The sequence below is a fragment of the Natrix helvetica genome (genome assembly GCF_964273705.1).
Source record: "Natrix helvetica genome assembly, chromosome: 3".
Classification (NCBI taxonomy): Eukaryota; Metazoa; Chordata; class Lepidosauria; order Squamata; family Natricidae; genus Natrix; species Natrix helvetica.
Genome location: NC_138549.1, coordinates 52,614,274 through 52,868,898, shown reverse-complemented (window position 1 = coordinate 52,868,898; position 254,625 = coordinate 52,614,274). Strand labels below are relative to the sequence as shown.

The 254,625-nt window shown below is 42.6% G+C and overlaps 2 protein-coding genes across 5 annotated transcripts in view; one reads left to right on the top strand and one right to left on the bottom strand.

Moving 5' to 3' along the window:
- The window catches only part of POLA1 (DNA polymerase alpha 1, catalytic subunit), a 511,093-nt gene extending 440,551 nt beyond the window's left edge, over positions 1 to 70,542 (bottom strand). The window contains exons 1-12 of one of the 2 annotated variants that reach the window (XM_081949269.1): positions 70,373 to 70,542; positions 67,328 to 67,452; positions 66,615 to 66,711; positions 65,429 to 65,509; positions 54,701 to 54,816; positions 54,411 to 54,473; positions 48,545 to 48,640; positions 16,798 to 16,981; positions 13,588 to 13,714; positions 13,194 to 13,372; positions 6,185 to 6,297; positions 1,099 to 1,215 (exon numbers count right to left, since the gene is read on the bottom strand). In XM_081949269.1, coding sequence (XP_081805395.1) covers positions 1,099 to 1,215; positions 6,185 to 6,297; positions 13,194 to 13,372; positions 13,588 to 13,714; positions 16,798 to 16,981; positions 48,545 to 48,640; positions 54,411 to 54,473; positions 54,701 to 54,816; positions 65,429 to 65,509; positions 66,615 to 66,711; positions 67,328 to 67,452; positions 70,373 to 70,415 — 1,341 coding nt within the window. In that variant the 5' untranslated portion in view covers positions 70,416 to 70,542. The remainder of the gene's footprint in view (positions 1 to 1,098; positions 1,216 to 6,184; positions 6,298 to 13,193; positions 13,373 to 13,587; positions 13,715 to 16,797; positions 16,982 to 48,544; positions 48,641 to 54,410; positions 54,474 to 54,700; positions 54,817 to 65,428; positions 65,510 to 66,614; positions 66,712 to 67,327; positions 67,453 to 70,372) is intronic. The other variant, XM_081949270.1, reaches the window with a different exon arrangement.
- A 40,327-nt stretch (positions 70,543 to 110,869) lies between these two features.
- On the top strand, positions 110,870 to 233,636 carry PCYT1B (phosphate cytidylyltransferase 1B, choline). 3 transcript variants are annotated; one of them, XM_081949274.1, is made up of 8 exons: positions 110,870 to 111,190; positions 136,030 to 136,129; positions 137,663 to 137,779; positions 138,801 to 138,919; positions 141,928 to 142,006; positions 200,572 to 200,714; positions 226,155 to 226,343; positions 232,363 to 233,636. In XM_081949274.1, exons 1-8 carry the CDS (start codon positions 111,074 to 111,076, stop codon positions 232,573 to 232,575), a joined length of 1,077 nt encoding a protein of 358 aa, XP_081805400.1. In that variant the 5' UTR covers positions 110,870 to 111,073; the 3' UTR covers positions 232,576 to 233,636. The 3 variants fall into 3 exon arrangements, with proteins under 3 accessions (XP_081805400.1, XP_081805399.1, XP_081805398.1); XM_081949273.1 differs by having other exon boundaries at positions 138,768 to 138,919; positions 232,366 to 233,636; XM_081949272.1 differs by having other exon boundaries at positions 138,768 to 138,919.
- The last annotated feature ends 20,989 nt before the right edge of the window (positions 233,637 to 254,625 follow it).

The window sequence follows — 254,625 nt, the reverse complement described above, 5'->3', positions numbered from 1 at the left end:
AAAAAGGAAAAAGTGAAGGTCAACTGGGGCCAATGTGGGGATGGCAGGGATAGGCTGTGGAAACCAAGTAAAAGGGCAGACATGGCGAGGAGACATGCAGGTAATGGGAACTGAAGTACAGGCAAGCATGGCAGGGCAGGAGAACCATGAGGTTCTCAGCTAATGAGCCGTGGTTCTAATGTCCGCAACTAGGACTACCAGAGCTGCCCTCACTAAGCAGTATGGTCGTGTGATATTTCACTTAATGACTACTTTGCTTAGCAGTAGAAATTCTGGTCCCAATAACGAACATTAAATTAGGACTACTTATAATAGACCAAACTTAAAATAGGATTTATATACCAAAACAGATGTAGAAACTGGGGATGAGAGAAAAAGATCACTCATTTATTTCCAAATCTTTAAGTTATGATTTATGAAGTTGAAAATATAATCTAAATTGGTCCATTATATCTAACATTTCACTATTTTCTACTAAAAGACACAATGGTGATTTTTCCTGTAGCTATTTATTCTTATACCTAACAGTATGAAATCATCAATTTATGTTCTACTTAGATATAATTTTAAAGCAACAATATACAATATGCCTGGTAGATGTTTTTTTTAATCCTATATTTCATATAATTCCAATATAATAAAGAATAATTCAACAAGCAATGAAACTAGACTCCTACTACTTAGGCATCTTTCAACTTTCAACAAAAAGGCACACAGCATTTACTAAAAGAAAAATAATATGAAATAAAACTACAGCAATATATGTACATCAGAAACTACAGTACATTCAGTTTCTCAAGTACGACTGGACTTCATTTTTCTTTTTATATTATGTTCTTTTATTTAGAAAGAGTGGGGAGGGAATGAGATGTGCCCCAGATATTCTTGTCAATTTAAAAAAGATTCCATAAACAAAGATCCATTTCAATATCTCATGATAAACAGTATCATGTCTCTCAAATTTCTGCTTCAGTAAAATAATCATCTATTAATTCCTGTTCCTTTAAATGAATATTCCTCACCATGGAGAATGAAAAAAGAATCAGATTTCCATGCTTAGGAACATATGATTGGGAAGTGACAGAATGTTCAACAAACCTTGGATTTGAATTTCATAATCTTATATTTCTCTGCAATCTGGTCATTAAATTCTTGATAGATGTCCATCATAGTCACAGGAATCGCCATTTCTTTTTCAGAAATTAACTCAATTCGCTTTAAGAAGAATTTTTACAATCATTGCAATACCAATGTATGTTTCAAGATTACAGAAAATCAAGTATTTCTCTAAAATATAAATAAGTAGTTTTCTTCAAATAACCTCCCAGAAAACTGTTTTCTGGATTCAGTAAATCAGAATTATCATTGGAGACTCAGACCATAGCTATTTTTCCTTTAACATTTCTACTTTGCTATTTAAATCAATATGAATTATTTGGGTTGGTTGTTATATAACATAGACTTACTTAGAAACAAAAGAGCAGTTTAGCACTCAGCTATAACCAAAAAAAAGCAATGAAGGAAAAGAAAGAAAAATGAATAGCTATATTTCAGCTGGAATAGAAAAATAAGAGGTTTACCAAAGCATCCAGGCTAGGGTTGTAGGTTGTGAAAGCAGTGATATGGTACTAAAAAGTCCATGTACTATTTTAAACTGTTTAAAATAAAATATAAGAGAGCAATTTAGATTTTAATCATAATGCTTTTTGGGTTTTATGTATTATTTATTATTTATTTATTTATTTTATTGAACTTATTAGTCGCCCCCTCTCCCCACAGGGACTCGGGGCGACGTACAGAGCAATAATCAAGATAGCACCATAAAATCGTGCAGAGGAGGTAAAAATAAGTCCATAAATAAGCATACTTACAAAGTTTAAAACCCCAAAAATATTAAAAACAAAATTTCCCATTGTAAAATGACCTGGGGTGGCAAGATAGTAACGTTATGCCAGGCCGGCTTGACAAAACAGGTAGGTCTTCAGCTTCATACGGAAGGAGCGAAGATCGGTTGTTGTCCGGATGTCTGGGGGGAGGTCATTCCAAAGGGTAGGGCCCACCACAGAGAAGGCCCTACTCCTGGGCACCGTCCCCAGGCACTCTCTAGAGGACGGCACCCGGAGTAGCCCCTCCCTGTGTGAGCGAGTGGGTCGCAGGGATGTATGGGGCAGGACGCGATCCCGCAGGTAACTAGGCCCTGTGCCATGGAGCGCTTTGAAGATGGTAACCAGTACCTTAAAGCGCACCCGGTAGGCCACAGGAAGCCAGTGCAGCTCGCGCAGGATAGGTGTTATATGGGAGAATCTCGATCTCCCCATAATAACCCGCGCGGCTGCATTCTGGACCAACTGCAGTCTCCGGGTGCACCTCAAGGGGAGCCCCATGTAGAGAGCGTTACAGTAGTCCAGGCGGGACGTCACCAGCGCGTGAGTGACTGTGCGCAAGGCCTCCCGGTCCAAAAGGGGCCGCAACTGGCGCACGAGGCGAACCTGGTGGAACGCCCCCCTTGCCACGGCCGCCACGTGATCTTCTAAGGTCAGCCGATCGTCAAGAAGGACGCCCAAGTTGCGCGCCCCTTCCACCGGGGCTAATTGCTCATCCCCGATGGTCAGCGATGGAATATGCTGATTGAATCGGGAAGCCGGGAACCACAGCCACTCTGTCTTGGAGGGGTTGAGCCTGAGCCTGCTGTCATCCATCCAGACCCGTACGGCTTCCAGACATCGGGTCATCACTTTGACAGCCTCGTTGGGGTGGTTTGGGGTGGAAATGTACAACTGAGTATCATCAGCGTACAGATGGTAACTCACCCCAAAACCACGGATGATCTCGCCCAGCGGCTTCATATATATGTTGAACAAGAGAGGCGAGAGAATCGACCCCTGTGGGACCCCACAAATGAGGGGCCTTGCGGTCGACCTCTGCTCCCCCGTCAACACACATTGCGTCCGGCCAGAGAGGTAGGAGTGGAACCACCGTAGCACGGTGCCTCCAATCCCCAACCCCTCCAGCCGGCGCAGTAGGATACCATGGTCGATGGTATCGAAGGCCGCCGAGAGATCTAATAGAACAAGGATGGAGGAACAACCCTCATCCTTTGCCCTCCAGAGATCATCCACCAACGCGACCAAGGCCGTCTCCGTGCTGTGACCGAGTCGGAAGCCGGACTGGTGCGGGTCTAGATAATGTTTTATGTATTATGGTCTCATGTTATATATGTAACCTACTGATTATATTAATCTATAGTTTCACTTTCACATTTGATTCTATTTAGGTGGGTCAAATTTTTCAACTTTCTATTTCCAAACATTATGGGAGCACAAAAGCTTGGGGACTGTAAATATACTTTGGTTACTTTAATTTAGATCTGCTTGGTAAATAACTACATAAATATAACTTTTTAACATTTTTCTTTTATTTCACAGATGAAGCAGTCTTTCTCTTTTTCTTAAACATTATTTTGTCTGATAGTGTTAAATATTGCTAATTAAGAGAACAAAGTAGTGATGATGCTAGAAACTACCCAGCAGCCAGTCTTGCAAGAGACATATATCCAAAAGTGCTTGAAAAATGGGAACGAGTAAGCAGTTCTTTTGACCTCTGGTGTAAATTCACAAGTGACAATCTTGAACAAGAGCCAATAGACCTGGGATCAAGCCAAAAACACATATCTTGGTAGAGGAAAGTTAGATGTCAAAGCGATTTTTACTATGAAATTTGACAAACTGTTCGACATCCTCAACTGCATGTATCAAATTGTTCTGTGTGCCGAATTCGGCTGCCCTGCTGGCTCAAAAAAAAAAAAAGCTCACATTAACTGTATCTGCCCCAAGGAGATGGATACCACTGAAGGAACTTGCTTTCATTAAAAGTCAGAGACAAGATTGGTTCTTTTGGATCGCACCAGATTGGTTTGCCAGATGTGCCCAAACAGAAATGATTAGGCAAAAGATAAAAGCAGCAAGACAATGAGAGACAAAGACTCGCTAAATATAAGCAGAGAAGTATTCCAAACATTTTGATACTGACGAATGAATACCTCTTATGAGGAAAATGAAGGGCAGACAACTGATGAAGGTGAAGAGGAATGTGATGGAAGTTATGAAGAAGCCTTAGACCAAACACACATGCCCTCTACTTCAAAAGCAAAGACAGACTACAATAGATTAGAAATAACAAATGTCACTATGCAGAACATAACATACAGTATTGGTCTAAGTGCCACTGCTGCCATTACCACAGCCTCCTTCATAGATCCTGGCTTGATCACCAAAGAAGACAAGAGACTTGTAGTTGACCACAATAAAGTCAAGAGAGCCCAGGAAAAAATTATAAAATCCCCAGATCAAGAATTTGATGAGCTCTGTAAGAAGGACGAAATAGAATGTATCTTCTTCAAAGGCCATATAGATGCAAGTAAAGTTATGCTGAAAGCAAACAACTCAGACCAGCACTCCCCAGTACCATCAAAGATGAACATTATTCTGTGTGCAGTGAGCCGGGTGGAAGATATCTTTATCATTTCACTCCATTTCACTCACTTCCTGATCAAAAACAGGAAAACCTACTCAAGTGATTGCAGATAATCTGGTGTATTTCATGAAGAAGAAAGACATTAACAAAAGCTTGAAGGCTATTGGAGGAGATTCTACAAATGTTAATACTGGCTGTGAAGGTGACACCATGCACTGGGTAGAGGTCAAGCTTGACCGGAAGTTGATCTGGGTGGTGTGGGAACTTCACATGAATGAGTTACCCCTAAGACACTTAATCACAAAGTTGGATGGGAAGACCTTGTCTAACAACAAATGGGCAGGTAAAATTGGCAACATGTTAGACACTGCAACATAACTTGATATTGATCCTTCATTCACAAGAGTTTTAATTGGTGAGTCTCTCATTTCACTGAGTCTCAGTGTTGTAAGGGATGTCTCTACTGATCAAGCGTATGGATACAGGATCACACAGGCAATAAGGACAGGAGAACTTCCCACAGATCACGCTCTTCTGGAATTGGCCCCGTAAGCCATTCACATTGGTTAACAACTGCAAGTAGGCTTTGTCAAACAAAGGTTTTAAACATGGCTTTAAAGACAAAACTCTTCAAAACTTAAGATAGTGGTATACATCTTTGGTGTGTACTACCCTTGCTGGTTCAAAATCAAAATAAAACATTCTTAGATTGAAGATCCACATCATGTGTTATTCCAACTGCAACAAGTCAGACTGCAAAAGAAGACTGTAGTAGATGCTGTTTTGCTAACTATTAGGCGCTCAGTATGGTCCTCTTTCAGTGATACGATAATCCACACACTCTTGTGTTCAGATGACATTCAAGGGAGGAGAACTGATGTGTAAAAGATCATTGACTTGAGGGGTCCAGACAATGAAGCACTGGGAGTCTTCTGTACATGCAAGAAAAACGCCTTTAGTCAACGTGACAGCATCAACTGCTAGAGCTGATTGACTAGTCTGAAGGTGTATATGAGCCACCTTTGACGTGCAAATTGATTACAGCAGAAAAAGTTCATTAATGAACCAATGCAAGTATCACAGTGGCCATGTCATGCCCAATCAATAGAGAGATGCGTGAAACAGATCACAGAGGCAGCAAGTATGGGAAGCATGAGGGTTATATCAGAACCCAAGAAGCAAGTTGGCATCTGATGTCGAAGAATAAATTAAAAAAAAGACTTGTTGAAACTCGCTTAAACATTTTTGAATTTTAGATAATTGCTTTCTAATGTTAGCTTATGATTGCATGGATTATTTTTTTGCTTAGCTAGACAAGATTCATGCAGAAAAACTTTAATTTTTATAGTACAAGGTATAATTTTCAGAAGATAAAGTTAACAGTATTTGAGTTACAAGAGACTTTTGTGGGGTATATGATCAGATGGTATGGTGGATTTACCATACCAGGCTAAACATTGTGCAATTACAAAAATAATGGCAAATTTAAATTCTTGGTGTAAAAACCCATATTTTTAGAACCCCTCACTGAAAAAAATTGCAAAAACTTAATTTTCACCCCATTAAATGACACGCCCTATTAACATAGACATGAACAATGTCAGTCATGTTTGCCTTAATACTTTGTGCCTTCTATAAAATACTTTGTGCCTTCTATAAAACAGATGAGAAACATTATCAGATGAGAATACTGTAACATAAGAAAACGTACCGATTCACGCGGTAGTAGATAAATAGTTCTTTCTATATTTTTTACTGTTACACAACAGCTCACATAAGACTGTGCCGATTCAATCCATACTTTACCAAAGAGAAATACCACTCCTAAAATGATAGAAAACAATAGAGACAATTCACATTAATCAGAACAGTTTAGCTAAGGAAAAGCTACAATAATATTAAGAATTACTAAAGAAGCACAATAATTCACCCATAGGAACAAAATGATTTCAAATTTATAGTCTCTATTTGACAACTCCATCTTTGAAAGTCAGCAGTTATGTGAGAATGCTTCAATAATTTTGTAGTATGAAGGCACATATGAAGGCAAGCATCAGATGCCATATTTTTTTATCATGAAAGGGACTTGAAAATAGACTTTTCTAAAATTTCTATTCACTTGTTCAATCATATAGCTTTTTCTTTTAATATGCATTTAATATTGAGATATTTTTAAAAACATGAAAAATCAAAGATAGCTATCCTGATCCTAGATAGATAGATAGATAGATAGATAGATAGATAGATAGACAGACAGACAGACAGACAGATCTTTTTGCAAATTTTTATGTAGCCAAAATGCTAGCAACATGTGCAATCATTTAGATTCCTCAGAATTTTTGTTTGAAAAAGTGAAGGAGATCTAAAATATGTATCAGGTCTTATGAACCCAAGGTTCAACAATCCTGAAAGTTCAAATATTCAAATTTTATCATTCATTACAGGTAGTGCTCGACTTATAACCATTTTTCTGTGAGTATTCAAAATTATTATGATATCAATTGGGCTTATGATCCTTGCTCAAAATTCTGACTGTTGCACCACCCTCAATCATGTGATCAAACGTCAGGGGTTTGCCAATATGCCTCTCCTTATGATTGTGGGAGTGTAGCAATTCTTTCACACACCCCAGGGAGGGAAAACTAAGTTAACTGAACTAGAAGGCCTTGGCAGCCAGGTCCACTGGCACATTGAAACCTGCCATACACCAGAAGGCTTCAGTCTGCTAAATCCAGCAAGGTATGGGATTCAGTGGCAGGATTAATTTTTTTTTTACTACGGGTTCTGTGGGCATGGCTTGCTTGGTGGGCATTGTTTGGTGGTCATGTGACTAGGTGGGCATGGCTGAGTGGACATGTGACTGACTGGGTGTGGCTGGGTGATCATGTGGTTGGGTGGTCATGACTGGGTAGTCATGTGACGGGGTGGCCCTGCCCAACTTGATGTCACTCACATCAAGGTGCACCTTGCCTGGCCTCTCCTCACTTTAAAAGCTTCAACAAGATACAATTTCCCTATTTATTTACTACTACTAAACATCCAAAATATACTATTTAATCCTATGTATATAAGACATAGGTGTACATATATATTACATAGTACAGAATGTGTATAGGCACTATCTACTATATATACTGTATGTACACACACACACACCTCTCTTCTAAACCTATACACATTCAACCTCACTGCATTTGGAAAACCACACCCAGAGTTCACTTTCTGCCACACATTTAACTATAACTTCTGTACATTACAACATTACGCAAATCTTCAGGTGTTCTTCCCTAGCTTGCACATAACTGTTAGAGCCAGGAGATGTCATGGATTGAGTAAAATGTGGTGAACCTCACTTAGCAACACTCTTGCTTTAGCAACCAACATTTTGGGCTCAATTGTGGTCATAAGTCGAGGACTATCTCTGCCTTCCTCTGCATAGCAGCCTTGTCCTAGTAAACTCCTCCTCCTTTCTGGCAATTTTCTTCTCTGTTAGATGCACCAAAATAATCCAGACGATATAAGGTTTCCTGCTGGAGCATGGGGTTGGACTAGATAACCTCCGAGATCCCTTCCAGCCCTAGATTGCTGTGCTGTTTCAAAGCATCTTCTGGAGCCATGTCTAGTGCCAGTTTTGTGGTCCTTCCTTCCTCTTCTTTCTCCCTCTCTCTTCCTTTCTCTCCCCCCCCCCATTTTAGAAATCACATCTAAAAGACCTCTAGAAGTCTTGTTCAAAACTGATTGTACTCTGTGACAAAAGCTTTAGCTCAGATCTGCTAACTTGACTATAAATGATCCCATTTAGAAAATTTAGGTTGTTTTTTTTAAGAATGTGGAAATGAGCGAAATATAGTAGAGAGAAAAAAGAAAGAGAAAGAAAGAAAGAAAGAAAGAAAGAAAGAAAGAAAGAAAGAAAGAAAGAAAGAGTTCAGTTCTTAATATTTGAATGCATCTTCTTAATAAACATACTAGTAATAATGTATTAGAATATTTCCTTTCTCCTTCCCTCCCTAAAAATTATTTGGGGCCATGTGCAATTCTTCCTTCCTTCCTTCATCCTTCTTTCCTTTATCCCGTTCCTTCCTTTATCCTTTCCCCTCCCATTCCCAGCTACTTCCTTCCATCCCTTCCATCTCATTCCCACATCCCTTCCTTCCTTCATCCCCTTGCTTCCTTTATCCCCGCCCATTCCCATCTCTGTCCTTACTTCCTCCCCTCTCCTCCCCTCATTCCCCTCTCCTTCTTTCCATTCATACTTCCATCTCATTCCCAGCTTCCTTCTTCCTTACTTCCTTCATCCCCTCCCCTCTCAGCCCATTCCCATCTCCTTCCTTCCATCTCATTCCCAGCTCCTTTCTTCCTTCCTCCCCTCTCCTCATTCCCCTCTCCTTCCTTCCTTCCCTCTCCTCATTCCCATCACCTTCCTTCCTTCCATCCATCCTTCCATTTCATTCCCAGCTCCCTTCCTTCCTTCCTTCCTCCCTCCCTCCAAAATTGTTTGGGGTCACATATAATCCTTAGAGCCGAGATAGAGTTCTGCAAACTTTGTCACCAAATTATAATTTTAAAATTAATGATCATAAGGAGGCAATATTTAAATACATGACTGGAGACCATGCCTTGGACGAACTGATCCGGCGAGCTCCAGAGCAGCAGCAGTAGCGGCAGAAGGAATAAAGCAAGCAGCAGTGGCAGCAGTGCTTCTGGAGGGCAGGAGGATGTCCTGGGGGCTGCCCATGCACACAGCGTCTCCCCTAAGGGCTGCCCGCCCACCTACTGCCCGGCGCAGCCCGGAAGAAGCACACCCCCCACCATGGACTGGATGCAGGCATCTGGACGCAAGGCAGAAGGTAAGGCAAGCGGGCAGCAGTCACCAAAGGCCCCGTAGAAACCAAGCATGCAAGGCCCAAAAGGCGAGCGAGCCTCACCATGTCCCCCCGAGGCAGTTCTTTGGCCGAACACAGCGGGTCTCCCTCCACTGACGTCAATGTTGGCCTTACTGTCTAGATCTTCCACGCGCCTCCACTGGCCTGAATACCATGCCCTTCAGATCCCAACGGAGCCAGGACGTGGCTGCACATGAAGGTAAGGCTGATGGCAGGTGGCCCTCAGGGGAGATGCCGCGCTCGAGTTGAGACTGCTGCTTTGCTGCAGTGTAGCCCTGGAACATTCGCCTGCCCTCCTGGAGCATCGCTGCCGCCCCTCTTTCCCCCAGTGCAATGGCAGAAGGAAGAAAGTGAGTGGTGGCGATGCACCAGGAAGGCATGTGGAAATCCCGGGGCTGTTGCACATGCGCACCGCATGGGCAGCCCAGGGACATCCACCCTCCCACCCGAAGCGCCGCCACCACATCTCTTGGTCCCAGCACACTGGCTGCGTCTCCCCCAAGGGCTGTCCGCCCACCCGCTGGTTGGGCCGGCCCAGAAGAGGTGAGTCTCCCTTCATGCCTGGATGCGTGACCAGGCCTCGGAAGGCAAGCAGGTGTCTGGGACTGCCAGGAAGACCACGTGGAAGGTAGGCAAGCATGGCAGGGCCACAGGGAAGGGATTAGGGTGTTAGCTCCCTTCCCTGTGGCTGGGCAGCCCCAACATACTTGCCTGTCTTCCAAGAGCATTCCCAGCAATCCCCAGGGCCTGGCCTGCTTGCCTGCCTTTGCAAGCTGGTCACAGGGACACCGGGAAAGCTGCATGGAGGCAGACAAGCATGTCGGGGCAGCCCGTCTGTAAGCTGTGGGGAAGTGAGGAGGGGAGACCTTCACAAGTGGGCCTGGCCCTGGGGAGCATCGGGAAGGCCGTGTGGAAGGCAGGGAAGCATGGCAGAGCTACAGGAAAGGAAGTAGGGGAGGCAGTGTAGGGAAAGGGGCAGTTAGCTAGGCTGCGGCTTGCAGGCTTACCTGGCAGGCAGATCAGGGCTGCTCAGTTGAAGCGCAGTGCTTCAGGCAGACAAGCTGCGGAGCAGAGACAGTGTGTAAGCGAGGACCCACACAGTAGAAATGAGGAATGATGGAGTGGGGTGAGCTAAGGGCACGGGGCGAGCGAGCAGCCAGAAGTCCCTACCAATTCGGCGACCCAGGCCAAATTTCTCCTAGCAGTTCACGCAAACCAATGCGAACCCGCTGAATACCACTTCTTCTTCTTTGCTTCTTCGCTTTCCTCCAGCACTCCCAAGAGGCTTTCTCCGTACCCCAACATGCTTGGAATGTCTCAGCTGGCTAGGCCAAGCAGCACAGGAGCCTCCTCCCTTCCCATACCAGGAAGGCCTCAGAAAGCTATTGAATCATAAAATACCCAGGTATGGCTCCATTACATGGATTAATTCACCCAGTTGGAATTTATTGCTGATTTTTTTTTTAAACTACAGTGGGACCTCGGGCCACGAATGGCTCAAACCACGACCAAATCGGGTTCCGACCAAAAAATTTTTTAGACTCTGGTTACAAACACATACTCGGGTGGTGATCAAACACGTCTGCAGCTGATTTCCCCTTCCATGCCATAGAGAAAGTCCTGATTTGCTTAACAAACTTATCTGCCATTCCACATGTTAAAGTTACCCTTTAAGCTCGTTCTCGCTGGCTTCTAGCTTGTTTTGTAAGATTAACTTTCTCCCCAGCCAGGCAGCCACTCTCTCCCTCTTCTACCTCCCTGGGAAACCCATGTGAACCACAGAAGCCTCGATCACAGCTTTTTTGTTACTGTTGTTTTGTGTGCGTGGCGAGGGTTTGGAACAGAGCCAAGCAAGCTCTGCAGTTGGTAATTCCGGCAACTTGGAAGCCAGGATCTCCACCCACCTCCCCTTCTCTTAGTCCTCTGGGAGCTGCAAAGCTGCAGCTCTCTGCTTCAGCAGGCCGGCGACAGAAAGGCCCTGGTGCTTGGCTTTGGAGCATGGAAAGAGGGTGTGTGTTGGGCTGCTTCTTCTCACCGGGGCTTCCTTGCAGAGAGGAAGACAAGAAAAGCATTGCAGAAGCCAGCCAGCCAGCCCAAGCCCTCCCACCCAGGTTGTGGAAGAACCAGGCCCCTGAGACGGCCGAGAGGAAGGCTGGAGGAGCTATCAGGTTATTAAAGGATTTTACATTTTACTATTACACTGTGAGTTCTATGGCATAATTAATTATTTTTGTGCTTAAAAATCTTTTTTTTTAAATTATATATAGTTCGTAGGGGTCTGGAACGGATTGAGCGTATTTACGTATTTCAATGGGAAAATTAGATTTGGGTCATGATCAAATTGGGTTGTCGACCAAATGTTGTTGAACAAATTGTGGTCGTGACCTGAAATCCCACTGTATATAAGAAGCAAAGAGGAATGGAGAGCACAAACCTCTGCAGTTACAGAAGTTGATGCAAATATCAGTAAATCACGGTATAGCATGACATGTTAATATTACATGCGTATGAAATTCTCATTCATTTTGCAATAAGATATTTTCCACATAACTTATTTAATATCTCATTTGCTACTATATAAGGATCATCATTCTTTTAAAACAAAAGTAATGGCAATTTTTCTCTCTCCATATTACTAATTGAAATCAGGTGCAGTCTTTATTATTCATTTTTGAAAACTTATGATGATAGGTTCTCTTTTCATAATCAAGTAACAGAAGTCTTTTCATAATTATACATCATTCAGAAGCTACTATACCGAATCTCAGATAAAAGATCACACAAGGATTTTGGGGGCCACTTTTTTTCCTTTTAATATTAGTCACCAATTTCTTTAGAACTTCAGTGATTATTACCTATTATCACAAAACTTTTTTGTATACTGTAGTTGATATAGTGTGTGTGTGTGTGTGTGTGTGTGTGTGTGTGTGTGCGTGCGAGAGAGAGAGAGAGAGAGAGAGAGAGAGAGAATATAGTTATGATAAAGAGTTACATACACACTCTTATTCGAGATATACTACAAATGAATGTTAATTGATTTCTTGCTCTATGTTTTTAAAAATGAAGCACTGGTAATTAACCTTTATTCTCCAACTTCCTGAATCCATTGTGCAAATGAACAGGGTTAAATGACAGTAAAGATCTAGATTTTAAAAAAAGAAATGAAACTAGTAAAATGAAACCTTTTGCAGTCCCTTGGCTCTTACAATTCACACGTAATTATTTTTAAACACTATAAATTCAGGAAGTTTTTATTCCATGTTTGCAATGGAAAAAATGATAGGTTTCTTAAATCTTCTTTCTATTTCAATTTCTGTTTTCCTGAAGCACTCTAAAAATTGAAGACTATCGTGAATTAAATGAGTCACTTAGGGTATATCATACATGCAGATTCAAACTAGGTTCTATTTTTCTGTAGTTTTATTTAGTTTTGGAGGATTTTTGTATTTAAGTTATGCTGTATCTATTTCAAGCTACTAGCTTTTATGTGTTTCCAATCTCACAATACTGTAAAGCTACCCTATTATTTAATTACTAAATTACTCCCATTAAGAGAAAGCTTTAATTCACAAAGTAGAATTGTTATTGTTAGTTGCGAAGTCATGTATGACCTATTGCAACCCCATGGACAATGTTCCTCCAGGCCTTCCTGTCCTATACCATCCTCTGGAGTCCATTTAAGCTCACGCCTACTGCTTTGGTGACTCCATCCAGCCACCTCATTCTCTGTCGTCCCCTTCTTTTGCTCTCAATCTTTCCCAGCATTAGGCTCTTCTACAGGGAGTCCTTTCTTCTCATTAGGTGGACAAAGTAGAATTATATTGAATATAATCATACCTGGTTGGTTATATTGATCTTCATAAGCATCCAGCCAGTAGAACTTGAAAATCTTTTGCCCTTCTTCCCCCTCTATAAGTGGGAACTGACTGGAATCCACTTGAATTTCTGAAGACACAAACTCAACTTCATGTTCATCAATTCCATCCCAGCAGGATTTATCATGGAGGGAAGAACATCTGGAGTCCATGTGAAACAAGAAATAATATATTTGAAATGACTACTTAGTCAAAGAAGTCCTTTTTCTCCCACTGTAAAAATTTTGAAGAAAGATTTTATAATTTTTAAAAATCTATGTAGGTCAAGTATGTATCTTGATAATTCAGCTTTAAGAAAAAATTATTAGTGTTGACGGGGCAACAAATATGTACCTATTTTCACAATATTTACTTACGGCATTTGTTTCTCTTCCAATTTCATCTCTTCCTTGAGGAATGTGACCTCTTCTGACACAATTCCAATTTCTGGCATAGATTCATCAAAATCCCCATCATAAAAAATAATTCTATCTTGCTCATCTTCTGTAAACAATGTGTAGACACTTAGAGAGACTTACATTTAATTTGTAGAATGGAATATTATTTATTTATCAAATATTTTAACTTACTCTTCAACCTTTCAAGGCATAGAGAACCATAAGAAAAAATAAAATAAATAATCAATTATCAGAATAAAACTATTCTTTTTGGCATTTTGCAGTGTGAATTCATGAATATATAATTGTATGATGAGGCAGTGAGTAAATATCCAGTATTAAATTACAATGAAACCAAATAAAATTCCTGTCTTGGAAATAAAGTATGAAATTACTATGTCCAGCAGGTAGCCTTTGAACAGACATCTCTGTGACTAACATCTAAAAGAATGAGAAGTTAAAACTTAAGAAACATTTTTAGGATAGTAATTCAAAGTCACTCTCTTCCTACCCATGTTTCCCCGAAAATAAGACAGACTCTAGGGCTTATTTTGGGGTGTGTTTTGTTGTTTTAATGTATGGGAGGCCACGGCGGGGCAGGAGGCCATATGGTGCACCAGTGCCATTGCCACAAAGCAGAGCATGCAGCTACCTCATGCACCCTGCACTGGCTTACCTCAGAGCCCACGCAGCCAGGCCATCCACAGCCCAACACCTGCCTCACCTCGTGACTGTAGCACAAGCACTACTCAGCCTCCTGCTGCATTGTGGCTGCAAACAAGCAAAAGAAATGGGCAGGTGGCCACGTGGGCTCCTGCTGCACATGGCTGCTGGTGCTGCTGCTGCAAGGCAGGTGTCGGGTGTGGATGGCCTAGCTGGGGGGCCCTGAGGTAAGTCAGTGTGGCATGGGGCAGCTCATTTTCGGGATAGGTCTTATTTTGAGGATAACAGGGTAACGACTGCCCTCTATCTTTCTTTTGCCCTCAGAATCTTGACTAGGGGTTAAGATGTTGAATAGAACAAGTAGATAACAAATATTTAGGCTGCAGACTAGAGATTATTGTGTCAGAAAGCTCTTCAGCATTTGAGAAGCATTGTGAATATTCTGGTTCTTAAGTACCTTATTTTTCAGAGGATAAGACGCACCCTTTTCCCTCAAAAAAGAGGCTGAAAATCTGGGTGCGTCTTATACAGCGAATACAGCATTTTTTGCCTCCTGAAACCCTGCCTCCTTCACCAAAACGGCCGTGCATAGCCTTTAGGAAACTTTTAGAGAGCTCCTGGGGGCTGGGGAGGGCAGAAATGAGCAAAGAGCGGCCCGTTTTTGCCCCCCCTCGAGCACTCTGCAAGCCCCCTAAAGGCTATTCATGCCTTTGGGGGGGGGAGGAGACGGGCCCGTTTTTGCGAAAAACAGGCTGTTTTGGGGAGGTTTGCAGAGTGCAAAAAAAAACTTTTTAATTTGCCTCTTCAAAACCTTGGTGCGTCTTATATTACAAAAAATACGGTATATTATTTCTGCCATGTATTATTCACACACAAATGAAAAACAGTATCTATGCTTTCAAGAGTCTAGATCCCAGAGTCAATTGTGTAAAATGGGTTGTTTTTCGCCCTCGGGAGGCTTGAGGGAAGGCTCCTGAAGTCTACAGAGTACAAAAAACGGCCCTATGGGCAACCCGGAAGTTCAGGAACGGACCTCTGGGTTGCCTATAGGGCCGGTTTCATCCTCTGGAGGCTTCAGGCTTCCCTGAATCCTCTGGAGGGTGAAAAACGGCTGAAAATGAAGGCTGAAGTCAGCTGGCCAGCGCGCACATGTGTGCTGAAGCTGACAGGGCAACGTCTCATGTGCCCTAACAAATGGCTCAGCGTGCCACCTGTGGCATATGTGCCATAGGTTCGCCATCATGGATATAGAATGTGAAATGGTGACCACACAGCAAAACAATCACATGGAAGAAACCTACTCAACTGGCCCCTAATGCCTGGGGGTAGAGCCAAGATTTAAATAACTTTATAAATAAATAAATAAATAAATAAATAAATAAATAAATAAATAAATAAATAAATAAATAAAGAAAGAAAGAAAGAAAGAAAGAAAGAAAGAAAGAAAGAAAGAAAGAAAGTAAGTAAGTAAGTAAGTAAGTAAGTAAGTAAGTAAGTAAGTAAGTAAGTTCAAATAAACTTTGAACTGCATCTGGAAACCTACCAGGAGCCAGAACAGTTCACAAAGTAGCAGTATTACATGGGCAAAACAAGATATGTTCATAATTACCCACACTGCTGCGCAATGGACTACCGTATTTTTTTGAGTATAAGATGCACCAGAGTATAAAACGCACCAAGATTTTGAAGAGGTAAATTTTTTAAAAAAGTTTTTGCACTATGCAGACCTCCCAAACCTTCTGCACGCCTCATTTTTTGTGAAAAATGGGGCATGCAGAGAGTTTGAGAGGCCTGCAAAGTGCTCTTGGGGGCTTGGGGGGGGGGGCAATGGTCCATTAATGCACTAAGATACCGAACAATCCTTTGTACTTCATAAGATTACTTCAGCTAACTGTGTTTAAGAGGCCCAGGAATATTATACACATGTATTTCATCAATACTTTCTGCCACTGAATAAATTTATATTCACAAATATTAGGTACAAAGTTCAAGGCTGAAGGTACAGTGAGCTTTATTATTGATCAGATCAGCCTATTATTGATAGGGAAGAAAAATGCCTTAGATCCCAGTATGTCTTCCTTCTCTGTTGGGGTCCCCAACCTCAGACCCTGAGATCCAGATGGTCCCAACTTTGTTAGTTTTCCAAACAGCCTTAAAGACCTGTCTGCTTTCAAAAGTGTTGGTCCAGGATATGACGTGAACTGGTTTGTAGGATTTTAATATTTGGGCAGTTTCCTGACTCAGGCCTATAAATGTACTTGCTTGATTATCATTGTTTTATTTACCTGTGTTACTGTTAATATATTAAACTGTTGTTGCTGCTCAGAGTTACATGTGGGATAGTAATTCTTTGAAACAAACAGATTCTGCATGATATTTGGAACACACAGATCTTCAGAGGTTAAAAATAGCCACATATTGAAACTGAAAAATACTCTTGGATGGCAAAGGAGTATAATTACAAGGTAGATTTAACAATGCTAGCATATTTGAAAAGGGTAAGGTTGCCAGATGTATTACAAATACCTTTAAGAGATTCTTCTTTTATTTTTACTAGTTCTTCATTTTCCATCAGTTGTACTCCATTTTCATTATTAATACTCTCTCCTGTGACTGCCTCTGATCTAGCTAAAGAGACTGAATATTTGGACTGTAATGAAGGGATTTCTTTTTTTCCAGCAGGAATAGATTTTCTCACTATAGCAGTTACCTATAATTTCAATTAAACACAAATAATTTCAATTAAAAATGGACACCAGCATAATTGATTTTATTCAATTTAGGTCTTACCCAACTCCAGACAACTCAGAGTGGCTCACAATATAACAAGAATAAACTGTAGTATGACTGTTACAAATAATACATACATTCCTATTTTTTTTGTTAATTTTTTTTAGTGCTTTACACCAATACCCAGAACACATATGTGAAATAGAGCAGTCCCTTTGAAGACCAAATATTTGAAAGTTACGACATTAAGAACTTCAGCATTTTCAGAAAAAGACGTCAGTCATCTGCTCTAATATCACAAGTGCTAGGGATCAGCAAGGCTTTTCAAATGATATTTTTTTTACATTTTCACAAGTGTAGGGGATGCTTTAAAGTTATTATCAGAATAAAGAGATAAAGAGTTAATAAAGCTTTACCTAACAAGGTAATAAGTAAATGATGGGATACATGTAATTTGCCATAATGTAGACTAGTGTATAGCCTGTATATTATATTCTTTGTTCATTTGCTTAGTTAGTACCATGTTTTCCTGAAAATAAGCCCTCTCATGAAAATAAGCCCTCCCCAAAAGTATTTAAACACATGCAGCCGGTCACCACCATTTCCTCTGATTGCTTGCCGTGCAAACAACACGAGATGAGGAGGCGAGGCCAGGGGGGGAAAGGGAGGATGGACCATGCCCCATGCACCCTACACACCCTTACCTAACGGCTGCTCACGTAACCCTAGCCACTGCACCCCTTCTGTCACACTAATGGCCGCCACAAAAAGAGTGGCAGGCCCAGTGACGCGCCTCTTGCCTGATGCTCCACTCCTTACCTACCGCCACCTCCAGCAACCATGGCCACTTTTGCAGCTGCAAAAAGAGTGGCAGGCCCAGCGACACGCCTCACACCCTACTCCTTACCTACCGCCATTTACTCCTGCAGCTGAGCAGTGCTTTGTTTGAAAAGTGTCAAGCAGCAAAAGTTCCCGGTGTGAGATTTAAAGCTTCCCCAGAGCTCCGCTTGCTTGAGGAAGTTATCCCCACTTGTGCATGCCATCCCAGCCCTGAAATAGCCAGCCAGGGAGCTGCAGGGGCTCGTGCTCCTCCAGGCCCCGTTTGGTGAGGAGGTGGGGAGCAGCCCTGATGCCTCCACTGTGTTGAGGAGAAAGGAGAAAGGGTAGAAAGGAGTAGTGAAGAGTCACAAGGAGAGAGAAAGAGAAAGAGAGAAAGAAAAGAGAGGGAAGGAGAGGAAAAAGAGAGAAACAAATGAGAGAGAATGGGGAGAGAGAAAGAAAAGAAAGATAAAGGAAGAATAGAAAGAGAGAAAGAGAAAGAGAACTTCCAGGGTAGAGTCACGCCAGTGCGGAGCAGAACAGGGCTCTGTTCTTTCTGCCCAATTTTCCGTGCCAGGAGGCTTGCAAAGGCAGAGCTGGGTCTCAGAGGGACCAGTGACAGAGAGGGGAAGCTCGGAGGATAACAGGGAGAGGTGTGATCCCCTGTTATAGTAGGAGAAACCTCTCAAATCCGGCGCGGGAGAGACTGGCCTTTATGGGCGGATCCGGAGGCGTGACAGCCCTTTAAATGGAGAAGGAAGCAAGTAGAGGGAAACAGCTGAAGGTATCAATAGATTTTGAGGAGTTGGAATGAAGTACTATGTGACTCTCAGGAAGCATAAACCTATAGCCTAGTGGGTGAGTGAGTCTCCAAGGCGTAAAAAAAAGGGGGGCACTTTAGCAGTGGGAGCGGAACCTTGAAAAAACGGAGTTAACATTCAGAGAAGGAATGGAGGAAATGTACTGATGGCTTGAACTTGCTGGAGAATTACTACAGGCAGAAGGAACATGAGCTGAGATTGTGATTAGACTGGGACTAAACGTTGTGGATTGCAGAAAAGGAAAGAACAAGCTACAAGAAGCTTCTGCCTGGGAAGAAGACAGTGGAAATTTGATCTGGCAGGAGAAGCGAGAGAACTGTAATAGTGACTGTGCTAAATAGATAGAAGGCAATATTCTGGACTTTAAGGGAGGAGAAGCTGATGCAGCAGTAAGAACAAGGAAAAAGAACTTTCTAAGTTTCAGGAAATCTATGCAATCTAAGTAACCTGATATAAATATATAAAATCCTGTACAGATATTATTTACTGTATAGCTGTTCATTCAAGTGAGAGAACTGAGGAAAGAGCCGACACCTGCCGCCATAAGGTGTTCGGGGAGAGTCCCTTATCAAGCCCCTGTTGCAAGAATTCCAATAGTTGGGAAACCGAAGCTTTCAGAGGGTCCTCCCCTCGAGACAGGCACCAAGCCACAAAGGTCTGCCACGTAGATTCGTAGATTCTATTAGTGGCTGGGCGGCGTGAAGCTTGAATAGTTTGGATTACTGTCTCGGAAAGATTAGCTGCCTTCAAGACCTCCCGTTCAGACTCCAAGCAGTTAGGCGGAGCCAGCGCAGATCGGGATGGTGAATGGAGCCCTGATGAAGGAGGGGCGGTATCGTTGGGAGAAGCAATTAACATTAGCATTGGTAGACAGGCAAAAAGCTTTTGAGAATTTAAATTGGCAGTTTCTTATCACACAATTAGCTATTATGAAATTTGGAGAAAAATGTATTAGAATGATTAAGGCAATATATTCAAACCAGAAAGCTAAAATAATGGTAGATGGAGATCTAACAGACAAAGTGTCAAGCCGGCCTCCTTCAGCAACCAAGAAAGAAACCACTTAACTCCATTTTGCAGAATTAAGAGTACTTTTACTGGTTATGAAAAGATAGCAGCTAATTAAAGCAAGGTCTGAGGCAAAAGCACACAAAATCATACATATCAATATTTGTCCAACTTCTTCCCCCGGTAATCCCCATCCCATTGTCCAATCTGCGAATCTCTCAGGTGTCATGTGGGTTGCATCTCCAAGAAGCATCATCAGGTTGGTATGCAGGACGGTTGGCCTTGATCAACTCTAAACACCAGCCATCAGCATGCACAGTAGATGGTGAGAACAAAACTCCCTCTTAACAATCTCTCCTGTAGCAAACCTTCCCCTCCCAAATACCAGCCCCCCCCCTCCCCATTTCAATGGCAGCCGAAAGCGAATAGCAATACAGAGGCTGACACAAAGTCATATAAATAAAGGGGTCAGACAAGGATGCCCACTATCGCCTCTTCTATTTATCCTCTCATTGGAGGTTTTACTAACACAGATTAGGGAAAAAGAGGAAATAAAAGAGTTAGAAATTTAAAAAGAATACAAAACTCAGGCATTCCCGAACAATGTGGTTTTTATAATGGAAGACCCCCTTGTAACAGGGAAAATATTAATTCAAGAAGTGGAGGAATTTAGTAAAGTTGCAGGCTTAAAAATAAATAAAAATAAAACAAAGATAATTACTAAAAATCTTACACAAAGGCAAAATGAGGAATTAGAGAGAGTATTGGAAATGCAAATAGTTAAAAAGGTAAAATATCTTGGAATCCTGCTAACGGCTAAATGTTCTACCATAAAAGAAGAGAATTATTTAAAATTATTACAACAAATACAGAAGGACTTGGAAAATTGGGCTAAATTACAATTATCACTGATTGGAAGAATTATGACCATAAAAATGACTATCCTACCAAAAATTTTATTTCTATTTCAAACTGTACCAGTAAAATTAGGGGAAATTTTTTCATAGAACTAAATAAAATAATTTTAAAATTTATTTGGCGGAAAAAAGCTAGGATAAAATTAAAATTACTACAGGACTCTAGAATCAAAGGAGGATTTGATCTCCCAGATTGGGAGCTTTACTATCAGGCAGCAGCGGTAACATGGCTCAAAGAATGGATAGTACTTCAAAATAAAAGAATATTGACGATAGAGGGTCATGATTTACAGCTGGGCTGGCATGCCTTTATCTGGGAGGGAAAGAGTAAAGCCGATAAATACTTCCAGAGACATCAGGTAAGAGGAGCCTTACAAGAAATATGGATGAAAATCAAAAGAAACTTCTACACAAAAATTCCCAGATGGATATCAACCATGGAAGCAATTATCTACCCCAATGTAATAGATTTGAATAGGATATTGACATATAAGAAGTTATTGGATGGGCAAGGAAAACTTAAAACAAATCAGGAGTTAAAATTACAGGGAATTGAATTAGGCTGGTGGCCTTACCTACAAATTCAAACAAGATACAAAAAGGACTTAGAACAGTACGGATTTCAAAACGAACAAGAATTGGACAAAATAGTAACAGGAACAGAAGAAAAAATGATTACAAAAACATACAATTGTCTCTTAAAATTCAAAATGGAGAAGGAAACCGTGAAGGAAACAATGATAATTTGGGCTAAAAAATTCGGGTATAATATTGAATTGGAGCATTGGGAAAAAGTATCCCCCCGAATTATAAATTGACAATGTCGGTATCCTATAAGGAAAAAGATTACAAAATATTTTATAGGTGGCATTTACCCCTGGCGAGGTTGGCCAAAATGATCACAAATAGATCTTCAAACTGTTGGAAATGTAATCACCAACAGGAGACCTGCTATCATATGTGGTGGACATGTCTGAAAGCCAAAGAATTCTGGACCAAAATTCAAAAACGGTTAGAAGAAATAATAGAACAAAAAATTGACATGAACCCTGAGCTGTTTCTTCTAGGAATAATAAAAAAAATACTAGTAATGATATCCAATATTTAATGCTTAATATAATCACTACTGCCAGAATTTCATATGCCCAAAGTTGGAAACTAAAAACCATTCCATCAAATGCAGAAACCATAAAAAAGGTGTTAGAATGCTCATAAATGGACAAACTAACAATGGAACTAAGAGATAGAGAGGAAACAGAGAACTACAAGATATGGAACAGGTGGTATAACTGGCTTGAAAAGAGATGTAAAATCAATGCCTAAGGAACACATAACAAACACAATGAAAAGAGATAGCATATATTTAGAAAGCAATAGAGATGGAAATATTGTATATAGATGTATATATTATAAAAATGAGAACATATGAAACAAAGAAGAATATGTATAAAATAATAGAATGGAAAATGGAAAAGCCGAAATTAGAAAAAAGAAATATCGATAACAGAAAGCTGTAAAAGTGTAATTGTAATTTTAATGTTTGGAAAATGTCAAATAAAAAAATTAATAAAAAGAGAGAGTGAGAGTGAGAAAGGAGCTGACATCACAACGGTACGACAGTTGACACTTTTGCCACTGGACGGTCCATTCAGACCTAAACTGTCCCAAAGAGACGGTGACAAGGAAGAGTACGTTTTGCTGATCTCAGGGACACCGCAAAGTCCCTGATTGATCCAAGAGAATCTCTTCTTGCTGGCGACAATAAGCACAGCCTCGAGCTACTGAAGTCGGGACAGCTCCGAAACGGGAGGAAAGCGGAAAGAGAAAGTGTGTCCATCTGTTGAGGAAATCTTATTTTTATAAAAGACTGCCCAAAAAAGATTGAAGTTAAATTAAACTGGTAAAGAAAAGGAAATAAGCGGCGAAATTAAGCATTATTGGACAGTGTGCTATCTTTTTTTATTTTATTTTTTTCTATGGATGGAAGTTTTGTAAACATTTTTTTACTTTTTAAAGTGAAAGTATCGGATTTTCTTCTTCTATTTCTTTTTTTATCTATGGATTAAATCTTTTCCTTTATTTCTACAATACTGGTTGGGATGGATTTTTTCTTTTTATTTTGTTTCATTTAAGAATTTTGTTTCTTCTAAGCCTGAAACATAAAGAAGATATAAAAGGAATATAAAGAGGGTAGTAATCTTAGAGGGAAAAGAAGTTACACTGCCACTTGGAGGTTGGAGGTTGAGACCTGGAAACATTGCTTTTTCTTTTTTCCCTTTGATCATTTTGACTTTGCACTTCAAAGGCTTCAGCTTGTTTATAGAATAAATAAGGAGAAGAGCATGGGTTGTTTACACATGTTCTTTGGATGCTTGTTGGTAGCTGGAAAGAAGTGAAAACAAAGATTTGTTTTTAAACCAGAGTGGCAGTGCTTACTAATTGGAAGGATGGCACGACATCAAAAAGAAACCATAACATTACAACAGATTATGTTTGGAATTCAAAAATTATTAGAAACAACAGAGAATTGAGAAGAGATGGGAAAATATTGAAAATATAAATTGTAATGTGGTAAAACCTGATGGAAAAAATGGAAGATATCCAGCAAATGGAAAAAGTAGAGGCTAGAGTCCTAAAAACCCAAGGAAAAAATGAACAAAGAGGCAAGATAACCATGGATATTAACAGTGAACTGAGTGTGGTTGGAGATGGAAAGAGTGGAACAAGGAAAGAGAAGATAGATGGAAAGGTGCTTTACTCCAGATTTCAAAGTATAGAAGAAGAAAAAAGAGAAGAATTGGTGGACTTAAGGAGAGAAACTTTGACAAAAACACTACTGATAAACAAAGATAAGCTGATTAAAGAAACTGATGGAGGGTTTCGAGATTTTACAAGATATGTAACAAGCAACAAGTGAAGAGAAGTCCAAACAAATTTGATTAAGGAAATAACCAGAAGACTAATTCCACAAATGGCAAAAGAAACACAGTGGGGCAAAAAAGTATTTAGTCAGCCACCAATTGTACAAGTTCTCCCACTTAAAAAGATGAGAGAGGCCTGTAATTGGCATCATAGGTAGACCTGAACTATGAGACAAAATGAGAAAACAAATCCAGACAATCACATTGGCTGATTTGGAATGAATTTATATGCAAATTATGGTGGAAAATAAGTATTTGGTCAATATCAAAAGTTCATTGTTTGATAAATAAGGTTGGAGAAGTCCAAGTGGCTGCTCGACATATTTCCTCCACGGGAGCCTGAGTTGCCCAGGCGGCCGTGATGGCAGCACTTCTTGTAGAATGTGCTGTGACTCTAGGTGGTACTGCCTTGCCCTGTTGCAGGTAGGCTAATACAAGCCCTCAGCCAGCAACCTATTGTAAAAGGAGAAACCTTCCGTCCCATTGAGCCCGGCTGAAAGGAGATGAAAAGTGATTCGGAGCGATGAAACGTCTTTGTCTCTTTCTGTACTTGCAGATTGTCCGCCGGACATCCAGTTTGTGCCAGGTGTGTTCTCTGGGATGCTGTGGATGAGGGCAGAAGTTAGGTAGTATTACTTCCTGAGTCCTGTGAAACAAGGAGTTCACCTTTGGTAGAAAAGGCGGATCTAACCTGAGGATGACCCGGTCAGCATGGATAATACACAAGTCCTCACGAACCGAGAGTGCCGCCAACTCCGACACCCTCCTAGCTGATGTGATGGCTATGAGGAAGACAGTTTTCAAGGTTAGTTGCCGGAGACCGATGGTCTTGATCGGTTCAAATGGAGTCTTGGTCAGAGCTCTGAGGACAAGCGGAAGGTCCCATGTGGGAAACCTGTGAATAGCAGGGGGATGTAAGTTGGAAGCCCCTTTTAGCAAGCTTCTCACTTGGGGATACTGCCCTAAGGAGACGGAAGAATGTCTAGTTAAGATGGTGGATAAGGCAGCAACTTGGCGGCGAAGGGTGTTGGGGGCCAACCCCTTGTCTAACCCCTCCTGCAGAAACTCAAGCAGCTGCGGTACTGTGGCTGAAGCTGCAACGACATCGTAGGACCGGCACCAGGAGTCGAAAGCCACCCAAGTGGCGTCATAAATGCGAGTCATAGAAGGACGATGCAATGCCTGAATGGTATGGATGACTTTCTCAGAAAAGTTGTCTCTCCTCAGGAGCCAATTGGGATCCGGGTGTACCATGGCCCCATGGCTGAGAGACAGCATTTCCTGGGGAATCTTCCAAGGTCTGCAAATGGAGAGGCTGACCAGGTCCGCGTACCAGGACCTCCTGGGCCAATGTGGTACAATGAGAAGACCCTCCGCTCCCTCTGCCAGAATTTTTTGGATCACTTGTGGAATGAGCGGGAGCGGTGGGAAGGCGTACAAGAGGCCTCTCGGCCAACGGCAGCGTAGGGCATCGGTCCTGTCCACTTGCGGAGTGGCATACCTTGAGAAGAACCTCGGGAGTTGAGCATTGGCAGGACTGGCGAAGAGATCGATCACTGGAAGACCGAACCTGAGTGTGATCTGGTGGAAGGACTCCGGATGAAGACGCCATTCCGTGTTGTTGATGGTCGTCTGGCTCAGCCAGTCCGCCCCCACATTGTCCACTCCCGAGATGTGGTCTGCTCTTAAGGAGGCCAGATGACATTCTGCCCACCTCCCCAGAGTCTCTGCTTCTGCCTGGACTTGGTGCCCCCCCTAGCGGTTTATGTGGGCCTTCGTTGCTATGCTGTCTGTAAGTAACAACACATGGCGGCCCACAATGTCTCTCTGGAAATGGCGCAGTGCTAGTCTGGCCGCCCGTAGTTCCAAGAGGTTGATGCTCTGCGTTGACTCTCTCTGCGACCCCTTGCCTTGCGTCACTTGTTCTTGAAAGTGGGCCCCCCTTCCTTGGAGACTCGCGACGGTCGTGACCACCAGTCGTTCTGGTTCTCTGAAGAGGCAACCCTTCATCACCGCCCGCGACTCCCACCACCAAAGTGACTACTTTACCTTCAGGGGGAGCTTGACTCGCCTGGGAGAGTTGCTGGCCTTCGCCCTCTGGATGGGGAGCAGGAACCATTATAGTTCGCGGGCGTGTAAACGTGCCCATGGAACTATGTTTATACAGGAGATCCTGAGTCCCAGGAGCTGAGACAATGACACGATGGATGCCAGCTGTTTTACTCTCGCCTCACGGGCCCGGGTTGTGAGATTGCGCCTGCGATCTGGAGACAGGAACACTCTGCAACAGTCGGAGTCTATGAGGGCACCAAGATGCAGGATGCGGGTGGTCAGCTTTAGCTGGTTCTTTTCCCGGTTCACCGAGAACCCGTGATGCTGAAGAGTGGAGATGGTGAGCTGGACATCTCTGATGACTTGGTCGACGGACGTAGATTGAATCAAGATGTCGTCGAGGTAGCAGACTAGTCGTATTGGTTGGGAGCGCAGGTGTGCCGCTATCTCTGCCAGTATTTTCATGAAGGTCCTCGGTGCTGATGACAGGCCGAACGGGAGAGTCCTGTATTGGTAGTGCCTGCCGACGTAGTGGAACCTGAGGAATCTCCTGTGCGACCTGTGGATGGGAATGTGCAGGTACGCCTCTTTTAAGTCTATAGAGGTCAATCTGTCCCCTCGTCTGATGCAACCCAGGATGGTCTGTAGGGATTGCATCTTGAAACGCTTGTAGGCCAGATGCCGGTTTAGAGCTTTGAGGTCCAGAATGGCCCTCCACCCCCGGAGCTCTTGGGAACCAGGAAGAGAATTGAGTAAAACCCTCTTTTTTCCTGCTCTACAGGGACTGGCTCTATAGCGTTTATCTGTAGATGTTGAATCCCCGCCTGCATGCGTTCCCTCTTGGGAAGGGATGTGGGGACGGGACACCAGACAAAGGTCCTTGGGGGAAGGGATAGGAACTCTAGATTGAGTCCCTGCCTGACCATGTTGAGGACCCACGCGTCCATGGAGATCAACTCCCAACAGGCGGCATAGAGTTGAAGGCGGCCGCCTATGGGAGGATCCCATTGGTGGTCACTTGGACTGCGGTAGGAGCGGTTGTTGGCACCGCTGCGAAAGGAGCGATGAAAAGGCTGTTGTTGTTGTCCCTGAAATTGGGTCTGTCCTGTCCACGGTCATTTCCCTGGGGATATGACCTCTGATAAGAGGTGCCCGGGTTTGAGGAGTCAGACCCCGAAAGGGCTGCCTCCAAAAAAAGGAACCCCCCTTCTTGTCCGGTTTCTTATTGGTGACATGAAGAACCTTCCTCTTATCCTTGGTTTCAATTAAGAACTTCTCCAAGGGTTCCCCAAATAGTTGCCCGCCCTTGAAGGGGGCAGAAGCCAATTTCCATTTTGATTTCATGTCCGCCTGTCAGTGACGGAGCCACAACAGGCAGCATGAGGTCACGTTGGATGCTAGGGCCTGTGAGGCAAATTTGGCAGTGTTGAGAGAGGCATCAGCCAAATATTCAACAGCCGCAATTATTTTATTAAGGTCATGACTCCACTGGAACCCGTGGATGGTGGGTGAGCCCTCAACTGCCTTAATCACAGAAGCGAAGCTCTAGAGAAGAACGACGCTGAGGAGGAGGCCCTTATAGACCAAGCAGCCGCTTGGTGGGTCTTGTGGCAGGCTTTCTCAGCCTTATCTTCGGCCTTGAGCCCCTCGAGGTGGTCAGCGGGAAGGACCGAATTAGAGGTAAGTGAAATAATGGGGGTGTCCACTTGTGGCAGTTGCAATAAATAATCTAATTTGCTCTCAACTGAGTAAAGATTTTTGTCTACCCCGCTTGGATTGGTCAGGGAACCCGGTTGGAGCCACTGGCGCTGAATTACATTGACAAACATGTCAGGCGCTGGAACCAATTCCTGAGGCGGGGTGGTCTCATCAAAAAGACCCTCTTTTGGGTCCTGAGAGTCAGAGGTGGTAATGGATCCCTGGGCGGAGACGCCCAATTGGGTGGAAGCCTTGGCCTTATGAAGTATTGATTTAAATATGGAAGGGCAGAATAAGCCCGTGAAGGCAGGCTTTTCAGGAGGAGGATTCTCATCCTCTGAAAATTCCTGCTCCTCTGCATTGTCCTCCTCCAGAACTGATTCCCCCATGGCAATAGAGGTGCTTGGAAATGGAAGACCTGCTGCCTGATCCCGTGGGGCAGGCTGAAGGTAGTCTTGGCAGGAGTGGCTTTTGAGGCCTGGTGTTTCTTTCGAATGCCAGCCTCTATACCCCTTTCAATTGCCAGTTCAATGGCTCTTTGCATCTGTGAAGATAGATTGGGGCCCTGAACCTCAGGGGATCCAGAAGGTCCCGGTCCCTCCCTGCCAGCTTGTCCAGAAGGGATTGGATCATCCTCGAGAGCAGGACAGCCAAAAGGACATATCTCCTCCTGAATAGAGGAAGACTCTAGGTACCCTAGGGAGGCTGCAGGAGAAGAGGCCTGAGATTCCTCCTCCATAGCTGGTGGAGAATTACACAGGCCTGGAGATCCCAGTGGAAAAACCTCTTGGGCCTGTGGTAGGGGGCTAGGATCCCTGGATGGCTGCCCAAAAGAGATTGACAGCCTTCTGGCCCTCTCAAGGTTTTTTTCTAGGGCCTTGTGTCTGCGGGCCTCAGCCTTAGATAAGGCCTTGCCACCTCTGGAGTTAGGGGTCCCCTTCCCTTTAGTGCCCTTTATCCCTTTCTTCCACCTCCGGTGGATCTGGCCTACTGCGTTCACGGCTGGGTCAGGGAGCCCTCTTGCTTCTGTCTGCCATGATGACTTCGCCTGTGTCTTCAAGGCTGGAGTGCAGTAGGCCTGGCACTGGCGCAAGTGTGGTAGCTGCGCACCTCACAGATCTTTTCAGTAGGTGGGAGTATGACCCGAGGGGCAAAGCACTCCCAGGCCACACGCTGCTGCTCTTCTGGGGGGGAGAGAACCTCGCCAGCGACCCGAACTGAGGCTGAGGCTCCCCACCTCTGCACACTGAGGAAGCGCGGTGCTGTGAAACGGCCAGGAAGAAAGCGTGCCAAAACACGTTCAAAATGGCCACCACGCCTCCATCGGACTAAAAGGGAGCTGCCTGACGCACACCAGAGCCTCTGCCGAGGTCTCCAGGTGCTAATTTGCCATCTAACAGCTGGGGGGGGAAGGAAGCCTCCTACCGCCCCCATGCTTGCCAGCAGCCGCCGGACAAGCGCCCCTGCGATCCGCAGCTCCGTTGGCCAACGGAGAGCCGAGAACGCCTGAATTCCCTCAGCCAGCAATTTCAAACCTCTTTTCAAAGTGCGATCTCTTTTTCTTGCCTAACTTGGATGTTGACAAAAATAACAACTTCTAACTAATTTGGGTAAGTTCAAGCTATTCATCCAACGACTGAGGAACTCCCCAAAAACACATCCAAACTGGGCTGAACTGAGTTTTTGAACTGGTCCTCAATGAGGAGAGGAGGCGTGGCTAAGAAAGTCAACTCAGTCCTTGGGTGAACAGACTGAATTTAACCCATGCTTGGACTCTCCAAGCAGCGCACAGGAGAATCATAGGTGATGACTGTGGAAGGGATGCACGAAAGTTCTTTGTAACCAATTGACACACTTTCTACAATTTGTAATGGAAGATGATTTTAAGGTTTTTGTGTTTATTCAAAAAAATAAAAAAAAATTATATATAAAAAAAGAAAGGAAAGAAAAGGGAAAGAAAGAAAGAGGGATAGGAAAAAGAGAGAAACAAATGAGAGGGAGAATGGGGAGAGAGAAAGAAAAGAAGCGTAAGTGTGGATCGGGTTGGCAACCATTATTTCCTGAACTTGGAGACAGTATCTCTAAATGGATCACTGAAAGGAGAGCAAATGCTTTGGTTGTACACAGGGCTGATATTCAAGAATTTGCCCTTGCAATGGCACCACAGTTGGAAATTACCCAGGAACAATTCAAAGCCTCTAAACACTGGCTGGATGGCTTCTTCAGCGACATGAACTGTCTCTGAGGAGATCCACCTTGCTGTTCAAGCTGGAAGATGCAGAACTTGTGCACTTGCATTCAAGACCTTTGTTGATGGCATTGAATTTTCCAAGTACCAGCTCTCCAATATGATTGCCATGGACGAAACTGCAGTGTTCATGGGCCAAGGAGCTCAAACAATTGATCAGAGGAGTGCCACATTGATTTATATTCCCTCCACATGATATGAAAGTGCACGTGTTATGTGCATATTGGCTATTCGGCTGGATGGAAGCAAAGTCCCACCTCTGATAATCATCAAGGGAAAGAAGGAAAAAAATTTAAAGGGTTTCAGGGATTTACATCCTTGAAACTGAAAAGGCTGTTGCACCCAAGGAGCTATAAGGAAGTGGGTGGAGCTAATGTTCCCACTTGTTGTGCAAGGTGGCCAAAAAGTATGGTGGTGTAGGATTCATCCATCACTCACTGTGCCAAAGATATGAAAAAATGTCTTGCCCAATGCAGAATTGATTAAATTATGATACCTGCCAGAATGACAGGATACCTGCAGACACTGAACATCGTGATTAACAAGCCATTCGAGAACTATCTACATATTGAAATAAATGGCTATATCGAAAACAGAATGGCAAGTAACAAGAATGGGAACTTTGTGAGGCCTAGCCTGTCAGAGCTTGCGACTTGGGTCAAGAAAGCATGGGACAAATAAGTGACACCTGTGTTGCAAATGCAATACAAGCAGGCTTCATGGACAGGAGATACTCTTTTAAGGAGACTTCTATTGCTAAACATTAGCGACTGGGACCAATGGTTTTAAATGAAATGGACTCACAAGAAATTCAGGGTGTGGAGAGTTTTAACTATGTTCCAGAAGAAGATGACATGACTGTATTTGAATAAATTGTTCAATTTTAAGAAATTGTTCAATTTTAATAAATTGCTTGTTCTACCATACATGAGCATTGTGGTTTGCCTGTGTGTGGGAATTGGGCCTCTTTCCCTCCCTCGCCCCTTCTCATTTATTTTTCTCTCTTTTTCCTCTCCCTCCCTCTTTTTTTTTTCTTTCTCGTTTCTTTTTCTTCTCCCTCCATCATTTTCTCATTTCTCTCTTTCTCCCTTTTTCTATCTCTCATTTCTCTCCCTCCCTCCCTTTCATTTGTTTCTTTTTCTCCCCCCTCTCCCTCTTTCTTTCTTTCTCTTTCTTTTCTTCTCTCTCCCCATTTGTTTGTTTGTTTCTCTTTTTCCTCTTGCTCATTCTCTCCCTCCATCATTTTCTCATTTCTTTCTCCTTTTTCTATGTCTCATTTTTCTATCTCTCCCTTCCTCCCATCTGTTTTTCTTTTTCCTCTCCCTCTTTCTTTTTTTCTTTGTCTCTTTTCTTTCTCCCTCTCCATTCTCTCTCATTTGTTTTGAGTCTCCGAAAGATTCGTTTCCGGCAGCTTCCGTGACTTCACACGCGCAACCCATTGTTCTTCACGCTGCACAGCCACCTAGCAACTGGGGCAACCAAAGATCTCCCTGGCATTCTTGGCGCTCACCCGCCTCCCATCGATCCATCCATACCCCTCACCTGCAAACCCCTGCCCCACTCCTGCCTCTCCGTCGGGCGGCCTCTGGCAGCCCCAGACTCACTGCACTCAAGGAACGGCACAAACCTGCTGCCATTCCCCTCACCCCCACCCGTTTTCCTCCTAGCCATCGCTTCAGTGTGTGCCCAAAGCCTGCGACTGCCCAGCTCCCTTTTCCACAGCGCTCCCTTTGTTCCCCGCTGAACTTCTACCTCTCCCCTTCCATGCCTGCGTCTTCCTGGCCCTGCACCTGGCTCTTTATCAAGGGAGGTGGCAGGTGGAGCGGGCTGGGTGGGGGAGAAGGGAGACGCATGGAACGAGATGGGTCTCCTCTTGCTGCCTCTTCTCCCCTCCTCGCCGAGCTTGGCAGGGCTTCCTGCCCCTCGCTTAGCCACCCTCCCCTTTTTGGATGTAATTTTGAGGAGGCAGCTGGGATGGCAGGGAAGCAAGTTGTACGGTAGAAAAAACTTATCGCGAGTTCAATCAATTAATTGCAACTTCTCGAACTCGCAAGGTTTTTTTTTACCGTGCAACTTGTTTCCCTACACACAACTGCGAGAAACGCAATGGAGCTGGAAGTCAGATAAGATGGCAACAGGAGCCCCATCTTGCTCCACGTGCCAAAATGCCAACAACAGCCTGGATGCTTTCCTTCTCCGCCATCTCTTAATTGATGGGGTGGCAGGTAGGGCGGGGTAGAGCAGGGGAGAAGTGAGATGCATACAGCAAGATGGGGCTCCACTTGCCGTCTTTTCTCCCCCTCTCACCAGGCATGGCAGGGCTTCCTGCCCCTCGCAAGAAGGTGTTGCAGCAGCGCAGCGCAGCTGCAGGCATGAGGTGACCACACTCGCCAGCTCCTGCACTTCAAAAATAATAAGACCTTTCCGAAAATAAAGCCAAAAGCTAATTTGGGGGGTTAAAAAGAAAATAAAACCCGGTCTTATTTTCTGGGAAACCATGTATTTTAAAGTATAGCCACACTATTACATATGGATCGATATGCAGTGGCAGATGCTACCTTTGGATGGCGTGTCCTTCAACACATGGCACAGCCATGTTTGCCCAATATATGACCCCTGTTGAAGAATGGCATACACAGCTTCTGGCTTGAGATATGTACCAGGTACTGGGTTGTACAGAAAAACAAGGTAAGAGAATAACAAGAAGATGAGAACTGAAGGGGGCTAGGTGCTTAGCAACACAGGCCTAACTAATTTTAAAGGTAGAATAATAGATTAATAGGTGGTCAGAAAGCATGTGACTGAACCAGGCCTATCAGCTGGGCCTGGCTAGTTGACAAGCGGCCGGTGATACAACTGTATAAAATATGCTGAGATCTGTAACTGGGTGTAGACTTCTGTTGCTGTGCCAAGCCAAAAACTCACCAGCTCTTTCCAAACAGCTTTTCTAATAAATCTTATTTCTGGTTGACCCAAATATTGTGTAAATTTGTTACACATACAAATATGTAAGTTGAAATAGTGTTAAGAGAAATATGATGCTGATTACAAGCTATGAAATAAAAACCTCTTTGCCTAATTATCTTGTGAGGAATATAAAGAAACAATTTTTCCACTCAGGTATAAAAGATTCCAAGGGCCAAGGAATGCTAATGTACTGAAGAGAACATACTAAAAGACAAGCATGATTCTAGGAACTATGGATGATTTAAGATAGCCCTTAACAGTAACCTTCTAGAAAGCAACAGTGTTCACAAAATGCCCTCTTTGTTCAAGTGAACCATGCATCTATAGTTCATCCTCATTACTTCGCAGAATCCATCTCACATTTGACCCCACTAATAGATAAACCCCTGCTATACTGAAACATGTCCAAGTCATTATCTTCTTATATTGAGATTGCTTTCCTACCCCTCTGAGTTTTGCATTTTGGCGAAGTCTGATATTGCAATACTATAAACAATCTGTGCTTCAACAGAAATGTGCATTGGTTTAAAACAATCTTCAGGGAAATTAATAAAAGAAATGTCCCCTATAATAGCAAGCCAATTTAATTCTGTGGACAAAATAAAATTGTATTGGCATCCATAGATACCATATTTTCCGGAGTATAAGACGCACTGGAGTATAAGATGCACCAGGTTTTAGAGGATTTTTTTTAAGTAGTTAGGTAGATAGAGGGATAGAGAGAGAAAGAAAGAGAGAGAAATACAGTAGGTAGGTAAGGAGAGTGAGAAGTTAGGTAGTTAGGTAGATAAAGGGAGAGAGAGAGAGAGAAATACAGTAGGTAGGTAGGGAGAGAGAGTGGGGCGTTGGTTCTTACCTGATACACCCCTACTCCAGGCAGGTGGAGACAGCGGTCATGCATGGGTTAACTCAGTCAGTAACCAATAGAACTGAGTCTACCAAAGTGATGTCATCATCTCTGTGGAGCATGCTCCCGCTTTTCATGATGAAGGAGATAAGTAGACTGCTGTGCCTTGAATAATCTCTCTCTGTTCGTGACTACACAACATGCTCCCAGATCCTCCCTGCGAGGTAGGCCAGAACCCTAAGGGTGGGGATGACCGCTGTCTCCACCTGCCCGGAGAAGGGGCGTATCAGGTAAGAACCAACGCCCCATTCTCCCAAGTTGGTGGAGAAAGCGGTCATGCATGGGGCGTACCAAAGCTGGTGTGTCCCCGGGAGGGCATGAGACTGGCCTAGGAGCTGGAAGAAGGAAGAATGTGTTGAAGGACACGCCATCCAAAGGTAGCATCTGCCACTGCATATCGATCCATCTTGTAATGTCTAATGAATGAATTAGATGTGGATCAAGTAGCTGCCTTGCAGATTTCCTCCACTGAGGCCTGCCGTGCCCACGCCGCCGACGTGGCCGCGTTCTGTGTGGAGTGAGGCATAATGTTAGGCGGAGGAGTGAGCTGATGCATGATGTAGGCTTGAGCAATGGCCGACCTAATCCACCGGCCAATCATGGAAGGGGAAGCTTTCAGCCCTTTGTTGGTAGGATGGAAGGATACAAAGAGGGCTTCGGTACATTTGAAGGCCACAGTCATGGCTATATAGACTTTAAGAGCAAGCCTGATGTCCAGCGTGTGCCATTTGTGCTCCAGCCTGTGAGATGGGACAGGGCAGAAATTTGGGAGAGTGATATCTAGGGAGCGATGGAATGCTGAATTGACCTTCGGGACAAAGGGGGGATCGATGTGGAGTACCACTTGGTCTGGGTGGAACACACATAAGTCAAAACGGATGGAAAGGGGCGCCAGTTCTGAAACTCTCCATGCAGAGGTTATGGCCACCAGAAAAACTGTCTTAAGTGTGAGGTGATGTAAGGTTGCCGACCTGAGAGGTTCGAAGGGAGGGTCAGTAAGGAAGTCCAGGACTGGAGGGAAGACTGAAGAGAGAAGGTTGGTTTGGCACGACCATAGGACGGCAATTAATGGTCTGTGCTTGAAATCTCCTTCATAACCCCGGGCGTGGAAGAGGGCGACAATTAATGGCCGTTCCAAAGGGCTGACAACAGTTCAAAGCAAGCGAGGATTTATTACAGAGAAGCTGCCGGAGTTGCAAGTGATCTAACAAGATTCCTGATCTTGGTGGAAGGTATTTTTATTCCAAAACAGCTCAAGAGATTTAAGGGCTCCAACTGGAAGTGGGGGGGCTGCTTATCCCCCCCACCATTACAGCGGCGAGAGTAATATGCTGAGTGAAGGCTAGAGGCTATCTTCTTTTACTCTCTGAACTGTCTGACAAGCTGAATCTAAATCTGTTAACATAACAAAGGCCAGCTGTAAATAACTCTGACTACACAGATATCTTCAGGGGGATTGAGTTAATTATCCAAGGCTTGAAGGCTTGAAGGGAGAAGGAGGAAGAAGAAAAGGAAGGATTATAACTTTGCTACATATGCCTGTGGTTAGCCTGCAGTTGGTTAGCTTCTGGAAGAGCGGGAGAGCGACATCTACTAGCGAAATTTGGAATTTCCCCCCCTCTTAATACTTTAAGAGAAAACAGGAATTTTGGTGACTATATTCTCTGGATAACAAGAGAGTTGACTACTAGAGATTATTGAGGCTAATCTTTGGACACTACTAATAGAAACAACTGGAGAGAGAGAAAGAAGATCTATCGGAGCAGGGGAACCCAGAACATTCTCATATAATTATCCAACACAGGAGGGTCGCATCTAAGGTTGAACTTAAAAAATAGGAATTAATGTTATAATACTACCATCAAAGGAATATACTGTTATTGTTATTACTGTAAGATTAATAATCCCAACTCTTTTCGATATTATTGGCATTAGTACTAATTAATTTAGGAGATTGTTTGATCACAATATAAGTAATAACTATAAGCAATTTACTCTTAGATTTTATTAAGTTAATAAAATAGATTAATAGATTAATAGAAATTTAGGAGTATTATAAGTGTGACATACACACACACACACACACATATATATACAGTGATAAATTGATAAGTCTCTCTCACTCTCTCCCTATACTATGACAGCTATTCTCACATAACATACGAACGTATTGATATATAGAGTTTACTACCCCCTATCACTATTTAAAATTGATAATTGAGTAGAGGAAGAGGGAAGAGGAGAGGGAAAGGGAGGAGAGGGAGAGGAAGGAAGGAAGGCAGGTAGGTAGGTAGGAAGGAAGGAAGGAAGGAGGGAGGGAGGGAGGGAGGGAGGAAGATAGATAGATAGATAGATAGATAGATAGATAGATAGATAGATAGATAGATAGATGAGAGAGAGAGAGAGAGAGAGAAAGAAAGAAAGAAAGAAAGAAAGAAAGAAAGAAAGAAAGAAAGAAAGAAAGAAAGAAAGAAAGAAAGAAAGAAAGAAAGAAAGACTGGAGAAAGTTACGAGGGAGAGAAGAAAGTAGGAGTTCTGGAGAAAAACTAAAGTACGTATCCAATTCTTCCAAAAAATGACAAGTAGTACAAATTTAACGAAAATTGGCACGGGGAGGAAGCCAGCATCCCAGCCATCTCTAACGGCTGCCAGTCCTTCAAACCAAAGATCTTCGGAGGATATGCTCCAGAGAAAGATCCAATTCAACTAAGGAATTGCAGATGACATTACAGACCATGCAGGAGGTAATGGCTAAAAATCACAAAGAACTTAAAAAGGATATTAGAGAAATAAGGAATGATACTGTAGAATTAAAGGAGAGAATGCAGAAGATGGACGATAAATTTGAGAAGTTCCAGGAACAGATCAATAAACACGAACAAAGAATAAATGTAATAGAAGGAAGGTTGGAAAAGGAGGATGAAAAAATGGAGCAGCTGAGTTCTAGGCTGATCCAGGCAAACAAGGAAATTGAGTTAACGGTCCTTGCGTTAGAATCAGAGAAAGCAGCCCAATTCCTACGGTTCCAGAACGTAAAGGAAGAAAAAGGCAAGGATTTACCAGACACGATGGCAGACCTTATGGCAAAGGCTTTGGGAATAGAAAAGGATGAGATGGCAAGTGACATCGACGAGACATATAGAATACAGACAAACTACACAAAAAAGAATAATCTACCAAGAGAAGTCCATGTAAAGTTTGTAAAAAAATCAATACGTGACGAGGTGCTAAATAGAACAAGAGACGACCCGATAATTTACAATCAACGACAACTAACAGTTCTAAAACAGGTACCGAGGAAAATTAGAGAATTAAGAAGGCCCTATCAATTTTTAACGTCTGTCCTGAACAAATTTGAAATTAACTTCAGATGGCTGATGCCGGAGGGCGTACTGGTAACTTAGAGAGATAGAAGATTCAGAATAGACACGATGGAACAAGTGGAAGATTTTTACAATACTCTTGTTGGGCAGGAGGATGAGAAAGATGAAGGAGAACAGTCGGGAGCAAGGAGGCAAGGACTCAGGGCACAGATAAGAAAAGGAACCAGTGGAGACACGAAAGGAGAAAGAAGTCGTTCTAGACGAAAAAGGGGAAGAACCAAAGGAAGTGAGAGAAACAAGGGCAACAAGAAGCAGACGACCCAAATACACATAGAAGTATGTCAGGAGAAATCAAGATTCTATCACTGAATATTAATGGTCTAAACCAGTGGTGGGCAACCTTTTTTTTCAACTGAGCCAAATCTCGCCAAAACCACGATTGAAATTTATTTTGAGAGCCACATTTTTAAAACCGAAAATACATAGGATGGTACACTGTTTTTAGTTTCAATAAACTCTGGCATTTGAAGCACGCAAGTCTTAAAGCTGTCAAGTTACAAGATCCTTGCATCCCTAACCCTTTAGGGAAAAAAAACCCAGGGGTCTTCAAACCTGACAGCTTTAAGACTTGTGGAGTTCAACTCCCAGAATTCCTCTTCCAGTCATGTTGGCTCAGGAACTCTGGCATTGAAGCATGCAAGTCTTAAAGCTGTCAAGTTGCAAGACCCTTGCACCCCTAACCCTTTAGAAAAAAGAAAAAAACCCAGGGTCTTCAAACCTGACAGCTTGAAGACTTGTGGACTTCAACTCCCAGAATTCCTCCTCCAGTCATGTTGCGGCGACGTCATCTGCGTGGATCTATCTTCGGCTTTTTTCACAGGGGGCAGGGCTGCTGCTGAAGATGTCGACGAGCCCCTGCCGCCACCAGAACAACAGCTGCCTCCTCCTCCTCCTCCAAACAGCACCATTACATTTGGAGTGAAGCCGCCAAAGCTCCCGCTGGCGCCACCCTCCACTGAGCACCGTGTTACCCCTGCTGCCTTCTCCGCCGCCGCCATGCTTTTGAGAAGCCATGAGGCCTTTTTTCCCTGCTCCTGTCCCCCCGCCGCCTTCCTACTGGCTCCCGCGGCCTCATGGCTCCTCAAAAGCACAGCAGAGGAGGAGGGGGCAGGGTAACGCGGGGCCCAACTCAGGTGCTCCTAACGGTGGGGGAGGCGCCGCTGCCATAGGCGGGGGCGCCGGCGGGAGCTTTGGCGGCTTCACCTCTGCCGCAGCGTCGGGTGCTGTTAGAGGAGGAGGAGGTGGCAGCAGATATTCCGGTAGCGGCAGGGGCTTTACTTTAGCTGCAGGGCCGGGCGCAAGCAGCTAGGATTGGCCACCCACAAAGGACCTCCTCCCCGGGCTTGCTTTCCTGGCCTCAGTCGCCCCGCGCTCACCAAAACAAGTCCGGGGAGGTCCTTTGCGGGCGGCCAGTTCTAGCCGTCTGCAAAGGACCTCCCCAGCCTCCGGTGCCTGTGACAGCAGAAAGCACTGCGCGGCAGTTGGAAACTGCTGCGCGGTGTTTTTTTGCCACCTGCGCGGGCGCGCAGCCGCGCACCTTAGAGGGAACAGTGGGAGGGAGGAGAGCGGGCGCCTGGCACACAGAAGAGCCGCATTAAAATGTGTTTAACTGACCACTGGTCTAAACTTACCCCAAAAGAGGAAAACAATATTTAATAAATTAAAGCATTTGAACTACGATATAATTGCAATGCAAGAGGTCCATATGACTAAAAGACAGATCCAGATCTTAGAATGTCCTAGATTGGGTAAACTTTACACGGCACTAGCTGACCAAAAGAAAAGAGGAATAGCATTATATGTCAAAGACACGATCCAGACTAAACTAATTTATCATGATGAGGAAGGGAGAATATTAATCGTAGAAATAATATTAAACCAAAAAAAAAGGTGTCACTGGTTGTAATATATGCACCTAATGAAGGCCAGGAAAATTTCTATCATAGACTACATAGCATTATTCGAGAGATGGGAAATGAAAATGTTTGTTTACTGGGTGACTTCAATGCTATAGTTGACCCGAAACGGGACTATAAAAGTGGAAAGAAGAGAAAAGGAGCTAGGAGAACTTTGCCAAGGTCATTCTTCCAAATGGCTGAAGAACTTAATCTGTATGATGTATGGCGAGAAAGATGTCCATAGGGAAAGCAATATATCTTCTACTCGAATAGACATGAATCCTGGTCAAGGATAGATATGGTCTGGCTGCCGATGGAGTTAATTTCGGAAGTGAAGGAGATAGATATAGAACCCAATCTATGGGCTGACCACAATCCCATGAGGATTATATGGAAAAAACAAAAGGGCAGTTACCGTTGGTCACTCAATAGATCAATTCTAAAAGATCAGGAATATATTAAAAGAGTTAACCAGGAATTAAGATTCTTCTTCAAAGAAAACGGGCCAGGAGATACATCCATACAAAACTTATGGGATACAACTAAGGCATTTATAAGAGGGGTCACAATATCAGCCACAGCCAGGAAGAAAAAAACTGAGAATCTAAAAATAAGAGAGCTGAAAGAAAGGTATAGAAATCTAGAGAGTGAACTTCAAAAGAAACCGCAGAACAGAAGTATAAAAGGAAATATGGAATTGATTAAACATGAATTGGCTATATTTGAAAAAGCAAAATTGGCACAATCTATTAAAAAAGCAAAACAAAACTTCTTTGAGAATGCAAATAAACCGGGGCGGTGGCTATCCTATAGGTTGAGGAAGCAGAAGCAAGAGAATTGGATCAATAAACTACAAGATAAAAAAGGCAAGATCTGCTACCAACTAGAGGAAAAGAAAAGGATTACCCAAGAGTTCTATGAACAATTATATAGAGAAAACTGAGACCATACAAAGGAAGGAATATTACAGTACTTGGAAAAGTCAGATCTGCCAAAGGTACCAGAGGAGATTAAGGATATGCTCAATGAGGACATTAAAACATCAGAGATAATCGAGGCCATACAAAGACAAAAGAATAATAAAGCTGCAGGGCCGGATGGGCTACCAGTGGAAATATATAAAGAATTCCAGGATATACTTGTCCCAACGTTGTTGGAAGTCTATAACACTGTGTTGAAAGAGGCAAAGACACCGTTATCATGGATGGATGCTAATATTGTATTATTACCTAAGGCGGACACAGACAGAACGTTGGTCTTACCTGAACGTGTCTTTTCTGGGGGGGAGAGGGAGCGGTCACGTGTGGGTATTCTCAAAGCCTGATTGGTCCAAAGACTGAGAGCAAACTCTTAAATACTCCTGCCTTCCCATTCTTCCCCAGTTTCCTCGAAGGCAAACTCCAGAACTGAAAAACATCAAACACAAACACAACCCGGGCCCAAGAACCGCCCAGCCGTCCCCTGGTCCCACCCCACCAAAACAGGGCGGGTCGTGACCGCTCCCTCTCCCCCCCAGAAAAGACACGTTCAGGTAAGACCAATGTTCTTTTTCCAGAGGGAGCGGTCACGTGTGGGACATACCCAAGCTTAGTCCCAGGGAGGGAAAAAAATTCCAACAACTACGGCCCAGGGGGAGGATCCGCCACCACCCTCTGCAGGACCCTCCGGCCAAACGACGCCTCCGCCGAGGCAAACGAGTCCAGCCGGTAATGTCTGATAAAGGGAGTCGGGGACGCCCAAGTAGCTGCCCGGCAAATATCTTCGAAAGGGGCCCTAGTGGCCCATGCCGCGGTGGTTGCTGCACTCCTCATGGAATGGGCCGTTATGCCCGAGGGAATAGGCAGACCCGATGCCTCATAGGCCTCCACGATGGCCTGTCTCAGCCAACGGCCAATGGTCGCCGAGGACACCCTGGCCCCCAACATCCGAGGCTGGAAAGAGACAAATAACGCCTCCAACTTGCGGATCCCCGCAGTCCGACGGAGGTAGATGCGCAGAGCGCGACGCACGTCCAAACGGTGCCAAAGCCTCTCCCTATCAGTTGAAGGCCCCGGACAGAAGTCCGGCAAAATAACATCTTGCGCCCTGTGAAAGGGAGTGTTCACTTTCGGGAGGAAGGTAGGATCAAGACGAAGTACCACCCTATCTTGATGAAAATGGCAAAGGTCCTCCTTGGAGGAAAGGGCGCCCAGCTCTGAGATGCATCTGGCCAAAGTAATGGCTACCAGAAAAACAACTTTAAGAGACAGCAGTCTGAGATGAACAGAACGAAGGGGTTCGAAAGGAGAACCCGTCAGAGCACGGAGAACAAGGGGTAAATCCCAAGAGGGGAACCTATGAATAGGCTGTCACGATGTTAAAAAGTTTGCTAGGCCTGAACTGACATTCAAGAGTTAAACTAAGAAAGAGTTATTGCGCAGGTCATAAAAGTTCTTATCTGAAAGTGATTTATTGCGCATGCGTCACACATTCCAGAATCTATTCCTTTCTTCTTTGTTCGGCTGCCAACTTGGCAACCGGAGCTTTTATTATCAAAATGTAACCATTAGTTATTTCTGTTTCATTTACTTTTTTTATTTTATTATTAAAGTTTGTTTATTAATTAGAATATACTTCTTAAAGACTTTTATTTCTTTTCTTAATATCTCAAAAGATATGCGGAAGGGAATCAGCCCGGTCCATTGATCTCAGATTTCTCCAGGGCGTTTTTTCCCCTGACATAGGCGCCGGCCATAGGTTAGCCGCCCCTTTCAGAAAACGCTTGATCAGGGGAACCTGAGAAAGGGAGGAAGAACCTCCACCCCCCAACACTGAAGACAAGGCCGTGACCTGTCGACGCAGGGTGTTAACAGCCAATCCCTTCTCCAGACCCCCTTGTAGGAAGTCTAGCACTTGTGGAACGGTCGCTACCTCAGGGGCGCACCACCTGACGAAAGACGCCCAGGTGGAATTGTAAATCCTGGTAGTCGACGGGCGCCTAGCCACCTCGATGGTGTGAATGACACCGTCAGACAGGCTAGCCGCCCTTAACAGTCTCCGCTCAATAACCAGGTGGTTAGATGGAGCCACTGAGGCTCCAGGTGAAGAAGGACCCCTTGCTGCAGAACCACCTCCTCCTGTGGAATCCTCCACGGCGGGGCTACCGAGAGCTGGACGAGGTCCGCAAACCAAGGTCTCCTGGGCCAATACGGGGCCACCACGATGACCAGCGCCTTCTTCACCATCACCTTCCTGACGGTCCCCGGGACCAGGGGGATTGGAGGGAAGGCATAGAGAAGGCCAGCCGGCCATCTGCTTCGGAGGGCGTCCGTGGCCTCCGCACCCCGGGTTTGATACCTGGAGAAAAAGAGTGGCAGCTGCGCATTCGCCGGGGTGGCAAACAGATCCACCAGAGGAGTGCCGAACCTCTGGCAGACCCTCTGAAACAAGGACGTGTGAAGCTGCCACTCGCCGTTGTCCAATGTCGCTAGGCTCAACCAATCTGCCTGGTGATTTTCCAGGCCGGAAATGTGTTCCAAGACCAAGGATGCCAGGTGTCTCTCCGCCCAGGCCCCGAGCCGGAGGGCTTCCAACCAGAGCGCCTGGGAATGGGTCCCCCCCTGGCGGTTTATGTGGGTCTTGGCGGCCACATTGTCCGTCAGGAGGAGCACATGACGGCCCTCCACTGAGGACCGGAAATGCTGCAGGGCTAGACGTGCCGCCTTCAACTCCAACCAATTTATGTTGTGTCGGAGATCCGAAGCCGACCACCTGCCCTGGGCTAGGTGGGATCCCGCCAGGGCCCCCCATCCGAAGCGACTCGCATCTGTGGTCACCGACACCCTCTCCGGTTCCCAAAAGGAACAACCCCTCCGTACTGCAGGAGACATCCACCACCTGAGGGAGGCCCACACCCCCAGCCGAAGGGAGTTGCTCAGCCACCCCCTCTGGAACGGGATGAGCTCTCATTGAAGAGACCGAAGATGAAGTCTGGCCCACGGAACAATCCCTATACAAGACACCATCTTGCCGAGTAACTGTGACAAGGTGAGGACAGAAACTGACCGACTTGCATGAACCTTTCTTGCCAGCTGTTGCAGACATTTCTGCCGGTCTTGGGAAAGTTTGACCACCCCTGACTCGGAATCTATGAGAGTCCCCAGATGAAGAATGCATCTGGAGGGGGAGAGATGACTCTTGGGGAAGTTGACCGAAAACCCCAAGGTCTGAAGGCACTGGATGGTGCGTCGTAGGTTCGAGACCGCCTGAGGAAGCGAGCCCGCTTGGACCAGGACATCGTCCAGATAGCATTGGAGTCTCACCGGAACAGACCGTAGGTGAGCTGCCAACGCCGCCAGGACCTTCGTGAATGTCCGGGGAGCCGAAGCTAGCCCGAAGGGGAGTGCCCTGTACTGGTAGTGACAATTCCCGTGGGAAAACCTTAGAAACCTGCGGTGCTCTGGATCAATGGGAATATGAAGGTAGGCCTCCATCAGGTCCACTGACGCTAAGAAGTCCCCCTTCCTGATGCTCTGAAGAAGACTTGAGGGAGGACATCTTGAAACGCCTGTACACCAGATACTGGTTCAGATGCTTGAGGTCTAGAATGGCTCTCCAGCCCCCCGAACACTTCGGGACCACGAACAGATTGGAATAGTGGCCCCGGCCCCGTTCCAGTGGGGGAACGATCTCCACTGCCCGAATGTCGAGCAGGTGAAGAATCGCCTGCTCCATCAGGCAACGGCGCTCCAGGCTCCGAGACGGAGGGAACGACCTGAAGAGATTTGGAGGAATGGAGAGAAATTCTAACCTGAGACCTAGGCGAACCGTGGATCTGACCCAAGGATCTGATGTGATCGCGTCCCACTGATCCGCATAATGGGACAGGCGGCCGCCTATGGGACGACTCGGGTTCGAGTCATTTCCCTCTGCGAAAGGGACGACAGCCTCCGCCTCGAAAGGGCCGCCGGGACTGCTGCTGATACCTGTTCCGGTCCTGGAAGGACGACCTAGGGAACTGCCTGTCCGACCTGAAAGAGGAGAAACGTTGGTCACGGTCATAGTTAGAGCCTCTGTAAGACTGCCTACGATAAGGATGAGACCTAGACTCAGCCTTCTGGTCCTTGGATGGCAGGACCTGCTTCTTATCCTTATTCTCGACCAAAATTGGGTTGAGAGCCTCCCCAAACAGGTTCGGGCCCTTGAAGGGAGCCGCCGCCAAATCCCACTTGGCCTTGTTATCCATCTGCCAATTACGAAGCCACAACAGGTGGCGTGAGGTAACTGAGGTGGCCAGGGCACTAGACGCAAACTTGACCGTGTCCAAGATCGCGTCGGCGGAGAACTGCGAGGCAGCCAAGTTCTTAGTGAGATCCTGGTGAATCCGCTCGTCCTGGATCGGAATGCGATCCTGGAGTTTGTGGAGCCACATGACCGTGGTGTGGTTGAAGTAAGACGCTGCCGCAGCAAACTTAATGGCCCAGGCCGTGGCATTGAAATTTTTCCTCAAGGTAAGCTCTGCTCGCTTATCCTCCGGCTTCAACTTGTCAGCCGCATCCCCGGACACCACTGGTGAGGAAGCCACCAGGGTAGCTACAGGGGTGTCAATGGTAGGCAAATGGAGGGCCTGTGCAAAGGCCTGTTCCACATTATAAAACCTGCGATCACTGCTCCCCGGATTAGAGAAATTAGATGGCCGTGCCCACTGGTTCGTGAATACTTCCATAAACAAAGGGGGAGCAGGAATTTCCTCCTTGTTAGTGGCCGTGTTGGAGAACATGGCCATATCGAGGTTCCTAGGAGGTGGCACAGTGGGATCCCCAGTCCCAATTTTGGTAGTCTTTCTAGCCTTGTTCAGGAGCAGTTTGAACATGGCAGGAGGAAAAAGGCCCGAGGATCGAGGAGAATCAGGGGGCGCAGCATCCTCATCCTCCAAAAACCCCATGTCCTGGAGTTTCTCCTCCCCCAAGATTGACCCCTCACTGACAAGGGAGGGGGAGGGAGCCCTATAATGGGATCGGCTCACACACCCCTTAGACCTGGAGGAGTAAGTTCCCTTATCTCGCTGGGCAATGCCCCGTGATATGGCAGCAGCAATGAGCTTTTGAATCCCTACAGGCAGATTCTCTAAATCATCCATGTCCTTATCAGAATGCCTGGGACCACGTGGTGCCAGCCTACGGCCATAACGGTGGTCTCTAGAGGAACCCTCCAGGGGGTCATCAGAGCTACCCCTCCCGGAACCTGGGGAAACCGAAGGAGAAGGAGAATAATGCTCCCTTCATCTGGAACGGCTGCGTGACCTGGCCAGGGAAGCTGAAGGAGAAGAAGGGCTGAATCCTCTGAGGGAGGAATGAGTTGAAGCAGGCCTGAGTGGAGATCTGGACCTGCTGGGGGAAACAGGCCCAGCAGCCTTGGCCTGCCTCTCAGCCCTGGAAAAAGTCTTCTCCAAGGCCCTGTGCCTCCTGGCCTCCTCCCTTATAGAGGACCTTGAAGGCCGACTAGAGGCCACGGGCCTGGCTGGGGGCTCCCTGGGCTCAGAAACCAGTCCCAGGCCCCCACTCCCCTCCAAAGGGGCCTCCACGTGACCCTGGAGAATTTCCAACCCCTCCTCCATCGCCCCACTTACTTGTCCTGAAGCTTGGGCGATGAAATGAGGCCTCTGTAGGTCCCGCTGGAACCTGGGCCTGAAGAGGCTGCTGGTAGATTGGGCCCTGGAGGGTCCGTCGGTAGATCGGGGCCTGAAGGAGCTGCCAGTAGACCAGGGCCTGTATGGCAAAGCCTCCACAAAATGGCCACCCGGGCTGAGGCCTAGCCCTGCGCACGTGGCTTTCCAAAATGGCCACCAGCCAAAAACGTGCACTGGCACTGATACCGGAGCGCCGCGGAAAGGCCTCTCGCCCCTCGGAGGGCCTTGAGTCAAAGCAGCCTCCTAAAGCCTCCCGGGGCCCCGTGCAGCAAGGCGCACACCCCCGCCGAGGCCTCATGCCTCCAAGCCTTCAATTTAAACGCGGCAGCCGCCCGGAGCACAAACGGCGGCTCTGCAGGCTCCTCGCGCTCGCCTCAGCGTTTCAGCGAAGCCCGGCTCTCCCCAGACGCAGCCGGGAGGCCTGGGCTACTCACCAGCCACCCTATGGAGCTTGGCACCCCCGCAGCCCGGGAATCGGTCTAGAACTCCAGGCCCGCGGAGGGGAGGAAGATTGCCCCACGGGCCCCCCAAAAAAACCGCCCGAGGCAGAAAGGACTGTCCCTTTCGGCCGCAGCTGTTTAATTTGGAATTTAACAGAATTTAGAGTTTCCAATTAAACCGAATCAACAAGCCAATTTCCAAGAGAAATATTTTTTAAAGTACCTTTCTCTCAACAAATTATCTCAAACAGTGATTGGACCAACAGACTGAGAGAAAACTGGGCAAGAATGGGAAGGCAGGAGTATTTAAGAGTTTGCTCTCAGTCTTTGGACCAATCAGGCTTTGAGAATAGCCACACGTGACCGCTCCCTCTCCCCCACTGGAAAACAGGTGTTTATACAAAACTACAGACCAATCTCATTGCTAAATGCAGATTACAAAATCTTTGCTTCAATAATAGCAGAACGGTTGAAAAAATTTCTTACAGCATTCATCCATATCAAAGATCAAAACAGATTCCTCCCCAGAAGACAAATTTTAAACAATATGAGAATTATGTTGAACATTCTTGAATATTATGAAGTGCACAATGGAAAACAGGTTGCACTAATCTTTCTCGATGCCCAAAAGGCATTTGATAATGTCAACTGGGAATTTTTGCACCAACAATTAGAATACATGGATTGTGGGGATAAATTTATAAACATGATCAGAGCAATTTATACAAACCAAAAAGCCAAAGTAATAATCAATGGTGAATTAACACAAAGTATTGTAATCCAGAAAGGTACAAGACAAGGTTGCCCCCTATCCCCACTGCTGTTTATACTAACCCTAGAAGTATTAGCCACGAATGTACGTAAAGACGTACAGATAAAGGGACTAGAAATCAAAAAGGAGCAATTTAAGCTACAGGCCTTTCCGGACGATCTAGTGTTTGTGCTAGAAGACCCTATAAAGTCTGGTACGAAACTCATTGAGGAATTGACAGAGTATGGGAAAATAGCGGGTTTAAAGATAAATATGACAAATATCAAAATGCTGACTAAAAATATGACAGCAAAAGCAAAAGAGGAGTTAACGAAGAAATTGGGTATCCAATTTGTCAAAAAAGTTAAATATCTTGGTATACATTTATCTGCGAGGTGTGTGACCATCAAAGAAGATAATTATACTAATTGGATTAATAAAACTAAGAAAGATCTAGAAAGATGGAAAAACCTACAATTGTCCCTGATAGGCAGGATCGCAGTTATAAAAATTAATATATTACCAAAATTTCTTTTCCTATTTCAGAATATTCCCATTAAATTAGAAAAAGGTGTCTTCAAGGATTTGAATCAATTGGTTTCGAAATTTATTTGGCAGGGAAAAAAACCAAGAATAAAACTTAAGGCTATGCAAGACACTAAGGAAAAGGGAGGATTTGGCGTACCAGATTGGGAACTCTATTATACTGCGGCCATACTAACATGGCTAAGGGAATGGATAATGCTGAGAAATAAAAGATTACTCAAATTGGAAGGCCATGACCTCCAAGCAGGCTGGCATGCCTTCCTCTGGTATGAAAAAGGATCTGCACACAAATATTTTAGTAGACATTACATCAGACAATCTCTGTTACTAATATGGAACAAAATTAAACATGACTATACTAAAATACCTATTTGGCTATCTACGATGGAAGCATACATACACCCAAATTTAATCAACATGGAAAATATAGTCACATATAAAGAGTTATTGAACAGGCAGGGGGAGATCAAAACCAGATCAGAATTGACATCACAAGAAGTACAAGTAGAATGGTGGTCTTATTTACAGATACAATCAAGGTATGCACAGGATAGGAAGAACGAAGGTATTGCCAAAGACTACACAATATTAGATAAACTTTTGATACAGACAGAAAACAGACTGATCAAAGTGCTGTATAGATTCTTGTTGGAATATAAACTAGAGGAGGAACATGTCAAAGAAACCATGGTCGCCTGGGCGAAAAATTTCGGTTACAATGTGGAATTGGCTAAGTGGGAAAAACTTTGGATACTTAATCAGAAACTAACATTGGCTACGGTGTATAAAGAAAATCTTTATAAGATGTTCTACAGATGGCATCTCCCCCCAGCACGGCTTTCCAAAATGTTCAAAAATCTGGCCCCAAATTGTTGGAAGTGTAAAAAAACACCAGGCACTTTCTATCATATGTGGTGGATGTGCAATGAGGCAAAAAAATATTGGAAAATGATTCAATCATGGTTAGAACAAATGGTGGGAGAACAAATTATGTTTAAACCAGAAACTTTTCTCCTAGGCATAATACCGGAGGGGTTTAAGAAAGATACACTTTATCATACACTTCATTTAATTATACATATACTAACTGCAGCGTGCATAACCTATGCACAGTATTGGAAAAAAGAAAATACACCATCAGAGCTTGATATAATCAGAAAAGTGTTGGCCTGTGCAGAAGCAGATAGGCTCACTCTTGAACTTAAAAATAAAGGGGAATCAGAATATTTTGAAGTATGCAACAGATTTTATGATTGGTACAAGACAAGATGACAAGACTGGAACAAATGTATATATTGTGAATGGACAGAAGGATAGACAATGTATTAAGTAGATTAATTGTTAATGGTTGAAACTAGCTGTACATAATGTGAATGTATGGTCACTCCGACTCCGCGGTATTGCATTGTTTTAAATGTAAAAATAATAAAAATATATTTTAAAAAAAAATCTAGAAAGCTAAAAATTTAAAAAGCAACACTTCCCATTTAAGAGTATTACCTTGGAATCTTCGGATTGCACAGAAAAAGGATTTAATGTCGTTCCAAGAATTCTCCTTTTTTTAAGCACTGGAACTGGTGGTACTATATGAACAGGCTGTAGAGAAGATAGATGTTGATATTCCTTTAATACAATTTCCAAAATAAAGATTCTTATCTCTACACTGATACATACTCTGATACATACTCTCAGAAATATCATCTTCCTTCCTTCTCATTCTCATACACTTGCACAAAGCATCAGACAGAAATGGATGCAAAGTAATGAATAAATGCAATATTTTACTAAAACCACCTCTATTAACTTAAGCTCTCCTTTTACAGTCTGCAGGAGACAAATTCAGTTTCTAATATGCATTTTTTTACATTTTAATAAAAATAAACATATATGAAGATACCTGACTCATAATTAAATAGAATTTTAGAACTCATCAAATTTATATCTGAATTGTCTTCAAAGTATTTCTTGAAATAATAATAATAATAATAATAATAATAATAATAATAATAATAATAATAATAATAATAATAATAATAATAATAATAATAATAATAATAATAATTTTATTTGATTAGCCGCAACCCACTCCCGAAGGACTCGGGGCGGCGTACAATCAAAACAGATAAAATACAGATAAAGACATACATACATACATAAAGAACAAAGACATATACATGTGCATGGAGGAGGTAGACTCATAAGTGAAAGACAATTAAAAAACACAATTTAAAATCCCATTAAACAAAAGTACTGAATTAAAAAACCCATCAGGAGCGTTATGAAGTTATGATTGAGCCAGGCCGGCTATTTGGAATAGGTGGGTCTTGAGCTTTACACGGAAGGAGCGGAGGTCAGTAGTGGTCCTAATATCCGGGGGGAGGTCATTCCACAGGGCTGGGCCTGCCACAGAGAAGGCTCTGCTCCTAGGCGCCGCCCCATGGCACTGTCTGGTGGACGGCACCTGGAGAAGTCCCTCTCTGTGCGAGCGGATGGGTCGTAGGGATGTATGGGGCAGAATACGATCCCGCAGGTAACTAGGTCCTGAGCCATGGAGCGCTTTAAAGATCGTAATCAAGACCTTGAAACGCACCCGATAGACCACAGGAAGCCAGTGCAGCTCGCGCAGGAGAAGTGTCACATGGGAGTACTTAGTACTCCCCATAATCACCCGCGCGGCCGCATTCTGGACCAACTGCAGTCTCCGAGTGCATTTCAAGGGAAGCCCCATGTAGAGAGCGTTACAGTAGTCCAGGTGAGACGTCACCAGCGCATGGGTGACTGTGCGTAGGGCGTCCCGGTCCAATAGGGGGCGCAATTGGTGCACCAGGCGAACCTGGTGGAACGCCCCCCTGGCCACGGCTGTCACATGGTCATCCATGGATAGCCTGGCATCCAGGAGGACGCCCAAATTGTGCGCCCGCTCCACGGGGGCGAGTTGAATGCCCCCAATGGCCAGAGATGGGATTAACTGGTTGAACCGGGGGGCCGGAACCCACAGCCACTCCGTCTTGGAAGGGTTGAGCTTGAGTCGGTTGTCATCCATCCAGACCCGTACGGCTTCCACACACCGGGACATCACTTCGACGGCCTCGTTGGGGTGGTTCGGGGTGGAAATGTACAGCTGAGTATCATCAGCGTACAGATGATATCCCACCCCGAAACCACGGATGATCTCACCCAGCGGCTTCATGTATGTGTTGAACAGGAGTGGCGAGAGGACCGACCCCTGTGGCACCCCACAAGTAAGGGGGCTTAGGGTCGACCTCTGCTCCCCTGCCAACACACGTTGCGTCCGGCCAGAGAGGTAGGAGCCGAACCACCGCAAAACGGTGCCCCGGACCCCCAACCCCTCCAGTCGGTGCAACAGGATACCATGGTCGATGGTATCAAAAGCCGCCGAGAGGTCTAATAGGACCAGGATAGAGGAACAACCCCTATCTCTGGCCCTCCAGAGATCATCCACCAACGTGACCAAGGCCGTCTCTGTACTGTGCCCGGGGCGAAAGCCGGACTGGCGCAGGTCTAGATAATCATTCTCCTCCAGATGTCGTGGGAACTGAGAAGCCACCACACTCTCTACAACCTTCGCCAAAAAGGGAAGGCTGGAGACAGGACGATAATTGGCCAGCTCCGTAGGGTCCAGGGAAGGCTTCTTGAGCAAGGGTCTCACCACCGCCTCTTTCAAGGCGGCCGGAAGAGACCCCTCACCCAACGAAGCGTTCACTAGGCCCAGGAGCCAGTCGCGTGTAACCTCCCAGGATGCCAGTACAAGCCAGGAGGGACACGGGTCCAGTAAACATGTGGTAGGTCGCAGTCGTCCACGCAATCTGTCCAAATCCTCAATGACAACCAAGTCAAACTCCTCCCAAAAAGGTTTCTCAAGACTCGCCACTGGCGTCTCGACTGGGCCACTGAAGGGGACCCAATCCTTCCGGATTTGAGCGACTTTATCCTGCAGATATTTCCCAAATTCCTCTGCCCTACCCTGTAAAGGGGCCTCCCGCGGCCTCTGAAACAGAAGGGAGCAGGACACCCGAAACAGGGCGGCAGGGCGGTTCTCTGCGGATGCAATGAGAGCGGCACAATATTGACGTTTGGCCGTTCTCAATGCCACTAGGTACGTCCTTAAATGGGCTCGTACCTGTGCTCGGTCAAATTCGGATCGGGAGGATCTCCAACGACTCTCTAGGCATCTCTTGCGGCGCTTCATCACCCTTAGCTCCTCGGTAAACCAAGGAGCCAGGGTGGATCGTTGCCGCCGGAGAGGCTGCAAAGGCGCCACCCGGTTCAAGGCCCCGGTAGTCGCATTATTCCACGCGGCCACCAGGTCCTCTACCCGAGGGCGGGTCAGGGCTGCAGGAGGTGGCCCAAGCTCCGTCTGGAACCTATCTGGTTCCATCAGGCGCCTGGGGCGGTACCATCTAGTGTTTTCCGGTTCCGCCTCCCCGCAGCGAGGGGTAGCACCAGGGAAGTCAAGTCGGAGGAGTGAGTGATCTGACCATGACAGAGGAGTGATGGTTAAATTCACTCCTCCCAGATCACTCAACCACTGGCCAGAGACAAAAACAAGGTCCAAGGTGTGACCTCCCTCGTGTGTTGGGCCCTGAATCATTTGAGTCAGGTCCATGGCTATCATGGAAGCCATGAACTCCCGAACCCCCTCTGATGCTTCTCCCACCGATGGCAGGTTAAAATCCCCCATCACTAGAAGTTTGGGGGTCTCAACCGCCACCGATGCGATCAGCTCGAGGAGCTCAGGCAGGGTCGCTGATGTATGGCGGGGAGCCAGGTATACTATCAGCAGGCCCAACTGCCTCCCAGGGCCCCATTTCACAACAAGGGATTCACATCCGGACGTCTGTGGCACAGTGGACTCCCTCGGCTCTAAGTCCTCCCGGATAATCATTGTACAGAACAATATTCCCGCTTTACAACCTCTACCCCACAAATGTACGTCTCCTCCCCTTGGCTCTCCTTCTCTTCCAGGCTTCCGCTTCCACTCATTTAACTACAACTTTCCTCCTCGGCTGGCCCTCACCCACCCATTCGCCCTGGCAAATGGGCCTCCACCCCTCCATTTGCCAAAACATCATTTGTCCCAAGCCTTTGGCCCCACGGGATAGTTAGCCTCTAGCAAATCAGGTGGTGACTTACTTCCTGGCTGCCACATACTGCTGCTGTGAGACTGGCTGGGTTTGGTTGGAAGGGGGGACAGAGAGACCGAGGGAGGGAGGGAGGGAGGGAGGGAGGGAGGGAGGGAGGGAGGGAAGGGAAAGTGAATGACATATGGGTAGATGGATGGGTGGATAGATGGGCGGAGGGGGGGGAGAGAGAGAGAGAGAGAGAGAGGGAGGGAGGGAGGGACCTCTGAGGTTATCTAGTCCAACCCCTCCTCGAGCATTTTGGTTGCTAATTTTTGGTAAGTCACATGGTTGTTAAGTGAATCCGGTTTCCCAATGGACTTTGTTCATCAGGTTGCAAAATAGGATCGTTTGACTCCGGGACACTAAGACATAAATATGAGTCCATTGCCAAGCATCCAAATTTGGATCACCTGACCATGGGAATGCCGCAACAGTTACTAATTGTGAAAAACAGACATACTGTAAGTCCCATTTTCCAATGCCATTGTAACTTTGAATGATCACTAAATCAATCACAGTCGTTAAGTGAATCTGTCATCCCTGAATCTCCCTTGCTAAGCAAGACAGCTGTTCAGTGAGTTTGGATCCATTTTAAGAGCTTTCTTGCCACCACTGTTAAGTGAACCATTGTTTAAGTCAGTCAGACGATGGGAATCTGGGAATTTTCCTCTCTATTAGAGGCATCAGAATAATCCTAAATTGTGATAGCGCACATGCATGCAATTTTGGCACCCGTAAGAAAAAGATTCAGGGGGGGGGGTTGAGTGGGAGGTGGGGGTGGGTTAGGGTGGAGGGTGGGGTAATATATATGTATAAATATACTAGAAGATGGGATTAATGAAATATTATTTTAAGAGAAATTTATATTATGATTTATATATGTTAAATTAGTTTAGAAGAAGGGATTGATGGGCTATTATTATTCTAAGAGAAATTTATATTGTGATTGTTGGGAAGAGAGGGGGAACAATATGTGTATGAGTAATCTACTTTTAGACAGGGGGAGGGGAGGGGGTAAAATAATTGGTATAATATTTGAATTTCCTTTTTTTAGGGGGGGCTGGGGGGAGGGGAGGGGGTATAGTATCTGTATGGGATTTACACTGTATGGTGGGGGGGTTAAAAGGGGAAAATATGTTTGTATAAAACTTTTTCAATAAAAAAGAAAGAAAGAAAAAGATTCATTATCACTGATATAAGGTCTCCTGCTCAAGCAGAGGGTTGGACTAGATGACCTCCAAGGTCCCTTCCAGCCCTTAATTGCTTGCTGTTTCAAAGCATCTTCTGAAGCCACATCTAGTGCAAGGTTTGTGGTCCTTCCTTCCTCTTTTTCTCTCTCTCCTTTGTCAATCCATGTCACTGCATTAATTGTTTGCTAGCCGAGATGAAGATTTACTGCGCAGGTCATAGGTCTTATCAGCAAGTGATTTACAGAGCATGTTTCTTAACACGTTTCTTAATACATCACACATTCCAGAGACTTCTGATCTTCTGTTCGTCTGCCAAGAAGGTGGACGACAATTGCTCTTGCCAAAATTTAACAATTAGATAGATTTGTTTTATTTTCTTTTTATATTAAAGTTTGTTTTCATTAGAACATGTTTCTCGGGTTTTTATTTCTTATCTGAGATATGCTAACAAGGAGGGCTGGCGATCCACACCTCGATCGAGGGGGAAGGGAAACTTTCCATTCCTTCTCAATCCATCCATCTACTGTATATCTCATTCACTTTCCCTTCCCTCCCTCCCTTTTTTTCTTTCTTTCTCTTTCCCTTACTTCTCTCCCTTTCTTTCGTGTCTACCCTTTTTCTTCCTTTCTTGCCTTTCCTTTCTTTCACTTTCCCTTCCCTCCTTCTTTCTTTCTTTCTTTCTCTCTTTCTTTCTAACCAAACCCACCCGGCCTCACCACAGCAGCGGAGGTCAGGCCCGCACACATGTGACAGCCAGAAAGGAAGTCGCCATCTGATTGGCTGGCAGCTAACTGTCCCATGCGGCCAAAGGCCCAGGACAAACAGTGTTTCAGCAAATGGGCTGCACTAAAGGGAATGCAGCAGAGGGGTGGAGGCCCATTGGCCAGAGTGAAGGGGTGGGGAAAGGCCAACCGAGGAGAAAAGCTGTAGTTAAATGGGCAGAGGCAGAAGCGTGGAGAAGGAGGCATGGCCAAGGGTAGAAGACTGAAGGTCCCATTCCGCCCACAAATACATACAACATACATTTCCTACCTTAGCATTCAGATCTTGCAAAATGTCACTTAGTAAATCATCTTTAGAGAGATCAATTGCCTTCTGCAAAAGAAAATATAGGTTTTCCATAAACTTTTGAAGATTTTCAAAACCCGTTCAAGATAAATAATGATATACTTGACCTCAATTTCAGAAAACAAGAAATAATTAATAGGGAGTTGATTGTAAGATCAGTGGAGTTATAAATGTTTTAAATAAATAAAGTAGCAAAAACTTGAGAGAACAATATACAATTCTAAAATATATAATTTATGCAAATTAAAACTTACGTCAGCATTTTTCTTGACAGTGTTTGCTATGAACATGGATTTAATAGTGTTTGGCTTTGATACCAGTGTCTTTTTCAATTTGTTTTTGTCATATGTGGAAGCTGTATCTTTTCTTCCTGGTAATAATAATAAAAAAAATCAAAACATCAAAATCTATTCATCAGGCATCATTTTAAAAAAATATAAACCAATCTTGAGTGCAATGTTAAATCATAGTGTAGTGTTGCAAATAAGAACTGAGGCTTTTCTTACCTTCCATTCTATTGGTTATTAAGCACTTATGCAGCACTTGTTTCGTCACCACTGTACAAATACTGAACAATAAAATCTGTGCCCTGTACCTTCTTTATCATCTAATTGACCTTGAACAAAAGGTAAAGGGAATGAAAATGGAACCATCTGCCATTATGTTCTTTCTGACAGGCAAAGCAGCAAGGCATCTAAGGATTCATTATTCCCAGGCCAAATCATACGAAAGAATTTCCAGCACCTCAACCCTCCCTTATCAAAATGCTTGGTAGAATAATGTGAAAGGGTCTGTGGATGAGGAAAAATACATACAAGAGAATAACTGCTGCAAAAAAAGAGGAAAAGGAGTTGCAAAATATATAATCAAATAGAACTAGAGGAAAATGTAGAACAGTTTTGAAGGAAAGATAAGATGTTTTGGAAGTGAGCAAAGAAAGTTAAACAATTATTCTGCCAGAGTACATAGAAATAAAACATAATGAAATTATATGGGATGAAGCCAAAACACAGAAACATTCTAGTTATCAATGGATATAACAGCATTATATTGAGGATAGAATTGAAATAAGTATTACATTACTATACAATAGAATACTGATGTAATGAAAGCTATAAAAATGCTGCAGAATAGTATGGCCACATATTTAGATGATGTTAAAGAAATATTAAAATATGGATGCAGTTTGCTTGTGGAGTGGTTGCATGTTATAAATCTGGATGCTGCATACAGTACAAGCAATATACTGTGTGCACAATTATTAGGCAAGTTGTATTTTGGAGGATTAATTTTATTATTGAACAACTAGTGCTTTCAGTCAATCCAAAATGTTATGAAACCACAAACCTAAATATTTAAGGAACAAAAAGTGAGATTTTGGCTTTCTTAGGAGAATATCTATGTGTACACAATTAATGGGTAACTATTAGTGTGCAGGATTATTGTGCATCTAAATGAAAAATGAATTTTTTTCCCATCTCACTCGTTTATCTGTATCTGTTAAAGTGAGAATAATAAACAAACAACTCAAAATGTAGAAATAAACATTTCTGACATTTTTAAAAAATTAGTGATCAACATAGCCAGCCTATTTTTCAATAACAGTCATAATCCTTCCATTCATGGAGTCTGTCAGTTTCTTGATCTGTTGACAATCAACTTTTTGTATAGCAGCAACCACAATATCCCAGATATCCCAGACACTGTTCAGAAGTGTACTGTTTTCCTTCACTATAAATCTCCCATCTTTAAGACCTTTACTGGAGCGGAATGGAATACTTCGATGTATGCAATGAAGCATTGTCCTGCATAAAAATCATGGTTTTCTTGAAAGATGCAGACTTTTTCCTGTACCACTGCTTGAAGAAAGTGTCTTCTAAAAACTGGCAGTAGGCTTGGGAGTTGATTTTGCGTCAGTCTTCAACTCAAAAAGGTCCAACTAGCTCATTTTTTAATAATACCAGCCCATACCAGTACCCCACCTCTACTTTGCTGGAGTCTGAGTCAAAGTGGAGCTCTGTGCCTATTATTGATCCAGCCACGGGCCTATCCATTTGGTCTGTCAAGAGTCACTCTCATCTCATCAGTACGTAAAACCTTTGAAAAATCTGTCTTCAGATATTTCTTGGCCCAGTCTTACCGTTTCAACTTATGTGTCTTGTTCGGTGGTGGCTGGATAATGGGTTCCTGGTAACTTCATGTTTGATTCTTCTTAAATCTTTGACAGTTAATGTTTTTTTTTCTCAACATGTTTCTTGTGACCTTGTTAACTATTTGCAACAAAACATTTGATGGTTCTGTGATCATGCCCCAATATCTCAGCAATTTCAGGAGCTCTGCATCCCTCTGAAAGACTTTTTACAATGTTTGACTTTTCAGAGTCAGTTAAATCTTTTTTGGCACATTTTGCCTGAGGCCCTCCCTCATTACACAAATACACATCACCTGATATAAATCCACTAAGAGTTCAAATTTAGATCTTCTAATCCAACCCCTGCAGGAGATCCTGTACCATTTCAGACAAGTGATTGTCCGGTCTCTTCTTAAAAACCTCCAGTGATGAAGCACAATGTCTGACAGCAAGTTGTTCCACTGGTTAATTGCCCTCATTGTTGGAAGTTTCTCCTTAATTCCAGGTTGCTTCTCTCCTTGATTAGTTTCCCTTTATTATTTCTTATCCTTCCCTCTGATGCTTTGGTAAATTAAATGACCTCCTCCTCTTTGTGGCAGCCTCTCAAATACTGGAATATTGCTGTCATGTCCCCCCTAGTCCTTCTTTTCTCTAGAGTAGCCAAATCCTGAAACCTTCTACATGTTTTAATCTCCAGGCCTTTAATCATCTTCTCTGCACTTTTTCCAAAGTCTCAACATCTTTTTTGTAATGTCGTGATCAAAACTGGATGCAGTATTCCAGGTGTGGTCTTAACAAGGTTTTATAAAGCAGTACTAATATTTCACATGATTTTGAATCTGTGTCTCTTTATACAATCAAGGATTGTATTAGCTTTTTTGGCTGCTGGCTCATGTCTAAATGATAATGCACTAGGACCTCAAGGTCTCTGTTTGTTTTTGCTGTTTTTGAGCCAGGTTTCACCTAATCTGTACTTATAAACTTTGGGTTTTCTTGCCCAAGTGTAAAATCTTGCTTTTCTCCATACTAAATTTCATTTTGTTGGATAGGGTCCATTATTCAAGTCTGTCAAGATCTTTTTGGATCCTGAGCTTTTCTTCTGGGGTGTTGACTATTCCTTCAGCTTAGTGTCATCTGCAAATTTGATGAGTTCCCCTTCTATTCCCTCATCTAAGTCATTTATGCAGATATTGAAGAGTACTGGGACTAAGACAGAACCTTGTGGTACCCACTGCTTACTTCCCTCCATGTAGATGCAGTATCATTAAGGACTACTCATTGAGTACTGTTTGTCAGCCAGTTACAAATCAATCTGGTGATGATGCTGTCTATCCCACATTTTTCTAGTTTACCAAGTAGAAGATTGTGGTCTACTTTGTCAAATGTCTTGCGGAAGTCTAAATATACTATGTCCACAGCATTTCGCTGGTCTACTAATTAATCACTTTGTCAAAGAATGAAATAAGATTGGTTTGGCATGATCTATTTTTAACAAATCCATACTGGCTTCTAGTTATAACTTTATTTGTTTCTAGAAGTTCACAGATCCTTTTGATTGATTTTTCCAGTATATTCCCGGGTATCAATATTAGGCTGATTGGTCTATAGTTTCCTGGATCTGTTTTTTTTTTTTTAAGATGGGAACCATATCAACTCTTTTACAATCCTTTGGTAGTTCTCCACTGCTTCAAGATTTTTTAAAGATATGATGCAATGGTTTTGAGATAACATCTGCCAGCTTCTTCAGAATTCTGGGATGTAATCCATCAGGACCCGGTAATTTATATTCATCAAGGTTAGGCAAATGTTCTCTTACTATTTTCTTGCTTATTTTAATTCTTATTTGTAGTCTGTCTTTTACAGTTATGTTTTTGGTAGGTTGGGCTATAGTTTCTTTTTGTGTGAAGACTGATGCAAAGACTGAGTTAAGACATCGTCTCAGTCTGATCAAGCTCAGTGATCAATGTAGCAAAAATCAAGAGTTGAGAAATTGCAAGTTATGTATAAAAGAACTTATATTAGGGATAAATTATATAGAAATAAGACCTGGGTATATCAAATGAAATGTAAAAACAAACTGAATGAAGTGGAATTTGATAACTCAATAAACGTGAATGGTAAAAAGAGATTAATTTGCGCTTTCATTTATTTGGTTTTCTGGTTCTTATGCCTTCTGCACCTCAAAAGGTAATCGTATAATGTATATGTTACGGTGAAAGACCGAAATCTGGTGAATGTCGACATTCACCGGTGAAAGACCGAATATTTCATTACATCGTTTTACATTCGGACCTTCACCGGTGAATGTCGACATTCACATAGTCGCTTGGTGTATGTCCGAAAATACCCTTATCCTCTCGACACCCTTACCCTAATCCCCTTACCCTAATACCTCGGCTCCTCGCTTCCTTTTAAGCGTCTTCTATTCGCGGAGTTTTTTTTTTTTTAAACCTGCGATCCTTAAGAAGACGCTTAAAAGGAAGCGAGGAGCCGAGGTATTAGGGTAAGAGGATTAGGGTAAGGGTGTCGAGAGGATAAGGGTATTTTCAGACATACACCAAGCGACTATGTGAATGTCGACATTCACCGGTGAATGTAAAACGATGTAATGAAATATTCGGTCTTTCACCGGTGAATGTCGACATTCACCAGATTTCGGTCTTTCACCGTAACATATACATATCTATCTATTAAAAATTACCAACCAGAGCAGTTGTCTCACCAGTATTGTGAGTAGCAACTTTGCAACTTCATTTTTGCAGTAAGCAGATTTCCATAAAAGCAGTTCCATAGAACAATTATTGCTGTAACTGAGATTATCAAATGGGGACTTCCGGTGGTGATGTCGAGACGAGTGTGGGGAAGAAATCAGGGCTCTGACTTCTTATGCCAAACTACACATTTGGAGAATCCCTTCGGGGGTACGCCGATCTTGGAGAGAGACTCGGAGGAGTAGGGAAACCCTAGGACTAATGAGGAGGAGTCACCCGTTACGATGTGGGGATATCCTTTTAATCCGGCGCGCAAGCGTCTGCCTTGTTTCAATGGCGGACTTGAAGTCTCGACAAACTATCTAAAAGGGGAAGGAAGAATTTAATAAACTTGTTGTTGTGTCATTGAGTGGATTAGTGGAATGGCTTGCGAGTGGAAACAGCGGTGAGTGTGGGCAGAAAGGGAAGATCGTAGAGGAGAACAGGCAAAGCAGTGAGTCTTCAGAGATCGGGTGAGAGAGCCCTATAACCGAGAGGCCACTTGGAGAAGTGAAAGCGGCAGATTTTTAGAGGCAAAGACCGGCCCGAAGAACTAATTAGCATAAGTGAGCGATCGGAGGGGAGACAACAAGAAAGAGTACGAACTGACTCTAAGTCATACAGACTCAAGTAGTGAAAAGAAATCAAGTAAGAGGGAGGACTTGGAGAACTGTGGGGTGCTTGAGAGCAGCGGTTGACAGATAGTAGTTAAGAAGAGAAGAGAACAACGAAACGGAAGGGGAAGAGGCTGATGCAACAGCTGTGCTGAAATTATTTAGAACCATTTAGAACAGAAGACTGAAAAGAAAGTAACTCAACCCAGAACTTAAAGAAAAAGTGGTGAATGAAGTGACTGCATTAATAGTTTAATGAAATAAGTTACAATTATATATAATATCTATATATATTTATAATACCTATAAATAAGTACTCAAATCAATATTTATATTCATAAACAAGCAAGTGGAAAGCTTGTGGATATTCTTATATATTATATATGTCTGTTATAAATACCTGAGTTAAATTCCAGTAATCATACTAAGGATACAATGAAATAATCGTACCTTTAAGATATAGTACTGTTGATATGAATGAGCTATGAATGAGCACTGTGGCTTTCTCCCTCTCTCCTTCCCTCTCTGTTTGTTTACTTCTTTTTTACTATTTCCAGTTATTATTGAATAACTTATAGATATTATTTAAGTCGCTTATACTGCTTTAAGAGTACTGTTTGTATATTAATATAGATAGAACAAGCTAAGTTAGAATCATTTAAAGGGGGGGGAAGGGAAAGATATTGGATGCTAATTTTGGATAACATATATAAGATACTAAAAGAACAAGATAAAACTTTAAAAGAGATGGCAAATATCACAACTACACTGAGAACCGGAAAAAAGACAATTGTAAACCCAGCAAAAAATCCAGCAACAAAGGTATTGATTGCTTCTCCAGCATCCCAAAGGTCAACAGAAGAAATGACTACATTGGAAAAACCAAACTCTGGATCGAATATCGAAAATGTGCAGACAGCACTGCTAACTATCCAAGAAACTATGATTAAGTTTCAAGAGGCAGTAGCTAAAAACCACAGTGAACTGAAAACGGATATGAATGAAATGAAAATAGAGATGAGTGAAATGAAAAATGAAGTTAAAAACGACATACAGAAATTAGATGACAAAATGGGAATTATATAAGAAACACTGGGAAAAAAATGAACAGTCAATAAAAGTGATAGAAAAAAGAACAGAACAGAGAAGAAACTAAACTTAGTTGAACAGCAGATGAAAACATCAAGCAAAAACTTAGAAGACTCTCTCATCCACCTGGAAATACAATTGAAATATTACCAAATACTTGGGCAGACCACAACCCCATTAAGATAATCTGGAAAGGGGGAAATAAAAACTAGATGAAGTAGATCCTAAATTTGCAAATATTAAAAGAAAAAGAATTTATTCAAAAATGTAGAAACGAATTGGAATTATTCCTTAAGAAAACACAAAAGAATAGACATCTATACAAAATTTATGGGACACCATGAAAGCTTATTCCCATGGAATTATTATAGCGTATTCAGCAAAAAGAAACAAAGAAAAATGGGCACAACAGAAGATATTAGAGAAGGAAATTAAAAATTTAGAAATAGAATTACAAAACAAGCCACAAAGTGACAAAATTAGAAAGGATTTAATGTTAGCAAAACATAAATTAAATATATTAGACCAGGAAGAAATGGTAAAGGGCCTAAAACTAACAAAACAAAACTTCTTTGAGCAAGCAAATAAACCGGGGAGGTGGCTGTCATATAGATTGAGAAAAGAAAGAGAAAAAAGATTAGTATATCAACTGCAAGAGGAAACTGGTGAACTACAACATACAATGGAAGAGAAGAAAAAGATTGCATACAAGTACTTTGAGAATCTGTATAAAGGGGAACAAGTAGGTGAAAAACAAATAAAAAAATATCTAAATGGAGAAGAACCCCCGTCAATAACAGAAGATATGAAAGAAATGTTGTCAAAAAAAATAACAAAACTAGAATTGAAACAGGCGATTCAGAAACAGAAAAATAATAAAACGTCAGGCCCAGATGGATTCCCAGCAGAATGGTACAAAATAATGGATGAATTGAACGAATCGATAGAACCCTTGATGTTGGAGATGTAAAATGAGGCACTGATGAAAGCAAAAATACCGGATTCATGGAGGGAAGCACATATTACATTAATATTTAAAGAAGGTGCAGATAAAAAACAGATTCAAAACTATAGGCAAATCTCGTTGTTAAATGCCAACTATAAAATATTCACAACAATAATAGCGGAGAGATTGAAAAAATTATTAAATAACTATATACATCCAGACCAAAATGGATTTCTCCCAACAAGACAAATCAGGAATAACACTAGAATAATAGCAAATATTTTAGAGTACTATGAGGTGCATCCAGAGAAACAAGTGGCACTTGTCTTTCTGGATGCACAGAAGGCATTTGCCAATTTAAATTGGGAATTCATGATACAACAAATTAAGAATATGAAATTAGGGGACCAATTTGAAAGATTAATAGAAACGATATACTCCACCCAAAGGGCAAATATATTATTAAATGGGGAAAGTACAGAAACTTTTAAAATAATGAAAAGAGTAAGGCAGGGTTGCCCACTATTACTTCTGCTCTTTATCCTGACACTTGAAAGTCTTCTAATAAGAATTAGACAAAATTTGGAGATAAGAGGAACTAAAATGTAAAAAGAGGAGTATAAAATTCAGGCCTTTGCAGATGATTTGGTATTCATTATAGAAGACCCACTAGAAACAGGAAATAGCTTAATGCGAGAATTAGGAAAATATGAAGAGGTAGCAGGGTTAAAGATTAATAGAGAAAAGACTAAAATGATAACTAAAAATTTGAAGGAAGAACAAAATAAAGAATTAGAAAGAATAATAGGACTGCAAGTGACAAAGAAAGTTAAATATCTTAGAATATGGCTAACTGCAAAGTGCTCAACTATAAAAGAAAATAATTATACAAAATTATTGCAACAAATAAAAAAGGATCTAGACTTATGGGGGAAACTACAACTATCATTATTAGGGAAAACAGTAGCGATAAAAATGAATGTACTACCGAGAATATTATACTTATTTCAAACAATCCCCATAAAATTAGGAAATATTTTTTTTACTGAATTGAATAAGATTATATTAAAATTTATATGGCAAGGGAAGAAAGCCAGGATAAAGTTGAAAGCTCTACAGGATGACAGAAGCAGAGGTGGTATGGGACTCCCTGACTGGGAGCTTTATTAGAAAGCAGCAGCACTAACATGGATCAGGGATTGGATAAATTTAAAAAATAAAAGAATACTAACATTAGAGGGCCACGGGATGCAAACGGGATGGCATTTTTTCCTAAGGGAAGAGGGTAAAAAGAAACAAAAATACTTTCACAGACACTATATTAGAGATGCACTGATAGATACAGGTCTGGAATAAAATTAGAGAAAAACATTACATGAAAATACCGACATGGCTTTCCACTATGGAAGCCATGACACATCCCAATACACTAGATCTATCAAAAATGGTTAGATATAGTGAAATTTTAGACAGCCAAGGGAATTTGAAAACAAATCAAGAATTAAAGGAGCAAAATATAAATATAGATTGGTGGTCATAATCTCCAACTACAATCGAGATACAAAAAAGATGTAAAAGAATATGGAATATACACAGAATTACAACAAATAGATAAAATTTTAATTGGCCCGGAAAATAAACTCATAACGAAAATTTACAAATATTTATTAGAAGTAACATTAGAAGAAAAAGTTAAAGGTTGCATGATAGCGTGGGCCAAAAGCTAGTGGATTGGGAAAGAAATTGGAGCACAAATTATAAACTAACACGATCAGCAGCACTAAAAGAAAATATGTACAAAATGTTTTATCGTTGGCATTTACCACCAACAAAATTGGCTAAAATGTACCCAAACATGAAGCCGACCTGCTGGAAGTGTAAAAAAGTACAAGGGACTTTTTATCACATATGGTGGACCTGCCCGGAAACACAAAAATATTGGACAAAAATCTGGAAATGGGTGCAGGAAATTACAGGAGAACAGATAAAATACAAGCCTGAAATATTTCTGCTGGGAATAATCAAAGGGATACAAAAAAAGGGAGACAAAAAAAAATTAAGTACATATTAACACATCTACTAACTACAGCTAGAATAGCATTTGCCCAATGCTGGAAACAAAATAATACCCCCTCGGATGAATTAGTGATAAAAAAACTTTGGATTGTGCAGAGATGGACAAATTAACACTGAAATTAAAAGATAAAGAAGAGTCGGAATATTATGAAATTTGGAACAATTGGTATAAATGGCTGCAAAACAAGAAAATTAAGCCAAAAATATATATAAATAAATATAGAACTAAATATAGAAATAGAACTAAATATAGAAATAAATATAAAGGTGTGTAAATATAGAAGCGAAATATTATATACATGTACAGATATGATGACATAACAATGTTGATATAATGACTGTAATGTGTTGTAGAAGAGAAAAAACAATAAAAAATCTGCAAGATTATCAAATGCATGTTTCATGATTATGGTATTGTGTAGAAACATATATGATGATATATGGCAAATGATATTTCTATTACCAGTTATCTATGTCCTCAATGACAAGATGGTTTTATCAGTATGTTAAAGGATTCACCTGGGTTTGGAGGATTTGTTGTTTAGTGATTTCAAGTCAGTTTTTGATTCATAGCAACTGTCTGGACAAGTCCTGCAGTTTTCTTGGTAAGATTTTTCAAAAATGGTTTGCCAATGGCTGCTTCCCAGAATTTTGTATGTGTGACTGGCCCAAAGTCATTCAGATGACTTCATATCTAACGCAGAACTAGAACTCTTGGTTTCTGGCTTAATACCTTAACCAGTACATTAAACTGGCTCTCTCCTATTTATTTATAGGCAATATAATCACAGCATATAAACATGCCCTGTTTTCTAGGAATGGACACTACTCACTGATAAGGCTCCACCTTCCCATAGTTCAGAGCCATCATATTGCTCTCTGTCAAGCCCAACATTTTAACCTGGCCTAGGAGGCACAATCTCTCCCAATTTCAGTATAATATTGATATGAAATAAGTCACATTTTGAATTACTTATCTTAGAAATTTCATGTAGATAATAGTATTGAAGACAAAACAATATTTCATTGTGACTAGATATTCAGGACTCCTGTTGCAATCAGCTTGCAAGTAGGATTAAAATAATGTGCTCCAGTTCCAGCTTGGCAGAGAAATTAATCAGATGTCAAAAAGTACAGAGAAAATAAGCAAGAATATAGAAATACATAATCCAACATGCTACCAAAGCACTTCTGAAACCAGATATAAACAATTCTAGAAAATTGGTTTCCTTCAAGAGTGTCCAAAGACGGACTATTACTTTCTTATGTATTTTCCCCAACAAAATGACTAGGTTATGTAAGGCAGTTACCCAATACTGCTATCAATATTGCTATTGATTTATATTGGAAAAAGTTGCTGAAAAAAATGTACTCACGTTTCTCGTCAGAATTAAGAGCATTGTCTTCTAAGTCTTCATCAAAAATTTCCCTGCCATCTTCTACATAACCAACCCCATCTATGAAAAAATGTCACTCTTTACACCAAGTCACTATATTTATATTTTGCATTAAAGTTGTACTTAGGAAAGCAAATTGATCTAGATTCACTCAATTTTTCCATCATTTTGCAGTGGTAGAATAACAAACCTGTAGTTTTTCAAAATAAACTACAATTACTATTTTCTATAATGACTGGGCAGACTGGCTGTGATAGTGGTTAGATGGCTGGGACAGTTCTAGGGAGGTCCATATTCCAATTCCTTAGGTTATCTTTCACTAATCACTATCATCATCCTATCTAATAGGCTTGTTTTAAAGATAAAATTAAAAAGGAAATCTTACTCCTGCCAATTTACATCTACATCTAAGCAGTTTTTTTTATTCAAATCAATTTTATGATAATCACAATTGGGACAATTGCTTAATGTAGTCATTAAGCAAATCACATGGTCATTACATTAATACAGCTTCTCCCAATAACTTTTGTTTGTTGGAAGACCCTTGAGAAGATCGCAAATAGTGATCATGTGACCCCTGGATGCTGCAACCATCATAAATACATGCTCATTGCTAGCACTTGAATTTTGATCACATGACTGTGGGGACACTGCAACAGTTATAAGTGTAAGGACTGATTGCAAGTCACTTTTTTTCAACATCGTTGTAACTTCAAATAGTTGCTAAATGAATGGTTACAAGTTGAAGACCTATCAGTAGTTACAGTTTTTTCTATTATTATAAAAAACATTCCCTTATTCTAGATATCTAAAAAAAAATTGAATGACAAGGGAATAAACCAATTGCTCTCTCACTATGCCTGTTTTGAGAGAATTCTACCTTTGTTCTTAATATTACAGTTGAAGTATCAGAACAGTAACCAGAATAATAGACTCAGGCAGTGTTGTTATATATATCAAGTTGAACCCATTGCCAGAATAACAGCTCAGTTAATGCCACTAACTGATATTCATTAGTTTCCTTTAGATACTCACAAGAGATTCAGGCAAATTTTATAAAACTGTTATTTTTAAAAATAACAGTTTGTTTAAATCACATTGCCAGAAAATGAATGGAAAAAGTTTTAGTATCAGCCCAAAGATTTTAAAAAAACATTTTACTAACCATCATCCACAATCCAGTCATCATCCTGGCGTTCTCTGACAATCTTAGAATATTGTTCTTCGTCAATTTCATCATAAATACCTGTAAATTCCTCAACCTACAAAAAGAAAATAATTACTGTAACTTTTATAAAAACAAAGAAAATAGGATTGATATTCTGACATTATTGGGATATTTATTTAAATAAATATCTAATATTTAAATAAATAGCCTAACCAAGCTGTAGCAACGTTCTGACCTTAGCTGATCTCAGAAGCTAAATAGAATATATTTGGATATAGAACCATTTTCAGATTCCAGATTTATTGTCCAAATTAAGAAATGTGAAAAAATAACCAAAAAACCACAGCTAATTGTTTCAATTACACTGCCATGAAAAACATTAGATGCAATCATCAGGAGTCAACTTGATGCTTACAGGGCATCTTTTTATATATACAAATAAGAGACCTATACTTAGTAGTAGCTTCATTCTCCTACACTCTTCACTTATGACTCTCAACATTCAAGGCAGCATGAATCCAGCTGTAGGGGGATTGGTGCTACCATCCATCTTAAAGAATTCCTAAAACTGGGTTAATAAATAAATGTAGATAAATTCTCATACAAAAATATGTGTGGACACATTCACTCATAAAACAATATGGTAATGACATGCTTACATTGATTTAAAAAGAAAAAGAAAACTGAAATTAGAGCAACTTTTTAATTACCTCATATTTTATTTTCTCACCAGCCTTTGCCTTCCTCAGCTGCTCCAGAGCTTCTTGCCTTCCTTTTTTAGATTTTTTCTCACGACGCAAACGTGAAGATGCAAGATTTGCAGTATTTGTTGTTTCTGAAAAACAGAATTGATAAACAGTATTAAAAACAGCATGTGGGAATTAATTAACAGACACAAAGACACAAGGTGAAAACTTTGATAATAAATATCAGTGTCAATGAAAAATAAAAGATCTGTTGATTAGAATTCTACCTATTGAAACTACAAATAAACAAAATGCTGTGAATTAACATAACTTATTTTAAATCATCAAATCTTAAATTTAAAAAGGAAATGCTCTGTATAAGGAAGTATTTCAGTGTTTCAATGTATTAATAAATCAAATATATTTTGTAATTAAATGTATTAAGATACTACTTTTTGCACTTTTTCAGACTTCTTTTCCTACAAGCCTACAGAAGAGTCAAGATCTTGTGGAAGAAATATCCATCGGGTTCAGTTCCAAGGCACTGGAGTCAAAATGGATGCTGGAGGCTCATTGGAAAGAGGGTCCATTTATTGATGAACAGGACATTTGTGGTCCGGATGCAGCTGACCAAAATGAGTTGAGAGTGAGCGGTTTTTATATCTTCTCTTGGGCTTTGCACTTGAGCTTCCTGTTCTTGTGCAAGAATATGCATTCTATTGGCTGTTGTCAGATTCCATGGGGCCATGTAGGGATTATGTAGGGGTCATAGCTGGCTCTTTATAGGCAAAGTACAAATCCTAGGTGTTTGTTTGAGCTAAGATTCTGAGGGTGATGCAATATCTGAAAGGGTGTTGGGTAATTCCTATTGTGGCAAAATGGCTTTGTCCTGGTTTGTCTCTTGGGTGAGGGTATTGGCTTATGAATAGAGTTATCTAGTTGCAAAATGTTCTTATATTTCTTCAACAATATGCCTATGAGGATAAGTGATTCAGCTGCAACAATAATCATCTACTTATAGATTCACCTACTATCTTGTCATTACCTAGTTCAGTGGTGGGCAACCCGCGGCTCGTGAGCCACATGCGGCTCTTTACACCCTTTAATGCGGCTCTTCTGTGTGCCGGGTGCCCGCTCCCCTCCCTCCTCTTGGGCTTCGGAGGGAAGCTTCTGCAAAAGCCCGGGCGAGTGACAACCAATTTTGGTCCTATGACTGCAGAATGCTGCAAAATACCATAAATGCAGGCCAGTTGTTGTGATTGGAACACTCAACAAGGTGACCACAGTGTGTGTGTGTGTGTGAGAGAGAGAGAGACAGACAGACAGAGAGAGGAACAGAGAGAGGGAGTGAGGGAGGGAATCAGAGAGAGACTGACAGACAGACACACACACACACACACAGAGACAGAGGGGGAGGGAGAGAAAGATAGACAGACAGAGAGAGAGACACACACAGAGTGAGTGATTAAGTGAATGAGTGAGAGACAGACACACCCACATACACAGAGTGACAGAGAGAGAGGAAGGGAGGGGAGAGAGACAGAGGGAGAGACAGAGACAGACACACACACACACAGTGAGTGAGAGACAGACAGACACACACACACACACAGAGTGACAGAGATGGGGGAGGGAGGGAGAGAGAGACAAAGAGCCAGAGAGAGAGAGAGAGAAAGAAAAAGAAAAAAAGAAAGAAAGTGGGAGAGAGAGATGAAATTAAGAACAACAACATACAAACCTGACTTACTCAAAGTATCCAAGGAAATGCAAGGCCAATGTTCACATTAGTGGTTGTGACTTTGTCAGTCAATGTCAGGATGTAATTTTCTCTACATTGTAAGGCAAAGTTTACGGAATTTAACGTTATCAATAAATAATATCGTTCTAAAGTTTTTGTTTTATTAGTTGTGTTATTTGTATCCTCCCAACCTATGTGGATATTTGCATGCAGAATATTCTCAATAAAAACTTATTGAAACTAAAAACAGTGTACCATCCTATGTATTTTCGGTTTTAAAAATGTGGCTCTCAAAGTAAATTTCAATCGTGGTTTTGGCGAGATTTGGCTCAGTTGAAAAAAAAGGTTGCCCACCACTGACCTAGTTTCATCTCAAAAGCTTGTCTTGAAATTTTTTTTTGTTCTTTCAGCCTTATATTACAACTGCAGAAATATAGTTTTAATGCATCTGAAGAGCCTAAGAAACTATCATTCACATAAAAATGACAAATTTGAGTCTTTAGTGAGAAAAGCAGCCAAAAAACCACTAGAAGAAAAGTAGAATTAAAGACTGCACACCTTTGCACAATCACTTGACAATAAATATCTAGCTAGATGACAGTGCTTAGTCAATTTTGGCTTGAAAAGCAGAGCAGATTCAGAAGTAGTTAATATTTGGATGGAAGACAAAGAAATACCAAGATAACAGGCTAGAGTTGAAAAAAATGTCAGTCGAAATAATGGAAAATGAAAAATCACTTCCTTATTATTGTCATTAAAACTTCACAGATACATTATATAATTCCCAAAGACTGAGCTCTCAGAGGCTTTACTTTGAAAGTAAGCATCACCAATGTCAGTAAGAATTACTCTAGGCCCATATAAACATTCATGGAGCATCACTGAAAAGATTTGAGAGATTTTAGAAATTGGACTTATGTCACAGAAATTCCTAAATTCCTTTAAAAATCCTGTTTTTAAAAAAAGATTTCACTGGCACTCATTCTGAGAAGCAAACCTCCATGAAACCACTGCAGTGTATTCTTCAGTAGCACTAAATGAGATTACAACTGAGACAGTAAAATCGTTTATGCTTTCAATAGAGAGATATAAGCAATAAGGCTTGAACCAGAGCCACTATTTATCCTGAATTTGGAGTCAAAATATTTATTTTCCAGACACAGCTGCTACTGTTCCGCTGCTTTCTTCCTTTCGGAGATTCGGCTTATGCCCACCACCATCTAAATCTTCCATTCACTTCTACCAACAATCTCTCTGTCCTTTGTTAGCAATCCTCCGGTTTGAGACTTTCCTCCGCCACCACCTCACCCCACATCCCGAGGCACGCTAACCTCCATGGTAATCGTCGTTATGCAGACGCTCGCTCAGCTCCATAATGAAGGTGGGGGGGGGGGATCTGTAGAAGCGCGGGTCGCAGCTCCCTCCCAAACCAGATCTCAACTTCACGCTCTCGCGCCAAAGCACCTAAAAGTGGCGCGAGAAAAGAAACCCAAGTGCCCCGGCTGGCTGAACAGCCAATTAGAAGGCAGATGACGATATTCCTTTTTCCTATTCCGCTTCAGGGTGGGAACAGGAAGAGGCAGTGTGGGGGAGCCGGCTGTTTCTGGAGAAAGGAAAGCGGGCGCAAAATAATACGGGAAACTATCGTTGTTTTCTATATAGTTTTCTATATTCGTGATGTCTTGGAAAAATGACACGGACAGCTGAGGAGGAGGAATAAAGGAAGGAAGCTTCTGACTTGCCATAAATCAATAGAAGAAGAGCTTATCTAAAATGGGGCAGGAGCAATGAAATTGACAAATACGAATTGTTCATTTTCTGGCATGGGCTCTGAATTTAAATATGTTATTCAGAAGCAATATTGCAAATGATAAAATTGTGTCCTTACTACTATGGGTCTGCTCTTTTAAATTGTCCCACCCACTCGCGGGCTAAAATCGCAATGCTAAAGGAAGATGTGAGATTTGTAAATACATTAATTACCTACTCTTATATGTCTCTGATATTTCACTCTTTTAATCATTTGAAATGTGCATGTGAAATTTAAATTACAACATTTGACCTTTACATTGATTTGAATCTATCATGTTTTTTTATATACTGTAAACTGTTCCAAAGAATTTGATAATTAAAGGTTCCCCTCACACATATGTACTAGTTGTTCCCAACTCTAGGGGGCGGTCCTCATCTCAGTTTCAAAGCCGAAGGGCTAGCACTGGCCGAAGATGTGTCTGTGGTCATGTGGCCAACATGACTAAGCGCCAAAGGCGCACAGAATACTGTTACCTTCTCAGCAAAGGTGGTTCCTATTTTTTCTACTTGCATTTTAAACTGCTAAGTTGGGACAAGTAAGGGGAGCTCACTCTGTTACGTGGCGCTAGGGATTTGAACTGCCTACCGTTCTGATTGACAAGATCAGCGCATTAGCCACTGAGCCACCACATCCCTAAAGAAATTAGTACAGATGTATAAAATAAATAACTGTAGGAAGGAAATGGGAGGAATTTACCGCCACTAAAAGGGGGAAAAAAGGATAAAATCCTAAATTCAGAAAAAAGGCTAGAAGCTTTGTAGGAAAAACAGGAAACATTGGAATAGAAAATCATTTAAATAGAAATAAAAACAGACAACTCAAGAAGAAAGACCAGAGTAATTTACATTCCAATATAGTGGAGGGAAAAACAGGAAATTCAGATACAAGAGGAGATCCGGCCAAGGTGACAAGGCAAAAGGTGCCAAAGACAGGTTACAGAAACAAGAGGAGATGGTAAAGATGACAAAGAAGGAAGAAAAAAGGTGCCAAAGACAGGTTATAAAGATAGTATCAGTTTTGGGAAACGTACTTGGGGCAAATAAAATTAAAATTACAAACACAAACTAGCAAACACCTCCTTGCCAATCAAAGAGTAAAACAGGAATGAAACCATTAACACAGGAATCACATAAAAGCCAGAATCATTAACACAAAGCTACAAAAAAAGTATATCAGACTTCAAAGTTCCGGTTGTTTTCCGGGTGCGATTCAAGGTATTAATTATGACCTTTAAAGCACTCCATGGCTTAGGCCCAGGGTACCTGCGAGACCACCTACTGCCACCAGTAGCCTCCCACTGTCCAGTACGATCCCACAGAGTTGGCCTCCTCAGGGTGCCGTCGGCCAGGCAGTGTCGGCTGGTGACCCCCCAGGGGGAGAGCCTTCTCTGTGGGAGCGCCTTCCCTCTGGAATGAGCTGCCCCCGGAGTTTCGCATAATCCCCGACCTCCGGTCCTTCCGACGCGCCCTAAAAAGTTGGCTTTTCCAGCAAGCCGGCCTGGCCTGTTAATTTTAACTTATTTTAAATGTATTGTTTTTTTTTTAATTCGGTTTGTTTTTTTGGATATGGATTTAATTTTTTTTTAACTTTTGGGATGTGTGTTTTTTAATGTTGTACGCCACCCTGAGTCCTTTTGGAGAAGGGCGGCATATAAATACAAACAAACAAACAAAGGTATAAAATATCTAGTCAATCCCAGTTTAGTAGCTAGCCCAGGAACGGTGTCCTTGCTGCTTGTACCTCCCTCCTGAAAAATAAAATACCTGGCTTCCACACAGCTGTTCAAATTATTTTTCACTCTTCCCGGCAGGAAATTCGAACCTAGCAAAGGAAGATTTGAAACCTTCCAACATTACATAGTGTTTAAAACACACCTCATCAATCTCTTTGCTATATGGTTATTATATATATTTGCTATTAGCTTCATTTATATAATGAACATTAAGGGAAAGAATTGACACACACAAATCAGATCACTATTTAATTATACAGACTAAACTGACACTGGAACCATTTTGGCTTTCTAGTCGGTCCTTAAACTTATGAATAATGTGCATTTTCATTAATGTTTCATTTCAATCAAAATAAACGTGTATTGGGACAACATTGCTCAATTAGCTTAATTTTCTGAATTTACATAATAAATTAAGATAGAAACAACTGACACTGACTGGATTTAGCACAATATTCTAGACCCATGATGGCGAACCTATGGCACGCGTGCCACAGGTGGCACGTGGAGCCATTTGTTAGGGCACGCAAGATGTTGCCCTGTTAACTCTAGCATGTGTATGCGCGCTAGCCAGCTGACTTTGCCCTTCTTTTTCATGCAACGCGCAAAAACCGGAAGTAAGGGAACTGACTTCAGGGAAGCCTCCTGAAGCCTCCAGAGGGAGAAAAACGGCCCTACGTGCAAACCGGAAGTCACCGTTCCTGAACTTCCGGATTGCCCGTACGGCCGTTTTTTGTCGTCCTGAGCTTTCAGGGAAGCCTCCTGAAGCCTCCGGGGCGGGGGAGGCTGTTTTCGCCCTCCCCAGGCTCCTAGAAAGCCTCTGGAGGCTGGGGAGGGCAAAAAATGAGTCAATCGTGAGCCAAAAGCGGGGGGAGGGGGGCCACACGCACATGTACGCGGGGGGGTGTCGCATGCATAGTATTATGGATGTGGCACGCCTGCACATGAGATTCCTGTGCTCCCTCTGTTTTTGGCACACAATCCAAAAAAGATTAGCCATCACTGATATAGATGATATAGCTATAACTGCCTAGGTAATATACACAAAGTGCAGGGCTTATATCTAGATTGTTTTCCCCCATCTTTGACTTAGATTCCTGTTGTACTGGCTTCTGCATGGAGAAAACAGGCTGAAATTAAAGTGCAACAAAATGGAGTTGACACGAATATTATCACTGGACAAGCTTGCAATGTCTTTGAAAGAACCGATTTAGGATTTGAGGATATTTCTGAACTTATGGCTCATGCTGGAGCAGCAACTAGAAGACATGGGTAAAGGTCCAACTTCTGCTGCCACTACAACTAAAGCTGATGGTAGGAATATATAACACTAACACTGCAGGCTCTGCATTGGTTACTATTGGATTATGTTGGCTTATGTTCAATTTAAAACACTTTTTTGACCTACAAAGGCATTTAGGACTTGGTACCTGAGTACCTGCAAGACTGCCTGTTTCGACCTGAAGAATTTTGAACTACCAATTCATCTATGGAATTGTTCCTTGTAGTTCCACACTTTGGGGAAGGGAAGGAGATGAAGCCAAGAGGCACAATTTTTCAGTGGAAATTCAGGTGCTCTGGAATAGTTGCTCAACTATGAGATCAAATTAGTCCTGCAGTGATAACATTTAGAAAAATGCTTAAAATGGAATTTTTCCAGCAAGTGTTTTGCGGAGTTTATGGTTTATCCCATCTTTGATTCTTTTTATTTATTTTTTGCCTATATTTTTGTGATTATTATTGAAATGATCAATTGGTTTGTTTTAATGATGATTGCATAATTGACATTGTTATGTTTAATGTTCTGTAAATGTTTTAATTATTTTTCTTCTCCTGAAAACTTCTTTTTTTAAAAAAAAACATTTTTTTATTTGTATTATCTTACATACAGTTAAAGTACCGTATTTTTCGCCCTATAAGACGCTCCGGAATATAGGACGCACCCAATTTTAAAGGAGGAAAATATAGAAAAAAAAGATTCTGAACCAAATACTGTAGTAAAAAACCATGTAACATATTAAGAACTATCTTTACTCTCATTAACAGTTAGTAAAGTCAGTAAACAGTGAATCTAGTGGTCTCATACCCCCTCATATCTCATCTGGTGGTCTCTAACCCCCTCATATGCATCTGGTTTGAGTGAATGCTGCTGGAAAGGAGATTGTAAAAAGGAGATCGTTCCTCTTCCCTTCCTCCCCCCCCCCCCCATCTCTCCGGATTCTCAGGAAGCAAAGCCTTTGAATCAAGCTTGATCGTATCCCTTTCTAGGTTTTTAACTTCCCAATCTAGCGTTCTGAGAAAAGCTTTTGTAAAAAGGAGATCGTTCCTCTTCCCTTCCTCCCCCCACCCCAATCTCTCCGGATTCTCAGGAAGCAAAGCCTTTGAATCAAGCTTGATCGTATCCCTTTCTAGGTTTTTAACTTCCCAATCCAGCGTTCTGAGAAAAGCTTTTGTAAAAAGGAGATCGTTCCTCTTCCCTTCCTCCCCCACCCCCAATCTCTCCGGATTCTCAGGAGCCTTAAAGCAGCGCCTCCTTAAACCAAAGCCTCTGAGTAACTGGGAAAGAAAGGCGTGCTTTTCGGGCGGCAGTTTTCGGCAGGTTCCAAGCGCGGCTTTCTTTCCCAGTTACTCAGAGGCTTTGGTATACTCGGAGCTCACCCTCCTCCTCCTGCAAGCGAAAGGTGCCTCAGAGATTCGGGGGGGGGGCAGCTCAGGGGAGACAATGGCCATAACCACTCACCAGCAATGTGAGGAGCCGCTGCCCCCGCCCCCGCCTAAGCCCTCCCGGGAGCCCAGCCGAGCGGGAGCTCTGAAAGCGAAACCTCTCTCCTTTCCAGCCATCACGCTCTCTGCAACGCCCGCTTTGCCTGCCCCATTTTTAGATGACCCAGGTGGCTACATTCGGCTTACAAGACGCACTCAGATTTTTACCCTCTTTTTTGGAGTAAAAAAGTGCGTCTTATAGGGCGAAAAATACGGTATATATTCACATAGTTATAATTCTGAGCCTGGTGCCAAAGCCAGTGATGGACACTAGACATGAAGTGCAGGTTTTCTGATTGCTTTTTATTGGAGTACTCCAGGAAAAGGGTTCCTGGTCAAAAGGCCAAGAACAAAGAACAAAGAATTAAGTAAGCTTTATACATTTTCACTAAAGGAGAAGGCGGGACAAGGTGAGATAACAAGAAATATCATCTAATAAACATTTTAGCAATAATTCTACAATTTGTCCTATTGGTCTCTAGCTGTCCCTATTCCTAAGCCTTAGCTAATGAATGCCCCAGAAGTTATCTAATACACATTTCAAGTTGTGTAATTACCCATAATTGCTACAAACTTTACACATGCATATTTCCTGTTGATAAGCATTCTTTGTTCTTGCCAGAAAGACACCCCAGAAGTCTTCCTGATTTACTTTCAAGTGTGTGCCATGACCTTGCTTTATCAGCCAGCCCATCAATCACTTTTACACATTTGTTTTCCCATATAAAAAATTAAATTATACTTTCTGGTTGCTTTGTTTAACATCCCGTACACCTATTTTGTATTATCACCACCCTACTTTTCCTTTCTTTTCTCCCACCTTCCCTTCTCTACTTTCTTCCTTCCTCCTCTTCTTTCCCTTCCCTTCTTCCCTTACCTCTCCCCTACTCCTCTCTTCTTCCCCTTCCTACCCTCTCTCCTTCTCTTTCTGTCTCTTCCAACCTTCATCTCCTTTCCTTTCCTCTTTCTTCCTTCCCTTTCCTTCTTTCTCTTCTCCTCTCCTCCTCTCTTCCTTTCCTTTTCTGTTGTTGTGGTTACCTCTTTTCATCTCTCAACTGGTGTATTTTCAGGATGGTATTCCCACAAGCCCATATATAATTTTATGCTTATCATTTCCCGTTCCCTTTTCTTCCTTATCATATCCTACCTATTTTTATCTATGTCTCATTCATGAACATATACTTGTGTGTTAATTCTTTCTTTTCTATTTTCCCCCTCTTCCCCCCTTTTCATCCATTAGCGTATCGTCTGAGTTCTATATCTTTCTCTTACTTTCTTTTCTAGATCTCTTTTTCTAACCAGTCATAGAAATGTCTCTGGTCTAAACTCTATATTTTGTTGTAGTATTTTTTCTAACCATGTTCTTATTTTAATCCAATAGTTCTTTGCTTCTGCACATGCCCACTACTTGTGATAATATGAGCCTGTACATTGTTGACATTTCCAACACTTCACTGGTTTACTTTTAAACATCTCTCTGGAAATTTGTTTACTTCTTTTTTTCCCTTTATTTCTCCTGGAGGCTGGGGAGGGCAAAAACAAATGAAAACAGGGTGTTTTTGCTCTATCCAGCCCCCAGGAGCTCTCTACAAACCTCCCAAACCGTGTCCATTTTTGCAAAAAACGGGATGTGCGGGGCAGGGTTTTGGAAGGCCAAAATTGGCTGTATTCAGTGTATAAGACGCACCCAGATTTTCACCCTCTTTTGGAGGGGGGGAAATTGTATCTTATACTCCAAAAAATATGGTATATCTCAACAAATTAAACTTTAACAATGACAGTGTAGAAAGTAGGCACCCACCCCTCTCCTAGAAGAATGAAATATTTTAGGAATTTGAGGAATATTTTTAAAAGGCAGGATAAAAAATTTCCCCTAAAAGAGAAATAAAAAATCTTAAGGGAGACAGAAACTCAGAGCCCCAGCTCCCTGCTCCCAGCAGATATCTTGTGCCCATTAAGAAAGATTGAGCCAGCCTATCTGCAAAAGAAAAGACCTTCAGATCCAGGATGAAGGGATTAAGACATGACCCTTCAGGACATAATAGGATTAACCCACCAAAACACACAGCTCACAATCTCTTAAGGACATTGCATCACTCTGAGAAACTTCAACCAAACTTAACTCAGACAATCTACAGAGCCAGCTATGTCCCCTACATAACCCCTACTTGGTCCCATAGGAATCTGACAACAGCCAATAGAATACATGTTTTCAGTGGTGGGCTTCAAATAATTTAACAACCAGTTCTCTGCCCTAATGACTGGCTGGGTAGGTGGGGCTGGGTGGTCATGTGACTGAGTGGGCATGGCCAACTTTATGTAACTCATGTCAAGGGATGCTTAGTCTCTCCCAGCCTCTCATGACCATGGGGATGCTGCAACAGTCATAAGTATGAAAAACAGTCATAAGTCACTTTTTTCCCAGTGCCATTGTAAATGTCAGGCATGCCTCCTTCAAAACCCAAGAAAGAAAACCCCCAACTCCATGGTTTTAGAGAAAAGGTTCTTTTACTGGGTTTGAAATGATAGCAACAAAAGAAAAGCAAGATCTGAGACTAAAGGCGGGAAAATTATATATTGAAAGTATTCCCAAACCCCTCCCCCCAAGGACCCAGGCTGAATGCCCAATCCCCAACCCCCATGTTGTCATGTGAGCTGCATCTTCAGGTGGCTGACAACACAACATAGACAAGATAGAAACAACCCAAAATTACAGGAGTGTTTACATCAATACCATCAAGGCTTATCAGGGTATTTGGAGTGAAACAACTGTAAAAGCTTTGGGAATCTGACATCTCGTTCGTTTACCCATTCAAATTGAGAGGAAGGGAAATATTTCCAGGCAACCAAGTACTGTACTTTTCCCCTATGTTTTCTGAAATCGAGAATCTATTTGATCTCGAAATGCTGCTCTCCTTCGATGAGGAGAGGGACAGGAGGCGGGGGTTAGTCTGATCGAAGTGAGGAGGTATGTTCAGGTTTCAGTACGCTAACATAAAACACAGGATGTATCTTCCTAAGGGTTTTGGCTAGCTCTAACTGTACCATGACTGGGTTCACAATTCTCACAATGGGGAAAGGACCTACATACTTAGGTCCCAGTTTCAACTACTGGGTAGTCTGTAGATACTTAGGGGAGAGGAAAACCCTACCCACAATTTGGTAGTCCTTCAGCATAGCTCTTTTCTTGTCTTTTATATGCTTGGTGAGCCTCATCTAGCGCCTTATGAGTGATGGGTCAGATGAATTGAAGCTGCTCAATCCATTCCACTAGGGAAGGGATTTGAGGCTTCTCCTGTGGCACAAAGTCCTGATTGGAAACCACTTTAAATGGGGTAAAGTGAGTGCTACTATGTATGGAGTTATTACAAGCGACCTCTGCAAATGGCAGTAAGTCAGCCCAGTTATCTTGCTGATAGTTTACATGAGAAGGAATGGAAAGTTTCCCTTCCCCCTCAATCGAGGTGTGGATCGCCAGCCCTCCTTGAAGCATATCTCAGATAAGAAATAAAAACCCGATAACATGTTCTAATTAAAACAAACTTTAATATGAAAATAAAAATAAAACAAATCTATCTAATTGTTACATTTTGGCAAGAGCAATTGTCGCCCACCTTCTTGGCAGACGAACAGAAGATCAGAAGTCTCTGGAATGTGTGATGTATTAAGAAACGTGTTAAGAAGCATGCACAGTAAATCATTGTCAGATAAGAAAAACTTCTCTACAGTATAACTCATAATAGAAGTTCAATTGACAAACCAAAATAACGTAGTGACATTACATAACACCTCAGGTACTGTTCTAGAACCAAGTTAATGCGTTCACAGGCCCTGTTAGTCTGAGGATGAGGGTGGAGCTTAGCCTTGGATGGAGGCTAACAACTTCAGGAACTCCCTCCAGAAGTGGGAAGTGAACTGGATCCCCTGCCTGAAATTATGCATTCAGGAACACTGTGTAACCTATACACATGTTGAATAAAAACAGTTTAGCCAACATTTTTGCTGAAGGAATCTTGGAGCAGGGTACAAAATTCACCTTGGAGAACAAGTTCACGACCACCCAAATGACTATGTTTCCACTGCTCTCGAGTAAGTCAATGATGAAGTCCATGGATATCTCTTTTCAGGGAGCCTAGCAACATTCTGGAGTAATCCAGGTGGCTTTCGATGTGGCCTCTTTGCAGAAGCACACATAGGATAACTAGCAACATAGGCCTCTATGTCCTTTTTCAAAGATGGCCACCAGAACTACCGTTTAACTGAGTGTAATGTCTTCATGAACCCAAAGTGTTCAGCAGCTTTCGAATCATGGGCCTGTTGTAATACAACTCCCCTAAGATTGGCGGGAACATACAACGTAACACCCGCCCATGTGGGACCATCACGAACAGTACACTCATTTGAGTGGGACAGGAACCAGTCATCAGTTTTTAGCACTTCCTTCAGCTGCTCACTTAAATCAGTGGTTAGGACCAGGTCCACCTTTCTCTAGGTGTTGGTCACCACAGGACCAGCCAATTTCTTGGAGGGAATTACTGGGGAGTTTATTTCTGGCCATGTGCTATTATATTGGGGCAATCTAGATAGAGTATCTGCCATAAAGTTATTTTCCTCAGGAAGGTAGCATAGAGAAAAATTGAACTGATTAAAGTGTTGTGCCCAATGAACTTGCTTGGGCAACAACTTCCTGGTTTTTTTTAAGGCCTCTAGGTTCTTATGGTCTGACCACACCTCAAAAGGGTGTTTTGCCTCTTTGAGGCAATGCCTCCAGGTTACAGGGCCCATCAGACCGCAAAAGCTCCCATATTGCCCACCTCCTTTCAGTTTTGGTTAATTTTCAGGAAGTGTAGGCACAAAGTTGTAAAGTTCCAGCAGCATTAGCTTGAAGTAGTACTGCCCCCACAGCCATGACACTGGCATCAGCTTGGACAATGAAAAGGGCATCCATGTCAGGATGTTTAAGGACGGGCTTGGACGCAAACAATCATTTCAGTTTCTCAAAAGCAGCCTGGCACTCCATGGTTCACTCAAGGGGGCAGCTAGGCTTTGGCTTTGCCTCTCTGTTTGTCTTTAGGAGATTAGTAATGGGCAATGCAATTTTAGCAAATGAGGGGATGAATTGTCGATAAAAGTGGGCAAAGCCTAGGAAGTTTTGTAACTGCTTGCAGATGTGTGGGGGCACTTGCTCCATGACTACTGAGACTTTCTCTGGGTCCATTTTGATAGCCTCATGCAATATGCAGTAACCCAAATAGTCTTTTTTTCTGGTGAAATTCTCACTTTGACAATTTGGCATACAATTCAGCAGCTCTGAATTTTTTCAGGACTGAACGCATGATTTTCACATGTTCCTCCATGGTTTCAGTGTAAATAAGAATGTCATCAAGATAAACCAAAACCCCTTGTAAAGATGTTCATGCAACACCTCATTTATTGATTGCATGAACATAGCTGGGGCCCCTGTAACCCGAATGGGAGCATTCTAAACTGGAAACAACCCAAAGGGCAATTGAAGGCGCTTTTCCACTCGTCTCCTTCATTGATTCGAACTCTGCAGTAAGCTTCTCTCAAGGCCAGCTTAGTGAAAATTTTCCCTTTGGCCAGATGAGCTAACATGTCCTTTATCAGGGGAATGGGTAAACATTTTCTATGCAAATAGCATTACGGTTTTTGTAGTCAACACAGAAACAAAGAGAGCCATCTTTTTTTGCACAAAACAACACCGGGGCAGCCACCTGTGGCCTAGTTGGTTGGATGAAACCCCATTTTACGTTTTTATCAATAAAGTTTCACAATTCCTCCAACTCATGTGGGGTCATCAAGTAGATCTTTGGCTTAGGGAGTTTCACCCCTAAGAGGATTTCTATACTACAGTCGATGGGATGACGGGGTCAAAGCACATCCAAAGCCCTCTCACTGAATGCCTCCCTGAGGTCCCAATATTCCCTAGGGATTTTCTCCTCCCCAGCAATGCCTTCATTCACTACTGCTGCCAACCCCTTCACAGTTTTGGCTATATAGGGAGGTTTTCCAACCCCCTTCCCCAGCTGGGTGAACCAGATGCATAATGAACCCTTCCTCGAGTTCACATGAGGGTTCCATTTCTGGAGCCAGGGTAATCTGAGTAGGAGGTGCCATTCCATTCTGGGAGCTACAATAAAATTCAAAGTCTCTTGGTGGTCCCCCATCCACATCTCAACCGGTTCTGTCACAAAGCGGGCTGTTCCCCCACCAACTACTGACCCATCCAACTGGCAAAATGCTATGGGCACTTTCATTGTCCTCAGTCTCAGTCCCATTTTTCCCACCACCTCCGAACTAATTACACACCTGGTACAACCAGAGTCCAAACGGGCTAGCATCCTCCCTTGGAGACCAGATGAGGGCACCCTTAACTCTACTGGAATGGTCAGGGGGGCCACATGTTGACATACCAGGGGGTCATTGTTGGAGTCATTTTCACTTTCCCCTGTAGTGGTTGGAATTCCCAACTCCTCCAGGCCTGGAGGAGTGAACTCAATGACTTCCACACCTTTCAGAACCATTTTGTGGTTCTTTGCTGGCGGCTTCTCGACTCTCTTTCCTCTAGTTGAGGTTGGTTTGGAGCCAGGCTTGGTGAAGCAATCAGCAGCTTGGTGCCCCTCCATCCCACATCTGAAACATGCTGTTGACCTGGGCCTGGCTGCTAGCCTCCCTTCAGCAGCTCTAGGAGCCTCTTTCAAGGCAGAAGGGGACAGCTTGTTCCAGCTGCTGCTCCCCTAGTGCCGATTTCTGGTGAGGTCAATTTCCACATCTGCTGCCAACACATACCAGCGCTGAAGGTCTCAGGGGAGCCCTCGGGAACAACAGCTTTGGTAAACATCCTCATTGAGGCCATCCTTGTAATATTCCATCAGAGCCTCTTCGGACCACTCTTGCATGTGGCAAGCCAGCTTGTGAAACTCCTGGATGTATTCAGCCACAGATCTCCAACCCTGGTTCAGGGTTTTCATCCTGGTCCTAGCCTTATGCTAGGGGGTCTTTGAAATGCTCGGAGGGCCATCATAAACTGGTTGTAATCCCTCAGCTGTGGGAAATTCTCATTATGAAGGGCCACCATCCAATCAGCTGCAGTCCCTTTCAGGGCCGTGGTGCTACATCTCACTTTTGCTGATTCTGAAGCAACGTCCTCCCCATACTTCTGCATGTGATTCCAAACTTGGGCTAGGAAGAATCCCAGAGCTTTGGGATCACCTCCATATTTTTCTCCTAGTGGAGGAACCTTTGGAATTTGTCACCTCCTGGGGACTACCCACACACACACTGGGGGGGCTGGGCTGCCACCACCGCTTGAGCTCCGGTAGCCTGCGCTGGCCCTGGTTGAGCTCTAGGAATCACTTCTGGGTTGACAGAGGCTTCTGCTCAGCCTCCTCATTCGATAGAAAGCAAGCAAGATAGAGAATGACAGTGTCAGATCCCTAAAAGTGATACTGCCATTCAATTGGGGGGGGGGGGGGCTTGGAGTCAATTTATTGGCAGTGCCTATGACAACTGATATTTTACAACTAGTTTCCTGGTGCCAAAAGGCCTGAGATCCCATCACCTTTTGGGGAATGTTTATGATGGCCGTGTGGGATGTTTTACTTTAATGTCAAACGGAAGATAGCCATGGGAATGTATGTTTATTCGGCTCTCAGGGCAGTTGATAAAGGAAACATCTTCACACTTGTGAATTGGCTAGAATCTGCATTCTAACAAAGAGGAGGGGTCACTATTTCTTTACTTACTTTACTTTACTTTATTCGCACTTATAGACCGCCCCCTCTCCCAAAAGGGACTCAGGGTGGTGTACAGTCAATACATAAAAGATACATAACATAAATAATTAAATAATTAAATACTTAGATAGTTATGGAGGAGGTTAAAAGAAGAACTGTACATTAAAGTAAAGTATTTAAAATATAATTTTAAAAAACCCCTAAAAATACCCCGTAAGTTAAATTTAGAAATGGATCCCCTAAAATACCAGTTAAAATATATCTGCCAGGAGGTAGAAGTTATGAGTGTGCCAGGCCAGCTAATCGAAACAGGTGAGTCTTCAGTTTTTGTCGGAAGGAGCGGAAGTCGGTGGTGGTTCTAATGTCAGGGGGAAGGTCATTCCAGAGGGTTGGGCCCATCACAGAGAAGGCCCTACTCCTAGGCGTCGCCCGTTGGCATTGCCTGGTGGACGGCACCAGGAGAAGTCCCTCCCTGTGAGAGCGGATTCTACTTCATTGCCTAAAGGGATTCTGATATTGCTTTGACTTTAATGGTTTCTGTCAGGGGTAAATTGAGCCCTGTAAATTAACGAGGTATGAATCATGGCATTTCCTTGAAGCATACTTCTTAAATAAGCAAAATAAACCTGAGATATATTCTAAGAAAAACATTTTATTATAAATAAAGTAAAAACAAAATTTACTAAGCTAATGATTACATTTTTGGCAGAGTTCCTGTCTGCCTTGGCAGATGGACAAAAGAAAGTTAAAAGTAAAGTAAAGAAATGTGGAATGTGTGACATGCGTAGTGAAGCTGAGATATAAGAGTCAGTTCATTCTACCGTATAACTCAGAATGTAAGCACAGCTGGCAAACCAAATAAGAGCAGTGACACCCCTTCTTTTGCCATTTGAGCAGACATCAGGTACATCATCAAATAAAGCACATCTTCTTACGCAGATAATCGTGTTGAGCTGCTGGAAGCGGTTTGTTGAGCATGTCAGCAATTTGATCATGTGTAGATACATGTGTAGAACTCTTACTACACATGCCCAAGATGGTGTCCTATCGCGTTTGAGGAGAGCTTCGGGGAGATGATTGTCCTTCTTGGGGCTTGCAGGGGTACTCTATCCCATCGTTGGTTCCAGGTCCAGCTATGAGAACTTCCTGGGACCTCGGGGATACCCTTGAGCTGCGATGTCCTGCCTTGTAGCTGGAACATTGTGAGTGAAAATGGGGCAGTTGGCGGTGAAAGGAGAATGGAGAGCATCGGCGGCTGCCGGCGTGGACGGCGGAGAAAGGAGAATGGAGAGCATCAGCAGCTGCGGCGGGACGCCCGGCCTGGGGTCTCTGCAGCCAGCGTGTGTGTGGTTGACGGTGGCGGTGGGACGCCCGGTCTGGGGTCTCTGCAGGTGCTGCTCCCCACGCCGTGGTGTTAGCCCGGTTGCTCCCCCCCCTCCACCTTGCTTATGGACATGATAAATTGGATCAGCGGGGAGTGGCTGAGGTAGCTGGCATGGATATTAACGCCAGCGGAAGATGGCTTTGGTAGTTGACGTGGGCGTGGTTGGAGTGGGGGGATCCTTTGTTGTGCCCCCCCCGGTACCACCGCCATTGCCTGGGCCACCGTACTGTGCCATTTGGCCCCTCCTCCTGTGATATTGTGGACTGGATCAACGGAGTGCGGCCCTGGCAATGGATGTGGGTGTGGCTGGCATGGGCGGAGCTTGGCTGTTGGAGTTGGAGTTGGAGTGGCCGCCGATGCCACTGCTGTCCTCGTTGCCACCATCGCTGGCCGCTTCACCACCTCGCAGGTTGGTGTCTGCTGCAATTTTTTTTTATTGAAAAAGTTTTATACAAACAAATTTTCCCCCTTTTAACCCCCCCACCATACAGTATAAATCCCATACTGATACTATGCCCCCTCCCCTCCCCCCAAGCCCCCCCAAAAAATTCTCATTCGAATATTATACCAAATACTTTACCCCCTCCCCTCCCCCCGTCTAAAAGTAAATTACTCATTCACATATTGTACCCCCTCTCCTCCCAACAATCACAATATAAGTTTCTCTTAAAGTAATAATAGCCCATTAATCCCATCTTCTAAGCTAATTTAACATATATAAATCATAATATAAATTTCTCTTAAAATAACAATATTTCATTAATCCCTTCTTCTAGTTTATTTATACATATATATTTCCCCACCCTCCACCCTAACCCACCCCCACCTCCCACTCAACCCCCCCTGACTTCCGCTATACACCACTCTAACAATTCCAAGCATCCCATGTATTGTTTACTCTGATCAACTATCAGTCTAAACATTCTTACCTAAAGGCTACATAATACCTCCTAGTCTGGTATTTATTCTGTATATAATCAATCCATTTTACCCATTCCTGTGTATAATTCTCCTGCTTCTGATCTTTTAAAAAAGCTGAAATTTTTGCCATTTCGGCGAACCCCGCCACCTTCTGAGTCCATTGACCAATTGTCAGTAAAAAATCTTTCTTCCAATGTTGCGCAATCAACAACCTAGCTGCTGTGACCATATACAAAACCAATTTTGTTTCCCCTTTCGTAAAATCCTTAGCTATACCCAATAGAAACATTTGCGGAGTAAATTGTATTCTTTTCTTCAATACATTTTGCATAACCCACCATATTTTTATCCAAAAAGCTTTAACCTTGTTGCAGGTCCACCATACATGAAAAAAGGTAGCATCTAGGCACCCGCATCTCCAACATTTTGGTTGTATATTTGGGTACATGCATGATAATTTTTTAGGATCTAAATACCATCTGTAAAACATTTTATAAAAGTTCTCCCTTAAGTTCTGTGACTGTGTATATTTAACATTCTGAACCCATATTTTTTCCCACGTATCCAACATAACCAATTCATCAAAATTCTGAGCCCATTTGATCATGCAATCCTTGACCAGTTCACTTTCTGAGTCTCTTTCTAACAGTACATTATATATTCTTTAAACTTGTTTTGGGCCAGTCTCTTTTATTTGCTTGATCAGTTCCACTTCTTTATCCATAAAACCGACCCTACGGTCTTCTTCCCATCTCTTCTGTAGCTGTATATAATGTAACCAATTTAAAATAATTCCTTCTTCCAACAGTTGTTCCAAAGTTTTTAACTTCCATTCGTCCCCATCAGCGATAAGCACATCTTTGTATAAACAACCCCCGAGTGACTTAATATTCATAATCCCCATGGCGTCTGCAAGATCCAACCAAAGCGGTATTTTATAGTCCCAATTGGGCCGGTGCTTCTTCCATACTCTCATCAGGGCACTTTGGAGAACATGATTGTTAAACACTTTATCCACCCTATCTTCATAAAAAAGATATGCATGCCATCCCAGAACAAGATCATGGCCTTCTATATTCAGCAATTCCATTTTTGTTTTCCCAAACCAATCTGCTACATGCGTTAATACCACAGCTTCATAGTACAATCGAAGGTTTGGGAGTCTAAGGCCGCCTCTTTCGCGAGTATCTTGCATAATCTTCATCTTTACTCTCGGTTTTTTCTCCTTCCAAACAAATTTATTTAATGTTGTTTGCCAATTTAACAAAGTTTTATCTGATTTAAGCATCGGTATCATCTGGAATAAAAAGATAAATCTAGGTAGAATGTTCATTTTAATTGCTGAGATCCTTCCAAGCAAGGACAATTGTAACTTTTTCCATACTTCAAGATCTTTCTGGATCTTTTGCCACAACACTTCATAATTATTTAAAAAAAGTTTTGTGTTTGATTCTGCAATTTGTATTCCTAAATATTTGACCTTGGAGACTATTTCAAAGCCTGCTGAACTTACAAGTCTCTTTCTTTGAGTCTCTGTCATGTTTTTAACCATCATTTTCGTTTTGTTTTGATTTAGTCTAAACCCAGACACCATGCCAAATTCTACTATGATATTTTTCATCTGGATTATTGACTTCAAAGGATGTGAAAGGGTAACAACCAGATCATCGGCAAATGCTCTAGTTCTGTATTCCTTTTGCCTGATAGTTATGCCATCTAAGGATTTTGAGTCCCGAATTGCGTTCAACAAGACTTCCAAAGTTAAAATAAATAACAATGGAGATAATGGGCAACCTTGTCTTGTGCCTTTTTGTATCTCGAAAGTTGTTGACAAATTTCCATTAATAATAAGTTGTGCATTTTATTGCTGATAAATTGCTCCAATCGCCTGCCGAAGTCGTGGTCCCATATCCATCTTTTCCAAAGTCTTGGTTAGAAAGTTCCAATTCACTCAATCAAAGGCCTTCTCTGCATCCAAGAAGACCAGCACTGCAGAGATCTGCTTATTCTTATCAAGATAATCAATTAAATCTATGAGTTGCCTTACATTCTCCTTCATATGTCTGCCTTCAATAAATCCTGCTTGATCATGATGAATAATCTCTTGGATAACCGGCATCAGTCTGTTGGCTAGTACCTTAGCAAATATTTTATAATCTGTGTTCAGAAGAGATATCGGCCTGTAATCCTCTGGTTTCTTAGGGCCCTCTTTATCTTTAGGTATCAATGAGATAAAAGCCGCTTTCCATGAGGGGTGTATTTTACCTCCTTGCTGTATGTTACAAAATAGTTGTGTAAGATATTCAATCATTTCCAGTTGTAAAGTTTTATAGTACATTGCAGTCAAACCATCAGTCCCTGGAGCCTTAGCTAGTTTAAGTTGATTTATAGCTAAAGTAATCTCATCAGCAGTTATCAGACGTTCCAAATTTGCCTTTTGAAGCACAGATATTTTAGTAACCCTTTTTCCTTCCAAAAAATCATCTACTGACTTATTCTGTATATTATCCTGTACATATAGCTTAGCATAATAGTCCACAAATGATTTTTAATCAAATCTTGTTGATATACCGTCTTTCCTCCATACTCAATTCTATCAATAATTCTGTCATTCGTGTTCCTTCTCAAAGTATAAGCCAACCACCTACCAGGTTTATTAGCGTTAGCAAAGGTGTTATGTTTAGCAAATTGTAAGTTAGTTGCTGTTTGTTCTGCTATAAGCATTTGAAATTGATCTTTCAACAGCTTTAGCGCCATCTGGAGCACCTCGTCTTTCGGGTTTGCTATAAGCAGCTGTTCCTTACTTTTTATTTCATCTTCCAATTCCATTCTCCTTTTCTGTCTAATTTGTTTATGTTTGAAATTCATATGTATCAGGACCCCACGCATGTAAGCTTTACTTGCATCCCAAACTGTTTCAATGGGAGTACCCTTATTCATGTTAAAACTGAAAAATTCCTTCATGTGTTTTTTAAGTTCATCAACATTTTTTTCGTATCTAAATAAATTTTCATTTACTCTCCAAGACCTTCTTGGCCTCTTCCCTAACTCAATTTGTAACCACACCGGGCTATGGTCAGTAAGTGTCCTGGAGAATATCTTGGTTTTCTTAGCTTTAGGAAGTAGATCCGGTGTTAACAAAAAGAAATCAATCCTTGAAAAGGATTTATGTCTATCTGAGTAAAAAGTTTAGTCCATCTCATTTAGATGCTGTATCCTCCAAACATCTTTTAATTTCAAGTCATCTTGTAGGTCAAAAAAAGCCTTTGGTAGTTTGGTAATGAATTTGGTCATTGTTCTCTTATCTATCCTTGGCGAAATCACTCCATTCCAGTCTCCCATAATTAAAATACTCTTAAAATTCCAATCTAAGATTTTTAAATGAAGCATCTTGTAAAAACTTTCTTGTAGTTTATTAGGTGCATAAATTCCTACAACCAAAATAGCACCAAAGTCTGTATCAAGTTCAATTGCTATATATCTACCACTGTCGTCTGCTGCGATTTTGACAGCTGGCCGTTGCCCTTACATATTGTCCTCAACACCAACTATTTTTATGATGGACATAAGCTTCCCACTACCCCCTTGAATACTGCCAGCTGCCCCCCACCATGGACATGTCATCTCCTCATTCCATCTCCCCGTGATGTCATCCCGTTTGGTTGATGCCACACTCTCCTCTATGTTATACTGCAACAGAACTTTATTCTCTCTGGGAACTCCCCCTTTCCCGGGGATGGCCTTCTGGCCTATCAAGGCACTTCCTTAATGATGGATCTTGGGATCCTGAGAGGTGGCATGCAAAGAAGAGATTTCTTAGGGGTTTTTTACAGGGGTTTTTAAACCAAATTTTAAGGGCGGGAAGGGGGGTTGATTTGGATGGCTCAGACAGGCTTGGGGGGAGTCTGCCAGGGCACAAGCCAGAGCTAACTAATGGGCGCGGGTTGGGAGTGCTGGGAAGGATTGGGATTCTGGGGGAGACATTAAGCCATTCCATTGGGGGTTCACCATCTCTACTGTTTGTGGGAGAGGAAGATATGGTGAGGGCCGAGGGCCAAATGATGTTCGGAGGACGCAGGTTTGCTGTTTAAGAGCGATCGTGCGTTCCGACCCTCATTGCCCTTCTCGCACCACCAGGTGCTCGGGATTACAGGACCCTGGTCTCCGGCTGGTGTTGCTTAATGCCAGGTCCGTGGTACATAAGGCTCCCCTCATTTACGACCTCATACAAGAGGGTAGAGCGGACCTGGCATGCATTACGGAGACCTGGTTGGGCCATGAGGGGGTGTTCCCTTTAGCGAACTATGCCCACCAGGCTTCCGGGTGTTTCACCAGCCAAGAGCCCAGGGCAGGGGCGGGGGATGGCAGTGGTAATTAGGGAAAGTCTCAGACCTCAGGAGGTCACTGTGCCTCAGATAGGTGGGTGTGTGTCCCTTTTTGTGAAGTGGGGCCTTGGAGCACAAGTGGGCCTTTTTGTTACGTACTTGTCTCCCTGCTATGTTTCATCGGCCCTGCCAGAGCTGCTGGATGTGTTAGCTGGATTGACAGTTGATTTCCCCAGGCTTATGGTCCTGGGGGATTTCAATCTGCCTTCCATTGGCGAGACATCCAAGTCAGCTCGGGAGTTCATGGCTTCCATGACGGCTATGGACCTAACTCAGTTAATTCAAGATCCCAACCATAATGGGGGACACACGCTCGATCTGATTTTTGTCTCTGGGCAGTGGATGAATGATTTAGATTTAGGGAATATTTCTATTCAACCCTTGTCATGGTCTGATTATTTCCTCATCAGGCTTGACTTCCATACTGCTACCCCTCGCCGCAGGGAGGCGGAACAGACTAGATGGTTCCGCCCCAGGCACCTGATGGACCCCGAAAGGTTCCTGATGGAGCTTGGGACTTTTCCTGAATCCCTTGCTCACAACTCGACTGAAGCCCTAGTGGAAGCCTGGGATAGGGCGGCCACTGGGGCCTTGGATCGCGTTGTACCTTTGTGGCCTCTGACCTGGTGTAGATCCCGGGTGGCTCCCTGGTTTACCAAGGAGCTCTGGGAGATGAAATGCCGGAAAAGATGCCTAGAGAGTGGCTGGAGGGCCAGCCGGTCCGAATCTGATCGAACACTAGTAAGAATTCATATTAAATCCTATTTAGTGGCGATAAAAGCGGCAAAATGGCAACATTTTTCTGCTCTTATTGCGTCCGCAGATAACTGCCCAGCCGCCCTGTTTAGGGTGACCCGCTCCTTACTTAACAAGGAACTGGGGAAGACCCCTTGCAGGGTAGGGCTGAAGAATTTGTTCAGTATCTGCAGGATAAAATCGCTCAGATCCAGACAGGCTTGGACTCTGACTGGGTAGATTTGGGCGAGCCGATGGGGATGAATCTTGTGGAGACAATCTGGGATGAGTTTGACCCTGTGACCCCCGAGGCCATGGACAGGATTATGGGGAGACTCAGTGCTGCCACTTGTGTGCTGGACCCGTGTCCCTCTTGGTTAGTTTCGGCTTCCCGGGAGGTGACAGGAGGCTGGCTCCAGGCAATTACGGACGCTTCATTGAGAGAGGGGTTCTTTCCCACTGCCTTGAAGGAGGCGGTGGTGAGGCCTCTCCTTATGAAGCCTTCCCTGGACCCAGCTTCTTTAGCCCACTATCATCCAGTCTCCAACCTTTGCTTTGTAGCAAAGGTTGTCAAGAGTGTGGTAGCATGTCAGCTTCCCCAGTACCTGGATGAAGCTGTCTACCTGGATCTGTTTCAGTTGGGTTTTAGGCCCGGGTACACCATGGAGACGGCATTGGTCGGGTTGGTCGATGATCTCTGGCAGGCCCGGGACCAGAGCTGCTCCTCTGTCCTGATCCTATTAGACCATTCAGTGAGAGGGCTTTGATTGGAGGGCAGGGATCGACCCCCAGGCGCGTCACTTGTGGGGTGCCCCAGGGGTTGGTTCTCTCACCCCTCCTGTTCAACATATATATGAAACCGCTGGGCGAGATCATCCGTGGTTTTGGGGTACGGTATCATCAATATGCTGATGGTACCCAACTTTTCATCTCTACCCCAAACCACCCAAGCGATGCCCTCGACATGATGTCCCGATGCCTGGAGGCTGTGCGGATCTGGATGGGGAGGAACAGGCTCAAGCTCAATCCCTCCAAGAATGAGTGGCTGTGGTTTCCGTCATCCCGATTTGTACATCATGTCCCATCTTTGATGATAGGGGGAGAAATTTTAGCCCCCTCAGAGAAGGCTCGCAATCTGGGAGTCCTCCTGGATACGCGGCTTAGTTTAGAAGAACACCTGATGGCCGTGATCAGGGGGGCTTTTACCAGGTTCGCCTGGTACGTCAGTTGCGCCCTTCCTGGATCGGGATGCTCTGTGCACAGTCACTCATGCCCTCGTCCTTTCTCGCCTGGACTACTGCAACGCTCTCTACATGGGGCTGCCCTTGAAGAGCACCCGGAGGCTTCAGCTGGTTCAGAATGCGGCCGCGCGGGTTATCATGGGGGTACCTAGGTACTCCCATGTTACACCCCTTTTAGGCGGCCTGCACTGGTTGCCGGTTGTTTTCCGGGTGCGATTCAAGGTATTAATTATGACCTTTAAAGCACTCCATGGCTTAGGCCCAGGGTACCTGCGAAACCACCTACTGCCACCAGTAGCCTCCCACCGTCCAGTACGATCCCACAGAGTTGGCCTCCTCAGGGTGCCGTCGGCCAGACAGTGTCGGCTGGTGACCCCCAGGAGGAGAGCCTTCTCTGTGGGAGCGCCTTTCCTCTGGAATGAGCTGCCCCCGGAGCTTCGCATAATCCCTGACCCCCGGTCCTTCCGACGCACCCTAAAAAGTTGGCTTTTCCAGCAAGCCGGCCTGGCCTGTTAATTTTATCTAATTTTTTAAATGTTATTGTCATATTAATTGGGTTTTTTTTTTTTTATATTTATCTAATTTCCTTTTAACTTTTGTGATATGTGTTTTTTAATGTTGTACGCCGCTCTGAGTTTTTTGGGAGAAGGGCGGCATATAAATCCAATAAAACAAACAAACAAAACAAACAATATTGCAATTTAACAAAACCTTGTTTAACTAATTGTTTTATGTTTTGATAATGGATGTCAATGTGTCTGGACCTAGAACCTGTGAAATGTGACTCAGAAATATAAACCACCGATTCATTGTCATCCATCACGGTGATCGGTTGAATCGGACGTGTCCAGATATCTGTGATCAAAGCATCAAACCATGTTAGAGAATTACATGCATCTGAAACACAAGCATATTCAGCTTCAGTAGATGAACAAGAAACAAAATTCTGTTTTCTCACTTGCCAGTAAACAGGACATCCATTTAGGAACATCATATAACCTGAAGTACTTTTACGTGATTTCTTATCATCCTTCTTAATTAAAGGTTCCTTTTGAAATACTCTGTCTCAAGAGTCTTCACTTTCTTAAGTTAGGAGAGGAGCCCTTACAGACAGTAACTTTGAATGGTCACTAAATGAACTGTTGTAAGTCACAGATTACCTGTATATAAATACAAAAAGTTTCCTTGCTTGCAAAAAGTTGCCCTAAATACCGATCATTAGATTAGAAATGGGTGAATAGACACTGAAGATCAATAAGTCACAGCTGTCATGGAAAACTAAGCCATTCTGTCTGAATACCTTCCTTTTCCTCAGCAATACCTGAAACCCAGAGTTACAAATCAGGCAGGTTGCAAGAGCACATTGATCAATTAAAATAGTTAAAATACAGCCAACTCTTGCTCATCAAGTGAAACCAGTGGTGGGTTCCTACCAGTTCGAACCAGTTCAGCCGAACCGGTAGTGGTTTGGCAGCCTGTGTCGTTGCCTGCCATGCCCCCGAACTGGTTCTCCGAGTGGCACCATAGGCGCTACCATCTTGTTTTTCACTTCTGGGTATACGCTGAAATTTTTTTATTGCACTGCGCATACACACACAGTACATATCAAGCACGAGCAGCGTGCATATGAGCAGACTGCAGTAGTGCCTGCTGGAACCGACCCCGAGTGAAACCCTCTAGCAGATAGGTCATTTAAGCTCTCCAGAAAGTGGGTGGACATATTTGAACTGGACATATTAATGCCAAGCTGAAGAGACAAATTAACAAATTAATTTATTGAGTGAGGGCTAATCCCATTCTGCCTTTGTTCAGACCTTGCTGCAGGGAATTTTTGCCTATGAATACAGCTATCTTTCTCTTTATCTCTTAAGTGCTGACATCTGTTGTGGGTTATTAAGGAAGGTGGGGGCTGCTTTCTCCCTCTAAGTAAACATGTTTCCCCATTTCTCATCAAAGGAAATATATTCTTCCTTTTTAATATTTCTCAAAATATTTCATTCTTCTAGGAGTGGGGTGAGTGCTAACTTTCTACAATTGGTACCATGTTACTATGCCATATTATCATGAGAGCAAACTGTAACAAATTGAAAGGATCCACATATTATCAGTGAGCAATCATGTAGCTTGGCCACTCTGAAGCAATGCAAGAGGCTCCTGTCCTAAAGATGCTTTTTCAAGAGACAACTGGACTTTCTGGAAACCAAGAAAGTCCAGTTGCCTCTTGAAAAAAGCAACTTTGGAAAAATCATGTCCTGGATGACTGAAGAATCCCCATAGACAAGAGTCTCCTATGCTGGTCAACTGACAAAGCAGGAGAAGCAGTAATTAGATCCATTTGCACCACTTAAAGATACCAGTTGGTCTCACTCACCTCACAAGATATGCTAAGGTAATCATCCAGATTTAAGGAAAAATCACATGTCCTCAGAACGGCAGTAAAAAAATCAGACAGAATGCCAAGTTTGCATCCTGCTTCTCAGCCATTTCTTCTATGGCTATGTCAACCCTTTTGTAAATAGCTGTTCAAGCCCCAGGAATAAAAGTACCACAAAAAACTCCCAGAGACTCCAGAGAAGCTCAGCTACAGACAGAAATTCTGGGCAGTTTCTGAAAACACTTAAAGCAGTAGGGACAGCAATTAAGATAAGGATTAGGCTAGAAATACAGGCACACTAGAATCTTTCCTTCCTGCATTCCTTGCAGGATTAGTCCCGTAAAGTGGGAAAAGATTTTATCCAACAACAAGTTCTCTGAACTGCTCAGAAAATTAACATATGGTTCAGGAGAACCAGTGCAAACTGGAAGAAGCCCACCACTGCATGTTCTTGCACAGGAACAGGCAGCTCAAGTGAAAAGCTCAAGAGAAGGTATAAAAACCCTTCACTCTCAACTCCATGTATTCAGCTTCCCAGAACCACCCATATGCTTTCTGCTTAGATTAAATCATCTTTCCAATCAGCCTCCAGCCTCCATTTTGTCTCCAGTGCTTTTCTCCCAGCTTAGAACTGAACCAGATGGATATTTTCTTCCAACAACCCTTAATAGTAAGACAAATGGAAAAAAGATTATATAAAGAAACAAATGAGTTTTCAAATAAGCGAGGAAAATAGCAAATCAATTATGAAAAGAAAAAGGAAAATGTATTGAAATTACAATAGGGAGATAGTGTATTAATGGTCAATGTGGACATACAAAAAGCATTTTATCAACTTTATTTCCATTTGTATAAGAGAAGTGACAAGTTTCTAAAGAAAATAGATGAATATCTAAATAAACAAAATTTACCAAGAATTATAGAGGAAATTTCTGAAACTATAAAAATGTTTGAACTAGGAAAGTGCTGGGATCAGACTGATTATCAGGTTTTTATTATAAATGTTTTGAGAATGAATTTTTACAACATTTACAAACCATCCTAAATTCTATTTTAGAGGGAGGATAGTTGCAAGAGAATTGGAAAGAGGTCAATATAGCATTAATATACAAAGAGGGACAAGATTTTTAACAAGAAATTATAGGGAAACTTCATTATTGAATAATAACTACAAGTTCAAAATGATTCTAGTTGATAGATTGAAAATTATTTTGCAATAATTTATTCATGAGGATCAATGTGGGTATTTACATAAAAGACAGTTTAAAAATGTTAAAAATGTATTGGACACTTTGGAATATTTGGAGTACATAATGAAAAACATGCCATGTTGGTCTTTAGATGCAGAGAAGACCTTTGACAGTTTGAACTCAGCTTTCTTGTTCAAGGTTTTGTAAGATATACACTTTGGGTAGAACTTTATAAAATGGATAAGATTGATTTACACTTCACAGAAAATACAAATAATTGTTAATGGAGATCTAATGAAATCCTGGGAGATACAAAAATGAATAAGGCAGTCTCCTTTTTCCTTTCCTGCTTATTTTGGTTCTTGAAATACTTAATAGAGATATCAAACAAGAGTTTATGGGAATAAAGATTAAAAGAGAAACATAAGGCATTTTGCAGATCATTTGGTGTTGGTTCTGGAAGCTCTTTAAAGAATTGAAATAATGAGCAAATGTAAATAATTTTGTGCATTAGCAGTTTTAAAATTAATAAACAGAATGTAAAGAGAATGATGCTAACAAAAATGTAAGAATAGAATGTCAAAGAATTGATGAATAAAATGGGTTGTAAGATTGAGAAGAACGTATAATATCTGAGTATTATTATAACAAATATGAATTGTGTAAGGATTTGCCTCTCCTTTCTCCTCAAGAAAACAGAACTCTTGAAACAAATAACATTTCAAAAGGAAACTTTTATTGGGATATAGTGATAGCAAGAAAAATAAGGCAGGATCTGAAATTCCCACTTAGACTATTAGATTAAACATTGCAGAAAACCCTCCCCCTATGTCCAATCCGAGGTGAGACAATCCACAGATGCGAAGTTGTGAGAACTCGAACTTTGCCCGTTCCTTTGGAGCTGAGACAAAAGAGATAGTCCAGGCTATCCTTCCCCCTCCCTTTCCCACATCAAAGTGACAGAAATAGGAAAAGGTTGTAAAGGAGCATCCTGGCCCTTCCCGCCAGAATGGCAGCATCCTGATAGGGATCTATGGGAACCTGACATGCTGCCCCCTAGGAAAAGAACTGGTTTTGGAGCTGGAGCTCTACTGTATCTGGGTTTATAATGTGTGTAATGGGGAATGGACCTATTAACTTAAGTCCTATCTTCTTTGAAGGTGGTAAGGATTGTAAAAATCGGGTAGATACACCATGTCTTCTATTTTAAAAGGTTTTGCCTCTACCCACTTTTTGTCCACTTGTGTTTTGTAAGCTGCTTTTGCTTCCTCTAAAGCTTTCCTTACTACTGACCAGTGTTTTGTAATTGTTCTTTCCACTCTTTTAGGGAGGCTATGGTGGGTTCTTCAGTGTGAAGTTCTGGCATGGGATTAAAGTCTTGGCCAGTAGCTACTCTGAAAGGGATGAACCCTGTATTGGTGTAGATTGCATTGTTGTAAATGATCTATGAAGGGCAGGAGGTCAATCCAGACTGTTCTGACCCAGCCTTCGTAAAAGCAAGAAAGACTCCTTGCTAAGAAAAAGCCCTCTTTATTTACACTTTGTGAATTAACTGCATTCATTCACCCATAAAGTCCAGGCAAGAGTCCTGCAAGGAGTTAACTGAAGCAATAAGCCTTATCAACTTGTTAGATAATTTAATTAACTCAGCAAATAAACAAACCTCAGTTCTGGCAAGGCAGTCTTTGTCACATGAAACACAATGAGAAAAATCTCCAGAAATGCAAACAGTTGTCTTTTCCGACCACCACTCCCCTTTCCTCCAATTTATTCCCCATCCAGGGAGGGGCCATTCAGCATCCACGTTTGTTTTGCTTCCCTAGTTCACTCCTTGTCCTCCGTTGTTCACCTCTCCTATCTGTTCTGCAGATGGATGCATTCTCCTCATTCATCTCACAAAAAGTGAGAAGCGGCAGAAGTATCGGCTGACAGTGTTAAACAAAGTGAAATTCCGAGACACTTCTCCAAGTTGGTGGAATTTACTACAGAGCAATTAAGTAAGTCTCCAAAGAGGGAACGAGTGGCACCTGAGCAGTGAGGAGCAGAAAGAGGAAGACAACTAATTACAGAATCTGTAAAGAGTGAAAGTGATTATGGTTGCTGAGTGGAGAACTTCTACTGATTTCTGAGACTGGATTTGCGGTAATATAAATTAAGAGTTTTGTGTGAGTGGTGAATGGACTGAGAAAGAAGGAAATAACAGATTCCTTTTGCAATAGAAGAGACAGAGGTGGAAGAAAAAGAAGAGACAGGATAGTGACTATGCAATTTGAGGGCAGCAGTCATCTTGAAGCACAGAGAACAGGGAACAGAGAAGTTGCAAGGGAGTAGAGAGATCGAGGAATAAGAACTGTGGTATTCCCAATGTAGGACTTTGGATTGGACTCATTTACAACCAGCTTTGTACACTTCAGATATCTTTACATTATTTATCATATTTAAATATTGTTATTGTTAGGGATGTAACCCTAGGCGTGGCTTGGCAATGTATATAAGCTATGATTACTCAAGCAGCTATAAGAGGGAGCCAGAATGGCTGTTAGTTCTTTCTTCTCTCTGTTTGTTAGATGCTGATTGGATACTGTATCATGAGTTACTGAGTCTTGCTACCATTAGCTACTTTGTGGGTTAAACTGAGACTATTTGATAACTGAATTACTGAACCGTGTATGACTTGGACTGTTAACTGGACTCTGAATACTTCTATATTTTTACATAGTAAACTACTATATTTTATACTAGTCAGTGTCTCTGTATGCTGGTTTGTGCGTATTATTCCATATCACTCTCATTACGCTTCTCTGCATACTCGCTCTTCTAACGGGGAGCTCAATTACTTAACACTGGTTATGGACCCAGTGCACCCTGTGTACCCAGAGTGTACCAGACATAGCTGAAAAGAGAGTTGGTGTTGATATGCAATACTGTATACAGATAGCTGTTTAGTTAAAGTGTTTACTATTATGGAGAAGATGGCACACGCACCATCAGCAAATTTATCACTGATAACCCGGTTGGATGGAACAAACTATGTTTCTTGGTCAATGAAGTGCAGCTTACTTCTGCGTACTGAGGGATTGTGGGATGCTGTACAGAATCCACCGGGCGTGACTTCTTGGGATCCAGATGACGAGGATGATGCCAAGAAGATAGCAGAGTTTCAAAGATGCAACGAACGAGCATTGTGTATAATTGGTCTAATGTTGACTGACCAACAGTTAGTTCATATTCATGGGGAGAATTCTGCAGCAAGATGTTGGGAGAATTTGAAGAAGATATATGTACGTGACACTGTAGGTGCACATATACATCTTACCTGAAAACTGTTTAGGGCACGTCTTCTAAAGGGTGGAGATATGTTAGCTCATTTAAACTTTATAAAAGGAGTTTTCCAAGAGCTACATGAAAAAGAACTTATTTTCTCAGAGTTACATCAAATTTACATCATTCTGTCATCACTGGATGAGAGTTATGATGATTTTGTATCGTCCCTCGAGGTCCTAACCCGAAATGAATTAACATTAACTGACATAACTGCACGCCTGTTGGAAGGTTGTAAAGAGAGCAACTGAGAGTGAAACCACCATAACATGAAGAGTCACCTTCAACTGCCTATACTGTTAGAAAATGTTTTTCTTGTAGGGCAAAGGGGCATATAGCTAGATTCTGTAAAACTGCTAAACGAAAGAATACTAGAGAAGCTAAAAAAAATGATAATGTCAACTTAGGTATGACTAATTTGACTATCTCTAGAAATGCACCAATAAGCCACCATTCATGGGTTGTTGATAGTGGAGCATCACAGTGCATTACTAGAAATAAGAATTGTTTTATAAAAATGTCTGCCAGCAAGCAACATGTATCTTTGGCAAATGGATGGAGGGTGAAAGCATCTGGTGAAGGTATGGCAAAGTGTTCATTCTAAATGAGCATTTATCCATGTTGTATATACCTAAACTGAAATTTAATTTATTATCAGTAAGAGCTCTAGTTAAGATTGGCTATGTAGTAACCTTTAGGGGAGATAAATGTCTCTTAGAGAAAGCCGGTAAAATGGTTACTGCTAATTTAAAGAAGGGTTTGAATGTAATGTCTGATGAAAGTGTAGTTAATTCTATGTATACAAATGCTAAGCCACATGATGAATGTATACATCTGTTACATACCATAGGCGTATGGGGCACATTAATTTCAAAACGCTGCAACAAACTGTAAAGTTGTCAGAGGGAGTGAAATTAAAACCTTGCTGTAAGTATTTGAACTGTAACGTTTGCAGTAAGGAACAGAGTAAGGCTAATCCTGCAAACAGGCTAGACTGCTTTAAGACTGATAAACCTCTAGAAGTAGTATTTGCTGATTTGATAGGTCCCATGAAACCAAGTATGGGGGTGCCTGTTATGTTTTGAGTATCATGGATCATTACTCAAGATATGGTTTCTGTTACTTAATGAAAGACAAGACAGAAACATTTCAACAATTTTTTAATTAGCTGAGATTTGCGGAAAGAAAGATAAAAGCCAAGGTTATTACTGTAGTTACTGATAATGGGACTGAGTTTACAAATTATAAGTTCCAAACTATGTTAAAAACAGCTTTGTATTAAGCATAAAAGTTCTGCTCCTTATAGACCTCAACATAATTTGTTTGTAGAACGAAGGGGGCAAACGTTACAAGCTATGACTAGAACCACGCTAGCCGATTCAGGATTGCCTGAAACATTATGGGGTGAAGCCATGATGTGTGCTAATCATTTACTGAACAATGTTATAAATGCTTCTACTGGAGAGGTACCATTTACTTGTTGGCATGGTAGGAAACCTGATTTGAGCTACTTGCACACTTTTGGAGTTCCAGCACAGATCAGATTAAAGGGACAAACTCGTGCAAGGCAGTTAATATTTGTTGGTTATGAATCAAATCATAGATCTTATAGGTTCTGGGACCATAGGACAATTAAGATCTATCAGTGCAAATGCGAAGTTTTTAGAGCATGTTGGTTGGGATAAACTGGAAATAAACAATGATGTAGTAATTGAAACCCGAGTAGACCAAAAGAAGTATCAGTAATACCACAAATGTGTGATGAAGGAAAGGAGTCTACTCAGGAGGAAGAAGTGATAAAGCAGGAGGACGTTCAGGATAGTCCACCAATAAACCCTGAGTTACTCAGAAGGTCAACCCATGTAACGCGGCCACCTGATAGGTATTAGGCATCTGTTGCATGTCAAGTAGATAAAGTTCCTGCAATGTATAATGAACTATCAATGTATCCTAAAGAGGAGCAAATAGTTTGAAAAGCAGCAATGAACAGAACTGAAATCTTTACAAGATCTGGAGGTATATGAGAATGTGAGATTACCACCAGGTGAAAAGGCAATAGGGTGTAAATGGATTTATAAGATTAAATCAAGTGTAGATGGGACAGTTACCCATAAAGCTAGATTGGTAGCACAAGGTTTCAACCAGTCAGCAACTGATTATGATGAAGTGTTTGCACCAAACTAATGTGCATCATTAGTTTGGGCAGCTAAGCATGGATATGTAATCAATCATTTAGATGTTGAAACAGCATATCTTCATGCACCGTTGCAACACACTATTTATTTAAAGAAACCTGAAGGATTAAACACTGATAGCAACACTGATTGTTGGAGATTAAAAAAGAGCCTGTATGGTTTAAAACAGTTAGGTTACGAGTGGAATCAATGCATAGTGAAGGAATTAGCAAGGATAGGGTTTAAAGCTGGATTAGTTGATCCTTGTTTATTTAAGATAGAAAGTGATGGTATGACTTCATTATTGTTATTGTTTACAGACGATATATCATTGATTACTTAAACAGAGCAGAAGGCCATTGAAATTATTTCACTGTTAAAAAAGAGGTTTAAAATAAAACATCTTGGTGAAATAAAGAAATATCTTGAATTGAAGATAGATAAGACTAGGGGAGGATATAAAATATCACAGGCTGATAAGATCAATCAGTTACTTAGGAATTACAAGATGGAACTGTGTAAAACTGCTAAAACTCCTATGAGTCAGAAATGTATCAATGATGATAACAAAAGCCCAGTGTTTGATAAGAATATTTATCAATCCCTAATTGGTAGTTTGTCTTATCTTAGCAATTGGTCTAGACCAGATATTTCATATAGCGTTAATCAATTAGCAAGGTTTAATGCCGAACCCACTGAATGGCATTGGCAAGCAGCAAAACGTGTATTAAGGTATTTGAAATAGACAATACACTATACATTATACTTAGAGCCTAAGGATGAGCTGATATTAACCGCATACGCTGATGCAAGTTTTGCAACTGAAGTTTCTGTGCGTAAATCTACATCAGGTATCGTAATATTCTTAGGAAAGGCCAGGGACGTGCGGTCAGCGGAGGCAGGGGAGGCAGAGCCTCACCGCTCTCATCATGAAAATTAAAAAAAAAGGGAAAAGGAGCTGAGGAGCCTTCTGCACATGTGGTCGGGAATGGGAGCACTCCGTGGTCCCCTTCATGTTGACTCAAGAGTCAGGAAGGCGGGGAATGGGACCACGTGTGCAGGAGGCTCCTCTAGCCTCAGCCTCCCTCCTGCGCACGTCCCATTCCCCGCCTTCCTAAGTCAACATGAAGGGGACCACGGCTCACGCTGATGACGTCACCAGCCTCACCAGCCATAAACTTCACCGCACGTCACTGGGAAAGGCATTGGTTGGATGGCGGTCTATCCATCAGAAGCATATAAGTTTGTCTACAATGGAGGCCGAATTTTCATGTTTATCTTTGTTATGTACCGATTTAATTTGTTACAAGCAACTACTGATAGATATGGGAATTATTGTTCATGAGTCTATTGTTGTATACGAGGACAACGAAGCAGCGATCCAGATGGCAACAAATATTGCTGTAAAGACAAGGTCAAAGCATACTGACTTAAGATATATGAATGTACAGCAAAGTGTTAGTTGTAAAATGATTAAACTAGAATATTGCATGTCTGAAGAGAATGTTGCTGATTATTTTACTAAAGCACAAGGTACTGTCAAACATAAACAATGCTGTGATGTTTATGGATTAAGAATGTGAAGTTGTGTGTAAATACATTGACAACCCAAGACGGGAGAATGTTAGGGATGTAACCCTAGGCTTGGCTTGGCAATGTATGTAAGCTATGATTACTTTACTGTTACTTTAAATATTAGAGAGATGTAATTGGCTTGTTACCTCAAGCAGCTATAAGAGGGAGCCAGAATGGCTGTTAGTTCTTTCTTCTCTCTGTTTGTTAGACGCTGATTGGATACTGTATCGTGAGTTACTGAGTCTTGCCTCCGTTAGCTACTTTGTGGGTTAAACTGAGACTATTTGATAACTGAATTACTGAACCGTGTATGACTTGGACTGTTAACTGGACTCTGAATACTTCTATATTTCTACATAGTAAACTATTATATTTTATACTAGTCAGTGTCTCTGTATGCTGGTTTGTGCGTATTATTCCATATCACTCTCATTACTCTTCTCTGCATACTCACTCTTCTAACAGGGAGCTCAATTACTTAACAGTTATATCTACCACAGTGATCTTTAGATCAAAGAATTTAATATTTTATAAGCCACACATTTTTTATATTTGATATATCTATACTCTACATTTAAGCATATTTAAAACAGGATAGAATTTATAGCCACTTCCTTTATTACTGCATATTAGAAAATCTATCTAGCTTTAAAACAGGAACTGTTGATTAATAGTAACAATTTATTAATTGATTGAGCATACCAATTTATGTATTATGAATTTTAGTAGATTTATTATGCAATAAAAAGTGTAATAGACTATTTAACAACTTATAGATATTATAAATATTTATTTATTTCTCTCCTTCGCTCCCTCTCTCCCTTTAATACAGTTAAGTTTGGACAATTTATAATAATTATCTACAAATATAATAATTTATAATTGTGATTTACATATATAACTGTCTACATAATTGTCTATAGAAAATTGATATTAAGGATTGGATTTAATCAGTGACTTATATTACATTAGTATTGTTAATTATCAGATTTTTTAAAAAGAGGGATAGGAGAAGGGAGAGTGACTAGGGAAAGACCTAGAGTGAAAGATTGAAAACTTATGGTATCGTGGAATAATTTTTTCCAAAAGCTAAAGAGGGCAAACACATCCACAGCTACCAAACTGTAAAGAAAACACTGCCAATGATAGCCTCTCCAGCAGGACAGAAGTTAACATCAGACATGCCAAGCAGTGAAAAACCAGGATCTGCACCAACCCTACAAAGCCTACAAGCCTCATTAAACATGATTCAGGAATTTATGATAAAAACACAAGAAACAATAACCAAAAATCACAAGGAAATGAAAGGTGATCTAGGGGAAGTGAAAGATGATATAAAGAAGTTGGATGATAGAATGGGGAAGATACAGGAAACAATAGCCAAAAATGAACAGAAAATACAACTGGTAGAAGCAAGGACAGAACAAACTGAAAAGAAATGGGAAACAACAGAAGAAAGAATGACAGCAGCCAACAGAGAACTGGGGGAGGCAATAGTCCATTTAGAATTGGAAAGATCCTCTTTCTATTTAAGATTTCAGAACATAGCAGAGAAAAAAGATGAGGACCTGCCAAAACTCATGAGAGATCATCAGTTCTTTGCTGACCAATTGCAAATGGGCAAACGTGAACTGAGGAATAATATCAATGAAATCTACAGAGTGCATACTAATTATGCAAAAAGACATAGGTTGCACCGCGAAATACATATAAGATTTGCAAAAAAAGCTGTCAGAGATAAAATCTACAAAAGAACAAGGGACAAACAGCTGGTCCACAAAGGAAAAGAAGTAATAACCCTCAAACAGATACTGAAGAGAATCAGAGAGCAAAGAAGGAATTACCAATTTCTCTTCACACAACTGATAAAATAATGTTCCACTGGTTGATACCGGAAGGCATGTTAATATCATGGCAAGATAAGAAAATAGGGATTGACACCATAGATAAAGCCCAGGAATTCTATGAACATTACATAGAGGAAGAATCAGACAGCAGAGAGGAGTTGGAAACCAAAAGCCAAGAGGAGCAGCAGATGGAGGAAAAAGGATTAGACCAAGAAGTGAGAGAGAAGACTGATACAGAAATTCAGGAAAGAGAAGGAGTGAGAACAAGAAACCAAAGGGAAACAAAACCAAGTAGAGGAACAAAGACGACAAACAAGTAACAGGATGGAGGAAGAAGTGAAATTAATATCGGTCAATATAAATGGACTAAATTCACCTATAAAAAGAAGACAAACAATTTCTAAACTCCAAAAACAAAACATGGACATCACATGTCTACAGGAAGTTCATTTTAAAAAAGGAAATGGTAGTATCCTGGAATCTCCGAAGTTAGGGAAATTACATCTGAGCTTGGCCGAAACAAAGAAAAGGGGAATTGCAGTATATATATAAAGGATTGACTAAAACCTAAACAGGTATACGCAGATGAAGAGGGAAGAACATTATTAATTGAAGTATCAACAAAACAAAAAAGAGTACCAATTGCAGTCATATACGCACCAAACACGAACCAGACAGAATACTACAGTAAATTACATAAGTAGATTGCAGAACTGGAACTGGACAACATATGTTTATTAGGGGATTTCAATGCGGTGGTAGACCCAAAGAAAGACTATAAAACAGATAAAAAATATATGAAATGAGAACACTACCAAATGCATTCTTTGAAATGGCCCGAGAATTAAATCTAAAAAATGTCTGGAGAGAAATTAACCCAAAGAAGAGTCAATACACATTCTTTTCAAACCCCCATAATTCATGGTCCAGGATTGACATGGTGTGGATGGACTCAGAAATGGAGAAGGATGTAGAGGAAGTAGAAATAACACTGAACATATGGGTGGACCATAACCCATTAACAATCAAATGGAAAGAAGAGGCAAAAAGGAAAAAGAGATGGACCATGAATCAGAGGGTTGTGAAAGAAAAGAACTATGTTAAATATGTGGAAAAAGAATTACGTTTTTTCCTAAAGGAAAACTGGAATGAACAGATAACCATTCAAAATCTATGTGCATGGCATTACGATAGCATATACAATAAGAAGAAACAAAGATAAAAAGAAACGATATACAGAGCTCCAGGAGAAACTGGGGAAATTAGAATATAAAATCCAGAAAGAACCTCAAAACCGTGTAGTTAAAGAAGAAAAAGAAATAATTAAACATAGATTAAATTTAATTACACAAGAAGAAGTGGCCCAGAAAATTATATCAAGTAGACAAAATTATTTCGAAAACGGCAACAAACCGGGGAGATGGCTGGCCTATAAACTAAAAAGAGAAAAAGAAAAGAAATTAATGCCATTCCAATTTCAGCCCCATTATTTTCTTCCCTATTTCCATTTTAAACTTACATTTTTCTTAACACATAGACAATATCATTTTTTGTCCTTTCAGAAAAATATACCAAATTTATCATTTCATTTTCCACTTGTTATTCTAATTTCTATAGGTAGCATATATCATCAAATTCAATTTTAATATAACAAGCATTTTACTTAATTGGTTATCCACAATTAACAATGTTATTTTATTTAACTATATATTCTTAGCAGTATTAACATATTTCATTTTCTACTAATACATCTCTTCTTTCCCTTCCTCCTTTCCTAGCCATTTTCTCTTAACTCATCTCTTGCTCTCTTTGGTGTTCCATTTTTCATCAGCTTTCTATTTGTCCTTCTAACCTCTACTCTTAGATTATGTTTTTTTTCTTTTATATGTATTATATCTTTTCTTCTGGATTTTCCCTATCATTCTTCTATGAATTATTTGAGTAACCCTCCCTAGGATTTCTCTTTTTTGCTTCTCACTGTTTTTCTCTCTATTTTTGAATTGTTCTTTTTTTGGATAGCATTTTCCTTTTTCCCTCTCTGCTCTTTTTGTGTCTCTATAAATCTCAATAGAATTATCTAACTGGTTTTTATTTTCAGCTTTTTTTTCACTCATGTTAACCTCTTGCCTCTCATTTGTATTTGTCAGTTCCTCTCCTTCTTCCTGTTCTATATATTTCAGTGATTTTTGTGGTTCTTTAATACCATTTAGTATTGTACATGCATCTTTTAACATTTTGAATAAGTCTTCATACATATGAATTGCACGTTCAAATTTAACAAGTTTTTAATGTTATTATATTTTACCACACTTAATTAAGTCTCTCTCTTATTTCCAACTATTTCAAGGGGTAGTATCCAATCCAAAGTAAAGCAGTTCGTTCCAAGATTTTTAAACTTTCTTTCTCAGTCATGACAAAACAAAGTCAAACAACAAGAAGTGGCCATACACTCCTTAGAAAATCTTCCACTTATCTTTCTTGTATTCAAGGTCGCGTTTTTCTGCTGTATTTTGTTTCCAGCTGTTGCTGTACTTTCTTTCCTCTAGTAGATGGCTTCTATGATTCCACAGACAGTCAAATCAATAAATTGTCAAAGTTTTCAAAAGCCAAAAGTTCCAAATCCACTCAGTGAAGATTTTTTTGTTTTCTCCGTATCTTTCCTTTTTTTAAATGTTCCACTTCCAATTATATTAGCCACAATCTTCTTGGGCAGTTACCATTCCCCCCCTTTCTTTTCCCTCCCTTTGTATTCAAAGTGACACTTAGCCGCTGTTTTAAATCTCTGGACAAATTTTTTAAAGCTCCGAATTTAATTTTTTCTTTACCCTTGGGTTGGCCAGCGTTTCTCCTGGTCCCAACACTCCGTCTTATCACTGCTACTGCTCCAAACTTGGTCCAGATATCCCTGCTCTAGAGCGGTCATTGAAGATGGTCAACACCCCTGCCACCGGTCTGAAGAACTTGTTTCGTACCTGCCGAGGATCTTGCCTTGTTCCTTGTGGTCATTTGAAATGCCTCTTCTTCACCATCCCTTCAGGATGGTTCTGGCCCAAAGGCCTCCCGACGATGGTTCACCGGCTGGGTTTTTCGCGAGGTTCCTCGGAGCTTGCTGTTTTCCCAGCCATTCCCGTTGCTACACTTCCAGTTTGGGATGAAATGAACCTGTCTTAAAAACAGGTCCGTTACATCCCAAATGACAGTATTTCTTGTGCTTTTGGACAGTTCTACAATAAGGTCCATGGAGATCTCTCTCCAGGGTGCTGGCCTACATCAACCTGGAAGCAAAAATGGGGCTCAGGGGCACTGCACAAGTCCCCAAAATGCAACGCATGTCCCTATCCATGCCCCATTTTGAGCCTGGACGCCTCCTGCACCAACTTGAAAGCCAAAATAGGGCTCAGGGGTCCCAAAATGCAATGAGAGCACCCACACACACTTCCACCCTGCCCCCTTGCACATGCACATGCATCCCACCCCCTGCGCATGCATGGCAGAAATCCAAAGATCAGCTGGTCAGCAGGAGGTTCATGCACAGTGGAGCTGTGCTGGGGTGACAACTGGTGTGCCCGCAAAGAGGGCTCTACGTTCCACTGTGGCATGTGTGCCATAGGTTTGCCATCACAGGCCTAGGTAGTCTATTTTCTCTTTGTGGAATTCGCACTTTGATAGCTTAGCATAAAGTTTTGCGGCACAGAGTTTATCTAGGACTGCTTGGACAAGTCTCACATGCTCTACTTCAGAGTAGATTAATACATTATCAAGATAAACCAAAAATCCCTTATAGAGATGCTCATGCAGCACCTTGTTGATCAATTGCATGAATACAGGGGAGGGGGGGGGGCTTGTAACCCAAAGCAGAGTATGTTAAATTGGAAGCATCCAAAAGGACAATGAAACACTGTTTTCCACTTGCCCCCTCCCTTATTCTAACTCTGTAATAGGCTTCACACAGATCTCATTTGGAGAAAATCTTCTCCTTAGAGAGGTGGGCCAGCATGTCTTTCATGCACACTGCATTCAGACACCTATAATTAACACATAAGCAAAGATAATAATATTTCTTCTCCCTGAACAGTAGTGGGATGGCTACTTTGGGTTGAGCTGGCTCAATGAAATCTCAGGCTATGTTTTTGTCCATGAAGGTGCGCAACTCCTCTAGCTTCCTAGGGGCCATGGAATACAGTTTTGGCTTTGGTAAATTAGCTCTGGGGAGGATCTCAATGGCACAGTCTGTGGGTTGATGAGGGGGCAGTTCATCCAAGCACTCTTCACTAAAAACCTCAGCCAGGTCCCTGTATTCTCGGGGGATGCCTTATGTTCCAGCTGGGGAGCTCTCTCAGCTCCTGCTCTGGGTATGTTTCCCAGCCCCAGAAACTGGCATAGGGGAGTCAGCAGGGGTAGCCACTGCCCTGTCTGCTCCGATGGTGGTGTCTGCAGCTGTCAGCCTCTACTTTGCCTGCTAGCTATCAGCTGCCATAGAAACAGGGAGGGAGGGGGCTGAGGTATTTGGGATAGAGAATTTCTGGTGCTGGAGGAGTTCTCAAGAGGGAGTTTAGTTCTCACCATCTTCTGCGCATGCTGATGGCTTGTGTTTGAAGTTGGTCAAGGCCAACCATCTCTGCATAGCAACTGGCTGAGGCGTTTTGAAGATGCACCCCATATGACACCTTTGGAGCTGCAGATTGGTCATTGGGTTGGGGTAATTGTGGGGAGGGTGCAGGGTAAACGTTTGATATGTACATGTTCGTGCCTTTTTGGCTCAGATCGTGCTTTCCTTTCACTGCTTTCTTTTCATAACCAGTAAAAGTATCTTTATCTCTACAAAAATGAAGTTGGGAGTTTTCTTTCTTGGTTATTGAAGGAGGCACGCCTGACTGCAGCTCCCAGAGGGGCTTTTTATAATCTGTTCTGCCCCACCTATCTGTTTCCTGTTCCTGTGTAAGAAATGTATTCTGATTGGTTGCCAGGCTCCCATGGGCCCGTGCAAGGGCAACCCTCTAGGCTGAGTTTTGAATTCAGGTTTGATTGAGTTCAGATGCCATGTGATCAGTTGAGTAAAGGCTTATATTATCATGCCTTCATTGTCACTGCCAGAACTCTACACCCATCCCCCTGGAGCTGAAGGGGAGAACTCTTTATTATGTAAAGTGGACTAGCTTGGCCTTCTTAATGGCCCATTGATAAAGTGAGGATGGCAGGAAGCTGCAGGAATTTACTTAGTTTTTAAAATGTGTTTCTCCCTTTTTTCACATCCAGGAAAATATAATATTCTGCCTTATCAATATTTCCTAGGATATTTCATTTTTCTGGGAGAGGGCTAGGTGATAACTTCCTACAGTTGGAACAAATCATACAATTTTGATTTTTATATGATAACTGCAGCGAGTTGCACAAAAATAGAAAGATTTTGCATTACCTACAATTAGTGAAGATAATGAAACTGTCTGAGATAGCTAAACTGACTTTTTTGATCAGAGAAAAGACAATATCTATGTTTATTGCTGATGGGAAACATTGTATAGACTTTTTGTATGAAACAGAAAAAATGAACTTATGATATATGGCTTTGATTATTACACAAGATAGACCAGTATTTCTCAACCTTGACAGCTTTAAAATGTGTAGATGACAATTCCCAGAATTCTCCATGCTGGATGGAAAATTCAGAGTGTTGAAGCCCGCACATCTTAAAGCTGTCAAGGTTGACAAACACTGGGATAAATGATAAAAACAAGATAGTTCTGTGGTGACTCATAAAGTAGGTTATAAATCTATATTGGCATTTATAACTGCTCTACAGTAAAGAAGATAGCAAACTACTTCTTTGTATATCTTTCTTTTTCCTTTTTTCCCCTTTTTTCCACTTTTAGTTTTCGCTTTATTTTTTTCTTTATTTTTCTTTTCTTTTTTAAACGTCATATTATTTTGAATTAGTTTTAAATTCCCTTTAAAAAATATTTACTTAAAATTATATCAGTTATGTTTATCTCTAGTTAACATAAGTCAGCATTATTTCATCACTGACTTACATACAGTAGATGGTTATTACTAAGAGGAGCTGTCCCTTCAGTACCAGAACAAAGTTGTGTAAGAACTGGAATGCAAGGTTGAAATAATAGTGTGGAAATTATTATGACAAGTTTGAGATGAATTTATGAATTCTCAACTCACTCAGCATTGTTAAAGCCAGGGCTAAATTAGCTCAATATTTTTCTCTATATTTCTTCTCAGTTTATGACTTCCCATTATGCTCGTCTTGCCCTCTTTTTCTAAATCATACATTTATTTTTAAATACAGAAATAGAATTTTAAACTTAGAGCAATTCAGTCATCAAAATCCCAGTATGTGTCTTTTTATTTAAAAGAATAGGAAAAAAATGTAAAATAAAATAAGTGTAATATAATGTACATTTAATAATAAATGTAAAAAAATATTATTAAATGTATAAAGTCATGTGACACTTAAGCAGAAAAGCATTAAATGAAGGGAATAAGGCATTCATATCAATCTGCCTCCCAGCATATATCAGCTACTTCAATCAAAGTGGTACTATGATGACAGTAACCAACCAGAATGCACCATGCAAATTAGAATACTATATCATGTACCAACTGCTCTGCTGCTAGCTGGTTGTTATAGTGATAAGCTGAGGCCTTGCCTCTTGGCTTCTTCTTGAAAGAAAAACCTTTAATTTATCAAGGGAATGAAATGAAGAGAAGGGGAAGAAGGTGAGGGAGAGAAAGAATTACCTGAGAAAACATTATCTGACTGAGAAGAGAATAGCAGAAAGGCCATCATCACAAGAAGCATTCACTGGCCATGCCAGTGCTCGCAACTAATGCTGAGTCAGAAACAGGTATCCCAAAATCCTTTTCTAATGAGCTTCCTTCAGAAATCATGGAGGAGATAGAGCACACATGTCCTCAGCCTCGACTGGTAAGTAAAAGACAAAGGATACTTTCTTTTTTCTTTTTTGCCTTCTTGAGCTCAGTGCATTATGAGGTTATAGACTAATCCTGCTTTATACTCTGAATAGAAATATAAAAAAGGACCTGATCTGTGTTAGCTCTGTGTTTGCTTTCTTTATTATAAGAATATGGTCAAAGCAATTATTGTGCAGAGAGAAAATCTGGGATTCTAGTATGTTTCTGCAGCCTGGCTTTTTTCAAACAAAAAGTCCATCCATCTCTACAGTAGGCTTTTCTTCTAGCCTTTATTAGATTTGCCACAAAACTTAATCCTTGTCTGTTAATTTACATTTTTACTTATTAAAACAAATTTGCTTAGACACAGATTTTCACATTAATTTTTTAAAAGCATACTCAGAGAACATTGGGAAAGAATATCACAGTTCATTCTCTTTTTTCCTGAGATGCAGTCAAACTATATATATAAATCATCTGAAATAGTATATGTCACTTTCAAGTAGTTCAGCACATATGAGTTGGGAGAATTATCTTAGGAGAAAATCTGCATTTCCTCAGTAATTTACCTATTGAAGCAGTGCACATAAAGAATCCAGTTGTGTATGGAATATAGCATCTTTTCCTCGTTGCCTAACATGTCTTAAAAGTAGATTTCATTCATTTTCATTGGCATAATTTTGCATATAAATTTTCAACTAAAGGAAACTGTGTTCTAAAAAGTAGAAAGGATAAGAGTTTGTTCTGTTCTTTGTTTTATTAGCTTTGTGTGAACTTCCATAAGAATTTATTAAGAATTTGCATGGAAGGAAGCAATCGTTTTAGGAGATAATGAGATTTGGAAGACAAACATATTTTTTCCTGATTTATATGTGTGGGACGAGAACATTATCTCTAAAAGTAAGGAAGCAATGCTACACCTGAAAGTAAGTGTAGTTAAGATTAGACCAGAACACCTAACCTTGTCTATCCACAATGGCCCAGTAACTGTGCTCTCTGTATTAACAGAAGTTACAAAAATCAAAATAACAAAAAGCAAAAATATATCATTTTCTCCATTGTAGGAAAAACTTTTCCTATGGAATTCTATTGATGTATTCTTGGTAGTGGCTAACTGAGAAAGCAAAACTCAGAAGAGTTTACTGTAAATAGGAAGTAGTTAATGTTTTCTCGCTCAAAAATAAACAGTGAACTTACCAAGTAAATTCTTTGGGGGATTTTTAAATATTAAAATAAATTTTAATACATTTTAAAAGCCATTAGTGGCTCATAGTATATTATAGATAATAGATTGTAGTAATAGGTTTCCATATATCTTATTATTCTGTTAATAACATGGGGAAAGCTATTTGAACTGTTTCCTATATTAATTATTATAAATATATTCCTATTGAAATTTGTGGCAAAGTAAGGATTTTAAAACATATAATTCCACTACTTAAAAAATAACATAGAAGCATAATATTTTTATGGATACTACAATTTTATGAACAGTGTAAGAAATTAAAACTTCCAAACCTATTAATGAATTCTAAATTTATTAAATCAAAGTTATAAACATTGTTTTGGACAGTTTATAGAACTCTTATGCTTCAAAAATGCATTTCTACAAAAGTAGTTATATTAGTCTGTTGCAGGAAAAACAGCAACGCTCTGGCAATTTCAAGTTTAGCAAATTATTATTATTAGATGTAGTCAAACTTAGTACATTCTATGAATTTAATGAACAATATAGTCCATGAAAACATAACCTATAAAACATTTCTGTAATAACTTTATACAGGACTATATGCATTACTGCATATCATCAATCTACAGAAACATAGAAAGTAAAAGACATTTTATTCCCATTTGATTCACTTCCTACATTTTTTTAGAAACACCATGGAAGTGATTTGCCATTACCTTCGCATTATTTTTTCAACTTTACAATCTAACAACAACTCTTGAATTCACTGAGAGTCTCCTAAACAAGTATTAGCCAGGCCTATCTCCAAGCTCAAGTTTCCAAGCTCAACCAAGGTCATAAAATTATTGCCACCTATTGAGTTATGCAAGAAAATGAAGATTATATCTATTATAGGGACATCTCTGGAAAAACACAATGGCAAGCATATTTTGATAGGAAGAAAACTGTTCTAGCTAAAAAGAATAACAACAGTAAAAATGAATATTTAGCAAAGCATAACATCATATTACAAATGATTCCATTAAGAATTATAAATAAAGTATTAAATGGATGGCTGAAACAAATAACTAACTTTAGTCAAAAGATGTCATTAAGTCCAAGACCTGGAATGATGGAGTGGATTGGCAATATCAACGTCAAATTGTATAATCAAGTTAGTTCTCTAACAAGGATTACTAGCTAGATAAAATCATTTTTATCTACATTGCTTCTACCAAAGGAGCAATATTTTATATACTGAATACCTCTACCAAGGATATTGTATATCTATTAAATAATTATTTTCATAAAGGTGAATATACAAAAAGTGACCAGTGTCAGCGTTCCAAATATCATGCAGAATTAAATCATTGTCCAAGGCAAAGTAGTCCTTAAAACTCCAATTTAATAAGACAGGCATGTTGGCATTAAGCTGGTGAAATTTCAACTCTAAGGTACATCCGGTGAATTCCCCAAGTTAAAAGTTCATCATCTATCCCCACACCCCATAATTCATCACATGGTCCAATCTTCATCTTCCACTCTGGCATGTACACCCCTCTTCTTCCGGCCAGGTGTCGAGGTGCAGAGACAAAAGACGACCTTGAGCTTCTAAGAAATCCATAACAATACATTCCACAATCCTACTCCTTTCTATTCCCCCCTCCCAACTACTATACCAACGAAACAGCATAATATGTATGTTTTAATTATGTGGCAGGCCAAAGATCCTAAAAGGAACAAAATTACAGGCCTGACAGGTGGCCTCTCCTCAAGAGAAAAACGTTTCCTGAAGAGAGAATAACATAAATGTTAACTATCAAAATTTAACCACCTCTTCCTCCCCCAGGGGGACCCTTTGGCTTATCAGGGAATTTCTCATGGAATTGCTTCACTAATTTATCTGCTTTCAGATCCCAACTTTTCACCCACGTAGCTTCTGACAAAGGGTATCCCTTCCAATGCACTAAATATTGTAAACGACCTCTATACAGCCTGGAATCTAATATTTTTTTCACTTCATAATGTGTTTCCCCTTCTACCACTACGGGAGGAGGTGGAGTTTGGGTGGATGGTCTCGTGCTAGACTCCCTTACCGGCTTCAATAAGCTACAATGGAATACCGGCTAAATTTTCCCTAAGAGTCTGGGTAGGCTGAGTCGAACTGTAACTGGGTTAATTATCTTTTCTATTGGGAAAGGACCTAGAAATTTTGGACCTAATTTCTTACTAGGCATCTTTAATCTTATGTATTTAGTAGACAAAAAAACTTTGTCCCCCACTCGAAAGGGGGGTTGTAGGGAACGATGTTTATCAGCTTGCTTCTTGTAGGCTTCTGCCGCATCTGTTAGCGCCTTTTTGGTATTCTCCCATTCCTTCTTTAGTGCCTCCAGCCATTCATTCAGGGACATGGATGAGGGAGGTTCCTTAGGTAGTTCAGGCATGGGAACGAATTCCATGCCACTGGTAATCTGGAAAGGAGTTAATCCGGTACTGCTGTGAACCATATTATTATATGCTACTTCAGCGAAAGGTAGCAAGTCCGACCAATTGTCTTGCTGATAGTCCACATAACACCGGATATACTGTTCCACCATCGCATTGGCCCTCTCTGCTGCCCCATTTGTGCTGGGATGAAATGCTGAGCTGAGTCCCTGCGTGGACCCGATCGATTTTAGGAATTCTCTCCAGAACTTGGCGGTGAATTGAACTCCGCGATCTGAAATGATCCTTTTTGGAACTCCATGTAGGCGATAAATGTGTTTCACAAACATTTTCGCTAATTTCTTTGCGGATGGTAGGCTTGAACAAGCGATAAAGTGTGCTTGCTTGGAAAATAAATCAATAACTGTCCAGATTACTTTATTACCACTGCTATCTGGAAGTTCGACAATGAAGTCCATTGCTATCTCTTCCCATGGTCAGCTAGGGTTGGCCACTTGTTGTAGTAGTCCAGGGGGCTTTCCCGGACGGGTTTTCATTGTTGCACAAGTAGCACAGCTTTTTACATAATCTTCCACCTCCGACCTCATCTTTGGCCACCAAAATTGACGTCTAGCGAGGTGGAGAGTTTTCAGGAATCCGAAATGACCTCCTAGTTTCGCATCATGACTCCGCTGTAGCACTTGCAATCTCATTTCTGCAGGGACGTACAGTTTGGATCCCTTCCAGGCTACGCCATCATTAATCGTTAGGATGTCTTTGTTGTTGTTGAACCATGGGTCTGTCTGGAGGGCTGCTTTCAGTTCGGTTCTCAGTTTATTTTGGCTTCGACTGGTGACTTGAGCTGCCTTTTGGTGAGAAGGAGATATGATGGGGTGGAAAATTTCTTCCTTCTTACTGTCAAACTGGGGTTTTCTCGACAGTGCATCTGCTAACAAGTTCTTCCCTGCGGGGATGTGTTTAATTCCAAATTTGAACCTTTGGAAATATTGGGCCCAACGGACCTGTTTGGGGGATAACTTTCAATGGGCAAGGAGAGTTTCGAGGTTTTTATGATCAGTCCATACCTCGAACGGTATATCCCCCCCTTCCAGGAGATGCCTCCAGGTGAGCATGCTCCATCTGATCGCGAATGCCTCCTTCTCCCAAATGGGCCACCTTCTTTCCATAGTGGTGAGTTTCTTGGAGATGTAAGCGCATGGTAAGAGGTGGCCTTCTTTATTCTTTTGTAGTAGCACCGCAGCTATCGTGACATCACTGGCATCCATTTGGATTATGAAAGGTCGCTCTGGATCGGGGTGTTGCAATATGGGTTCTTGGGCAAAGAGCCGTTTTAATTTCTCAAAAGCCTTTTGACAGTCGATTGTCCATTTTAATGGTTGGTTTGCTTTTGGTTTAGTAGGGGAAGGCCCCGTTCTTAATAGGTCAGTCAATGGTAGGGCAATTTCAGCAAAGGTTGGAATAAACTGCCTATAAAAGTTTGCAAATCCAAGGAAGCTTTGTAATTGTTTGCGAGTGCTTGGAGGTTTCCAATCTAACACCGCTTTCACTTTTTCTGGGTCCATTTCTACTCCTTCATTGGAGATACGATATCCCAGATAATCTAGCGAGGTCTTGTGGAATTCACACTTTGACAATTTTGCATAAAGTTTGGCAGCTAGAAGTTTTTTCAGGACTTGCCGTACCAGTTTCACATGTTCTTCCATGGTCTCAGAGAAGATCAAGATGTCATCTAAATAAACGAGTACTCCGCGGTACAGGTGGTCGTGTAGCACTTCATTTATGTACTGCATGAATACTGCGGGTGCTCCTTGTAGTCCGAAAGGCATGACTTTATATTGGAAGCTGCCTAAGGGAGTATTAAAAGCGGTCTTCCACTCATCCCCTTTCCGGATTCGTATACGGTAATACGCCTCTCTCAAATCCAGCTTGGTGAAGATCTTGCCCTTAGCCAAGTGGTTCAACATATCTTTCATGAGAGGGAGGGGATAGGTATTCTTTTCGCATACCGCATTCAAAGCTCGTAAGTCCACACAGAGGCGAACCCCCCCATCTTTCTTTTCCCTGAAGAGCACTGGGGCCGCTACTTTTGATTTTGCTGGTTCAATAAACCCTCTTTTCAAATTGGTGTCGATGTACTTCCTCAATTCTATCATCTCTTTAGGCGTCATAGAGTACATTTTGGGCTTTGGTAAGGTTACCCCAGGTTTGAACTCTATGGCACAATCTGTGGCGTGGTGAGGTGGAAGGTAGTTTCCGTCTTCCTCACTGAACACCTCCACCAGATCCCAATAGATCTTTGGGACTCGTTGGATTCCCGGAAGTTTAGTGTTTGCTGCGGTTGCTGCAGGTTCTGGATGGGTTGGGCTGTTAGGTTCCAATGTTCCTGGGTGGCCTTTTGGTTCCACTGGTGGTAACGGGCCAAGTCCAATAGTCACCTTTATAACGCCATCCTCCCACTTTATGGTAGGTTCCCACTTGTCCAACCATGCAAGCCCTAGGATAACTGACTCCTGCATTCCAGGGGCCACGATGAATCTGAGGAACTCATAGTGGCGGCCTATCACCAGTTTTACTAACTCAGTGATCTTTGTAGCCGGAGCTCCCCCAATTAGGGTTCCATCCACTTGCTCAAACGGAATGGGTTGTTTCAGGGGTCTGGTGCGTATACCTAGTTGCTCCACTATTGACATGCTGATTAAGCATCGGGTGCAGCCGGTATCTATAATCACCCCAACTTCCCCTTCTACCCCCGTTTTCGGTATTTGGAGTTTGGCTTTTATTTGGAAGGGGCGGATAGGTGCACTCACCATTGGGTCGTCTTCTGGGTTTCCTTCCTCTTCCTCCTCTGAAGTGTCCAGGGCGTTTTCAGTGGCTCCGCTCTCTGCCCCTGCTGGCTGTTGTGCCAGACGACTTTTTTCTGGTGGTTTTCTGGGGGTTTTCTTGACTGTGCTGGCAGGTGGTTGGCGTGGTTGTGGAACTGGGGCTGGAGCCCAGCATGTAGATGCCCGGTGGCCAAGCTGACCACAACGGTAGCACTTTATTTTGGGGCCCCAGGAACGAGGGGTTGGCGGGAGCTTTTCAGTTTGCTGCCTCTGCGTTCGGTGGGCTAACGGTTTTTTTTCAGGGGTTCTGGTACCAGGCTTTGGATAGGTATTAATCTCGTGGTCCAGTATGATTGCAGTGGTGTACCATTCTTGGATACGATCTGGGGTCCCCCTTACGGCACAAGCTTGTTTCAGTTTGGGATCTAAGGCCTTTTTGAACGTATAGACCAATAGTCTCTCTGGCCAGTAACGTAGTCTTCCAGCTATTCTCCGGAATTCCCAAACTAATTCTTTGACCGGCCGACCCCCCTGTCGTAATTCCTGGATCTGGTCTTCAGCATCTACCTGTTGGGCCACATCATAAAATCGGGCCCACATCAGTTGGATGAACCCCGTTATGTCATCTAACTCAGGAGCTGCTTCTTCATGGAGTTCCGCTATCCATTGTGCTGCCTCTCCTTCATTCATCCCCTCTGCTATTTCTTGGATCAGTTCTCGATCCGTCAGGTATTGTGGGCCTACTTGGTCAACGTATGCCAACACTCGATTCATAAAGTAAGCTAGTTTGTCTCGGCTGCCATCATAGGTTGCACGGAACCTGGGGGGTGTGGGAGGAGGAGGGGGTGCTGGTGGTTGAACCGGAGCAACCTGTTGGCCTGCTGCTTGGGGTGGTAAGCTTCTTTGTGGGGCCACACCCATCGGTTGGGCAAAAGCCTGCTGAGGCATTGGTGGGGGGGCTGGGCCCTGTGGTGGTCCCATTCCCTGGCTCTGCCTCTGAGCAGCTATTTGGGGTGGCGCCATTGGTTGGGAAGGGGCAGGCGTCCACTGGCATTGAGCCCATCCATGACCCGGGAAGAAAGCCCAACCTGAATTGGCTTGATTGATGGGTCCAGAGCCATCGCTTTGCAGAGGGGGGGAGGTGAAAGTGTTCCAGGCCCCTTTCGGCTGGTTAAGTTTTACTTCCCAACTTTTTTTCACTCCAGGAGGGGGGGGTGCTGATTCGCTGATGGCTGTGTGGAAAGACCCAAGGTCTCCGCTCCACTGCGCAGCAGTTTCTCTGCTGGGGAAGGATAATGTGGGCTTTGCTAGCCTCCACCCGGGTGGTTCTGGGGGCCCCAGGGGTTTTTGTTCACTCACATTTAGGCGTCGGAATTGGTCCTGAAGGCCCATCAAAGACTGGCTGCGTGAGAGTGACTGAGATCTCCATTCATTTGCTCTTCTCCCCATGCTCCAGCCGTCTGTCAGAGTTCCCTTGGGGGGCCCCCCTCCTTCCAGCAGGCATTCCTGAGAAGCAATAAATCCCGAAACTTCCTCTCGCAGGTCTAATTCCGTCTGTGAGGAAAATCTTGGTTTCGGTTCCTTTTCCCTCGCCTCTGCCTGTTGAACTATTTCTTTAGAAGGTGCATAGATAGTCTCGACAAAAATAAGCGATCCATCATCCTTAGCTTTCTCTGCTGCATTCTTTCCCTCCTCCATCTTCACTGAAATTTCGTCCTGCCCAGGGTTGGGTCAGAACTGGGATTCAGTACCCCGATGAAAGAAAAATATTTATGGGAGAGTTGAAATTATGTCAGCGTTCCAAATATCATGCAGAATTAAATCATTGTCCAAGGCAAAGTAGTCCTTAAAACTCCAATTTAATAAGACAGGCATGTTGGCATTAAGCTGGTGAAATTTCAACTCTAAGGTACATCCGGTGAATTCCCCAAGTTAAAAGTTCATCATCTATCCCCACACCCCATAATTCATCACATGGTCCAATCTTCATCTTCCACTCTGGCATGTACACCCCTCTTCTTCCGGCCAGGTGTCGAGGTGCGGAGACAAAAGACGACCTTGAGCTTCTAAGAAATCCATAACAATACATTCCACAATCCTACTCCTTTCTATTCCCCCCTCCCAACTACTATACCAATGAAACAGCATAATATGTATGTTTTAATTATGTGGCAGGCCAAAGATCCTAAAAGGAACAAAATTACAGGCCTGACAGACCAGTATAATTATCCTCAATTTATAACCTCAATAGTTACAGGAATTTCTATTGCTAAGCAAAGTATTCAGTAAGTTAGTCACACCCAATTTTACAACCTTCTTTGCCACAGTTGTTAAGCAAATCACTATAGTTTTTAAATGAATCATGTGGTTATTAAATGAACCTGACTTCTCTCATTGACTTTGCCTATTGAAAGCTGGCTGGGAAAGTCACAAATGGCAATCATAAGACCTCAGGACACTGCAACTATTTTAAATACATCTTGGTTGCCAAGTACCTGTCAGGAGTGCCTCATTCAAAATCCAAGAAAGAACAACCCCAACTCCATTTGATTAGAGAAAGGTACTTTTACTAGAAATGAAATGAAAACAGCAAAAGTGAAGCAAGATTTGAAGCAAAAAAGCACGAACTTGTACATATCAAACGTTTGCCCCAAACCCTCCTGCCAGTTACCCCAATACAATGTCCAATCTCCAGCTCCCAAAGGTGTCATGTGGGGTGCATCTTCGAATGGTCCCATTCAGTTGGTATGCAGAGACAGTTGACCTTGACCAAACCCAAACACGAGCCATCAGCATGTGCAGAAGATGGTGAGAACAAAACTCCCTAAGTGATATCTCCTCCAGTACCTATTCCCCCCAAATACCATGAGCCCCCCCTCCCCATTTCTATGGTAGCCGATAGCAAGCAGGCAAAGTAGAGGCTGACATTCAGCCCTCCTGCAGAAAGGATGTCAACCTTGGAGGAAAATATAAAGAAACAACAACAACAGCAAAACACTTTTTGACATAATCAGGGTTTATCAGAATATTTAGAATGAAACGTTAGCAAGAGTTTGGGAGCCCTGACATCAGACTTATTCACCCACTCAGAATGGGAAAGAGGGAAATGTTTCCAGGCCACTAAATACTGTATTTCCCTCTATTATTTCCTGGAATCCAGGTTCTCCTTGACCTCAAAATGTTGTTCACCTATAAGGAGAAGGACAGAAGGAGTGGGATGGGGTGAACACATAAAAGAAGTATGCTCCGGTTTCAGTAAATTAACATGGAACACGGGATGGATTCTCCTGAGTCTTTGGCAATTCCAATTGCACCGTTACTGGGTTTACAATTCTAACAACGGGGAAAGGACCCACGTGTTTAGTTTCTTCGATTTTTGGGTGGTCTGAAGATGCTTAGTGGATAAGAAAACCTTGTCCTGTCCCCTTTTTTTATCTGCTTGTCTTTTATGTGCCTGGTGAGCCTCGTCTAAGGCCTTGTGAGTCACAGGCCAGAAACCAGGATGAGTAGCTGAGTAATTCACTCATATAAGGACAAGTTTGTTGGTTTCTCCTGAGGCAATTCAGGAATGGGTACAAAACCCTGGCCAAATACTACTTTGAAAGGGGTCAAGCCAGTACTACTATGTACAGATTATTATGCACTACCTCCACATAAGGCAAGAGGTCAGCCCAATTATCTTGCTGATAATTGACATAACACCTGAGATACTGCTCTAGAACAGAATTAGTGCATTCAGAAGCCCCATTAGTTTGCAGATGGTGGGTGGAGCTTAGTACCTTTTTGGAGCCTATCAACTTTAGGAACTCCTTCCAGAAGTGGGAGGTGAATTGAACCCCCTCCATCTGAGATAACTATGGATTGAGGATGGCTTCTATTTTTATATCCTAGCCATTCCCAAGTATAGAAGAGCTTTTTCCCTAGCTCGCTTCAATGTCTTGCCCTCAGCACTTCTGGATGGTCGTTTCAAGAGGCTCCCGATTAATAAGCAGCTGTGCCCTTGTGACAGCCGAGGTTGAGACAGCGGAGCATGTCCTTCTATTTTGCCCTATGTATAGCGCGGACAGATCTAGGTAACTGTCTCTTCCTGAAATCGTCCCTTCTGGTCCTGATGGCTGTGATTTGTTTGTGCATTGCCTTGGGGATGTCTCCTCATACATCATCTCTTAGGTTTCCAGGTTTTTCTTGAGAGCTGTGACCATTAGAGGAGAGAGCTGTAACCTCCCTTAGTTGGGCTTTTGGTGACTGGCTGCTGTGTCTTTTTTGTAGTGGTCGTGTTTTGGTCTATTATTAAAAAAAAAAAACCTCCTCCAGTAGCTATTCCTCCCCCCAAATACCATGAGCCCCTCTCCTCCCCATTTCTATGGCAGCCAATAGCAAGCAGGCAAAGTAGAGGCTGACAGTACTCAATTTTTTTTCCATTCAAGGTTTTTTATTTTTTAATACAAATTATACATATTATAGGAACGAAGAGTTGTCCGGGTGTTTTCTTTTACATCTTCTCATTTACATAGTCCTTTTTACATCATAGTTTTGTTTCCACTTTCTGCCAAATTATTCTCTTCCATTATTTTTCATCTTTATGAGTATTTTTTCTTAATACATAAACAATATTTTCAATTGCCCCTTCAAAGTTACACCAAATTTTCCTTTCTTATTTTCTCCATTGGTATATTTTGCTATAAACAGCATACATTCTCTAATTGAATTTAAGCGTAGAGAGCATTTCTTTCAATTTTTGTCTACAATTAACAATGTACTATCATTTCTTTATTTCTTAATTAGTTACATCACAATAACAATCTTATTACTGTAAGGTTTTTGAATTCAGCTCAGAATCTGATAATTCCAATGAAACTCTGAACACGAGGCTACTGATAATCAGTTTTTATTTTCTGCAAAAAGCAAAAAGACTTGATGGCATTTTTGTCTCCCACCTTAACAGAGCAGGCATAGAGAGAGAAAAAAACTGGCTCGAGCCTCATCATCTCGTGGAAAAAAACCGCGGGGAGGCGGAACCAGATTGTCCTAGATGGTTCCGCCCCAGGCGTCTGATGGAACCAGACAGGTTCCTGGTGGAGCTTGGGCCACCCCCTGCTGACCTGTCCCACTCCCGGGCAGAGGACCTGGTAGCTGCATGGAATAATGTGGCTGCCGGAGCCTTAGACCGGGTTGCGCCTTTGCGGCCTCTCCGGCGGCAACGATCGACCCGGGCTCCCTGGTTTAACGGGGAGCTAAGGGCGATGAAACGCCACAGGAGACGCCTAGAGAGCAAGTGGAGATCCTCCCACTCCGAATCTGACCGAACACAGGTAAGAGCCTACTTAAGGACCTACCTTGTGGCAATAGGAGTGGCCAAACGTCGATATTGTGCCACCCTTATTGCGTCCGCAGAGAACTGCCCTGCTGCCCTGTTTCGGGTGACCCGCTCCCTTCTGTCACAAGGGCAGCGGGATCCCCCTTTGCAGGGCAGGGCAGAGGAATTCGGGGAATTCCTGCAGGATAAAATCGCTCAGATCCGGAGGGAATGGACCCCCTTCAGTGCTCCAGGGGGGGCGTCCGAGGCGAGTCTTGAGAGACCACGCTGGGAGGAGTTTGACCCTGTTGCTACTGAAGATTTGGACAGGTTGTGCGGGCGAATGCGAGCCACCACATGTTTATTGGACCTGTGTCCCTCCTGGCTTGTACTGGCATCCTGGGAGGGTTCACGAGGCTGGCTACTGGGACTGGTGAACGCTTCGTTGAGTGAGGGCCTTATACCAGCCACCTTGAAAGAGGCGGTGGTGAGGCCCCTGCTCAAGAAGCCTTCTCTGGACCCAATAGAGCTAGCAAATTATCGTCCTGTCTCCAACCTTCCTTTCTTAGCGAAGGTTGTTGAGAGTGTGGTGGCTCAGCAGTTCCCGCGTCACCTGGAGGAATCTGATTATCTAGACCTGCGCCAGTCCGGCTTCCGACCCGGACACAGCATGGAGACGGCCTTGGTCGCGTTGGTGGATGATCTCTGGAGGGCAAAGGATAGGGGTTGCTCCTCTGTCCTTGTCCTATTAGACCTCTCGGCGGCTTTTGATACCATCGACCATGGTATCCTATTGGGCCGTCTGGAGGGGTTGGGGGTAGGAGGCACCGTGCTGCGGTGGTTCCACTCCTACCTATCTGGCCGGACGCAATGTGTGCTGGCAGGGGAGCAGAGGTTGACCCCGAGGCCCCTCACTTGTGGGGTCCCGCAGGGGTCGGTCCTCTCGCCTCTCCTGTTCAACACATATATGAAGCCGCTGGGCGAGATCATCCGTGGTTTTGGGGTGGGATACCATCTGTACGCTGACGACACGCAGCTGTACATCTCCACCCCAAACCACCCCAACGAGGCCGTCGAAGTGATGTCCCGGTGTCTGGAAGCCGTGCGGGTCTGGATGGGGGACAACAGGCTCAAGCTCAACCCCTCCAAGACAGAGTGGCTGTGGCTTCCGGCTTCCCGGTTCAACCAGTACATTCCATCTCTGGCCATCGGGGATGAGCAATTAGCCCTGGTGGAACGGGCGTGCAATTTGGGCGTCCTCCTAGATGCCCGGCTGGCTATGGATGACCATGTGGCAGCCGTGGCGAGGGGGGCGTTCCACCAGGTTCACCTGGTGCGCCAATTGCGACCCCTTTTGGACCGGGATGCCCTGCGCACAGTCACTCACGCGCTGGTGACGTCCCGCCTGGAATACTGCAATGCTCTCTACATGGGGCTCCCCTTGAGGTGCGCCCGGAGATTGCAGTTGGTCCAGAATGCAGCCGCGCGGGCAATTATGGGGAGAACGAGGTTTTCCCATATAACACCTCTCCTGCGCGAGCTGCACTGGCTTCCTGTGGCCTACTGGGTGCGCTTCAAGGTGTTAGTTACCATCTTTAAAGCGCTCCATGGCACAGGGCCTAGTTACCTGCGGGATCGCGTTCTGCCCCACACATCCCTGCGACCTATTCGCTTGCACAGAGAGGGACTTCTCCAGGTGCCGTCCTCCAGAGAGTGTCAGAGGGCGGCGCCCAGGAGTAGGGCCTTCTCTGTGATGGGCCCTACCCTTTGGAATGACCTCCCCCCAGATATTAGGACAACAACTGACCTCCGCTCCTTCCGCACGAAACTTAAGACCCACCTGTTCCGACTAGCCGGCCTGGCTTAATTTAGAGCTTCTCCACCTCTTGGGCATTTTTAATTTTAATTTTTAACTTTAATTATCATTGGGGTTTTTAATTGTTTTAAATTATTGTAATTTATTTATTTATTGTTCCACCTCCTCCATATTGTATTGTATTGTTGTGACCGCTGCTGATGTACGTCGCCCCGAGTCCCTTGGGGGAGAGGGGGCGACTATGAAGTCAAAATAATAAATAAATAAATAAATCTCCCCCCGCTGGCAGAGCTCTGGCCCCTCCCGTGTCCTGTATATCTGTTGTAGAGTCATCTGGTTTTTCTAGGAGGGCTTTGTTTTTTTCCATAAAGGCCTGCGCCTCTATGGGTGTATTAATTCTAACTCTTGTGTCCTCCCAGAATACTAGCATACCTTAAGGCATCAGCCATCTGAACCACACCCCCTTCTGGTATAATTTCTTTGCTAATTGCAAATAGCTTTTTCTTTTTTCCCTCACTTTCTTGGGGATCTGTTTCAGAATGGTTATTTGCCTGTCTTGGTATTTCAAAGCTTGCCCCCTTTGTGCACTCAGAATTTCATCTCTTGTACTTTTTCTGAGGAACTTAATGTGTACCTCCCTGGGTACATTGTGTGTTCTAGCATAAGCTGAGTTCACTCTATAAACCAAATCTAGTTCCCACCCCATCTGTTGTTTCTCTTTCTGAATATATTCAGCCAAAATACTTGTCATAATGTCCCTTATGTCTTCATCATCTTTCTCCACCACATTTTGAAATCTAAGACAAAAGGACATTCTCTCAAATTTTATTTTCATCTGTTGGGTATCAATTTCTTTGTTCCCCTTCTGCACCCCCTCCATCCCCTCCCTCATCTCAGCCGTCCCACCCTCCAAAAGATCCAGTCTCTGTGAGTTTTTATTAATTTGGGCCTGGTTCTCTTTAATTCTTTCATCTCTTTTAGTTGTCTTTTTATTTCCTCTTGTCCCTGTAGAAGTTGCTGAAACATTTGTTGAAATTCAGTCTCTGTAGTTTTAGGTTGCATCAAAGTTGTTATCATTGATTGTGTACTCGGACTGGATGTTGTAGATGTCGGGGCAGAGGCAGCAAAGCCAGGCTTCCCAGGAGGTGGTTTTTTTAGGAGGCATTGTTTGTGAAATAAAGAGTTCAGTCAATGCAGAGAGTGATCAGTCAGAGGGGTAGGACAGCCAGGAGAGTCCAGGAGACAGAAGGTCCAGGCAGAAGAGGATTTTTCTAGTCACACTGGCAATAGAGTAAAGTTTTTCATGCCAGGGAGTCCAAAAGGTAGCAATCAACAAGAGATTTGTCTGAGTAGCACGGGGACAAAGACCGGAAGCCTGAAGTTTTAAAGGTGGAGTCAATTTTCACAGTTCATAAAGACAACGGAACTGTGCCATCTTGCCCTGCCAGCTTCGGGTTTAGAGGCATAACAAAGTTTTCAAAGTTTCCAAACTTTCCAGATCATCATTCCATTGTAGATTTAAGTTCAAAATTTGCCATTAGTAGGAGCGTGACATCATTAGTTGGCTCTCCCCCTCCTCCTTCCCTTGGGGCTGAGAGCAAAATTGTTTCAAGCCGCCTGTCCGAGGGGGGGGGAAATCCCCCTCCCTCCAGCCGCGCTTCTCCAGCCAAGCCGAAGGTGAAGTTTAAACTGCTGGCAATTTTTCCAAATTAGTAAAGGGAATGAGAGGGAGTTTTCGCCTCACCGCACCGCAGCCACGTCCTTCTGCTTGTTTTTTTCTTCCGTCAGCCTTGCAGCGAAGACGCCGGAGCGTCCCCCATCATGCTCCCCAGTGCCTAGAGCGAGGCGCCCCCTCCGGCCGCCGCCGATCCAGGGGATCCCCCGCAGTGCCGCTCCTCCAGCAGGAGCCTCTATGGGGCATCCTGTGCCCCCCAAGGAGTGGGGAGCCCACCGGGAAAGCGCGGGGCGAGCAAAGCTCGCCCGTCGCCGTCAGCTGCCAGAACCGAAAGTCATGGCTCGTCCATCTTAATAAACACAATTCAGTTCAAAATTGAGTAGTAGAAAAGCAAACATATGAAAACAATGAAAATAAAAACCTGATGCCACAACCAATCTCTTTTGATGCAACCAGCACCATTATATTCAAACTTCAACCTCATCCTATGCCAGCATTCAGTGGTATAAATATTTATAAATATTCATAATTAATATTTAAATCAAAGTATAAAATTCACTATCAGTTTTCATGGGCTAACACAATCTCATTTCCAAATGAACTTTTAAAGAAGTTATCAGTTAATAGTTATCTATAAGAACAAGAGAAAATGGCTTACAACAGCCAAGGCAAATAAGATTCATTCTTATAGTCACTCATTCTGTGATGATCTCATGACTTCTCTACATGGGGATATGCTTAAATTAAAAGGTTCAACTGGTCCAGAATGCATTGGCACGAGCAGTGATGGATATGCTTCAGTGTGCTCGTGTAACACCTCTACTTTGTAAACTGCATTGGTTGCCATTGGCTTCTAAATGCTGATTATCTATAAACTATTAAAATTCTCAAGTGTGCAAAACCTTTTCAACCAAAGTGCCTCAGATGGGCTAACTTCGGTGGTGGGATTCAGTCAGTTCGCACCAGTTCGACAGAACCAATACCTATTTTTTTGTTGAATTTGGCGAACCTGTTATGATAAATCTGTGTTTTCCAGAACACATCTGGTTTTCCTTTAACATTCTTTTGGGCGGAAAAAAATCCTCTCCAAAAGTCCAAGAGAGGAGCGATGGAAACCAAACACCCAGGATGCCAGCCCATGCATGCTCACCGCTTCCTATGCGTATTCGCCTGGCAGTCCCTCATTGGCTCCAGGGTGCCTGCACGTCAGATGTAAGGTCAGGTACAGGATCCAACATCATCCATGGTCCGGGTGCACTGCTAGCGCACATGTGCAGACTTTACTATGTGAATGCAGGAATGAAGCCTTCAATGGAGCAAGGAAACACTGTGGGGCCAGGCCCTCACACCAGCATCCAATCTGCTGGAGTTTACCACACCGGGGGAGGAATGGGATCCCATTGCCCCACAGAGCACACTTGCATGCAAATGGGGCATCTGCTTCAGTGGTGGCTTTCAAAATATTTTGGAACCTACTCTGTGGGTGTGGCCTCCTTTGTGAGAATGGCTTGCCAGCCATGTGACCAGGTGGGAGTGGCTTGCCAGCCAAGTTCAGAGAACACCAAAGGACCCCACAGTCCTCTCCCTCCTTATCTTTTTTGTTTTTGTCCTTCAACTTCTCCTCCTCCTCCTTTCCCCACAACCCCACTCCCTTCTAGCACTGATGATGTTACCTAGTTTGGTAATGAAATGTCTGTAAGAAAACAACCAAGCTCAGAAAGCAGCAAGGATTCCACTATCCCCCACCTTCTCTTTCTCCCTTTCTTTCTCCTTTTTGTCCTTTCTCCTCCTTCCCCCCACAACCCCACCCCCTTCTAGCACTGATGATGTTACCTAGTTTGGTAATGAAATGTCTGTAAGAAAACCACCAAGCTCAGAAAGCAGCAAGGATCCCACTATCCCCCACCTCCTCTTTCTCCCTTTCTTTCTCCTTTTTGTCCTTTCTCCTCCTTCCCCCCACCCCACTCCCTTCTAGCACTTCACCAGCTCGGGCACGACCGGAGAAGTTTCTCTTCTCAGAAATGTCTTCTCACTGGAGTGGTGGCAGCCTGCTGTCCCTTTCAGGAGCTCCACTGAGGAAACTTCTCCGGTCGCGCCCGAGCTGGTGGAGCATCGACAAGCGCCATCCCATCACCAGGGAGACAGTCAGTGAGGTGAACCGCGTGGTTGCTCGGATCACACGAGCGCAGCCCAAGAAGACATTTCTGAGAAGAGAAACTTCTCTGGTTGGGCTGCGCCTGTGTGATCCGAGCAACCACGCGGTTCACCTCACTGACTGTCTCCCTGGCGACAGGATGGCGCTTGCTGGTGCTCTACCAGCTTGGGCGCGACTGGAGAAGTTTCTCTTCTCAGAAATGTCTTCTCAGTGGAGCGGTGGCAGCCTGCTGTCCCTTTCAGGAGCTCCACTGAGGAAACTTCTCCGATCACGCCCGAGCTGGTGGAGCGCCGGCAAGCGCCGTCCCGTCGCCAGGGAGACAGTCAGTGAGGTGAACCACGTGGTTGCTCGGATCACACGGGCGCAGCCCGACCAGAGAAGTTTCTCTTCTCAGAAATGTCTTCTTGGGCTGCGCCTGTGTGATCCGAACAACCACGCGGCTCACCCCACTGACTGTTTCCCTGGCGACGGGATGGCACTTGCCGGCGCTCTACCAGCTCGGGCATGACCGGAGAAGTTTCCTCAATGGAGCTCCTGAAAGGGACAGCAGGCTGCCACCGCTCCACTGAGAAGACATTTCTGAGAAGAGAAACTTCTCCGGTCGCGAAGGTTAGGGTTATTGAGCAACGTGTGTGTGTGTGTGTGTGTGTGAGGCTGGAGTAACGCCCCCCCACACCCTCCCTCCCGGGGGTCAAAGTACCTCAAAGGGACACTGAGAAGACATTTCTGAGAAGAGAAACTTCTCCGGTCGCGCCTGAGCTGGTAGAGCGCCGGCGAGCGCCATCCTGTCGCCAGGGAGACAGTCAGTGAGGTGAAATGCATGGTTGCTTGGATCACACGGGCACAGCCCGAGAAGACATGTCTGAGAAGAGAACCTTCTCTGGTCGGGCTGTGCCCGTGTGATCCGAGCAACCACGCAGTTCACCTCATTGACTGTCTCCCTGGCAACGGGACGGCGCTTACCGGCACTCCACCAGCTCGGGCGTGACTGGAGAAGTTTCTCTTCTCAGAAATGTCTTCTCAGTGTCCCTTTGAGGTACTTCGACCCCCGGGAGGGAGGGTGTGGGGGGGTGTTACTCCAGGCGCTACACACACGTTGCTCAATAACCCTAACCTTCGCGCTCTTATCCGCGCTCTCCTTGGCTCCTCACGACTGCAATAGATGTCAAGAATTGGCTTTTGGTGCTAGGGTTTCCGGCCCCCGCTGCTTCTGGACATCTATTGCCGTTGCGAGGAGCCGAGGAGCACGGAGAAGAGCGCGAAGGTTCTTGCCGCTCAGGGAAGCTACGAAAGTGGCTGGGAGAGGCGTGTGGCTTGGTTTAGCCTCTCTGGACATCGCAGAAGCAGCCCCAAGTGCGCTGATCTCACCATTTTTTGCATCGGGGCATGCTGCAAGGGGGGGGGGAGTGAAGACCTTTTCCAGCTGGCGCAAAGGACTTCCCCAGACTTGCTTCAGTGAGCACGGGCCCGCACCTCCACCACCAACAATCCGGAAAAGGTTTTTACTCCCTCTCTCTTGCAGCAAGCCCCGATTTATTGGATATGTCATATTGGTACAGGCTGATGAAAATCTACTTTGACAGTTCCTGCAGTTTTCATCTAATCAAAAGTAAAAGTATGTCACTTTCCCAAAACACCAGTCACATGGTTCAATCAGGATGCAGCCCAATTGCTTAATTAGCTCAGTCCCCTCCTTCCAAACACCTGCAGGAATGCCCTTGGTTCCCAAGAGAAAGAATCTTGTTTTGACTACAAAGCACCAACTATCTCTACTCCCTTCTCTCTATTCCTCAACTCCAATGTGTCAGTGCTAACATCTCAAAATGGCCTCAGTCAGGCCAGCTTCAGGGTTGACAGGCAGCCCCCCTTAATTGAAAATGAGTTCCTGGAAGAAGGAAAGAAAGAAAAGAAAACAGAGAGGTTAATTGAAATACTGACTAATCTCCTCTTCTTCCCCCTGGAGGTCCCTATGGCTTATGGGGTACTTGTCATGGAACTGTTAGCCAACCAATCCACCTTCACATCCCAGCTCTTGACCCAGGTAGCTTCAGAGAATATGTATTTCTTCCACTATATCCTATTATGATTTATTTTAGTATCATTTTGTATCCTATGACCATCACTGAATGTTGTGTCTTATTTATGATGGTGTTTTATGATTATGATCATGATTTATCACTTGTTGCTTGTAAGTACACTGAGAACTTATGCACCAGAGACAAATTCCTTGTGTGTCCAATCACACTTGGCCAATAAAGAATTATGTTCTGTTCTGTTCTGTTCTATTCTATTCTATTCTATTCTTTATTAAACCTAATGGTGTTGGCTTTGATCACATTTTAAAAACTTACCGTACATTTAAACACATGCAACAGTCTAATAGTAGTTCCTGCACAAATTGCACAACATGATCTATGCCAAGAGGCACTACATTGGTAAATTTTGTAGAAATGATCTGTGAAGGACTTTCTCTCCTTTCGACGAAAACTGAAGACTCACCTGTTCCGTTTAGCCGGCCTGGACCATTCATAACCTCATTATACCTCTTGGCAGATATATTTTTAACTGGGTAATTTTAATTGGGTATTGTTTAGGATTGTTTATATACTTTTTTATCTGCTTTACCTGTACAGTGTTGTATTGCCTCCTCTTCTATGTTTTTATGTTTCCATGTTTGTAGTTTATTGTCCCTTTGGGGAGAGGGGGCGGTATAAAAATCGAAATAAAAGGTAAAAGGTAAAGGTAAAGGTAAGTGTTGCCCTTAATAGCAAAAGGCCAGCATAAGTAGTTTTATGAAGCTAGGTAGTAGAAAGGCCTGTAGAATACTTGGACTAGCATTTGGATCGGTTTTTTATACAACATTGGTTGTTGTATAACTTAGCCTTACTTAGAAGCAAAAAGGCAGTTTAGCACTCAATTCCATTCCATTTCATCATTGTCAAAAGATGTCTCATTTATTTCTGTCCAGGTTCAATATGCTACATCCAACATTATGTAAGTTGAGAGCTAACCATGTAATGTGACTTCTTTGTAACCAACAATTAATACCCTTCTCTAAAATTTGCTGAAACAGAAGTGATTTCACAGGGAACATGAAATGTATTCCAATGGCAGAGATCATTGTCATAGATTTTTTCCATATCCTATTCTGAAATTGTACTATCCCTAAAAATAATGTCCTCTCTAATTGAGACCTGTGGTAGTTCAAAAAACAAAGGAGTTTGGTAATACAATTTTAGACTAATATTTTTTATTAAAAGGTATAAGCTTTTGTGAGCTATAATTCTCTTTATCAGTGCAATGGAGTGGATTAACTGGTGTAGGATTTAAATTGGAATGGGGGGGTGAAGGGGGGAGAAAACAGGGTGGGCATAAAATTACTCACCAAAGTACCGTATATACTTGAGTATAAGCCGACTCGAGTATAAGCCGAGACCCCTAATTTTACCCCAAAAAACTGGAAAAAGTTATTGACTCGAGTATAAGCCGAGGCTGGGAAATGCAGCAGCTCATGGTAAATTTCAAAAATAAAAATACAGGTAGATAACAATAAAATTGCTAAAAGTGTGTGTGTGTGTGAGTGAGACAGACAGACAGAGGAACAGAGAGAGGGAGAGAGAGAGGGAATCAGAGAGAGACTGACAGAGACGAATCAGAGACGTACTTTTAACTACCTGGCAGCGGCGTTTTGCCTTGGGGGGCTCCTCAGAACATCCCAAGACTTCGGAGGGAAGTTTACAGCCCTCCCTTGGAACGCTTCGGAGGGAAGCTTCTGCAAAGGCGAGTGACAACAAGTCTCCCAGGCTTTAATTTGCCGAGCTGTGCGCACGCGCCTGTTTTCCACGGCGTGGAGCAGCGGCGAGATTCTGCGCGGCGAGCGATGATTCCAGGGGCCATCCGGGAAGATGAGGAACGCGAGGGGGGACCCTGCCCCCCCACTGATGGCCCCCGGAATCATCGCTCGCCGGGAACGGGAGCGGGCGTGTGGGGATGAGGGAGCACTAGAAACTGGAAAAGCAGTTCCCCGGCGCACACATGGTACTGAATAGTACCTACAGTATTTCTTTCTACTTATCACTATAACCATCTTGCTTGTGTCTTTAGAATTTATATTGTTATTTATTTGTTTCCTAGTATAATTTGATTGTTTATTAGTAACCTGGACTATCACTAAGCGTTTTATCTTATGATTCTTTATGAATGTATTCTATTTTATTTTTCCTTATGTACACTGAGAGCATCTGCACCAAAGACAAATTCCTCGTGTGTCCAATCACACTTGGCCAATCCTATCCTATCCTATCCTATTCCATTCCATTCCATTTCATTCTAATGCAGTATAGGAGATTTACGGTTTGATAAGGTTCTCCTTTTCCCCTAAATATTAATACAGATGAAGTTAGGGTCAAACATTCTGATTCTAAGGGAAAAGAATTCCGGATGGCCCCTGGAATCATCGCTCGCCGCGCAGAATCTCGCCGCTGCTCCACACCGTGGAAAACAGGCCCGCGCGTACAGCTCGGCAAATTACAGCCTGGGAGACTTGTCACTCGCCGGGGTTATGCAGAAGCTTCCCTCCGGGCGCCCGCTTCCCTCCCTCCTCTCGGGCTTCGGAGGGAAGCTTCTGCATAACCCCGGCGAGTGACAAGTCTCCCAGGCTGTAATTTGCCGAGCTGTACGCGCGCGCCTGTTTTCCACGGTGTGGAGCAGCGGCGAGATTTTGCGCGGTGAGCGATGATTCCAGGGGCCATCCGGGAAGATGAGGAACGCGAGGGGGGACCCTGCCCCCCCCCCACTGATGGCCTCCGGAATCATCGCTCGCCGCCCAGAATCTCGGCGCTGCTCCACGCCGTGGAAAACAGGCGCGCGCATACAGCTCGGCAAATTACAGCCTGGGAGACTTGTCACTCGCCGGGGTTATGCAGAAGCTTCCCTCCGAAGCCCAAGAGGAGGGAGGGAAGCGGGCGCCCGGCACACAGAAGAGCCGCATTAAAATGTTTAAAGAGCCACATTTTTTTTTTGTTCACTGGAGTATAAGCCGAAGTGGATTTTTCAGCCCAAAAAGTGGGCTGAAAAATTCGGCTTATACTCAAGTATATACGGTAAGTATAAAGGTAAAAGAACAGAATGTAATTGCTGTTAATAGATTACATGATATCCTGCTGTGTAGAACCAGCTTGTTTTTTTGCAGCCTAGATTCCTAAGTGCAAGCTCAGGCCCCTAACAATATCATTACAGAAAAGTAACATAGAAAAAGGAAGGGCTAACTGAGTGAAAAGTAAGAGCTGCCAGCATTGCCGCTCATAAGCCACTTATTATTGTCTCAACAGTAGTAACGCACACTGCAAGTCTTCCTAGCAATTGCTTGTTAGTCTCATTCTTCTCCTTCCTACTTATAAAGGTAAAGATAATAAAACTGCCATATCTGGGCTGTGCACGTCTGGATAACCACTAGATAATAAAGAGATAGAACTCAAACACAAATATAGTATACCTGGGTATCTGTCAAATAGTACCCATCCAGTGGTGGGTTCTGGATCCCGGTATGGTGCAACGGGGCCGGGTGTCCATCACATGAATTCATGCAACACGCATGCATGCACACTTACTGCCTGTGATGCTCTGCGATGCCTCTGTGATTCTCCAAGCTGCTCGGAGGAGTGTTTCACAGGTGCTGTATGCTTCATGCACGTGCGCGGAAGCCCCCAAAACCTTAAATACCGGTAAGGAGCATGGGCAGGCAGGTGGGCCCTCCGGAGCACCGTACCAGAACGGTACCTGTCTGATGAAATCCTTTTTTTATTTAAATCAATCTGTGCAGCTCAAAAAAGCAGTCTTAACACTTTTGGACAAAAAATACAAAATCTATATTTTTAAGGACCCATGAAAGATCTGATAAACATTATGAACAATGCTGGTTAGGCATTCTCCTGCAACCTTAGACAAAGAGGTCTTGGAGGGCAGTTCTCAGTGATCTAAATTTTGGTTTAGAATATGTTATAAAGGTTTAAGGCTTTTGTATGACTTTGTAATAATTAATGAAATGCCATTAGGTGGCTGTGTTTTTAACTATGGATTTTCTAGGCAAAAGGACACTAAAACAATTTCAGTTTTAATGAGAACTATGATACGTTGAAAGTAAGATTCATTAAGAACTTTGACATTTGATATGAATGTAAGTAATGACTGTGGAAGAGATGCACAAAAGCTAATTGTAACCAACTGACACACTTTCTACAAGATGTAATGTAATATGATTATTTTTTTTGTGGGTTGTTTGTTTAATAAAAATAAAAAAATGGAAAGAAAGGGAGTGTTCACAGTAACCTAAAATAGCTAATTGGAAAGTTGGGCAATTCCCATCCCCTGATAGCATCAGTATTGACATTCATTGGAGAAGTATGCCAAATTGTAATCCATGGATACAAGAAGGGAAAACCACTTTTAAATTAATACCTATGGATGACTCTTCATACCAACCTCATGTGTGGGCTGGGTATGAATCAGAGCAAAGTCATGAAGATATGGCAGAAAAAAACAGTGACTAGGTCATATTAGAGGAAGAGCTCTAAAGGGGAGAGTGCAGAAGGTAAAACAGAAGGAGGAAAGGATATTTTATGGTGGCTGAAGAATTGAGGGAAAACCTTTTGAGGTTCAGGCCCATTTTGCAATGGCAGTAAAGAATTCCCTATGTGACTGCCCTATTTTCTTTCTCCTGCTATCCTTATCTATTGCAGCTAAAGTGGGACTGTGTTTGCATTGTCTCATCAATGGAGGGCTCCTTTGAGAGGTTTACCTTTGGGCCCAGAAAGCTTTATTGATTACCCTATGCACACATATCAGCCATTATAATAAGGATGTGGGAATTGAAATTGAATGTTTCAATTTTTCCCCAGCTTTCCAGAACTGTTGAATCTGCAATGTTAATTTCACATGAGAGCTGACCATGAGAAACTCCAAACATCACTTGTTTTATTTTTTTTTCTATGCTTTGTTTAATACAACATAAGCCAAAAGAAGAGAGATGATATGCACAATAGCTAGCTTCTTTATTATTAGTGGAAATAACCTCTATTTGACTTCTTAATTAAACTTTTTCTGATACCAGCGGATACTATGTATACTATGGATGTGTTAATAATGCAATCTATTTAATGGGGGAAATTATAGATATTTCAAATTAAAATTTCTTAGAAATTGGGATAAACAGCAGTGAGAGTGCCACTTCAAATCAACAAGTAGTTGAAATATGTACATCCCTGTGTCCACTTCTAAAATATTTCACTGGAAGAAAACAAACTTGAAGGATATTATAAAGTTATATCACTCTCCTTAAGATTCAACTTTTTTAAAAAAAATCCTTATCAAGTAATATTGGTGGAAGTAAGGAGCAATAAACTCATATGTGATAACTTCCACAACTGACAATTTATTTTGCTCTCTTTTTTCATAATCTGACCTTTTCCGTCTTCTAGACTTTGACGGCACCAGTTCCATTTGCAGGTGAAACAAGCTGTCAGTGCAAAGCTCCTCATGAGAAGCTAACAATTGCTCAGGCCCATCTTGGAACACCAGGTGAGTCTGCATTTTAAATTAATTTCAGAATGGATTTCAACTACATTAGTCCAGTGCCTCAACTTCCCAGCAGACTGGCCTTTGTAGTTCCAATCTAAAGCACTCTCCCCCATCTAAGACGTACCAGTTGGGAAAACTGGAATAAAGCACAGGTAGTCCTTGCCATACAATGTTTTAGTGACAAGTTACAGTGGCATTAAAAAGGTGACTGATCATTTTTCACACTTACAACCATTGTAGCAGCATCATGATCACTTCATCAAAATTTGGATGCTTGGCAATTGGTTCATATTTATGACTGTTGCAGTGTCCTGGGATCTGAGATCACATTCTGTGACCTTCTGACTTGATTTTTATTGTTTGTTTTGTTTTTAATCCCATGTTAGCCACCTAGAGTGGTTATTTACAGTTTTGACAGCCATACAAAATAAATAAATAAATAAATAAAACATCTGAACATATTTAAAAGCAGCTCTGCCAATATGCAGAATGAAACACCTCAGAAACAGATGTTGGGTTTGGCAGGGGTAGCAGAAATAGCTCTGCTATTCCTTCTGGGTCTCCTGCTCACTCTTCCCTTTTGGAGATGACAGAGGATTGTATTCTACACACAATTAGCCAGATTAGCTTGCTGCCTTCACAATCCTGTCCCATAACAAATTCAGCTCTGTTTAAGGGGAACGAGGCAATCTATGATCCCTTGGATCATCTTTTCAAAGATATTTCCTTATCAGTTTCCTCAATGCCTCAATTGTTAAAATTACAGACCCTGAGATAATTTTTGTCTCATAAAATGTTGTATACAATTTGCCAAATTTGAACTGCGTGGAAGTCATGGGTTCCAGATTTTGGGCACATTCTGTAAGTTATCCCATTTGAAATACTTTGGTTCAAAAAGGTTTGTCCTGTGGTGCACCATATCACCAGTTAAAGGTTACTGGAAAGAGAGTTTTAGTAGTATATAGATGAAAACGGACCAAGAAATAAACATTTGAGTTACAAATGTGTGGATATGTTTCCCATTTTATTAGAGTGCTTTCTGTTTAGTTCTGCTATATAGAAGCAACCCAATTATGTAAATATCATTCATAAACATTCTTTCATCTGGTAATTTATGTCTTTATTAGGGAAAATCTCTTAGAGCTAAATTCACTTTCTAGTGATAATATTGTACAAACTCCATGAAACAGAGCAATGGAGCAATCTTTTCTTCCAGGATGCAAATCAAATTCCCAATTTGATCTAGGGCCATGGAATTTCTTGTTGATCTTCTATCTAAGTAGCAACCTGGGCCTGACTCTCGTTAGCTTTTGAGCCCAGCCAAGACCAGCCAGTCACTGGTTTTTTGTTTTTATTTTCATTCAATGAAAACAAATTTTCTAATATGGCCTTTTTTATTGGGTTAAGTGGCTCAACCCTACCTAAATCTCTTCCTTGTAATTCTGAATAGATGTAGCAAATGTACCATTATAATCTGGCTAGATTTGAGATAAATATCTGGTTTAACATGGAAATTGTTTCTTATTTTCATAGTGGACAGACCTGTCAGAATCTATGCAGATGGAATATTTGATCTCTTCCATTCTGGTCATGCAAGAGCTCTCATGCAAGCCAAAACTCTGTTTCCTAATAGCTACTTATTAGTAGGAGGTAAGCCTGATATTTGAACAAAGATTACTTTTAGACTGATATTCTATTTTATATAATTTGCTAAACAAGCCCAGATTCTGTGGTTTTCTAATTTTAATTTACTGAAAAGCAAGATTTTGTAACTTTTTCCTAAGAAATAGTAGGAAAGAACTAAAGTGCTTGCAAATATCACATAAACAGTTTGTCAATTAATAAGGTAATTTTTCTCTGATCCAGAAGATCTTTGTTCTGTTTATAAAGCTCACTTGTTACCTAAGACTTGTAGAACCTATGGACTGAGATAACAAAGAAATAAATTTAATATTATATATGATCAAGATCAGTTCTAGATTCTTCTTTCTCCAATATTAAAAATACAAATGTGGAATGGAGCCTATTGAATGTCATTTCAACCAAATTTATACGCTGAAATATAATTGCTTTTTCCATTTGTTTGTATTAAGAAAAAGCAATTGAACATGACTGATATTCTGATTTTTCTATAAGAAATCAGAACAATAGTAATATCTAGAAAAAGAAATGCCATGAAGAATGTGGAAATACTGATATAAAACAATAGCCACGCTAGCTTCCCTCAATTTCATTGCTATCTCTGTGTCTTGAGACAAATCTCAGTCTTTCCAGCTAGTACTGCAAAGAGAACTGCAAGAAAAGATTCACCATTCCACAATTGAAAAGCTTTGGTACTTGTGTCTGAAAAAAGCTCACCTAGCAATTTTTCTGACCAACAAATCAGAGAAACAGCTATGCAACATAGGATAGGTTTTAATGTAATGGCCATCCAATATAAGCAAGTTTTCAATTGACTAAATGTGATCAAGGAACTGAAAATTGTTTTCCAATTTTAGATTGCTACTTTTTAAATTTGGTATGACAACTACTGGCTTAAACTCTGAAAATAGATTTCAATAATTTATAGCCAAAGAGATGCACTGAATTTTACAGGGCCAGAGTTACTCTTTTTGAAATCTTCTTGCATGTATGTCAGTTTGCAGTGATGATCTAACACATAAGTTTAAAGGTTTCACTGTAATGAATGAAGAAGAACGTTATGAGGCCCTCAGACACTGCCGCTATGTAGATGAAGTAATCAGAGATGCTCCATGGACACTCACAGCAGAGTTTTTGGAAAAGCATAAGGTATTTTTCTTTCTTTCTTTTAACCTCTTTTCCATAAGCTAGTCTCATACTAGCAATGGTGCCAAATACTACATATTAGTTATGTTTATAAAGCATGTTTATATAGCATGGACTCTAAACTGAGGTGTCCTTTGCCACCATCCCTGGTATATTAGTTCTGAAGTTCAGGTTATAATTCGGAAGTGGTAATCATTATTTCTTTTTGCTTTTAGCTGTGATGGTAGCAACACTGAAAAATCTCCTTTCCTTTTCTTGTCTTCTTTTAGTTGCTATGCATTCAGAATTTTAGAAAATATAATTAGAATTGAGGAAGTGAAAAAGAAGAACTTTTCATGCAACTATAATAAAAGGGAAAATATATTTTCAAACATCAACTCCATTTCTGTAATAACAATGGCAGTGCAACTGGATTAAAATCCTGTATGAAATCTTCTTTCCATCCATTTATCTGTTACTTTAATAGGCCTTTCTTGTAGCATTCCAAACCCCCAAATGTCCAAAAGAGTGTAGCATTTAGGCTTATACACCACCCAATAGCACTTTACAGTGCTCTCTTGGTTATTTACAATGAAAGCATTATGTGCACATTGCCCCCAACAATCTGGGTCCTCTTTTACTGACCTCAGAAGGATGGAAAGCTGAATCAACCTTAATCCCTATCAGGATTGAACTCCAGACTATGGACAGAGTTTGCCTGCAACACTGCATTTAACCACTACACAACCAGAGCTCCCAGTAACCAAATTAACAAGACAGTTGCAGAAAACTGGATTTTCTCCAAAAGGTTTATAATTATAAGCTACATATACAAGTTACTTACATATTTTGGATGAAACTGTTAATAACTTTATTGATATGCACGCATATATCCATGAAAAATTATACTGGTTCATTAAATTGTAAGCTTAGCTATCCTTCACTTCCTATTACAAGTTTATGTCATCCATTTCTCAATAATATACAAAGCTCAAGTATATAATTAGCTATGACTGGTCTTCCACTTATTTGGAATAACTTTATTAAGTTGTAATATTAAGAAGCATAATAGTAAAAATGTTATTAAAATATTCTGAGATAAATTTTTTCTTTAGCAGGATTCTTTAGGTTTCAGCAAAGTGTCTATTTTGTATTACTGATGTGGTACTTAATATAATTGTAAACAGCTTAGATCCATGATGGCAAACCTATGGCACGTGTGCCCAAAGTGGCATGCGAAGCCTTGTCACCCGGCACAAACAGCCTTGCCTATTTGTCTTCCAGGTTTCTGGTACGCATATATGCACGACAATCACTTGTCCTTCACGTGCGCAGTAGTGCTGAAAACTGGTTTGTTCATGGGCGCTAGCCAGCTGATCATTGGGCATGCATACATGCTAGAACCCAGAAGTTTGACTTTCCTGGAGTACAGCCCCGACGAATGCGTGCGTGTGCACGTTATGTTTCCATGTGACCTTTTCAGCACTTTATGTTGAAAAGATTCGCCATCACTGGCTTAGATTCTTTAACTGATATCACATATACTGTATAACTAAAAGGTTTTGTACTTTCATGTGCTATACAGGTAGTCCTTGGGTTACGAATGGAATGGAGTGTGCCAATTCCATTCATAACCCGAGGATTCATGGGTGTGAATCTCATACCTTGAACAAGATCACTCCCTGCTTTTGCCTACTCATTCAATAATAGAATGTACGGCTCATTAAGTGCACATAAGGTATCTTGGGGTGGGGAAGGCCATGGTGGTGGTGGGGATAGTGATGGAACAGGCTGAAACGTGCTAAGAAGCATGCGCAGTAAATCATTGCTGATAAGGCCTATGACCTGCGCAGTAACTTTTCAGTTCAGCTAGCAAACAATTAATGCAGTGACACAGGCCACCTACTTCAGACCACCTAAGGCCTCCCCCAAACCACAGATACCTCATTCTCCCTCCCCTGGGGTCCCCACAATTACTTCCCCCCATCCTGCCGTACTGGGTGACTTACCTTACCTCCTCTCCAGCTTGTTTCTTTACCTTCTTCTTCCTTTCTCATCAGCAAAGGACTTGACGAGGCCCCTGGTGACAAATAAGGAGGCCTAGAAGACCGCATGGTCTTCTGGGCCTCCTTTTTTGTCACTGGAGGCCTCGTCAAGCAGATTGCCAGCGAGAAAGGAGCGCTGGAAGGCCCCACATGGCCCTCCGGGCCTCTTTTCTCATCAACAAAGCACTTGATGATTGCATCCCTTGAGGCTTCGGCAGCCCTTTTCAAAAACCCTTTGCCGGCAGGAACAGAGCTTTGGAGGCACGTGCCCACTTTTCCGAAGCTCTGCTGGTGCCAACAAAAGCTTTTTGTCAAACCCTACAGGAATGCAAACTCCCTGCTTGCTTCCGCAAGGAAATGGCAAATGGAGGGAATGCCTGAAGGACCAAAGTCTTCCTTCCGTTTGCAAACATCCAGGTCACAATTTGCAGAGAATATAGGCCTAAAAGTGCAAGATCACACAAGATCAGTAGCACAAAATCTAATGTACCATGAGATCATGTGAGATCAGTAACACAAGATCTCATGCTATTAATCTTGCATGATCTCAAGGTTCTCTAGGCCTCTGTTCTCTGCAAATGCACTGAAAGACTGAAGCAATGAAGCAGGCAAATAAAGTGTAACAGAGAGATCTTTGCAAGGTAAGCAAGTTTCCACGGGCAAAGTGCCTGTGAAGACCTGGTGGGGTGGAGGGAATAGGCAGGGCGAATGTTGCAGAGTCTCTGCAGTCATTTGTAAGATTGAACAACTGCCATGGTGCTGCAATATACATAATTTTGGGAGTTGTTTGTAAACGCTAGGGGGCACTTATCACGTAACTTCAAATGTTTGCTAAGGAAATGCTTGTAACTCAGGGATTACCTTTACAGTGATATACATTCTATTACAATCATTTAAAATATCTTTATTTAAAATTTGTTTAGTAAGTAAGGAAGTTGAGTTTCCAAAGTAAGGGACAACTTAATTTCCTTTTATTCTGTATTTTAGATTGATTTTGTAGCCCATGATGATATTCCATATTCTTCTGCTGGTTCAGATGATGTTTACAAGCATATAAAGGAGGCAGGTAGGTACACTTTGCTGTTTCTTTAAGTAACTAACCTCATTATTGCCTCACATAACCATCAGACTGAAAAAATGTTTATTTCAGTGGACTTTTTAAAAGCTTAAGTTTTAAGACCACAATAAAGTTTTTAAAAAGCATCCCTGACAGGTGGCAAAATAGCCTTCCATTGAATACTGCCACTGAAGAGGATCCCATTACCTCTCTAACTAATTGTTTCACTGCTGAGTCAATTTTAATGATATGATATATTTCTAAGATTCAGTTGGAATATGCTTTTCTGTAACTATTATTCTGCTCTCTGGAATAAAATAAAACAACCTTGACTTTCTTTGTGTGACATCCTCACATATTTGAAGAATGTTGTAGTCTCAGTCTCTTCAAACCTTTTCTGCCCAACTTTTTCAGAGGTTTTTATTTCCATTTCCCTTATCTTCCCTATTGCCCTTCTAGTTTCTTTGAATTCTTGTTGTTGTATGGTTCCCAGAATTGAATGCAATACTCAAAGTGGTATCTTATCAAAGTAGAAAAAGTGAAATGATTACTTCTTGTGATTTGGAAATGATTCAGACTTAATTATACTTGCTTGTTTGGCAGCAAGTATACATTATACTGTTGATTCATTATCAATTCTCCTAAACGTCATACTGTCCAATCTATGCTTAACTGACTTACTAAGAATGTCATGAGGTACTTTAGTAAATACTTTGCTAATGTCAAAGTATGTTGGCTCTATCACATTTACATAATTTATTAAAATTGTGCATGAGAGAGTGCTTTCAACTCAGTCTTGACTCTTGGCAATTGGCTGTAACAGTCCATGCAGATTTCTTGGCAGTAGTTTTAGAAATAGTTTGCCCTCATCTTCTTTGTAAGGCTGAGGAGAGTAAGTGGCTCAACGTCACCAGTTTGTTTGCTGCCTAAGCAAGGACTAGAATTCACGGTCTCTCTGTCCTAAACACTATACCAAATTGATTCTCATTATAGAAATGACCCTATCCAATAACATGACATGGCACGACAAACAACATGCTGTAACATAAGAACTTGTTCTCCATAGCACCTGACAGGACAAGAATCAATGGGTGGAAGCTCATTAAACAGAGATCCTACCTAGATACTGTCAGAACTAACAGTGTTAGTTCTGACAGTGAGAACAATTAACCAATGGAAAAGCTTATGGGTGCTCCATTGGGGAAGGTTTTTTTAAAAAAAGATTGTACATCCATTTGTCCAGGATGGTAAAACAATTGCTGCCTTGAGCAGAGGATTGAACTATAAAATATAAGTAACATATTTCTTGTTTGCAAGAAAATACTTCCTTAAAATACTTTCCTTATACATTACTTAAATGTGAAATGTTTTCTCAATATCCTAGTTATTGTAAGTGTTCCCAAGGTGATTGTGTTGCATAGGACAGTTGTCCACTTTAAGAGAGAATCAGCTATACTTAAATAATCCCAGAAAGAATATAAGTAGTTAAGGCGCAAACATCATAAGCTGTAGAGAAAGGACTCCAGGAAAAACAAAGTTCAGTCTATTTGTTTTTTATTCCATCATAAAGATACTAAATCAGCTTGCAAATAAGCTGATTTAGCTTTACAAAGCTTTGTAAATCTTTTCTCTATACGATAATTTGGGCTATTTGGACCAATGTGGGAGAGATGACGATTTAGCAAGTTTGCATCCAGTTTTGATTGCCACAATATAAAAAAGTTGTTGAGACTCTAGAAAGAGTGCAAAGAAGAACATGATGATTGGGAGGATTAGAGGCTGAAACACATGAAGAACATTGCTTGGATATGTCTAATTCAAAGAAAAGAAGGACTAGGGGTGACATGATAGCAGTGTTCCAATATATAATGGGTTGCTACAAAGAAGAAGAGGTTGTCAGTTGGTCCTACCTGAACTGCATGTCTTGAGGGTGGTGTGGGAGCAGTCACTGTATGGGTATTGTTACGGCCCAATTGCCTGGAGACTGAGGTAAATCTGAGGACACTCCCTCTGTCCCTCCTGGTGACTCCTCAGATCAACCGATGATTCGGAAGAAGGACCTGGAAGGGAAGAGAAGAAAAACCATGACGCCGCCACACCCACCCGTCATCCAACAGGACCCTATAAAAACATGGTCCGGTTACCTGTATAATCTCACCTGGAACCCATTTGGGATCACCTATACAGTTTCTCACAAATACCCTTTCCCCCAGTTGGAATGTGCGGGTGGCATTACATGGTATTGGGGTGTCGGATTGGTATGTGGGGTGCAGGCAATCTAAAATTGTGCTCAACCTATGGCCCATAAGAAGTTCAGCTGGGCTTTTTCCAGATGTAGGACATGGTGTTCATGTGTTGTGCTAATAAATAAGTATTAACTTTGTGTTCCCGTGGGCCTTGCCCCATACGGCTGAGTGCTTCTTTTGCAGATCACACGGCTCGTTCAGCCCAGCCATTGCTCGCCGGATGGTACAGAGCTATTAATGCATGCCTGATACCTAAGCTTGCCAAAAATGCTTGGAATGTGGCAGAGGTCAGTTGCGGCCCATTATCTGACACTATAGTGTTGGGAATGCCATGGGTTGTGAATAGACGTTGTAAAACTGTTATTGTAATAGAATGCATGGTACAGAGTTGAACCCAATGTGAGAATGCATCTACCACTATTAAGAATGAGTGCCCCTGCATTGGGCCTGCAAAATCTATATGTAATCTTGACAAGGGGCCCCTTGGTATTTCCCATTCTCTTGGTGGTGCTGCTGGATGATTCGGCCTCGAGCTTTGGCATGGAAGGCATGCAAGTACCCAATCGGATATGTCGTTGTCCATTTTTGGCCACCAAACATATCCTCTTGCTAATGACTTCATTCTGGCTATGCCTGGGTGGCTTGAATGTAAATGTTGTAGTACTTCATTGTGTAAGGCATTGGGTACTACTACTCATGATCCCCAGAGCAAACAATCTTTGAGTTTGGATAGTTCAGACCTTCTTCTAAAATACAGTTGGAATGTCTCAGCAATCTGGTTATTGGGCCATCCTCATCGAACCCATTCTAAAACTTTTGAGATTGTGGGGTCTGCTTTAGAGTGCGCAGCTATATCTGTTGCAGATAGTGGTAGCTGCAATTCATCAATAAGTAATACATTGCTCGCTGGAGCAGGGTCGTTTGTCAATGTTGGAAGTGGACAACGACTAAGTGCATCTGCATGTCCCAATTGTTTCCCTGGTCTGTTCTCTACTCTGTAAGAATAAGCTGTAAGGAATTCAATCCATCTCAGCATGCGGGGCGATAATATAGTTGGTGTGGGCTTGTCCCCAGCTATAATTCCCAAAAGGGGCTTGTGATCTGTCTGTAATATGAACTGCCTGCCGTAAAGATAATGGTGAAAACGTTTGATGCCCGCTACGGCTGCTAATGCTTCCTTGTCCAATTGACTGTAATTTCTTTCTGTTTTGGACAAGGAGCGGGAAAAATAAGCAATGGGCGCCTCAATTCCATTGGGTAGCCTGTGGCTCAAAACTGCGCCTATGCCATAAGGGGATGCATCTGAGGCTATCAAAAGGGGAATGATTCGTTGTATTGAATTAATACGGCTGATGATGTCAGCAGAGATTTGACAGCCACGAACACATGTGCTTCGCGGCTGCCCCATCTCCATGCTGCTGAGCTGTCAAGTGATCTGTGTAGTGGCTCAGCTACAGACGCCTTATGGGGAAGAAACATTGCATAGAAATTCAGCAGCCCTAGAAAAGCCTGCAACTCAGCTCTATTAGCTGGTGCTGGTGCGTTTTTGATTGCCTCCACTTTGGTCTTAGAAGGATGGATGCCTTGGGCATCAATGTGAAACCCTAAAAATTCTATGGAGGAAACTCCAAAATGGCATTTAGATTTTTTAAGTTTTAACCCTTTTTCCTTAAATCTATGTAAAACGCCTCTCAGCTTTTGAATTAATTCATTCATATATATATAGTTTTTACATTTAAAACAATGCAATGCCGCGTTGTCGGGGTGATCATATATTCACATTATATACAGCGAGTTTCAACCATTACCAGTTATTCTACTTAATACATTGTCTGTCCTTCTGTTCGATCACAATATATACATTTGTTCCAGTCTTGTCATCTTAACTTATACCAAACATAAAATCTATTCCATACCTCAAAATATTCTGATTCCCCTTTATTTTTAAGTTCCAAAGTGAGCCTATCTGCTTCTGCACAGGCCAACACTTTTCTGATTATATCTAGCTCTGATGGTGTATTTTCTTTTTTCCAATGCTGTGCATAGGTTATGCGCGCTGCAGTCAGTATATGTATAATTAGATAGAGTGTATCTTTCTTAAACCCCTCCGGTATTATGCCTAGGAGAAAAGTTTCTGGTTTAAACATAATTTGTTCTCCCACCATTTGTTCTAACCATGATTGAATCATTTTCCAATATTTTTTTGCCTCATTGCACGTCCACCACATATGGTAGAAAGTGCCTGGTGTTTTTTTACACTTCCAACAATTTGGGGCCAGATTTTTGAACATTTTAGAAAGCCGTGGTGGCGGGAGATGCCATCTGTAGAACATCTTGTAAAGGTTTTTTTTATACGCCGTAGCCAATGTTAATTTCTGCTTCAGTATCCAAAGTTTTTCCCACTTAGCCAATTCCACATTGTAACCGAAATTTTTCGCCCAGGCGACCATGGTTTCTTTGACATGTTCTTCCTCTAGTTTATATTCCAACAAAAATCTATACAGCACTTTGATCAGTCTGTTTTCTGTCTGTATCAACAGTTTATCTAATATTGTGTAGTCTTTACCTTCATTCTTCCTATCCTGTGCATACCTTGATTGTATCTGTAAATAAGACCACCATTCTACTTGTATTCCTTGTGATGTCAATTCTGATCTGGTTTTGATCTCCCCCTGCCTGTTCAATAGCTCTTTATATGTGACTATATTTTCCACGCTAATTAAATTTGGGTGTATATATGCTTCCATCGTAGATAGCCAAATAGGTATTTTGGTATAATGGTCATGTTTAATTTTGTTCCATATTATTAACAGAGATTGTCTAATGTAATGTCTACTATAATATTTGTGTGCAGATCCTTTTTCATACCAGAGGAAGGCATGCCAGCCTGCTTGGAGGTCATGACCTTCCAATTTCAGTAGTCTTTTATTTCTCAGCATTATCCATTCCCTTAGCCATGTTAATATGGCCGCAGTATAATAGAGTTCCCAATCTGGTACGCCAAATCCTCCCTTTTCCTTAGTGTCTTGCATAGCCTTAAGTTTTATTCTTGGTTTTCTTCCCTGCCAGATAAATTTCAAAACCAATTGATTCAAATCTTTGAAGACACCTTTTTCTAATTTAATGGGAATATTCTGAAATAGGAAAATAAATTTTGGTAATATATTCATTTTTATAACTGCAATCCTGCCCATCAGGGACAGTTGCAGGTTTTTCCATCTTTCTAGATCCTTCTTAGTTTTATTAATCAGATTGGTATAATTGTCTTCTTTGATGGTCACACACCTCGCAGATAAATGTATACCAAGATATTTAACTTTTTTGACAATTTGGATACCCAATTTCTTCGTTAACTCCTCTTTTGCTTTTGATTTCATATTTTCAGCTTTTGAATTAATTCTTGTTTGGTGTTGGCTGCTATAAGAATGTTGTTGAAATAAGGTAACACCCCAGGAATTCCTTTTAATGTTCTTTCCATTATGCTCTGGAATATTCCGGGTGCTACACAGACCCCAAATTGTAGTCTACGACAGTGAAACACCCCCCCCACCCGATGTGTAACTATCGTTTGAGTGTCCGCTGTTGTGTCGTCCACCTTTAATTGTTGATAAGCTTGACCGAGGTCAAGCTTAGCAAACATTTTACCTGTACCTAAAGAGTGCAGCAGATGCTGCACTACGGGAACCGGGTAGGGGTGCGCTTGTAAGCCTCTATTGATGGTTGCCTTATAGTCGGCACATATTCTAATTGAACCATCTGCCTTCATAGGTATGACTATAGGTGTTTCCCACTTGGAATAATCAACGGGCTCTAATATCCCTTGCTGCAATAGTTTGTCTAGTTCCTGGTCTACCTTGGTCTGTAAAGCAAAAGGAACTCTCCTAGCCTTAAGTCTGATTGGGGTTATGTTAGGATCCAAATTAAAAGATATAGGAGACCCCTTAAATGTTCCTAATGAGTCATTGAATACCTCTGAGAACTCCCTGGTGAGTTCTTCAAACTCGCTTGTGTTTTTTGTAGCATGGACTCCTGTTATTTCTAAGCCTAAAGCTTCGAACCAGTCCAATCCTAATAAAGTGGCTAAGGGTTTTTTTACTACGACCATAGGAAATTTCCCTTTAAACTGGCTGTGTTCTACTAAAAAAATTTCCGCTCCCTTTAAGAGGGATTGGATTGTTCTGGTAATCTTTTAAGATGCACTTGCACTTTTCCAGTTGTTTTTCTGGAAACCGGGGCACCAGTTGTTTGAGAGTGTCCCCACGCTATGATGGATTTCGAAGATCCCGTGTCGATTTCCATCTCACAAGGTGCTCCTTGTGTTGCTGTGTTGATGGTCTCCTCTCCTTCCTCCTCCGGGTCCACAGCATAGCAGTTGTCAGTCCCTCTGAACGGCCCTCGATTGGTAGGTCAGCTGCTTGTGAGATTGAATGGTCTGGCCGCTGTGTCAGCAAATGGTTGGGGAGCCCTACAACATAGGCTAGATGCCCCATCTTTCTGCAATAGTGACAAATGACTGTTTTAAATCTGCAAGTTGAACGCAAGTGATTTCCCCCACAGCTGAGGCAGCCTGCTGGAGGTACTGCGCTGTTAAGTTTTTTTTTCCTGGCTGCGCTTATGTTTAAACGGCTCACTTCTTCTGGCAGCCATGCATCATCATTCAGCTCCACTGCTTGTTGGTTTACTATAGCAGAGGGCACTGGTGGGTTGTGAAGGGATTGGTATCTCCTTATTTCAGCTGCTGATCTATCGGACTGCTCAGCCGCTCTGGCTTCGTCCACTTCTATGGCTAGATTTAAATCAGAGCGAGCCAACAATCGCCAATGTAAGCGAGGGTCTTTCACTCCACAAATTAGCTGTTCTAATAACACGTCATCCAGGTCAGGGAATTCACAATGGATGGCAGCATTTCTTAAAGCGGCAACATATTGACTAACAGTCTCGTTTTTGCCTTGGATACACTGTCTGAATGTGTACTGTCTTGCCAAGCGGGATGGTTTGGGGGCATAGTGACCCTTAAGCTTGGTTATCAGTGTTTCCCAAGATACGTTAAATACTTGGACTGGCCGACTAGGGCTCGGGCAGTGGCGAACATCTCAAGCCCACAGGAATTAAGAAAATATCCCCTCCGCCTTTCATCTGAAACATCCTTTAAATCATTAGCGAAAAGGAAACATTCAAACCGCTCAATAAATGACTCCCAAGATTCCCTCTCAGGCATGTAAGCAGTGAACAGTGAAGTAGTTGCCATGGTTTATGGCTGTCAGTTCAGTTAAGGACGTATCAGTCTTAAATATCGTCTTAGAGAGGTTTTGTTGCCTCAAAATCCCACCTTCGTCGCCAGGTGTTTAATCTCAGGCACCTGAGGTAATTACGAGGCTCATTGCTCATACAACAGTTTTATTTAGAACAGAATAGATGTGAGCGAAAACAAGTGCTCTGACAGGTGCTCTTTTATACCCTGAGCTGTCATCGCAGCAACCAATAGAATCCTTTAAAACTTCCTGCCTAAAACAAACGCGAACGGCCAATCAACTGGCGTCCTGCCTGATTGACAGGAGGGGGCGGGACACGTACATACTTGACAGTTTGGAGGACCCAGGCATCCGAGGTGATGCCTTCCCAGTGGTCTGTGAAAAAAGAGAGGTGACCACCAATGCGTAGATTCGATCCCGAATCACTTACCCCTGCGGAAGAAGCGGCCGCCCACCCTCGAAAGGGCCACTTGCCAGCATGCTGGGGTCTGAACCTCTCCCTGGAGAACTGCCTGTCCCCCTGTCTGGAGTACCTGGGAGCAGAGTATCTTTGTGCCTGGTTGTCCTGCTCCGGTGGTCGGTATGAGGCTCTCCTGGCATATGGCGCCACTTGGTGGTCTGCGCGTCTGGTGGTGGACAGGAAGACCTTCCTCTTATTTTTATCCTCGACAAGGATGGGGTCCAAAGCGGGTCCGAAGAGCTTGTCTCCTGCGTATTCCACCTCTGCCAGGGGCCACTTTGCCCGGAAGTCGGCCTGCCAATGACGAAGCCATAAAAGGTGTCTGGACGCCACTGAAGATGATAGGGCCCTGGAGGAATACTTTACCATATCCATGTTTGTGTCAGCCGATAACTGGGTCGCCGCCAGCAGCTTTGTGATGTCCTGCTGGAGCCTTACGTCTGAAGCAGGTGTCATGTCCCGGATCTGCTCCAGCCACAAGATGGTCGATCTATTAAAAAAGGATGAGGTCGCCGCAGCCTTGATGGCCCTTGAGATGGCCTGGAAGGTCCTCCGCATGACCAGTTCCTCTCTCCTGTCCTCTGCCTTGAGGCAGCTGGAGATGTCTCCTGTTATTATGGAGGAAGCGGAGGCCAAGGCTGCCACTGGAGCGTCCACGGAAGGCACCTGCAAAGCTTGGTCAAAGTCTGCATTTAAGTTGTAGAATTTACGATCATTACTCCCAGGAGTGGGAAAGGAACCTAGTTTGGTCCACTGGGACTTCAGCACCTTGAGGAAGAGGTCTGGGGTGGGAATCTCCTCCTTCTCAACCTGGGGCCTGTGAAAGGGGCCCTGCTTCTTCTTCCCTCCGCTAGTACTAGGGGTGGGAGTCTGGCTAGTAGCTGGAGAAGGATCCAGGTCTGCTGTGGCCTTAGCCTTGTGCATAAGGGAACTGAACAATGAGGGAGGGAAAAACCCTGTAAAGGAGGGGGTTGAGGGCTCCTCATCTTCTGAAAACCCCAGATCCTTTTGTTCCTCCCCCCCCCCCCGACTCCGAGCCTTCGCTGGCAGTGGAAGGTGATGAGGCCCGTGAGTCCCTGGGGACTGGAGACTCAGGCCTAGCTGTGCGATCCTGTGGAGTCCCATGGGTAGTCCGGTACCTGGCACCATGAAATTGGTGTTGCATACCTGAGGTGATGCCATTTGTGATGGCCCTGGCCCTGGCAAGCTTTTAGGAAGCTCTGGGTAGGCCAGGGTAAGGATAGGCGGGGGGCCTATCCTTACCCCGGGGGCTGTTGTCCCTGAGCTCAGGGGCCTGTGGGGCCAAATGCTGCCTGGATCGGAAGGCCTTGGATAGCTGGGAGCCCTTGCTCTTGCTCCTTTGCTCCGCATGGCATCCGCCATCACAGTACTCACAGTTGGATGAATTGCCTCTCTCTCTCTTTCTGCCTCCGTGGCCTGGTCTCCCTGGTGCTCGTGGATCCGGAGCTCTTTCGGATCCTGGCCCTTCCTGTCCGTCCGCCGACCTGCGGGCCAAATGGAGACCGCTGCACCACCTTGCGCTGGGCCCTCCCCGGATGGCCGGCACGGAGCTTGGGCCCGACGATCCTCTTGCTTTTTGTGGTGCTGAGGAGCTGCGGCAACTGAGACCAGTTGCCTTGTCGCTCCGTGCATGCACCCTGCAGGCATCAAATTGGTGACCACTGGTCACGTGGTCCAATTCCTAGAGCGGTTCCGGCTGAACTGCTCCTTCTTCTTCTCGCTGCCTCCGGAGTCTTCGTGGATCCGATGGCTTCCTCTCCTCGTCCGGACGGCAGCTGGCGATGAGGCTCGGCTTTTGGGCCACCCCTCCACCAGGAGCCGGTGTTGTGGGGCCTTCGGGCTGCAGCGAGCGTGGAAGCGCCTAGGCAGCCAGGCAAAAGGGCGCGAAACCGAGGCAGAAGAGGCTAAAAGTATGGTAGCTAGAGAAAAAAACCTTGTAAAAAACTAGAAAGGAAAAAGAATTCTACCAAAATACAGAACTCTATCTAAAATTACTGGAGAGTCACTGTATAGCTCCTGTTAGGCCAAAGATTGAGGTTGATCTGGGGAGTCACCAGGAGGGAGAGAGGGAGTGTCCTCAGATTTACCTCAGTCTCCAGACAATTGGGCTGTAACAATACTCATACAGTGACTCCTCCCACATCCCACCTCAGAGACCAACTTATTTTTCAATGCAGCTGAAGGCAGAACTAGAAGCAATGGATGGAAACTAATCAAGGAGCAAACCAACCTAGAACTAAGGAAAAATTTCCTGACAGTTAGAATAATTAATCGGTGGAACGGTTTGCCTTCAGAAATTGCAGGTGCTTCAACACTGGAGGTTTTTAAGAAGAGATTGGACAATATGTGTCTGAAATGGAACAGGTGTTTCTGCGTGAGCAGAAGACCTCCAAGGTCCCTTCCAACTCTCTTATTCTGTTATACCCCCATGGTTCCTTCCAGTCCTATGATTCTTTTATTTCTATGATAACTGTTTCCCTAAAATAATAATTAAAATAATAATATTATTAAAATATTATTAAAATAATAAAAATAATAATAATTAAAACAGTTAAAAGGAGAAATAATTCCCTAAATTCTCCTTTTTATTCTTTTTGAAGTCAGGAACATTTACTTTGTTATTGGGAACTTAACCAGTACTGTAGGATATTTTAAAGGTAGTATATAAAAGTAAATATATCTATCTCCTTTAGTTTCCTAGGATGCAACTCAGCTTTTTCTGTGGTTCCAAATCTAAATCCTGCCCTTCATAATGGTGAAACACATTCTTTGGATGGGGTGGGGAGAGAAGATTGAATTAAAACATAATTTGGATAGCGCTGCCTTTTCATTGTTACCCATAAGCATTTAGTTGTTTTGACTGAGCTGTTGAAATACCGATTCATTTATTTTCTTGTTCTTCTGCAGATTATTTTTGTGAGATTTTCTTTTTCTTTATATATATATATATATATATATATATATATATATATATATATATATATATATATATATATATATATATATATATATATTTATTTATTTATTTATTTTTAATTTTCAAAACAAACACAACACAAAGTATCCTCCTTCTTTACATACTGTAGAAAGTGTATCAGTTGGTTACAAAAGATTTTCGTGCATCTCTTCCACAGTCATCAACCATAATTCATATTAACTCAAGTATTTTAACTCAGATATATTTATACATATTACTATCATCATACCTCCATTTTCATTTGACTATAATTGTTTAAACATCCTTCAGCATAAAATATACCAACATTTAAAACATAACCACATACATTTCATTTGCTTTTTCTAATATCCTCCAATAACACTGAAGCCTTATGCCCTATTCTGGCTAAACATCCATAATATTTAGTAACAAAAATATATATGTATATATGTATATATGTATATGTTGTGGCCCAGCAGGAGCCATTGGAGTTGCCACCAGACTCCGACAGCGAGGTGTCCTCTGAGTCGGCTCAAGAGGAGGTGGGGGACCCTGGACAGGGTTCCGACGCTGAGCAGGGCGCAGAGAGGCTGGTTGGCCATCACGGGGCTCCTGATGTCATGCCTTGGAGCAGTGGGGAGGAGTCACAGGACAGTGAGTCAGACATCAGCAGTGAGCTATTAGATGCTCGTTACTGACGTGCTACCCCGCGTAAGGAGCAATTGAGCAATTACAGGAGGTAATGGCTCTCAGCTGCTGATCATTAGACTCCTCTCCAGACTATAAAGGGACTGCTTGTGGACACACCCTTTGCAGGAATCAACTGATCATTGGAGTTGGAGAAGCTCAGATCTGTGTTGTACTTTGGCAGGCTGGATTGCTGCCAAAGGGTTTACCTGGATTGCTGTCGATCTGTTCCCTGGACCTTGGCAGGCAGGAGTGCTGCTAAGGTGATTATCTGGAGCTTGGTAGCTGGATTGCTGCCAAGGTGTGTCGCTGTAGCTGGATTGCTGCCCAGAGTGCTATCTTGACCTTGGCAGGCTGGATTGCTGCCAAGGTGGAACCTGTATGTCAATAAACATCTTTGAAGAGACTTTGTGTCGGAGTGTCTTGGTATACAAGAGGAGGGGGTCAGAACATGTATATATGTATATATGTTGTATTTGTGCTGATAAATAAATAAAGGGAGACTAGTATAGATCTATTTCAACCTATTTAGGTCTCATCAGCTAGCCATACCCTTACTGGGAATTGAACCAGGGCTGCATTACATATTAGGCAGATGTAATTGCCACTAAGCCACAGGCTCTCTTCCTTATCAGCTGGGCCAGGGAAATTCTGCCTGGATGGTCCTCTGTAATGACCCGAAGGACAGAAAGGGGGAGTAGTGTGCTCCCTCCCATATTTGGGCATACCAGGGGTTGTAACACAGAAAGAGGGAGTAGTAAGCTCCCTCCCATATTTGGGCATACCAGGGGTTGTAACACAAATACATACCTATTTCCCTGGTTTTTCATGAAAAGATATTGGTTGAAAATACAGAATTGGTTGCAGGAGTTAACTAAATGTCAAATAGAATTCAAACTGTGTTTCTCCTGGAGATAATTAGGGCGAAATACAATAGCAGTTTAAAGTATCTGATGTTACACATAACAACAGCGGCAAGGATTGCTTTTGTGCAGTATTGGAAGAATGATAGTATTCCGCCAGAAGGATTAGTAATCACAAAAATATACAACTGAGCAGAAATGAACAAACCCACATTAGAGTTAAAGGGAAAGGATAATTCAGAATACTGTATGGAATAGGAGAAATGGTATGAATGGATAGACAATAGAAATAAGAAATGGAAATGTTCATAGGGTCAGAGGGTCTGGAAATAGAATGTATATAATGTATTGAATATTGATTCCAGTTGTATGGATAATGTCACAGATCTGTTAATCATGTGATAGAGACATGTAAAGAAAATGTGCAATAAAAATAAATATAAAAAATAGATAATCACAATACATTTGGTATTGTTATTGAGAGTAACTGAATTAAAATAATATGGTTGTTGGTATTTTCTCCCCCCCCCCCAGTTTTTTATTTTTATTTTTTACAAATGTATTGAATCAATGTGTGAACAATGTGGTACTTGGCTGTCATACATTCTAATACAAGTAAAACTGATAAAGTTAATCATAATTATTACATTCCATCAACTTAGGTTTTTCTAATAATACACATTTATTTTAGGTTGCAATCTATCGTTATTCAATTATTCCATGTTTTCTCTTTTTATTACTTTTATTTTATTATATAAAAATGTATACACTAATATTCCCCCTTTTCTTATTTCTATCACTTATTCTAGCTTTAGTTCTGTCATCCTTTATTAAACGACTTTTTCTTTCTATTCTGTCTAATTTCTAATCATGTCACCCATCTAAGAAAAGAAAAGAGAGAGAGAGAGAAAAGGAAAAACAAATCAGAACAACAAAAAAGAAAAAACATCTTTGCCTGTTTCAGTACTTTAATTGCTATGATTTAAGGGAAAGAGAAAGAAAAGGAAAAGCAAGTCAGAACAACAACAACAACAACAACAACAACAACAACAACAACAACTTATATATCCATCATCTCTTGCCCGCTTCAGTATTTTAATTGCTATGCTTTTTTATACTTGTCTCTCAAATTCCTCTCTTGGCTCTTTGTTTCTGTCAGAATCTGTTTTTTTGGCTATTCAATCTAAGTATTTCTCCCATCTCTACCCTCTTCCACTGCCTAGTTCCCAAATTTTCTGCCCAGGTCCCTGTCTCCCTTTCAAACATATCTTCCAACTCTCTTATTACATCTTCCCCCTGATTTAATTTATCAATCACTGTTATTTCCATTGTTCTCTTTGTCTTCTTCATCCTTCATTTCTTCTTCTGACTCCTCCCTTTCCTGGACATCTTGTTCCTTACTCATCATCACTTGTATCGTATTTTCCATTTTTTCCATAATCTCCTTAAATCCTTTCTCCATGGTGTCTTTTGTGATTTGAAAGAGTAACAGCATCTCCTTCTAAATTTCATCCATTTCTGCCTTATAAAATATCTTGTTTTATCTTTTAAAAAATCAACTTTTGTCCAAGTGTCCAAGAACTATTTATTCAGTCCTTAAGTTGCCATTCAGGGAGTGCACTAGTCCCAGTTCTATGTATCCCATGAATAAACAGTCAGTTCCATTTCAATAAACTCAAAAGTTATCCAAAGCCTCTTTGCATCTCCTTTACAGGGGTTCAATCTTCTAGCATATAATTCAGGGGTCCCTTTAGTTGGAAGAAAACTTCCTTATTATTATATCAGGGTCTCCAGTAGTCATAGAGTAATTAAAATAATCCAATAGATATTTTCCTGCAGGTCCTCCAGGCTTATAATTTTCCCTTTTGTCAGCAAGTGGCACTCTCAGCTTAAGTTTCAGTATTGCCACTAGTCAAGCATGCTTTTCTTTTTGTTATGGAATGATCATGAAAGCAGAATAAGTTTTATAAGAAAATATTTCCAGCATTTTAAAATGCCTTCCCAGTACCACTTCTCCCAATTTAAAAGTCCAATTTTCTGTATCTTTCAACATCTATTATTTTTTTCTCCCACATTCCTCACTGTGTCCAAGAATGCTTGGACGCAGCTTTTACAGATAGTTCTGAGCAACTAGTCCTAAATTGTTCCTTGGGGTTAAATTTAAAGAAAATCATCTCCCCCAGTCCAGCCACTGTTCACCTGCTTCGCCCCAGATGGTCATCAGTTGTTAGCTTTGTGGCAGCTATATTTAGCCGCCTCTTCTTCTTGTCATGGCTGAGAGGAAAAGTGAACCCCGAAGCACTTCACAAGGTGCCCCTTTTTGCTTCACCACCTCTCCAAGGAGGCTTTGGCCCATCACAGAGCCCACAAACAGGAATAATTCAGCATAGAGGATGGAGCTCTGTCCTCCTGCATCTGAAAAACACTGCAACATAAACCAGAAGTCAGTTGTTGGTGTTTTCTATTGCCCGTCCACCAAAGGATCAACTGTCCTTAATTTGTAGGATTTAATTGTAAAGCTAAAGAACTTAGAATATTAAAAGACAATGAACGTGTGGAGTTCTTCATTTTAAGAAAAAATAAAACTAAGTGTAGTGCAACAAGTGTCTTGGACAGTTTTATAAACCTATGACACATGTGTCAAAGATAACACACCAGTGTTCACTGATTCCCGACAACTGTTTCAAAACACATCATGTACTCACATAACTTTTATGTACTCACATAACTGCCTGCTGAGGCTATGTGAGAATTGGGTTTCTCTTGCCCAGCCTTCAGACCCTCCAGAAATAACTTAAGTGGGCTATCAAAATGAGTATTACTCATATTTCATTTTTATAATTATTTGACATTCCTTTATATTATATATAGCACCACACAGGATTGGAATGTATTTTTTAATAAATAAATACATAAAAAGTTGTTTAATGTATGTTTAGTTTAATGAAAAGGACGACTAAGGGTGACATGAGAGCAGTTTTCCAGTATTGTCAGAATTTGTTGCAGCAATCAAATCCAGATGCCATACACAAGTAACTGATTCAGCAGGATTCATTAACTTCTCTTTATATATAATATAACACGTAAGTAAATATTCAATACCAAGAGTGGTTCTTCTAAAGTGGTAGAGGAGAGATTGGTTTTCAGTTTCAGTTCAGAGCTCAGACTAGTTTTTTCAGCTTTCGCACAGACTCAGAGCTATAGTACTAAGCCACATCCAGACTCCCAGCTGTCTCCAGCAAATACTGTTTTAGTTTCCAAACAGTCCCCATTGGCTGACTTGTTGCCATGTCTATTCAAGTCTATGAACATACTCTGACAAATATCTAAGGGGCTGCACAAAGAAAAGGGGATCTATTCTCCAAAGCACCTGAAAGTAGGACAAGAAGCAATGGATGGAAACTAATCAAGAGAACCAACCTAGAACTAAGGAGAAATTCCCTGACAGTTAATGGAATGACTTGTTTTCAGAAGTTGTGGGTGCACCAACACTGAAGGTTTTAAAGAAGAGATTGGGCAATCATTTGTCTGAAATGGTATAAGGTTTTTTGCTTGAGCAGGGGATTGGACTAGATCCCTTCCAACTCTGTTATTCTATTATCCTTTTTCTCTTTTGTTCTGTATATGGGTTTGTATGTGAGAGAGACATGGCAGCAGAGTCAAGTTAGGCATTTTCAATATGTTTGACATGCTAAGCCCAAACGTTTCACCATCACTGATCTAGAACTTTAAAAATAGATTTTAATAACTGTGAAAACAATAATTAGGATTCAAAGACAGCAGAAATTAATAGGAATGCAATATTAAAATGATTCAGCATTACTCAGAAAAGAACATACTATACTAAAAGCAAGGGAAACAATTTGAAGAGGGAAGGAGGAAGTGGGGGAGAAATGAGAATAGTAGAGGATGCAAATGGGACTACACAAAAAAATCAAAGAAGTTCTAAAAACAAAAAAGGGTACACATAGTCCTCAACATATAACCATAATTGGGACTAAAATTTCCATTGCTAAGCAAGGTGGCTGTAAATTGAATCATCCCAATTGTATGATCTTTTTGCCATGGTTTTAACAACCATGGCAAAAGTGGATTTTTTATTAAGTGGATCACTGCAGTTGTTAAGTAAATAATGTGGTCATTAAGTGAATCCCAATTCTCCTATTGGTTTTTCTCATCAGAAACTTGCTGGGAAGGTTGAAAATGGCAATTTAATGATCCCAGAACACTGCAACCATCATAAATACATGCTGGTTTATAAGTGCCTGAATTTTGATCATGTGACTGTGGGGATGTTGCAATGGCTGTAAGCGTAAGGACCAGTCGTAAGTCACTTTTTTTCAGTACCGTTGTAACTTTGAATGGTCACTAAACAAATGATTGTTAATTGAAAACTACACATACATATAAGCAATTAGAAAAGGCCCAGATCATAAGGAGAAAGTACACATAAAAAGCCCAACACGGAAACTAGAGTGTCAGAAAAACAAAATCTCAGAGAGGAGGAGCCAATGTCGCGACAAGAAGACGTGCGATCTCAATGCTCTGAGATCGCCGCTGATACTTTTGCCGCTGCGGGATGGACCTAAACCATCCCGCAGAGATGGTGAATGGGAAGAATACATCCTGTTGATCTCAGGGACATCGCAAAGTCCCTGATCGATCCAGGAGAAGTTCTTCTAGCTGGCGACAAAAGCACAGCCCCTAGGCTGATGACGCTGGAATTTTTACCGTTTTAAAAGAGACTGCCTATAAAAAACTTAAAGTTAATTTAAATTTGAGAACAGAAGAAATAAGCAGTGGAATTAAGCTTTGAATGGTTTTGGACAATGGGTTATCTTACTTTTTAAATGCTATTTTCATGGATGGAATTTATTCAAGCCTTTTAAAACAAATGGATTAAGTTTTCTTCTTCTATTTTTTTTAATTATTATTTTTTGCAACGTATGGACTAAAATTCTCCTTCATTACTGTGTGTGTTTTTCCCTTTTTCTTCTCTATTTCATTCAAGAATTTGACTTTTTTTTACTTGGAATATAAAAAAGATACAAAAGGCAACAAAGAAAATTGTAACAACAGAGGGAAGACAACACTGCTACTCGGAGGCTGGAGGTTTGTGTATTGGAAGCAAAACACTTTTACTTTCCTCATCGATTATTCTGGCTTGGCACTTCAAGGTCTCACTGTTTTGTTTATAGAGAGTGATAAGAAGAAATGCATACAAATGTTCCTTTGAAGTATATCTTTAACCAGAGAAAAGTGAAAATAAGACCTTATTGTGAATTCACTGATATCTATGGTGATTGGTTTGTGTTTAGAAATGGAAAGAGTGGAATACGGAAAGAGGAATTAAATGGAGTGGAACTCTACCCCAGATGGCAAGATGGCAAGAAGAAGAAAAAATAAAAGAATTTATGGATTTAAAGAGAGAAATTTTATTAGCAACATTATTGAGAACACCACTGACAATTAAAGATAAGACAATTAAAGTTCAAAGAAACAGAAGAATGGCATCAAAATTACATGAGACTTAATAAGCAATGAGTTGCAAAGAGAAGTCCATGCAAATTTGACTAAGGAGATGATTAGAGGACTGATACCACAAATGGCAGAAGACATGAGATTGTTTTGCTACTGAAAAGATAGAGGTTGATAGATGAAAGTGTACAATCTAAAACTAGTTAAACTTAGTGAAATTTAGTGATAATAGATATAGTTAAATAAATAATTGATAATGATAATAATAATGTATACATAGGTATTGCTATGATAAGTAATAATTGGATATGAATAGTGAATGGTACCTATGAAAGGAAGATTAGACATTTTTTGGTTTTATATATAAAGGTTAATAAAAAAGAACTAAGTTAAATTTAGTTAAGTTTTTGTTATTAGGGGGGGAATGTTATGATAAAGGATACAGTCAAACAAAGGAGGGATAATGATAACAACGTGTGTATGTATGTGTGTATGTATGTATTTGTGTTACAACCCCTGGTATGCCCAAATATGGGAGGGAGCTCACTACTCCCTCTTTCTGTCATTCGGCTCATCACAGAAGACCATCCAGGCAGAAAACCATATTTTTATTTTTAATCTTGCCTTTTTATATTTGTGTTGTATTTGTGCTGATAAATAAATAAAGGGAGACTAGTATAGATCCATTTCAAGCTATTTAGCTCTCATCAGCTAGCCATACCCTTACTGGATTCGAACTGGCCTGCATTTATGGTATTTTGCAGCATTCTGCAGTCATAGGACCAAAATACCATAAATGCAGGCCAGTTGTTGAGTGTTTCAAATGTGATTGGAACATTCAACAAGGTGACCACAGTGTGTGTGTGAGAGAGAGAGTGAGACAGACAGACAGAGAGAGGAACAGAGAGAGGGAGTGAGGGAGGGAATCAGAGAGAGACTGACAGACACACACATACACACACAGACAGAGAGAGACAGAGAGGGGGAGGGAGGGAGAGAAAGATAGACAGACAGAGAGAGAGACACACACACACAGAGTGAGTGATTAAGTGAATGAGTGAGAGACAGACACACCCACATACGAAGAGTGACAGAGAGAGAGGAAGGGAGGGGAGAGAGACAAAGGGAGAGACAGAGACAGACACACACACACACACAGAGTGAGTGAGAGACAGACACACACACACACACAGAGTGACAGAGATGGGGGAAGGAGGAGAGAGAGACAGAGATACAGAGAGAGAGACAGACAGATAGACACCCAGAGAAAATGACAGAGGGAGACAGAGAGGGAGGGAGGGAGAGAGAGACAAAGAGCCAGAGAGAGAGAGAGAAAGAAAAAGAAAAAAAGAAAGAAAGTGGGAGAGAGAGATGAAATTAAAAACAACAACATACAAACCTGACTTACTCAAACTATCCAAGGAAATGCAAGGCCAATGTTCACATTAGTGGTTGTGACTTTGTCAGTCATTGTGAGGATGTAATTTTCTCTACATTGTAAGGCAAATTTTACGGAATTTAACGTTATCGATAAATAATATCGTTCTAATGTTTTTGTTTTATTAGTTGTGTTATTTGTATCCTTCCGACCTATGTGGATACTTGCATGCAGAATATTCTCAATAAAAACTTATTGAAACTAAAAACAGTGTACCATCCTATGTATTTTCGGTTTTAAAAATGTGGCTCTCAAAATAAATTTCAATCGTGGTTTTGGCGAGATTTGGCTCAGTTGAAAAAAAAGGTTGCCCACCACTGTTCTAGAACATCAAATTCTTCCTCCAACCTTCATCTCTGATATCCGTCAGCTCATTTCTCTCTCACCGGCATAGTCAGCCGTCACCCACACTCACCGATTCTCGTTCTTCTCTCTTCTCTCCTGTAACTCAGGCTCACCATATATCTCTCTTCACTTCTCTTTCCTCCAATTCCTTCTTCTTTCGGTCTCTCTATCTCAAAATTCTATGTCCTCTCCCCTTTGTTAGCTTTCTACAGTTAGCTTCAGTATACTGAGTCACTGCTCCTACTGCCAGGTCACCACCCATTCTTTGGGGACCCACCCCCAACTGGAGCTACCTTCTTTACTGAATAGCTGAGACTTAACTTTTACAGTTAATTATCACCGTTACAGCTCTGGAATTTTCAAACAAATAGAATGTCACAGTCTGTTAACAAAATTTTAGTAATGCACGGAACTCAAATGTAACCAATTGACATGCTAGCTGGCAGTTGTATTGAAGAGTGTTTTGTGTGTGTGTTATTCGTCTAATTAAAACATTAAAAAAAAATTCTCTTCCCTGTCCTCTCTGGCTCATCACGGCCACAGATCTGTCATAACACGATGACAGACACTGTTGGATTCGGTTGACAGGGGTTTCCTTTGTTGCAGGGGGTAGTCACCTTTCACCTCGCTGCCCTCTGGACTTCGCTTCTATTCCACTTGGCTCTCCAGGTTCACCATGCTGAGGGGGTCCCCAGTCGCGAAGTATTTGGGGTCTAGGAATGGAGACTGTTCTCTTTCCCTGGCACTGCTGTGACATCAGCACTGGAAGTCCGTCGTATCGTGATTATCGTATACATTGTGTGCACAATTATTAGGCAAGTGAGTATTTTGACCATATAATTTTAATGCATATTTTCCACCGCCAAGCTATATAAACTTAAATTCTTAGTGGATATAAACATATCAGGTGATGGGTATTTGTGTAATGAGAGAGGGTGTGGACTAAGGAAATCAACACCCTATATCAGCGATGGCGAACCTTTTTTGGCTCGCATGCCATAAGTGGAGGGAGCACAGGGGGGTAGTGTGCGGGCATGCCGCACCCATAATGCAATGGGGGACCCCCCAGTGCGCATGTGCACACTACAGGTGCGACCCTCCCATTTTTTGCATGCTTTTTTTGTCCTCCCCAGGCTCCAGAGGCTTTATAGGAGCCTGGGGAGGGTGAAAACAGCCTCCCCGCCCTCCAGAAGCCCTCTGGAGGCTTCAGGGACCTTCAGGATGCTTCCCTGAAGCCTCCAGAGCAATCAAAATGAACCTCCAAGCAAACCAGAAGTCCATTCCCGAATTTCCGGTTTGCCCTTAGGGCCAGTTTTTTGCACTCTGGAGGCTTCAGGGAAACTCATGAAGCCTCTGGAGGGCCTCCGGGGGGGCAGGGGAGGCTCTTTTCACCCTCCCCAGGCTCCTATAAAGGCTCTGGAGCCTGGAGAGGGCAAAAAATGGCTTTAAAAAAGGATGAACTCAGCTGGTCAGCTGACAGGGCAGCACCTCGCATTCCCTGACAAATGGCTCTGCGTGCCATAGATTCGCCATCACTGCCCTATATCAAGGTATGCATAATCATTAGGCAGCTTCTTTTCATCAGGCAAAATGGACCTAAAAATATTTAACTGACTTTGAAAAGTCAAAAACTATACAAAGTCTTTCAGAGTGATGTAGCACTCTTGACATTGCTAAGATATTGGGGCTTAATCACAGAACCATCAAACATTTTTTAAAATATTTTTTTTTATTTTTAAACAAACACAAACAGACAGAACAAAAAACAAAAAACATAAACCATCTTCCATTACAAATTACAGAAAGTGTGTCAGTTGGTTACAAAATTTCTGTGCATCCCTCCCATAGTCATCACTTACAATTCATATCAAATCACATAATTTTAAATCAAGTATATTTATATATATTACTGTTATTGTACCTCAACCTTCATTTGACTATAATTGTTTTTACATCCTTTTATATGACATATTCTAAATTTAAAGTAAAACTATATAATGGCATTCCATTAAATCCTCCTAAAATCATCCAATAACATTACATCTTTATAATAGGTTCTAAATAAAAACTGGTTATCTTTAATAACAGCTTTTAAACCTCCTCTCATAGTCTCCATTTGTAGTTTATATAAAATTTCATATTATCAAATATATATATATATATATATATATATATATATATATATATATATATATATATATATGCATTATTATCATTATGAATCATTTATTTGACTATGACTATTATCACTTTATTTTATACATAATACTCTAAATTTAATTAAGTTTAACTTATTTTTTATTATACGCTTTCATTACATCAACCTGTATCTTTCCAGTAATAGTGCAGTCTTATGTTTCTTGCCATTTGTAGCATTAGTATTCTGATTACTTTCTTGGTAAGTCTTGTATGGACTTCTCTTCGCAACTTGTTCATTTCATATCTTATGAAAACTCGAAACCCTCCATCTGCTCCTTCCATCACCTTGTCTTTGGTTATCATTGGTGCTTCTGTAAAGATTTCTCTCCTTACCTCCATCAATTTTTCTCTTTTCTTCTTCTACACTTTGAAATCTGGGGTAGAGTTCCAGTCCATCTATCTCCCTTTTCCATATTCCGCTCTTGCTATTTCCAACCACGCTCAGTTTGCTGTCAGTATCCACAATTTTCTTATCTCTTTGCTCATTTTTTCTTCAATTTTTAGAACTCTGTCCTCCACTTTCTTCATTTGATAAACATCCATCAATTTTTTCTGTTTTGTGTTCTATATTCTCCAATCTCTTCTCAATTTTCTCTGTTACTACTAATATTTTTTGAATTTCAAACATAATCATTTGCAATGTTAAAATTTCTTTTTCCTGTTGCGCCATTCTTCCAACTTGTAAACACTGCCACTATAGCATTCAAGGCTTTTTGTTAGATTTCAAGCAAATTCATTACCATCTTTCAAGTCAAGGCTTTGTCCTCCCTCCAATCCAGCTGCTGACAGAACTCCCAAAGAAAACCTGTGTAAACAACCTATGCTCTTCCTACTATCACTCTCAGTAAACAAGCTGAAAAGCCTTGAAGTGTCAAATGATCAAAGAGGAAAAAGAAAAAACCATGTTTCCAAGCCTCCAGCCTCTAAGTGGCAGTGTTACTTCTTTTCCCTCTATTGTTACAGCCCTCTTTATATTCCTCTTTATATCTTCTTTACATTCCAAACTTAAAGAAAAAAATTCTTAAATGGAGAGAGATTCAATCAAGCATTGTAAAAAAAAGAAAATTTTAATCCTAAGGTATAAAAAAGAATAAAAAGTAGTAGAAGAAAAACTAATCCATTCAGTTTAAAAAATAGGAAACATTTGCAAAAATTCCATCCATAAAAAGAAAAATTTTAAAAAAATAACACACTAAGTTTAATGTAGTTTAATTTCGCTGCTTACTCTCTTCTGTCTTCAATTTTAATTTAGTTTTGATTTTGTGGGGGGGGGTAGCCTCTTTTCTAATAATAAAATTTCCTCACCAATTCAATACACTTTCTCTTTCCGCTTTCTTTCCATTCCGGAGCTGTCCCAACTTCAGCAGCTTCAATGTCTGTGTTTCTGTCATCGGAAATAAGAGCTTCTCCTGGATCAATCGGGGACTTTGCGGTGTCCCTGAGATCAGCAGGACGTACTCTTCTCTGTCACCATCTCTACGGAACAGTTTAGGTCCAAAAGGACCGTCCAGTGGCAGAAATATTGACTGCGATCTTCGAGCTCCAAGATCGCACGTCGTGTCGTCGCAACGTCAGCCCCTCCTTCCAAAACGGCATCACAAGAAATGTGTTCAGAAAAAAACATACAAATTGACTGCCAGTGTTAAACGAGAAGTTACCAGGAATCTATTATCCTCCAGTGCTGTCATATTCCAGAACTTCAACCTACCTGGTGTGCCCAGAAGTACAGTACAAAGTATTTAGTTCTCAGAGACATAGCCAAGGTAAGGAAGGCTGAATCGTGGCCACCATTGAACAAGACACATAAGTTGAAACAGCAAGACTGGGCCAAGAAATATCTGAAGACAGATTTTTCAAAGGTTTTATGGACTGATGAGATGAGAGTGACTCTTGACGGATCAGATGGATGGGCCCGTGGCTGGATCAGTAATGGGCACAGAGCTCCACTTCGACTCAGACCCCAGCAAGGTGGAGGTGGGATACTGGTATGGGCTGGTATTATTACTAGTTGGACATTTTCAGGTTGAAGAGGGATTCAAAATCAATTCCCAAATCTACTGCCAGTTTTTAGAAGACACTTTCTTAAAGCAATGGTACAGGAAAAAGACCATGCTTTTATGTAGGACAATGCTGTGTCACACGCATCAAAGTACTCCACTCCACTCCAGTAAAGGTCTTAAAGATGAAAGAATAATGACATGGACTCCTTCCTCACCTGATCTAAACCCTATTGAGAACTTATGGGGCTTTCTTAAATGGGAAATTTATAGTGAAGGAAAACAGTAGACCTCTCTGAACATTGTCTGGGAAGCTGTGGTTGCTACTGCAAAAAAGTTGATTGTCAACAGATCAAGAAACTGACAGACTCCATGAATGGAAGACTTATGACTGTTATTGAAAATGACCGTTGGCTTACCTGAATGGTCGTTCTCTAGGTGCTGCAGGAGTGTCCAAGCATGGGTTAGCTTCAGCTTGCTGCCCAAGGAATGAGTTCAAAGTTTGTGTAGCCATGCCTCCTGCTCCCTTTAGAGGCTCAGTTTAAAAATCGAAGGGATTAGACTATAAAGATGCTGTAAATAATAAAGGCTATGCCCATGGAAGTGATAAGTCATGCATCCGCGGCAACCCCAGGGCAGGGTTGGACACTCCCACAGCACCTAGAGAATGACCATTCAGGTAAGCCAACAGTCATTCTCCTAGGCGCTGCTTGGAGTGTCCAAGCACGGGACATACCCAAACTATGTAATCCCAGGGTGGGAAGAAGGAATGTCCTGGATAGTTGGAGCTGCAAGGACCCGCTGTAAGACTCTCCTGCTGAACGAAGCCTCAGCAGACGCAAAAGAGTCCAATCTGTAATTCCGAATGAACGGAGACAGTGAGGACCAAGTAGCTGCCCTGTAGATCTCCTTAATGAGGCGCTTGTGTGGCCCAAGCAGCCGTAGTTGCAGTGCTCCTCGTGGAATGCGCTGTTGTATGATGAGGAACAGGCTTGGCTTGATGTTCGTAAGCTAACTTAATGCAGGGACCCAGCCAACGTCCTATGATCGAAGATGATCCCTTACTGCCCAGGGTGGTTGGCTAAAAGGATATGAAGAACGATTCCAACCTGCAAAAGGTGGCTGTCCTCTTCTTGTATATCCATACCACACGGCAGACATCCAATTTGTGCCAGGTGCACTCCCTGGAATGTCTGGGGTGCAGGCGAAGTCGGGGAGGATGACCTCCTGAGTCCTATGGAGTAACATATTAATTTTCGGGAGAAAAGCTGGATCCAATCGCAGAATGACTCTGTCCGAATGCATAATGCAAAGGTCCTCCCTACCTGAGAGCGCTAACAACTCAGAAATTCTGTGTGCTGAGGTGATGGCTACGAGAAAAGCAGTTTTAAATGACAAAAGTCGCAGGCTAATGGAGTGAATTGGTTCAAATGGCGCAATGTTAGGGTCTGCAGGACAATCGATAGATCCCAAGTAGGGTATCGGTGTGCCGTCAGGGAGCGTAGGTTGGTGGTCCCCTTCAGGAAACTGCGGACACTTGGGTGTCTGCTGAGTGGTTGAGAAGAGTCTCTGGACAAAATGGTGGCTGGAGCAGCCATCTGTCTCTGAAGACTGTTGGGGGCGAGGCCCTTGTCCAACCCCTCCTGGAGAAAATCTTTTGTGGAATGGTCGCTGCTTTTGTGGAATGGTCGCTGCTGTGGCAGCAGATGGGACTGACACCAGGAGGAAAACATGGTCCATGTTGCGTCATAGATCCACACCATAGAAGGTTACCTGGACAACTGGATCGTGTGGGTGACCTTGTCAGAGAAGTTGTCCTGCCTCCGGAGGTCTCCCTCAAGTGCCAAACGGCCAATAGGTGCCATCGAGGATCTGGATGCGGAATGGCCCCTTGGCTGAGGGAGATTTGCTCCTGAAATATGCGCCAGTGTTTGGACACTGACAGGCTGACAAGGTCGGCGAACCAGGACCTCCTTGGCCAGTGTGGGGCGGCTAGTAGTACTTTGGCGCCCTCCAACAAGATCTTCCTGATCACCTGAGGTATCATGGGGAGAGGTGGAAAGGTGTATAATAGGCCGGGAAGCCAGTGGCATCGAAGAGCATCCGTCCCTTCCGCGCCGGAACATTGGAATCTTGAGAAGAACCGGGGGAGGTGAGAGTTTGCTGGACTGGCGAACAGGTCTACCATCGGAAAGCCAAACCTCTGGGTCAATTGGTGAAACAGAGATGGATGAAGCCGCCATGCCGAGTTGCTAATGGTCATTCTGCTTAGCCAGTCCGCTGTTACATTCTCCTCCCCCGAGATGTAGTCCGTTCTCAATGATTCGAGGTGGCGTTCTGTCCATTGCCCTAGGGCTTCTGCCTCCGACATCAGGGCTCTCAATTGAGAGCCTGGTGGCTGACATAGGCCTTGGTGGCGATGTTGTCCATCAGTATTAAGACCTGGGATCCTTCGATGAAGTGATGGAAGTGGCGCAGGGCTAGCCTGGCGGCTCTGAGCTCCAGCCAATTTATGTTGTGGGTGAGCTCCGCCTGTGACCATCTGCCCTGCGTCATGTGAGTCTGCAGATGGGCGCCCCAGCTGTACAAGCTGGCATCCGTTGTTATGACCAGGCGTTCTGGTTCCTTGAAAAGGGACACCCTCTTCAGAGCTGCGGACTGCCACCACCAGAGTGACCGGATCACCTGTGGAGGAATGATCCCCATCCTCTTGGAGTTGCTGGCCTTGCTTCGTTGAAACAGGAGAAGGAGCCACTGAAGATCCCGTGCATGCAGCCGTGCTCAGGGAACTACTGCGATGCACGAGATCAGTTTCCCCATCAGCTGGGATAGATTGACGAGAGGTGCTGACTTGGACCTCTGGATCTGACTCACAAGTTATGTGATGTTGTCCACTCGCTCCTCTGTGAGGAACACTTGGCGGGTCCTGGAGTCAATCACTGTGCCCAGATGCTGGATTCTGGAGGTTGGCTTCAGGTGGCTCTTTTCCAGATTGACGGAGAAGCCGTGTTGTTCAAGTGTGTGGATGGTGACGCTGAGATCCCGACATGCCTGCTCCCTGGATGTTGACATCAACAGGATGTCATCCAGTTAACAAACTAGATCAGAGATATGCAGCGACAGCAGCCAGAAGCTTGGTAAACGTCCTGGGGGCCGATGATAGGCCGAAGGGAAAAGACTTATACTGATAATGCTGGTCTGCAAATTGAAACCTCAGAAACTTGTGATGAGCTGGATGAATGGTAACATGCAGGTACGCCTCCTTCAGGTTGATTGACCTCAGGAAGTCGCCCTGCCTGATGCAACCCAATATGGTCTGAAGTGATTGCATCTTGAAGCACTTGTACACTAGATGAATGTTGAGTTTCTTGAGGTCCAGTATGGCTCTCACCCCTCCCAAGGACTTTGGGACCAGGAAAAGGATGGAGTAGAATCCCCTCCACTCCTGGCCCACCGGAACCTGCTTGATGGCCGCTATGTCCAGCAGATGCCTGATCTCTGCCTGCATTTACTGACATTTGTGAGCTGACTTGGGGAATGGGCAATGGACAAATGTCCATGGAGGATCTGAAAGGAAGTCTAGGGTGAGACCGTGACAGACTGTGTTCAAGACCCAGGTGTCTGTTGTTGCCTCCCACTGGTTGGCGTACAGTTGTAACCGGCCGCCTATGGGAGGAGACCGGTGATGCACTTATTTCTATGAAAGGTGCAGTTGGAACACCCCCCTGGTAGGACCTGTGACTACCCTGTTGTCTATTTTTGTCCCTGAATGTTGCCCTGTCCTGGGTACGATCCTGCATCTGGAAATAGGAATGGTTAACTCCTCCAGAAGAGGCTGGAGGGTCTGCATTCTGAAAGGGCTGTCTATGGAAAAAGGAGTGACCTTTACAGTCAGACTTCTTGGTAACGGCCGGTAGAACTTTGTGTTTATCCTTGGATTCTATTAAGACCGAATTCAAGACCTCTCCAAAGAGCTTTCCCCCTTTGAAGGGAGCAGAAGAGAGCTTCCACTTGGCTTTCATGTCAGCCTGCCAGTGTCTGAGTCACAATAGACGGCGTGATGTTACATTTGAGGCCAAGGCTCTCGAGGAAAATTTGGTAGCATTAAGGGAAGTATGAACTGAGTATTCAACTGCCGCAATGATTTTATTGACATCCTGGCACAGTCTGGTGTCATTCGCTAGCAATTTGGATTGCAGCTTATGGAGCCAGAAGAGGGATACCCTACTGAAATAAGAGAATGAAGAGGAGGCCCTCATGGCCCATGCGGTGGCCTGATGGATCTTATGGCAGGCCTTTTCTGCCCTCTTGTCCTCTGCTTTAAGTCCTTCCAGCAGGTCAGCTGGAAGAACAGAATTGGAAATCAAAGCCACTATTGATCTACCAGAGGAAGCTTCAAGAGATCCTCAATGCTGCTTTCCATGGAATAAAGCTTTTTGTCCACCACGCTCGGATTGGCCATTGAACCCGGCTGAGCCCACTGCCGCTGGATGACATCCAAGAACAGCTGAGGGGCTGGCACCAGTTCCTGGGGAGGGGCATTTTCCTTGAAGCCTCCTTACTGCCCTGCTCTGTGGATTCCTTATTAGACTGGCCTGGGAGACCCATCTGAGTGGAAAAAACCCTGGCTTTGGTGAGGATGGCTTTGAACATCGAGGGCTTGAATAACCCAGAAAAGGCGGGCGGATCAGGAGCAGGATTTTCATCATCAGACAAATCCGGGGCCTCCTGACCCTCTTCTTCTGTTTTGGACTCCTCGCTTACTGCTGAGGAGGCTGGAGAGGATGACCTCCCTGCCCAGTCCTTAGAACCGGAAGCCTGCGTTCCAGGTTTGGGTCAGGCCTGGCGAGGTAGGCTGTGGCCTAGCTGTCTCATTCCCTCAGCAATGGCCTGAGATATCGGGTTAGTGATGATCTCTCGCATCTCATTGGACATATTGTGGCCCTGGTCCTCGGCTGGCCAATGGCTCTCGGGCCTAGGTGCAAGCGAGGAAAGGTCTTCCTCATCAATGAGGGAACCAGCCTCCTGCACTGAATCTCCCCCTAGGGAAGGACCTGGGGACCCCGGGGATGCCCTGGGTGGGTCAGAGGAAAGATGGAAGTCCCCTTCCTCCACCAGAGATGGTGAAATCTATGGAGAGGAGGCAAAGGGGTTCCCAGTGGGAACCTCTGCAGGAGGAGAAGGAGGCCGTGCAAGTCTTTGGGCCTTCTAGATTTGCTTCTCTATAGCTTTCTGGCTCCTCTCTGCTAGCCTCTGAGAGGCCTTAGACATTCCCTTAGGTTTGGGCTGTTTGTCCTTGTGTAGGCACCCCTTAGCCACCTCTTTGCCAGCAGGGCCTGTCCTGCTATGTTTAAGGGAGGAAGGACCTGCTTGATTGATGTCTTCAGCTGCGCTGGTGGAAGCCATAGTAGCTGGAACAATCTGGCCAACACTGCAAGACAATTGTGAGGCTAAAATGGCAGTCAGTCAATTAAGTCTAAATGTCCTGGTCTCTGTCCGGGAATGATGGTGGCGAGGCTGCAGCAGGTCAAAATGGCACCTTTGACAAGTTCAGTGCGCCCGCAGATCCGCTCTAATATCAAACAGGGTATGGCCAGTTCAAAGTCAAAAACCCTGTAGCCGCTTGAAACCAGTCCTTTTGGGGAGGGGGGAACTTGCCTGGAGACCCAAAACAAGGTCCTCGGTTTAAATAACCCCTCTCAGCGGCAATCTGCAGAAGGAGACAGGCAGCGGCAATTCAAACAGCCAAGAATTTTCGTGCCCTTTTTAAACTTCATGTGGCTCTGAATGGCACTGGGGACTGCTTGCCAGTCAGAAAAAGACTTTAGGAGCCTCCGAAGCTCTTACAAGCTCTCCAAAAGCATTTTGGGACCCCCTAGCTTCCTACCTGGCCCCAGGCTCACCAGCAGCCGCTGAATGAGCTCCCACAGTGGTGCCTCAACCACGTGGTTGTGGAAGGCAGCCTCATTCCGAGCAGCCTGCTCCACGCGAAGAAGCTGACAGGAAAAAACTTTCAAACTGATAGGAAACTTCTAAGACTACCACTATCACAAAAATAATAAAAGGCTACACTAATCTAACTGTTTGGAGAGTCCAACCTGCTACTCAAGGACTGGAGCTCTCTAACTGCGTCCTTTTAGGGTGATTAAGTTTTTTAAACTGAGCCTCTAAAGGGAGCAGGAGGTGTGGCTGCACAAACTTTGAACTCAGTCCTTGGGCAGCAAGCTGAAGTTAACCTATGCTTGGACACTCCAAACAGCACCTAGGAGAAGAAGGGTGGCTATTTTGGTCACTGATTTTTTTTAAATGTCAGAAATGTTTATTTGTACATTTTGAGTTTGTATATTATTCTCACATTAACAGATGTAAATAAACAAGTGAGATGGGCAATTTTTTGTTTTTTATTTAGTTGCATAATAATTCTGCACACTACCGAAATAGTTGCCCAATAATTGTGCCCATGTAGATATTCTCCAAAGAAAGTCAAAACCTCACTTTTACTTTCTTAAATACTCAGGTTTGCAGTTTCATAACATTTTGGATTGACAAAGGGCACTGTACTTATTCAATGATAATAGTAATCCTCTAAAATACAACTTGCCTAATAATTGTGCACACAGTGTAGTGTTTTCTTTAAGCCTGATAGTCAAATAAAATGTAGGCTGGCATAAATTGTGCTTCTCTCTGCCAATCTGCATTCTGCTTCAAAAACAAGGCCAGCAAATGCTGCTTTTATTATTATTTTAATGTGGGACAAGTTAAGTAAAAGCATTAATAGATTCCCTTGCTTTGTTTCCTCACCCATAGGAAAAACCTGTAATATCATTGGTAACAGAACCAGAACCACACAGTTCTCTTTTCCAATTTAAATTGACTTTCTGTGCAGAATGCAATAAAAATCTTCTCAAGAGAGTGATTATTTGGATTTTTAAACATAGATTTAGGATTTTTCAGAAGAATGCTAAATCTTATACATTTAAGGAGCTCTGATAAATACTTTGGAAAGCAGTGGTTAAGGATTACATGAGTATATGTCTCATTGAAGGTAGAAACCTGGTCTCTCTGGTATACCTTGCAACTGAAAAATACCATTAAGTATCTACTTTGAAAGGCTGATATATGAATATATACATAATGTAAAGTCTTATCTGTTGTTCATGTCTGCCTCTATCCTGCTTTTGCCTGCTTAATCCCATTTTGATAGTTAACAGTTTTTGTTATTTGCTAATGTTTACTAAGTAAACATCAAGCTCATTTTTATAGTGGAACTGCTTTGCCTGCTTTGATCTAGATACAAAAATTGACAGGAAATTTGTTGGCTGCAAACTGAACTGGAAACTACCTATGACAATTTTCCAATGCAAAATTCCTATATTATTTCTTAAGTAAACATCCACAAATATTATATCTTTTGAAATAAAAGGTCTTTCTGTCCGTACTTTTTTGATTGTTAAGGAATCTTTCTAGGAATCTAGTAGCAATCCTAACAAGAACATGTTCGTTTTGTAATCAGTCAATATTATACACCCCAGTAAAATATGTCAGTTTTTTAACAATTTTGTTTTCAGAATTGCAATTCTCTATGCACTTATTTTAATTTAATCTATTGTTTCTGAATATTTCTCTACCAGCTGTTGCTTTTAAGATGTCTTTGTAAATGGTAAAATCAAGTATGTTGGGAGAAATATCCATCTGGTTCAGTTCCAAGCAGGGAGAAAAACATGGTTTAACAGTGAAGCAGAACCACCAAGCACATGTGATTCTGGGTAGCTGACCACATGGAGTTGAGAATGAGGGTTATTTATACTTTCTCTTGGGCCTTGCCCTTGAGCTTCCTATTCCTGTGCAAGGACATGTATTTTCTTGGCTGTTGTAGGGGTCATAGCTAACCTTGTAGGTTGTCTGAGAAGTTTGGTTGAAGCCTGGAGGGTGATGCAATGTCCCCAGGTGATTGTGCCATGTGGTGAGCTCTGATGATAGACAATCCTATTATGTCCTGGAGGGTCATGTCTCAATCCCATCACCCTGGAGCTGAAGGTCTTTTTTCTTGTAGATAGGCTGGCCCAGTCCTCCTTAATGGGCACCAAATATCTGTTGGGACAGGGAGCTTGGACTGAATTCCTGATTCCCTTAAGATTTCCATTTCTCTTTTAGGGGAAATATAATATTCTGCCTTTTTAAATATTTCTCAAAACATTTCATTCTTCTAGGAGCAGTGATTTCAATCAAGTGTATAGTCAAATTCATTTTAAGACCACTTCTAGATAATGAGATCTTAACTTTTTGAGTTTAATATATTTTTAAATTTCATTCTTTGTATGAAAGTATGGAAATTCAGAAACCCAAATAATAGAAAAGCTTGATTCTTTTAAAACTAGACCTGAATATTATTACAAATTGTCAGTGCTTTGCTTTGCTTTGCTTTGCCTTGCCTTGCCTTGCCTTGCCTTGCCTTGCCTTGCTTTGCTTCGCTTCGCTTCGCTTCGCTTCGCTTTTTCCTTTCCTTTCCTTTCCTTTCCTTTCCCCTTTCCTTTCTGATAGAATTTCAGATATTTCCCTATCGCTATTGGTAGCAGACATTAGTTAGAGGCAGAATAATGTACAATATAATTACAGCACAATCTGCTTGTTTTGATGCTGGGAGAAGGGGACAAAAATAGAGTTTGCCTTGTAACATGTAGCCATGCCTTGAAACCTAATATTTTCAGTTAATCCATACAATAATATGTTCATCTTACCTTTCATATCAGTTACTGATGCTTCCTAGACCATTATTTCTTTCTAACAATATTTTTAAAAAATATTAAATGGCTTATTTTTCTTTGCATTGTAGTCTCAATAGTTCTCTAAATTGTGAGGCAGTGATGATGCTTCATACTTTTTAAAAGGGAATTTTAAAAATTTTTTCAAAAAAATGTTTCATTGGATCCAAAACTGAGCACAAGACAATGAACCAAATTGAAGTATAAATTTAGAAATCTTTAACATAGGTTGTATTCAATCCATAATATTAATTGTTAATCTTGACAGTTAACAGAGTTAAATAACCACTTTCTCCCTGAATTTCATAGGGATGCCACTTCAGATTGTTCAGCCATCCTTTGTCTCATTTTGCAGTTCCAAAGTAGAGATAATTACAGGTCTGCGACTAAAAAGCTGTTTGATTATTTTCATCTAATTTCCATGTATTTTGGTGTGCTGAAAACAAATAAAATATTGAAAAAACTCCTAGATGTCATGATTTGCCACAACATGCAAAATTGTCTTCAAATTTATCATTTTTTTAAAATTTTTGGTATATTATTTATATTATGGGTTTTTAACCAAATTTAAAGTCCAAATTACTATTAATTAATTCACATAAGTGCGTTTAAGATGTAAAAAGCTGAGACTTCTGGTGGTGACGTTGAGGCAAGTGCGGGGAAGAAAGCAGGGCTCTGCCTTTTGAACCCCGATATACACGCTTGGAGGATCCCCCAGAGGATACGCTGAGCTTGAAGGGTGAAGCGGAGAAGTAGGGACACCCCAGAATGAACGAGGCGGAAGGCGATCGCCCGTTACGACTGGGGATACCCTTTTTAACCCAGCGTGTAAGCATTCGCCGCTTGCTTCACTGAATGGTGGACCTGAAGCCTCGGCAAACCACCAAATAGGAGAAGGAAGGAGGAGAATTGAATCAACCTTTGCTACATTGTTGCAACGCCTGATACAAGTGAAAACAGTGGAGAGCTACAGGCTGGGAAAGACGTACCGCAGACTACAGCGGGCAAACAGGGAGACTCCAGAGATCTGGCGAGAAAATCCCACTAAAAAGGCCACTGGAAGAGGTGAGAACAACAACTTTAGAATCTAAAACGAGCCCGAAGAAACAAGAGGAAAAAAAGAATAAGACCTGGCTGGGGTTCCTGTGAACTCGGGTAGCAGGAGAAAGGAGACAGAAAGAGACATTGAGAGATCGCGCTATACCGGGGAACAGCAACGGACGGCCATTAATTATAGAGCAGCAAAGTATCAAGATGGAAAAGAAAGCTGACGAAATAGCAACACTGTAACAACCGAGAAGAGCCCGGATAATTGAGCAAAGTTGAAAGAAAGGACTTGTAAAGAACCTAAAGAAGCTCTGAACTTAAAGAAACACAGAGGAAAAAGCGGTGAATGAACTGTCTATATTAATAATGCCTAACTATATACAATTGTTATCATCTTTATAACCAAATATTTAAATTAATCAATATTTAAGATAAATAGCTCTATTTATATCTATTGTTACATTGTTATAACCATAAACAAGTAAGCTTGAAACCCGGTTATAGATACTAGTTATATAGACTGATATATTGTATATTGTACCTATGCTACAATCATTTAAATAAGTTAAAATTCAATATTATTAAGGAACAATCTAAGCATTTAAGTACTTAAAATATAGCATTGTGGATGTTAATATGAACAAACATTGAGACCCTACCCTGTCCTCCCTCCTTGCCTATATAACCCCTTCTGCCAACACCTCTAGATATTATTGTATAATCTATATATATTATTATTATTATACTGTATTATTTAAAATTTATATAGTATATTAAGATTACTGTGGGCATACTAATACAAGGAAAAAAAGGGGGGTGGGAAAGATTGAATGCCAATTTGGGACAATATATACAAGAAACTTTCAGAACAAGATAAAACTATAAGAGAAATGGCAAATATAACGTCAACAGCACTAAGAACTGGTAAAAAGACGAACATCAACCCTGCAATAAATCCAACAACAAGGGGATCCCCGGCTCCCCCAACACCCAAAGGATCAATAGAAGAAATGAATGAAACAGAAAAAACAAATGCGGGGTCGAATACTGAAAATATACAGACAGTGCTGCAAACCATTCAAGAAACTATGCTAAAACTCCAAGAAACAGCAACAAAAAACCATGATGAAATGAAAATAGATATGAATGAAATGAAAGCAGAGATGTGTGAAATGAAAAGCGAAGTCAAGAAAGACATACAGAAATTAGATGATAAAATGGAAACCATACAACAAGCGCTGGGAAAGAATGAACAATCAATAAAAGAAGTAGAAAAAAGAACAGAACAGACAGAAATAAAAATAAACCAGGTTGAACAACAAATGAAAGCATCAAACAAAAATCTAGAGGAATCGCTTATTCACATGGAGATGGACCGTGCAGCTTTCTACCTTCGCTTCCAGAATGTGACAGAGGCAAAAGATGGAGACCTAACTATGATAATGTCCGGCTTAATTGCAGAAACTTTAAACAGAGATAAGCAAGAGATCATAAATGAATTGGATGACATCTATAGAGTTACCACCAACTATGCGAGGAAACATCGACTACCCAGAGAAGTGCACATCAGGTTCACGAGGAAAAAAGTGAGAGACATACTATATAAAATAACAAGACTCAAACCGATGATGTACAAGGGGAAGGAGATACTAATACTAAAACAAATCCCACGAAGAGTGAGGGAACAGAGAAGAGACTACCAATTCCTGGCGACGCAATTAATTAAGCGGGAGATACTATTCAGATGGTTAATACCAGAGGGGATGTTAGTAACATGGCAGGAGAAGAGAATCAAAATTGACAACCTTGAAAAAGCACAGGAATTATATGAGCAATTAATGTATCCGGAAGAAAAGCAAAATACAGAAGAGGAGATAGAATATAGAAGAAAGGAGGAAAGACAACAAAAGGCAATGGAGGGAAGACAGGGAGGACGTAACAGGGAAGAGGAAGAACAACAGAAAGAAGAGGAAGTAAGACCAAAAACAAGAAGTCAAAAAGAAACTAGAGGCAAATAAAAATTAGGACAAGTAGAGATTTAGGAAAATGGAAGAAGAAATCCAACTATTATCTGTAAATGTCAATGGTTTAAATTCACCAACAAAAAGAAAACACATCTGGGCAAAATTAACAAAACAAAAAGCAGACATAATATGCCTACAGGAAACACATATCAAGCAACAAGATATAAAATACTTAGAATGTCCGAAACTGGGAAAACTATACACAGCATTAGCAGAAGAAAAAAGAAAAGGATTAGCAATTTATGTTAAAGAGAGAATAAAGACAAGTTTAATCTATGCAGATCCAAGGGGAAGAATATTAATATTAGAAATATGGATAAACCAAAAACCAATATTGCTGGTAGCAATTTATGCCCCAAATGAAGACCAGAAAAACTTCTATAAAAAATTACATGAAAAAATTAGAGAAATCGGAGGGAGAAACATTTGTATAATAGGAGACTATAATGCCATAGCAGATAGCAATAAAGACTATGTAAGTGACAAAAAAACTAAAAGCAAAAAAAAAGTACTACCAACAACGCCAGCTGTTGCCTATCCCTTTTGCTATAGTTAAGGTTAAGGTTTATTGAATTTATAGACCGCCCCCTCTCCCCGTAGGGACTCGGGGCGGTGTACAGACAGTTCATGTTCAAGACAACAAAACATAACATAGGACATCAAACAAAACAACGCACACACACCGTCTGTGTATAAAACCCAAAACCAATTTAAATAATTAAAACAATTTTAAAAACCCGTTTAAAACCACAATTTAAAATTCAAAAAGCCATCCAGGAAGGTTAGTAATAGATGTTCCCTGTAAATGGAGGAGGAGGAGGAGCTTCCAGGAGGATGGCGGTCAGCCTCTGAGCTCCGTGTCTTTTCGGGGCTCTTTTTGAACGGGCTGGGTGCTGCTGGTCCTTAGACGAACTGGAGGACCACGAACCTACCCAGGGTCCACCCTGGCGTATTTCAGGACCTTAATGGTCCCCCAGGGTGACCGGACGGCACAGGAGAGTGGAAGAAGCAAATTGGTGCTTTTTGAAAACCAGTAGTGAGCTGGGAAATGGCGGTCGGCGTGCGAGCATGTCGGCTTATTCCGGGAGACTGCGGGCGTCGGCGGCTGCTGGAGCTGGCGTTTTGGCGGTTACGATCAGCTTGGTCGGCGTTTGCGGGCGTTTGCAAGCCACGGTAGCTTCGACAGCCTGAGGTGAGATCAACGACGCCCTGAGCACCCTGAGCGGCTAGCGACAGGGATACGATGGCGTCCTCACTTGAGAGAAGGCGAACGGAGGTGGGGGTGGCAGAGGCGGCTTGGAAGATCATCGGGGGCTCCAAACATCAGTCCCCGACCCGCTGGACCGGCTGGGAGCCCCGAGCCTACCAGAAGCCCAGGGGAGGTCTTGGGAGGTCTGAGCTGGGCGTGAGACATTGTAACACTGAAACATGGAAACATTGTAACATCTGAGTCGCCTGAGTTGCTGGAAGGCGCCGGAGGCCGGCAGAAGGTGTGGATTGAATAACTGTAGCCACCTGAAATGTGGATTGAATAACAGAGGCCGCCTGAAATGTGGATTGAATAACTGAGGCCGCCTGAAAGGGCGCTTAGGCGACGCTGGGGCTTGAAAGGCTCACGGGGAGCCGCCGACACTACCTCCCTCCCAGTATGGATGATTAGCTTGTCTCTGTACAAACTTTGAGGACGACTTAACCCCTTACCATCTGGGGCATGAAAGGACTATGGGGAGCTGCTGAGCCCCCCCCCCCGCCTGCTATGGACTATCTGCTCACTCTCTTACGGTTTTTAAGATCTGCCTAACCCCCTACTATTAAGAACTGTAGATTATAGGCCCCACTTATTTTTTAACCACTTCTACCTATTTCTCTACCCATCTCTCTCATCTCTTTCATCTTGTAATCTTGGTTGCCGTTCTGTTATGATTTTTAACGGGCAGAGTTATTTAACACCTTTAGCACCCAGTAACCATCTTTAGCCCGATGTATTTATGTATTTATTATTTACCATTTATTATGTATACGAGGTCTGACCTTATTTTGATGCGGGAGTCCCCCCTCTCGCAGCTATGGCCTCCTGCCCTCTCAAGGGCCCACCTCGAGGACGGGTTCATTAACCCAGAGAGGTGGAGGAAGCGCACACTGAGGGGTTTTTTAATTAATTGTTTTTTAAAAGTTGTAAGGGGTTCCAGGGGTGGGTGGGGGAAGTCAGGAGGGATGGGAGAGCCAGGCACCTAGGTGTGGTCGAGGGGGGAGGGAGCGGAGTGGGGGAGGAGAGGGAAGATAGCATTCCTGTGCAGGGCTCCTTGATACCAACGGTCGTGGGGAGGGGCAGGTGCGAGGACAGATCAAGAGCACGTAGTCGGTTGGGAGACCGGGGTTTTTGGTCATGCCCGGTCGTTCGTACCAACCCCTGCAGACTAGGTGGTCAGATTCTACAGACCCAAGGCCTGAGACTGATGTTATGCAACGCGAGGTCCGTTGTCAATAAGGCCCCCCTCATCCACGATCTAATTTTGGAGGGGGTGCCGGACCTCGCAGGAATAACCGAGACCTGGTTGGGCCACGAGGGTGGTTTAGCCCTCGTGGAAATGTGCCCGCCAGGTTATCGAGCATTTCACCAGCCTCGGGCCCAGGGAAGGGGCGGTGGGGTAGCAGTGATTATCCGGGAAGACTTAGAGCCGAGAGAGTTCACTGTGCCACAGACATCCGGGTGTGAGTCCCTTGTCGTGAGATGGGGCCCAGGGAGGCAGTTGGGCCTGCTGATAGTATACCTGGCTCCTCGCTATACGTCAGCGGCCCTGCCTGAACTCCTCGAGCTGATCTCATCGGTGGCGGTTGAGACCCCCAAACTGTTAGTGATGGGGGATTTTAATCTGCCGTCGATGGGAGAAGCGTCTGAGGGGGTTCGGGAGTTCATGGCTTCCATGACAGCCATGGACCTGACCCAGTTAATTCAGGGCCCTACTCACGAGGGAGGCCACACGCTGGACCTTGTCTTTGTCTCTGGCCAATGGACGAGTGATCTGGGAATAGGGGATCTAGCTATTATTCCCCTGTCATGGTCGGATCACTCACTTCTCCGGCTTGACTTCCCTGGTGCTACCCCCCACCGCGAGGAGGCGGAACCGGAAGGCATTAGATGGTTCCGCCCCAAGCGCATGATGGAACCAGATAGGTTCCAGACGGAGCTTGGGCCACCTCCTGTGGATCTGACCCGCCCTCGAGTAGAGGACCTGGTAGACGCATGGAACAGTGCGACTACCGGGGCCCTAGACCGGGTGGCGCCTTTGCGGCCTCTCCTGCGGCGACGAACCACCCTGGCCCCTTGGTTTACTGAGGAACTAAGGGTGTTGAAACGCCACAAGAGACGCCTAGAGAGTCGTTGGAGATCCTCCCGTTCCGAATTTGACCGAGCACAGGCACGAGCCTATTTGAGGACGTACCTTGTGGCACTAAGAGCGGCCAAACGTCAATATTGTGCCGCTCTTATTGCGTCCGCAGATAACCGCCCTGCCGCCCTGTTTCGGGTGACTCGCTCCCTCTTGTTTGAGAGACCGCGGGAAGCCCCTTTACAGGGCAGAGCAGAGGAGTTTGGGAAATATCTACAGGACAAAGTCGCTCAAATCCGGATGGGATGGGCCCCTTTCAGTGGTCCAGTAGAGACGCCCGTGGCGAGTCTTGAGGGACCACTTTGGGAGGAGTTTGACTCGGTTGCCATCGAGGATTTGGACAGGTTGCGTGGACGTCTGCGACCCACCACATGTTTATTGGACCCGTGTCCCTCCTGGCTTGTACTGGCATCCTGGGAGGTTACGCGCGACTGGCTCCTGGGCCTAGTGAACGCCTCGTTGGGTGAGGGATCTCTACCGGCCGCCCTGAAAGAGGCGGTGGTGAGGCCCCTGCTCAAGAAGCCTTCCCTGGACCCAACGGACCTAGCCAATTATCGTCCTGTCTCCAACCTTCCCTTCTTAGCGAAGGTTGTAGAGAATGTGGTGGTACAGCAGTTCCCACGTCACCTGGAGGAAAATGATTATCTAGACCCGCGCCAGTCCGGCTTCCGACCCGGGCACAGCACGGAGACGGCCTTGGTCGCATTGGTTGATGATCTCTGGAGGGCCAGAGATAGGGGTTGTTCCTCTATCCTGGTCCTATTAGATCTCTCGGCGGCGTTCGATACCATCGACCATGGTATCCTGTTGCACCGGCTAGAGGGGCTGGGAGTCAGGGGCACCGTTTTACGGTGGTTTGGCTCCTACCTCTCTGACCGGACGCAACGTGTGTTGGCAGGGGAGCAGAGTTCGACCCGGAGGTCACTCACATGTGGAGTGCCACAGGGATCGGTGCTCTCGCCTCTCCTGTTCAACACATACATGAAACCGCTGGGGGAGATCATCCGTGGCTTTGGGGTGGGATATCATCTGTATGCTGATGATACTCAGCTATACATTTCCACCCCGAACCACCCCAATGAGGCCGTCGAAATGATGTCCCGGTGTTTGGAGGCCGTACGGGTCTGGATGGATGGCAACCGACTAAAACTCAACCCTTCCAAGACGGAGTGGCTGTGGCTTCCGGCCCCCCGGTTCAACCAGGTGCTTCCATCTCTGGCCATTGGGGGCGTGCAACTAGCCCCCATGGAACAGGTGCGCAATTTGGGCGTCCTCCTAGATGCCCGGCTGTCCATGGATGACCATGTAACAGCCGTGGCTAGGGGGGCGTTCCATCAGGTCCGCCTGATGCGCCAATTGCGCCCCTTATTGGACCGGGATGCCCTACGCACAGTCACCCATGCGCTAGTGACGTCTCGCCTGGACTACTGCAATGCTCTCTACATGGGGCTTCCCTTGAGATGCACTCGGAGACTACAGTTGGTCCAGAATGCGGCCGCGCGGGTGATTATGGGGAGGTCTAGATACTCCCCTGTAACACCTCTCCTGCGCGAGCTGCACTGGCTTCCTGTGGTCTACCGAGTGCGTTTCAAGGTTTTGATTATGATCTTTAAAGCGCTTCATGGCAGAGGACCTAGTTACATGCAGGATCGCATCCTGCCCCACACATCCCTACGACCAATTCGCTCACACAGAGAGGGACTTCTCCGGGTGCCGTCCGCCAAACAGTGTCGGGGGGCGACATCCAGGAGCAGAGCCTTCTCTGTGATGGGCCCAGCCCTGTGGAATGACCTCCCCCATGACATCAGGATTATTTCCGATCTCCGCTCCTTCCGTGTACAGTTGAAGACCCACCTCTTTCAATCATCCGGCCTGGCTCAACCGTAATCTTTTCATATTCCTCCTGACTGTCTTTTTTAAATTTTAAATTTTTATTGTATATTGGATTTTTTATTTGTTAATGGTTTTAATTTGTCTTAATGTTTTAATCTTTTACCTCCTCCGTGCATGTATGTCTTTGTATATATGTATGTTTATATATGTCTTGGTGTACGCCGCCCCGAGTCCTGCCCGGAAAGGGAGCGGCTAATAAATCCAAATTCATTATTATTATTTATTAAATACAATTACAATTACAATTAGGCCAGGCCGGCTAATCGAAACAGGTGGGTCTTGAGTTTCTTGCGGAAGGAGCGGAGATCCGAGGTGGTTCTAATATCGGGGGGGAGGTCATTCCAGAGGGTTGGGCCCATCACAGAGAAGGCCCTATTCCTAGGCACCGCCCGCCCACACTGTTTAGCGGAAGGTACCCGGAGGAGACCCTCTCTGTGAGAGCGGATTGGTCGCAGGGATGTATGGGGTAGAATGCGATCCCGCAGGTAACTAGGTCCCGAGCCATGGAGCGCTTTGAAGATGACAATCAACACCTTGAAACGCACCCGAAAAGCCACAGGCAGCCAGTGCAGCTCACGCAGGAAAGGTGTTACATGGGAGTACCTAGTACTCCCCATAATAACCCGCGCGGCTGCATTCTGAACCAGCTGGAGCCTTCGGGTGCATCTCAAGGGGAGCCCCATGTAGAGAGTGTTACAGTAATCAAGACGGGAAGTCACTAGGGCATGAGTGACTGTGCAAAGTCTGCTAACATTGTTATCATAATCTCTCCTAGGTCCTCACCCTCTGTTTCAGGTATATTTTGAAACCTAAGAAAAAGAGACATCCTTTCAAATTCCATTTTTTCCAAATAGCTCTCAAACCCAACACTTTTTTTTGTAAAGCCTTCATCTCTTCTCCCACCCCTACAGCATTCTCCTCCAAAACATTTATTTTTTGACTATTTTGTACAGTCTGTTGTTGATTCTGTCTGAGTTCTTCCTTTAAGTCCGCCAGCTGCTTTTTTATTTCGTCCTGTCCCTTTAAGAGTGTCTGAAACATTTGGTGAAATATATCTTGAGACGGTTGTTTCTTCTCAGGGGCTTTTGGTTGCAAAAAGGAAGTTAATTGCGTTTGCGGGAGAACCGGGCTTGAAGCGGCAGACGATGGAGCCGACGCTGGCTTGGGTGGGGGCTTTTTTGGAGGCATTTCAAAGTTCAGGAAAAGTTGTAATTCAAGGCAGGAAAAAAATGGCATCTGTGGGGATGCACCGCTGGGCGGGACCAGGAGACAGGCAAAGTCTAGTGTGGAATATCTATCTTCAAAACAGCTCCCCTCTGATTATATTCAATTTTCCCCAATCCAAGGGATTGTATAAAGAGATTCCTCTAGGATTCACCCAGGTTTTATAATTCCAGCCCAAAAGATTTTTCAACGACGGCAGTTCATTTGTAACAACAACACAAGCACGGGATGAAACGCCATTTTGGCTCAGCCTTCCCCAGGGAACGGAGAACAGTCATTTAGAAAGTTTATTCGTAACTTTTAAGGTCGACACACTTTCTTTCTTCCGCAATTGTTAGAAAAGATCATTAGCCCATTGCTTGAAAGAAGTGAATATCAAAGGTTTTTTTTCCCCCAATTCTCTCTTTGTAAGAGAGATAGTTTAAAGCTGCTTTTCCGAGAAGGGGGGGAGAAACCCCCCCTCTCCAATCTTAGCACTTTGTGGAGATCAAAGAGTCTTAAGAATACTGCTAATCCATTTAGCTAATTGTTCAAAGGGAGTAAAAAAAGACCCCGCGGGGGGGGGGGGTCCCTCCTCACCGCATTTCTGCTGTTGCCTTCAAGTAAAGCATTTTCTTCCGATCTCCTCCGGACGAAAATGCGCTTGGCAAGCACACACCCCAAAAGCCTCCCAGTGCCTAGGGCAAAGCCAGCAGCCCCCTGCAACCGCCGCTGCTCCAGGGGGCTCCAGCAAGCCGCCCCCTCGGCAAGACGCCCCTACAGGGCATCTTGTGCCCCCCCCTTGACCCACCGGGGCCCACCGGGACAGCGAGTGGCAGACAGCATGTCCGTCATCCACAGAAACAGGAAGTAGAATCAAATAAAAAAAGATTTAGAACTATGAGGGAAATTACAACTATCGTTATTAGGGAAAATAGCAACTATAAAAATGAACATACTACCAAGAGTCCTATATCTATTTCAAATGATTCCCATAAAACTAGAGAAAAAATTATTTACCGAACTGAACAAAATAATACTAAAATTCATCTGGCAAGGGATTTAAGCTAGGATAAAACTGAAAGCATTACAGGACGATAGAAGCAGAGGTGGTATGGGGCTACCTGACTGGGAACTCTACTATAATGCAGCAGCACTAATTTGGATTAAAAACCAGAAGAATATTAGTAATAGAAGGCCATGACCTGCAAACAGGATGGCACTTTTTCTTATGGGAAGAGAGTAAAAAGAAGCAAAAATATTTCCATACACATTATATTAGAGAAGCATTGATACAGGTCTGGAACAAAATTAAAGCAAAACACTATATGAAAATACCGACATGGCTTTCCACCATGGAAGCCATGACACACCCCAATACGCTAGATCTATCAAAAATGGTTAGGTATAGTGAAATTTTAGATAACCAGGGGAATCTGAAAACGAACCAAGAACTAAAAGAGAACAATATAAATATAGATTGGTGGCCATACCTCCAATTACAATCAAGATACAAAAAAGATGTAAAAGAATATGGAATATATAGAGAACTGCAACAAATAGACAAAATCTTAATTGGCCCAGAAAACAAATTTATAATGAAAATGTATAAATATTTGCTAGAAATAAACTTAGAAGAAGAAATAGTCAAAGGCTGTATGATAGCATGGGCCAAAATTTTTGGTTATAATATAGATCTAGCGGATTGGGAAAAAATTTGGAATACAAATTATAAATTAATGAGATCAGCAACATTGAAAGAAAATATATACAAAATGTTTTATCGTTGGCACCTATCACCAACAAGATTGGCAAAAATGTACCCAACACTGAAACCGACCTGTTGGAAATGAAAAAAAGAACAAGGGACCTACTATCACATGTGGTGGACCTGCCCGGAATCGCAAAAATATTGGAAAAGAATCTGGAAGTGGGCACAAGAAATTACGGGGGAACAAATAAAGTATAAACCCGAAACCTTCTTACTAGGAATAATTAAACGGAACTACACAAAAAAAATTAAATATCTACTAACACATATATTAACCACAGCTAGAATAGCTTTTGCCCAATGCTGGAAGCAAAATACTATACCACCGGACGAATTAGTGATATAAAAAACCTTGGATTGTGCAGAGATGGACAAATTAACCCTAAAATTACAGGACAAAGAAGAATCGGAATACTACGAAATTTGGAATAAGTGGTATGAATGGTTGGAAAATAAGAAAAATAATTAAGCCGAAAACAATATACATAAATAAACATAGAACTGTATATAAAAGTAGGTAAATATGTAAAAGATCATAAAAATGTATAGATAAGATGACATAATGATGTAATAAATGGTAAAGAGAGGAAAACATATACAGATACGACGATGTAAAATTGTACAAACTGTTGATATAAAAATTGTAATATGTGATGAAAAGACAAAAACAATAAAAATTATATATATATAATTTTAATATAATAATATAATGTGTGTGTGTTGTATTTGTACTGATAAATAAATAAAGGGAGACTAGTATAGATCTATTTCGAGCTAATTAGCTCTCATCAGCTAGCCATACCCTTACTGGGATGTGAACCTGTGCTGTATTATATCTTAGGCAGGAGTCTTAGCCACTAAGCCACAGGCTCGCCTCCTTATCAGTAGAGCCAGGGATACATACATACATACATACATACATACATACATACATACATACATACATACATATATATATATCCAAAAAAACTTTAAAGGGTTTGTCCTAGTTATGTAAAAAAAAAAGCACTGTAAATCTGATGGTCAGCAATATATACATAAGCTAAGCAAGTTTTAAGTCTGTGCTTCTAGAAGGGGTTAATCTTTCTTGAAGAATCCAGTGGGAGGGAGACACAGGGCAGATAGCAGCATCTCCGGTCAGTGCAGGGGGCGTGGCCAGTACTGTGACGTCTCATGTACAGACACAGAGCTGCTCTCTCCTGCATGCCACACTTGTGCATGAATCATCATCAGGTTCTTGGTTCTAGGCTGTTCACACTTTTTCATCGCAATTCATGTTAGCTCGTCATTCTTCAACCATTATGTTATGGCTCCGCGAAAGTGTATTAATTCGCCAGACAATTTCTGTTTCATCTGTGGAAAATATACAGTGTTGAAGCAACAGCAGAATATTACAGACTTTGTGAAAAAAGTATACTTTGCATACTTTGGACTAAAAATTGGAGATCAAGATAAAGTTTGGGCGCCTCATAAAATGTGCAAACGGTGTGTTGAGGATCTCTGAAACTGGTTCAAGGGTAAGAAAAAATCTTTCCGTTATGTGATTCCTATGGTATGGCGAGGGCAAAAGAACCATAGTGATGACTGTTACTTTTGTTTATGCGATGTGAAAGGGTTTAATTCCAAATGGAAGCATTCCATTTCATACCCCAATCTTCACTCAGCAATTTGTCCCATCCCCCATGGCATAGACATACCAGTACTCAAGCCCCCTGCTACCTTGGAAGAGATACCTAGCTCCGATGAAGGTGAAGTCATACCTGAACCAGATGACGAATCAAGTTCTGACTTTTTAATTTTTATAAATTCGTACAGGGGCTATTTAATCTAATTTTAGCTGAATACATACCTGCACATATAAAAAAAGATGAATATTTCTATTAGGCTGTACAAAATGTAAGATTATAATGACAGTCCATAAGACTGTCATAATACCTTACTTCCAAGTATGTTTCTTGGACAGTGATAGCTAACCTTTTTGTTGTTGCATGCTGAAAGCATACCCATAATGCAATGTGTGTGCAACATTCCCCCCACCCCTGCCCCTGCTCGTGCACATGTGACCCCCAGTGCTCCCCCTGCCCCTACACATGTATGCATGACTCCACACATGCACTCATGCACCCCTGCACGCATCCTGCCCCCCACATAGTTACAATACATATTTATAATAACTTTTGAAGTAGTATATACCATCAACCTTTGATTTTAATCTTTTAAATGCTCAGAATTTTCAAATCATTTCGAAGTCAAGAATATCTTTCCATCTTTTTAGTAAAGTGCAATTCTGTCTACATTTTTGATGGTAAGAATTATACATAGCATATCATTAATGTAATCAAGTAACAGACATATTTCTATAACCAATTTTGTAAAGAATTATGTAAGGTCAAGCTCATATACTGTATTTTTTGGAGTATATGATGCACTGGAGTATAAGATGCACCAAGATTTTGAAGAGATGATTTTTTTAAAAAGTTTTTGTCCTCCCCAGCCCCCAGGAGCACTCTGCAGGCCTGCCAAACCCTCTGCACACCCCAGTTACTCAGAGGCTGTAGTATACGTTGCTCTCGCCCTCCTTCTGTGAAAAGTGCCTCAGAGACTCGGCGGGCAGCTCAGGGGAGACAATGGCCACAACGACTTCACTCCCCAGCAATGTGAGGAGCTGCCGCCGCCACTACTGCCTAAGCCAGGGGTGGCGAACACGCGGCTCTCGAGCCGCATGCGGCTCCCGGCCAAAATGAATGAGGCTCTTTGCCTCTTATCATTATTTTGTATACTGTGGCTCGGATCGCGCGCTCCCTTTCGGAAGCTGGGGAGGTCCTTTGCAGGCAGCTAGAACGGGCCGCCTGCAAAGGACTTCCCCAGACTTGCTTTGAGGAGCACGGGGCGACTGAGGCTAGTTGTGAAGCCCCAAAGCCCCCACCGCCACCGGAAGAACTGCTGCCACCTCCTCCTCCTCCTCCTCTAACAGGCAGCACTGCCGGATTTGCCGCCCGGTGCTCCGGCTGAGATGAAGCCGCCAAAGCTCCAGCCGGCATCTCCGCGCGTGGCAGCGGCGCCTCCCCTCCGCTCGGAGCAGCTGAGCTCAGTCAGCGCTGGGTTACCCCTGCCCCCTCCTCCTCCTCCGCCGTGCTTTTGAGGAGCCATGAGGCTGCAGGAGCCAGTAGGAAGGCGGGGGGGAGCAGGGGAAAAAAAGCCTCATGGCTCCTCAAAAGCACGGAGGAGGGGGAGGGGGCAGAGGTTACCCAGCGCTGAGCTCAGGAGCAAATCTGGTGATTCTGTTGGAGGAGGAGGAGGAGGAGGTAGCAGCAGTTATTCTGGTGGCAACTCGTACTCGTCGGCATCTTCAGCAGAAGCCCTGCCCACAATGAAGAAAGCAAAGATGGAGCAGATCCACGCAGATGACGTCGCTGCAACATGACTGGAGGAGGAATTCTGGGAGTTGAAGTCCACAAGTGTTAAAGCTGTCAGGTTTGAAGACCTCTGCATTTTTTTTCTAGGGGTGGAAGGGTCTTGTAACTTGACAGCTTTAAGACTTCCATGCTTCAAATGCCAGAGTTCCTGAGCCAACATTTTGGTTGCTAAGCAGGAGCGTTGTTAAGTGATACTGATATTATATAACACTTTGAATTAAGCAGGTACCTTGAAGAAACATAACTTTGAGTTTCAAATAATACTGATTTCGTTGTTGTCTTAGGTGACATCTGTGAAAAAAATTCGGGTGCTCAGGCATGAAAATGTGCCGCTCAAACACTATACTTTTCTGCTCACATCGAAAAAAAATTAGAGGGAACATTGCTTCCGGGTCTGTTTTGGCAGGTCACTGCGTGGTGTGGCTCTCTGACTCTCACAGTTTAAAATTTTGGCTCTTTTTGTCGAACTTGTTCGCCACCCCTGGCCTAAGCCCTCCCGGAGCTGAGCCAAGCAGCAGCCCTGAAAGCCAAATGTTTCTCCTTTCCAGCCACAGCGATCGGCCAGCATTGTAACTCGTTTCATGGCGGTCTCAAGAGCCACCTATCGGCAGTTCCAGGCAGCCGAGATCACATGCAGAATTAGTCTACGACCAAGGCAGCAAAGGCGCAGGGGCTTGCTAGGAACAGGAAATGGATCTGGCCAGGACCACACCCCATTTTTGCAATCAGGTAGGAAAAAGAGTGTTACAGGTGATGAGCGGTTCCAAGCTTCGGGGATCGTGGAACAGCCTGGAACTGCCCGCTGCCTGAAATGTTCTTTTTCCTTCCCAATTGCAAAAACGGGGTGTGAATTCCTCCTGACCAGATCTATCTCCCGAGCCAGGAGCAGAAGCTGACCACCCTCCACCTGGGTTGTCTGGAGAAGCAGGAAGCCAAGCAGCAAGCTACCTTGCCTTACATCTTCTGCACAACGTCCGCCTCACCTTCCTCTTTTCCAGACAACCCAGGTGGCTACATTCGGAGTATAAGACGCACCCAGATTTTCACCCTCTTTTTTGGGGGGGGGGGAAGATATGTATTATACTCCAAAAAATACGGTATTCAGTATATAAGAGCCTGTCATAGTTATAGGAAATTTGCTTGAAGGCATGGGACGAAAAGCAGATGCCAGTCCTAGCTGGAATGAATAAGTGGAAAGCAAAAAGAATATGTAGAATATGTAGAAAATGGGCTTTGCTAAGGGATGACACTGGAAGACAAATTTGGCCTGACAGCGGTACTTTTGTTTTTAAAATGCTGAAAAAACTTACCGTATTTTTTGGAGTATAAGATGCACCTTTTTTCCTCAAAAAAGAGGATGAAAATCTGGATGCATCTTATACATTGAATACAGCATTTTTTTGCCTCCTGAAGCCCCGCCCCCTTCACCAAAATGGCTGTGCATACCCTTATGGAGGCTTTCAGAGAGCTCCTGGGGGCTGGGGAGGGCAGAAATGAGCAAAAAATGACCCGTTTCCCCCCCCCAGCCCCCAGCAGCACTCGATAAGCCTCCAGAAGGCTATGCATGCAATTTTTTGACAAAAAAAATGGGCCATTTTTTGCTCGTTTTTGCCCCCACCAGGAGCACTCTATAAGCCTCCCCAAGGCCATTCATGCCTTTTATTTGAAAGAAAACGGGCCCATTTTTGTGAAAAACGGGTGGGGAGGTTTGCAGAGTGCAAAAACTTTTTTTTTCCTTTTGGAAAGCTCTTTAACTGATTGATGAGAATTACAAGTGCTGTGCCAGCAGAAACAAAGTCTTAGGTGCTGCAGGTTGTCAGTGATCTCCAGCACATGGATATATACACCTGGAAACATCTACCTACCTACCTACCTACTCTCTCCCTACCTACCTACTGTATTTCTCTCTCTCTATCCCTCTATCTACCTACCTACCTACTCTCTCTCTCTCTCTCTCCCTACCAAAAATTAACTAACTAACCCGGTTACCACGTATGCAATGGCGAAGTCCTGTGCTGCTGCAATGTCCATAAGAAAAAAATTGGCTACAGAAGTATAGTTGTCATCTTGTACCAATTATCTGGACATATCTCTAACAATCTTTGGACACAAGGAAAATTCTGATGCCTTTTGGGTTTGCCTCTCAGAGGCAGCTGTAGCATATGCTCACTTAGAACTAAACTGCCAAAACGACCAGAGAATTTTAGCCTCAGCTTTTGTTGACTAGTCCACTGGTGACATCAAGGAACACTTTCACCAGATTGTATCTAACTGGTCTACCTTCGAAATAGCAGACTTGCACAGGATTACAAACTTCATTTATGACCAAAGGGATAAATTAAAAAAGAAACAGATAGGAAAAAGAGGATAGAGAGATATGAGGAACTAAGAATCTTTGCTGCCATGAACAACAATGCTGGACAAACACAACACTGGATCTCTGGTAATTGGCGGGGATGCTGGCAATGTAAAAAGGAGGGATGGTCCCAAGATAAGTGACCACACTGCTATAAATGTGGAAAAGCAGGGCATATCGGCCAGCATTGTAACTCGTTTCATGGCGGTCTCAAGAGCCACCTATCGGCTCTATGTCAGGCAATAATCCACATTACCATAGCGAGCAGAGAAATAGTTATCAACACAAGCCATCTAGAGCTCCCTTTCCACAAAACAACTCATTCTACCAGAATGAATATAGAAATGGCAATAAGCTTCAATGGGAGCAAGGAAGAGAAAGTGATGCACACCTTTCCTGACTAGACAAAGAAAATACTGAATTCACAGCCACCTTCAACGGGCTTGCAATTCCCCTAAGGAAGGGCCCTGGAGGAGAACCTATCGTTTCCCTGACTATAGGAGGAAAGGAATATGAGTATTTAGTTGACACTGGAGCCACCTCATCATTAATTATAGAACCCCCGAATAAAGATTCTGTGATTCCAGAGGCTCAGGACAACATAATAGGAGTGGGAGAAATGATCATTCCAGTGGAATTCATTCATGAAATAAAAGTAGAATTAGGAACGTTTTCATTAGATCACGCTTTTACTGTTTGCCCACAATCCAGTGTCCCTCTTGGGGAGGGACCTCCTATGCAAAATAGGAGCCACCATAGAATGTGGAAAGAGAGGACTGATATTGAACATTCCAGGGAAAGGAACCCATATGCTTGCCACAAACAACACAATACTTCATGCAGATCTAAATGTTTTGCCATCTTCACTATGGATCTGGAACACAACAGAGGTGGGACTATTAAGAGGAGCAACCCCAGTTACAATCCAAGTAGAAAACAGGCTGTCTCTTTGTGTTCCCCAATATAAAATTCCAGTCAAAGCAGTTCAGCCTATAAGGAAACTGATAAAGGCTTACATAGAGCAGGGAATCCTCAGAAAATGTACTTCTCTGTGCAACATCCCCATCTTCCCAGTAAAGAAAGCCAAGGTAGACAGTGTATTTTGTCCACAACCTGAAGCTTGTGAACAGCTACACGCTCCTGTGGTGCCAAATCCTGCAACTATAATAACCGAAGTTCCAGCTTCAGCCATGTATTTTTCAGTTTTAGATTTATGCTCAGCTTTTTTCAGCATCCAGGTAGACCAGGCATCCCAATACCTTTTTGCCTTTACCTGGGAAGACCAACAGTATACATTGACTCGCTTGCCACAAGGCTATACTGAGTCCCCCACTTTATTCTCAAAAATTTAAAAAACTGATCTCTCCACCATCTCCTTACCACATCAGTCAACATTAATCCAATATGTTGACAATTTGTTTCTGGTATCTAACACTGAGCTAGCATGCAAACTAGACACCTTACACCTACTCAAAGCCTTGGCAGATGGGGGCATAAAGCCTCTCCATCAAAACTACAGTATCTAAAACAAGAAGTAACATATCTAGGCTACATCATTGCACCAGGAATTAGGAAATTAGCACCTCGCCAAGTACAGACTATTTTAGGCATGAAGCCACCAACAAAAAGACAAGTGAGAGCCTTGTTGGGAGTATTAGGTTTCTGCCACTCATGGATCCTCTCATTTGGGGACCTGGCTAGACCACTAATACAATTAACTGGAAAGGACATGCCCAACCCCATTGAATGGTCAAACTCACTAGACAGAACCCTTCAAACAATAAAACAAACCCTAGCATAGGCCCCTGCACTTGGCCTCCCTAACTATAGAAAACCTTTTATCTTGTATATTCACGAGAAATTAGGTGATGCTTCAGGTGTCTTAACACAACCATTAGGACACACATACCAACCAGTAGCATATTATTCAATGACATTAGTTCCAGTGTCTAAGGGGGCAGTTCCCTGCTTAAGAGCTGTAGCAGCCACTGTGGAAATTGTGAAGAGATCTAAGGATTTAGTACTAAGGCATCCATTACTTCTGAAGGTCCCCCATGAGGTTTTCACAATTCTTTTAAAGTCACAAACCCAAGCCTTCACTCAGGAGCAGCTGGCTCAATACGAAGATGCAATTCCTTAAACCCAACCACTCTGTTTCCTACAGAACAGACTGAAGAAAGTCTTTATCACTGCCTTCATCTAGTTCATGATGCCGAATTACCCCAACCTGATTTAACAGACCCCTGCTGCAAAACCTGGACATAGAACTCTTCACTGAAGGCTCCTCTTATATACACGAAGGCAACAGAGTTACAGGAGCCATAGTAGTCTCCCTCCATGAGGTCATCTGGCCATCTCCCCTATCTCCCTCACATAGCACTCAAGCGGCAGAACTTGTAGCTTTATTGAAAGTTTGCGAAGCCGCAAGGATTCCAAATATGCTTTTGGTGTTTGCCATGCACCAGGAGCTTTATAGAAACAGTGACGGTTTTTAACATCAGCTGGACAGCAGATTGCACCCACAAACCTAGAAACTTCAATTACTAGAAGCCATTCAACTACCAAAAACACTGGCAGTCATCCACTGTAAAGCCCATCAAAAGGATGACTCCACAGTAACCAAAGGGAACCAGTATGCAGATGCAACGGCCAAATGGGTAGCAACAAAACATCTGCCACAAAATCTCTTAGCACCAGCATTGTCAACCCAGAAGTACCCTGCAAAGAGTTATTGGATAATGGGGAAGCCAAATATTAGGAAGATAAATAAGGGGCAGTTTTTAAGGAAGGGTTTTGGAGGGTTCCGGATGGAAAACCCATAGCTCCACACCACCTCCTTTGATTGGTTTGCCAGAGATTACATATTAAAGGACATTGTGGAATGCAAGCTATGGTAGATGCTGTGAGAAGACTATGGTATGCCCCAGGAGCCTATAGTGAGGCAACAAGGATTGCAAGTACCTGCAAAACTTGCCAGGCACCTCCAGAAAATCCATCCATGAAGGAGGGAGACCCTGGGCACAAAGGCCCTTTGAAAGAGTGCAAATGGATTACATACAATTACCAAGGCCAAATGGATACCAATATGTCCTCATATGCAGGGACCAACTAACTCACTGGATGGAGGCCTTCCCATGCTGCTATGCCACAGTCCTCAACACAGCCAGACACCTCCTAAAGGATATTGTACCCAGATTTAGAGTACTGAGTGTTCTGCACATGGATAGGGACAAGCATTTCATAGCTCAGGTTCTGACCTACAGATTCCAAACCCTTGGCATTACCCAGAACCTTCACTGTCCGTACTCGCCTTCATCATCTGGCAGAATAGAGAGAGCAAACAGGAAAGTCAAGACCCTACTGGGCAAACTGTGCCAGGAGAAATACCTCTCATATATCACAGGTATTATCCATTGCCCTGTTTTATATCAGGACTACACATTTTTGGTTCATACGCTATGGTGAACACTCCCTTAACTCAAAGGAGGTCCAGTAGCAAAGAGACTGAGATTTATGGGTATTGATGATAACTCAAAATGGTGCAAATTTATTGATCCTAAACACAATCTGCTAATTTTGAGGAAGATATTGACTGGTCCAGGATTCATTCCAATGATCCTGGAGTTTATTTTCCTAGAGATGATGTTCCAGATGCCACGCAGCCTGATGACAATTCACAGGCAGATATTCCTTCTACCAATTCTTCACAACCTGATGTTCCGTCTTCGCAAGCCACTGATGCTGATGCTAGCGACGAACGTGAGGACGAGGACAACGACAAAGAAGAAGACTAGACTGTTGTTCCGAGACGTTCCAAGAGGGTCACAAAAGGAATCCCTCCACAACGATATTCGTGGCAACTGACAAAAACACCATTGCCTTTGATTTGCAACGTTACTCTTCCTCCTGAGACATCCACACAAATCAAACAGCTTCCTGATTCAGAGCAAAACAAATGGTATGATGCAATGCAGGATGAAATGGACAGTTTAAAGAAACTTAATGTATTTACACCTGCAAAACCTCCAGCAAACAAGAAAGTCATTGGCACTTGGTGGGTCTACAGAATCAAGAAGAAACCGAATGGTGAATCTTTATACAAAGCCAGACTTGTAGCTCAGGGTTTCGCTCAACGTTATCCTGAGGACTACACAAACACTTACTCACCAACAGTCAGAACTGAAAGTGTAAAAATTGCTTTAACCACTGCAACTATTCTTGGTTTAGAAGTTTTCCAATTTGATGTGGACACAGCTTATCTACATGCAGACCTAGATGAAGAGATCTACGTGAGAAGCCCTCCAGGATTCTGAAAGCAAGAAGGGGATACCTGGTTCCTGAACAAAAGTCTTTATGGTCTGAAACAGTCAGGTTTAATGTGGTACTTATGTCTTACTGACAAACTAAATTCAATGGGCTTTATTAAGTCCGAAACTGATGAATGCGTGTTCACAAAAAGATCTAACAATGCATATGAGATCATTCTTGTTTATGTTGATGACATTGTTTACATTGGTCCAAATAAGAAAATGAGTGAGATTTTGAAGCTTGAAAGATCTTGCATTTCTGTGTCAGAAGAAATGGATCCCTCCGAGCGTGTTTCATATCTGTCTTTTTCTTTTTCTTCCTTGGCATGGGTAGAATTCTTTCTAATTAGCCTGGTCACTTATCTCTTAAAGATAGCTTGGAAGGAAACAGCCGTAAATTATAAACCATCCTTCTGCTGCCATTAATTGTCAGGGGAAGATATTTCACCCTGAACTAAATGAGGTCTAGGAGTCGACGGCTTTTTCCAAACAGCATATCTTCAAGGAGCGAAAATATAAATAAAATCCCGGAAACATATTCTAATTAAAAACAAACTTTAATACAAAAATAAGAAATAAGGAAATAAAACAAATCTATCTAATTGTTACATTTTGGCAGAAGCAGTTTGTCTCCCAGCTTCCTGGCAGACGAACAAAGATCGAAAAGAAAGAAGTCTCTGGAATGTGTGATGTATATAAACATGTTAAGCATGCGCAATAAATCATTGTCAGATAAGGCTTATGACCTGCGCAGTAACTCTTTAAGTAACTATTCAGTTCAGTTCGGCTAGCAAACATTTAACGCAGTGACATATATGAGGCATCCCCAGGGCTGGTCCATACTATGTGGACTACATGCTTATTCATACCTGACCACCAACTCCTCAGGGAAACCCTACACCTTGGGCAAATTAACCATGTTAATGCCCTCATTACAGAGATGATCCCAGAGGGCTTTTCATGTCCTGACCCCTGACTGTGACTCAAATGTTTCCCTGCTTACCACAGTGGAGTATGTTTCATTGGCTGTGTCACCAGTGGTTCTAGAGTTTGCAGTATGAAATTCCAGAAATTTAAATATCATATTTTTGGGAGTATAGGACACACTGCAGTATAAGGCAGTGTTTTTCAACCTTTTTTGGGCAAAGGCACACTTGTTTCATGAAAAAAATCACGAGGCACACCACCATTAGAAAATGTTAAAAAATTTAACTCTGTGCCGATATTGACTATATATAAAGTAATTCTCTTGAATAGGAATCAAATAAACACAAAGAAAGTATTTTATAATTACTTTATTATGAAATAATAAGTAAACAGAAATATGAAAAATTATAAAATACTTTATTCAGTGCGCAACCTGGGCCTGTTTGGCTGAACACAAAGCTGATATTCTGGCTGGAATCGAAGAAAGACACACATGTAGCTCTTCGTCAACAGCTCTGTCTCTCTCTGTATTTAGTTTTTATAGTCCACCAAGGGCATCAATCATATTAGCCCAGGGATCTGCAAAATTGGCTCTTAAGACTGGTGGACTTCAACTCCCAGAATTCTGAGAGTTGAAGTCCACCAAGGGCATCAATCATATTAGCCCAGGGATCTACAAAATTGGCTCTTAAGACTGGTGGACTTCAACTCCCAGAATTCTGAGAGTTGAAGTCCACCAAGGGCATCAATCATATTAGCCCAGGCAGGGATCTGCAAAATTGGCTCTTAAGACTGGTGGACTTCAACTCCCAGAATTCTGAGAATTGAAGTCCACCAGTCTTAAAACAGCCACCTTTGCAGACCTCTGTGTTAGCCCAAAGCCTGGCGCTGGGCGGGCCTTGCTCCCCCATTGGTGGAGCCCCAAGAAGCGAGGAGGGAGAAAAAGAGACGGAGGCAAGGAGCTTCTACCCCCCCCCCCGCAAAAATCTTATCAGGGAGCCAGCGGGCAGTAGCAAATTAGCTGATCATGCGGTGTGATCGGCTAATTTGCTACTGCCCGCCCGGCTCCCCGGTTAGATTTTTGCTGGGAGGAGGTGGGGGGGAAGCTCCTTAGCCTCTGTTTCTTTTTCTGCCTCCTCGCTTCTCGTCCCCGCCAGGTGGATCTGATCGGAACGCCCATGTGCAAGAGGCAAGCCCTTACTTTTATTATTACTTTTATATTTACTCCATCTCCTCCTGCTCCGGTCCTCCTGGTTTTGTTTTTTTTAATCTTTCGAATTTTTCAATTTTTCCCACAGCACACCAGGCAACATCTCGCGGCACACTAGTGTGCCGCGGAACAGTGGTTGAAAAACACTGGTATAAGGCACACCAAGGTTTTGAAGAGGCAAATTTTTTAAAAAAGTTTTTGCGCTTTGCAAACCTCCCAAAAATGGGCCAGATTTTTTCAAAAAAAGAGGGCATGAATATCCCTTAGGAGACTTGTAGAGTGCTCCTGGAGGGGGGGGGATGAGCAAAAAACAGCCCAACCCCCAAGAGCTCTCTGAAAGCCTCCTACAAGCTATGCATGGTCATTTTGGTGAAGGAGGTAGGGTTACAGGAGGCAAAAAATGCTGTGTTCTGTGTATAAGATGGACACAGATTTTCAGCTTCTTCTTTTTTAGGAAAAAAGGTGCGCCTTATACTCCAAAAATATGGTAGCCTGGTATGTACCCTAGCCAAAAGTTTAAATTCAACTTCCCATGCCCTGGATGCCCTCAACAGGGAACTAAGACAAGTCAGAGAGGCCACCCTGGAAAATAGAGCGGCAATAGATTACCTGTCATTAAGGCATAATCATGGCTGTGAGGAATTTAGGGAACTGTGTTGTTTCAATCTCAACCAAAGCTCTGAACTGGTGGAAAAAGATATCCACCACTTGAAAGAGATGTCCCAGAATATTGGCTGTAACCAACCATCCCTGGACTTTTCCTGGCTCTTCTCATGGCTACTGTGAAGTTCCCAGAAGATGACCTAATTAATTTACGAACCTTGAGAGAAAATTAAAAAGAAATGCATTCATTTATTAGGATCAACATTCTGGCATGTTCTTCTGTGGAACCGAAACTGATATGCGCTTAATTGCATTTGAACTTTACCCCTCTATCCCCTCCCTTCTGTCTGTGTCATAAATCATATCCACCAACTAGGTTGTAGAAATATGAGATCCGACTCTGGCCGAAGGTATGCATGGAATCCTCCCTCCAATGCCAACCTGATAATAGTCATGGCAAGTTTACAAGTTGACAGCTACCTGATTTTCATTGGCTAAAAATCCTCATTGCAAGCATCGTCATTGTCTGTGTTTTGGGAGCCCTCCTGTGTTGTCTCTGTCACTGCGTTCCCCCTTGTCACAGTTGCCTAAAAACCTGTAGTCCTTCCCACTCGCAACTGAACCCTCCAGGAAAATAGGCAGCTCTAATTGACCATAAATATCAGATATACTCAGATAGGACCGCAGATGGTAAAGACAGTAAGAAAATTCCAGAGAATAAAAAAATTAGGGATTGTGGGAAGGGAACCACACCAAGACAGTGTAGTCACAAGGAAAGCAAAACCAGAAACCTCTAAAGTGATATCACCAAACAGAAGTATACCAGAAGCCTCTAGGAAAACTAGAAACTGCACCCAAAAGCAAAATATCCCAAAGAAATTGATGCTTAAACACATTAGAATAGAAAAACTAGTAACTGCACCCAAAAGAATAATACCCCAAACAAATTGAAGAATGGGAAAACTAGAAACTGCTAAAGAAATTAAAAGCTGAAAAAAATTAGAATAGGAAGACATTAAAACAGATATCTCAAAGAAAATAACCAAGCCAGAATAATTAAAGAAGCAAGGCACACAAGGAAAAAACATTTAAAATGCCAAAAATCATTACAAATTACAAACAATACACAGGACATGCAGGATGGGAGGAAATAAACTCCAAAAGGGGAACAAATAAAGAATCTGGGACATGGCACCAGGAAGAGATTAGTTCTAAAACATGACTTGGGAAAAAGCTGACACCAAGTTTGGAGTAACAAAAAATGATACTTAAGGCCCATCCACACCCCTCCGCAGATTCAAACAGACTAACATTTACCGCTTCCCACTCCCACTGAGATCACTCCGGGGATGGAGGAAAAAACAAACACAGACCAAGTTGAGAACTATTAACTAATCATAAACACAAAAGGAACCACAGAGAAGCCATAGAAATCAGACCCAAAGGAAAGAGTATAAGAATGTAATCCAGTTAGAAGTTGCTTTCTTGCCAGGAACGCTTGAGCTGAACAACTGTCACTCTTTGCCTTCCTTCAATAAACATTATTGGTTTCCAGCAGCTGGCCTCCCAAGATTCTTTTCAGCGTCTGCAGAGGGTTTTTTCCCATCCAGAAATGAACCAGGAATTTTCTTCCAACAAACCCAAGTGAGAGGAGACAAAGGCATCAAGCAATTTGAAATAATTAATCATATGAAAGCTGGAGATTTTATCATAGTTCTGTTTTCTTTTTCTCCTTTCAAAAGGTATGTTTGTACCAACTCAGAGAACTGAAGGCATCTCAACTTCAGATATTATCACTAGAATTGTACGTGATTATGATGTCTATGCCCGTCGCAACTTGCAAAGAGGATATACTGCTAAAGAGCTAAATGTCAGCTTTATAAATGTAAGTGCATCAATTATTCCAATTACATTGTACTTGAAAAAATGTGAATTTGATTATGTAATGATTGTGGTATGGTTAGGAATACAATGAAGTTTGTTTTGCTGTATTTCTCTAAGCATATTTTAAAACATACATTAACCTAATCTCTTTACCATAATTAAATTTGAGATTTTTTTTAATCCTTCAGTTTATGATTATTTCATGTTTGTTGTTTGCAGGTGCACAAATAAGTTTTTATTATTCTTAAGATCATAAGGATGACAAAAAAAATCTGTAGTTATTTCACATGCAACATACATATGCAGCCTTTACTGCCAAATATTGTTAGATAATTTGCACATTTTCTTTTTTTTAACTTACCTTTATTGAAGCTTTATTTAGCTTTCATTTTAGATTCATATCATAGATCTGATGATTTCTTAGTTTTCTTTGTATGCAAATTTTGAATGGTGAATATTATCTTACCACACCACCACCGAACCCAAATAATTCATTAGATTTTTTAAAAATAGTAATGCCTTATCCAACTTCCAAACTTTAGTCAGATGCAAGCAATCAGAGCCACTAATGAATAGTAAAAATCAGCACTTTATTGTCTATCACCTGTTCTCACCAGACCACTTACTTTTGTTGCAGAAAATGACAGGCTTTAGACTTCTCAGGATACAGGAAAAGTTTATTTGGCAGCCAGGTTCAGAAAGCTAGCCCATGACTAACATTGCAAGTTCTGAACAATCTTTATTATTGATGCATGCATTCTTATACATTCTCAAAGTCAGTGTAACACGGAAACACTTTACTCATTTCTTATTGGTTACCTTGAGGAAAAAGCCTTATAAGAAGATGGGGGTCTTACTTCTCCTTTTGTTACAGGTATGGACTACGTGCCATTAACAAACTTTAATTGAACCTGGTGGTTTTGGACTTTTGACATAGGGACATTTTGCTGGAACATGTTGTGGTTGAAGGCTGATGACATTTCCCTGTCCCTTTAAGCAAGTTTCCAACTGTCCTTTTTATGCCACGTCTTCATTCTTATATTTTAATCCATATTTTATTCTACTTTATTTCCCCCCTTCTAGACTCTATTAAGGCCCACAATTGAGCCTAGCCTGTTAGATTAACAATATAAGCATGCAGGATACAGAATAGCAAAAAAAGCAAGAGTACAAGCAATACACATCTTAGGGCTTATCTTCCGGAATCACTTTCTCTACTTCCAAGAGGGCAATTTGAATATAGGAACTAGTATCTGAGACTTCATCTTCCTTGAGGGTATGTGGAATTAGGCTTTCTATTAACATTAATTACTTTTCACCCTGTGCTTCCTTTACAGACCTCATAACGAGTTGTTTAAGCAAGGGTATTATGCAAGGGAGGAAGGCTAAACTTGCGATTCCACATAATAAAAGAAATAGCATTTGCTTGATCCAACCTGTTCCCAGTAGCCAAGAGAACCACACATCTGTTCCTTGTACTTTTTGACCAATAGAGGAAGCTCAAACTCGTAGTTCTTGGACCATCCCCCAGACTTTCCCTGATCTTTTCATATGGAAACAGCAAGCTTTTTCACATAAGAGGACTCCATTTTTCCCTACACACACTGCTATGTTCATAGAAAAGGCATGGACTCGGAGGTTCCATTCATTAGTCCAGACTTGTAAAGTTCCTGCTAGGAACATACCAGACAGGGGCTGCAATGGAACTTCTTGATTAGGGTCCATTAGCTTATTCCTGAGGACTGGTCCTTCAAAGAGATAGTGGGAACTGGTGTTTCCAGGGGGAAAATGAACACAAAATCCATTGGTGGATTGTATTGAAAGCCAAACGGGAAGTAGGGGTGGCTGGAATGGCCTTGGGGCAGCTTCCAGTGGTCAGATTCCCCTCCCATTGATTAAAACAAGTGGAGGTGGGAGCGAGAAAGTGACCCTCTGTTGGAAGAGCTTGTGAGCAGAGGGAGACATGCTGTGAGTCAATTTCACATCTACAAGGGTTTTCCTGGGGGCAAGGTACATTTCAGATGGGCATTGTTCCTCTGATAGTCACCCCACAGGAATGCCAGGTTCCTGATATCGTTTGATGCACAAGGACTATCTTAGCTTTGTTGTTGTTGTTGTTGTTGTTTTCAAAGATCTTGCTCAACTGAAACAGCATGATAAGGTAAAGATCCAGCAGACAGACACAACCAGTATTTTTGACCCAGGGCAGGTTCAGACTGATTGATTAAGCTTTGACCTAATTCCAGCACTCTTTTCTGTTCCCCTTTTCTCAATTGTTGCAGGGGTCTGTTTTCCCTATGCTTTGCCATTTTTCTTACAGGGTTTGTCAAATAATTGACTTTGGGTGTTGGGATTGGCTTACGGTTCTGTCCCCAAGCATAAATGATGCATCATTGGCGGAAGCAGACCTGTACCACATCCTGTAACTTGATTCCACCCTGTTCTTCGGGATTTATAGCATCCACGGATCTTTCTTCAAGAGCAAGGGGGGTTGCTCGGGTATTTTCGCAACATTCAAGACATTATCACTTAACAAGCTCATTGCCAATAACAGCCAGAGCCACAAAAGGCTCATAATTGTCCCTCACGCAAAACTTCTCCTAACACAATTCTTTTAGCCCACTGAATCACCATGTCAGGGAGAAGGCAGGGGTTATATATAGTTTGAGGAAGGGCAATATGAGCTGAGGGCAATCCACAAAACCAAATCTTATTTGCTAAACATATCACCCACAATCCGAAAACTCCTATTTCCACGGTTCCTCAAACATAAGTGTCATCCGATGATTCATTTTCCTCTTGATTACAATTAATGATCTTAGCCTCAGCACCTGTTTTCCTCTGGAGGGGACAATTCCTGAGGGATGAATATGCAATACAACAAATAAGTACATTCACTAAAGCGAGAGATAGTACAGTTATGACTATGAATACTTGGCTTGCCATTTCCTGACAGGTGCTCAACCTTTCTAATACATCTTATATCTAATAAATGGAACGTTGTCTTTCTCCTCCAAATCTTCAGCCGTACATCGAGAAGTCAGCTTCCAAGTGTGACTTCCGTAGGGCCTCTTCTGCCCCGTAATTCTGCCCATTGCCGGTAGGGCAGTTTTTAGGGGGTGTTTCTTTAAGCATATCACTAGAGGACGGGCTTCTTCCTGGTCTGTCTCCCAATACTCATCAGCGGCTGGCTTAACTCGAGTCCAGTGAATCCAAAACTTGGATTCCAACACTTTTACTGCAAGTGGAGAACACATGACCACAGTATATGGGCCCTTCCATTTAGGTTTCAAATTCTTCCCTTTCCAGTGTTTTGCCACACTCTGTCCCCTATTTGAATATTATAATTGGAAGTTATTAAAAATGGTGGGGGTAAGGGAGACACAATACTGTTGGATTACTTGTATTTACTTATTCAATTCTCCTACCATTTGATTCACCCATGAGGACCCCAGCTGTCCTAGGTCCCTTATATGATTTTTCAAATTATGGCTTATAACTGATGGCCGTCCAAACATCATTTCAAAAGGAGATAAATTTAAGTTCTTTACATGGAGTACATCTCACAGAGCAGAGAGCTAAGGGTAAGGCATCAAAACACACCTTATCTTTTCCTTAACAGTGCAATTCACACATTTGCTTAATTTCTTTCCTGAGGCACTTAAAAGACCTCTTTCCCTATAATCAGCAGTATTGATATGCAAAGTAAGGAAGGCATACAGAGTCAGTTCAGATGTTCACCCTTTCATTCTTTGTCCTCTCTAATGCACGGATTAAAGCCCATAATTCTGCTACTTGGGCACTAGTGCCTTTTGGGAGAGGTCCACTCTCAAAGACTTGGGCAAGGGAGACTACTGCATATTTCAACAGCATGTCAGTTAAGTCTGGTCTGCATGAAAACTGATTCTCAATGATTCTCATACAATTATATTCAATTTTGGGTCCTGGTATTGGCAAAAGGGTGGCAGGGTTTAGGGCATTTGTTTGCTTCAAGGTCACTTGTGGATTTTGAGTCAGGAGTGCCTGATATTTGTAAATGTCCCTTCATTTCTAAAATTCCTTGAATTGCGTGGCTAGTGTAGATATTGGTAGGCTGTCTAAAAGTTAATTTATTAGCTTCCTCCATTAGGAGAGCTGTGGCGGCTAGAATTTTAGGCAATGTGGCCAGCCTTTTGTAACAGTACAGTTGTTTAGATAGATAAGCCACAGGTTGTTGTCAACTTCCTTTTTTCTTATCAGAGCCTAAGATAATTTTGACTTTAGGGCTTTGTACGCCTGTTTCTGCAAGCAAGGGTTCTTCTTCTTCTTTTTTCCCCCACCCCCCTTCATAGATGCGTAAGGAGGTTTGGCTAGAAGCACGAAATTTGAAATCCTCATTCTGCAATATCCTGCTGTTCATGGGTTCGCAATTTGGCATACAGCAGCTTCTTTTCACTCACAGCTTCTTACTCTTAAGTATTTAACTTGGGGATTTTGTCCCTGCTCTTAAGTATTTAACTTGGGGATTTTGTCCCTGCACGGTGTCCCTTGTCCATTAACAGATGAAGCAATTGATTGATTGGTATTTTTTTTCAACAAATCTCCTTCGTCTGTTCGGTTACTGGGATATTATCTACATATTGGAGTAGCACATTTCCATCTTCGCAAGGCTGGAAATTTTCTAAGTCTTCACCAAAAAGGTAGGTGAATGTTTTTAAATCCTTGGAGAAACCTAGTCCAAGCAACCAGCCTCTTTTGACCTGTTACTTTTCCTACTCAAAAGCAAACAGTTTTTAGTTGTTTCTATGTATTTGAGATGGTGAAGAAGGCATAGGCAAACAGGCATGGCTAGAGGCTTTACTTGTATAATTATTGGTGCATGATGATACGCATGACCTGGTGGATTCTTGAACCACCATTGCCATATCTCATCTGGGGGAGTGCCTCATCATTAGAGCCATTTTAACTTCCTCAAAGGACAGTGTAGCTCCCATTTTGCATAGGATATCATGACCCAAAAGAGGAACTGGGCATTCAAGCATGTCTTGGGACAATCTTGTAGCCAGTGGCCTTTTTTTTTACACCAATTACATTGACCTCTGCTTTGGGCTTTGGAATTATTTGACAATGCAACTGTCAGCAATTCAGCTTTACGTTGCATCCTGTCATCTCTCTTTCTCTCTTTTACTTTTCACAAAGACCTTTCATGCAATTTCCATTTTATTCAATCCACACAGACCTACATGCATAAATACCCTGAAACAACACTTTCAGACCTGGGGAAGAGTCTGTCCCTTTAAATCTCCAATTTTCTTTCCTTGGGAAACATGTGGGTCATTCTCCAAGCATTGGAAAACTTAGAGAGCAGTTTAAATCCTCACTACACTACCGTTCTCCACAACTTCAAGCCCCCATCTGAAAAGCTTACTTATTTTGCTAGCTGGTCAAACATATCAAAATCAATTGAACGCCATTCAATTCTACATGTTATTAGTATAGATACACACCTAAGAATTACACCAAATTAATCAAGTCCAATTACCTAGATCTTCCTATTCAATAGGCTTTACCTTTTTATGACCTGCTAAATTTCTTACTTTTGCTTGAAGTTATGCCCGTTGCTCTATCTCCTTAAGCATTAGATTGTTAATACCTGTTTCTGCCCTGGGTGTTCCGTTTCTATCCTGACCTCCCAGCCGCGCTGGCATATTTTTAAAGATCAAGATGTATAGAGACAATGTATAGAGATGTTTGTCCATACATTGTTTGCATTCAGCCAGGGTTCCAGGTTGGATCTCCCAGCCCGCGCTGGCATATTTTTAAAGATCCAGATATATGGAGACTTTCATTAACACATCGTTTGCATCTGCGTGGGGCTCTTGATTCATCTGATGGTGGCCAGAATCTGAGGCTCTATTCAAAGGCACTCCAAACCTTGGCACAATGTCTTTTAGTACACACAAAACCAAGAGGTCTCTAAATCTCACTTTCTGGGAAAATTGTGGGGACATCTATTTGCCACACAGCACCTGGGAGCCCTGTAGAAGGACTTCCAAAGGAAGTTTCCATCCTGTCTTTGGGTTGTTTTGTCACAACAGAGACAGGCTGCAGCAACCTGATTAACAACAGCATGTGTGCCTCTAACTACCGATCCCCGCAACAACCTCCTCGACAATTCTTCCAGCAGGTCCCCTTGCCTCCCACTCTATCTAAGAGCCTTGGCGAGAAAAAATGTGTTTCCTTTTGCCTTTTGAAGTTCCTTCTCTGAGGTTTTGAGCCCTAATTAATCTACGCTTTGTATGCTCATTCCACAAGTTCAGAGATGCCTTTCCTGGCCCCCCTTTTTCCTAATGTCATCTGCAGAGTGACCAATGAAGATACAATACAATACAATAGCAGAGTTGGAAGGGACCTTGGAGGTCTTCTAGTCCAACCCCAGGCAGGAAACCCTATACCGTTTCAGACAAATGACTATCCAACATCTTCTTAAAGACTTCCAGTGTTGGGGCATTCACAACTTCTGGAGGCAAACTGTTCCACTGATTAATTGTTCTAACTGTCAGGAAGTTTCTCCTCAGTTCTAAGTTGCTTCTCTCTTTGATTAGTTTCCACCCATTGGTTCTTATTCTACCCTCAGGTGCCTTGGAGAATAGTTTTTGACTCCCTCTTCTTTGTTGCTCTTTTCTGCACTCTATCTAGAGTCTCCACATCTTTTCTACATCATGGTGACCAAAACTGAATGCAGTATTCCAAGTGATCTTTCTTCTATCCCTCTGTTTATGCAGCCTAGAAATGTGTTGGCTTTGTTTGGCAGCTGCTGCACACTGCTGGCTCATATTTAAATGGTTGTCCACTAGGACTCCAAGATTCCTTTCACAGTTACTACTGTCAAGTAAGGTACCACCTATACCATACCTGTGCATTTCATTTTTGTTGCCTAAATGTAGAATCTTACTCTTTTCACCATTGAATTTCATTTTATTAGATAGTGCCCAATGTTCAAGTTTGTCAAGATCCTTCTGTATCTTTAGCCTATCGTCTGGAGATCATATTGACCATTCTCTTATTTTCTTCAACCTCAGGATCTAATGTGGTATATTGCCTGAAGGTTTGATAAAGGCATTCTAGGAATTCCCCTGGATTTTCATCCTGTTTCTGTTGAATTTAATAAACCTTCCCTAAATTCTTAACTTTTGTTTGAATCCTAACAAAACTAAGGTCCAATAGTTTTGCAGCTGAATGTACTAGGTTCCTAATCTGGTTTCTTCAGTAACCATGTCCAGTCTGGATTTTTTTTTTACATGATCCGTCTGCAAAGGCTTATTCATGGTTACCTTCACTAGCCTTCTTTTCTCTGTGGTTAATAAAATTTCCATCAGACTTTTTATGTCAGCCCAAGCAGACTGGTGAGTTCAGAAAAATGGATGCAAAAAGGACATGCATCTCATCTGGATTTTCTCTATAAGTAGGAATTTGATTTTTCCACTTACATAAATCAGCCATTGAGAATGGAGCATATATCCACATCTTACATAGCTCCCTCTCAGCTTCTGGCAATAAAATTCCCTTAGGGGCAATTTGAGTTTTTATCTCAACTGCTCCCTTGGACCAGGTTTGTGGTCCACTTGATCTGTCCCTTAGATAACCTTTTTGGTTTTCTTTCTCCTGGCCCCACCTAATGGGACCGTTTGTTCTTTCTTTTTAACAAGACAAAAAAAACACTTAAACACCTCATCAAGGACAACCATGCAAGTTAGAACAGACAGGAACTAAATGTTTAGTTGAGACCCTCTCAAAGCTTTTTCTTTCCTCCTTGAGGCTTTTATAATAGGGGTGGGGATAATTTCTCTGCCAGAGACTTTACTAAAACTCTCTCAAAGCTTTTTTTCCCCTCAACATGCATTGGAGAGGCGTTCGAGGAACGCTCCCCACCTTCCCATGTTCTATTTCTAAGACACTGTCACCGACCTGGGGTGCCGGAATACCACGGTCGCCTTCAGGAACTGCAATGACTTAACCACCCACACAAACCTAGAGCCTCATTAGGATACGCTGGTTCCATTTGGAAGGGATGCTATCCCGGGCTCAGGGGGGTGATCGGGCCCCCTCTTCCACTCCTAACTGAGTGGGTCTACAATTCTTTTGATACTTGCCTGCAGGCGTCTTCTTTCTCAGCCGGCGTAATTTTTATTAACTTGTCCTGATCCTGGTCAGATTCTTGGATCGGTGGTGTCCTCCGGATGCCCAAGAGGGGTCATCGGCCCCCTTCCAGAGAAAGATCTCTGTGGCGCCTGAAGAAGGGCGAGATGGCCTCGATGGGGCACCGGTTGGTCCGTTCCGTCCTCAGCGAAATATCGCTCTAAGTCCTGCCGCCACAGTCGCCAGAATTGTTGCAGAAAATGACAGGCTTTAGACTTCTCAGGATACAGGAAAAGTTTATTTGGCAGCCAGGTTCAGAAAGCTAGCCCATGACTAACATTGCAAGTTCTGAACAATCTTTATTATTGATGCATGCATTCTTATACATTCTCAAAGACAGTGTAACACGTAAACACTTTACTCATTTCTTATTGGTTACCTTGAGGAAAAAGCCTTATAAGGAGATGGGGGTCTTACTTCTCCTTTTGTTACAGGTATGGACTACGTGCCATTAACGAACTTTAATTGAACCTTGTGGTTTTGGACTTTTGACATAGGGACATTTGCTGGAACATGTGGTTGAAGGCTGATGACATTTCCCTGTCCCTTTAAGCAAGTTTCCAACTGTCCCTTTTATGCCACGTCTTCATTCTTATATTTTAATCCATATTTTATTTTACTTTACTTTCCCCCGAGAATGACCAGAAAAAGCTTCATGGCTTTGGGGGAGATCAAGCTTATGCTGCATATAGTCACACAAGGACTTCAACCTAGGCCTTCACTTGACCTTCTCAGAATATCTCAGAAACCACCAACAGACTACTACACCATATGGAATCAGTGTAGCACAGAAGCCAAACAAAGTCCTTCAAAACATCCAAAGCAAACCAAAAGACCCAGCAACCCCAGAGGAAAAAACAGGAATCATCTACAATCTACAACATACAATGTAAGAACTGCAACAACTACTATGTAGGACAAACAGGCAGAAGACTGGCAGAACACATCCATGAACACCAACTGGCAGACAGAAGACATGATGAAAATTCTTTAATTTCACAACATATAGACAGATTTAACCATAATTTCAATTGGTAAATGTGACAATTCTAGACCAGGCCAAGTCGAACAATGGCATCTGCCGATATTCATTGTATAAATGGGATATAGTATTCTATCCTCAATGTTACTGTGGGTTCTCACGTCAAACTGTGGATCACATCATGTCTAGCTGTAAGTTGAGGGCATATACCGGTCCAGTTTCTGATTCCTTTCAGATACCGTAAATGATGCGTTTAAGGTCTGCAACCTTAAACACTCAAAGAGCCACTTGGGCCCGTTTCCCACAGAAAACAAAACACCGGGAGACACAAAACCTGGGTGGATGTGGCCAACTCAATGTCATTCCCACTGAGTCACGTGACCCCCAGTCACGCCCACCCACATTTTGTGGCTATGTTTTCTTTTCTATGGGAAACACACACACACACACACACACTTATTTCTTCCTCTCTCTCCCTCTCCCCATCTCTCTTTCTCCAACTCCCATCTCTTTCTCCCTCTCTATCTCCTTCTCCCTTCCTCTTATCTCTCCCTCTCTCTCCTCCATCTCTCTCATTCTCCCTCTCCCATCTCTTAGTCTCTCCCTGTCCCATCTCTTTCTCTCTCCCTCCCTCTCATCTCCCTCTCTCTCCCTCCCTCTATCTCTCTCTTTTTCCCTATCTCCCTCTCCCCCCTTCTTTCTCTCTCTCTGCTGAGAAACGATTGCCAGCCATGGCAAAGGCTTTCCTTTGGGTTACCATCCTCCCCATCTCGCAACCCCTTGGCGAGCTGTGGCGGGGCCAGGAGGGTGCACATGTGCAGGAAGACACCCCCCCTCAACCAAGCGCCAAAGAACAGTAAAGGCGCGCGCGAGGCAGCCGGCTGCTTGTTTAAGGAGGGTCTTAACAGGATGCAAAAGGACATGACTTCTCTCCTTCTTCTCTTTTCCGGCCATCGCATTGCTGTGTCATCCCTCACCCCCACAAAAGAGGAGAAGAAGGGGAGGAGGAGGTGGGTCACCGGAGCCTTATTGCAGGAGTGAAGCAGCCCTGTACCTCCCTTCGCGCCACATTTGCACATAAGGCAGCCTTTGCTTCCTGCTTCTTTGAGCTAGAGCTTGTGCCCTCCGTGCTCGGCCAAAGAGCTGTGGGGAGGAACATGGCAAGGCAATGACTGCAGCCTTAATTCAGGAGAGAAGCCACGTCCTTATGAGTTCTGTTAAGACCCTCCTTAAGCGAGCAGCTGGCCACCCCGCAGGCATCTTTGCTGCACTTTGGTGCTTACTTGAGGGGTGTCTCACAGCTGGCCAGGGGGCTGCGAGAGGAGGAGGAGGTGGGTTGCCCAAAAGGAAGCCTCCGCTACAAATGGTGATCAATTTCCAAAAAGAAGAAATAAAAATAATGAAGCGCCCTAAGGTAAGCTTGCTGCGTTGGCCCAGACGCGACTTTTCAAAAGAGAGAGAAGAGACTGAGACAGAGAGAGAGAGCATGAGATACACACACACACAGGGGGGGGGAGATCAGTTGAGGAGCGAGCAACTTTGGTGAGGGCTTTTTCTGAGCCTGACACGGGGTGGGCATGCGAGTTTCGGCAGGGCCAACACCCTTTTCCTGCTGCCCTGAACGTTTTAAAGCTGCAGCTGGGTGCTGCTGGCCTATCCCCCTTTCCGACATTCCTCTTCCTGGATTCCATTCCATTCCATTCCCACCCCACCAACCCTTGTCGGCGTCAGTCCCAGCTGGGCCAGGCCAGTGTCTCTGGGTGGAGAACAGACTGCATGTCTTCTCAAGCAACCGAGGCATACCCAGCACAGACAAGGGCCAGAAGAAGCTCCACAAAAGTGAGGCACTGGAGAATGGCCGCTTCCCTATCCCCACCGTTGCCTTTACCTTCTCAGGCCAAGCAAGGGTGGGTCAGTGATGGGACAGGGAGCAGCAGCAGAGGGCCCAAAGAGCCATGGGTTGTCACCCACCCACCCCCGGCCTAAACATTGGTATTTGAATATAGATCTGTTTAACATTCATATTTTACTGTGTTTTCATATTAGGTGACACGTTAATATACATTAATGTTCGTGTATATTATGTCATACACTAAATAAGTAAATAAATGCAGAGAACAATGGCAGGTACCCTAAAAACCAACAGGAGTCTGGTAGCATGTTTTCTGACTAATGCAATTTATTAACAGTAATAGGTTTGTGCCTTTTAATAAAATTTGGTTGTCAGAAAAGATGCTAACAGACTCCTTCTGGGTGTTTTTGCCCACCATAGACTAATACAGCTCTCCATCTACAATGTCTAGTGCAGCTAATATTTTTTAAGTGGTCACCTGTATATTCACATGATCTCTAATTCTTCTTTGCTATACATGCCATATTACCAGTGGCACAGTGGTGGTCTGGGAACTAAGGAATTTAGTGAGTGTGATTGGTATCTTCAGAAGGCAGCCTTTCTGCCCAAAAGCTCAATTTGAGAAGTTCTAGAACTATGATCACACAGACCAATATTCTACTAAATGTCTTGCTTTTTCTGTTGGATGTACATTATATTTCCTTTTACATTAAATACCAAATTAGCAAATCTATTTTGAAATTGGTTTGATCCACAAGAAAAAAAAAAGAAAAGGCACATGCACATATATCAATGATGCAATTCAGCTGGTTCTATCCGGTTCAGGTGAACTGGTAGTGGTGGTGCAGGAGGCTCCGCCCACCCGCCCGGATGTCATCACGTCCCATTTTTTACACTCTGCACATGCATGGAAGGTCCTGCGCATTGTAAGTTGATTTCACCTCTGAGAGATATTCTTTAGTCTGGAGAAAGCATTGCATTTCTCAGACTCCTGAAAAAAGCAGGTTATGTCACACTTAAAGTATCTTGCATGTCCTAAAAATATTCCTTTCAGCAAGTACCTTTATCAGGTACCATCTTTCGGTATAAGTTATGAGCTCCCTGTCTGTCATCCAGTGGTGGGATTCTACCAGTTCGCACCTATTTGCTAGAACCTGTTGTTAACTTTCTAAGCAGTTCAGAAAACCGGTTGTTGGAAGAAATTTCCTTTTGTTTTTTTCAACTTTACAGGGATAATCTTGTAAAGAAGGCAGGAAGGAAGCATTCTGGTGTTTCTAGCCTAATCTTTATTACCCTGCTTACATAAACTGCCTCTTTATTAACACTTATTACATTTTTGACAGTACACCTAGACTTACTGTCGCCTCCAAAGCTTCTCTAGAGTTTTTTTTCCTTTGCTGGGACTTTGCTGGGACTTGACTTTCTTAAAGGAGAAGGCTTGTTTTAAGCCTTTTACACTGCTGTTGGGAGGAAATACTCCCCTACTGAAGGTCCTTCAGCCGGGAAGCAACAATTAGCACTTTGAAGAAATAATTGAATAATGAAGCAGAACTGCCGGAAAGAAGCTTTTTTATATATATATTTTATTGTTTTAATTAGACAAAAAACACACACAAAAACATTCTTCAATACATCTTCCAGAAAGCATGTCGATTGGTTACAAATAAATTTCATGCGTTACTACAATCATTCTTTATATTTCATTCATATTAAATTGAACATTTTAAATCAAAAATCTTTATACCATCAATATACCATCATTCTCATTTAACTATATTTGTTTAAACGTACTTTTGTATTATTTTTAAGTTTTGTTACATTCCTTCATTGATTCTTGTTTCTTTCCTCCATCCACCTATACCATAGAGGCGCAGGCCTTTATGGAAAAAAACAAAGCCCTCCTAGAAAAACCAGATGACTCTACAACAGATATACAGGACACGGGAGGGGCCAGAGCTCTGCCAGCGAGGGGAGATTTATTTATTTATTTATTATTTTGACTTCTTAGTCGCCCCCTCTCCCCCAAGGGACTCGGGGCGACGTACATCAGCAGCGGTCACAACAATACAATACAATATGGAGGAGGTGGAACAATAAATAAATAAATTACAATAATTTAAAACAATTAAAAACCCCAATGATAATTAAAGTTAAAAATTAAAATTAAAAATGCCCAAGAGGTGGAGAAGCTCTAAATTAAGCCAGGCCGGCTAGTCGGAACAGGTGGGTCTTAAGTTTCGTGCGGAAGGAGCGGAGGTCAGTTGTTGTCCTAATATCTGGGGGGAGGTCATTCCAAAGGGTAGGGCCCATCACAGAGAAAGCCCTACTCCTGGGCGCCGCCCTCTGACACTCTCTGGAGGACGGCACCCGGAGAAGTCCCTCTCTGTGCGAGCGAATAGGTCGCAGGGATGTGTGGGGCAGAACGCGATCCCGCAGGTAACTAGGCCCTGTGCCATGGAGCGCTTTAAAGATGGTAACTAACACCTTGAAGCGCACCCGGTAGGCCACAGGAAGCCAGTGCAGCTCGCGCAGGAGAGGTGTTACATGGGAGAACCACGTTCTCCCCATAATTGCCCGCGCGGCTGCATTCTGGACCAACTGCAATCTCCGGGCGCACCTCAAGGGGAGCCCCATGTAGAGAGCATTGCAGTAGTCCAGGCGGGACGTCACCAGCGCGTGAGTGACTGTGCGCAGGGCATCCCGGTCCAAAAGGGGTCGCAATTGGCGCACCAGGCGAACCTAGTTGAACGCCCCCCTCACCACGGCTGCCACATGGTCATCCATAGCCAGCCGGGCATCTAGGAGGACGCCCAAATTGCGCACCCGTTCCACCGGGGCTAATTGCTTGTCCCCGATGGCCAGAGATGGAATGTACTGGTTGAACCGGGAAGCCGGAAGCCACAGTCACTCTGTCTTGGAGGGGTTGAGCTTGAGCCTGTTGTTCCCCATCCAGACCCGCACGGCTTCCAGACACCGGGACATCACTTCGACGGCCCGGGCGGCAAGGCGGTTCTCTGCAGACGCAATAAGGGTGGCACAATATCGACGTTTGGCCACTCTTATTGCCACAAGGTAGGTCCTTAAGTAGGCTCTTACCTGTGTTCGGTCAGATTCGGAGCGGGAGGATCTCCACTTGCTCTCTAGGTGCCTCCTGTGGCGTTTCATCGCCCTTAGCTCCCCGTTAAACCAGGGAGCCTGGGTCGATCGTTGCCACCGGAGAGGCCGCAAAGGCACAACCCGGACTAAGCCTCCGGCAGCCGCATTATTCCATGCAGCTACCAGGTCCTCTGCCCGGGAGCGGGACAGGTCTGCAGGAGGTGGCCCAAGCTCTGCCTGGAACCTGTCTGGTTCCATCAGACGCCTGGGGCGGAACCATCTAGGACAATCTGGTTCCGCCTCCCCGCGGCGGGGGGTAGCGCCAGGGAAGTCCAGCTGGAGAATGAGTGATCTGACCATGACAGGGGCGTGATGGCTAAATCCCCTATTCCCAGATCACTCGTCCACTGGTCAGAGACAAACACAAGGTCCAGTGTGTGGCCTCCCTTGTGTGTGGGGTCCTGAATTACTTGAGTCAGATCCATGGCTGTCATGGAAGCCATGAATTCCCGAGCTACCTCGGATGCTTCTCCCATCGACAGCAGGTTGAAGTCCCCCATCACTAATAGCTTGGGGGTCTCAACCGCCATCTCAGCGATCCGCTCGAGGAGTCCGGGCAGGGCCGTTGATGTATAGCGAGGAGCCAAGTATACTATCAACAGGCCCAACTGTCTCCCTGGGCCCCATCTCACGCCCAGAGACTCACACCCGGATATCTGCGACACAGTGAATTCTCTCGGCGCCAGATCCTCCCGAATAATTACCGCTACCCCACCGCCCCTACCCTGGGCCCGTGGCTGGTGGAATACACGGTAACTTGGAGGGCACATTTCCCCGAGGGGCAGACCCCCCTCCGGGCCCAACCAGGTTTCCGTTATTCCTGCGAGGTCCGGCTCCCCCTCTGTGATCAAGTCACTGATGAGGGGGGCCTTGTTAACCACGGACCTCGCGTTACACAGCATCAGCCTAAGGCCCAGGCTCTGTCGATCCTGTCCACCTAGACTGCGGGGGTTGGTGCACGTGACCGGGCGTATCCAGCAACCATGGTCTCCCAACCGACTACACGTTCTTCTAATGTCCTCGCGCCCGCCCCTCCCTACGACCGTCGTTATTGCGGAGCCCCTTGTAGGAATGCTGATTTCCCCCACCTCCCCCACTCTGCTCCCTTCCCTCCTGACCCCACCTGTTTGCCTGGCTATATCCACACCCCTGGGCTGTGTAACCCTCCCCCCCACCCTGGAACCCCTTAAAACCTTTAAAAAACATTTCACTAAAAAAACCCTAATCCCCCGCTTCCTCCACCTCTCTGGGTTAATAAACCCTTCATCGAGGTGGGCCCTGGCCAGGGCAGGGGGGCATGCCTGCGAGAGAGGGGACCCTCGCAGTCGTAGAAGGTCAGACCTCGGGTAGATTATAATGTTGGTTTCAAGCCATGGCTGTGGCAGGGTTTCATTTGTAGCAGGGTATCAAAGTACAAGTCCAGGTTGTAAATTGGAAATCAGAGTTCCTAAGAAGCGAGAGAGAGGGGAGAGGAAACAGACATCCACAATCCACAATCGGGGATGCAACTGAGAGTGTCATTTTTAAGTTTGTTCCCCAAAATTTTTCCCATTTGTCTAATTCAATATTATATCCAAAGTTCTGTGCCCATTTTATCATTTGTTCTTTCACAATTTCCTCTTCCATTTTATACTTCAGGAGAAATTTATATATTCTCCCTATCATTTTTCTATCTGGGCTTTGAATGATTTTATCCAATTCATGTGGTTCTCTTTCAATGTCATATAATTTGGTATCTTTATTGTATTTAGTTTTGATTTGAAGGTAAGTTAACCAGTCAACTTTCATGTTCTGTTCTGCCAATTCTTCAATTGTTTTTAAGTTTCCCTGCCTATCAATTAAGTCTCTACATCTTAGCATTTTGTTCAAATCTATAAAATTTGGATGAGTCGTCCTTTCTGTCGGTGATAGCCAATTCGGAATTTTCACATAGTGGGTTTTTTTTTATTTTGAGCCATTTTTGCAATGACGCTCTTCTATTTAAATGTTTTTGAAAGTATTTGTGCGTTTTATTTTTATCATCCCATAGGAATGTATGTCAGCTTGCTTGCAAATCATGGCCTTCCAGAGTCAAAATTCTTTTATTCTTTAGCTCTATCCAATCCTTCACCCATGTTATTGATACTGCCGATGCGTATAAATCCCAGTTTGGTAATGCTAAACCTCCCCTCTCCTTGCTGTCTTGCATTGACTTTAGTTTAATCCTCGCTTTTCATCCCTGCCAAATAAACCTAGCGGTTATTTTGTTTAATTCTTGAAAGAATTTTTTACCCGGATTAATAGGTGCGGCTTGCAACAGGAATAAGATTCTTGGTAGAATATTCATTTTAATTGTCGCTATACGTCCCATGAGTGATAGTTGAATATTTTTCCAATTTTCTAACTCTTTCTTTATTTGTATCACTAATATATTATCGTTATCATTTTTAATTGTGGAACATTTTGCCGACACCCAGATCCCCAAGTATTTCACTTTCTTAGTTATTTGCATTCTGGTTGTTACTTCGAGTTCCTCTTCTTGCTTTTTTGCCATGTTCTTGGTTATCATTTTTGTTTTGTTTTTATTGATCTTTAATCCTGCCACTTCGCCATATTCTTCTAATTTTTGAATTAATTTCCGACTGGATTCTAATGGGTCCTCTAGTACAAATACTAGGTCATCGGCAAAGGCTTGAGCCTTATATTCTTCATTTTTGAGTCTTAAACCTTTTATTCCCTGGTCCTTCCGAATTTCATTTAATAAAATTTCCAAAGTCAATATAAACAGCAAAGGAGAGAGGGGGCATCCCTGTCTGACTCCTTTTTTTATTTCGATCTTCTCTGTTAATTCTCCATTCATCAGAACTTTGGCTGTCTGATTGTTATAAAATCCTTCTATCATTTTTATAAATTTTTCACCGAATTTCATCTCATCCAATATTGTTATTATAAATTTCCAGATTACGTTATTCTTAAAATAGTTTAAGTTGATTTATAGCTAAAGTAATCTCATCAGCAGTTATCAGACGTTCCAAATTTGCCTTTTGAAGCACGGGTATTTTAGTAACCCTTTTTCCTTCCAAAAAATCATCTACTGACTTGTTCTGTATATTATCCTGTACATATAACTTAGCATAATAGTCCACAAATGATTTTTTAATCAAATCTTGTTGATATACCGTTTTCCCTCCATACTCGATTCTATCAATAATTCTATCATTCGTATTCTTTCTCATGGTATAAGCCAACCATCTACCAGGTTTATTAGCGTTAGCAAAAGTATTATGTTTAGCAAATTGTAGGTTGGTTGCTGTTTGTTCTGCTATAAGCATTTGAAATTGGTCTTTCAACAACTTTATCGCCATCTGGAGCGCCTCATCTTTTGGGATTGCTATAAGTAACTGTTCCTTATTTTTTATTTCATCTTCCAGTTCCATTCTCCTTTTCTGTCTAATTTGTTTATGTTTGAAATTCATATGTATCAGGACCCCAGGCATGTAAGCCTTACTTGCATCCCAAACTGTTTCAATGGGAGTACCCTTATTCATATTAAAACTAAAAAATTCCTTCATGTGTTTTTTAAGTTCATCAACATTTTTTTCATATCTAAATAAATTTTCATTTACTCTCCAAGACCTTCTTGGCCTCTTCCCTAACTCAATTTCTAACCACACCGGGCTATGGTCAGTTAGTGTCCTGGAGAATATCTTAGTTTTCTTAGCTTTAGGAAGTAAATCTGGTGTTAACAAAAAAAAAATCAATTCTTGAAAAGGATTTATGTCTATCTGAGTAGAAAGAAAAGTCCATCTCATTTGGATGTTGTGTCCTCCAAACATCTTTTAATTTCAAGTCATCTTGTAAGTCAAAAAAAGCCTTTGGTAATTTGGTAATTTGGTAATGGATTTATTCGTTGTTCTCTTATCTATCCTTGGAGAGATCACTCCATTCCAGTCTCCCATAATTAAAATACTCTTAAAATTCCAATCTAAGATTTTTAAATGGAGCATCTTATAAAAACTTTTTTGTTGTTGGTTAGGTGCGTAAATTCCTACAACCAAAATAGCACCAAAGTCTGTATCAAGTTCAATTGCTATATATCTACCACTGTCATCTGCCTCTATAACCTTGGTTGGGAATCTTTTGTTTATATATATCACCACTCCATTTTTCTTTACCAAATTAGAGGCAGCATACAATGTTCCCAATTTTGAATTCACTAAGTACTTCTGGTCTTGCAGCCTAATATGAGTCTCTTGAAGACAAACAACATCATTATTAAATTGCTTCAAATAATAAAATATTTTTTCCTTTTTTGTGGAGAGTTCAATCCATTCACATTCCAAGATAATAACTTAAACATCTTTGGGTCTGATCTGGAGCGTTGAAAGCATTTGCTGAAGATCTCTCTCCACAAGACTAATCTTCGGCCCTACTCTTACTCCCATGGTTCCAATTTGCTTCTTAGCTTCCTTCTTGGCACATTGTGTTTGGGGGTTCCCCTGCTTGTGAGATTCTAGCATTTGTCTAGTCGTGGATCTAGTAACACGTTGTTCCACAGGCTTAAGTAACGGCATTTCAATGAGGGTCTTAGACGGTTCTTCTTCCAAGAAAGAGCTTAACAGAAATCCAGAAGGGTCCACTCGTGATCCACCTACAGCACCCTGAGCTTCCTTCTCTTTTTACGTCTGCTTTCTTTGTTCTTCTGACTCTTTTTCAAACAGCCTCTGCTCTAAGACATCCAAATCTGCTGGTGTTGGTGTAGATGTACGTGGGGGCGTTGCACTTTCCTTGAGTATTCCATAATAAAAGTCTCTTGCTTTATCTATTGTGTTCAAACGGTACCTTACCCCTTGATATCTGAATATAACACCAATTGGAACGTCCCACCTATATTGTATCTCTCTCTTCTTCAACTCGGCTACCAAAAATCCAAAATCCCTTCTGAACTTTAACATCGCTGGTGGGAGCTCCTTAAAAACACCAATCATATTCCCATCTATTTGAAGGGCAGAATAAAAGGACTTCTGCAAGATGTCATTTCTAAAATTTCTCTCAGTAAAGTATATCACAACATCTCTTGGTAGTTGCCTTTGTGATGCTATGCGTGAATTTACTCTGTAGATTTTATCAATCTTAGCTGAAATCTCACGGGGGTCATCCACTTTTAATAATGTAGCCAGGGCATCTGCACAAACTTTTCTTAAGTCCTCTCTAGGATTTTCTCTTAAGCCTCTGAGTCTCATAGCAAACTCCATAGATCTAAATTGTATCATAGTAATCTCATTATCCATCCTTTGCATATTCCCCTCCATTTCCACAAATTTCAAATCCGTTTCTTTCGTTTTGGTTTCCAGATCCACGACTAATTGCTCCACCTTGCTATCCACCTTGAGAACCACCTCTGACAATCCCGTCGCTATAGCTTGCATGTTTTTATCAATCTGGTCAGACCTTTTTATAGTGTCCTGGACCATTTGTTTAACCTCTTTAATTTCTTTGCCTATAAAGTCCTTCAAGTCCTGGAGGTTCATTGTAGCGGCTGGGGGAACCACCCCTTGTTCCGTTGCCATATTTAACAGAAAAAAGGAGGACACTTCTTCCCAACTTTCTCACAAAATACTCTTCCAAGTAGGTCAGATTATATAAACTGACTTAGGAGTTGTTAATAGTTATTTCAGCTGTTCCACCTTTACTGCTTTTCCGGCCCCGGCTGTCAGCAAACAATTAGCTTTCGTTTTCTTTAGGTTTTCAACTATAAATTAACGCCATTTTGAATCCTTTGTTCTAAGCCCACGCCTTTCAAATTCAGCAATAGCATTCTTTAAAAAAAAAATTTCAAACTTAAAACTTAAAATACTTGCAAATGTTTTCCTTCTTGGGTTGCTCGGAGTTAAAACTTTAAAACAGTTAAAAGCTGTTCCCAACGTCTTGCTCCACTAAATTATTAGCGGAGGATCTCAAGAGACCGGAGCGTACAACAGCTGCAAAGGGGGGCTCTCCTTGCCCGCACCCCAAAGGCTATAAATCCTTCTGGGGGGCTACACAAGTGGCTCTACCCGACAGCTGTATCTCTCCCTCCTAAATTCCTAAGGATTTAGGAGTGTCCAAGGCGTTAATGGTCTTTAAAAAACACCTCTACAGTCTATTGATTCGACAAGCTCAGAAAAAGCCTGCCCGCGACGCTTGTGAAACAACCGGAAGTCCATGATTCCGGTATCTTGGCTTTTCCTAAAACTTCATTAAACATTTCCACCCCTAACTCTTCCAATATTATTTTATTATATTTGTATAGCTCCACCGGTATTCCATCTGGTCCTGGTGTTTTATTATTTTTCTGGTTTTTCCAAGACTAGTTCCACTTCGGCTAACGTTATTGGCCTGTTTATCGCCACCCTTTGCTCTTTTGAGATTGGTGTTATCTTTGCTGTGTTTAAATAATGCTTTATTTTATTTTCCTCCATACTATCTTGTGCGTATAGTTTTGTGAAGTATTTATGAATAATTTTCTTCTTTTCTTCTGCTTTGTATTGAATTCTTCCCTCATCATCTTTTAATTGATATATCATCCTTTTTTCTCTTTCATTCTTCAGTCTGTATGCCAGCCATTGTCCAGGTTTGTTGGCTTGTTCAAAGTAATTTTGTCTGGCTGCTTTAATTTTCTGCGCTAATTCCTTTTGATTTATTAAGTTGAGCGTATGTTTGATTATCTCTCTTTTTTCTTTTTTAATTTTATTCTTTGGGTCTTTCTGGAGTTCATCTTCGGCTTCCATAAGTTCCTTTTGCATACATTCTTGTTGCTCTTTTTGTTTTCTAGTTTTCCTCGCCATATAGGCGATCGTAAGGCCTCTTGTGTATGCTTTCATAGTGTCCCAGAGATTTTGAATTGAGGTATCTTCTTTTTTATTTATTCTAAAAAAATGTTTTAGTTCTTTCTACAACATTTGAGTGTATTCTGTTTCGTTTATAATATTTGAATTCATCATCCATGTTTTTCTTCTTCTTTGACTTTTCCATCTTAATTTTATTGGATTGTGATCTGCCCACTCATTTGCTTCTATTTCAATTTCATCTACTTGATTGCATAGACCAGATGAAATCCAAGCCATGTCATTTCTTGATAGTGACTGATGGGGGTTCGAATAAAAGGTATATTGCTTTCTTGTTTTGTGCCTTTCTCTCCAAATATCATGTAATTTATATTCCATTGCCATCTCAAAAAAGGATTTGGGTAGCGTATTTTTTTTCGTTTTCTTTTTCTTTTTGCTTTCATAGTCCATTTTTTATCCACTATTGCATTATAATCCCCAATTAAGCAAATATTTTCATATTCTAATTCGTTTATTTTGTTGTGTAGTTTCCTATAGAATTCCTCTTGTTTCTGATTTGGTGCATATATGACTATTAATAATATCGGTTTTTCTGTTGTCTCTAATTCAATCATTAGTATCCTGTCTTCTTCATCAGAGTAGACTTCTTTGGAATTTATTTTTTCCTTTATATAGGTTGCTATCCCTCTTTTTTTTCTGCTAGTGCTGTGTATAATTTCCCTAGTTTTTTGTTTTCCAATAAGTTCTTATGCTCCCTTTTAATATGCACTTCCTGTATGCAGATTATATCTACCTTCAGTTCTTAAGTTTGTTAAACATCTGCGCTATTTTTTTTTTGGTGCGTTCAGTCCATTCAAGTTTGTTGAGATAATTGTTATTTCCTGGTCCATCTTTAGATGGGTTTTTTTTTTTTTTGCTTCTAGTTTGTATCTGACTTTTCCCTCTCGCGCCCTCCTTTTCTGCTCTCTCTCTTTCTTGCCTCTGGTCTTCTTTCCTGTTTCTTTCTTTATCTTCTGATGTTTCTTCCTCTTGGCCTCGACTTCCCCTTTCTAGGTCCTCTTTACTTCCTTGTTCTTCTTCCCCTGTGCAGTATTTCTCATAGAATTCCTGCGCTTCTTCTATATTCTCTATCTTATATCTTTTTCCTTGCCAAGACACCAGTACCCCTTCTGGTATCAACCATCTGTACATTATTCTGTTTTTATTTAACTGGTTTGTTAAAAATTGGTATTGTCTACGTCGTTCTCCGTGGAATCTGTTTAAGCGTGATCAACTCTTTTCCCTGATATGTAATCGTCCCTTCTCTGGTTTTTTTGTATATCTCATCTCTGGTTGTTTTTTTGGCAAATCTTACATGCACTTCTCTCGGGAGCCTGTGTCTTCTGGCATAATTAGTATGCACTCGGTAAGCTTCATCAATATCCCCTCTCAACTCTTGTTCTTTCCTCTGTAAAATTTCAGTGAAGATTCCATTCATTTTTCCTTTCAAGTCTTCCTCCTTCTCTTCCGGTATGTTTTGGAATCTTAAATGGAATGCAGCTCTTTCATTTTCAAGTCGAATTATTGATAATTCTAGTTCTTTATTCACTTGTCTATATTCTAGTTCCATTTTTTCCATCTTCTGATCTGTTTGTTCTATTTTTGTTTCGATGTTCTGAATTTTCTGTTCATTGATTGCTAAGGCATTCTGTATCTTTTCAATTTTGTCATCCATGGTTTTAATATTTCATTTCAGTTCTCCCATTTCATTTTTCATTTCTTCATGATTCCTCCTTGTCTCTTCGTGATTCGTAGCTGTCACTTCTTGGTTTTTTATAAGCGTCTCTTGTATCGTTTGAAGTATTAATTGCATACTTTGCATTGTTGGTGCTGGTCCTGTTGTTTCTGCCATCTTTCCGCCTTTCTCCAGTCCCAATGCGCTCTCAATTGATCTTTGATTTGAGGAGGGGGGTGTTGCCAAAGTCATATTAGGTGTGGTTTTTTAAATTAACTTTCCTGAAGTTGCCATTCTTATCCCCCTATTTATCCTTGTCCACAATTGCATATAAGTTCTACTTTACTTCTACTTTATCACCAATATCAATGTTATCAATCTTATCAATAATTATCTATTTAGTATTTAGCAATAATTAACCTTCCTTAATATCACGTTTCAATATCTACACATTCTTATGTATTATTCCATTCTATTTTGATCCTTAATTATCATATATCTTAGAGTTATATATCACACAGTTATCTTATACAAATAGATGTCTCTCAATTGTATCAATTATAAGGGTAATAAGTAATAAATGGTTACTGGTTTCTTCAGACCGCAGGTTCAAATTTTGATCCACTAGGTGTCACCCTCTGTTCAGTATCACTGTTAGTGTCAATCAGTTAATGTAACCAGTCCAGCGACATAGGAAAATAGGGGTGGGTGGGTGGGTAATGAAGCCCTCTAATCGTTCCAAAAGAGCAAGAAGAAAAAAGTCAACAAGTCAACAACCAACCGGAATGTTGAACAATTCTTCTGTACTTTACACGTCTTCTCAACAGTTACTATGTCCTATTCCTGTTATCCATGACGGGTTTTTGTTCTCCCTCTGGCCAATTTAGTTCAAGTTATTTACGCTGTCAATTCAAGGGCAGTAATTCTGCTCTCACAGCTTTTCGGCAAAAGTCTGAAAAATCTCCTTGTCAGAGCCTCCTTCTTTCCAGCTCACCTTTCTGCCAGTTATGCATTGTTTCCCTCTTCTTTGGGTTGTCAATAATAGTAACAGATATCTCGATTTCAACTGCTTTCTCTCTTTGCTTCCTTCTTATGCGGTCGCCATTGCTCCGGTCCTGACAAAGTGGCAGGATGATTCCTCGTCTGTTTAGTGGGTTTCTCTTGCCGCTGGGAGGATTTGCCTTATCACCCCAGAGTCTTCAGAGTTTTCCCCTTAATCTGTTGGTCCCTCCGGGATCCACAGCGCTCAAAAATGAGCCCAAACGAAGAAGTTGGAGTTAGAGATCAGGAGAGCTCCCGTTCCTCAACTCCAAGCAGACTGACGTCACCACAGGAAGTCCAGAAAGAAGCTTTTAATGACACGCAACCAAGATGAATGACATTCAGTAAGGCTTCTTGGCTAGCTAGGAAGATTGACATTGAAACATGAGTTTACATAACCTTTTTGAATTTTGGTCTAAAACCGATTTTTGGTAAAGTTTAATTCTGTGCTTGGTGACGTTTATTGATGGGATTTTCCCTATTCAGCTTTGTTTGGAAGGAAAAAGGTTAATCTCTGTTCCTGAAAAGAAACTGGGTTGAGAAATCTGACTAGTTCCTGTATCTATTTGTTCTGGTAATTGGTTTAATAAGCAACAACTACTGTGTTTGCTCTTTTGCTATATTCTTGCTCTAATTGCTTTCTTTGTAGTTAGGCTTATCTCAAATGTTTACACTTAAGCTTGCCTGGGGTGTGAGTTCTGTTTAAAACTAAAACAAGACAAGACTTGTTTTAGTTTTAAAAGGATTTAATTTTAAACTGTGATTTAATTATTTGTATTGTGTTTGAATTTTTTCTGCCTCATGGTTTATTTTTCTATCTGGGGACGGGGTCTACCTTCACTGCTTTAGTGGTTCCTGGCACTGTCCTTTTGGGGTGTACTTCCAAGAGGAAGGATGCAAGCTTGGCACTGATTTTTTTTACTGTCTTTCTGGGAGGGGGGCATGTGATCTTTCCTTTAATCTGGATGATCTCCTTGGGATAATTTGTGAGGTGAGTGAGACCAGATGGTATTTTTAAGTAGTGCAAATGGATCTAAGGATTGCTGGGTGTGCTCTTTCTGGAGAGCTTAAATTATCTCTCTGCTAAAAGGTTTCACTATGAGCAAGAGTTGGCTGCTGATAGTTATTGCTATTTTAATTCCTCAAGGTTCTCTGGCACCTGCCTGATTTGTAACTCTTGCAGATCTTTTTAATCTAATGATTGGTATTTAGGGCAGCTTTTTGCAAGCAAAGAAGTATTAAGCTTTTTGTTGTAAATCAAGTAATCCTTGACTTACAACAGTTCACTTACTGACCAAAGTTACAAAGGCACTGGAAAAAAGTGATTTATGACCATTTTTCATACTTATGACTGTTGCAGCATCCCCACAGCCAGAAGAGGCCAGGCAAGGAGAAGCACCCCTCAACATGAGTGACATTGAGTTGGCCATGCCCACACAGTCACATGACCACCCAGTTGGTCATTAGGGCAGAGAACCAGTTGTCAAATTATTTGAATCCTACCACTACTGTCATTCCAAAAACCATAAACTATATTGATTTCATCTATTCAAGAAACTACATTTTATTTCTATTTCCTAAGCTGTGATTTTTGTTATCTTTAATACTCAAAGATGTTTATGTAAATATTTAATATAATGTTACTCATATGAACTTCAATATATAGTGACCAAATTTCTTCATGTCTCATGTTACCTTTATTTTTTTATTAGGAGAAGAAATACCGTTTTCAAAATCAGGTAGACAAGATGAAAGAAAAAGTGAAGAACGTGGAAGAAAGATCTAAAGAATTTGTCAATAGAGTTGAAGAAAAAAGCCATGATCTCATTCAGAAATGGGAAGAAAAGTCTAGGGAGTTTATTGGCAACTTCTTAGAACTATTTGGACCAGATGGAGCTTGGGTATTTATTTTTTTCACACATACATATAATTTATAAGTTATCAATGAGTCATTTTGTACACCCCCAAATATCTTGAAGATATAAAGCATGCTTTATCAAAGCAATTAATATAACAAAATACAACAACATTCAACATTCAAAATCAGGTTGAACAAAGTCTCTTAAACTGCCAGGGACTAAATCTGAGGGCTTTCTCATGCAAGCTATATTATTAAGTAGTAATGTAAGATTTCTTACCTCAGTTTACTCCTTAGGATATCTTGTGAGGTGAGTGAGACCATCTGGTATTTTTAAGTGGTGCAAATGGATCTAAGGATTGCTTCTCCTGGGTGTGCTCTTTCTGGAAAGCTTAAATTACCTCTCTGCTAAAGCGTTTCACTATGAGCAAGAGTTGGCTGCTGATAGTTATTGCATTTTAACTATTTTAATTCCTCAAGGTGCTCTGGTACCCTGCCTGATTTGCACTCTATTATATACAGTAGTAATCAGTAATATTGATTTTAATGGATACATACATATAATGGATAATGCATATAATGGATTTGATTTTATAATAACTGTTAGATACTTCCCCCCTCTATTGCAGCTAAACAATAGAAGTCTCCACTCGGGTCCTCTGTTGCCGGCAGGAACAGAGGAGCACCTGATTGGCCGAGAGGCTGACAGCTCCCATTTAAAAAGGGGAGTTGGCCGACCATCTCTTCAGTGGATGTTTGCACGTACTTCAATAAAGAGCTGTTATCGCTAGCCTTTTGTGTCTTCCTTTACCTGATCTAACACCGGTGACAAGGATGGGATCGGAAGGCAACTAGGTGGAAAAAGAGCGAAGTCCATCGGAAAAAAGAGCCTAATCGTGTGGCAGCATCTGCCCGGAGCGCAGGAAAGGCAACAGCGGGGCCATCGCGGATTCCTAGTGAGTTTCGAGTACCCAGAGAGATCAGGATGGCCACCTACACCCAACCACCTCCGTTCAACCCAGCCCCAGATGACTGGGACACGTACTTATTGAGATTCGAAGTCTTCCTAGAGGCAAACGATCTAGGCAGCATTCCGTAAGTTTGGAAGAAAAACCTATTCCTAGGTTACTGCGGGCCCGCAGTCTTGGAAACGGCAAAGAACCTCTCTGAGCCGGTACCCCTGCACGCCGTCTCGTGGTCCGCGCTGCAAGCAACACTGAAAACTCACTACGCGCCAAAGCCATCAAAGTACGTTCGCTGATACCAATTTAATACACGAAACCAGAAAGAAGACGAGTCCATAAACGAGTATGTGGCAGCCCTCCGGAAAGCTGCAGCCACTGTGAGTTCCGCGAGCTGGACGATCTACTCCTAGATCAGATAATACTGGGAGTCCAAGATTGGAGTCTTCAGACGAGACTCCTAGCCAGATCCAAACTCTCCCTACAAATCGCACTCGACGAGGGCAGGGTGGCAGAATCGGCGAACAAGTCCACGGAGACCCTCCAGTGCCACAATGCAGAGATGGGAGCGCCCAAGAATGGCCGAGTCCACCGCGAAACCACGGAACCCGAGACCTCTGAGACTAAAGAGGAAGACAGCCATCGCATGAGCAGTAGCCGAACGATGCCGGCGCGAAAATTCAAGCTGCAAAATCTGCCCTGCGCCAGCTGTGGAGGGGATCACATCAGATCATCCTGCCATTTCCAAGACGCGACATGCCAGCGGTGCGAACGGAAGGGGCACATCGCCAGGGTGTGCTGCAGCAAATTCCCCACAGTCTCTAGTCGACCCAAGAGGATGGAGAAAGGCCTGGGCCAAAGGCAACATACCAACCAAAGGTACCCCAGGAGGACGGAGGCTGACGACAGGATCGCCAACCTCACGTCGACCAGCCGAGGCCACCCAGATCGCACCAAAGAGACAGACATCACTGTTCCGGTGAGGCACATCCGAACAAGTCGACCCAAGAAGCTAAAGATCACCGTATTCATGGAGGACGCCCCCTGCGAGATGGAGATCGACACCAGTCATCCTTAACGATAATCTCATGGACGGTACTAAAGCAAATGGTGCCATCTATCCAAAAGAAGGACCTCCAAAGCCCAGACATCTGCCTTCACGACTATCAGGGCAACCTGGTTCCCCTCGTGGGCCAAGGCATGTTCAGGGTGCGCTATAAGACGATCAGCAAGAACCTACACGCGATTGTAGTCAGGGACGACTTGCAAAGCCTTTTTGGACTGGACTGGTTTCAGGCTTTGGGAATGTTCCTGGCCGAAATCAACGCCGTGGACAAGCAGCAGACTGGAGAAGGACAAGCCGTCAGTAGATGGCGCTACTGCAGAGGCCCAAACCATCGTGACACAGAGGGGGGCGTTCAAATGTAACCACCTGCAATTAGTATCGTCCCTGGACTGTTCCAAAGTATTATGGAACGACTTTTGCAGGGGATACCCGGAGTCGTCCCCTATTTCGACAACATACTGGTATCAGCCACAAACGAAGCACAACTTTTAAAATGAGTACGCGCCATCCTAAGCAGAATCAGAGACAAGGGCCTCCATCTCAAAAGAGAAAAATGTAAAATAAATGTACCAAAAGTGGAGTTCCTGGGGTATATGATCGATGGTTCGGGAATTCACCCAACTAACCAAAAAATAAAAGCTATTAAGGAAGCCCCCACACCGAGGAATCAGACCAAGCTGCAGGCATTACTCGGGCTCCTTAACTTCTATAGCATGTTTTTAAAGCAGAAAGCAACAGCTGCTGAACCGCTACACCGGCTGCTGGCAAAGAACACAGAGTGGACATGGGACAAAGCCAAGGCCAAAGCATTCACCACCGTGAAAGGATTGTTATCCGCAGACTCTTTCCTTGTGCAATACAGCCAGACCCTGTCCTTGGTGCTGACCTGCGATGCCTCCCCCTTCAGCGTCGGCACTGTCCTGAGCCATCGGATGCCGAATGGAATGGAAGCCCCATCATGTTCTACTCAAGGACAGTGTCCATGCGGAATGGAACTACAGCCAGCTGGACCACGAAGCCCTGGCTGCAGTGGCGGGAGTCAAGCAGTTCCACGAATATCTGTACAGCAGGGACATTGACCTAATTACAGATCACAAGCCTCTACTGGGACTGTTGGCGGGGGACCCCCCCACCCTGGTGTCACTCTCCCTCAGAATGACCCGATGGACTATTTTCCTGGCGGCATATTCCTATCGGCTCATCCACCGCCCAGGTACCACCCTAGGACACACCGACGTGTTGAGCTGCTGCCCCTGCCAGAACTGCTGGATGACCCCACCCCCGAGGTCGTGGTGCTCCTGCTTGACTGCCTGGACTCTGGACCTGTCTCCTCCCATGACATCACATGCCACTCCACAAAGGACCCCATCATCAAACAGATTCTGAACTGGGTGTGGAGGGGGTGGCCCAAGGGGCCAGTTGGGCCGGAATATAAAATGTATTTTTCGAAGAGGGACAAATTGTTGGCAGTCAAGTGTTGTCTGCTATGGGGGGACTAGGTGGTCATTCCAAAACATCTACAAATAGCCGTTTTGGAGGCGCTTCACATGGGGCAGCTGGGAATAGTCAAGATGAAGGCACTGGCGGGGAGTTATGTATGGTGGCCCAACATGGACAGAGACATACAGGAGTGGGTAGCCACATGCACGCCCTGCCAGGAATCCAGACCAGCTCCCCCAGAGGCACCCACAAAAGAGTGGGAGCGGCCCCAAGCACCATGGTCTAGAATACATATAGACTTTGCTGGGCCAGTCCACAGCAAACCTTCTTCATAATTGTGGACGCATTCTCCAAGTGGCTAGAAGTAGTTCTAATGACATCCACTACCACAGACGCGGTCATCAAGACGCTACGGAAGCTGTTCGTGACTCACGGGTTCCCCAATGTGCTAGTGTCAGACAATGGCCCACAATTCACGGCCAGGGGTTTTGAGGAGTTCTTAGTGGCACAAGGAATCTGACATGCCCTGGTTGCACCGTTCCATCCGGCTTCCAATGGCTAGGCGGAACGTATGGTGAGATCTGCAAAGGAAGCCCTCAACAGGATGGGCTCGGGCGACTGGCAAACGCGAATAACCACTACCTACTAATACAAAACATCTCACCCAGTGCCACCATTGGAAGAAGCCCGGCCAAACTCCTCATGGGCCGCCATCTCAAGTCCCACCTGGACCGGCTACACCCCAACTATTCTACAGAAACACTCCCAGATTTCATGAGCAAGATCAGATCATTCAGCATAGGCGACCCTGTATACGTGCACAATTACATGGGGGGGGGCTGTGGATACCCACGACCATTGTCAGTGTCACCGGCCCGAGATCCTATTCGGTAAGACTCGAGGACGGACGGCATTGGAGGAGATACATCGACCAACTCCAGGGCCGACTAACCAACTCCCCACTCCGACAACCAACAGTGACTCCTCCACAACTCGAGCAGCACCACCTCCTGACTGTTCCGGATGCATCACGGGACTTATCTGATGTCGATGTGGGCCAGGGAGATCCACCACCAGAAATTCCAGCCAGGGCCTGCGAAAGGTTACATGAGGTTCCACCAGGCGGGTCCAAAGAAACAACAGGTCTGTCCGACCTATGCGAGGGCAACCAGCAAACTGAACTGCGCAGGTCCAGCAGGGCAACACAAAGGCCCGCCTACTTATGGGACTACATGACCAGTTAGAATGTTTCATCCTAGAGGGGAGGGGTGTTAGATACTTCCCCCCTCTATTGCAGCTAAACAATAGAAGTCTCCACTCAGGTCCTCTGTTGCCAGCGGGAACAGAGGAGCACCTGATTGGCCGAGAGGCTGGACAGCTCCCATTTAAAAGGGGGAGCTGGCCAACCATCTCTTCAGTGGATATTTGCACGTACTTCAATAAAGAGCTGTTATCGCTAGCCTTTTGTGTCTTCCTTTACCCGATCTAACAATAACTGTATTAGTAAACCATCCTCAGTGAAAAGATCTTTTGGTTTTTTTCTACAATTCAGAATGGCAGTACCTACTGAAGTTTAATATTTGCATGAAAGCCTTTGTAGTTAGAGGCCACATAAAACAATCACCTTAAGAGTACAACTTGAGATAGCATTGTTCTAGAAAAAGAAATGATATTGCTGTGGGGCAAATTAAATCTATCAATTTTATTAATTTTTATTTTCAAACATTGCTTTCAATGCTGACATTAAATATAGAAGATTAATTCATGTCTTGATTCATACATGTGCATGTATTAATATGCTATTATCATAAGTAGATAAAATAATATATTTGAACTCTTATTCACTTTCAAGCAGATAGAAATAGGAATATATAACATATTAAAAATGGAGAAATCAATCCATTACAGTTTAATTTTATTTCTTTTCTTAGGGAGTAGGAAGTTCAATTGCTCTGTAAAACAGTAATTGGTGCTGGCATGAAAAACGTTATATATCTTCTGTATAAAACAGGCAATGTTCTATGTTGCATACTTTGGTTGGGTTTATACTTTTTAATTTTTTTAAGTGTGTGAACTTGCATAGGAAGGATGCATAAAATGAACCTTAATTGTGCTTATTCACAATTCTGATTCATAAATGTTTGATTAGTTTTTTTTACCTTTTCATTATATTTTTTTTTTTTAAATCACTGTTTTCCTACCTAAAAATCTTCATTTCCCCAATAATTTAGTAGCATCTAGAAATAATATAAGAGTTCACCTTTGTTAAGCCTCATCACATTGTGATGAAGGAAAATTTTTGCTTGATGTTTTATTTTTCCCCTTCTCGGAAACACTGTAAGGCATTCAAATAATGTAGGAACAGTGCTCCAAACTCACTTGTGACCTTTTCCTTCTCTCTGCTACTTCATTGCCCTTTGAAATCCCTCATACCTTACATGTACTTTGGCAATATTTTGGGGAAACACATCTCACTCACCCATAAAAACAGACATAAAGATAAAAAGATTATTGGGCAAAAACAGAATTAAGAACATGAGCTGAGGATATATCTATTACTGTATCCATACATGTCCACATTTCTTTGTTTCCAGAAGCAGATGTTTCAAGAGAGGAGTGGGCGCATGCTTCAAGCCTTATCTCCAAGGCAAAGTCCCACAAGCAGTCCAACACGGGGACGTTCCCCATCACGTTCCCCATCTCCTCCTTCCCCTTGGCTCTTCAGAAAGGCTTCACCGCCTTCCTCCCCAAAGGTTGCCTCAGCATCCATTAGCAGCATGAGTGAAGGTGATGAGGATGAGAAGTAAAAAAGGAAAAATTTGTAGTAAAACAAAGAAGAAATATACCAATGGCTCACCATTCAGTTCAAACTAGAAGAAAGAAAATGATGCATGAGATGTTTCTGAAAAAGAAAGTTATTGAGATTTTTGGAGCACTGAAGATATCAACAATAAAGTAGTATTTGCCAAAGGACAGCCTGTCAAAAAAGTCACATATTATGACAGAATATGTATCAACTTGCCATTATTTCCCAACAGTTATGAATACTTTTTATGCTATTGCAGCTTTTGCTGCCTTAAACTAATGGACTGTTTTGAGGATTGTTTATTGAAAGGTTAATTTGGCAAATGATGTTATTTTTGGATTCTTTTTGGTTAGAGAAGGCACATTTAAATTTGAATAACACTGCACTCTACTAAAAAGTTGGATCTCACACAAATAAAATGAAGTACTGCCTAGAAACAGCAGAAGCTCCTACGGTGCCAGGAATCACTCAAATAAAATCATGCTATTAGAATTAAGCTCTGTTTTTCACAGTGGACACAACATAGTTCTACTGAATTTAATTAATATTGCCTATTGAGCAGGCTTTTGTACACACCAGAGAAAGTTATTTAATGTGAAAAATTGGTGCGTTCAGTTTTATTACTATATGTCCTCCAAAGCTATTTTTTTCTTTTTACAATTATTATTTAATATGATTTTATATCTGGTGAATTTGGTAAATTAACTCACAGAGCATGGTTCAATGTTTATATCATAAACTATATCATTTAAAACAAATTTTCCATATAACAGAGAGAAGAACCCAAGTGGATAATACATACCATTTATTATTTCAGATAATAAACCTGGAAGAAGTCAAGGGTAGCATGAGTGCTGTCCCATTTTGATAAAATGTTTGGTAATGAGCATGTACTTCCATTGAGAATCTATGTGTAATTTTTCTATAGAAGCAAAGCATTATATTACAACTGACTTTTTATTGTCAAAATATCATATTAGATTTCAGTAGTCAACTTTTCAGCAATTACAAGAGCAGTTTGTTTTCTGCATATGGACTTAATAAAACATATTTTTTGTTTTATATGCTGTTATGTACTCTAGAACTTTGTGAACTGATTTGGAGGGGGAAGGGATGGCTCTGCCCAAGTGGCCAGCAAGCGCATGCAGCTCCATTTGCACAAGCAAGGTGTCAGGGTTCCAAATAGCATCCAAAATTAAATCAGAGTCCAAGGCAAAATATTGCTCAAAGTTCCAATTTATTAAGAGAGTCATGTTGGCACATCTGTGAAAACCCGAATCTGAAGCTTCTTGGTTTTCCCCACCCAGTTGAAAGTTCAAGATCTTGCCCCCACACCCACAAGTCCATCATGTGGTCCAATCTTCCACTGCCATGCTGGCAGTTCTACCCATCCAGTTCCGGCAGGTGCAGAGGTACCAAGACAAAGGATGACCTTGGCAATCTAAAAGGAATTTTATTTTAGTTACATCACATCCTACTCCTTAATATCCCCCTCCCATTTCCCCACTATGGAAACAGCATAGTAGATAAAAGTGTGGCAGGCCAAAGATCCAAAAGGAACCTGGCTGCAGGCCTGACAGGCGTCCTTTCCTCAGAAGAAAAATGTTTCCTGAAAAGAGAATAATGTAGGGGTTAACATAACAGAATTAACCACCACTCCCTTCCCCTTAGGGAGTCCCTTTGACTTATCAGGAAACTTATCATGGAATTGTTTTACTAACTTATCCGCTTTTAGGTTCCAGCTTTTCACCCAAGTAGCTTCGGGCAAATGGTACCCCTTGCAATGCACTAAATATTGTAAATGACCCCTACACAGCCTGGAGTCTGATTTTTATCACCTCAGAATGTGTTTCCCCTTCTATCACTACAGGAGAAGGGGGAGGCTGGGTGGATGGTCTTATGCTGGACCCAATTACTGACTTCAACAAGGTACAATGAAATACTGGGTAAATTTTCCCTAGGATTCTGGGTAGACTGAGTTGAACTGTAATTGGGTTAATTATCTTCACTATTGGGAATGGACCTAGAAATTTTGGGCCAAATTTCTTGCTAGGCATTCTTAATCTTATGTATTTGGTAGATACGAAAACTTTGTCCCCCACATGAAAGGGGGGTTGGAGCGATCAGTGTTTATCAGCTTGCTTCTTGTAGGCTTCTGCTGCTTCCGCTAGAGCTTTTTTCGTATTTTCCCATCCTTTCAGTCAGAGACATGGAGGAGGGAGGTTCTGTAGGCAGCTCAGGCATGGGAACAAATTCCATGCCACTGGTAATTTGGAAAGGAGTTAATCCAGTGCTGCTGTGGACCGTGTTGTTGTATGCCACTTCGGCGAAGGGTAGCATGTCCGACCAGTTGTCTTGCTGATAGTCCACATAACACCAGATGTATTGTTCCACCATTGCATTAGCCCTCTCCGCTGCTCTGTTCGTGCTTGGATGAAACACTGAACTCAGTCCTTGTGTGAACTCAATGGACCTCAGGAGCTCTCTCCAGAACTTGGCAGTGGACTGGACTCTGCGGTCCGAAATGATCCTCCTGGGCACTCCATGCAGGCGATAAATGTGTTTCACAAATATTTTCGCAAATTTCTTTGTAGACGGCAATCCCGAGCAAGCGACGAAGTGCGCCTGCTTGGAAAACAAATCAATAACTGTCCAGATTACTCTATTCCCACTGCTGTATGGGAGCTCAACGATGAAGTTCATTGCGATCTCTTCCCATGATCAGCTAGGGCTGATCATCCATTGTAGTAGTCCAGGGGGCTTCCCACGCCGTATTTTCATCGTGACACAAGTAGCACAGCTTTTTATGTAATCTTCCACTTCTGATTTCATCTTTGGCCACCAAAATTGGCACCTGGCGAGGTGGAGCATTTTTAGGAATCCAAGTGGCCTTCTAATTTTGCCTCACTGCTTTGTTATAGAACTTCCAGCTTCTACCCCAAAGGGATGTAAAGTTTGGACCCCTTCCAGGCTAAGCCATCTTTCATTGTTAGGATGTCCTTGTTATTGTTGAGCCACTGGTCTGCTAGGAGCACCAATTTCATCACTGTCTTCAGCTTATCCTGGCTTCGGGTGGTGACTTCGGCCACCTTTTGGTGGAAGGAAGAAAGGAAGGGATGAACCACTTCTTCCTTCTTACTGTCATACTGCGGTTTTCTTGACAAGGCATCTGCCAACAAGTTCTTCCCTGCAGGGATGTGTTTCAGTTCGAATATGAACCTTTGGAAGTATTGTGCCCAGCGAACTTGCTTTGGGGACAGTCTTCGATGGGCTTTGAGAGCTTCGAGGTTTTTATGGTCAGTTCAGACCTCGAATGGCACATTCCCCCCTTCCAGGAAATGACTCCAAGTGAGCAGGGACCACCTGATCACATAGGCCTCTTTCTCCCAAATGGTCCGCCTCCTTTCAGTAGTGGTGAGTTTTTTGGAGATGTAAGAGCACAGCAAGAGGTGCACTTCTTTATTCTTTTGCAGTTCAATTGCCGCTGCCGCTACATCACTGACATCCATCTGGATTATGAATTGTCATTCTGGGTTGGGGTGTTGCAATATGGACTCTTGGGCAAAGAGCCATTTTAATTTCTCAAAGGCTTTTTGACAGTCCATTGTCCACTTTAGAGGTTGGTTTGCTTTTGGCTTTGTCGGGGAAGGCCCCATTTTTAATAGTTCAATCAATGGGAGGGCAATCTCTGTGAAAGCCGGAATAAACTGCCTGCAGAAATTGGCAAATCCAAGAAAGCTCTGTAGTTGTCTGAGAGTATTTGGAGGTTTCCAGTCTAACACAGCTTTCACTCTACCTGGATCCATTTCTACCCCCTCATTGGAGATGCAATAACCAAGGTAATCTAGTGAGGTTTATGGAACCCACACTTTGATAACTTTACATATAGCTTAGTGGCTAGAAGTTTTTCCAGGACTTGCCATACCAGCTTCATGTATTCTTCCAGCGTTTCAGAGAAGATCAAGGTGTCATTGAGATAAACAAGCACTCTGCAGTACAGGTGCTCATGTAGCACCTCATTTATGTACTGCATGAAGACTGTGGGTGCTCCTTGTAGCCCAAATGGCATGACTTTGAATTGAAAGCTGCCAAGGGGGCAGTTAAAAGCAGTCTTCCATTCATCTCCCTCTCTGATTCATATGCGGTAATAAGCTTCTCTCGTCCAGCTTGGTGAACACGTTGCCTTTAGCCAAGTGGTTCAACATATCTTTCATGAGGGGGAAGGGATAGGTGTTCTTCACGCATACAGCATTCAATCCCTGCATATCAATACAGAGACAAACACCACCATCTTTCTTTTCTCTGAAGAGCACTGGGCTGCTACTTTTGACTTTGCTGGTTCAATAAAGCCCCGCTTCAAATTGATGTCGATTTACTTCCTCAATTCAACCATCTCCTTGGGAATCATGGAGTACATTTTCAACTTTGGTAGGGTAGCTCCAGGTTTGAATTCTATTGCGCAATTTATGGGCCGGTGAGGGGGAAGATAGTTGCAATCTTCATCACTGAACACCCCCGCCAAGTCCCAGTAGTCTTTTGGTACTTGTTGGATCCCTGGGAGTTTTGCATCTGCGGCAGGTGTTGCAGGTTCTGGGTGGTCTGGGCTATTGGATTCAATCGTCCCTGGGTGGCCCTTTGGCTCCACCAGTGGTTACGGCCCAAAGCCAATAATCAATTTCCTAATGCCGTCCTCCCACTTTATTGTAGGTATCCATTTGTCCAGCCATGCAAGCCCCAAGATAATTAATTCTGGCATCTTTGGAGCCACAATGAATCTGAGGAACTCATAGTGGTGGCTTATCTGTAACTTTACCAGTTTAGTCATTAGCGTGGCTGGGGTCCCCCAAATTAGCATTCCATTTACCTGCTCAAACCAAATGGGATAGGCTAGAGGTCTTGTGTATATGCCTAGTTGCTCTACAATCGACATGCTGATTAAGCATCGGGTGCAGCCAGTGTCCACGACTGCTTCAACTTCCCCTTCCACCCCCATTTTGGGTACTTGGAGGTTGGCTTTGATGGTGAAAGGACTGATGGGTGCACTCACCATTGGGTCATCTACACTATTCTCCTCCTCCAAGGTGGAAGGGGTTTCCCCATCGGTTGGACTTTTCGTCACCTTAGGTTGGGGATCAGCTTTCTGAGGTTGTTGGGCCAGATGACTCTTTTCCAGTGGCTTCTGGGGCCTTCTCTTTACCCCTCTGGTGGTTGGTGCACCCATTTGTGAGATTGGGGCTGGGGCCAAGCACTCTGACACTCTGTGGCTAAGTTGACAGCAACGGTAGCATTTTATTGCCTCCCCCCCCCAAGGAAGGAACCCGGTTGCATCTCTTAGCTCAGGAGCCGCCTCATCATGGTGCTCCGCTATTCACCCTGCAGCTTCCCCCTCATTCATCCCTTCTGCCATTGTCGAGATTAATCCACTGTCAGAAAGTGGGGCAAGAGTCTGTTGGGGCATTGCAGGTGGGACTAGAATCGGTGTGTGTGTGTGTCAATCTCTGGGTTTGCCCCTGCCCATTTATCTGAAATGGTGCCATCTGCTGAGGAAAGGCAGGCGCTCACTGGTATTTCTCCCATCCATGACCTGGGAAGAAAGCCCACCACAGCCCAAACATTGGTGGCTGGCTAGGGGGATATGTGGCCCAAGCCCCTTTCTTCTGGCTAGATTGATTTCCCCATATTGGTGGGGGATCTGTCTGCGGCCCAGCTGCAGGGTAATGGGTCAATTCATTTGTCACTGTGTGGAAGAAGTAAAAATCTCCCCTCCAGTGCGTTGCAGAGCCTCTCCTACGGAAGGAGAACATGGGCTGAGCCAGGGCCCAACTAGGTGGTCCTGAGCTTAAGCGAGGGTTCATTTCATTCACTTTTAGCTGCGCATGTTGGTCTGGGAGGCCCAAATAATCTGGTCAGCTAGTGGGTAGTTGCTTTGGTCTTCTCCAGCTGTGTGTCGAAACAGCCTTTCAACCACTTTCGGCTCCAACATCATTTCTCCATATGCCATAAATCTCCAAGTGTCCTACTCTGCAGCCCCCCTTACAGCTTTGGAATGTCTGCAGATTGTTTCGGCACAGAGAAGCAATCCGTCATATGCTACATTCCCCTCCATCTTCGCTGATATTTTACACTGTCCCAGGTCGGGTCAGTGCTGGGAGTCAGCACCCTGCCCAGCACCCCAACTGCAGGGGTAGCTGGCGACGTATTTTAAGGGAGATTTGGGTTAATGTCAGGGTTCCAAATAGCATCCAAAATTAAATCAGAGTTCAAAGCAAAGTATTGCTCAAAGTTCCAATTTATTAAGAGAGTCATGTTGGCACATCTGAAAGCTTCTTGGTTTTCCCCACCCAGTTGAAAGTTCAAGATCTTGCCCCCACACCCACAAGTCCATCAGATGGTCTAACCTTCCACTGCCATGCTGGAAGTTGGTAAGTAATCAGATCCTTTTAGTAGCCTATGTCACTGGCATTCCATCTGATAATATTCAAAAGCAGACATGAGAAATTTATCTTGCAAAATAACACTTAGGAAGTGATTGGAACTTCAGAATACTCCTTATGCAGCCTATTGTCTTTTTTGCAAGGAAAGTGGATCTCTTTGATAGCCCTATTGTGTTTTACAATGTTCTTTAGACACTAGTTTTTACTGATCAACTAACAGTTGAAATGTCTCCCATCAGCCTTTCAATTTTTTAAAATGACAATAAAGATTACCAAGTGATAGAAATGATTTGTGATATTATAGCAGACCTGCCTAATTTATGCCTATCAAGCTTAATAAAGCCCACTAGTTGTAGCTATTAAAGTACCCTTCAAATCAAACTGATTCCCATGTCTGCATGGGAACAGCTTTTTTTTTTGCAAAAATACAAAGTGGATTGTCCTCCCCTTCTTCTGAAATATTTGAGTTACAGATATAGATTAACAGAGTTGGAAGGGATCTTGTAGATCATATAGTCCAGCCCCCCGCCCAGCAGACCCTACACCATTTTTGACAGATGGCAGTCCAGTCTCTTATTTCTAATTGAATATATCGTTGCTCAGTTTCCATACATTATTCCTTGCCTGGCCTTCAGGTGCTTTGCAAAATAGCTTGACCTTCCTATTTGTGGCAGCCCCTCAAATATTGGAACACTGCTATCATGTCTTCTCTGGTCCTTCTCTTCACTAGACTAGCCATGCCCAGTTCCTGTAACCATTCATTGTATGTTTTAGCCTCCAGTCCAGAGGTGAGTTCCTACCAGTTCAGACCGGTTCGGCCAAGTAGATAGTAACTAAGCCTGCCATGCCCCCAAACTGGTTCTATCTTGTTTTTTGCTTCTGCACATGCCCAGAAGCATTTTTTTACTACTGTGCAGGCGTAGCGTGTATCAAGTGCACACATGTACAAAGCGTGTCCCTGAGCAAACTGGCAGTAGCAGAAACTGGAAGCCACCCCTGCTCCAGTCCCCTAATCATCTTGGTTGCTCTTCTCTGCACTCTTTCTAGAGTCTCAACTTTTTTTAGTGGGTGACCAAAACTGGATGCAATACTCTAGGTGTGGTCTTACTAAGGCTTTATAGGGTGGTATTAGTACCTCACTTGATTTTGATTGTATCCATCTGTTAATGCAATTTAGGATTCCATTGGCTTTTTTGGCTGCTGCCACACACTGTTGGCTCATATTTAATTGATTGTCCACTAAGACTCCAAGATCCTTCTCACAATTACTGCTATTAAACCTGGTTTCAGTCAGTTTTTTGGTTTTTCTTGCCTGTGTAAAACCTTACTTTTTTTCTATATTGAATTTCATTTTGTTAGATAAGGCACAGTGTTCAGGTCTGTCAAGATCCATTTGGATCTTGAGCCTATCATCTAGATTCTAGGGAGTTGGCTATTCCTGCCAGTTTATTATTATCTAATCATCCATGCACCCACACTACAAGCACTGGCATCTCATTGATTATGTCATTGTGCGGAGGAAAGATAGACAGGATGTAAGGGTGACCAAGGCCATGCCGATTGCTGGCTGTTGGACTGACCATAGACTCATCATCTCCAAATTAAACTTTCACATCAAGCCTAAGAGACGTCTGCAGGGGAACAAAGCTGTGATGAAACTGATCAACATCAGTAAACTGAGGAACCCCAATACAGCAGCTTCACTAGCAGACAATCTTGACAACCAACTCTCAGAGCTGCAATCAGAGGGATATGCTGAGAAGGACTGGGAACACTTTCAGGATATTGTGCACTCTTCTGCACTAAAAGTTATTGAGCCCTCACACAGGAAACAGCAGGACTGGTTTGATGAAAACAATGAAGAGATCAAGGCCCTACTTGCTGAAAAGCATTCCCTTCACCGAGCTTATCAGAATGACCCATCGTCAACAGCTAAGAAAAATGTTTTCAACAACACTTGCAGGACCGTACAGAGCAAGCTTTGTAAGATGCAGGGCTCCTGGTTGAGTACCAAAGCAGATGGAATTCAGAGATTTGCTGATAGAAACTGTCAGAGTTTGTTGCAGCAATCACATCCAGAAAGCAAACACAGGTAACTGATTCAGCAAGATTCATTAACTTCTCTTTATATATAGCATAATACATGAAGTATACAATACCAAAAGCAGGTTTTCCAACGTGGTAGTAAATGCAAGCAAACACAGGCAGAAGAGAGAACAGTTTCAGTTTCCGTTCAGAGCAGCAGACTAGTTTAGAGCTCAGCACAGATTCAGAGCTACAGAGCTAAGCCACACCCAGGCTCCTTGTTGTCTCCTTGTTGCTCACACAGCAAATACTGTTTCAGTTTCCAAACAGTCCCTGTTGCCTAACTTGTTGCCTATTCCAGTCTATGAATATTCATACTCTGACAGAAACAATGCTAAATGGCTCTATAAAGCTCTCATATCCTTATATAGACTTCAGCCCTCAGGGAGCTCCACCCTACTGGACTCAGTTGGTGCAACTCTCATCACTGAGAAGACTCTGATTCTACAGCGATGGGCTGAACACTTCCAATCTGTACTGAACCGCCTATACGATGGGGTCATCCACCTGAGGGAGCTTTAAGTGTTCCTCCAGAGGACCCTCCATGGTATATAACTTTTTATCGTTCCCACTGGGGTTCGCCATGGAGCCCGGCTGGGCCAATTTGAGCTGTATGTTGTCTAAGAACAGCTGTGGAGCTGGAACCAGGTCCAGGGGAGGGGGGACTTCTTTGAAGAGACCCGTGCCCGGATCCTGGGGACCGATGGCCTCCTTGGAAGCCTGATCAGAGGAAGGCTTTTCTGCTGGAGCCGGGAGGCCCATTTGAGGGCCCGCGGTACGGGCTTTGGTAAGGATAGCCCTAAACATGGAGGGCTTGAAGAGACCCGATGAGGCGGGTGGCTCTGGTGCGGGATTCTCATCCTCAGAGAGATCCGGAGCTTCCTGCTCCGCTTCTTCTGAATCAGACACCTCACTGATGCCCGTAGGAGTAGGGGAGGCCTCCCTAGTTGGGGGCTCCTATGCCCTAGCAGACCTGCCCTTGCTGGGGTTTGCAGTGGCAAAAGGCAACTTAGAGGCCAACTGCATCATCCCATCAGAAATGCCACGAGAAATGGCACGCGCCACCACATCCTGCATGCTTTTAGACAAAGGTGACTCGTGCATCTGAGGTGGATCTGGCCCGGTCACTGAGTGGATCAGGGAACCTTCCCCTGCCAGGGAGTCTGCCTCATCAAGGGAATCTGCAGCCAGGGAATGGCTGGGGGAACCAATTGAGGCCCTGGATGGATTGGGAGAAAATCCAAAATCCTCCCGTTCCTCTGGTAGGGAGGGGGACACCCCTTGCTGGGAAGTAGCTGGAGAAGGGACCCCTTCCTCCCCAGGTGGAGGTGCTAAGGATTGGTCCTGCTGGACAGACTGGGCCTTCTGAAACTGCTTTTCAACTGCTTTTCTGCCGTCTTTCAGCCAATCTCTCATCAGCCTTAGTGGGCTTCTTGACTTTAGGAGTCTTCCCCTTAGCTGGGCGTCCCACCCCGTCACCTTTTGCAGCAGGGTTGGGCCTGCTGTGTTTAGTGGCTGAGGGACCAGCCTGTTGATCCACTTGTTTCTCCATATTCACGGTGAATCACTTCGATGATTGAGTGAAGGAAGGAGACTGAGGCCTGCTTCGCTGGAATTCCTGCAGAGCTGCTCGCAAGTGGGGCTGGAAATGGCGCCGGCTGAGGTAAGCTGAGAGCCTGCAGATCCGCGCTGGAATTGCAAGGGTGAATGGTCTGGTAGTGACCAAAAGAACCCCTGCGGCCGCGTGGGCAGTCTGGAAGAAAGGGAGCCTGTCAGGAGACCCGGAGCAAGGCCCGCTTCAATCCCCTCTGCGGCGATCTGCAAAGAGCACAGGCTGCGTGGCTAGGCAAAAAGCCCGGAAGAAAAGCGTGCCAATTTTTTTTAAAAAACAAAATGGTGGCCGCCCGCGCACTTGCGCCTGGAGCGACACCGGGGTAAATAGTGCAGCCTAATGCTGTGCGCTGGGGTCCTGACTTCCTACCTGACCCCCAGCTGTTCCTCGGCAGCCACCAAAGGAACCCCTGCGGTGCGGCAGCTCTCGCCGCGGCGAGAAACGATCCACACTACAGGCAGCCTGCCTCGCGCGAGTAAATCTTCAAACCGACAGAAAGCAAAAACAACAAAATTCTATCTAGGAGCTAACTAAACTATTATTAAATAATTACGAGGAGCAATGCTATGCTAACTAGAGGGTCCAGCCTGCTGCTCAAGGACTGGATCTCCCCAAATTGCGTCCTGTAGGGCGACTGAGTTTTTTAAAACTGAGCCTCTGAGGGGAGCAAGAGGCGGAGCTACAAGAATTCGCACTCAGTCCTTGGGCAGCAAGCTGAAGTTAACCCATGCTTGGACACTCCAAGCAGCGCCTAGGAGAAGATAATCAAGCAACGAATTAGCGAACACCTAGAAGTAACTAAAGTAATAGCCAAAAGCCAACATGGGTTTGTCAAAAACAGATCATGCCAGACTAATCTTATTGCATTCTTTGACAAAGTGACAAAATTAGTGGACCAAAATTAGTTGACTTCCGCACTCAACGTGTAGTCCTCAATGGAACTGCAGCTACATGGAGGGAAGTATGCAGTGGAGTACCCCAAGGCTCTGTTTTAGGCCCAGTACTCTTCAACATCTTCATCAATGATTTGGATGAGGGAATAAATGGGGAACTCATCAAATTTACAGATGACACCAAGCTGGCAGGAATAGCCAACACTCCAGAAGACAGGCTTAAGATAGAGAAGGATCTTGACAAACTTGAACATTGGGCACTATCTAATAAAATGAAATTCAATAGTGAAAAGAGTAAGGTTCTACATTTAGGCAAGAAAAATGAAATGCACAGGTACAGTATAGGTGGTACCTTGCTCAATAGTAGTAACTGTGAGAGGGATCTTGGAGTCCTAGTGGACAACCATTTAAATATGAGCCAGCAGTGTGTAGCAGCTGCCAAAAAAGCCAACATAGTTCTAGGCTACATAAATAGAGGGATAGAATCAAGATCATGTGAAGTGTTAATACCACTTTAAAATGCCTTGGTAAAGCCACACTTGGAATACTGCATTCAGTTTTGGTCTCCACAATGTAGAAAAGATGTGGAGACTTTAGAAAGAGTGCAGAGAACAGCAACAAAGATGATTAGGGGACTGGAGACTAAAACATATGAAGAACAGTTGAAATAACTTGGTATGTCTAGTTTAATGAAAAGAAGGACTAGGGGAGACATAATAGCAGTGTTCCAATATCTCAATATCCGACAAAGAAGAGGGAGTCAAACTATTCTCCAAGGCACCTCCCCTTTGAAAGGATTTCTGGCTTTATATTACCCTACACCCTAGAGATCTCCTGGAGCCTCTATTTTTATGTGGTCCCTTGGATTTGGAGCATTTGATTCTTATTTTTTTGGCTTGGAGCTGTATAGGAAGACTAACTTTCACTTCTGGGCTTGTTTGCCTCACGATCTCTCCCAGCTGTGCATTCCACAGACACCATTTCTTCTGTGTAAGACTTACAGCTATCTCTGAACTTAACATGGGTCCTAAAAAGCCACCGCCTGGCAAGGCATCCTTGGCCCCGACATCTTCCACGTCTAGCCCGATTACTCAACAGACACAAGTGGCTTCATTTCTACAACCTAAAACAACTGAAGAGAGTTCAAAGGATTTATCTGTTGCCCAAATGTTTCAAACTATTATGAAGGGACAAGACGAACTGAAAAAACAACTGGCAGACTTAAATGATCAACTCAGAGAAACGCAACAACAAACAACACAAAATAAACAGAGAATAGGTGTACTGGAGGAAGACACGACTGGGCTGAGGGAGGAGGTTAAGATTGTCCAGAAGGGGAATAGAGAATTTGAAAATCATATGATAAAAATGGAATTTGAAAGAATGTCTTTTTTTCTTAGATTTCAAAACCTACCAGAGACAGAAAATGAAGACCTTAAGGAGATCATGACCACAATTTTAGCAGAATATATTAAAAGAGATAAACAACAGCTATGGTGGGATATTGATTTGATTTACAGGATCAACTCAGCATACGCTAGAACACACAATGTTCCAAGGGAAATACATGTTAAATTTCTTAGAAAGACAACAAGAGATGAGGTCTTAGGAGCTCAAAGGGTGGGATCATTAAAATATAAAGACAAAGAAATAACCATTCTGAAGAAAGTAAGAGATAAGAGGAAGAAATATTTCTCTTTATCAAAGAAATTATATAATAAAGGAATTTGGTTCAGATGGCTATTGCCAGAAGGAATGGTGATTTTCTGGGAGGGCACTAGAATTAGAATTAATACAGTTGTGGAGGCAGAGGCTTTCATTGAAAAATACAGTGCCTTTCTAGATGGAACAGGGGACAGTACACAAGATATGGGGGGGGAGGGGCTATGGCTCTGCCAGAAGACAGGGGGAGGAAGAAATAGTGAAAAGACTCAGGTCACAAAAATGAGTTTGAAACATTATTGCAATTGTTGTTATAATGTAATTGTTGGAAGTGACATAAAAGATGATTGAACATATTGTTGATATAATGCAAAACAAAAAGCTGCCAATGTTTATTTTTTAATTTTTGATTAATTTTTTTCTGTAAAACTTGTGAGATTCGGGGGGAGTTCTACCTTTCGCACGATGTAGCTGCCAAAATTTTCTTGCACCTATTTACCCTTTCCTATAAACATTTGTAAAAACCAATAAAATTCTTTAAAAAAAACTATTCTCCAAGGCACCTGAGGGTAGAACAAGAAGCAATGGGTGGAAACTAATCAAGGAGAGAAGCAACTTAGAACTGAGGAGAAATTTCCTGACAGTTAGAACAATTAATCAGTGAAACAGCTTGCCTCCAGAAGTTGTGAATGCCCCAACACTGGAAGTCTTTAAGAAGATGTTGGATAGCCATTTGTCTGAAACGGTATAGGGTTTCCTGCCTAGGCAGGGAGTTGGACTAGAAGACTTCCAAAGTCCCTTCCAACTCTGCTATTGTATTATTATAGACATACCCAATTCCTGTAACTGTTCTTCCTATGTTTTAGCCTCCAGCCCCCTAATCATTTTTACTGCTCTTCTCTGCACTTTTTCCAGTGTCTTAAACATGGCTTACTACATTTCTGCCATTTTTTTCTTGTGGTGGAAAAACAGATTGGGCAGAGATAATAGGAAGCTATAATTTATTAACAGTCATTTGGAAGCCAAATCCTGATTTGACCTTGCTATAAATTGATGTTTTAAATTTGGTATGGTATGTGTGGTATGCATTGAATACCAAAAGTGTGGGGAATTCATTCTAGTCATGCTTTCAAATATAAACAAAAACATCAACCTGTACTTATTTTCAGGAAATAGTAATTTTATGTAACTCCACTGACCCCAGGAATGGTTGTTTAATAATGACAATGTATACAAATTTCATCCTTTGTTTCAGATTTTTAAAAAAGCAATATTCAACTGCTTTTTCTCCATGACTATATTGTGTGGACAGACTATAACCCCAAAACATCTAAAATAGATGCAATTCAAATTTTAATCAAGTCCAAATATTTTTGGTTTGACTGAACATAACAGAAACCAATGGCACTTCCAGCATTTTATTATGAAGTAACACACTAGCAAAAAGGAATGGAAATACTTGCATTCTCCTACTACCCTCAATTTCCATTTGATAATAGGAATATTGTTAAATACTTGAAGAGTCTTAATTTATATCATGGATTGTTGAGTAATATTGGCTACTTCAATCAGTAAACACATTTTAAGTTTGCCTTTAAATCAGTGGTCCCCAACCTTTGCGACTTAGTGATGGGGAGGGAGAGGGACACAGGGCCTTCTGAGCAATGGCCCAGTGCGTGCACAGACAAGTGCAGCTCCACTCACGCATGATAGAAGAGAAGCCTTTGGGGTGTTGTCTCAGCTCCTTCAGGCTTCTCCACGCCAAAAGCTTTTGCAAAGGGACAGAAGGCCTGAAGTAGTGTGAGAACGCTCCCCCGAAGCCTTTCTTCCATTTGTAAAAGCTTTTGGTGCGGAGAAGCCTTCTTCTTTTTTTTTTTAAACAAAGTTTTATTGGTTTTTTTTAATTTTTACAAAGGGAAAAGGTAAGGGAAAGGTTACAAATTTTGGCAGCTGCGAAATACGGTAGATGCACACCCCCTCCAAACTCATAGTACACATTTGCATAAAATTCAATATTAAGTAATAACATGTAGTCAGTGTGATAAATTCAATTGGTAGTTTCGATCAGATTATATCAGATGACTTTTCTTACTCATTTGTGTGATCTGAGCTTTCTTGATGTCGCCCCATCTCCCCCCGCTGGCAGAGCTCCAGCCCCTCCCGTGTCTTGTATGTCTGTTGAAGAATCATCTGGTTTTTCTAGGAGCAGTTTATTTTTCTCCATAAAGGCCTGCGCCTCTATGGGTGTATTAATCCTAACTCTTGTCTCCTCCCAGAATATTAACATACCTTCAGGCATCAACCATCTAAACCACACCCCCTTCTGGTATAATTTATTCGCCAATTGCGAATATTGTTTTCTTTTTCCCCTCACTTTCTTGGGGATCTGTTTCAGAATGGTTATCTCCTTATCTTTATATGTCAAGGCTTGCCCCCTTTGTGCATTCAGGATTTCATCTCTTGTACTTTTCCTAAGAAATTTAATGTGTACCTCCCTGGGAACATTGTGTGTTCTAGCATAAGCTGAGTTTACTCTATAAGCCAGGTCTATTTCCTACCCCATCTGTTGTTTCTCCTTCTGAATATACTCAGCCAAAATGTTTGTCATGATGTCCCTTATGTTTTCATCATCTGTCTCCATCACGTTTTGGAATCTAAGATAAAAAGACATTCTCTCAAACTCTATTTTCATTTGTTGGGTGTCAAGTTCTTTGTTTCCTTTCTGCACACCTTCTATCCCCCCCCTCATCTCAGCCGCCCCATCCTCCAAAAGATCCAGTCTCTGTGAGTTCTTATTAATTTTATCCTGGTTCTCTTTAATTTCTTCTTTCATCTCCTTCAGTTGTCTCTTTATTTCCTCTTGTCCCTGTAGAATTTGTTGAAACATTTGATGAAACTCCAAGTCCGTAGATTTAGGTTGCTTGAAGGCTGTTAACGTTGATTTTGTACTAGGACTGGAGGCTACAGATGTTGGGGCAGAGGCAGCAAATCCTGACTTTCCAGGAGGTGGTCTTTTAGATGCCATTGTTTATAATATAAAGAGTCCAGTCAGTATAAAGAAGGATCAGTCAGAAGAGTAGAACAGCCAAGGGAGTCCAGAAGACAGAGAGTCCAGGCAGAGGGGAATTTTCTAATCACCCTGGCAGGTGAGCAAAAGTTTTTCACTCCAAGGAGTTCAAAGGCAAACAATCAACAAGAGAGTTATCCAAGTAGCACGGAGACAAAGACCGGAAGCCTGAAGTTTGGAAGGTGGAGTCAAGTTTCACATTTCATAAAGACAACGGAAGTGTGCCAACTTGCCCTGCCAGCTTCGAGGCAACAAATAAAGTTTTCAAAGTTCAAAAATCCCAAAGCTTCCAGATCTCATTATTTTATAGGTTTAAGTCCAAAAATCCACTTAGTTGGGATGTGGCATCTTTGGTTTGGCTCTCCCCCTCCTCCTTCCCTTGGGGCTGAGAGCTTGTTTCCAGCCGCTTGTCCGAGGGGGGGGGAATCCCCCTCCCCTCCAGCCGCACCTCTTCAAGTCAGACCGAAAGAAAAGTTTGCACAACTGACAAGTTTTTAAATTAGTAATAGGAATGAAGGGAGTCTACGCCTCACTGCTCCGCCGCCGCATCCTTCAGTTTTCTTTTTTTTCCGAACAGCCTCTCAGCGAAGATGCCCACGCGTCCTCCGATCTGCTCCCCGGTGCCTTGGGTGAGGCGGGGGACCTCCCGCCAGCCGCCGCCGATCCAGGGATTCCCTGCGATGCCGCCCCTCCGGCAGGATGCCTCTGCGGGGCGTCCTGTGCCCCCCAAGAAGTGGGGAAGCCCACCTGGGAGCTGGAGCGAGCAACGAGTTGCCCGTCGCCGTCAGCCGCCGGAACCGGAAGTCGTGGAGAAGCCTTCTTGTGCTCCTTCAGACTCAACTAGGCTGCAAAAGCAGATTGAGTGATCTGCGCAGGCAGCCTCAGTGAGTCAGCAAAGCTGAGCAGTATGTACTTGTGCCACTCAGCCTCTGCTCTCACTGTTCCATTTTTGTAGTATTGGAAGCAGGCAGCTTGGCGGTCTGGCTGGTGGTGGTGGGAATGGGGATGAGTAAGCAGCGGACCAGCACACACACTCATGCAGCTCCACTCATGCAAGATACAGTAGTGGCCAAAATTGTGGAAACCTTTTGGGAAAAGTGTACAGTATTTTTGAAGTTTGATGGCTAATAACATCACTTTTTTGGAGTAATACCAAAAAATTATATATCCTCTGTCCAGATAACATGGGTTTTAGCCCAGTTTAATCTTTTCAACCTTTGTTTGAGAGATAAAAGTGGCTTTTTTTTGTCGAATATTAGATTTTAGGCCAAATTCCTGCAGTCTGCGCTGAACAGTCCTTGCACTCAACTACACATTGCATTGAGCCATTTCATCTTGTATACACCCATATGGTTTTCTACTGTCACGTAGGCAGTCTCTTAATTCTCCTAGCATCACTTGCTGTTGTGCACCTTTTTCTGACTTTACCAGTGTGGTTTTGTAGTGACTGAATCTCCTTATACCTCTTCAAAAACTTAGAAATGCCACCTTTGGTTAAGTTTCCACCAATTTTCCTTCTAATTTCTTTATAATTGTAGCCTTGTTCACTTAATAATACTATTTTACATTGCTTTTTGGGTGACCAGTCAACTCCTTGCACCATTACTTTAATTTTATTACATTTTACAAGCTCACTAAATGAAACAACACAAAAAACCCCAACCAACTTGATAGCAATCACATAACACACTGACAAATGTCCTCCTCTTAGCTTCAATAGATGACATCAATAACTGAATCCTACTGTGATCTGATTGGCTCATTACCAAAACAAGATGATGCCTGATTGGCTCTCTAAACACTCATGTTCATTGACTACAATCAGATGAAGGAATGCTACCTGATATCAACCTAGGCAAGTTGTGCTTCCTTTTTCTGGTTACTTGGCTATAAATTTTCATAGAATACAGATAATTGAACAAACTTTGTTGTATTACATACTTGATTAAATTATCTTTTCATTGATATATAATTTTATGGTACTACTTGGGAAAAAAGTGGAGTTATTAGCCATCAAACCTCAAAAATACACATTTCCCAAAAGGTTTCCACAATTTCAGCTGCTACTATAGAAGCCTTTGGGGCTCTGCTCAAGGTTGACTCAGCCTTCCATGTTTCCAAGGTGGGTAAAATGAGGCCTCAAATTGTTGGGGACAATATGCTACGTAAATTGCTTAGAGAGGGCTGTAAAGCACTTTAGAGCAGTATATAAGTCTAAGTGCTATTGCTTATGCAAGTGCGGTTGCAAATGCTGATGTCTGCCATTGCACGAGTGGGGCTGTGCACGCATATGCACATGCCAGCCTGCCTCTCATATGACTCACTTGCGAATAGGAAATGGCCCCATAGTGGGCTGTGGCCCACAGGTTGGGGACCCCTGCTTAAAATTATAGGCATTGTGTTCCAGAAGAATTGAAACTATATTGTTTTGGCTGTCAGTATGTTTTATAAAAGGGGACACGGTGGCTCAGTGGCTAAGACACTGAATTTGTTGATCAGAAAGGTCAGCAGTTCGAATCCCTAGCGCTGCATAACAGAGTGAGCTCCCGTTACTTGTCCCAGCTTCTACCAACCTAGCAGTTCGAAAGCATGTAAAAATGCAAGTAGAAAAATAGGGACCACTTTGGTGGGAAGGTAACAGTGTTCCATGTGCCTTCAGCTTTTAGTCATGCCGGCCACATGACCACAGAGACGTCTTCAGACAGTGCTGGCTCTTCGGCTTTGAAATGGAGATGAGCAACGCCCCCTAGAGTCAGGAACGACTAGCACATATGTGCGAGTGGAACCTTTACCTTTGCCTATGTTTTATAAAACCATTAAGGACTATCATACTCAATATTTCTTGCATACCTAATTTCCAACCAAGTAATGGATTACGCTGGTTGAATAGCAACACTTTTTAAAAAATGATTCATTATACAGCTGCATATACTTCAAAAGAATTTCTGTATTGGAAATATACTTCAAATTACCACATTAGTAAAATAATATTTATGTGATTTCATATTTTTTTTAAAATGCTTATTGCTTATAATTTGCAAATGAAATTAATTTTCTGCTATTGCCCCTGCTCTGTGGAACATCTTGCCCCCAGAGATGAAGTTGGCCACTGCTCTTCAGATCTTCCAGAAAAGGATTAAGACCCAAGTCTTCCAACTGGGTGGGGATCCAATAGTGGTACCAATAGTAGTATTTCTGGATTCGATTTGTGCATACCGTATCGTACCCCCTGAAACCCACCTCTGGTACAGAAGCAGTAGATAATGAACATAGTAGTAGTGCCTGCAGCAATAGCAGTAATGGTACTAGTAGTGTTTGTATCAGGGAGAGTAATAATGAACTGATGAACAGTTTACTGTGAGTGAAGTCAGAGCATACAGTGTTAGGTATGAACCACAGAATTACCAGGAAATGTTGGTAATACACAATGTATGTACTATTGCTGAAAGCTGTAAATGTTAATGTAATATAATAAAATTCATGAATTTTATACTTATTTATAGAACGTGCTTCACACCAGAGGTGAGTTGCTGCTGGTTTGGCCCGGATTGGCCAAACTGGTAGTAATGGTGGCGGGAGGCCAAGGTGGGTACCTTGGCGCTTCTGCACATGTGCAGAAGTTTATCTGCACGTGCAGAAGCATCATGAGCATGCACAGAAGCACGCCCGAACTGGTAGTAAAGAAATTGGCAACCCACCTCTGCTTCACACATAGCACTTGACTCCTGAACAACTATAGGCTTCTTATATACTTAAAAAGGCAAGAAATACCACAATATCAGAAAACAGGAAAGTGTTCCCATTTTATACCTAACCTTAAAAAAGTCCAATGACCAGGCTCAGGGAAGTGCCAGGTTTCCAAGGTTCATTTAAAATGCATGCAGGGCAGGGGGAGTTTGAATTTCTGGGAAGCTGCTATTCCATAAGGCAGGCACTATGACAGAGAAGGCACATTTCCTGGGATACACTAAATAACCCTGCTTATCAATCTAATTGTCCAAATGTCCTTCGTGTTTGGGGGGAAAACTGAATTACCAATTTTTAGAATACATCTATTAACATAGGGATCTCTATATATATACATTAGAGATAAATGTTTCACAACCACCAAGCTAGAAACCAGGAGACTGTGAGTGTTAGTCCTGTCTTAACCATAAAAAGTCAGCTAGGTGACCTTGGGCCAATCACTCGCTCTTAACCTACAATGTCAGGCTTGTGCAACAAGCATGCAGTCAATTACTATTACAATCAATGGATCAACATTTGGTTGATTCAAATAAAGCGAATCTTGTACTTGGGTGAAAAAAAGGTAACAAAAAATCCTTTTCTCTACATATATGAATCTCTACTTATTGGATAGGAGCATATAATTAGCTCTCTCACTAAATGGATATAAGTCAATTGCAAAACATCAATTTTTGAGAAAGCAAACTAACGTTCTTATGTTCTGTATTTTTTTCCCTTGATGGCCATTCTTCTAATAAACATGACTTTAGTCAATCATCTTTTCTTGTTTTTTAGAATGTCTGTGGAGTATATGTGAAAACCAGTGTATTCGTGGAAATACCAAATTATGTCTGAAGCTTCATCTTTGGAGCATGTTTTCTATTTTTAATTGAGAATTGAAATATAATAGGTGAGACATGAAACCTGGTACGTGCAAAGATGTTGGTGGATAAATTAAGATAAATGTTTCACAAATGTACACCATCTAGGGGATATAGATTTTAAGGGATGTGTACAGGTAGTCCTTGAGTTGCAAATGTAATCGAGCCTACCCATTTCATTTGTAACCCAAGGATTCGTGGGAGTCTTTTACCTTGAACTTGATCACTCCCTCCTTTCACCCACACATTGCTAATGGAATGCGAGTGTCATGCCCTCGTCAGAGCTTGAATCTGCAGATGATGAACTGGAGCTGACGAGGGGCCAGCTTTGTTGGCTTCAGAGGAATGTGGGGAGGAGCAGGATGAGGAAGGCCAGGGCCCCTCAGGATTGAGATGATTTATTAGCAGGGAGGAGCAGTGGCAGGATGACCAAGAGAGGGCAAGGAGTGGATATGAGGAGCGACGGAACTCAAGTGATGAGCAAAGACCTCCCCCTCCTGATCCCCGAGCACGGAGAATGGAGAGATGGGAATAGCGCAGGCTGACCCGATGACTCAGGAAGAGAGCACACCTGGGGACTGAGATTTAAGGAGATGCTGTGGCGAGGGGCATTTGTCGGGAACAAACACTGAATTTGTAATTTGGTGTGCCAGTACAGACATTTGAAGTTTGCAGGACTGCTTGCTTTTTCCTGACTTTGTGGACTCATTGTTTGTTATTGTTTGTTATTTGCTTCGTAAACTCATTTCCCTGTTCCTTTGTTTTGCAAAGGACTAGACTGGGCACAGCCAGAGGCTGCCATGTGTGCATGTGTGCACTTTGCTCTGGGACTTGCCAAGTATGTAGGAGCATTTGGGGAGAAATTTGGAGCATTAAAGGGGAGTTTAAACTCTCAGCTGGCTGTGTGATCTTCGTGCCTTGTCCTGGACTATCACAGAGAGGCTCTTTTATGTGCACATGAGGTATTTCAGGGTGGTGAAGGCTATGGGGGGGGGGCTACTGATGGAACAGGCCACCTTCATAAGACCACCCAAGGCCACCCACTGAAATACTTCATACTCCCCACAATTCCCCTCAACCTGCTGTGCCGGGTCACTTACCTTGTGAAGAACTAGCAAGCAGTGTCTGCAGGCTTTCCCCAGTAGGTTGTTGGCTGAAATGGAGTCTACGGGGGCGGGATCCAGCTGTCAGTTCAGCCCTCTGTGGGCCTCCCTGCCCCATTGCAGGCCAAGGAGATCAGCGGAGGGCAGAACAGAGTGTTGAGGGGCTGGATCCAGCCCCCAGAGGCTACACTTTGGCCTGCAATGGGCTGGGGGAGGCCTGCAGAGGGCTAAACGGAGCATCGGAGGGCCAAATCCAGACCTTGGAGGCTTCATTTTGACCTGCAACGGGCTGGGGGAGGGCCAAACGTCACCTCGGGGAACTGGATCTGAAGCTCTATTTCAGGCTGCATTTCAGCCTGCAACAGGCTGGGGGAGGCATCAGGATGCCCAAACAAGGCTTGAGGGGTGGATTCGCCCATCAGAAGCTCCATTTTGGCTGGCAACGCCAAGGATGAATGTTGAAGTGCCTCTGCCGTTGTTTCGAAAGGGCAAACAACTGCTGTGGTGCTGGAAGATTCAGTCTCAGCCTTGTTCGCAAACACGAGGAGGCGCCTATTGCGTAAATTTGAATTTTTGCTAAGGGAATGC

Bases quoted from the DNA above. Each gene is read 5' to 3' on its own strand.
- PCYT1B (XM_081949272.1), top strand. From the start codon at position 111,074: ATGCCAGTGCTCGCAACTAATGCTGAGTCAGAAACAGGTATCCCAAAA. The intron at 111,191-136,029 runs GTAAGTAAAAGA...TCCGTCTTCTAG, and splicing joins CATGTCCTCAGCCTCGACTG to ACTTTGACGGCACCAGTTCC. The intron at 142,007-200,571 runs GTAGGTACACTT...TCCTTTCAAAAG, and splicing joins CAAGCATATAAAGGAGGCAG to GTATGTTTGTACCAACTCAG.